This window comes from Ciconia boyciana, chromosome 1, assembly GCF_034638445.1.
Source record: "Ciconia boyciana chromosome 1, ASM3463844v1, whole genome shotgun sequence".
Classification (NCBI taxonomy): Eukaryota; Metazoa; Chordata; class Aves; order Ciconiiformes; family Ciconiidae; genus Ciconia; species Ciconia boyciana.
The window spans coordinates 219,987,670-220,257,360 of NC_132934.1; the positions used below are offsets into that span (position 1 = coordinate 219,987,670).

General features: G+C 59.0%; 19 protein-coding genes, 1 long non-coding RNA gene, 2 other non-coding genes and 2 pseudogenes across 43 annotated transcripts in view; 11 read left to right on the top strand and 13 right to left on the bottom strand.

Annotated features, from left to right (window-relative positions):
* LOC140651335 (olfactory receptor 51Q1-like) overlaps positions 1–90 on the bottom strand; it is a 1,440-nt pseudogene extending 1,350 nt beyond the window's left edge.
* A 7,486-nt stretch (positions 91–7,576) lies between these two features.
* On the top strand, positions 7,577–11,039 carry LOC140649013 (folate receptor gamma-like). The gene is made up of 5 exons (XM_072855612.1): positions 7,577–7,606; positions 8,832–9,074; positions 9,742–9,930; positions 10,291–10,426; positions 10,687–11,039. Exons 1-5 carry the CDS (start codon positions 7,577–7,579, stop codon positions 11,037–11,039), a joined length of 951 nt encoding a protein of 316 aa, XP_072711713.1.
* A 4,191-nt stretch (positions 11,040–15,230) lies between these two features.
* On the top strand, positions 15,231–17,571 carry LOC140651387 (olfactory receptor 51Q1-like). The gene is given in 4 exon segments (XM_072860841.1): positions 15,231–15,254; positions 16,647–16,752; positions 16,755–17,294; positions 17,297–17,571. Coding segments are annotated over 4 exon segments (945 nt in total).
* A 10,551-nt stretch (positions 17,572–28,122) lies between these two features.
* On the top strand, positions 28,123–31,106 carry LOC140651445 (olfactory receptor 51Q1-like). The gene is given in 5 exon segments (XM_072860942.1): positions 28,123–28,140; positions 30,117–30,371; positions 30,374–30,596; positions 30,599–30,754; positions 30,757–31,106. Coding segments are annotated over 5 exon segments (1,002 nt in total).
* Positions 31,107–50,903: 19,797 nt separating this feature from the next.
* LOC140649021 (olfactory receptor 52B2-like) lies at positions 50,904–51,860 on the bottom strand. The gene has a single exon (XM_072855624.1). It carries the CDS (start codon positions 51,858–51,860, stop codon positions 50,904–50,906), a length of 957 nt encoding a protein of 318 aa, XP_072711725.1.
* Positions 51,861–58,369: 6,509 nt separating this feature from the next.
* On the bottom strand, positions 58,370–60,148 carry LOC140651504 (ubiquilin-1 pseudogene; annotated as a pseudogene).
* Positions 60,149–69,092: 8,944 nt separating this feature from the next.
* On the bottom strand, positions 69,093–70,287 carry LOC140651569 (olfactory receptor 52B2-like). The gene is given in 2 exon segments (XM_072861185.1): positions 69,093–69,584; positions 69,586–70,287. Coding segments are annotated over 2 exon segments (1,194 nt in total).
* Positions 70,288–77,542: 7,255 nt separating this feature from the next.
* On the bottom strand, positions 77,543–78,541 carry LOC140649027 (olfactory receptor 52B2-like). The gene has a single exon (XM_072855639.1). It carries the CDS (start codon positions 78,515–78,517, stop codon positions 77,543–77,545), a length of 975 nt encoding a protein of 324 aa, XP_072711740.1. The 5' UTR covers positions 78,518–78,541.
* A 46,086-nt stretch (positions 78,542–124,627) lies between these two features.
* On the bottom strand, positions 124,628–134,012 carry LOC140646709 (uncharacterized). Of its 4 annotated transcripts, XR_012040532.1 has the most exons (4): positions 133,642–133,998; positions 133,268–133,318; positions 132,863–133,018; positions 129,751–132,224 (listed from the first exon to the last, which is right to left on the bottom strand). It is a non-coding gene; the product is annotated as an uncharacterized lncRNA (long non-coding RNA). The 4 variants fall into 4 exon arrangements; XR_012040530.1 differs by adding an exon at positions 124,628–125,848 and having other exon boundaries at positions 129,979–132,224; positions 132,863–133,988; XR_012040531.1 differs by having other exon boundaries at positions 129,749–132,224; positions 132,863–133,318; positions 133,642–134,012.
* A 296-nt stretch (positions 134,013–134,308) lies between these two features.
* On the top strand, positions 134,309–137,108 carry RPS11 (ribosomal protein S11). Its single transcript, XM_072851067.1, has 5 exons — positions 134,309–134,468; positions 134,801–134,932; positions 135,151–135,226; positions 135,892–136,021; positions 136,934–137,108. Exons 1-5 carry the CDS (start codon positions 134,454–134,456, stop codon positions 137,055–137,057), a joined length of 477 nt encoding a protein of 158 aa, XP_072707168.1. The 5' UTR covers positions 134,309–134,453; the 3' UTR covers positions 137,058–137,108.
* Positions 135,337–135,429, top strand: LOC140646734 (small nucleolar RNA SNORD35). The gene has a single exon (XR_012040540.1). It is a non-coding gene; the product is annotated as a small nucleolar RNA SNORD35 (small nucleolar RNA).
* Positions 136,234–136,326, top strand: LOC140646735 (small nucleolar RNA SNORD35). The gene has a single exon (XR_012040541.1). It is a non-coding gene; the product is annotated as a small nucleolar RNA SNORD35 (small nucleolar RNA).
* A 14,206-nt stretch (positions 137,109–151,314) lies between the features above and the next one.
* LOC140651615 (uncharacterized) lies at positions 151,315–162,167 on the top strand. The gene is given in 11 exon segments (XM_072861318.1): positions 151,315–151,374; positions 152,021–152,151; positions 158,551–158,794; positions 158,929–159,077; positions 159,196–159,419; positions 159,633–159,737; positions 159,740–160,102; positions 160,105–160,987; positions 160,989–161,440; positions 161,709–161,814; positions 162,020–162,167. Coding segments are annotated over 11 exon segments (2,865 nt in total).
* An 825-nt stretch (positions 162,168–162,992) lies between these two features.
* On the bottom strand, positions 162,993–174,581 carry FHIP1B (FHF complex subunit HOOK interacting protein 1B). Of its 3 annotated transcripts, none has more exons than XM_072851070.1 (13): positions 174,504–174,581; positions 173,999–174,042; positions 168,565–168,850; positions 167,872–168,396; positions 167,037–167,195; positions 166,878–166,964; positions 166,575–166,742; positions 166,355–166,434; positions 165,939–166,108; positions 164,806–165,831; positions 164,551–164,729; positions 164,297–164,459; positions 162,993–163,793 (listed from the first exon to the last, which is right to left on the bottom strand). In XM_072851070.1, exons 3-13 carry the CDS (start codon positions 168,700–168,702, stop codon positions 163,498–163,500), a joined length of 2,991 nt encoding a protein of 996 aa, XP_072707171.1. In that variant the 5' UTR covers positions 168,703–168,850; positions 173,999–174,042; positions 174,504–174,581; the 3' UTR covers positions 162,993–163,497. The 3 variants fall into 3 exon arrangements, with proteins under 3 accessions (XP_072707171.1, XP_072707170.1, XP_072707169.1); XM_072851069.1 differs by having other exon boundaries at positions 167,037–167,147; positions 167,872–168,474; XM_072851068.1 differs by having other exon boundaries at positions 167,872–168,474.
* On the top strand, positions 169,529–179,938 carry CNGA4 (cyclic nucleotide gated channel subunit alpha 4). The gene is made up of 7 exons (XM_072861448.1): positions 169,529–169,773; positions 176,254–176,364; positions 176,514–176,620; positions 177,319–178,314; positions 178,391–178,846; positions 178,913–179,073; positions 179,888–179,938. Exons 1-7 carry the CDS (start codon positions 169,529–169,531, stop codon positions 179,936–179,938), a joined length of 2,127 nt encoding a protein of 708 aa, XP_072717549.1.
* A 336-nt stretch (positions 179,939–180,274) lies between these two features.
* Positions 180,275–183,731, top strand: CCKBR (cholecystokinin B receptor). Its single transcript, XM_072855653.1, has 5 exons — positions 180,275–180,534; positions 181,698–181,949; positions 182,044–182,308; positions 182,440–182,567; positions 182,843–183,731. The coding sequence occupies exons 1-5, from the start codon at positions 180,372–180,374 to the stop codon at positions 183,355–183,357; spliced, it is 1,323 nt and encodes a 440-aa protein (XP_072711754.1). The 5' UTR covers positions 180,275–180,371; the 3' UTR covers positions 183,358–183,731.
* Positions 183,732–186,684: 2,953 nt separating this feature from the next.
* On the top strand, positions 186,685–190,231 carry SMPD1 (sphingomyelin phosphodiesterase 1). The gene is made up of 6 exons (XM_072851074.1): positions 186,685–186,977; positions 187,529–188,292; positions 188,818–188,989; positions 189,075–189,151; positions 189,459–189,604; positions 189,689–190,231. The coding sequence occupies exons 1-6, from the start codon at positions 186,717–186,719 to the stop codon at positions 190,096–190,098; spliced, it is 1,830 nt and encodes a 609-aa protein (XP_072707175.1). The 5' UTR covers positions 186,685–186,716; the 3' UTR covers positions 190,099–190,231.
* Positions 190,232–190,350: 119 nt separating this feature from the next.
* APBB1 (amyloid beta precursor protein binding family B member 1) lies at positions 190,351–197,511 on the bottom strand. 3 transcript variants are annotated; one of them, XM_072851072.1, is made up of 14 exons: positions 197,484–197,511; positions 196,301–197,111; positions 194,401–194,591; positions 194,254–194,310; positions 194,056–194,141; positions 193,888–193,924; positions 193,412–193,549; positions 193,187–193,314; positions 192,244–192,358; positions 191,980–192,064; positions 191,609–191,716; positions 191,360–191,475; positions 191,096–191,272; positions 190,351–190,988 (listed from the first exon to the last, which is right to left on the bottom strand). In XM_072851072.1, the coding sequence occupies exons 2-14, from the start codon at positions 196,920–196,922 to the stop codon at positions 190,821–190,823; spliced, it is 2,028 nt and encodes a 675-aa protein (XP_072707173.1). In that variant the 5' UTR covers positions 196,923–197,111; positions 197,484–197,511; the 3' UTR covers positions 190,351–190,820. The 3 variants fall into 3 exon arrangements, with proteins under 3 accessions (XP_072707173.1, XP_072707172.1, XP_072707174.1); XM_072851071.1 differs by lacking the exon at positions 197,484–197,511 and having other exon boundaries at positions 190,354–190,988; positions 191,609–191,692; positions 196,301–197,196; XM_072851073.1 differs by lacking the exons at positions 196,301–197,111; positions 197,484–197,511 and adding an exon at positions 194,958–195,042 and having other exon boundaries at positions 190,357–190,988; positions 191,609–191,692.
* A 3,038-nt stretch (positions 197,512–200,549) lies between these two features.
* Positions 200,550–204,714, bottom strand: HPX (hemopexin). The gene is given in 11 exon segments (XM_072861573.1): positions 200,550–200,878; positions 200,958–201,102; positions 201,753–201,883; positions 202,126–202,227; positions 202,483–202,701; positions 202,935–203,057; positions 203,060–203,087; positions 203,420–203,569; positions 204,096–204,181; positions 204,327–204,397; positions 204,650–204,714. Coding segments are annotated over 11 exon segments (1,347 nt in total). The 3' UTR covers positions 200,550–200,651.
* Positions 204,715–208,330: 3,616 nt separating this feature from the next.
* Positions 208,331–216,195, bottom strand: TRIM3 (tripartite motif containing 3). 5 transcript variants are annotated; one of them, XM_072851079.1, is made up of 12 exons: positions 216,079–216,195; positions 215,337–215,499; positions 213,140–213,377; positions 212,444–212,595; positions 212,163–212,343; positions 211,120–211,768; positions 210,931–211,034; positions 210,690–210,857; positions 210,437–210,617; positions 209,759–209,829; positions 209,474–209,614; positions 208,331–209,095 (listed from the first exon to the last, which is right to left on the bottom strand). In XM_072851079.1, the coding sequence occupies exons 2-12, from the start codon at positions 215,465–215,467 to the stop codon at positions 208,943–208,945; spliced, it is 2,169 nt and encodes a 722-aa protein (XP_072707180.1). In that variant the 5' UTR covers positions 215,468–215,499; positions 216,079–216,195; the 3' UTR covers positions 208,331–208,942. The 5 variants fall into 5 exon arrangements, with proteins under 5 accessions (XP_072707180.1, XP_072707177.1, XP_072707179.1 ...); XM_072851076.1 differs by having other exon boundaries at positions 211,120–211,843; positions 216,079–216,194; XM_072851078.1 differs by having other exon boundaries at positions 210,449–210,617; positions 211,120–211,843; positions 216,079–216,193.
* Positions 216,196–220,179: 3,984 nt separating this feature from the next.
* Positions 220,180–224,976, bottom strand: LOC140651769 (FH2 domain-containing protein 1-like). Its single transcript, XM_072861706.1, has 11 exons — positions 224,962–224,976; positions 223,873–224,043; positions 223,741–223,802; positions 223,144–223,246; positions 222,997–223,082; positions 222,808–222,908; positions 222,646–222,716; positions 222,450–222,557; positions 221,279–221,349; positions 220,868–221,144; positions 220,180–220,746 (listed from the first exon to the last, which is right to left on the bottom strand). Exons 1-11 carry the CDS (start codon positions 224,974–224,976, stop codon positions 220,180–220,182), a joined length of 1,632 nt encoding a protein of 543 aa, XP_072717807.1.
* Positions 224,977–225,532: 556 nt separating this feature from the next.
* On the bottom strand, positions 225,533–233,785 carry ARFIP2 (ARF interacting protein 2). Of its 3 annotated transcripts, XM_072851083.1 has the most exons (9): positions 233,516–233,622; positions 231,880–231,987; positions 231,614–231,722; positions 229,775–229,885; positions 228,593–228,708; positions 228,120–228,341; positions 227,664–227,821; positions 227,397–227,571; positions 225,533–227,018 (listed from the first exon to the last, which is right to left on the bottom strand). In XM_072851083.1, the coding sequence occupies exons 2-9, from the start codon at positions 231,976–231,978 to the stop codon at positions 226,863–226,865; spliced, it is 1,146 nt and encodes a 381-aa protein (XP_072707184.1). In that variant the 5' UTR covers positions 231,979–231,987; positions 233,516–233,622; the 3' UTR covers positions 225,533–226,862. The 3 variants fall into 3 exon arrangements, with proteins under 3 accessions (XP_072707184.1, XP_072707182.1, XP_072707183.1); XM_072851081.1 differs by lacking the exons at positions 229,775–229,885; positions 233,516–233,622 and adding an exon at positions 233,643–233,785; XM_072851082.1 differs by lacking the exon at positions 229,775–229,885 and having other exon boundaries at positions 233,516–233,546.
* Positions 233,786–233,804: 19 nt separating this feature from the next.
* On the top strand, positions 233,805–235,054 carry TIMM10B (translocase of inner mitochondrial membrane 10B). Its single transcript, XM_072851084.1, has 3 exons — positions 233,805–233,978; positions 234,187–234,282; positions 234,373–235,054. Exons 1-3 carry the CDS (start codon positions 233,940–233,942, stop codon positions 234,631–234,633), a joined length of 396 nt encoding a protein of 131 aa, XP_072707185.1. The 5' UTR covers positions 233,805–233,939; the 3' UTR covers positions 234,634–235,054.
* Positions 235,055–253,442: 18,388 nt separating this feature from the next.
* RRP8 (ribosomal RNA processing 8) overlaps positions 253,443–269,691 on the bottom strand; it is a 16,353-nt gene continuing 104 nt past the window's right edge. Inside the window, exons 1-19 of one of the 9 annotated variants that reach the window (XM_072851086.1) lie at positions 269,560–269,691; positions 269,284–269,476; positions 268,719–269,175; positions 268,493–268,622; positions 267,979–268,085; positions 267,705–267,801; positions 264,574–264,702; positions 264,199–264,369; positions 260,725–261,030; positions 259,360–259,442; positions 258,792–258,930; positions 258,136–258,270; positions 257,913–258,036; positions 257,612–257,748; positions 255,934–256,047; positions 255,239–255,420; positions 254,719–254,944; positions 254,127–254,337; positions 253,443–253,948 (exon numbers count right to left, since the gene is read on the bottom strand). The exon at positions 269,560–269,691 is cut by the window's right edge and continues 104 nt beyond it. In XM_072851086.1, the coding sequence (XP_072707187.1) occupies positions 253,680–253,948; positions 254,127–254,337; positions 254,719–254,944; positions 255,239–255,420; positions 255,934–256,047; positions 257,612–257,748; positions 257,913–258,036; positions 258,136–258,270; positions 258,792–258,930; positions 259,360–259,442; positions 260,725–261,030; positions 264,199–264,369; positions 264,574–264,702; positions 267,705–267,801; positions 267,979–268,085; positions 268,493–268,622; positions 268,719–269,175; positions 269,284–269,476; positions 269,560–269,658 (3,309 nt within the window). In that variant the 5' untranslated portion in view covers positions 269,659–269,691 and the 3' untranslated portion in view covers positions 253,443–253,679. Of the gene's footprint in view, positions 253,949–254,126; positions 254,338–254,718; positions 254,945–255,238; positions 255,421–255,933; positions 256,048–257,611; positions 257,749–257,912; positions 258,037–258,135; positions 258,271–258,791; positions 258,931–259,359; positions 259,443–260,724; positions 261,031–264,198; positions 264,370–264,573; positions 264,703–265,631; positions 265,656–266,529; positions 266,754–267,704; positions 267,802–267,978; positions 268,086–268,492; positions 268,623–268,718; positions 269,477–269,559 lie in introns of those variants that run through there. The other 8 variants (XM_072851088.1, XM_072851085.1, XM_072851090.1 and 5 more) reach the window with 8 other exon arrangements.

The window sequence follows — 269,691 nt, forward strand, 5'->3', positions numbered from 1 at the left end:
CCAGAGGTGGGAAACCTCCACCCCCGGATGCCCATTGGGGTGAACAGTATGAGAGGAACGAGATAAATTGGTTCTACTGCAACATGACATGATGAGCTAAAGCACAAAAAGGCAAGGTAATCCGGTAATCAGTGAACCAAAGAAAAAAACACGAACTAGAAATGATCCAATAACATAAATCTGCCAAATCGAAGCAAACAGATTTATGTTATGCACTCTGGCTCTCTCAGAGTGCTGCAGTACAAGCTCTTATTTAAATGAGAGTTTGATGATATGGAAACATACCATTAAAGACTTAAACATTGCACTTTGCTATGAAAGGAATAAATACCGCATACCTATGAGCCCAATAACTTCATTTACCTGTTACTGTGATAAATATCAACATACAATGTTACTGTTACTACAAACATCATTAATCTAAGGAAAAGGGAGGAAAGTTTGCAGTTGTTCCCCAGATAAATAATGACTAATCAAACGTACTGGGCGAAGCAAAGACATTTGTGCCAATTTCACGTGCATCCATGGCATTTCAGGGCTTCTGCTTTATGGAGTTGAGAGTTCTTGTGTCATTGATAGGGTTTTTTACTCCAGAAATAAGTAGGAGCCTCTCTTTACATGATGAATTTGGCAGTGCTGCCAGGTTGTCTAGACTGTGCCCTGGCTGCTTCCAGTCCCACTGCCGGAGGAAACGCGGTTTCACACCAGCTGTGGCTCCGCTCTCCTCCCCTCCCTCTTCCCTCACAACACACACTCTGATGCCTTGGTTTCAAGGAGCCCAACTCAGCTGAGGAACCACATCTCAAGGTGACACTATATCACACACCCCTCACTTGCCTAAACAGAGCCAGCGAATATCCTCCAAGCCTTTATGCCAATTGCCCATGCTTTACAACAGACTCTTGGGGAAACAGCTGACAGGAGAGCTCTATAGCTTTTATAAATATATAGTGCATCCACACTGAGACACCACAGAAATGCTGCATGTTCATTTTATCCATGGAGAATTTCCTAAGCACCTGGCAGGTGCACAGGACTTCTAATCTGAGTATCTTTTAAAGAGCAGTAAAGCACAACAAGACATAGCAATATAAATCTGAATAATTCATACTAGACACCAGGTTCTGATTTTATGCTGAGCAGGTAAAACTGACTTAAGAGAGGATTTGCCATTGTGGTTGGGAAGCAGGTTTCTGAAAACAGAGCACGCTTTGAGGTAGCAGGGGAGATATGAGAAGTTTTAGCTGCTGAAGGCAGAAAGGTTTGGTAGCTCAATTAAAACCAGGAGCACGTTTTTAGTGGTGATTTTGCATTATCCAGTGCCTGTTACCAACGTACTAACACAAGGCTCCAGCCCTGGGTCTCTTACCCGAGTTAAAGTCTGAGCTCTGTCTCTCGGTGCCCATGAAATACTGCAGAGCACAACAGGAGGCTGCAAAGCAGGGCCAGGGTTTGCAAGTTGAACCTTTTGTTTCGCTCCCTGATCAGCAGCTCCACGGTTAAGGCTCAGAAGGATTTAAAACAAAAAACCCAAACTGAATGCTAATAGTGGTTAGGACAGCAATCACCAAGAGGGAACAACCCTTATTCTGCTGCACGAACCTGATGTTCACTCAGACCTCGTGCGCTTCTGGTTCCTTCATCTCAAAAGGGACACAGGTAACTGGGATGTCCCACACTCTGGCTCGCTTACCAGTGATCCTGGGCACGTGGCGTGGCAAGGGCAGGCACTTCTGACTTCACTTGGTTGGTTTCTTCCCCATTCCCTCAATTATTTACTTCCAAATAGAAACAGACCACGACAGCAAGTGAAAATAGCATGCTAGCTATCGCACCCTGTCAGAGCAGAGTGGATACCAGGAAAACCCTTCAAATACTTTGGCCGACTGCAGGTGTATTTCTCCTGTGGTTGGACACTAGCTCCAGCTTCTTTCTGACCATATGCTTCCCTTTCTTGATCAAAATCATCCACGTTTCTACTAGCTGTTCAAGGCAGCAATGACTCCGTCAGCCAGGACCCAAGGGACCATCAGCAGCAGGAATGCCCCCCTCACCCTGGATGCTGACCCACACAACAGCACTGATGTTGGCGGAGATGAGATAAACATGTGTTGCTGCTGCTGTGGAAGGGTGTCCAAGAAGTTTCCATCTATCTCCATGCTCACATAGTCTAATAATTGCAAAATTGTGTGATCGTGTATAAAGTAGCTTTGCACTAATATCACCTTGGCAGTTTGTCTGGCAGAAGGCCCCTTTTTCTGCAGACATGGCAGTGAAAGACTGCTGCCAGTCTGGCCTTGGTAGAAGATGTATGAGACTATGAAATATTGGGCTGAATGCACGGCAGTCACTCACCAATACTAAAACTACTTGAAACTAGTTTCAAGTAGTTGAAAAGAGTTTGACACAGAGAAAAATAATTCTTTTACAGAGCAGTTTCTGGAACTTGTTTTCACAATCAGTTATGAAGGAGGACAGCATCGGGGAGTTTAAAAGGTGATTATACAAATTAATGAGTAATGGGTCCATAAACATATACTCTAGTGAGCAGCCAGGGACGTGACCTCTCTTGTCACTAGTAAAACAATAATGGAAGCTGGGATGCTATGCGGGGAACGGACTGCAGAAATTGGCCAAAGTCGTGTACCCTCCCTATTCAGATCCCAGATTCCCTGGAGAGATTTGCAATTCGATAGCTGCTCTGCAAGGAAGAAGCAGAACTATTGCAATGGGACATCACGGATGACCCTCTCGGAGAGGACACAAAGCGAGGAGCGATGGCCTTGGTCTGCCATCCACGTGTGCCCACTGGGGAAGTGCTGACCTGCCAGAGCTCCAATACCGATGGTGCACGAGGTTTTGGGGTTGAAAGCCGCCTCTGAGCGGAGGAAATGCAGCAGAGCTGAGAGCAGTGTAAGAACAGAGATGCACACAGAGACAAAATGAGGAGTTATATACTTCATTGCTGGTGTTCAGGGATGATCTTGGGGGACTAAAATCTCACTTGTCCAATTTAATCTCACTTCAGTGTTACAACATATTCCCCCACAGCGAGGAAGCTTGCACCAGGGTTGGTTTGTATGATACACTGAGCAAGCACTGGGCCAAGACACAGGAACAAACCCCCTGCCATTCCTCAGTGCACATCCAGATAACATCATCATGCTAACACAAATCTACTGCAGAAGAGTCAAAATATAGAGTTTAGCAGTTGGATGAACTTAGCAGTTTTCTTCAGCTTTTCTTCTGAGCTGCCTTCCCCATGAATTTCCCCTGCACTCCCATGTGCACGTGGGTTTATTTTCCCAGCCTGTGTGTTCAGAGGCAAATTTCCATCTTGTTTTGTGGCTCCCAGAGAGATTCTGCCCTTACCACGGGTCTGAGACAACGTGTCTGTAACCTCTGTGGGAAGTCCCTGAGGCTTTTGAGACATTTCATTGTCAGGCAGGAACTTTAATTTTTAAGAAAGATCACTTTGTGGCTCTGTCTTCATTCACATATCTCTCACTATCATTTCCCTTGGGTTTTTTTTTACTCCTTCCTTGCTTTCTATTCTCAGGTTTTTCTTCTTTCCTGGCTCACATGTAACTTACTTCTATATGTATAGCCTCTTCATTCAGGGATATTAAAGTACTTTATCAAAAAGAGGCAGTTTCTCTTCCTAACCCTCCAGCAAACAGATCATGTGAGTGTGTTACCCAGTAAAATAAATAATTGGATTTTTTGTTGCAGAGCAGCAGCAGAACAAATTAGCCTTTGCAGTCTCTCTACCCTTATCTGCCACCTCTCCACCATCACCTCCTCACTCCGAGGTACCTGAGTGCCCAGCATCCTTTTGAACAGCAAAGATAACTCCTTTACTCATCTGAGCTCTCCACCTACACAGACCTATATTGCTTATTGTCCACGAGCAATGATAGCAACATCCACCGACCTGAACGGTTCACCAAGCTGCCCTGCTGTGCAGGGGCCCAGAAAACTTCTTATTGCCTGTTACAAGACCAAAGTGATTCAAGAGCTGTGTTATGTAATCTCCCATGTCAGTTTTAACAACCCCCTTCAAAATCCTACATTTTTTAGACAACAAAAATTTTGATGGATGGAACAATCAAGTATTTGAAATGAAAAGTCTGAAGCAACAATATCTGTCCACTGTAAAATATATCACCTTTTTTCCCTTTTCTTCTATGTGCATCAAGAAATCCCCTGCTTACACTCACTTTTAAAGTGCTTTTTAACCAATTTTTTCAGGGAAAGGAAGAAAACATTAGATGTTCCCTCAGGGACCCTGGGGTTATCTCTGCTCTTCTTGTAGCCAAACGCTGATTCCCTCCTGAAGGACTCCGGGTGCAGCTCCAGCGTGAGATGGTTAAACAGGGGTGCCTCTGTGGAGGCGTCTCCTTGTGCTGGTGGTGGGTGTCTCTCTACAAGGGTCCCCATCTGCACGGGGCATCCCAGACCCCAGCAGTCGGTGGCGATCCAGGGCTCAGCTTGGTTGCCCCCCTTGGTGCTGAATGCCATTCAAGATGTCCTAAGCATCCGCCTGGCCGGGCAGCTGTGACACAGGTCCTGTGCACTGACCCCATAGCCCAGTACCATGGCATGGCCACTGCTGGCCACAGGCTTCGTACTGAGTTTGCAGGGTCTCAGCACTGAGGCGTGCCAGGTTTGCTCTCTTTGAACTTGTTCTGGCCTGCCTGGAGCTTTGTTTTTACCAGATTTAGCAGTAATGGCAATTTTTATTCTGACTCTGGCTAGGGCTTTTTTGCTTACCATTGTATGGTGCAACCATAGTTTGAGTTTTATGCGGATAGTAGCAAAAAGTAGCTATTCTGTGCTGAATTAGATATTTATGACTTCAACATAATGGCATAGTGCTGAGAAATACGCGTCTGGCATGGTAGCAGAGGCCTTGAGAAGTGGGGACACAGGCTGCGACACAGAGGAGTGCAGGCATGAGGTGATAAGAGATGGGGCGCAGGCTGGTACTGGAGACCTCATGGCTATAAACAACTCAGGAATGGTCAGTTAAAGAAATGCAAGCTTGGAGCCGGACAAAAATGGTTTTGGGGTGACCAAGAGCGCAAGGAACAACTACATAACATGCATAAAATGCACCGTATTTAGGAAATCTGCATGTATCATGGACTTGCAGACCAATGAAGAGAAAGCAAGGTGTAAAAGCATGTTATCAAACATAAAAAAGACACAAAGTGGACCCTAAAGTGAGGAAGAAGAAACCATGAACATCAATATCATACTCCCTGTGAAGGACTCCAGATTTTGATGACTTGATGTAGCATCCACCACTACCACCAAGCTGAAGTCACCAACCTTAGGACCCAGAGGAGCAGTGAAAAGGTGAGCATGACCCCAGGGAAGAGGTAGAAACTGGGAAGTGTGTGTATACCAATCTTAATCTATTATTACTATTATTAATACTACTACTACTACTACTTCTTTTTCTGTACAGAAATATTAATTTCTTTCTTTTTTTCTGTAATAACTGGATCTGGACTAACAATGATTCTTGTTTTGGCCTGTTTTCGATTACGCTAACAATTAATTCTTGGCTTTATACATAAAGCGTGTTTGCTTTTTGCCTGTAAATGAGATTCTGATCATAACAACACACACGGCCCTTTGCAGCAGTGGCAGTGGGAAGCCACGTGGGACACCATCAGGCGTCTCCGATGAGATCTGCGATCTCCAGTGGCACTAAGCAACGATGCATAGGCAAGCGCACTGACCTCCCGGCTAATGCAGACCCTGGGGTGCCCAGAGGCACTGAGCACACCCCAAAGCAGTTACCCAGCAGCTGCTCACCCAAATCTGACCCCCGGGAAGAAGCATCCAAAGAAATTCAATCCTAGACCCTGGAGACAGGTTGCACAAGGCAAATCAGCTGGATGGAGCACATGCAAATGCACCCAGACACCCACCCATCCCATTAAGTATGAGGATACGAGGATATGGGCAGGACTACAGTGACAGGGAGAGAGTTTCCCCATTTTCTGCACTGTCACATGTACAAGTACCCCTGCAAGGACAAGGTCTACACGTTCACATGGGACACCTTAAAAGGCTTTCTGGAGAGGTCGAGGGATCTGCACAGCCATGAACGTGGTATCTGTGTGGGAAAAGGTCACGGAAAATGTAATAAAGGGCTGAATCCATAGGCACATGGATAAGTACGCCATATGGGAAAAGGGTCAGTATGGCTCTTCTAACATGCAGACAAGACTCCCTAACATATTGCAAGTTCTCCAAGGGCTGGAAAGGATTCTGGCTGGGGCAGACCCAGGTGACAGAGTCTACCTGGATTCCCAAGGGCTCTAGGCAAGGTTCCCTCCAAAGGTCATCAAATAAGCAGCCATGAAATCAGAGTAAAGTTCCACACACCACTGAACAATTGAATCATAAAATAAAGGTGCATGGCTATCCTTTACAGTGAACCCCTACAGGAATCTGTACTGGGATTTCCACTTTTCAATGAATTTTGTCTGGGAAAGGGAGGGGAAAACAGCAAGGCAACCAAGTTTCCGATGATATTAAATTACTCCAGGAACAGGAAGACCAGCTGTGAAAATCTGCAGAAGAGCCTGATAAGACTGAGTCACTGAACAATAAAACAACAGATTAAAAAAAAAGCTGTTGAGATAAACATACAGTGATGCACTTGGGGAAAAAATTGAACACTTCAGATAGAAAATGACAGGCTAGTGGCTAACAATTATCTCTCAGGAACAAGCTGTCACAGCTATGATAGTGTTACAACAACACAGTTCAGTGATCAGCAGTTCCAAAGACAAGCTAGATATTCAAAATTCCTAGGCAAGGACCAGAAAACAAAGCAAGGACAGCGTTGTGCTTCTGAAATACTGCTGCAGTCCCGATGCCTCAGGGAGCAAAACACTTGTCATGGAAAATGAGTGAGCAGACTCTGGCTTTGGCTGGAAAGAGGCAACGGAGGGGGGATATGACAGAGGTGGCAAAAGCTCAGAGATGAGTGGGGGAAGATCTGTTCATCGTCGCTTCCAATACGAGAGCTATAGAAGCACGAGAAATTACAACAGCACGCATCTGGTTCAGAATGAACATGCAGAGATCATTATTCATGCAGCATGTCATTAGACTGGAAATCACTAAAGCAGGGTCTCCTAGAGCCTAAGTGTTCATGCATTAAATTTAGGAAGATGAGCTCCTTAGGCAAGTGGGTTCATCACCAAAACGTCAGCGATGTGATTGAAGAAAAGACCAAAACAGCCCCAAAACCTGCACTGTTCCAGGAGGAAGACTCTGCCCCTTTGCTGAGGGCTTTCCAAGGGGTCTTGTGAGCAAACCTGAGCTTTTAGCTTCAGTTATTGTTCTCAGGTTTTTGCAACAAGGTGCACTGTTTCTCCTCATCAGCTAGCATTTATTTTTTGTGTTGGGAGTTATTAGTCTTCCTTCTGAGACAGTAGCACTTACTCCTGCATGTCATTTTTTTTGTGATAAGCATTAGCCCTTTTGTATTTATGCTTGGTGCATGGCAGAATCCTGGATCTGTTCCTCCTTGGCTTTTTTTTCTCATGCAATGGTGCAAACCAAAACTGCCTGGTGTAAGGCGAGTAGAGGAAAAAGGGCTTGTTATGAATGGGTAAGGCTGATAAGAGACCTGCCTTTGGAAAAAAACCACTAGGCTGTTTCCCAGGCAAGAGGGTGTTGCTTGTGAAAGAGGCTGGACAAGCTGGTTGTCACCAGAACTGCTTCTAAGGTAACAAATGCCAGGAGACGTTAAACCTCGTTAAACATATTAGGAAGGTACTTTCAAGTGCCAGCACCTGTGTTAGAAGGCTTTCCTATTAAAGCTGACCCCAGGAAATTGCTGTGCTGAGTGTTTTTAAGGTGTTACAGAGAGTTTAGAGGCATCTGGGCTGGTAAGGTTGATAGCTGGTTTTTAGGGGTTTGGTGGTTTGTTTTTTTTTTTTTTTGTTATACATATGGTTATGATGCATGTTAGCTACTTCCTAGTCCTCAAATTTATGTGTCTGCTTCCTTAGTTCTGTAATTGCTGTCTTCTGTGTTGTTTTATGCTATTTTAATGCTGTAAATGGTTTGTCTTGCTTCTGTGTTTTGCAAAATGTTTCTTAAAAGGTGATTGTTTTAGGCCATTATGCTGTATTGACAAGGAATGTGAGGGAGTACTGTGGTTTGTTGTTTGGTTTGGGGGGTTTTTCTTGGTTGGGTTTTTTTTTTTAGTAACTTACTATAAAAGTCCTACCAGCCTTTAGGTGGGTAGCGGAGGCTAAGGCATGATTATGTGAAGGGCCTTTTATTGCTCAAGTCAGGTCTCCTTTGGACACCTTAGGTGTGGGTCTCTAAAGGCCCAGATGTGGATAAACCAAAGAAAATGCCTTCCTCTCTTAACGTACTCCTGAAAACAAGGTGGGCCTCCTGCAGCTCATGGTCTACACAAGATGTCAGTGTGCTAGTGTGTTTAATGACCTCCTCTGAACCACTAGCTAAAGGGATCCCTTAACTAGCAACGTCTAGTTGCAGAAGGTTTGTGAGCTGAAAGCTCTGCACTCAAACAGTGGGGTGGTTTGATGCAAAAGGACCCCAATTTGAATGGGTCTTGCCCAGCATCCTCTTTTTGATCAGGGATGTTTGAGGTTAACTGTTGAAGAGCCCAAGCACTAAAAAGGGCTGTTGGTCTCTGCGGGGTTGTCCAGAGGACAACATTTAGCTGACTTCACAGCCTTGCTTGCGTGGGGCTGCACTTGTGTCCTTGGTGCTGTGAGTTGCTGATGGTCTGCTGGTGTGTCCTTGGGAGTTCCTGGCCCTCGCAGCACCTTGTTTACTGCTGCTTGCAGCAAAACCCCTCCTGTGCTGTCCCGTTTCCGTACAGCTCTGTAACCTCCCAGCTCCCCAGTCCAACTGGACTGGCTGTGGGGATGGGAGTGGGGCAGGTGCTGCTTGTGCTGCTGGCTGCCTCCACGGTGATGCCTGTGAAGGACCCATTGCTGAACATCTGTATGGATGCCAAACACCACAAAACCAAGCCTGGCCCAGAGGGGATGCTGCATGACCAGGTACGACTCTGCTGATGGGATTGTCTGGGTCCCCTGTGCCTACCTCCCCAGATCATATGGGCTGGTTTGTGCTTTGGGTTTAGCAACTACTTGCCTGAGGAAGAAAGCCTGTGCTGAGTACAAGGCCCATTTGTTTGCTGTTTTCTTCTAGCAAATAGCTAGGGCAGATGCAGTGGTGTGAGGATTTCTGTCGGCCCAATGTCACCCCTTTTTCACCCAGGAGGCATCCCCTTCCCAAAGCTTAGGTACCCAAGATCAGAACAAGGTAAAGGATGGCAGGGAAAGACACTGTTTTCTGCTCCCTCTCTGTGTTAGAGCCTCCTCTTGCTAATTGAAGAGCTTTGCCCCTAGGTCCTTGGTGGGGATGGGGCTAAGAGCAAGCCAGGGTGCAAGAGAAGGGAGTTTGTTCCTATTCCTCAAGCTGGCACTAATGCCTGGTGAGGATCTGACCTTCAGAGTCGTCCTTCTGCTCTCCCTCCAACTCCATCTTGCTGCAGCCCTGAACTCTTCAGTCCAAAGTGCCCAAGGGTTTGCTGGAGGAGAGGTTCCTGCTGCTGAAGGGTTCTTGCTGTAGGCTATGCAGGGAACTGGCACCTGCAGCATCCTCTGACTCCCCCGAGCTGCTGCCTGCCCTCCCTGCCCAGCCTTGTCTCTTGCTCCGTTGTAGTGTGCTCCCTGGAAGGACAACGCCTGCTGCACAGCCAACACCAGTTCAGAAGCCCACAAGGACCAATCCAACCTGTACAACTTCAACTGGAACCATTGTGGGCTGATGCCACCCAAGTGCAAGCGCCACTTCATCCAGGACACATGCTTGTATGAGTGCTCACCCAACTTGGGGCCCTGGATTGACCAGGTAGGATCAGATCTGCTGTCACTAAGACAACAGGGCTTGTGCTGGCCACATGATGTTATATGCTGGTCCCCCATATAGTATACCCCTGGCATGTATGGGAGCGTGCTTTCCAGGGACACTGCAAACTTTCCTACTGGGTGGAAAGATTCAGAGGACTTTGCTAGTCTCTGCTCAGGTAGTCAGACAGGCTGATGGAAGAATTGCTTGTTGTCAAGGCATGTCTCTGCTGGGGGTGAAACTCTTGAGGTCAGCTCTGGAGCCCAATGGAAGGGGCTGGGGGGGAATCTGGGATGTGGCAGCTCCTGCCCCTTAACTTTCAAGGGCCACCACCAGTGTGCACATGGTCCTGTTCCCTTGCAGGCTGACAGCAGCTGGCGTCGGGAGAGGATTCTTCATGTGCCACTCTGCAAAGAGGACTGTGATGAGTGGTGGGAGGATTGCAAGGACTATGTCACGTGCAAAGAGAACTGGCACAAGGGCTGGAACTGGGCAACAGGTTAGTGGGCTGTGTGGACCAAGCCTCTCCTCACCCCTGCAGGCAAGCCCCTGGCAGTGTCACTGCTGCCTGCCCGGTGGCTGGAGCCAAGACCCCTAATCGCTCTTGCCTGTCTGTGGGGTTGCTGACTAGAAGGTGGCCAAGCCACCGTCCATCAGCTAAGATGCAGTGATGGGCTGTGGGCAGGTGACCTGCTCCTCCCAGGTGAAAGGACATAAGTGAAGTGCTAATCATATTGTTTTCTGGTGGTCTGTCTTCAGGAACGAACCGCTGTCCTTGGGGCTCCATGTGTAGACCCTTCAGCCACGTCTTCCCCCGACCAAAAGACCTGTGTGAGAAAATCTGGTCCAACTCCTACAAATACACCACAGAGCACCGGGGCAGTGGACGCTGCATCCAGATGTGGTTTGACCCTGCCCAGGGAAACCCCAATGTGGTTGTGGCCAAGTACTACGCTTGGAAAAAGAGATCGGGAGGATCTGCTTGGATGGAGAACGTGATTCCTGAGACTGACAAAGCCTTGTGTGCTCTGCCATGGCCTGTCCTGGTCTTGCTGCCTCTGGCCCTTGTGGGAGCTAGGGGCTGTGGATCCCATGGATGGGGGTCCCTGTGACTGCTCCCTGAAGGGACATGGCTTGGACTGCTCCAGCTGCCCTAGAAGAGGAGCTGGCATAGGTAACTTAAGTCCATCTGCTCAAACTGGTCACACACCCCAGTAAGTGCTCTGCATGAGTTATGGTGTTGGACCTCGATACCTGCATTTGCTTTCAGCTGCTGACAAAGGCAGTTATTTCCTTGCCATCCTAGGAAGGGCAATACCGTGTGTCTTTGCTCTGATGTAGGAGCTCCTTCACATCTGTTCCCACCTCCTGGCTGTGTGCTGGGCTGGCAGTGCTTGGCTGAGGTCTGGTGTCTGGTCTTTCAGGCTGCTCTGACTCCCTGAAGGGTGGGGATGATAATAAAATACTCCTGTGAATCAGCCTTGCTGTACTGAAGTTAAGTACTATCAAGGAGGTGGAAGTGCTCTGGAGGTGGAACAAGGCTGCTGGACTGGGTGGTGGTGGGTGTGGGGATCTGTACATGTAGGAGTCTGCCTGGGGGTAGGAAAGAGGTAGATCTGATGGCTCCTTAGCTGCTGTGCTCTGCCCCATCCTGCTGGAGGAGGTGCAGTGTTGCCTGCATGTCCACACTGGGACTCCTGCAGCAGACCACAGCTAGCCATGAGCAGCATCTGTAATGTCTCCTCCCTGGTCACAGCCTCTCTTCTGTGCTGCTTCCTCTTCCCTCCGAGGCAGGCCTCTCAAAGCTGGGTGCAGGAAGAGTCTGACCTCCTGTGCATGGATTGCTGGAGCTAAATACAGATTGCTGCTGCAGCCTGGTGCAAGTGGCACCTGCTTTTTCAGCCCAGCAAGTGGAGCTGAAAGAGGAGCATCTTAGCAGAACTGTCCTTGTCCTGCAGCTGTCCAGAGATTGTATGTGTAAAGCTCCCTCTCCTTAGCTACAGCTGTGCAGTTCAGGTTGACTGGAACAGCTTTCCTCCTGCCTGTGACCTGGTTTTGGCTGTATATGTGTTGCTTCAAAACTTTCTCTTCCCCTGGGGGCAATGGTTCACAGCCTCCCACATGGGACTTGCAGACGTCGTAAGTAGCTCACTGCTGTGCTTATTTTTTTTTTCCTCAGAAGTGAAAACAAGCCTCTAGCAAAACTTTAGCAACTTCTGAAAGGAATGGCAAAGGGGAGCTTTGCCACGCTCATCTGTGCTTCCAGCCTGACCTTTGATCGTTATGTGGCCATCTACTACCTGCTGAGATACTCCTGCATGCTCACCAGTGCCAGGATAGGCAGGATCAGGCTGGTGTCCTGGGCTGGTCCAAGTGTCTTATCAAGCATTCATCCACTTCTGGAATTAAGGTTACCATTACTGTCTGCATTGGGACCTGATCAAGCTGGTCTGTATAGACATTGCATTTGATAACTGGTATGGCTCTGCTGTAGCAATTCTTTCTGACTTTTGACCTCATCCTCACTTTCATGCCATATATTGCTAGGCCCATTCTGACCATCTCAAGGATTTGAACAACTGCCTGTCCCATATCCTGGCAGTCCTGATCCTGGTTGTCTTGTCCATGGTTCACTGGTATGGCAAGCATGCTTCCCCTCTCATTCACATCATCATGGAAAATGTCTACCTGCTGCCCGCTCCCAGATTTGTGTCTGGTGAGCAGAGTCAACAACTTAATGTTATTACTTGAGCTGGAATCATTCATTGTGTACTATAGAAAGGTTTTGCTTTATGAAGCTATTCTAGAAAAAGGCATCCTTGAAGAGAAGAGGCTGATTAGATCAGCTGTCCATCTCTTATCACAGTCTAAGTTTATCTGCTCAGCCCTGAGTTGAGCTAAAAGGTTGAAGTTTTGCCTGTTCTCTCCTCTGTATTTGATTGTTTCTTGTGATAGACTTTGACTCTGCAATCATTTGTGCATTAGTCCTAGCATTGTAAATATCGCTGTTCACTCATTATTTCAATGATACTGTTTTCAAAGAAAATCTCTTGAAGAATGGAGAGAACTGAAGGGAATCTTACAGATAGGAAAAAGACCCAGCTTACAAAGGTTTAGCTCCTTAACTGTTGGAACAGTCACCATGTTCATCTGCAAGCCTAGATATGCTCCTTTCCTCTACATAGCAAATGCTGACAGCTGACTGCAATGGGGAAGCACTGACCTTACATTGCTCATGATATCTCAAAACATCAGACTGGCCCAACATTGCCTCACTTGTCTCTGTCCACCCTCTTCTGCTGTTTACTAACCCACTGGGGTGAACCAGGCTGAGGAGCTACCCAAATGTCTCTGCTAGAGCAGCTGTGAGTAACAGTGAGGTCTGCCTGTTAGGAGTTGTGTTGCAGGAGGGCTGAGGTTCTGCTTCAGCAAAGAGCTCCTATAATCTGTGCTGCAGATCACCAGCTAATGATTTCACCTTTGTAGCCCTGTTCTGCGGCCTGTGCATGTTGCCTCACTTCACGAGCCTTACATGAGTCATTGTGTAGCTGGAGCTAGCAATTACTCCTCTTCCCCTGACCAATGCTCTTGCATTTGTCCAACAGCTCTCTGAGCATGCAGGGGCTGAGGGGTTCTGCTGTCCCTGCACTGATCTCATCAGGATTTGCTGTGGCTGACAGCATCTTTCAGCTGAAATGGTGCATGGAACAGTTTGGCTGTTTCTTTAGTTTCACAGCCTCCAGCTTTCCCCTGGCTCTGTCCCAGGCTGTGTGCTTGGTAGGTGCCCTTCAGGTAGGACATGCACTTTACATGGTGCCCCTCCATGCAACAAATAACATCCATTTTCTTTCTGTATCCTCAAGGACCAACATGAATTAGGGGAAGATCTGGGTGATGTTTCCTTTGCCATCACACATGAATTTGGATTGGTCCTGGATACTGTGGGCATGCTGGGCTGACAACTCCAAAACCCTCTGAAAACATCCTGAGCAATGTTACCATGTGGGCTGGGGGTCAGGAAGGGGTTCAGCTGTGGTGTGGGTCTCCTTAATCACACTGCAGAGAGGACTAGGACTTGCATCTCCCTACTACTCCACGGTCCTCCTTGGAAGAGCCTGTAGATCCCTCACCAGCAGCTCCCTGCCAGCCCCTCCTGCAGGGACCCTCCTTCCTCACAGGAGCAGGGCACCAGGATCATAAAGTCAAAAAATTGTGTAGGTTAGGAAGGGAGGTCTGGGAGCCTCCCCACTCAAACCACAGTCCCTTAGAGTAAGATATTTAACACATTTTTAACAACATCTCTGACTTTTTCCAGCACTGACACCTGTGTCAATAAAACCTATTTGGGTTCTTCACAAGTCATGGCCTTTAAAAAAAAAAAATAAAGTAAGTCCATTTTCATGCCCTCTCCTCTGCCAGCTCACCAGTCTGTCTGGGCCATCCGAGGATGAGTTGCACAGATTGCAGGTGCGTGGGGAGGTGGCAGAAGCTCACTGGCCCTGTGGCTGCTGAACCACGGGGTTCACAGGGTGGTAGCTCAGCACGAAGCTACTAATGAGCGTGATGCAAGCTCCTGGCCGGGCTCTCACCCAGCCAGGGCATTGCTTGGAGACCTGGCTCTGTCATCTTGAAAGCAGATGCAGGAGCCCTCCCTGTGTCCTGTGCAGCCCCTGAGTTGTTGCCTGGTCCATGTCCCCTCTCTGTGGACCCAGCAATCTGCAGGCTCAAGAGGGGCCAGGCAGGCTGCTGCAGGCTTGCCTGTTGTTAGTGACCTGGCTAACAATCATCATCTAGTCCAACTTCTATTCACAGAAGAAAGCTGTGCTTTGGGGCACACAAAGCTTTCTGCATGTCTCATAGAGAAGCCAGATGCTCGAGCTGGAGAATAGAGGCAGAACAAGGCTTGGAGGAGCCCAGTGCACAGTGAGACCCCACAGAGCTGTAAATGAGGAGCCCCAGCACAGCAGAGACTTCCAGTCCTGAGCATCAACTCACTGGTAAGCACTTGCATGCTGGGTGGCTGGCAGTGCCCTTTCTACTGCAAGGGCAGCTTGGAGACCAGGAATGCCACCAGCTTTACATGTGGATATCTGTCTGTAGGGCTCCTGGTCAGAGAGATTGCTGGAGGGGCTGGTGTCTGACCAAAGGAGCCCTCTTCTCACAGCCTACATGCAATGCACGGGGTAAATAACTCTTCTGTGAGCCTGCTGCCAGAGGACCTTACCCAGCACCCTGGACAGTCGGCACAGAGATGCCTGTTGCTCTGCCTGGCTCTACAGCAAGTGCTGGCCAAAGCAGGGGGGATGAAGGAAGGGTCAGCTGTGCTGGTAGGAAGCTCTGCGGGTGCTGCCGGTGCTCCCCAGGGACTCCAAGGGCTGCTCCGTGCCATGGGACCAATGTGTAAAAGGGAACTTTTTTCACCCAGCTATAGACCTACTGCCAAGATCATAGTCTTTGTCCAAATGCTTCGAGCAAGAAAACTGCAAGAGCTCTTTGGTGCTGTAACGGTGTGCTTCCCCTGACCTTTATCTCCGGTAACCCTGCTCAGGTGATAACCACCAGTGATGGTCGTAATGGATGCATCTGGTCATGATGGCTGTATCCAGCTCAAAGGGGATTCGGGAGACAGAACAACACAATAGCCAAGGGCTACAGTGCAATGTGCCCACCTAAGAAACTAAAATCTGTGGTCAGTGTGCAAATATGACTATAAGTCAATCATCTTACCCCCCCATAAGTAGCGAGCAGCCCAAAAGCCCTTTGAGCTCTCCTGCAGGGCAGTGGGCTGCACGCCAGGATCTCCCCTTGAGCAGGGACGCCTCGCAAGGTTACTCCTCGAGGCTGAGATATTCCTCGCCACAACAGATCCTCAGTAAGGGACTAATAGCATGCGAAACTTTGAAATCTTAACTAAGTGATATAAGGGATTGATTGTGCATATATAATCCTTTAGATATAAACCATTGACCAAGCCTGTGACTAGGATTGGGTCTAGCTGCACCTAGACTTCTCTCTGAGAAGGAGTTTAGAATGCAAGGGGGTCCTTTTCTGAACCTCGTGAATCAATGGGAGGATCTCCCTGACGGTTTTGCCTGACCCTGTCCTCTACACAGTAAATACTCAAGCGCACCTTGCCATTGAATCTTGTTAAATCACTCTCGCATTGAACTTTGTTAACTCCCTGTTCTATATCAATAAACTATATTTTTGCTTCTCTCTTATGAGTGAAGTGCACTGTCACTCTGAATCTGTGACAGGTGCCAATTGTTGAACTAAGGTTTTTGTAAAATAATGATATGACACAGGTAGATTTTTCAAATCTCCCATATTTAGTATGCACAGAACTATTTTTATAAGCAGCATACTCTCTCTGAAAACTACGTTACAAGGCTGCAGCTCATGTGATGCAGAGAAGGAGAACCCCAAAATGAGCTGCTCTATAGATGTCTTCTGTGTATGGCCTTACCTTAAGATAACTGAACGCCTATCTGCTGGGCTCTCCAGGAACTGAAGTTTGTGGCATCTGGTCCATGTCCCCCTTTGACATCTGTGTTCTTTCAGCTTTGGTTTCACATCTGCCACATTTACATGTGTTTGCTATGTCCTCTTAGACTTGCTACTTTGATTTCTTTGATATTTCTTTTTCACTGCAGGCCATCTCTGGTACATCGTGTCTCTCAAGAAGTCCACCTCCACATCAGTCACATTTATCCTTACAGGCATCTGAGGGCTGGAAACTGTCAGCATCTGGCTCTCTCCCCTTCACCTTCATTTGTGTTGTGCCACTTCTGGGGAACATCACAATCCTGTTTGTTACCAGGACTGATCCAAGCCCATGTACCAATTCCTCTCCATGCTGGCCACCACCAGTTTGTGTTTGTCTCTGTCTACAATGCCAACTGTGATGAGTGTATTCTGGTGTGATGCCAGGCAGCTTAATCTTGATATTTGTTTTGCTCAATCTTTTTTAACTCATTTATCCTTGTTCTTGGAGTCCTCAGTGCTTCTGGCCATGGCCTTTGGTCACTATGTGGCCATCTGCTACCCACAGAAATACTCCTCCATCCTCACCAGTGCCAGAATAGGCAGGGTTGGGCTGGCTGCCCTGTGCAGATGTGCCTTACCAACTGTACCCCCATTTGTGGAGTTAAAAGGATTGCCCTTCTGCCAGTCCCATGTGCCCTCCCACGCCTACTGTCTGCATCTGGACCTGATCAAGCTGGTGTGTGCAGACATTATGTTCAATAACTGGTATGGCTTCGCTTCAGCCAGTCTCTTTCTGATCTTAGTCCGCATCCTCGCCTTTGTGTCATGTATACTGATTGCTAGGGCCATTCTGAGCATCGCATCCCAGAGGGAGCCTCTCAACCTTTGAACAACTGCCTGTCCCATATCCTGGCAGCCCTGATCCTGTACATCCCCATGGTTGGCTTGTCCATGGTTCACTGGTATGGCCAGCATGCTTGCCCTCTCACTCATGTCTTCGTGGCCAACGTCCACCTGCCGGTCCTTCCCATGCTGAGCCCCATCATCTACAGCATAAAAACTAAAGAGATCTGCAGGGGTGTCCTCATGGCCCTCTTGCCCGGGTATCCCTGTATGAGGCAGGGACAGGTCACAGCTGTGGGACGAGACCTGGTATGACGTGCCTGTGTGCCATGGGCCAGGTCAACATCTCAAATGCACACATCTTCCCACTGTGCATCCTCTGGGTGAAAATGCTTCCTATTTTAATGATACCCTGTGATTCATTAGGGGCTCTGCTGACTGAGTCCATGGGCAAGGATAGCTGACAATGTCTGCTCAGGTGACCACAAAGGCCAGAGATGGGAGGGACAGTGACAAGGTGGGGAAAACCAGCCAGGCTCATTCCTCTACATCTACTGCTCCTAAGACCATCAGAGGTGAATGGTTTAGCCATTGTCCCTGTTTGGAAACTAGAGCAATTCATCAGAAGAAACTCTCTCCAGGACACTATGCAAATTGCTAGATTATTGCCTAAATGGGTGTAGGATTTTTGTGGGGTGCCTGCGGGAGAATTTGAGGATTGAACAAGAGAATTATGGAACTGTACAGGATTTATCATGGGATGCTTAGAGGAAGGGCTGACAGCAGGAATTATTGGGAATTATTAAGGAATTATTAAAGGAATGTGTGTGTTTGCAGGTGTGTGCAATCCACCAGTGAACTTCTGGCCAAAGCAGGGAGCAGGGAGGGTGAGGGGTCTGGGGTCTGAGGTCTGGATCAGAGGGACCAGGAGTTTGGGAGACGGGTATAGGAGAGACTGAAGGTTGGGAGCAGATTCCAGAGAGATCCACTGTAGTGGGGTCCCTGTGCTGCTGCCTGTAGAAACAGGTCTGAGCAATTCATGCTGTCAGTGTGGGTTGGCCCTGGTCCACCACGTTGGGGCACCCTGAACACCAAACAGGCTCTGAAAATCCCAACCTGGAAAATCCCTGAGCCAGGAGTCAGGCTCGAGTTGGGCAGTGTTCTGACAGTGAGCTCAGGTGAAAAGGAAAAAAAAAAAAACAGCCCCATTCGAGGCAGTAAGACCATGTCTCAGGAGGGCAGCCAGGCAGCAAGCAGGCATCGGGATGAGGTGGACGGGGGGAGGTCAGGAAAGTGGGGGCTGCTTTTGCACACTGACTCCTTTGGAAATGTCAAGATATTCAGGGAAATGCCAGTGCAGCGGAGATGTCAAAGAAAGGTTTGCCGATGGCGAGTGGAAGACGAAAGGGCAGCGAAGACGTCCGCAGCAGTCTGAGCAGCGTGGGTGTGTGTCCTGGGGGCCAGTGCTGCCGGTGCCCCCCGGGCATCCTCCTGCAGCGGTGCTGTGCAGCAGGAGAGCGCGGCAGGCAACGTCCCTCTCACCTCCAACTGCAGGTGAGCCGCTGTTTCTCCATCCACCTGGGAGACCTGAAATGCCCCGGGCTGGGGCAGATCTGGAAAAACCTGGCTCTGCAGGCAATTTTCTGGGGTGTGGAAGGAGAAGGTCAGTGAATCTGGCTGTGTTAGAGGTTATGCTTTGGTTTGTGCAGCTTTCTGAAAGGATGGGATGATCGCTGGAGACCTTGCAGGACAACAAATTCTAAGGGTTGAGTATTTTCAGCAATTTCTCCCAGATCTGATTGGTTTTCATCCCAGAAATGGTGGGGTTTAGTGGAGGTGGAAGCTGCACACACAGGTTGTCCAGGAAAATGTGAACAGGCTGAGGAACGTTGTGCCCAGACTGATGGGTTGAAAAGGAGAAGGCGGCTGGTCTTCAAAAGACGGCTGTGACCCGGGTCATTGGATAAGCAATGTTCTGGGGATGCTGTTAGAGCTGAGGATGAGACTGGCAGCACGGAGGGGATGATGCACGCAGTCTTGGGCAGGCTGCACGCCACGGGGATCGCCAGGAGCGGAGCCACGGTGGCAGCCAGCACTGCTGCATGCCGGAGCAGGAGGGGATGGAGAGCCGGAGGGGGGCAGCTGCAAGTAGAGAGGGAGAATTTGTTAGCAAGATGAAGAGAAACTGTTTGGTCTCAGCCCTGTCCCAAAATACCTTTCACTCCCCTGCGATATTTGACTTTTGTCCAGGGCTTACGGCTTTGCCCAAACAAGAGCTCTACAGGCATGTACAGGAATATTAGATTTCCCATGGTGTCCATGGCAATTATTTCAAGGAAAGAAGCAGTGCCACTGAACAGGACTGCAACTTTTTAAAGATCTTTATTCTGTAGGGGTTTTATTTGCTTTTTTGTTTGCTTGTTTGTTTTTTGTAGTTGAAAGCACTAGACTTCAGCAAAGTGGACTTGGTAAAACTGAGATAGCAATATCTCATGAGGAAAATGTCTGGGACAATATTTTTCAGGAAGCTATGCAGTTCATTAAAGATGTGATAAAAAAAGCATTTTTTTCCAAACCCCATCATTAGAATGAATAAGCAAGAAGGGCACTAAAACTCATCATGCATAAATCACCACCTTTGCAATGATCCCTAGCATGAGAAAAAAAACATGAGCTTTTGAGCTTAGTCAAACTAGTAATGATTTACAGAAAGAAATAGCAAGAGCACATAAAGCAAAAACTGAAAGGAAGGAGAAGGCAAAACGCAATTTGCATTTAGTTAGACACATAGGTTAACGTAAGAACTGCTTTGTTATTCAAATGCTAGGGAAGCATATTGAATGACGAATTATATGAACATGCATTACATTTTTTTTTTTTTTTTAATCATAAACTATTTTTCCCTGAAATAGTCTAACATCAGCAGCAAAGTAAGAAATCAGGGGAAACGGGAAAAAAAGTTAAAAAGTTAAGAAAACAGATGGCTTTAAATTACAAGGGCAGTTTAAGGGCAGGGTGATGTTCCCCTTAGAGTACTTAGAGAGGGGGCAGGAGCAGTCCAAAGGTTGTTGGCAGATATCTTTGAGAATGAACAGAAGATAAATGAGACAGAAAACCAGGCTGGAAGAAGGTAACCCCCTGACTTCAGAAAGGTGGAAAAGGGTAAAGAAGCAATAGGGAATTAGAAACCAGTCAGATTAACATCTATTTCCTGAAAAATACTGAAATAGACAAACTAAATATTTGTGGAGCACGCATGGCATATCAAGGAAATAAGTAGCAGTGACCATGAATTTCTTAGGAACAAATTGTGACAAAGCAATCTAATTTTTCCTTTAGACAGGGTAACATGCCTGGCTGACAGGGAAGAAACAGAAAATTAAAGCTGCCTTGACTGTAATTATGCTTTTGACACATTTCACATAACATATGCAGAAACAAGAAAGGGGAGAATGATCTAAATGAAACTACCACAAAGTGAAGGCAAAACTCATTGGAAAAAAGACTTTTCAAAGAAAAGTGATCAATTATTCATTGTCAAAGATGAAGCAAACAGGGATTTGAAGGAAGCTATCTTATTTCTGCAGTTATTCACTTTTTTCATTAATGAGCTTTTAAGAAAACAGAGGTTTCTTTGGGTCTGAATATAGTTGTTGTCATGTCATTTTGGGTACATAGATCTTGCTTAAAAGGCCTGGCCTTTAATCCGTGTATTCCATATGAATGTACCAGACTGACATTTTCTTTATTATTCTGCCTGACTATTTAAAATTTTTGGTGTAACTTCAGCATCCTTCTGGTGATTGGATAGGGAGACTGCTTATTAATTCGTCAGTGAGAACAAGGCAGAAGGACTGAAAGTACAACGGGGAGAAGGCTGAAATTCAGAACTGTCCTGATGTGATGTCCTGTGATCCAGTTCCACGCTGGATGTGAAACTAGAAATGCAGTTCACACCATTGGGCTGGTAGGAATGGGAGGATTTATGTCAGTAAACACCAGTATCAAACTGGTTAGTCTGGCAGTAATATTAATCTGTAGGCTTTTTTATATTATTTTTTCAAAATAGAAATAGAGTAGGCAGCACCTCTACAACAAAGCTTTGGGAAGTACCAGAGATGACAAGGCAAACATTAGTCAACAATGTCACAGTTTGCTAAAATAAACAAGAAAATAAAACCCAAAGTGACGACTACGTCAGAAAGTATGAGTAGGGGTGTTGTATGAGTAGGGAGAAAGTATGAGTAGGGCATGCGGAGTAACCTTCCCATTCTTCTCAGCACCAAACCCACAGGTGGGGGTACCTTCTGTAAAGGAACACAAAGACCCGTTAGCAAAAGGAGAGCAACAAAATAATTGAAGGTCCACGGAATATGAAGCATGAGGACTCCTTTCACACATGAGATTTTTTGGAGAGCTATGGAGGTGCCATCCAGGAATGTTAGAACAGATTTACTAAATGCCCTTCTGGGTTGGTTTGGGTAAGCTGTTGCCTTTTAGGGTGGCAGATGGACTACAAGATCTCTTGAGGTTCCTTCTCTTCGTACTTTTCATGTTTCTATCAAAAATTTCACATTAGATGTATGTTTTCTACCACTGTCCTGCGCATCTCATTTGTTGTATGTGTATTTTGATATTCCTTATCTACATATAGGATAGCATCTTCTGCCTAGTGATATGCTGATCTTCACTAAGCAGTGATATGGGGGTTTGAACTCCTTGGTATTATTTCAGTAATAATAAATACTTGGGTCTTGGTAGAGACCCACCATCACTCTTGGCCTTCCTGTATTTTCATCAGCAAATTGCATAGGCAGATTGGATTTCTCAGCTATTAAACATAAAGGTGTATTTGTTTGTTTTTGTTGAACACCCTGGATTTAAGCCAGACTTTGCTCCCCATGAGTATCTCATCCGGACTCAGTGTGAGGACCTGACTGACTTTGAGCAGAAATGTTATTACAGTAATATTGTGTGTTATTACTGGATGCACAGAGTTTCCTGTCAGAAACCCCCATGCAGACAAGGTTTCCCCTTCTGACCCCTCTCTGTGTGAAGCCATGAAGACCCCTAAAAGCACAAATGATCAAGCAGAGAGGGGTAGTAGCTAAGTGTGATCAGAGGCTGTTATTTACATCAGCACATTTTATAGAAAGAAGGCTCTTCTGCAAGCTTCATCTTCCAACAAAAACCTTTGGGCTAGTAAAAGAAATTATCTCTCTTCTGAAACAAAAGGCAGGGTCAGCCACCTAACATCTGATAAAATCACATTTTTCAGAAAAATGCGTCATTAGTGGTTGTTGTTTGCTGGCGGTAAAAATGGCCCAGCATTAAAGCGATTAGCTTTTCAAAAAATGATACATGGACACTGAATCCATTGCTCCCAATAGCAAAACTGTGTCTTTCTGATGAATGAAGATGAAATAATTACTGATGTGGAAGCTATCCTTTTCTAGTGGGTGAGTCACCTTGATCTGATCACTGTCAGCATCAGGGGCACTGCAGAGGTCAGCAATAAATGTCGTTGGGGCCCCATAAGGGTTTATTTCCCAGAATTTGGGGTAATTATGAGGTAAGTTGGATAATAAAATCCCACATCATGCTGACCACTTGGACACAGATCATTCTTCAGCTGGATATGTCATTGCACCTGGAAGGAGAGGCAAAAATAGCAGTTAAACATTTAATTTGAAAGTGGTCAAAAGCAGGTTTTCTATACCCAAGGAAATGCTTTAGAAAACTCACCCCACTATCTTAGACATCTTACTATCCAATATCTCTCCTTTTTTCTCATCAGATTGGCTTGCTTCAGCACTGCCCGTTTCTTGACAGATATAACACGTAGCAGGGAAACTTCTCCCTTGCTCCTGTCAACTAGCACTAGCAGCCCCCAGTCTGGCTGTCAGAGCAGATTACACCGAGCACTCAGGTTATTGAATATGGCCCAAATCTTAGCATCCCATATGCAAAACAACTGGCATTCATTGCTCCAGGAGGAGCAATACGCACTGTGACTACCCAATTCAGTTTGGATCACAGAACAACCTTGAAGGGTATGAATTCCATCCCAGCAAAAGTGAAGGTCTTGATTTCCAAAATGGGAATGTGGTTAAAGAGAAAAGCCTGGGAACAATGTGAATGTGCCCTGCTTTTGAGATTTTTTTTTTCCCCCTTGTGCCAGGTGCCATCTGGGATTTTCCTGGAGGTTTCCCTAGTCCTGCACACTGAGAGTCCAACTCTGCTGTGCCCCGCTTCCCAGCTTCTGCTTTTTAGAGCGGCTCTTCTCCTGGGTTATACTGGGGAGCTACTTATCCAGTCATAGCTGAATGCACCTTGGGCAGATTGTAAAAGTCACTGATTTGAACAAACAAGCTGAAAACAGGAACAAACACATTCATGGTGCATTGATCCACTGACACCTACTAACTGTGCTTGGGATGCAAGAGCCAGCTTGTGAGGCTTCTGTATCAGTGTGGCAGGTGCCGTACTCTCATTTTCCTGTCAATAAATTATGCTAGAAATAACAATCAGAGCACAAAATGGGGGGGGAAAAAAAAAAAACAAAAAAAACAAAAACAACGTTTTGGGAACAACTCACTTGTTTGGGGCTAAATGCCATAAGCCTCTAAAAGATGTCCTTCTAGTTGCATATAGTCACCTTCGTTATCCAGTGGAGAGTCAGACACTGCCAGGAGCTTACCTGGTCTGTGCTATGCATCTTAGGATGGGACAAACAATCCCTCAGCAATGCTTATTTCTCCCCCATAACTGTAAAGGAGGCAGTTAGCCCCATGCCAGAAAAGTGATGTGGTTGATGCTGTGTTTTTAATAGAGAGGTGTCCTCTATGCTAAGGAATGCATATAAGATGCTAATATCCTTCCTGTCTTGGGGAGCTGGTACCAGCTTAAGGTGAAAAAGTTCTTAAGCATAAAAGCTACCCAAAAGAGACACTCTGGACTGAGACCTCCAGGTCCCAAACTGCCCCATCGCTGCAGCAGGCACAGACCTACCTGGCATCTCACCTGCTCGATGTGCTTCAAATACTCAAAGGGGTGCCCGGAAGAGGCCCCATTCTGACCACGGGCAGCCTCAAAGCCACCCTGTCTACCTCTGCTCCTTCAGCTTGAAGATGTGTCTGTCACTGTGTCTGCATGTCCATGCCTGCACATGCACTCAGCTCCAGCCAAGACTGACCGTGCAGGCTGGAAAACACCTCGGCTCAGCCAAAATCCCCGGCGTCTGGGGAGCTGAGCTGCTGCCCGGGCACTAACGCCTGTGCGGATCTCCACTAGATCTCCTCCAGCTGCAGCTTAGGCACCCAGGGCACTTCCCTGGCAGCACAGGTGGGTTTCTGTAATCTGCAGGTGTATCTACACCCCGTGACAGGGACCCCGAGGAGGCTCAGCACCTCCTCCAGCATCCAGCCAGTCCTCAGCCTCCTGCCATGCACCCGATCCTGAGGGCAGCCTGGGCAAACAAAGGGAAGATCTGCACGGCCTCTCGCAGGACACAGCGTGCGCAGACGTGAGCTCCCTTCTCCCTGCTGTGCCACGGATGTCGTGCAAGCATGTGCGCGGGACACCAGCGACACAGGACGCGTGCCCTGCGAGGAGCGAGATCTGCAGGTGCGTTTACAGCACTGGCGCAGCTGTCACTGCAGCTTAGCACAGGCATGGCTGAAGAGCCTTCCAGGTAGCATTTGGCATTTTGTGACAGCACGGAGTTCACTGCAGGCAGAGAGTGTCTCCCGAGAAGCTGGGAGCACTCAGGCAGTCAGCTCCGGTGAGCTAGGTTTTGTCAGGGCTAGACTTGCCATGGTACCCAAGCTGTCTGCTTTCTTCTCTCTGTGCTGTGTAGAAGTTGCTCTCAGGCAGAAAGACACATGAACCAAGGATGAGAGGGCTCAGGGGAATGGGAATCTGAGTTTTTCATCTAGTTGCTGTCATAAGGTTCGCTCATTCCTCTGCGCAAGGGACAAGATGTTTTTTCATGCAGTGCATCACGCTAAACCCAAATGCTTCTCTTGTTCACATTGCTGTGACTCCCTAACCCCAGCAGCCACATTAATTTAACTCTGTATTTATACCCATGCTGCGGAGATCGACACAACAGCTCGCTACCTGCTCTGCAGAGTTCAAAAGCAACCCCACCGGGGAGGGATTTCACTGGGTGAGTTTGCTTTCCCCCTGTTTCCAGCATAATGAAAGAGTCCCAGGGTGGGGGTCAAAAAGCAGTTTTCCTCGGGGTCCACGTAAGCAGGTGCACGTTCTGCAGTGGTGATATTTAACCACTGGAAAAAGTTAGTGGAAGCATTAGGAACATGCTGAATTCTCCAGCTTTTGAGTTTTTTTAGAACTTGACTGAATAACTTTTTGGAAGATGCTTTGGAGAAAAACAAGCTGCTGGGTTCAATACAGTGTCTGTTAATGGTCAGAGAGAGCATATGGGGTAATGCTCCAGCCTAGAAAGGTTTGTGGTATATACCAAATGTACTTTCTGCCTGTTTCCTTATATGACTGTAAGCCAAGGTCCACTGAAAAACAATAATGAAAATGTCTTTGGATGGGGGCCCAGGGCTTACGTGTGGCTTTTAACAATGAAGGGAATGGTCAAGGAAATATTTCAGGAATAGTATGTTAAGGGTATGTTAACAGTATATTAAGGAGTAGCATTTTAACTATTCTCAGCGATTTCTCCTGGATCTGATTGGTTTTCATCCCAGAAATGGTGGGGTTTAGTGCAGGTGGAAGCTGCACACACAGGTTGTCCAGGAAAATGTGAACAGGCTGAGGAACGTTGTGCCCAAACCAGGTCTGGAGACCAGCAGCATGGAGGGGACGGTGCACGTGAAACGGCATATCCTCTCCATGTGCTCGGACAGAAAACAGTGAGCTTGCAGGACTCTTGCTCTGACCCATCGCTCACTTTCCATGGTCCTCTGTAGCCTTCAACAGACTTTATTTCCCACAGCAGGGAGTCACTGATGCCTGTGGGTGGCCGGTCCCCTGCTGAACGGGTCTCAGGTGCCACCGAGCTGCAACCGCTGCTGTCAGACGGCTGCTGCACGCCACCTCCGGTCCACACCACCGGAACACCGGATCCGGCAGTCTGCTCCGGTGTTTGACATCTTTGTGGCTGCAGTCAGCCCCTTTTGTATCCCATCCCTTCCATTTCCCCCCACCCCATCCTCCCCAACACCCCTTCCCCTGAGGGATCCTTTATCAGTTTTGCACAGTCCCACAGGACCCTCAGATATCCCAAATCCTCTCATCCATCCTTTTCCACTTCTTATCAGCTACAAAGGCCAGGCTGATGCTCTCCAAAGCTGAGCTTGGAGTTTCTTAATAGCCATCAACTAGTGGCTGAAGAGTTTTGGTCTTTGCTATTGTCTCCATTATCTATCAGGTTTGTTCCTCTGTGTGTTTTGTGTCTTTCCCTGTTACTTACTCTTCCCTTTGAGCTGCAAAGGTCTTGATGCGACAACCTCAATGAAGCAGATGCTCTCACCTTCCACGTACCCTCGCGGGGACTAGAAGGATTTTGGGAAGAGGCAACAAAAACAGCGAAAGGCCAGAATAATTTCCATACAAGGAAGAGCTAGGTGAACCAGAACTCTCCAGTCTGGAAGAGGCATGACTGAAGGGGTGGGGAAGGGCTTGGTAAAATCTTGAGTGACTTGAAGAGGACATTCAGGTATAATTGCTCGCTGTCTCTTTTAATACAAGAACTAAGACATATTAAATAAAATAGCAGGTGGCAAATTTAAAACCAATTACAGGAGGTGTTTTTCACTCAATAGGATTAAGCTTTGGAACATTTTGTCAGAGTGAACTGCAAACGCTAAAAGTCTGCAGGGGCTCAACCGAGCAGTAAGACAAATCCACAGGAAAAGAAATCCATTAAGGGATATTCTGCACAAAACACTGCTCTTGGTTCAGGAACTGCCAGAGCCTCAGATCAATAGAGTTTAGCAGAGAAATGATCCCCCTTGCTTGCCATGTGCTTATTCCTTTCCTGAACGCTGACCAGGTCACAGCATCAGCCGGCCGGACCTTCGAGCTCTCCCCAACAAGCACAGAGCTTCCTCAGGGGCTGTTCACCTGCCCGAGGAGCAGCAGCCCATTCTGCAACCACACCACCTCCCATCCCAAACCAAGGACAGTGAGAGAGAAGCTGCCTGGAGCCCAGAGGGGGTCCAGCCCCATGGAGCATCACTGACTGTGTGACAAGGAAACAAGACATGGGGCTAGGAGAGTCCATGGAGTTTAAAAGGTGGGAGTCCTTCACTGCCATCTCACTCTGGACAACCATGCAAATCCAAGAGCAGGTGGGACCCGTCAAAGCTTTGCCACCCCAGGCTTCAGCTCCCGACCCCCAGCGGGTTGTGAGCCTGCTGCTGGGCGTCACCCCGCAGACTGCAGCAATCCCTCCATGCGTGCACAGGCAGAGCCAGGGCTCAAGAGACTTACTTCTTATTTAGACCCGACGTTACCTTGTGTTGCATGAGTGCAATGCGGAGAAGGAGGTTTCTCTAGCATGTGTCCATACAGCTCCTTGCACAAGGGGGGACTTGATCCCCAGTGCTTGTGAACTGAAGGCAGATTTGACTCTGATTCCCTATTGTTTGTCTGTTCCCCTGAGTCCCTTTATTCAAGGTCCCTGGGGGGTTTCAGAGACCTCATAAGTGGCTGTTTGTGGACTCAGTGAGTCCGCCTTGGGCTTTCTCACCACAGTCAAAACTGAGCCTCAGCTGCAGCAGAATTTGGTAAGTTTCCAAAACGCAAAGTGGAGGAAGGTTGCCATGAGGTTTCATACCTCAGACGGCACTTGCAGAGCCTGATCTTGATGCTTAGAGGTTTCGCTATATGGTACTCAAGGGCAAAGTAAGGAAATAGCGTTTAATCCCTTCTCTCTGTTCTAATTAATATGTTAATTCATGTGGTGTTTTTTCCTAGTTACAGGAGAGTTAGACAATATTATATGTAGAAAGGATCACTGCGATGATTTGTTCTGACATCCTGCATCACACTTCCAGAATTTCATAACCAATTTACTCATCAAGCCCATCGTATGGGCTTCAGGCAAAGCATACATTTCAGAATAATTTCTGTTCTTAGCTTTACAGTTCCAAAAGATGAAGAATTTGTCATCTGTCATTTTTTATTTTCAGATTTGCAAACTAGCAGTGTCTCATTTCATCCAATTTCTGTGTAACTTCAGTTTCCAGTCACTGGGTCACGATGTGCTTGTGGGTTATATTGAAGAGTCATCACTGTCAACCACGCACCGACTGGTGGGCAAATTTTAGATCAATTCAGCTTTTCTTTTGCCAATCACGTAGTCTAAACTAAGTCCTTCAGTAAGAGACTTGTTTCCCCAGAGAGTAAGAAAAAACTCTCTCCTTTGATATGGACTAGATGATCATTGTGGTTCCCTTCTAACTGAAGTAGTCTATTCTATTCTATATAGCTGTCATGGTTTACACCCAGTCAGCAAATAAGCACCACACAGCTGCCCACTCACCCTCCACCCACCCCAGTGGGATGGGGGAGAAAATCAGAAAAAAAAAAAAAGTAAAACCCGTGGGTTGAGATAAAGACAGTTTAATAGGACAGCAGAGGAGGAGAAAATAATTATAATAATGATAATAGAATGTACAAAACAAGTGATGCACAATGCAATTGCTCACCACCCACTGACCGATGCCCAGCCCATCCCCGAGCAGCAGTCACTGCCCCCCGGCCAACTCCCCCCAGTTTCTATACTGAGCATGATGCCGTATGGTATGGAATAGCCCTTTGGCCAGTTTGGATCAACTGTCTTGGCTGTGCCCCCTCCCAGCTTCTTGCGCGCCCGGCAGAGCACGGGAAGCTGAAAAGTCCTTGACTGGTGTAAGCATTGCCCAGCAACAACCAAAACACCAGTGTGTTATCAACATTTTTCTCATCCTAAATCCAAAACACAGCACTATACCAGCTAGTAGGAAGAAAATTAACTCCATCCCAGACGAAACCAGGACAATAGCTCTGCAAGGTCTGATCTTATATGTTGTTCATTGTCAGCGCTCTTCCTGAAGTTTCTGGACCTCCATTTCCCTGGAAAGATCTCTCATTTGTAGCAGTGACTCTGTTATCATGCATGGATTCAAGGGTTTCCATTCGGGAGAGATTAAGCAGCAAGCATTGCATCTCCAGTTCCCTCTCACGCACAAGCACCGGCTGCCTTGTCCGGGCTATTCCGCATGTCGTACGTGGGGGACTGCACTGCCACAAGATTCATTCCTGCAGCTCTCTTTCTCTGAAAGCTCTTTCTCTCTGCTGATACCTCAGGTGAACTCTGCATTAAATTTATATTTCCATTTTTTTCAAGACATTATTCAATTCTTATCTATTGGATGAACAATTACAGGTTTTGTTGGATAACAAGTTATATTTACTGTGAAAAAAATTAAAACATCCTCAGTACTGTAATCCACCTTCCCAAGAAAAAATCTGGATCACAGGGGGTGCAAAAGTCTAACTCACTGCTGGATGGACATGTGTGATCTAATCATGATTTATGACTTTAAACCAGTAGTATTTAAAAACAAACATTGCTGTTGGGAACGTCTAACATATTGAGGTAGCTGATAAATTTCAAAACTCCTTGATGCTTTTGTCTAAATTTTTCTCTCATTCATGAATATTTTATCCCATAGTCATCAATGAAAAGGGAAAAAAAATCAGCAGGACATTCATTAGCCACTGCTATGAACCTGGGTAATTTATGAAATTTGTATCATCTGCATACATAAGTATGCGTATGTCTGTTTTCTGGTTTGTGGGCAGCACACTTATTTTTTGAGGTTTTTGTATTTCAGTGTAGATGCTCCCTGGTCCATCATGTGGTTGTCAACAGCTCCATCTCCTCCTGTTACACGTTCATCCTGGCAGGCATCCCAGGGCTGGAGGTTTCCCACGTCTGCCTCTCCATCCCTTTCACTTGCATTTACATTGCATCCCTGGCAGGGAACTGCACAATCCTCTTTGTCATTGGGACTGATCCAAGCCTCCATGAGCCCATGTACCAACTCCTATCCATGCTGGCCATCACCAATTTGGTTTTGTCTCTGTCTACACAATGCCAACTGTGATGAGTGTTTTCTGGGTCGACTACAGGGCACTCAGTTTTGATGCCTGTTTTGCTCAGCTTTACTTTGTTCATTCCTTCTCCTTCATGGAGTCCTCGGTACTTCTGCCCATGGCTTTTGATCCCTATGTGGCCATCTGCTACCCGCTGAGATACTCCTCCATCCTCACCAGTGCCAGGATAGCCAAGATCGGGCTGACTGCTCTGTGCAGATGCCTCTAGGAGTGCTGCCATCACTCTTCTTGCTGAGAAGGTTGCCCTTCTGCCAGTCCCATGTGCTCTCCCACGTCTACTGCCTGCATCAGGACCTGATCAAGCTGGTGTGTGCAGACATCACATTCAACAGCATGTACAGGTTAGCTGTGGTCATCTCATACTGGCACTAGACCCATTGCTCATTGTTTTGTCATATATTATGATTTGTAAGACAATCGCGAGCATCGCATCCCAGAGGGAGCGTCTCAAGGCTTTGAACAACTGCCTGTCCCGTGTCCTGGCAGTCCTGATCCTGTACATCCCCATGATTGGCTTGTCCATGGTTCACCGTTTCGGCAAGCATGCTTCCCCTCTCATTCACGTCCTCCTGGCCAACATCTACCTGCTGGTTCCCCCCGTGCTGAACCTCATCATCTACAGCATAAAAAACAAACAGATCTGCAGGGGCATCCTCAAGGTCCTCATGCCAAGGAAGAGCTTCTCCCCATGGCAGCAGAGCACATAAAGTACCTTTGGTAACTGCTCATCGTAAACTAGTGGGATGAACTCATTATGCTGTGTACCCCATTGTTACTAATTGAATGTATACTTCTGTGTGAAGATAGAAGCAATTAATATTCAAATTAATTTAAATCATTGCCCATGCTCCTTTATTCTGTGATTTTTCACAGAATTTTCTCTACTCTGTGAGGTGTGTTGTATTTCCACTGCCCGCTGAAGGAGTTCATGCTCCAGAAAAACTTAAGTGTGCAAGATTTTTATCTCTTGGCCACTGAGGTTGTAACATATCTTGGTCAAGTATTTCTAATGAGTACTGTAATGAAGAGTTAAACCCCAGTCTAGGAAATAATTCAACATGTGATGAAACCTATGTGATTAGTCACATTGTTTGCATTCACCAAGTAAGAAACCATTTAGTCACCAGTTATGAAGCCATCAGGATCCAAATAAAGCACAAGTCTTAAACTCCTTTGTACCCTACCTAAATGTGGGTGATTGCAACAGTCTTGGATGAATATCTGCCCACTTGTTTTTCATGGATGCTCAAGTCTACCTTGGGGAGTATAGTCTTACCAAGCAAGCGGTACGTAGGTAACCTCATCAGTAATACCACATAAGGTCAGGATGACTTAGGTTATCAGAAATATCAAATGTTATCAGAAATATCAATTTTGGACAGTGATGTAGCAGAACTGGGGCCAATGGAGAAAAAAGTAATGAGTGGCAACTTGTTACCTGGGAGAAGATTGGAGTGGAGAAAGGAAAGTTCAAAAGCAGTGAAAAGGAGGGTCAAGAAATGGTAAAAGAGATAATAAGGCATGCAAGTGATGTGTTTGGGGCTGTCCAGGGTAAGAGTTGGGCCACCCTGCACTTGACCTCTATATCTGGAGCAGAACCAAAACCCAAAAACCATGCCACGAGAGTCAAAGCTGTTCCTGTGCCCAGGAGGACCGGGGGAGGCAGTCGGCTTTCTCTGGCTGATGGAGAATACCTGGGTGGATGGATCAGGCATCCTGGTATCACCTTGTCAGCATCTGCCCGACACTTCGGAACAGAGTGGTTGCTAAATGGCTTGCTTTAATGGTACACCGTAAATACTCTCAAATCATGAAGATATGATGGCCATGTTATAAAGCCATGCAGATGTGCACTCACTCTCCCTATGTAAAGAGCACACCATCCATCGCTCCTGCCCCCATGTGTCTGATAGGCACTTTAGCAGGAAGAAGTACGTGCAGCAGACTTTGGGTGGCTGATTCTCCAAGGAATGCCCTATCTAGTAAAACCTATAAGGCACATGTGTTCCTGCTTTTAAATTATTTTAATGACATATCTAATACCTTTGTATACTTTAAGCAAGAAACTCAGTCACTTGAGAGATTAAGTGCCTCTGAGAACGCCCAACAGTGGCAGATATATGAGAAAGATTGTACTGAAGAAGTTACCCATCTCGATTGTCAAGGATACAAAGTTAAAATGGGAAACAAGTTTTTATAGTTGAAACCTATGTTCTTGAGCGTAAACATACTTCCAGTCTGAAGAACGAGCACTGGGTGCATCCAGCATCCTGTACCTGAAGTATGTATCAGCACAAATTTATCTTAGACTTGTAGCCTAAGAAGAGTTTCTTTCGGAAAGCTGTGCATACTCATTAATACAGCTGGGAATTGGGATGGTGTTACCGTGGGTCCCCTCAAGCACACAGACTGCCTGATGTCTGTGGCATTATGCAGGGGCACATCTGTGAGGGTCTGGATGAGGGGTTGACTCCGTACACTTTTTGTTGGAGAACTGTCTGCCTTTATTTATTCTCCCCCAGTAGGTTAAATGTGCTAGCACAAAATGAATTTATACAGTTCGGTTAACTGGCTCAGAGCCTTAATGTCTATGTAGATCAGGTTTCTCCAGCCCCTGTTCCATGGAGTTTTTAAAATTTCCAAGGACTGAGGTCCCACCCGCCATGAGGAAGAATTTTTCCTTTATCGTCCAACTGAATTTTCCTCTATTGCAACTTTTGTACCCGTCCTCTTGTCTTTTCATCTCTGATGAGTCTGACTCCATTTTATCCATAATCTCTTTCAGGTATTGGAAGACTTTAATTAGAAACCTCTTTTACCTTCTTTTCTTCTGGTTAAAAAACCCCAGCTGCTTCAGCCTCTCCTTGTATGTTGTGAGCTCCAGCCACCTGACCATCTTAGTGGTCTCACCTGGACTTGCTCCCATATATCACTACCTTTGCTTGTATGCAAGGATCAACTGGACAAAGGACTCCAGATGCAGTCACACACTTGCTGATTAAAGGGAAAAATCTCTTCCCTTGACCTGGTGGTTGCACTCTCACAAATGCAGTCCAGTCCACAGTTGGTCTTCATTGCTGCAAGGGCACACCAAGGACTCATGTCCAACCTGCTGTCCACCAGGCCCTTTCTGAAGAGCTGATCTCCAGCCAGGCAGTCTTAGTCAGTACCAATGTAGGGGCTATTCTGTTCCAGGTGCAGGAATTTGCATTTTTTCTGAGTCTTGTGGGATGCAGTTGAGAATTTCCAGGTGCAGTTTCTCACTGTTTAGACAGGGCTCAACCCTGTGAAGCGCTAGGTGCCCAGTCCTGACTCAGTGCCCCATAAACGCCCCACCAGAGTTGGGTGAGTGCCTAAGCATGTTAAGCAACCCACCTCCCGAGCCCACATCTCTTTCCACACCTCACATGTCCAGGTAATGAAGTCACTGAACTGACGCAACATCAAATCCTGTGGGTCTTAGTGTGCCCCAAGGTGGGGAGATGCTGAGACTGGCCATGACTCCAGCAGCTCCTCTGTAAGGAGCACATTATTTCAGGCATCTCTTAGGCACACAGACATGCATATATGCCTTAGTCACAATGACTCACACTTGATACAAAATGAGCAAATTTTAATTCTGGAAGAAATGATTCATTAGCATAAGACCATTATTTATTGCTGTCATGATGTTGCCTAAAAGGAATGCAACAGGCTCTATTTCAGTGTGTATTTGCTCTCTACTTGCACCTGGACTGGGGAGGTTTAATAAGATCTATTGCCTAGCAGCCAGTGGAATGAAAGGCTTGGCACCTAAAGTCCATTAAACACCTCTGAAAATCTCTGTCTAAAATGTGAAAGCCACAACACTGCTAATTCATAAGCTTCATGCACAAAGGGGAAACTTCTCAAAGAATAGTGCAAGCCGTTCTGTAGTTCTTGCATCCATTTCGACTAAGCTGACATTGAAATTAGTAGAAGACATCTGTCTGCTTCCCATGGACAGGCAAAGTGCAGTCCTCTTGAGTGGTCACGGTTTAAGCTTCCTCAGTTAGACTAAGACATCCTTGAGCTGAAGGTGGTAGCTCAAACCTCCAGAAAAAAAAAAGCGGATAGTTAAAGGTTTGTGAGCTGCACCCACCCTACCCATTTGTTTGCTGGGGATCTCCTTTGGGAACAAGTCCAGAGACCTGAGCTCACAGCCTGAAGAAGTGGCTGGAGACTGATCCGTCCCATTTGAATCCATTCCGCAGGAGCACTTGCCCTTTTTGCTCTGTGCTTTTCTGACTGTGATTCTGTGATTTTACACATCTTCCCCCTTTTCTAATGACAGGTTGACCTGTGCATGTGTTTTGTTTTCACAGAGCAGCTTATGCAACCACTGCTTATCGTGACAGCCCTTAGCATCACCATCTTCCAGCCTACCAAGTTGCACCTCTGAGGGATGGAGCAGCGTGTGAGAATGACAGCAGAGACCTGCCTCAACTTGAATAGCATCTTCTTTTATAAGTACCTAGGCTGAAGAACAGATGAGCTATATCTTCAAAGTGCAGAAGTTCCTGGTGATTTAGGGTGGATTAATGTTATGGTACTCAAACTGAAACATTGCTCTGTGATCCGATGCTGAAGACAGACCTGAGTGCTTTTTTGAAAACCAGCACATACGAAGAACTTTCAAGCTGAGTACCAAAACAATGGGGTAGCAAACATTTCTAGTCACTTTTGAACATTTAGCCCATTATATGACCACAGAGAACATTAAAACCCAGCAATAATAACAAAATCTGGGGCTTCAGGAAATGAATTCTCTACCTTCTGTGCTTTGCCTGAGGCAGGGGCTGCTAAGTTCAAACATATAACTGCTGTATGCTCACATATCTTCAGTTTCCCCATGCATAATATCACTGGAAATAAAGGCAGAATACACCAAGATAACAGATACAGACAACCTCCAGTTACTGCAGTGGCCGGAGACTGCGATGTCTATAGGGTAAGCCTCCAGGCTTACAAAATGATAGGTACCCAAGGGAAAGGACCCAGAAGGGGTTAGCACTTGCTCTAGGACTAGATTCACTGTGGGGATTTTACACATGGAAACACTAGGCTCTCCCAAAGCTCCCATTAGACTCCAGTCCCCAAGGTGTTGTTTCAAGGATGTTATGAATGTGAGATTCACCAACCTGAGAGATGGTGTCTGAGAGGCCAGGTCACCTGTTTACTCAGGTTTATTTCTTGCATAATGACTGCAACAGCCAAATTACCCTTGGTAGGTGAGACAAGGAGCTTGATTTATTGGCACTTCTAATTCTGGCTTCTAACAGGAGTTAGGAGCACTCCAGCTGTGAGACGGTTTTGCTTATAATCAGAACACATTAAAAAAAGTGTTTACCTTTCATCAGGAAACTTCTTCCTAGGCCAAACTGCAGGTGGGTGCCTTGCCTTCATTTCTCTGGGAGGGTTTGTTTAAATCTAACTATCCTCCCCTCTTCACAGCTTTTTAGTGTCTGCCAGGTGAACCATCCTGGGAAAATGCAGTGCAGCCTTGCAAAGCCAGCGAACCTCTCTAGTCCTTTTAGACTGAAAAACCAGAGGTCAGTTTGCAGATGAGGCACAGTCTGCCCAGTATAACACTTTCTTGTCCAAGGCATTAGAAGTCAGGTTATGCTCCGGTGTCTTTTCCCCTCCCTGCTCTTGAGACCTACACTGTTGGGCTGTTTTCATGGTCACCAGACTCTTCCAGGATGAGGAAGGTTCAAGATAGCTCATTATCTTTCTTTTATTTTTCTTTCGGGCTAGATAACTGCTGCACCAGAGGAAGGTCAGTGATGGGTGGTAAGCGGATCCTTCCCACGTGATGGTCGCGTGCCTGGTGGGAGCAGGGAAGGTTGGAGTCCCTGCTGCCCTGGGGGACAGGAGCTGCTCCAGGGTGCAGCCCCGGGTCTGGAGACTGCAGGGCGCAGGGAAGGAGCCAGGTGACGCACAGATGGAGCCGGGGCTCGCTCTGCGGGAGGAGGGCAGGGACACGTGCTACAGCAGGAGGGCGGGAGCAGAGGCCCCAGGTCCTCTTTTAAAAGGGTGCGGTAGGAAGATGGTAAGGCACAAGGCTCATGTCCTAATTGGGGAATAAGATGTGACGAGTCCTGGCTTGGTAATTTAGAGGGTGCATGTGCACTGCCTGGGGAGACGGGTCTGCTGCCGCTGCAGCTGCTAATGGTACCCAAAGCGAGCTAATTCAGCTATCGCTGCATGTCAGGCAGGGAGTACACCTCAGCCAGCTCAGCTGGCAGTCACAGCATGCACACACACATGCACACACACACACATGCACACACACACACGCATGTGATGTCCTCACCATCCCTCGCTGCGTGCTGGAAAACTTGGGGCGCACTCTGCCCACAAGGACACAAGGCTATACCCTCTGCAGGTCCAAAGGGCTGACACAGCAAGTTCCTGGGTGAGCCAGGCTTTCAGCCTGCATGTGTCTGAGAGCAGAGGCATTTTCCTTCATTTCTGTGTAAAACTAAAGCGCGCACTGGCTCCAGGAGAAAGCAAGCCCATGTTAATGACTTGCTGTGTTTCTTTAACAGCATTTCAGGAGACAAACACTGTATGTGACTGGTTTGGCTCAGCATCCCAACACCTCCAGTGTGCTTGTATTCCATGGGACAGGTCTGTAAACGCAGAGGTACCAGGTGATTGTAAGTCGTGTGCAGTCAAAGGGCTGGAAGACACTTCATCTGCCAACCAGCCCCGCAAAGGTCTTGGAACCTGCCCCTCCAGCCCCCCGGGGAAGATCTCCCTGGGAAGATCTCCCTCGTGCTGCAGAGACACCCCCTGACTGCAGGTCTTCAGCTCGTGATGCCTTTCCTTTTAACACCATCACACCAGGACTCACATCCATAGGTTCTTGTTGTGGGGAGATCTGCTGCAACCAGCTCAGCCGCTGCTTGTGATGACAGCCCATCATCCAGCCCGCTGCCTTCCTCAGTCGCCCCTGGCCTGGAGGCTGTCCACATCTAGCTTGGTCTCCCCATCTGTACCCTCTACACCATCTCCATTGTGGAGAACTGCACCGTTCTCTGCATCATACGAGATGACTGACATCTCCATCAACCTATGTACTTCTTCCTTTGTGTGTTGTCCCTCAACAACCTCAGGATCTCATTCTCTACCTTGCCAACAGCGCTCAGCACCTTCTGCTTTGACCCAAGAACTCGCCTTCAGCGCCTGTTTGACCCAAATACTTTTCATCCACTCCATCTCCTTAACCTGGGGCTGCTGCTGGCCATGTCTTTCCATTGCTTCATTGCCATCTGTAACCCACTGCACTATATGTCCACCCTCACTGACACCAGGATCCTGGGCACAGGGCTGGCTGCCGCAGTGAGAGGCTTTGGTGTGCTATCGCCCTTGGCTTTTCCTCTTAGGTGCCTGCCTTTGCTGGCCAAAGCCCTCTCTCATCCCTACTGTCTGCGCCCAGACATAATGAAGCTGGCATGTGCAGGCATTTCTCTCCATATTTTGTATGGTCTGTGTGCTGTTATCCTAGTCTTTGGAATGGGCTCATTGCTCATTGTCATCTCCTACATTATGATTTGAACAACCATGATCAGTGTCACATCTCAAGGGCAGCATCTCAAAGCCCTGCGGACCTGTGTCTCCCGTGTCTCTGCTGTCTCCACCATACACTAGTTTGGGGAGGACCTTCCTCTTCTTCTGAAGTCCAGTATTTACCTCTTTGTGCCTCCTGTTCGCAGCTCTCTCATTTACAGTGTGAACAACAAAGATACATGAAAAGGCATCCTCAGAATGATCTCCAGGCAGCAGACCTAAACTGCCTGTAATTTAGGAGAGCAAGTTTGGAGGGATTCAGGTAATTCAGCCCAGACCGTTTCTGTCACAGAGAACCACAGAGCATCGTCCTTCTTATAACGAGATTGAATTCCACCTTGAACAATTGGGATTTTTGTCCCTGCTACTCCCCCAGGAAGCTGTCTCTAACCAACAGAAGAGACAGTGTTTGTAATTCTCGTTTATAACAGTCTGTTCAGTCAATAGTTTTGTACTGCTCGTGTCTGGGTGGGTAAGTGGTGAGCAGATAAGATATATGCATCTTCATGCAGAGTTCATCTTACAAAGAAATAAAACCCGTTGCACTGTCCTGAACTTGGCTGGCCAACCGTGCACGGGGCAGGAGGCGCGTGGCCGAGCAGTGCAGGTCAGCAGACACAGACTGGTGTAAATCCGGCTCGGGAGCAGCCACCCAACTCATTGCGTAGTGTTAAGCAGCAGAACTGGAGGAGCCGGTCAAACGCCCGTGGGTGTCACCTGCCCTTGAGACACTGATGACCCGTGCACCCGCCACGTGCTGCACCCAGCCTTAGCTGCGGGCACACAAGGCTTGCGAGGAGAGGCTGCACGAGCCAGGGGCCGTGGGCACGCGTCCTGCCGGGGGGCGGTGGCAGCTGCCGGCGGGGGGCTGGACTCTCACCCCTCTCCCCATCCCACAGGGAGGAGGTTGCATCCCTAAGAGCAGCCACCCTGCACCCTCAACACTTGGATGACTTCACTGCGTTGCAGTTTGCAATCATCCCTCTAATTGGGCTTTCAGTAAACCCATGTGCCTAACCAGCCCGCAAACTTCTCTTGGTCTTTAGACTCAGCCATTAGACAATAGCATTATCTGTATTTATTTCTATATTGCAGAGATCATTTGGTTCTAATGTGTATTTTATCAATACTTTATACTCTTGAATACTGGGAGATGTGAAATACTGCAGCTGTCTTGTACATCAAATCAATGTAAACACAATGAGAATATGACAAGAGAAGACGAATATGAGTAGTAAGTTATTAAACAATATTTCCTGTATGATTTCTAGAGCCAGAACCTATTTGTTTATTTATTTTTATTACATTACCTGAGAGGCTGCATTTAAAAAATTCAGAGTGGCATACTACCCAGGAAACTGATATCTGTTGCACACCATTTTCTCCTTCTCAGTGGAAGACATTTCATATTTTGTTGCCCAAGCTGTTGACTCACGTGATTCTGTGATGCCTGCTTTTATGTCTTTCATTTACACAGTGTAAATAAAATGCGTTAAATATTTAACATACAAAATGTGTTAAAAAAGAGAAAAGAAGAAAAAATGAAAAATATTGTTACATTGCCTGTTAGGTAGCAGATCTGAAGGAAAATTTGCCTTTTCATTTCACAGAGCAGTATTTTATATTTTGACAAAAATGGATATTAAAATAGTTCTAACACAAAGCTTGTTTGGACTTCTTTTTCTGAGAACAAGAACCCTGGAAGCATTTAAAGTAGCCCAAAATATTTTATTATTTCACTTGCAATGATAAGAAATTGATGCATCATAAATAATGTAGACAGGAGAACTTCTTAAGATGGTCTGTAGTAGGTGATTTCAGCCTTCTTTCCTTGATCATTTAATATACTTCGAAGGATACTTGGATCAACTTCCTATGATTCCTAGAGAATGCAGAGAAGTAAACTGCTGCACAGTGTGCACAACCATGCTCTTTATCAGCACCCTTTGTGAATTCTTTGGGACTTATGTCCATGACTGATGGTCTGAAATCTAGTCTTCACGATGAGCAAGGCAGTTGTTGCTTTTACATTTGGCATGCACAATGTCCCACCTTCCTGAAATAGCAGGAAACTCTGTCCCTGCCCACGACACAGTCATTTACATCCTGGCGTCAGCTTATACTAACATATGGTCCATAGAAAGAAAACCAGCCTTTTATGTTTGTGAGGAAATGTTCAAAATCTGCAGGACAGTTTTGTGAGAAAAAAGTCAAAACACTGTTGCTGCTCAGCCAGACTGCGCGCTGGAGGTCACCTGTCCCTCCAAAAGCACAGGACCAGAGGTAGCTGTTGTAAATTATAAACAGTCTTTACAAATAAACAGTTTGCTTTACTTCTGCATTAAGACTGCTTGTCTTTCCTAGGGATCCAGCGTCTGACAGCTTGGGATGGTAACAGCTTAAATCACTCAGATCTTTTGTGCAACTGCAGTGCTCCAGGAGCCACAAGTACCAAAGAAGGCTGCTCCAAGCAGCAGCCAGCACAGCCTGGACCACTTACCTGCAGTGCCAAGCCCACTGGATAGCACTAACAAAAGCATAGTTTCCCTGATGTTTGAGTCGCCAAACTTTGCTCCTCAGTTGGCTCAATCCAGTTGCAAACAGCTTTCTGCAGTAGGTATTCATATTTGCGGCGATGACTGTGTCAGATTTACACAAGAGCATTGCACTGATTTCCAGGATCATTCCTTGGGAGTACTGTGCCTCCCCATCACTGCCCCACCAGAGCCTCGCGTCTAAATAATCAGCTGCCAAGTTTTGCAGTGTTGTGTGCCACCGTTCCATCTGCAGTCGAACGCAGATCACCAAGTACATTACACTTTCCCTGCCAACTCTTGGTAATTAAACAATCTATGACTGTCTTGTTTGCAATTAATTTCTCCAACTTTCTTTATGTCAAGGGCTGGGAAACCTGATGACTAAATGTCCCTGTGCCTAGTATAAAGTCCTGAAAACCACAGTATCTTTTCCAATAAACTGCATGCAGGAAATTCCTCTTCACTATGGCACATCAAAAGGCAGTCTGACCTTTTCTGTGTCCTTTTGCAGATAGTAAACTGGACCACCTCAGGGTTGTATTTGTTATTGTGCAGCTGAGGCTGTGAGCACAGAGGTAAAGATGCAGACCCAGAAGCATAGATGTGAATCGAATTACTTGCTTGCATACAAAGCAGCAGGCAACTCACTCAAAAGCAGACATTTCCAACTATGGCAAATTAAGTCCTATTGAGGCAACCTAAGACTGCTGATAGAAATCACACTATTTAGAAAGTGCATTCAGCCTTTCTAAAATCAGGAAAGCTTCTTTTGCAATGGGTTAATTTATTCACGTAGTAGGCAACCTCTCCCCTCTGCAGGTAGGTTTGTGCACATGGGCAAAAGAGACAAGTTTTCAGGCACAGACTTTCCTCTCCAGACCTGAAGACAGGCAGTTAAGTTGGTATGTCTCTTACAAGCATGTCTTCTTTGTTGATTTTCTATCATGTTTCAATCTCAGTCTTGCAGCCCTTTGCACAGCACCTGAACTTCGTGTCTTGTGTTTGCCCTGTGCCCCCTTCATGCCCAACAGTCATTGCTAACTCTACATTCACAGTCACATTATCTTTTTGTCCCTCCATTGCTAAACCCCATCATTTACACCAATGAAACAATGGAAATTTGTAAGGAAATCATCAGGATAATATCCCAATACAACATCTGGGCTTGCCCCTGACCAGCCTCGGTCTGCTGCCACCCACTCGGGAGGGACTGAAAACCCCAGGAGCTGTACCTGGACGGCCACTTGATGGTGAAAGCTGCTCTCTTCTGGGTGCTCTGGAGATGTCAGCAGCGGTTCATAGACCCATATGATCCCACCCAGTCCCTGTGGGTTTTTCTCACTTTCTGATTTCAGTGGACATCTCTGCCCATATACCCCGTGCCAGAGACCCCGTCCTCCCCTTCCCACCCAGAGGCTTTGTACTTCCCTTTCCTCCAAGGGCTCAGTGACAGTCTGAAGTCTCCCTTATTACCTGGGTCTGGACACCTAATGTTGGTGTAACACAAGATCTTGCCCTTTTGTCTCTGGGCTACCACTGTGTTTAGGAACTTGTCTGCAGTGAAGCACAGTGCTCCTTCCCCCTCTTTTCAGTATTGACACTAACACAATCTTCAGTGTTTGCAACACTCCCATCACCTTCCCTAAGTGTCAGCACATGCTGCCTGCTGGCTCGCACTGCCCTGTACGGCCCTTTGACAAAAGCACTTTCATCTTTGTGGTGTAGGTCTGGTTATCCCCAGTTCCACCACCATCAGCCAAGAGGAATTCGCACCCAGCGCAGCAATGACTGAAGACTGATTCCTGCAAGAGGATTTGCATGAGAGGAGCTTTCTCAGGAGAAGGCTTGTCCAAGGGTCAGAGCTGCTAGCGCTGCCCAGTGCAATGTGTCCTCCAAGGTGTGGAACAAGTGCCACACACTGCTTCTTGCAGGGGTGTCCACTGCCCTTGGCCAGCACCTCCTGGTTTCTCTCTGCTGGCCCCCAGGCTTTCTGTCCTCTTCCCATGGCTCTCAGCTTTTCCTCAAGGGTTTTAAGTTTACCCCACGGTGGAACGGCCATTTCTGTCTGCAGTGTGCAGATGGTGTGTGGTGCAAAGTCGCTGTTCTGTCCCTCCTGGACCAAATGTCCACAGTAAGTTTTGTAGTGGCCTGGGGTGGGCGAGTGGGATGCGATGGGAGTGCGGTGCAATGAGCCAAGTGGTTCTTCCTGAGCTGTGTCTCAGAGAAGAGACAGGTTGGTTTCCCAGTGCGCTAGTGAATGGTTCAAAGCTGCACCAGGGGAAGTTTAGACTGGACATTAGGAAGCATTTCTTTACCAAGACAGTGGTCAAACACTGGAACAGGCTTCCTAGAGAGGTGGTCAATGCCCCAAGCCTGTCCACATTTAAGAGGCATTTGGACAATGCCCTTAACAACATGCTTTAACTTTTGGTCAGCCCTGAATTGGTCAGGCAGTTGGACTAGATGATCATTGTAGGTCCCTTCCAACTGAAATACTCTATTCTATTCTATTCTATTCTATTCTAGTAAACCCCAGGAGACAGCAGAGTGGTCTGGTGGAACTATGATGCTGAGAGCTCTCCAGCTGAGCCAAACACCACCAGAGTCTTTAGAATCATAGAATCATAGAATAGTTTGGGTTGGAAGGGACCTTTAAAGGTCATCTAGTCCAACTCCCCTGCCATGAGCAGGGACATCTTCAACCAGAACAGGTTGCTCAGAGCCCCGTCCAGCCTGGCCTTGGATTTTTCCAGGGATGGGGCATCTCCCACCTCTCTGGGCAACCTGTTCCAGTGTTTCACCACCCTCAGAGTAAAACATTTCTTCCTTATATCTAGTCTGAATCTACCTCCCTTTAGTTTAAAACCATCACCCCTTGTCCTATCACTACAGGCCCTGCTAAAAAGTCTGTCCCCAAAATGAGCCTCTGGCAATTGGTATAGAGGCACAGAGCCTCTGTGATTGGTATATCTTGAGTCTTTCAAGTCCTAGACAAAACTAATGGAGATAACAAAACAAAATCATATTCTTCTCTTTATAAGCACTTCCATTTGCAGCATCACTTTCCAAGCAGCCTGTTCTGATGTTGCCTGCCCTGTGTGTGCCCTGGAAGATGACCTGAACCAGAGGCAGGCAGTCCCAGGGCTAAACTGTCTGATTTCCACAGCCAAGCCAGACTGATGTAAACCTGGCTTTGGTTAGACACGGCCCAGAGCTGTGAGCAGGAGAAGTATGCTGCATGACACGTGTAAACTGAAACACGTCTACACGTAACTACTACAGAAAGTAACTATGGACTAAGCAGAAACAGGGCATCATTTGTCTTAGTGTTGGCTCAGGACCTGTTCCAGTTTAGCAGGCGTCTGGGTGAGCAAGAGCTACGCACCGCACTGAGGGAGCCGGGACTGGTGTTTCTTGAGGTGCCAACAGCATCGCAAATTAAGGCCCAGGGTTTGATTTCACCTGAGTTTTGACCTCTATTGATTCCAACCACTAGTAGGGTTGAGGTGGAAGTGGATTTGCATTAATTTGCTGAAGCAGTGCTGGTGACCCAGGAACCCCAGTGACGTTTCATACAGTTGATCCGTAGGTCCAGGCTCAGTGGGATCCTGCTGGTGAGACCCGCCAGGCCATCCACATACTTCACTCACTCAGAAAACGCAATAAATCATTCCTCCTGAACATTTCTGCAGAGGCTGTTTGGTCAGTGACACAGCTGTATCTGCTAGCAATTAGACTGCCGCAGGTTCACCAGCTGAATTTAAAGGGGTTTATTGATCAGCAAAGTGTTGTTTATTCAATTCTCTAGCCATCCAGAAAAATTGCTCCTTTGTAATTCTCTAAAGGAGCAATGTTCAGGACAGGACACACAAAATATCAGCCCAGATCTGACGCATACCTGCAAAGAGATTATTGTGTTTTATATGAAGATCACAGACATGCAGAATTTTCAGTATAAATTAAACCACAATTAGTAGTTTGACCTAATGCAATTCAAACATTGGAAACCAAAGCCAAACTTAAATTTGTTTTCTACCTCAAAACTATACAGAATCAGTGATTCCTGGCAAAAGGAAATGCATCATCTCTGTTTTATGAGGGAACCAGTGACAATGCTGTAAATGTGCTGTTTGCTGAGTGTTGTACCACTAGTTTTGCTCTCCCTGGCAGCTTTTGTGACTGTGCTGGATCATCTTCACAGCAATTTTGCAAGGTTAGGAGCCAAGTGAGACTTAATTGGTTTTGGAACTGAGGTAGTTTCTTTTTTAATTATGTGTTGAAATCTGGGATACGTAGCCAAACAAGGAATGTCAAGATCTGCACCAACAGAAAAGAAAGATATTAAGTGCTAAAACAAGAGTTTGGGGTCAGTTTTCATTACAACAGATCAGGCTTAACGCAGAGCAGCTGCTGGATTTAGATGGTTTCTCAACCACTTGTTTAGCACTGACTATACCTTGTGCTGTAGAAAATTTTCAGAAAAAAAAAGCATTTCTGTGTAGTGAAGCAAGACTCAGGCAGCAGAACAGGTGCAGTTTAAAGGCTCTTTAGATATCTTTCTTCAACAGCCAAGATCTGAGGTGCCTTCAGAGACTTTTGAGGATCTAAGTCAATCTACATGAGCTGCGGTTTTGGTCTTTTCTATTTTGTATACGGCCGCTGACTGCCAGTTGTCTGATCCACTCTGTGGGTGTCAGAGGCAAGTGCATCACAGCTTCAGACTGCCTGAGTCTGGCAGGGACCTCTGGAAGTCATCTGGGCCAACTCCCTGCTCAAGCAGGGCCACCCAGAGCAGTTGCCCAGGGCCATGTCCAGACGGCTTTTGACTGTCTCCAAGGATGGAGACTCCACAACCTCCCTGGGCAACCTGTGCCAGTGCTTGACAACTCTCACAGTAAAAAGGTGTTTACTTGTGTTTAAAAGGAATTTCCTGTATTTCAATTTGTGCCCATTACCTCCTATTCTATCACTGGACACCACTGGAAAGAGTCTGGTGCCCTCATCTTCATTCCCTTCTATCAGGTATTTATACACATTGATAAGATTCCCCCGAGCCCTCTCCTCTCCAGGCTGAACAGTCCCAGCTCTCTCAGCCTCTCCTCACAGGAGAGATGTTCCAGTCCCTTCATCATCTTGGTGGTCCTTTGCTGGACTCAGTCCAGTATGTCCATACCTCTCTCGTACTGGGAAGCCCAGAACTGGACATGGTACTCCAGGTGTGGCCTCACCAGTGCTGAGCAGAGGGGAAGGATGCTCTCCATCACCCGTCTTCCTGGTCCCAACCCCAGCAACAGGGAAGAGCTGGCTGAAAGTGTTAACATTACAGCAAATTGCTCATGAATAATTTTATGCAAACAATATATATAGGTAACAATGTGAATAACAGGAGTAAAATTAAGAAATAAAGTGTGCAGCTAGGTCCCATCAAGGTTGAAGTAACATTTGCTTACTCCAAAACTCAAGAAGCAGACACAAAAGGCCTTTTGGAGAGGTGAACTATGTAGGGAACTTGAGCATAATGGAAGAAGTAACCTCCAAGAATTACTGAGAAAGGACGGCCAAGACACAAGTTAAACTGAAGGAGCTGATGGAAGGAAATTCTGGGAGGTGCCCTAACTGTGAAGCAAAACTAAATCATCCACAGTTGTCTTTGTACTGCTAAAACTGAAAACAATAGTTTATGCACCACAGGTGCTAGCAAAAAATTAACATCAGTATGCTCAAACAGAGGAGAAAGCTCTAGCTTATTCTGTAATAGCAATAAATGTCATGCTTTTATTGATAGGAAACCAATATTAGCAGAAACTGACCATAAAAAAAACTCATTGGCAAGTGCAATGGAAGAAAACACTCCAAGTGTGCGATCTGCAAATCAAATATACACTCAGGATGGAGCTGGTATTTGCAGACACTCTGTCTAGACCTTCTGCAACAATGCAACGCCTCTAAAGCCAGGACAAAGTCTGGTACCAGCCAAGCTGCTAATGGAGGGCTCAGCTCAGCTCTGGGGAGATGTTGTCCAGCACTTTCTCTCTCCAGGACCAGCATTCCTTCTGTGTCATCCCTAACGCTTCTGATGTGAGCATGACCCTTTAGGTCGTGACAGCTGCTCAGGCACCGTTGGCCATGGCTTTCAGTCCACACATGAGCTATGCCCCATCCTGGCCATGCCAGAGAGAACCAAAATGGGATTATCCACTCTCAGGGTTTCTGCTCCTGACCTGAAGCTGGAGTGGATGCAGTCCTGCAGGTCCCATGTGATCCACCACTCATAGGACAGCCTTGCAGGTATCACCATGCTGGCCTGCACAAGCACCTTCAGAGGATCTAAGAACCATCTCTGAAGACACGGCTCTCACTACCCCATGTTCCCATCCTCAGCCTCCTGCCCACACCCATGTACTTCAAGGCCATGTCTGAATCTTACCAGTATTTTATATTTTGCCTCCTTTTCCCCTTCCTGCCCCTAACTGCAATTCCTTGAGCAACTTTGTTCTTTAGGTCAACCGGGGGGGGGCATTACACCAAGATATATATCCTAAAGATATCCAGAAGGGCAATGTGGCCTCATCTGTCAAAACTGAAGCCTGGCATGTTTCTAACCAAGCTTTCCTTGGCAGTTTTGCTAGTGGCAGTCACAAACAGCTCTGGGTAGCCTCTCTCCACCCAAACCCCACTGAGGAGATGGGGATGCTCAAGGAGTCACACATCATCGTTCTCCTCTCCATTTCAGACGAACCAGTGGCAGTAAGGGCTGAAAGATGGCCTGAGATATTTCTGTGGTTCCAACACAGTGGAAGATGCTCAAGCAGCAAAACAAAATAGCTCACTTACAAGCCATGGAGATAGCAGCCTTAGCCACAGGCTGTCAGATTCCCCTTTGAACTAGCCTGACTCTGCCTTTTCAGATTTCTGATTTGCAGCACACTTTGTGCCATCAGCCCTGTGTATTAGTAGAAGATTAGGAATGGCAAAATTATTCTTACTGCATCTTAAGCAATGCTTGAATGACACTGCTTCTTCAGGCAAACATACTCTTTATGGGTATTTAAGCTTGTAATCATTATCAGTTTCAAGCTAAGGGAAGTTAAAAGTTAAAAATACACATTTTTCATATGACTTTCTGCATAAAAAAAAGAAAAATTTATATAGTGAATGACAAGAAAAGGTAAGGTGAGGTTTGGCCCCAAAGAATTTGGCACACCACCATCAGACACAGTGTTTTCTCAGGAAGATGGTGCTGCTGGGAAGGTTCGTGCTAACGTCTCACTAGAGGAATGGTGCTTGGTTGAAGGAGGCAAGGAGGTTTCCAGGACAGTTTTGCACACGCGTTTCATGTCTTTTGTGATGCAGTCCACATGTCATGTTCCCATTTTAGCACATATGCCGCTAAACCTGAAAACAGGACTTTGGCGTACAACTCTTTTTTGCACCCTTAGCCCGTCACGGCCGTGCCATGGGTGATGGTGTAGCACTCCTTGCTGGCGCAGAGGCGTCGGCGGGAGGTTTGCTGTTGAATTCAGCAAGAGCAGAGCTGGAAGGGACAGTGGGACGGTGCGAGCAGCACCAGTTTAGAAAAAGAGACCTTACCATGAAAGACCTTAATCCCACTTAGCTTTCTGAAGGGAGGCTTGATATACCCTAGGGAAATCACTTAATCTATCTTTGCTGCTCAAAATGAGAATACATAACACTTCTTCCCTTCTGTCTTCATAAACTGGCAGGTTCATAGAGACTAAAAAGCCTCTGGGTCTCCTGTTAGGCGACTGTATCGTAGTTTGGACAATACAGCCGTGATTTCTACTGCAACATTAAGTTGCTACTGTGAAATCGACGATAAAGTGATGATGAATTAAATACATGTTGCTGTAGAGATAACAATAAATTCTACATGCACATGCTACTAGAACCTCCTCTGACTTGGAGCCAAGCATCAGCTTTCTGATTCCTAACAGCCAGCTTTAAAGAAGTAACATGGGTCATATTTTGTACTTATAATTTCTTCATTAAATAACAATCCCATGCATTATCTCTGAATAACAAGAAATGAAGTCAAACTACTGAAAGAAAACTATTATGTTCCACCTTAGAATAGCATTAAATATTTTTTTCCTATTTTTAGATATAGCAACTCAAATGAAAAGGGCATTTTAGCAACAAAAGAGCTGACAGTAAATGTGATCAGTCATACAACTCGCTGCACAAGGCTGCTCCGAGATGCTCTGCAGCCTTTGTCCAAGTCTGCAGCTCTGCTTTGGGGAACACGTTGCTCTGATTCCTCCAGTTGCTGTTGCAAAGTGATGCCCAAGAGATTTTTAAGCTCTTGGCCGGCTACCCCAGGAAAGCAGCCACTCTGAAGCAAGAATATTTTTAGGATTCGATAACAATAATTTGTTTCAATGCTTAGTTAATCTCTACTTTATCGATGCCAGAGTTTTCTCTAACCTATGAATACATCATTATTCATTCCTGAAATGGAAGATCTGTGGCCCATAGAAGATGTCCATCATCCTTTCAAATAGTTTGAAATTACCGTCCCCATTCTCATTGGTATGTGTAGCTCTTCTTTGCTGCTGCTGGTGCATTGTTTGCTGGTTGCAGGACTCAGTTTTGCAGCGTCACTGCCAGACACCCAGTCATCCCAGTGTGGTTATGCTTTACCCTGAGCCTGTCAAAAGCGTCTCGCCCACGCTCACGTACTGATGTGCTTCTGACACAGCGAGGGACTTGGGGATGCATTTGTCTGGTGACTGGTTTCACTCAGCTGATGGCAGCACGGTTTGCGGTTTGATTGACAAGAAAAGGTAAGGTGAGGTTTGGCCCCACATAATTTGGCACAACGCCATCAGACACACTGTGTTTTTGGGAAGATGAAGTTTGGTGCTGCTGGGAAGGTTCGTGCTAACATGCTAACTAGAGGAATGGTGCTTGGTTGCAGGAGGCAAAGGTTTTCCAGGACAGTTTTGCACACGCGTTTCGTGTCTTGTCATGATGTGGTCCATGTGTCCTGTTCCCATTTTAGCACATACACTGCTGAACCTGAAAACAGGACTTTGGCGTACATTGAGTGCCAGCGGTGACAGCATATACCACCAAAGGCAGGACACTTCGCTGCAGCACTGAGACTTCCACCGGCTCCCTGCTCTGGCAGCTGTACCCTGAAATGAATGCCCAGCACTGAGCTCCCCGAGGTGCTGGTGGGGTTTGGGCATCAGCAAAAACATCTGGTTAGCAACAAACATCTGGAAAGGATCCTCTATCGGGGTGAAGTTTTCAAGCGGCTCATTTTTAGCCACAGGGAGGGTGTCGGGTACCTCGGTGGCCTCACCAGGCTGTTCACTTCTGACCATGGACACAGCTGGGAGAGGCGGAAAGGAGGAGCCGCTCCCCGCTGGCCTGGCTGCGTTTCCCTCTTCCAGCCCCGCAGGAGGTGCTGCTGCCGTCCCGCAGGTGCAGCCCCAGGGCCGAGGACCATCGCCCTCCCGCGCTTTCCCCGTGCAAGAAAGCAGCTTATCTTTCTCTGCAGCTGTGATCCCACCTCATCGTCTCTTTCTGTCTTGCTCTGAGCTGTCACTGAGCTCTCAGCTCCTCTTTAAAAAGGGCAGAGGCAGCGGCTGTCTTATAGGGGCAGCTTTTTGGGGTCTGTGAGGACAGGACACTCAGAGCACTGGGAGGGTTTGCCTGAGCAGAGACTGACACTTCTGGAGCCAAAGGTACAGCTAGGATGCCTGATCGGATGCCTCTGAAGCATCCCCCTCCTCTGTTATAACCTATCTTATTAAAAAATAAATTTTCAGGTGTTCTTTTGGGAACAGTTTTTCACCTATGTGTTTACTCTAAGTATAGTCAAATAATATAGTTAAGGAATAAACAGACCCCATGCATGCTAACGTGCAACACTTGCTTTTATTTCCGTGTTATTCCTTTTGGAGACTTTTTCAATAATATGAATTTTAATAAAGAAGCAATACCTAAAATGAACTCCATTACACACCTGTGATTCCAAAGAACTAGTTCATTACATGTCTTTTCACCTGACTCCAGAGAAAACGGCTGAGATGTAGATTTATTGTCACACTACAGTGAAAGCCACCTGCCTCCACCTTGTAGGGGATTTCCCACAAGTGACATACCTGGGGTAGGTTCTCATTTCTTTGATCACTCTCCTTCCACCGCCAATTAGAGAGCCTGACTTTTGTCTTTGTCTCACATTTTCTACGAACTGTTGGGTAAAGTGATGGGGGGATGTTGGGTGTTCTGAGACAGCAGAAGACTTAGGCATGTTGCCTGAAACAGTGCAAAGAGAGCATTTAGGGTGGGGAGCTTGGAGTCCCACCAAGGTGTTCGTCACTTTCTGATAGCGACATCTCACTCTTATTCTTGCAGCAAATGACTCTTGGGGCAGATGAACACTTTCACAACCTTCTCTTTTATCTGTTGTGTCCGCACACCATACACGACAGGGTTCAGCAGTGGGGGGAAGAGCACGTAGAGGTTGGCCAGCAGAATGTGGATGTGGTGGGGGATTTCCCGACCAAAGCGGTGCATTAAAACAGTGAAAAAAGCAGGAATATAGAAAAACAATATAACACAGACATGAGAGACACAGGTGTTGAAAGCCTTGTGATGGGCAGTCCTGGAAGGGAGTCTGAATAATGCCAGAAGAATTAAGACATAAGAGACAGCAATGAGTACAACATCTACCATTATTGCTACAAAAGGCACGGCGAGGCCGTACAAGATATTGATGGAGATGTCAGCACAGGCCAGCCGGGCGATGCCCATGTGCTCACAGTAGGTGTGCAGGATGACATTGTGCCCGCAGAACGGCAGCCTTTTCAAAAGAAATATACATGGGAAAATGATGCAGAAACTCCTCAGCAAAGCCACCAGCCCCATTTTCACAATAGCTGACTGGGTCAGCACTGCCGCGTACTGTAGGGGGTAACAGATGGCAACAAACCGATCAAATGCCATGGCCAGCAGGATCACCGACTCTGCCGAGAAGCTGAAATGCAAGAACATCTGGGTCAGGCAGCCACCGAAGGAAATCTCCCCGGCGCTGAACCAAAACAGAGCCAGCATCTTGGGCAGAGTCGTGGTCGACAGCATCAGGTCAGCAATGGCCAGCATGGATAGGAAGAGGTACATGGGCGGGTGGAGGCTACATTCTGTCCTTATGACAAACAACACGACACCATTTCCTAGCAGGGCTGCCAGATACATGGAGCAGAATGGGATCAAGATCCAGATGTGCGACTTCTCCATGCCTGGGATGCCAGCCAGGATGAATGTTGCTGGCGTCAAGCTGGTAAGGTTGAGCAGTGGCATGTTTCACCTGGAAGCAAAGGCAGAAGACACTGCAGAGCGTTATTTTAGATGGTTAAGCTCTTCCATCACTACCAAATGCCTTTTATCACCTTCTCTGATCTGCTAATAGCCACAGCCAGAGGAACCCAAATTATGAAGACCCGTGGTCTGCGATGTATTGCAGTGTGTACTTATACTCCTATTATGTGTAAACAGCAATGTCCAAATTTTCTCCTCACTTGATTTTAGCACGATGTAAGTGTATTTTTCTTCCAAGTACTTCCACTTAGACCAGAGTGAATGGAGACAGAATCAACCCTTATTGCACAAATACCTTAAACCGATGTTCTGTAAGTCCAGAGTAGAAGGAAGAAGTCAGGCAACGAGAGAGGAAAGGTCAAGTGTTTGCAGGGATGCACAAGATGTTCCCAGACATCAGGAACTGCAGAGGGGATAACTGGGAGTTTTAAGGTACCTGGACTCACACTAGGTTAGAGAACAAAATTAGCTCTAGGTTTGAAGTTGGCTGCCCATGTTCCTTCCTTATCTCGAAACTTCTCTCTTCCTTTCCTTTTGGTTCTGGGACCCAGTTCGACTTGCTTTGCACCTCTTTTTCAGTGCAAATCTAGCAGAAATAAAATTTAACCAGGCACTTGGAAAGACCTTTGTGTCAGGGGAAAACCTGTGTGAGATGGAGTTCCCCCACCAGACAAAGAAAGGGATGCACTGCTGCCCTGGAGAGGTCTAAAGAGCACTGGAGGCTGGATCAGACCCAGACTCACACAAGTTAAAAATGGGAGGTGACTTTTTTTGCAGGAGCTTCTGCAGTAACAGTCAGCTCTTAAATATCAAAACTCAAAATAGGAATTACCCATAACGCAGCTGAGATGAGAAAGTGATGCAAGTACTTGAAAACGAAAATGTGAGGTTGCTGCATACCAAAATACTGACTCTATGAATGAGAAAGCAATTGTATTTTAAACAACAGATTTGATTCCCTGTTCACACTCAGTGAGAGAGAGACACATTTCATATCTAAAATATCCTGAACCAAGAAAGTCCAAGAAGCCTTCTCCATAGAAACAAAACATGACAGTGGGCTGTCTTTAAAAATAAAATTAGTCAAAATAATAACTATCTAATTCTGTAAATGATTTAAAACAATTCGGTGTAAATATTGCATGAAATAAAAATACATGTGATGTATTAACAGACAAAATATTATTAACGCTGATAGCATATATATTATGGGCTGCCATACCAAAAGCTAGTCATCTCTTGCAAAATGCAAATGTTAAACTGCAAATAAACAAGGATCTACTGCACCTGCAGGTGGGAATCTCAGTGCAACCAGGAGCTCTGCACCAGAGGAACCTCTCAGCATTAAACCCCTTCCTCCATAATCTAATGGCCACTGTAAAACTGTATGTACACAGATACAGCTCTACGGATGCATCTCCTACAGCTACCCCTGAGCAGTGCTTTGGATTCTTCTTTCCTAAAATATTTTAATCCTAATTTAAACTAAAAGCTATAACCTAGGAAAAAATCACATTCCTACAGAGCTGCCTAAGGATTACAAGAAGGTCTGCAGCAGTCTGTTGGCATCACTGGAGAAGGCTCTAGCTGCAGGCACCTCTGGTTTGCCCCGCACGTCCCCAGCACCCAGCACAAGGGCTCTGGTTGAGGATGCGGCTTCCCGGTGCTGCGGAGGGAGAGGGGATGGAGCCCCCCCCCGCTGCCATCCGTGGGGGCAGCCTCCCCCACAAATAATCAGCCTTCAGGAGAGAGGTTAGGGAAACAAAAACGGGGTGGGAGAGAAAGGTTTCATTGGTGATTCATTGTCTCCTAACACGAGAATGAAAACAATGCAAGTATTTCTCTCGCGTGGCCTGAGCACATCGGCAGCTCTCCCGCGGGAGCGAGATGTGGGATGCTTCGGCTGACCCAGGCAAGGTGCAGGCACCAGCCGGGGCAGTCCATGCCAGCATTGCCTTCGTGGGCATCGCCCCGTGTGTGGTTTACTCCTGCCTGCTCGTGCTGCCCTGTCATCTTCAACTCAGCACCCCCAGCTCTCAAAAACACATAATCTCAGTTAGAGAGTGGCTGAGGTAGGGGAGGGAAGGGTCTTCACATGATTATTGTTAATCAGGAATTTGGCATCTCTGCACCAGACTCTCAACATCCTAGAGATCCTTCTGGCCCCAAATGTACAATGCAAACAGCTCACCAGATCCCTGACCTTAAGAGGAATGCGGATCCCTGGCTGCGCTCTGGGCAGGGGCTGCGGTGCCGGAGCCGGGGGCGGTGGGGGCCGTTGTACCTCTCTGCAGGATCCCAGAGGACGGAGAAAGCACTGTGCCCTGCTCAGCAGCTCCGTAAGTGCCCTGCAGCTGAGGAGACGTGCCCTGGGATGTCGTCCCCCCACATTATAAGCGTGTTGCTCTCTGCAGACACATTTGCAGGTCCCTAACGCGTGGCTCTGTGTCTGCCCTGCCTCCCTTCCCACCAAGCACGCAATTATACCTGCGCTGCTTTGCGTCTCCTGTCCTTGGGGCGCTGGTTGGATTGATGTGATGTAGCTGCAGGTTGTGGCAAGACACAGTCAAGCTTTGGAAAAACAGGCATGATGAGTCCTAAAAAAAGTGGTCTGACTTATCAAAAGTGCCGAGCATCCAGACGTACAAACTCAATGCAATCACTTTTGCAAATACCTTAGCACATATGTATAAATAGCAATCCATTTTGAATAGATTATTGAGCTTGATACATAACACTCTTGGTGATTAATGCAATAAAAGAAATTTGGAAGCGTTTCCCCATAGCAATGAGAGAGGCAACCTGTGGGCTGTGCTCCTCTAGGGGATGGGAGGAAGAGTTCGGGGCTCAGGAGCCCTCCTTGAATGAATGACTGGACACTGCCCACAGCTCCCAGGTCAGTCGGTGACCACCCCTCCCTTCAGCCCCTCGGGAATCTCACCATACATAGAGTTAGAAACACATTAGTCTGCAGGAACTATTTTCTGTAGGCTGAATCATCTCAGTACAAATTAGCCTCCAAGCAGAGGCAGCTGTGGATGTCACAGGCTCAGCAGCACACCCACACCTGAAGAAACACAGGAAGATTTTGACCATTAAAAAAAATAATTCCAAAAGAGCAGTTGTGGAGTACAGCATTCAACACAGATAAAACCCCCAAGGCAGAAGTCCCACCATGCTGTGTCTTGTTTAGGATTGCAGGCGTTGCAGGCATTTGGCGATGCAGGCAATGCAGGCATTGCAGGCAACACAAAATAAGACGTGATGCCTGGCCATGTCAGAGCTCAGGGCCAGTACAGGTGGCCGAGAGAGCCGCAGGATGGCTGGATCCGTGCTGCAGTGGCATCACTGCTTCAGGGACCTAGAACAGCACAGTTAGTGCTATCAAGGGTGACGCTGGGCAGATGATATTCATTGTCCTGGCCAGGCTGGAGATGTGTGCCTGGAATTGTCCACTGCTGCTGCCTGTGCCAGGGAAGGAGCCAGTGCCAGGGAACACGGGTGGGCACCGAAGCTCAGCCATCTGTACGAATAGGTGGTACAGCATTTCCCAGGGAGGTTTCAGCCAGCAAACTCTCAAATGGTCCCTGGGCACAGGAGCTGGCAGTGCCCAGGGCTGGATCAGCCCCCTGATTCGGACGGTGGTGAGCATCCCGGACACAGGCTATTGTGTGCCTGCCAGGCTCCCAGTGGTGCACCCATGTCTTCAGGTGCCCAGGCACCTTTAAAAAAGCCCAGCTCCCAGGGATGAGGACCAGCTTGCTAATGAGATAGATAGCTGAAGTTTATCAATCAATCAGCCCAGCTGCCTCCATGGACAAGGAGAAGAGAGAAGGACATGAAAGCAGTGGCAGAGCTCATGCTGTCCTGCAAGCACAAATGGTCCTTACGCTCCCCACTACACAGACTTCAAGGGACCACAGTCCTCCAGCATCTGCCAAATCACACCAAAAATCCCATACTGAAGCTGAGCAAAGTCAGGAGGTCATTTTTGTGGGAAAAAATATCTACATTCAGTGATTTCTTCATGTGTCATGAGTTCCTCCCAGGTTTACCAAAATATTTATAAGAAAAAAAAGTGAAAATGTGTTTAAAGTGGCAAATTATTTTAGCACTTTTTTGTAACTGAAACCTTAATACTGCTTGAATTTGAAACACAAGCATTTTAAAGAAATACTTTGTTCCACCAATCTTTTGTGTGTAAATGCTCCATCGACTTCTAACGCACTTTCTGAGATGCCCTATTCTATTCCTCCTCACCTCCAGCCACTGATGTAGAGGGACATAGGTGTCTTGTAGGTCCTGCATCACATCTACCAGCCCCATGTGGATGCCCAGGGGCATCTCTGGTGGTGCTGGGCTCCTCCACATGAGAACAGAGTCATGCCAAGATCTCCACTGGCTGCAGCAGGAGGCTGGATGCACAACTCGCATCTCAATCCTTACATTTTGGTGTCTACCACCCACACCTGTCTCACTCCAGCATCAGCCTTGGACAAACAGCCCAGCACAGGTCACATAGGCCTTGCACACATGTTCAGCCTCTCATGACTTCATGGGCAGCTGTTATCTGAGTCTTCAAGCATGGCCCCAAGCAGAGGCATTTCACAGCAGTACAATCCTGAAGCATCAGTGGCAGCTTTAACCACCAGGGAAGTTTGCAAAGTCTTGACTTGGTGCAGCTAACACGCTCCTCAGGCCATGGCTGCTGCATGGAGACCCCAACAAACCTGTGATCACCACCCCCGAGATAAACCACATTCCTGTGGCCGAGGGTCGAGGGCAGGGCTGAAGCTTTTGTCCATCAGTAAGCAGAGGACACGACCAAGATCCGCTTGTCAATTGCTGCCAGAGGCTAATGCTGTCATAGGGAATTAGCTTTATCCCAGCAGCTCAGACAAAGCACGGCTTCTGGCACATGCATAGTCACACATGAGGTCTGCCATGAGAGAGGGGCGTTTTCCAGCCACAGCCTATTGAGCACCAAGCCCATCTCCCCAGGACCAATCCTCCAGTCACCTCCAGAAAGGTGAAAAAAGAGGGTGTGGGGAGAAAGAAGGAACAAGACACAAAATAGCAAGGAGAGATAGGACACAAAAAGTCTGAAATTGGCATAAGAAGAATGGCTGAAGAACCATAAATGGGGCAGGTGGAGGAGGAGGTGAAAGAAACAGGTAGAAAACCTCTCACTGGGCATATTGTAAGGGAAAGATGCTGGGAGAGAAAATGCTTGCAGAAGAAATGAGTGGGAAGCCCAGAGCAGCAAGAAGGAGGCTCAGAGCTTGGGTGGCAGGGCAGAGGGGACAGGTGAGGAGCAGAAAGGGAGGCATGTGGTGGGACTGGTGGAACACTGTACGGAGGGGCCAAAGGAAAGGGGTCTGGGCTGATCCTGACCTTGTTCACACCAGGCAGGGCTGGGAGAAGGGAAGAAGGTCCAGAGGAGCCCAGCCAGCCCCAGCTGCTCCATCTCCCCTGCAGCAGCAGCAGGGCTGGCCAGGACACGGTTTTGAGACATTATGGGCAGGTCTGCAGCAGCAAACCTTGAATGCCTAAAGCTCCCAATCAGTTACCACAGTTTGTGTTACAGAGACAAGGCTTTGAAGAGCATTATGGCTGCATGTGGCACAACCCCATTCACAGCTTCAGACTCACACACAGCAAAGCAAAGGGGACAAGACTTGCAAAGACACTCAGCTCTGGTCCTGAGGAAGGGTCTGGAGAAGATGCCTTAATCCCTGGTCCCATATGTGACACTGAGCAAAGCACGAAGGGTTTAGGATTTGCTAATGGGAGAACCAGTGCATGAAAACTTCAGTGCAACAGTAGGTGGGTGAAAACCAACTGTGAACATATTCAGGATGAAAATCTGACTTACAGCCATCACTGATGGTTACCATAGCCCTCATGGACTTCACTCCTATAGGAGAAGCAGTGGCAGAAATGACAGATTAACTTTCAAAATAGCATGTGCTCAGTTGAGGAAAGGCTGATGCCCGCAGTGACAGGAGTTAGATGGCTCAGATGCTCCCTGCCTCTCTTCTGTAGGGCCAGATTTTAAAAAAAAAGGTAGCTGTGCCACTGTTTGTTTTGGAGTCCAAATGGGAGCCAAGCTCACTTATCATCTGGTCTTCAGTATCTCTGTCTCTCAGTTCCTAATCTGTAAAAAGGCATATTTTCCCTCTCTGGTGTCTTTTCTTGGCATGTTTTTTCCCTGCATACACACCTGGATTACAGACTCTATCTGAAAAGGGGTAGCACCACATTCAGGTAGGGCCTGTCCTCACAGTTTCACAACACAGAAAGGTCCTCATGTCTATTGCTTTTGAATGCAAGAAATCCTTGCAGCCAAGAGGAAATTAATTCTCATGCATGGAAGAATGCTACAGCACACAACTTCTTAATATGCACCATGCTGCTTTTAGTGTGTGATGACACTGAATTGCAACCATCAACAAATGAGGTACTATAACTGGTTCATTTGGTCAAACCAGTTAGAGTATCTTCTTTGATGGTGGTGCTTTTGCCAGTATCTCCGCTGCTGCACTGATGTCTCCTTCTGCATCAATCAGTGCCTGCAAGTTTGCGCTTTGGTCCTGGAAGCCCATGGCACTGAGCTGCTCCATTTGTCTCTTAAATCTGGTTTGTGGCGCCTGCTCATCCATCTCCATCTGACCTTCTCCTTCATCCTCGTCTGACACCAAAACTGCATCATCCTCAGACTTACTGCTTTGTGCCGAGTCGTCCATGCTTTCCAGATCCAGCTCCACATGCGAGTCCTCCAAACTAAGTATAAAATCTGGTACTTCTGTTGAAAGGGTTTGCAATCCCAGCTGGATCTGTAGCAATGCCTGCAGTGCTCTGGGGTTTCTCAGCAAGGATGAAATCTCAGCGTTCTCCATCTCCGGTGGCAGCTGCTGTGCCCATTGATCTTGTGGGGGAGAATTTGCATCACTTGATATATGAGTGCTATTCAGCAGCATTTGTGCTGGGCTGCTGGGGTTTGTTAGTGCACTCTCCAGGTTGTGCATGAGTTCTGGGTTTCCTGTCAGTTGCTGAACCATGCTCTGAACCTCCCCTGAGTTGGGTACCACTGGACCTGCTACAGGACCCAAACTCAGCGAGGCAAACCTGTCGCCTGCACTGCTACTGGCAAATTGGCCATCGTAGTCATCAGCATTATCACTGACTCTGTCGGACTGCGGAGCCCAAGGGTTGGGTAATGGCCTCCGGTTTTCAGTATGGGCTGGTAGCCTGGCTCCACTCAGGGGTGGGTTACTGCCTAAGGAAGCAAAGGGGTTGTTGCCCAGCTGTGCCTGCACAGCATCCAAGATGGGCTCCTCAATTTCCCTGTACAGCTGCTCCAGAGCTCTGAACCCACCAGGGATGCTTTCGAGGTTGTTCATGGCCACATCGTGGTTCCTTATCATCTCTTGCATTATGGCAGGACTGCTGGAGGCCTCTAATATTTCCCTGATAGTATGTGGGTTGGTGAGAATCTGACCGATCTCGGGATTTTCTTCAGCCAGCTGCTGCATCTGAGGGTTGGACATGATGAGATCCCTGACAAGATCGGTATTGTCAAGGATGTTCTGCACAAAGGTGCTCTGCACCATCTCGCTTATCAAGCTGTGCATGGACACATCTTGTTCTTGAATGCTACTCACCAAGTCCAACATGTCTGCTGAGTCCTGGCCTAGGAGATGTACGCCTGTGACCCCAAGGAGGAACCCTAGTAAAAATGCATTGTTGTTGATGGTGTTCAGATCCAGGCCTGAACTGAGGATCCTAGACAAGAGGTCCTCCGTGGTCTGGGCCACTATGTCCTGGCTGGAGGTCAACAGCTCAAACAAGTTATGATGGATCAAGCATGGGTTTTGCAGATCAGCTCTGCCTCCCAAGTAGAATAAATTGGAATTACTGTGGCTGGGAGGTTGCATGAGAGTGGTCACTCTACCTTGATCAGCCAGGCCGTCCTGTGGTCTCTTTGGGGACCTGATGACCACATGGATGCTGACCCCACTGTGAACTCCATGCTGGCTCAAAGTATCTTGATCCTTGAGGACTTTCCCAGCAAATATCAGGACCAGCAGATCAGGGGGTGTTTTGAAACGCTTGGCAACTTCTTCCTTAAACTCCTGGATGGTGCTGCTCTGAGCAACCTCAAACTGCTCCTTCTGCTTGAGGGTCTTCACAGTCACTTTGATGATATTTGAGGAACCCACAGTGACAACAGGTTGACTAGTCTCCGCTGCCCCTTTGCTTTCAGACATGGTGGCTCCGAGACAAGGACTGCGCTTTGGTCTGTTGAAAAGCAGAGGTGTTGGCAGAAGGTGGGAAGCACGAGGGGGCAATGGCCACCAGCTGAAACAGGGGAGTGGCTGTTGCCCCTGCTATGGTGACAGCTGCCGGGAGGGAGCAGTGACACAGGACAAGGACCGCCTCTCTCCACAGTGCAGACCGAATGCACATACCAGCCAGATGTTGCACAGCTGCTCTGCTCACTCACCATCCAAGCAGTCCCCCCATGTTCCTTGTCCTGCTGTGGCCTCCTGCCCACATAGAATTGCCATGCAGCTGTCCCTGTGCTATGACATCACCACTGATGTCAGACTGAGCAGCAATGGCCTGGAGAGGGGGCACCTCCCTTGGAGCTGAGCTTGGGCTTCCTTGCCTCCATGGTCCCCAGCCAACCTAGTCCCTGGGGCACAGGGAAGACCACAACATGGGAAAACCCAGGCTCAGGGGAATCCAGGACCATTTCCATTTGAGACGAACACCACACGCGGCCGCTTGCAGGCTGGCATCGCCAACCCCATTGCAAAGCCCCCAGGCACCCACCCTCTTTGCTCCGGACCTTGCTCCCCTGTGTCATTGAACAACCCCCTCCTGCCAGGTTTGCTTCAGGGATGCAAAGCACCCTGAAGCTTCGCATCCCGTGCCCATCAGCCTTCGGCATCCCATGCCATCAGCCTTCGGGTCCTTTTGTGGTTTTGCTGCCGGCCCTGCGCACCCACAACCAGGGTCAGCCCTCTCCTCTTGCAGGCTCCTAGCAGTGCAGTCTCTGTGCCTGCCGCCTTCCTCATCCCCTTGATCTCAGCTGTCTGAGAAGGAAATATCCCCCTTCTTCAGCCTGAGCACAGGAGCACCCTCACCTTTTCAACCGGGAAACACCACCACCTCAGAGCTTATCTTAGTTTTATCCCCAAGATTGCCCCAGTGCAAATGTTCCCGGGTAAGGGTTATGCAAGCTGTGCAATTTCAAGACACTTTGCACCATCCTTGTGGTGTGTTAAAACAGCATCCACATCCTTGTGGTGTGTTAAAACAACATCCTGTGTTAAAACAGCATCCACATTTAATTCTATGTTCACAAAGCAAACACACTCCAGCGCCGTTAGCAGAACAAATCTCTCCTTCACCCAGCTGAGAAAGCTGATGTTTGTTTCAAAACAAAGCCAAAAGGAGGTAAATTTGTCTTAGCATCCCATGTTTTATTTCTTGTTTGTGTGATGCTTGGAAAAACTTTTCACAGTCCCCAGGTTGGTGCTCAATTTCTTCATCTGCAAAATTCAAAGACTACTTTCATGGAGCCAATATAAAAATCCAGGTGCATACCAGAACAACAGCTTCCTTTGTGTAGCCTTTTTTCATAGCTTTCAGGTTATTTGATGTTGATATTAATTTTCTAAATTACAAAAGTTTTCTTTTCATCAAAAATCTTCTGATCCATTTGCAGAGTGCTTATTTCATATCTGCTAATCATGCTACATGGTAACTCCCTGAAGGACATGGTATGGTTTCTGTTTCCAGACAGCATGCCAAGAGAAGAGCACTTCCAAAGCCCCAGCACTCTTGTTTGCAATAACAAAGAGCTCCTCTGCAATTATTTGTTTGGACAGAACACACTGGCAGGCACACCCGTGCCAGCGCACCAATGCCAGATTGCTCCCTCCCCGCATGATTCATCCCTCCATCACTGCCACCAACAACCCCTCTCCCTGCTGGGTGCAGCAGCGGCAGCACAGGGCACCCGTCCCTCTGCTTCGTGACTCCACAGCCCTCCCATCACCACCGGCTGCAGCTCTGGCTCCAGTTCACTGAGAAGTGATGGAAAAATAGTGCTAAATATAGCGATGGTGGGTTTGATCACTATTTTCTCTATTGGTTGGGTCTCAGAGCATGGACACGAGAAACAGGAATGGTCCTCCTGCTCTGTTGTGGACATCAGTGGGATCTGGGGAAAACCGACACCTTGGAGTCAACACTGCCGTGAGATCTCACAGGCATACCGCAACAAGCAGAGATCCTTTATCGTGTGTGCTGCACCCAAATGTAAAGGCACGGGGGACCTGCAGAGGGGACCCAGCTCTGACAGCAAGTGCTCTGAGCAGCACTGGCTACTCAGGGCTGTGCGGTGCTCACCTCCCATCAGGAGCACAGGGTGGCAGGGCTCTCCCGGGCATGTGAACCCACCCTGCCTCATCAGCACACGTATTCTCCTGTTTGCAGCACAGCTCTGTGTTAAAAAGGGTTTGCCCAGCTCACCCCTGCTGCACTACCTGGAGCAAGCTAGTTATCTAACAGTTGGGAAATTCCTTCTGATTTGCAACCCAGATTTATTTCTGATGCCTGTATTAATGTGTGCCTAGGTAGTGCCTCTCCTCTAATGGGTCAGGAGATTAATAAATCTGGGATGAAAATCAGAAGGATGGAATTTCCCAACCACTCTAACACTTCCTTCCCTATTAAGGAGGGTCATTAACCTGACTAGCTCCAGTTCTTCCTGGAATTTGATTTCTGGAGCTTGTGAGAATTGGAGACTGTCCCAGGAACCACATGCAGCATTTACAGCACGTTTAGACGCTGTTGTTCCACCTCAGACATTGTTCATACTGCAGGGGCAATTTCCCAGACCCAGAACTGGTGCCTGCAACATTTGCAGAGTTTCTGGTATCATCCAGAGCCCATCAACCATGGCATTGACTGGTGCTTCCACCTCAAGGAGCCACATTGCTCAATCTGTGACCAAGCCTGCAAAGCCTTTGGGTTAGAGACCACCACCACCATTTCTGAGTCCTGGGTTTGCTGGAAGAAATTTGGCATCCTCTGTGATTTCTTGCTGCTGTGCCCTGGTGGAGAGCACAGCCAGTGGTGCCTGCTGGGACCTCTGCAACAGCATCATCCGCTTCATGTGGATGTGCACAACAGCAGCTGGAGGGATGCAGTGACCTGATGGAGCAGGCTGTGGACACCTCCTGCCTCAGCCATCCCAGCTCCCACCCCAGAGTCCTGTCTGAGTAACGGGGAGCTCTGTCCCAGCAGGCAAGTGGTGCTGCTGGTAACACCACAGTCAGTCAGCCGAGCTGCTGGTGGTGCAAACACTGGTGGCACTCAGGGAAGAACGAGATGCCAATGGTCCCTGGTATCACTACGGGAAAGCTGGCTTTTCCTGCCCACACTCTTCAGGGAGCGATTTCTCACTGAGGAAGCAAATTAGCTGTTCCTAACTGGCTCATGTGTGGCACTAGGCGATGCCTCCTGGCACCCGGTGCACACACACGCCAACGGATTGTCACCTCCTGGGATATTTTCAGGATTGGTCACTGCTCAAAGTTGACACTGATATCTGCTGGAAGGACAATACAGCAGGGCTCAAGCAACCTAGCAGATTTGTAGATACATTGATGACAACTTCCTGGCACAGGTGATGAAGGAGCCAACAAGTAAAGGGGCTCTGCTGGACCCAATACTTTGAAACAAGGATGAACTGGTCAGGGATGCGAATGTTGGAGGCAGCCTTGGCCACAGTGACCATGAGATGGTGCAGGTCAGGATCCTGGAGGAGGGAGCAGGGCCTGGTCTCCTCCAGTGGCATCACCACAAGTGATGGGAAGGGGAAAACAGATAGGGCAGGGTGATAGGGAAGAGGTAGGACAGGCAGTGTGGCTGCCAACAAGTCTCATCACCAAGCACTAGAGAAGATGATGTATCTGGCCTCAAAGTGCCAGCAGCATCTATCCTTGCTTAGAAGAGCCCTTCCAAAGAGAACGGGCAGGGGCATCTCAGAAATACCACAAATTATCACACTGCAAGCATGCACATAGGTAGATCTGGAGGCCAAAACAGGCATGCGGACTGCTTCTCGGTCCTCCACCACTCTGGAAGCCAAAGATCTCACTGAGAAGACAACTTTGTACCAAATAACTTCCACCCTCCACATGGGCATATAGAAACAGGTATAGTCACTGTTGGAAAATCTACTGTTGCTCTCATGAGCTTCTCACAGCAGTTAATTATTCTCATTATTCAAAATAAGGCTTTTATTTCTAATCAGAATGTGTCTGACTTCATTTTCCATTCATTCAAATTCATCCTTCTCAAGGGCATTACAATGATCCTTAGCATCAGATGTTTTCTCCTGAGACTTCCTCCCTGCAATGAAGATGTCCCTACAGCTCTTTAAAAATTAATGTTTTGCACCCTTTATAGATCAAGTATTTTCTCCAGCACTTGAATATTATGTCTGTTCTGTCTCCCTCCTCTCCATACTGTTTTGCTATCTTTTAAAACACTGACCCCAAACCAGAGGGCAGGATTGCAGCACCGCTCTCACCATGAGCAAGCCCACCCCCTCGCTGCACTGCATGACTGACATTAACCTGCAATTAACCCTAACAATTCATTTTAAGGCTAAAACAGACTGTGGATTAGTACGAGCCCCAAATAGGTCAGCCAGGCCAAAAGCCACCGGCTTATCCTCCACTGAGCCCAGCGATGGGTATTTTTTAGAGATCTTTACTCTAAAATGTCTCTGGTCAGATGCGCTTTATTCCCTGAGCTCGTGTTGCACAAGCCAGAGCATCCCCAGGGGTACACCCCAGCCCTCGAGAGGCTGCACTAACGCACCCCCGTCTGACAGCCGCAAATTGCCAGAGCAGACCTCTGGATCCAGCCCTCTCTCTGCACTTACCTGCTTGCTGCTCCAGGAGGGTTTGCTGCTGCCCATTTCTGCCTTCAGCTAGGGTAGCACAGCTTCAACACGCTGTGCCACTCATCGCCGGTGAGATTGTTCTCCTGTATTTATTAGCCAGCAGGTTCACTCCTGCAGGTTTTTGGATTAAATGTCTCCTTCCACATTAACCTGCATTAAGCACAGCACACGCCATAACTAACATGTGGACACGCATATACGAAGCCACCGCACAAATGCAAACATCAAAACTTCTTGTTTGCAAACTGTCAAAACTTTGATGTTTGTAAACCACTTTGGCCACACTGCAGCTCTGGAGCAGACCGGATTTAGGACATGGGCAAAAGTCGAATGCGTCTGCCCCTGCCTGTCCCTGCCAGCCCCAGAGCCCTCCCCTGCTCGGAGGGGAAACCTTCGGGAGGGGGACGATTTCCTCCACTCCCGCCCTCCCCACCCCGTGCCTGTGCACTGCAAATAGTGACTGCACCACAGGGCTGCGTTTTGTCCCTCTGCTGAGCATCAGCTCAGATGTCTGGGCGGGAAGACACTGTGACAGCCCACAGAAGGCAGAGTTTTCCTCACCTGCTTTATACATCATGTAAGAAAAGCCTGTCTGGCCTCTGGGCTGGTCGGCACAGCTGAGGGGGGGCACCCCGCTGGTCCCCCAAGAAAGGCATGTCTGAGAGGAGCCGTGCAGGTCGGCTGTGAGCGGAGCAAAGCACCTCCATGGGGCAGGTCAAGGCCCCACACATGGACCAGGATGGTGCCGGGGTGGAAATCACCGACCACGGGCTTTTCCTGTGCGGGTGGCTCTGAGCTGGCCATTGGGCCAGCCCGATGGCCCACCAGCTGTGGGCAAGGTGCCCACATCTACGGCAGCACACAGGTGATGAATTAGGAGGAGATGCTTGACTTGGGACTTCTGAGTCATATTCTTATCCCATAGCCAGTAGGATTGTCGATTCAGCACAGGAGATGTCAAGGATGAAGAATACCTGGGTAACGCAGGCTTCCAAAGACACCTCCCCAGCCCTGAACCAGAAGATGGCCAGTGTCTTGGGCACGGTGGTATTGGATAGCAGCAAGTCAGCAACTGCCAGCATGGGCAGAGGTACTTGCACTCACGGAGGCTTTTCTATGTGTCGTTAATGAAGGATAGTGTGAAATTCCCAAGGACAGCAACCATGTACATCAGTGTAAAGGGGGTGGAGATCCAGAGGTGAGACTCCCTCATGCCAGATACCCATCAGGACACAGGTGATGGGAGCAAGGGCAGTGCAATCGCCAGCTAACATGACAGCCTATTCCTTGCACTTTCTACAAGGCTTCCAGTGATTAAAAAGAAAGGACAAAACAAACTTTAATGTTACAGGTCTTGAGTACATGTGCTCACAAGCTCACTGACACTGCCAGAAGACCTAATCCATAACAACCACTCACAGAGCCACAGAACTGTGGAGCAATCCAGGCTGGACAGGACCTTGGGAGGTCTCTGATCCAACCTCCTGCACAAAGCAGGGTCAGCTAAGGGCTTTATCCAGTTAAGTGTCAAAAACCTCCAAGGATGGAGATTGCACAAGCTCTCTGGGTAACTTGTTCTGGTTTATGCACTGGGGCTGTAAATCAGTCAGCCCTGTGCAACCATAGTCCAGCCTTCCCTGCAAAGGGACGGGAGGTGGACGTGCTCAGGGTGGTACCAGGGCATCCTCCTCCGAGCCTGAACAGGGAGAGGCTGTTTCCCCCTTCTCCTCCACCTGTCTGATCCTGGTGTGATCCAGCTCTCACCTGATAGGCACCGGGTGAGTGCGAAGGTCTGGCCGAGCACCGGCGCCTGCTCCAGTGAGCTGAGACGGTCTGCGGGGAGGAAAGCCAGGACAGGCTCAAACACTGTTTAATCAGGCAGCAGCTTTCTGACACAAAGTCAGGCAGCGCATTGCTGAGCCTTTGGCAGTGACACAGGCTTCCTGCCTCCCACTGCAGGCATAATTTTAATTTCAACCCTTCCACAGATATAACACCTTCCTAAAAGCCCAGGAACTTGCTCACTCAGTGCAAGCAACTCACCAGTTTCCTGCCCCAGCCACAAAGGAGGGTTTTCTGTCTGCAGCCCTCAGGCAGGGACGTGCAGGTGCCAGGCAATCTGCTCTGGCAGCAAGGGATGGGGGTATTTATAGACCCTCTCTGTGAGCCCCGGGGGACCCACACACAGGACACAGCTCACTTTGCTTCCATCCAACCCCACCCCATCTCAAAATGTAAGTCTTAATGTGAAGAAACAGAAAATTAGCACTTTTTTCCCATTTCAGCTGATTATTTTCACCCTCTTACATTGTTCAGTGCGAGCTGTGATACTGGGTAGATGTTTTAGACTCCTCTATTGCACTTATGTAGAGGAAATTCTCCAGATGGTGCTCATGATCCAAAGATGTCCATGACTCGAAACACAGGCTTTTGCTCTTCTTGATTCATCAGACAAGCAGAAGCATATTTTATGACAGAAATGCTAAAATAGATAAAGGAAATGCACCATTTCATATCCCATTATTGGGGGAAGACTGTGCTTAGTTTCAGGCTAGCACCCCACGTCTCACCTGAAGTCCCCAGATGGCCTCTCATCTGCTCAGCAGACACTCAGAGGAGCTTGCCTTAACCTCCAGCAGTTCCTGGGACCAAAGGCTTATTTTTCATGGCCTTTAACACCACAAAGGACTGCTGTGATCACCCAGCTTCACCCCCTTCATAACACCCTAAAGCATCTGTAAGATGCTTTGCTTTCATTTTCATTGGAAGGGGACTGTGAGCCAACTCTCAGCTGTTATTGTGGCTGAGTAAAGTTGGATCAAAGTGCTGGTTTCTCCTGATTTTCTCCCCCTCATCTTATCCCCGTCATTATTGCAGCAGTGGGAGAGGTGTTTCACGGGGACTGGGCAGCGCTGGCGTGTGCTGGGGGAAGGAGCAGGACTTCTCCTGGAAGCCAGCACAACTCCAGCCTCCCCCAGTCCCTCCCCGTCCCGCCAAGAGCAGTGCAGCATGCACTGAGGGACCCTCCCCGCTTGCCGTACGTTTTCAAAGTTGTGGACCTCGGGACTGGGTGAAGTATTTGAGAGCAAACCGAGGGCATCGTGGACCTGCATTACCCACCATCGTCCCTGCACAGCTACGGGAACACACTGGGACCCTCACATTGGCCCGTTAGCCAAGCATCACCCCAAGTGCCCCCACCAAAATGCTCCTTCCCTCGGTTGCCTGAGCTCCTCTGGAGCCACCTCCGCTGGGACTGTAGCCCCTTCTCCGGTACAGCCTGTACCCCTCCTGCTTAGGAGTATGACTTTGCATTCACCTCTATTAAATTAGCTGTCTTTGCATCATCTAAAAACCTTATTAGCAATGATTTTTATACTTGCTTCTACACAACTGATAACAATCATATATAGCATCTGACCCAGCATCCAATCAATCCCTGCTGAATGTCCACAGAAATACATGGAAAACTAGCTCTCAGTGGGGAGCTATCACTGAAATAAGACTTTGCAGTTAGCCAAACTCCACTGACATCTGCTTTACTTATTATTTATTTGTTTGTTTGTTTGTTTGTTGTCATGAGCTATATATCACAATGTTGTGAAAATAAAAAAATACTCACAGTTGTATTCAGCCTTCAGGTAACTTTATCACCCAGATGTGGAAGTCATCAGAAAATGAAATGACATCATTCTACAGAAGCTAAACACCAAAAATAAGTACTGATTGCCATTAATTACATTCTTGCCCTTTTTACACTTTATTGATCAAGTCTCATATTCACTTTTCCATTATTTTATTTGGAGCTAATGTCAAACTAAGTTTCAAATTTCTCCAATAATCCCATTTCTCCTTTTTAATATTAGCACATGTCAGAAAGGGTTTATTTTTTTCTTTTTTCTTTTTTTTCTAGTTTTGCTAGTTTTGCTAAGCCTGGGAATACCTGAGGAAGACTTGCAGGCCTGGTGGCTCCTCCCCCGGCTCTTGTGGACCCCTCAGGCACACATTATCCAGACCTGCTGATTTCCACTTGCCTGAGTCCAGTTCCCAAAGGCTATGGATGTGTTCTGTTTCGTAAGATCCTCAATAGCACCTTAAGAAGTCAGAAACGGTATTTTGCTTACAAAGGCCTTGACTGTATAAATACCCAACAGCGGTGGGTTTAGGACAATGCAGGGGATCCCAGGAACATGGGAACAGTGGTAGTCTCTGGTGTCTGTCTCCTACGGCCCCAATGGGTTGTTTCCCATCAGAACATCTGGGAACCTGTCCAGCCTCTCTGCAACAGAGCTATGGGTTGGATGTTGATGTCCATTGAACACACTTATTTTGAAAACATTCCCGTCTGGTCCATGTTTGCCAGGTCCCTGCTGTCTTTCATTCATTTCCCTCTTTTCAAAGCTTCGTTTCACCCCTCTTGCCGGTAGACCATCCTGGTTGCCTGTTCCTGCCTGCCCAGCCATGCCCTGCCACCCAAGGCCCCCCAGTCTGAGCAGGTGAGCCACGTGCTCCCGGATCTGCCTTGTTCTTACCCCATAGATGATGGGGTTGAGCATGGGTGGCACCACGACGTATAGGTTGGCCAAGAAGATGAGGACATGGCGAGGAACATGCTGGCCGAACCGGTGCCCTAGGAAGGAGAAGAAGGCTGGCATGTAAAACATGGCAATGACACAGAGGTGGGAGCCGCAGGTGTGCAGAGCCTTGGGGGAGGCGCGCGGGGGATGGCAGCCCCCAGAGGCACCTGAAGATCAGCACATAGGAGATGGCAATGGAGACGGCGTCCAAGCCGGCTGAAAGGAAGCCAGCAGCTACCCTGTACCAGATGTTGACAGAAATGTCGGCACAGGCCAGGCGGGCCACACCGATGTGCTCACAGTAGGTGTGGGGCATGACGTTGTGCCCGCAGTAGGGCAGCCGCTTGAGGAGGAAGATGGCGGGGAACATGATGCAGAAACTCCTGATTAAAGCCGCCACGCCAACTTTCTCCACGACGGAGCGTGTCAGGACGGACGTGTATCGCAGGGGGTCACAAATGGCGATATACCGATCAAAGGCCATCGCCAATAAAATGGCCGACTCCGCCACAAAAATGAAATAGATGGAGAACACCTGCGCTAGGCAGCCACTGAAAGAGATTTGGGTGGACAGAGACCAGAGGATGCTGAGGGTTTCGGGCACGCTGGCAGTGGACAACAGCAGGTCGCACACTGCCAGCATGCACAGGAAGATGTACATGGGCTCATGGAGGCTGCGCTCCTTCACGATGGTGACCAGCAGGACCGAGTTCCCGAGAAGGGCAGCAGAGTGCATCATGCAGACTGGGATGGATATCCAGGTGTGACACTTCTCCATCCCGGGGATCCCCACCAAGGTGAAGAATGTAGGATGGGATCTCGACAGGTTGGGTGCTGACATGACTGAATGCAGCACTTCACGTCATTTCTCACTTGCAGGAGCTGTGTAATGGTAGAAAGAAAGGCTCTAAGAGCAGCTGAACTATACCCAGGATACAAAGGGGAGCTGCACTCATGATTAGCATTGCTCATGCACAGACACTCAAACTTCTGAACCACATTTTATCTGGAAGTGTTAAATATTGGGCAATTTGCTCCATCAGGGTTGCCCTCCACTATTCAGGTCCCTTCATCTCAGCTAGGTACTGTCATTGCTGGTCTTTCAGGCTTTGAAATAAGGAGAGTCTTCTGCCTGCAACTGCCTGCAGCTGCTGGGAACTAGAGCAAAATATACAGGAGATCCACTCTCGAAACAGTGATCGCATAAATGCTTCTCTGGTTGACATACTTGGATGTGACCAGCATTTATACTACAATTGAGAAATCTCCAGGGTTGGAAATACCTTAAGGAAAATTCTCTGCTCTCCTATGACTGCCACAAAGAAGGCATGTGCGTTGCTCATCCTGCTCTGGGACACCCAGCTTTAGTGACTCAGAGCTGTTTGAAAGCTACCCACGAAATCAGGACGCAAGGAGCTTGGTTCAATCCTGTCCTTCTTGCGACTTTGCCTGCCTGTATCAACCCCTACAAAAGGTCTGTCTCTGTAACGGTGTGTGAGCTCACTCCACCACGAGCAAGGCGAGTGAAAGGCAGGCGCGAGCCCCTTTCATCCCAAAAGCTCTGCTTTGTAAGAGCCCCAGACAGCAGCGTCCGATCCCCCAGGTATCTGGAGAAAATATCTCATCAGATATGCAAAGAGAAAAAATTAAAAGCCACCAGCAGCAGGGCATTATCAAAACGTCCAGGGTCTAAAGGGGGTTTTACAGTGCCATGAGGAGTGACCAGCTGTGTGTCAGGAGCTGCCACCTTACGCATTATGTTCATGGAGCATGACCCAGGGCTCTGAGCTGCTGCTGGATTGCCAGGTGCTGTTGAGCCAGTGCAAAATAAATAATTAAACCCTCTGAACTCCCTGGCACTGGGGACTACTGTTTTAGAGAATATGGAAAATTTACAGGCAAACTTCCGTCCTAGCTCCCACCCCATGCACTTTAAGTATTAGAAGAACACAAGTCCATTCTCACTCCAAGTGAAATCCCTTTACGTCCACTATGTCTAGAAAAACTGAGCAGGAGGAGCATGCTACTTCCATCCCTTGAGAAACACATTGCCCAGTGCCCCCCCTGCCACGCTCATGCAGGGAGTTTGGGATAATGCAGCCAGAACCGCTGCCAGGAGATGTTTATGTATCTCTGGCAGTGGTATCACACAATAAATCCTGCGTGGACCCCTACCATCTCTCTAATCCATCTCTACCTCACCAAACCCAGTTGAAACAACAGTGTCATGACCCAGCCAACTCACCCACCTCCCGTGCCAGCAATGGGATCCATCTCGGACGGAGCCTGAGCCTGGGGTGTTTATACTGCATCCGGAGAGCCCTGGGACACCGCAGGGCACGGATGGTGCTTACACCCTAACACAGGTGGCAAAGAGCATCAGGGACACCACCAGTTCATTTTCCCTGGGTATCTCCTACGACTGTGCTAATTAGGTGGGGATTGCACAAGCCCTGCAGACCTTCAGGTTGTCCCCAAAGCAACCTCGGTGAATCCTCACCACCCCATGACTCATCACCACCCCGACCACAGTAACTTCTGCAAAATTCATTGCCTGGTCCTGGATCCCAAGGGGGTTCCCAGGGCTATGCATGAGCCAGCCTGGGGCAAGCAGGGACCTGTCAGTCAGGTGTGAGTTTTACCCTCGTCCTTGCCCTAGACTGAAAGTGCTTTGGGACCAGGACCTGTTTTAGCTTTTTGTGAACCACGATAGAGAGGAATTTGGGAGCTCTGAGACAGAGATCAGCAGATATTCCTGCTAGAAACCTTTTAGCTGATTTTGTCCCCATTTCTGATTTTAGAAGAGAGCAATGGATTTATGGGACTACTGTTCCTCCTCTAGAAACCTGCAGAAACCCTGAGCAGACTGTGTAGTGGGGTCAGGGGAACTGCAATCAGCAGCTTCCCAACTGCCACGACCCTTCAGTGGAGCTGTCGGGGACCAGCAGGGACTTAATACATGAGAGCAAACCAGTCAACCAAGAACTCCGTCCTGGCTGCTGAGTTACCATCTCATTTTAGGCAGGACAGCTTACAAGGATGTGCTATTTATTATCTGCCCGTCTGTGTAGTGGGGATTTTTATTAATTAACTAACATTTGCTAAGACATTATGATGATGGAGGTGAGAAGAAGTAAAATCATTAAGCTTTGCTACTCTAATTTATTACCCACAGAGCTCTGCAGATGAAGAACAATTAATAAAGCATCATTGTTTGTAAACAGCAATAAAAATGAATGGAAATGTGGTACTTGAACTCGGAACACTCAAGGCTTTGTTCATGATGAAAGCCGTGCTTGTCTCTGTCTATTCAGCAAAGCATTCAAATACGGCTGAAGAGCATTTTCCTTTAACGCATATGCTTAGAGCCTGACTCAACACAAACCTGAAGAATGATCTCCACTTCAGGCACAGGCTTGATTCCTTTTCAGTGCACAGAAGCATGAAAAGCCTGCCCACGCATTCCCTGAGGACAGAGGAGTGTTTTTTACAGTGACTCCATTGACTTGCACTTATCTCCCAAAGTTTTTGAGATTTCATTTACTTTTTGCATCACTACAGGGATGCCGTGAAAAAACTTCAGTCAAAATCCCTTCCTCCTCCTCAGGAAAGGTTCCTTGCAATCCAAACATGCTTACAAATAGCCTACCACATCAACTGAGCTAAAAAAAAAATGGGTCTTTCAGGAGTGGGAAATCTAATACAAAGTGCAGAAGTTCTGGTTTTACATCTCGTGTGAGTTATTAAGCTAACACTTTAACCACATTAGAAATATAAGTCTTCCTGATCAGCTGGCTAATATCCCATTATGCATGCCCCTTTGGACATTAATTGCTAAGCTAGTGATTCATTGACTCAGGGACATTTGCCTGTGCAGTTTGCTCCCTGACCCGGCCACCACAACCATCCAAGGAGCAGAGCAGCGCAAGGGCTGCGAGCTTAAAACTGCTTCCTCAGTTGTATAAAACTGTTTTTGGAAACCCAGAGAAGCAGAAGGATCCATGAACTGCCCTCGCCTAGCACAATGACACGCAGCCCGTCCCAAACAAGCTGGCTGCTAAAATGCAGGTGAAAACATGGGTGCCTGCAGGAACGCATCGCTCCTGAGAGAGGATCCCCTGAGTGCTGAGGACTGCTCACGGGAGTAACATCACCCCAAGCGAAGTGCCAGTGGGTGAGTGCAGTAGCATAGCGTGCAGGTCAGCCCTGTCCTGGTGTTGCCATTCCCTACCCGTTTTCCATGATTTATACTTGGTTTGGAAGCAATTTGGAGGCAGGTCTTTTGTTTTGCATTTGTGCAGCAACTGCCCAGGGACATCCTACCTCCCACTAGCTCCACAATGAAGATGATGATGGCACAAGGCTCCTGGGCATTTACAAAAGGGTCCCTTCTCAGGACTGTGCTAAGACTTGTGCCCCCTCTCAGCACACACACTCATTTTAGCTGCACTGCTGCTGTGCTCAGAGTTAAGCATGTCCCTAAGTTCATCACTGAGGAGAGGCCAAAGAGGGGAAGCAGTGAAGAAGGTGGCAGAAATAACCGTGTGAGTTAAAGTGTGTGACAGATACACCAGTAAGCGATATTGTTCTTTAGTATTGACAAATTTAGATGGCAGCTCAATTGTTTTTAGAGCTGGCCAAAAGGCTTTCAGGAGAAAACTCTTCAGCAGAGGGGTGCTTTGTCAAAAAGTTCTTGTTTTCAGGTAGGAAGGCAGGGCTGGAGGAGATCTTCTGAATCGGCGAACAAGTCTCTCACGGTCACAAGCTGTCTCGCATCTCACCCCTACCTCCAAATCTGCTGTAACCCCTGTGACAGCTGCTGTGCAGCTACTCCAGGTCCTCCATGCCCTAAAGACCTTAAAGCATCTATTTTGGTCTAAATGTATTCATGTGCTGCCTATAACAACTTGCTCTCCTGACACATTTTCTTTCTCATAGCTCCATCTCCTATCAGAAATCACGCGGACTGCTCCGTGTAAATACTCTTTCTTTTGCTAAGAAAGCCAACACAAACACAAATGTTTTGAGGACATTAAAAAAATCCAACGATATGAGCAGCTTTTGTCACCAGCTCTGTTATCTTCACTGTTAAGCAAACAGCTTTTAATGAACAGACTTTCATTTCCCTTGTGCCTGTCACAGGGTTCCCACCTTTGATGAAATCAGAAAAAAAAGCAAAGAAAAAAAGAAACGTGTTGAAAGAGTTAAGAACTTTGGGGGGTTTTTTGATCTGAAATCGTGAATCTCTTTCTTTTCCTTTTCTTTTGAAGTTGTAGCAACACTGCTGGGATGAATGGAGCAGAGCAGGGCTTTGATTGCCATATCGGTGTAATCTCCTGCGTCACTCAGCTGTGAACAAGCCTGGTCCCAGAGAGTGCTCGTTGCTACTGCTCTCAATCAGGGACGTTGGGCTTCATCAGCCCCAACCGGAGCCCTCAGTGACCTGCTGGGTCCCAGCCCTGATGCAGGGCACAGCATTTCGTGGAGCCCAGAGCTAGGGAGAGCCAATTCCCGGCATCTCCAGGGTCACCAGCCCCTCCAGAAGAGGCACCTCCGAGGTCCAGGCATGTGGCAGTGGCTGCCTTCGAGGCAGCTTCCCCACCACGGGCAGGTCTGAAACGGCTTTGCAGCTCAGTCAGGCTGTGGGCTTGGCAAGTGCCCTCCACCCTCTTGGTCAGGGACAAAAGGACATTCCGCAGAAAAGACTGGATGATCTGCTCCGTCTTGTGACTATCGACATGAACACACCAGACCTTTCATCAGGTCTCACAGCTGACACGGGGTCAGAGCATCCCGGCTCCTGACATTGCTGTGAGAGCTGGACTGCAGAGCATGAGCCTTCAGAAAGGGCTCCCTAATTGCTGCAATCAAAAGACTCTGGTTGCTGCCTGGATGAGGAAAAGTTATACTGGCCAGACCCAAGGAAGACCCTGAGCTCAGGAGGGACCAAAAAGTGCCCAGACCCCCATGCCTCAGAGTGGTGTGTAAGAAAGTGCAGCCAACAGTAGGTATGATGCAGAGAGGAGAAGCAAGCATTTGTCTCAGCATCCCACCCAGTAGAACATGAAGGAAAGCATGAAATGCACCTCTGGTGCATTCCCTCCTCTTCCTCATCCCAAAGTTCCTTCCCATGGTAGAAAGGAAACTGCTGCCACAGCTTTGAAGGATGCTGGTGGTTTAGTGCTTAACAAGAGCCAGAGGAGCTCGTCGAGGGGCAGCACTGGGGCCTCTTCAAGCCTGCACGCTGGCCAAGCCGGGGCTGTGCAGAGACCAGGCTCAGCTGCCCCCGGGACTGCGCTGCCCGACCTCCCTGGAGGACGGCCCGACCTCCCTGCTGCAGCCGTCTCTGCTCTCTGGGGCCCTGAGCAAGCACCAAGAGCATCGCCTGCTCAGAGTCAACAACAACTCATGCTGCCATTTTTGCAATGGGTTACAGAAGCCTTGGCATTTAACGGCTGAGCCAGAATGGCCACCAGGACTCTGCTGTCAGGATGAGAAGACAGACGGGTCCCATCTGAGCATGTACTGCCCACCAAGTCAATGATATGCAGAGCACTGGACAAAAGGACTTTTGTGCTTTGGTGGTGAAAGCTAGGCAGATGGGAGCGTCACTGTGACTTTTCCATGGGACTGAGAAGCTCCAGCCATGTGGGAACAGCCCATTCCTGCTGTAGTCCAGGCTGCAGGAACGAGAAGACTCCTGACAGGACTGTGGCTGCTGGTGCCAGTGTCTCCACAGTCCTCCGTATTATAATGATGCAACAAAAACCCACCGCGAAAGCAGTGCAGAGCACACTGACCTTCCAGCAGAGACCTGAAGCTCTGGCAAGCTTCCCCCTCTCCAGTGCTGCCTCCACTCCCTTCTCCCCACGGGTCTTTATGTGCACCTGGGACACTTTAGCAGTGCTGGTGCTCACTGCACTGAGATGAGGGTCTCCCCTCTTTCTGACCTTGCCACTCATGAGATTCACGGAAGCAGAGGCAGCAGATGAGTTTGCCCTGACAGCCTGCATTGCTGCCTTTGCTTAGGAAGGGAGAGGTAAGGAAAAGGGCTCTCCTTGCTGGTCAGATTGATGACGAAGTTAAACTCAGACTGTATACAGATGCACAGAACTGTCCTTGCTGCTCCTCCAGCAATATCTAGTGCTCACTCTTCATGTCTGCACTGCTTTTCGCAATTGTCTGAGGCAGATTGCCACTGACTTCAGGTAGAATAAGGTATTATTGATGTAACTGGTACATACACCAATGAGAGGAACAAGAAAAAGTTCAGCAAAGCCATTTTGGTGTTGAAGGATAAATCAAATGTACAGCAACAAAGTGGTGGGTAATCAGACAGCCGTTTGGGCAGAAAAGGATCTTGAGTGCAATGTACATCACGCTGAGCACTGCTCAGCAGTGCAGCATTCTTGCAAAGACAGAAAACATCCCTGTGGGATGTGTAGGATGTAGGAGACCATTGTGCCTTTGCACTCCACTCTAGAGGCTTGAATTCAGTTTTGTATATCATGGTTTAAGGGTTATGTTTCCCTTAAACACAGGACAATAAAGCCTTTCCTGACCTCACAGGGCTCTTCAGCATGTAAACACCTTCAGCAGCAAGAGGTGCCAGGGTCCCTCAGCAATGCAAGCTATACCTGTGAAGACAGGAGGACAGATCATCTTCTGTGCCATAGTAAACAGCACTTTGCCCATCCAGCTATGGTTCATGTACCAGGCTCTGGTCTGATGACCAATGAGGTGTTCAAGGTCTAGGCACTGAGATAACAGGTGAAGGAACAAAGAGAAACGAAGCTGTAGGACAGCAAACAAAATCAGCAGCAGTAGGTGATGGTAAATCAGCAGATGTAAGAGCCTTGATGCCCTTACAGTCCTGCCCAGTCTCTGCTAGATGGACCATTCAGGGGAAGCATCTCTAGGAGAAACCGGTAGCAATGAAGGGGCTGATGACCAAAGTCCACATTTCCAGAAACCCCACCATCCTCAGCTTCTCTTGAACCTCTTGGGCAAACCTGTTCCTCCAGGGCAAGAAGTGCTGCAGCGCTTGGTGCTGCTTTCCAGATCCCGTCCCACGTCCCCCTTCCCTCCGGCAGCGCTCAGCACCTGCTCCCCCAGCCGGGGCAGGGGCACTCCCCCGCGGGGCAGAAGAGGCGGATGACGCGCTCCCGGATCTGCCTTGTCCTCACCCCGTACACGATGGGGTTGAGCATCGGTGGGACCACGACATAGAGGTTGGCCAGAAGGATGTGAACGTGACTCGGGATGTGGTGGCCAAACCGATGCGTGAGAAAGGAGAAAAAGGCAGGCACATAGAACATGAGGATCACGCAGAGGTGGGAGCCACAGGTGCTCAGGGTTTTGAGACGGGCCTCTGGGGATGGGAGCCGAAAGACCGTCCTGAGGATCAGAGCGTAAGAGACAGCGATGAGCACGACGTCCAGGCCGGAGGAGAGAAGAGCTGTTGTCAGCCCGTACCAGACATTGGCTTTGATGTCGGCGCAGGCCAGGCGGGCGATGCCCATGTGCTCACAGTAGGTGTGGGGCATGACGTTGTGTCCACAGTACGGCAGCCGCTTCAGGAGGAAGATGGGTGGGAACATGATGCAGAACCCCCGGACAACGGCAGTCACAGCTATTTTCCCAATCACCGAGGGGTTTAAGGTTGAAGAGTACCGCAGCGGGTCGCAGACAGCCACGTACCGGTCGAACGCCATCGCCAGCAGAACGGACGATTCCACGATGAAGCTGAAATGGGTGAAGAACATCTGTGTAATGCAGGCATCAAAGGAAATTTCCCTGGCACTGAACCAAAAGATCGCCAGCATTTTGGGCACCGTCGTGGTCGAAAGCATGAGGTCAGCAACAGCCAGCATAGCGAGGAAGAGGTACATGGGCTCATGGAGGCTCCTTTCCGTGATGATGACAAAGAGGAGGACAGAGTTGCCAAACACCGCAGTGATGTACATCAAACAGAAGGGGACGGAGATCCAGATGTGGGACTCCTCCATGCCCGGGATGCCCGTCAGAACGAAGGTGATAGGATCGAAACTGCTTTCGTTGAGCTCATACATGGTGCTTCAGTGCTCAGTGTCAGCCTGACTCTGCCCTATGCAAGAAAGAGAAGGAATAAATAATGCCTGGTGAGCCGAGTGTTAGCCCATGACCACCTACAAATGCGGACAAATCTGTGCATAAAACGTCCTATTTGCAACTGCCTTCCAACCTGAGCCATTTCTGAAGGCTGAGGACTTCACTCGCTGTGTTTTGCTGTACAAAGGAATCTATTCATTCTTTCCTATCAACCTTACAAACTGTGTCTGTAAGAAAAATCATCTTCTCTGTCCCTCCTTTTACACTGCAAAACAGGCCAGGTCCTTTTCTATCTCTGCTTTATCCACTGTCACAAAAAGGCTTGTAAAAGTCGTAATTACTTGCCTTGCTGTTGTTGGTGGGCTCTATATCTGCACCTGGAAAGCCGTGTGTCTTTGTTAGGAATGTGTGTTTCTTCAGGGAGATGAAATGTCTTGCTCTGCTCAGATCAGTGACCAGTTCATTTCTGAGAGCTCCTTGTACAAACCATTAAGATAGGAATAAAAACTGTACCAGTAGAAACACTGATAAGTGCCTTGGATGTGGCTGACATTCAACTACCACCTCTGAAGGTTGTGACCACCCCTGAAACTTCTGCTGGACATGTTACTCCCTGTATTTCCACCTGTATAAATATGTTCACCCGTCTGCAAACACTGCAAAGTGCTGTTTGTGCCTGTTCCCCATCCCACAGGGATTTCAGAGACCCAAACACTGGCAAACACTAAGGGGGAAAGGGGAGAGCTAGGCTGGACTTTCAGCCCATACCCAGACTTTCTGAATGCCCTGGAGCAACTCTCTTACCTGGCAGATTCCCTGCCTGCCCGGGGAGATGTTAGTTCATGCCTTTACCTCTCCTTCATAAAGAGGGGCAAAGACAGGGTGGGCTGCACAGCATGATCTTTGGACACAGAAATGCTGGCCCAAAATGCAAGGCAACAAGTGCTATCAGGGCAGCCAAGTCATGGTCATACTCTGGAGAGATACCCCAAGTGCAGACTTCTGCACTGATGCTCAGCCGACACGGGACCCTTCCAGCCTCTGAGCTCAATCTCCTGCAGTTTTCCCAGTTCCCAAAGTGCCAGGGTAGCCTGAACGCGGAGCACAGTCCCACAAAGGGCTGATCAGCCTGAGGGTATTTTTGCAGATTTGAATAAAGCAAACAAGCCAAGCCTGCAGAGTCCTCTGTGGACCTTTTGCCATGACGAAGGCTTTGAGGAGAAGGAACGATGCAGGACTGCTGGTTTTATGTGTTTCCCCCCATTTTGCCCCTGTTTGTAGCCCCAGCCCCATGTATCATACTCTAGAAAAAGCCTAGGCCAGGTTTGGGATGCAGGAAAATTAGTTTGATTTGTACCAAAGCTAAACCTTCGTTCTCCAGACCTCCTTGCAGCCTGGTTTATTTGTATTGCAAACTGCAGGTATCTGAGTGCAAGACGTGTTCACATTTCTAAGCGTTTCCATAACAAGGATTCTTGTCCTCTATGAACCAAAAGTCCACTGAAAACATCAGTCAGTATAGAAAAGATCTTCAGCTCGTCACAAATATTTATCCAATTGCCTCTTCCACTTTTAAAACCACGTAATTCAACAGAAGTGAATAAAGATAGGCTAGGTCTGTAATTGTAAATTAAATCAGCCTGGGAACATTCCCAGGCACCAATGCCAGCCAGTGTCTGACTACATATGGTTTACAAAGCAGTTCGGCAAGACTTTACACCTCCACTTCTTAGTGATATGGAAATATATTTCTCTCACCTGCAGCTTTACTTCCTTCCTTCATTTCAAACAAGAAAGCAGTGCCCCAAACACCAGTGTTTAATATAAAATAGGACTCACCAAGGGTCAGCCCCAAAGAGGAATGAGGAACCTCAGCCCTGATCGGTGCAGAGCTGCAGGGGAGTGCAAATCCCTATCTGTGCTGCCGAGGGTTGGTGATATTAATCCTTCCCCCTCCTGAATCTCAGAAGGAACATCAGCCCATCAACTTGTGGAGGTTTAAATTGCTAGTGCATTAAAGATTAACAGCAGTTAACACTCCCAGGTGAGTCAAGATATTTCCTGCTTTTCCATCATTTGCATTGCAAGTGTTTTTACTCTGTCCCTGCCTGCACACCAGCTACGTCTCCTGACTGCGGCGAGGACTTGAGAGGGAGATCGGCGCAGCGCGCTGCCCGAGCAGGGCTCCCAGGCTCCAGAGGAGCATCTCTGATGTCCGGGAGTGCTTTATTCCCCACAGGATGAAAATTGCTTTGTTATACCAGTGAAACCTCCCAAAACAGCCTCTGAGTTTTGCTCATGCTGCCATGTGCCTCTGTGGGAGGGGTTCCTCTGTCTGCCCGACTCCAGCCCATGGTCAATGATCTACAAATAACAAAGCCTCTGAGCAGCTGCGAGCGCAAAGCTGCCTTGATGGCGTTGCAAAACAGAGGAGGCTGCAGAGATTTCTACCCAGATTGAACTGCTAGTCTGAACTGGCATCAACTGGAAAAAACAGAAGCACCACACTCGCATAATTTATAATATACTGTTATTGCAAAATGATTTTTAAAGTACATGATGGTGGCAGAAAAAAGAACTGAAACGGTAGCTCTGCCTGTTCAAAGGATGCAAAAAATGAATTAAAAGATGATCTGAAAATACTTTGCCTGCAGCCAATGTGTTGAAGATCCATCAATGCAGCAGAAAAAAGGGTCTGAATACATAGGACCGTATGAATTAATGATTTTTTTTCATCAAATCAAAATGATTGAAAGTAATTGTATTTTTTTTGATGAAACAAAGGAGTATGAATTCTGTATAACTTGGCCTGCAGTGAAATGTTCATCATTCAATGATTCCTTGTTCTGTTTCAGTGCTGTACTGCCTCAGGTTCAGAAATAATATGTAACCAATACAGGCAGACAGAAAAGAGATGCCTCTCTGTTTTTTTAGCAGTCATATGTAAGTATGGATCACCTCCCTCTGCCAAACTGCCCTGCCCTGCCCATCGTGTGCTGAGCCCTTGCTGCCAGAGCTCCAGATTTTATCTAACTGGAAAACACCCAGCGAGTTTTTGGATGATGCTTGTGCCATTAATAACAGCAATCACACTCGGTCCTGCCCAGGTCCCTGTCAATATGTTTGCTTGGGAAGGTGGATTTGCTTCTGAAATATTGCAGTAATTCCCAATTTAACATCTGGCCAGAGAGAGGCCAGATCCTTGCAGCGCCTGCTGGACCGGGCAGGGAGGACACACAAACACCCCTGGGTCTGGGGGCTGCCCGTGTCCCTGGGGCATCGACGCCAGTCCAGGGGGACGGACCCTGGTGCCTCATCGGGGCTTGGGCAGCCCTTGCTGCTGCAGCGTGAAGGGCAGGGAGCCTGCAAATGGGGACAAGACATCCCAGGGAATTCAGCGTGGAGCCACAGCAGGGGGGCAATACCCCTGGCCCCGGCAGGGCTTGTGCTTCTGCCCCGCCGGGCAGTCCTGCGGCAGCTGGAGCCTTCGGCGGAGAATGCCGGGGAGGAGGACGGGATGTGCCCGTCCACCCCGGGAGCAGGGAGCACCTTCCCCTGCAGAGGTTGACCTGTACGTTAATGCTGTCATTCTGCCGTATGATGGACCACAGCGTGAGGCGTTTGAGGGCATCATGAGGAAACTCAGTTTCTATGGGAATGGTCCAACGCTCCTGAATGTCTCAGTGTTTGCAGGACCCAGGACAAATCTTGAGGAGGGCTTGTGTGCCAGAAAACCCACCCGTTTTCTGTCAGACAGTCTGCTAATCATTCTCCCATCAGACAATGCCTCGTGTCTTGGCACCTGCAGGTGCCGGAGATCTTTCCAACCCACGTGGAAAGTTCATCTTATCAGTGTATGGTTTTTTAATTTCCTTTTCATTTCTCTCACTGTGGTTTCTACGGAACAGAGCTGGCCCAAAGCCTTTCAGACCAAGGAAGAGCTGTTCCACTTCTCAGCTGGAAGGAATTTGGATTTCATAGATTTTAGATCAGAGGGTATTTTTAAGAAAAGGTGGGGTACTCTTTAGCCACACACTAGTTAAAGAGGAAGCTGAAAATTCAGGTGTCTTCCCAAAAAATGTCTCTCTCCCTACTGCTAGTGAGAGATAACGCATCTCAGGAGGATACTACAAAAATATTAAAGCTACAAGTTAAAAATGTTTTCTTCTTGCCTAAACCTGTACACGTAAGGGCAGACATGAGAAAAGAGAAGAGCCTGGCTTGTCCTCTGCATCCCAGGGACCCAGCAAACAGGGAGAACAACGGAGCCACCGCTGTGCCTTGACGGTGGGTCCAGCTTGCCAAGCGCGCTGCCGGCGAGGATCTCCAGCCCAGGCAGGGGCTCCTCGCCCTCCCGGCAGCACAGCCCCGGTTGCCAGCGCCTTCATGTCCGAGTGATTGCCCCAAAGCTGTCACGCACCGAGCAATGAGCACCTAACGGCTGCCAATGCTGCACGGGTAGGATTGCCTTCCACGCCAGGTATCGAAAACCCTTTCTTTATACTGCAATTATTTGTTGTCTAGAAAGGAGGAGATGTGGTAACAGCCTGCAAACGTGTGACAGATTACTGTGAACAGGCAGGGGTGCTGCCGACCCTGGGGGAGGCCAGAAACAAAGAACAGTATTTATTACTGAGATCAGACACTGGGAAAACATTAGGAAGTTAAATTCAGAGGTGAACAACTTCCAGAGGGACTGGAGTCTGCCTCTCGGGGGATTTAAAATTAGGTTAGGCAAATGCTGATCAGGAATGTCATAAAATTGAAAGCAGAGACAAACACAAGTCAGAGGTCTCCACCCTGGAAACTTGTATTTTGGCTGCCAAGCAAGCCAGGCAAGGGAAGGCCAGAGAGGCAAGTTCCCCATGATAGCCCCTTGCCGTATTTGTTCGTCAGCGTTATCTGATTCTGTCGTGGCACTTGCCGGATGCTGCCTGATGAACCGACTCATCAAAAGCATGCGGGTGACCTTCGAGGCAGAGTCTGGCAGCATGGTGACAGCACAGGCTGCAGAGTCCGAGGCCCAAAGAGCATCACCTCTTGGAGATGTGCACACCTCGGACAACAGAGCCTTTCCCCCACCTACAGCGATGACAGCAACGGTGCAAACATCTGGAGAACAGCAGGAGGGAGCATCAGCACAACCCCACAACTGGGCGTAGTCCAACGCCATCCCTAAGAACTGGCTTGGCTTCCAACAGTGTGTTGGGGATTGGCGGAAGCGAGGGCTGACGCCTAAATTGGGGCATCCTAAGTCAGTCCCTTGAAAGCCACAGGCCACGCGTGGCTGGGCTCCGGTCTGACAGAGACATTGCCCCCGCGCTCCTGGCTGGAGGGGTTCCAGGGTGCCAGGGGCTGCGGCAGGGCTGCTCCACCAGCATCCATGCCTTCTCCTGCGTGAGCGGTGGAGCGGCGATGCACGTCGTGCGCTCTTCTGGTTCCTCCACTCTGGTTACAGGACTGCAGGTGAGTGCACAGAAATCGTTGAGTCTGTCAGGCTGTAAATGCAGCAGATGCACCCACCGGCTGCAGACAGCATCGTCGGAACCCCCTCATCCCCCAACAGCTGGCAGAGAAATAGGGCACAGGCAGGGAAGGAGCCGCTGTCTGCAGCAGGAGAAGATGAATAGCTCCTGAAAGTGCTCATTTTCCTCCAGTGGTGCCTGAAATGACTAGTTCAGGAAAAGATATTTTAAGTTAAGTGAGTTTAATCTGTCTCAGACATTCACATGCCTATATAGAAGGTTGTGTTCTCTTTCCAGGCTTTTCCCTAGAAAAATGACACCCCGAATTATATCCTCTGTCACATATTTAAACAAACCACAGTTTTAAAGACCAAAGGGTAATCTTGCCAGCAGTGAATGGGAATTATATTTATTCCAGAAACTATTGGGTAGTCATTTATTTCAGCTCTTCAAAACGTTTTCGTGGCTAAGTATTTCCAATGAAGCGCAACAGTAACCTCATTTTACAGAGTAATCTGAATACCTTTTCCCTGCCATGTGAAATTATTTCATGCGAACCACTGGGGTTTGTAGTGTTCCCATTATTTCTCTGAAACCTGGTATGGCAAATGATGGAATGAGGGAGTACACAACCTCTTCTCACTCCCTTAAACTTGCTTCCTTTTTCTTTTCCTACAGCCGCGTGCCACTAGGACACTGCAGGGCTGCACCGCACGTCCAGCAGCAGTGGGAAGGTCTCCTCCCAGCCTTAGCTCTGCTGGCTGCCCGGCTCCCTCAGCTGCGACGCTTCGCTGCAGTTGGCTTCAGCATCAATAACACCAAATTAATGTTTTTTTCACTCAGTTCTTAACATAATTGTTAAATTGCTTGCCTAGCAGGAATTGCAGAGTCTACAACAACAGAGGAATTAAAAAAGAAGCTAAAAAACGCAGTTGTCTCCCGTGAACTGGTTCCTAATTAAAGCCCAATTACCTGGAGGCAAAGACGGACAGTCATCCCGCACGGTGGGCACGGGAGATGAGAAGCTGTGCAGGGGAAGGGCTCACTGTGGGTGCCGCACCCCAAACTTCTCACCCCCCTGGGCTCAGGGGGGGTCCCTGGGAGGGCTCCTGGGCCCCAACCCACTCCGGCAGCACCTGTTCTGGCATTTAAGGATATTTCTCTGGCAAGAGATTCACAGTTTATGCACTTTCACACCCATGTATCGCTGGTGCAAATCTGCAACCAGGAGAAAACGTGCCTGAGGAACACAGCTCCTGGCTCCCTGTTTTCAAGCATTTCCAGAAACCTGGAGACGAACAACTTCTTCCTGCTCTGCACCTCCCGCTGTCAGCAGGCCTGTGCAGGGCTGTGAAGTGCTGCCAAGCCCAGGCTTTGGTCGCTGCGTTGGTCGGCATCCCTCAGCGGCTCGGCTGTCAGCACCAAGCAAGCCGTCTTCCTCCAGTGTCCGCTGTGGAGCATCAGAGCTCGGGCTTAGCTGGACACAGGGCCGGAGGACACCAAGACGCGATGCCAAGCAAAGCAACATCTCCTCCAGCAATTCTCACTCCAAAGGCAGCTCTGGGAAACACCCAGGCAAAACAAATGCAATCACCTCCTTCCCTGGAGCACACTCAAAACCAGTTGGTGGCCCTGGGTATGCGCAGGGCCCCTTTCCTATTGCAGTGCACTGAATAAAGCTCCAGATGAGCCATCCCAGGCAGCTACGGCTCCTTGTACAAGCCTGGAAGCCTCGGCTGGTGTCTGCCGTGTCTGCACCAAGGGCTGTTAGCTGATGGACACGGCTGCAGTACAGAAACGGGCTCCATTCTACCATACCTGCTGCAGGGAATATCTTCCAGATCAACATTATTTTAGTTCACAGCCCTTTAACTCGGGATGAGCTTTGGCCTCCTGCCTAACACAGTGCTTTCTGAACACGTTCCCAGCACACTACGCTCTCAGCAGCAAAGCCCAGGATTCATTTCATGGAGCATTTGTCCTCCCTTGTCCTCGTAGGTGCCCTCTGGATGGACGTGCGCAGCCGTGGGGGTGCACGGGGCTCCGATGGCCCTGGCAGCCAGCGAGGGGATAGCGGAGAGGAGCATGCAGAATGCCCATGAGCCATCTCAGAGCCCAGGTCCATCACCCCCTGAGCATCCCCCCCACCAAGCCTGGCCAGCACGGGGGCTCGTTGCTGCCGCCCCCTCTCTGCAACACAGTCGGACGCGCACATGCAGCATTCAGGTGCCTCAGTCCTGCCTCTGTCCCCACCTCTGGTTGGTGCCTCCACGACGTCCCGTTTCTCACTGTGGGGTGGAACACAAGGCCTGTCTGCAAGGATGCCCAGCTTGTTAGTCCTGGAGGGGATTAGACACATTTTTTTGACCAAAATGAGGCAGACTGTAAACATCTAGTGAAAGTGTGGGCAAAGGGAGGGCATGGGCAGGGGTCTGCATTGCCATTTGTGGGAAATAAAGATCTCAGCACCACTTTGAACGTGCTCTTGCTGTGCCCCAGACGAGGGCCAAGGGTGCGCAGGCAAATGCAGCTGGGCAGTGGGGCATGGAGAGCAATGTTTCTGCCGGGGAAGTTAACCTGGGGGGCCTGGATCCCTCGCCCACCACAGGCTTGCACCGGGAGCCTCACGAGCTGGTCTGCAAACCGCTGGTTTAGGCCGATTCTGTTCAAGTTGATGGAGAAAGCTCTGTGCTTGCTTCTCGCCTCTTGGAAGTGAGCACAGAGGAATACTGTGGCCAGCTGGAAACCCTGCTAACTATAGTGCTCCATGGGAACGCACTGTGAATATCTCCTGACACTCTTTACCTAAAGAGCGACACGCGGATGGCAAGATACATGAACTGGGGGGGACGATGCTCCTGCCGAGCACAGACAAGGCTGCCGGGATTATTGCTTCTGGGTTGCGGCTCAGTCTGGGATGAAATCTCCCCTCATCCCTCCCAAATTTGGAGAGGCTCTGAGCAACCTCCCAGCTCATCACCTCCCCAGGGTGGTACGGCCAGAGCCAGGCTTCACCCTGCAGAGGGAGACGGGAGTGTTTGAGACCCTAGGCTGATTAAAAAAAAATGCAAGGATGTTGTTATCTTCCACACCTCTCGCAGCTCCCCGGTACACAGAGCTTTGCACCAGCAGAGTGTGGCAAACAGGTCATCAGCTGGTTTCAGGCTTGGGCTGAGTGGCAACCTGTTCAGCCTCGCAAAACATCCGTACAAGAGGGACCTGGCAGAGCCGGCAACTGCCTGCACTCTGACGTTCTCCGTGGCACCGCGACAATGCGAAACAAAAGTTTTGCCTTTAAAATCCCCTTCTCTTTGGTAGGATCTTCCATGCAGGAAATGAACGCATCCTGTTCATCACCCCTGCTCTGACGTGGGTTAACGTCAGAAAAGACAATACTTGAGCAGCGCCCTGCAACACCCAGGGACACTGATCCCCTGCCCCAGCCCCTCCATCCTCTTCCCTCCAGGGTCCTTTCCCCTGGGCCACGTCTCCCTCCCCCTGCAGAGCCAGGGAATGCCTCCCCACGGTTCTTGGGGTAAGAAAGGGGCTGGAGAGGGAGGCCCTGGGCTTGCAGAAGGATCTAGGATCCTGGAAGGGCAATAGCTCTTCAATAGGAGATTGTAACACCCACAGTAGTCATGGAAATTTTCAATGGGAGCCATGCAAAGAATTAGAAAAATTTCCTTTGTCTCTCTTCTTACGCATTGTGCATTCAAAATGCATCATTCAGATTCCCCTCACTTCTCGTTTTAGGAAGGAATTTGAATAATGCTGAGCTATCCAAGGCAAAAGTTGGGTTTCCTCCAGGGTAGGCAGCAATTCCTTCTGCAGCCAGTAACCATGTCCCATCCTCGCTGCCCGCTCTGCCAGCCACTGTGTCCGAGCAGGGAGCAGGAGCCGTACCACAAATGGAGGGATGTGCTGCTGCTACACAGCAAACACGGGGCTTAAGCAGGGGTCTCTGGCTTTCCTCCCCGCCCTGGGACACTTCCCACCATGGGCCAGTTTCCAGCTACCCGCTCTGTGGCCACTGCCTCCCTGCATCCAGTGCCAGAGCCACCCTGGACTGAGCAGCCAGGTGTCCCCAGGAGACACCCAGAGCAGCCCCCAGCCCTGCCCCAGCCACGTGCCGCATCCCGCCCCACGCCAGCACGGGTACCGGGAGGCTTCGGTGGGCAGGAGCCTTCCTTGAGGGATGCAGCATGCATCCTTGGGGGATGCCCCGACATCCAGCACCACTGGGGCTGCTGGGCTGAACGGGGCCAGGAGCAAGGATGGCACCCCAGAAATAGAGGATGTCACCGGGAGGAGCAGCACGCAGAGGAGGCCCCTGCTCTCCCAGGCACCTGGGTCACACACAGGGGACTTCTGTGGGGCTGCTGTGGGGAAGGGGAGCGTGCGGCTCGATGAGCAACGAGCCCAAAAAGCTCATTGCGGTGCTCCAGCCTGAGCAGAAGAGGCGAGATGTGGACGGCACCGTTCGTGCGAGACCAGCGAAACGCCGAGCGTTCAGGAGAGTGAACTCTAGAGGTCTCTGCGAGGCAAGAAATGCCGCGGTCCTGCAAGCCCCGACAGCCGGGCGCGGCGGGGCTTGTGCCGGCATCGCCCGCCCAGGCCAGGCGGGTGGTAGCCCTCGCCCGGGGGGTCGGGCCCGGGGCAGCCGGTGCTGGGCGCGCCGGGAGGGCCCGGCCGGGACGCTGCGCTGCGGGGGAGGACCGAGGCGGAGAGGGCGAGGGATGCTCCGCAGCCTGGCACGGAGCGGGGACGCGAGCCTGGGGTTCCGAGGCGCGTCGTGACGCAGCCCCTCACCGAGACCCCCACCGTCCTCTCCGGATAACTCGCGTTTACACCACAGCTGGGGCCAGCTCTGACTTTATCAGAGGTTTAAGAAGTACCCGAGCACTGCCAAAGCCCTTCAGCTTTCGTCCGTGCTGCTTTACCATGCACCGTTACCAAGTGGGGTGGCTCACGCTCACGCACGTGTGTGCGTTTAACGGTTTAACTACAGAGGGTTCAGCCCTCCTCTGGAGAGACTGCCTGTGAAAGTGCAGCTGAGCTGCTGCAGCTGAGCTGCTCATCACCCCGGGGACGGCCGTGACAGGAGCAAGCCCGGCAGTTTGACAGCAAGCGGGCAAGGAGGACGGGTCGGGCTCGGCACAGTCCATGCTCCCTGCCCCGAGCAGGGCAGCCTCACCTGCTCGCTTTCCCAGGCTGAGCTCAGCTGGCTCCCGCTGCAGCCCAGGCTGTACCATTGTTTCCAAGGATTTTTTAATCATTTTTATCGCACAAGCCCTTTTCCTCCCAGCACCTGCAAAGTGCAAGGAAGGGACTTTCCTCCTCCCTCCTCGATGCACCTGAGTACAGAAAACCTGACATCTGGCCGGGATTAGACTTGCCCCCCCTCTGCTGTGGCTCAGCCTCACCTAAGGAGAGCTCCTCTGGGCTGATGCTTTTGAAGTTTCTCTTCCCCATCCACATGGCAAGCCAAGCACATCCTTAACTCCGGGCCGCACACTTTGCTACCAGAGGACCCTTTGCACTGGCAGAGGATGCTCCCTGCATCCCATGCATGGAGCTCCTCGCAGCAGCAAGGCGTGCGAGCCCATGCCACCAGCCAGCCCAGGACATGGCCCCACTGCAGCCGGGCAGCCCTGGCTGCTTGTTGTGTCCAAAAAATGGGTCAGCAGGTTGGCACGGGACCCAAAACCCTGCTGGCACTGCCCGCAGGGGTGCAGCTTCCCCGGATGGGCACTCCGGTGCATGAGGGGTCAGGCAGACACCCAAAGCCCTTCCTGCAGCAGCTGCAGCCGTGCACCTTGACCGTGCGCCCTGCTTGTTGCGGGCTCAGCTCAGCCAGCCCCACCACGGTCTTCCCACAGTTGGTATGGAAGCACCACGGGGACCCGGGGTGGCTGCGTCCTTGCAGGATAAGGCCCGCCTGGGAGCTGAACTGGCAGGGGAACTGGCACTCCTTGGGGTGGCGCAGCAGGTGCGACACCAGCTCCAAGTGGAAGCAGAAGGTCATCCCACACCGGGAGCACTGGTAGGGATGCTCCTTGGTGTGGATGTGCTGGTGGCTCTGCAGGGAGGGGTGCAAGTGAAAGCCCCCCCCCAGTCCACGCAGGGGAAGGGCTTGTCCACCGGCCACTGGGGGTGGGGAGGGAGCCCTGAGGGGTGGGGAGGGGCTGCAGGGCTGGTGGGGGGGGTGGGGGGGGGCAGGGGAGTTTATGCTGGTGCACGGCGAGCGCTGCCTTGTGCGAGCAGCTCCTGCCACAGAGGGTGCAGAGGAGGAGGGTGGCGGAGCAGCGGTGCTGGTGCTTGGTAGTGTTAGGTTTACGGTTGGACTCGATGATCTTAAAGGTCTTTTCCAACCTATACGATTCTGTGATTCTGTGCTCTGGGGGTGCAGTGACACCCAAAGCTCTTCCCACAGCCCGTGCCCTCTGCCTGCTCCCACAGGGACGCCGCATCCCCAAACTGCTGGGAATGCTGCAAGCCAGCACCAGCACCCAGCCTGACCCCCAGCACAGCCCTGCCCAGGGCCCTCGGGGGACACATCCTGCCCCCTCCCTGGCTGCCTCCAGCAGCTCTCACCCGGGGCCATGCCAGGCTCCATACAGGGTGTCCATGCCTGCACGGGGGGCAGCAGCTCCTCCGCGCTGCCTCCTCCAGCCCCTTCTTCGCTGATGGCCCTCACCGCCCGGGAGGAGAGGAAAGGCCAGACGCTGCTGGGGGCTGCGGAGGATCAGACCCTGCTCCCCTGGCACAGACACTGCCCCGCACCCCCACGGGTCTGCCCGTTCCCGGGGAGCTGGAGGAGCTCCTGTCCAGGCTCACCCTGCCAACAGCAGCAGGCACCTAGCCCAGCTCTCCTTCCCCTCCAGGAGGCTCACAGCCCTGCAGGGCACATGCCAAACTGCCATTCGAAGCCCGTCTTCCCGGTTATTTTGCACAGCAGCAGCAGCAGATCATGCCCAGCTCTGACACTGCCTCACGGCCACGGGGAGCGGGAGGGACAACCGGAGCTGAGCCACCACAGGAGCAGCACCAGCTAACGGAGCATCGGAGATGCCCCAGCTGTGGTCTGGTTCACATCAGCTTTCCATGGGAACCTGGTGTCCTGCTGACACCGTGAGTTTGGCAATCTCCCGCAGGCAGCCCCGTGCCTTGTGGCCCCCACCTGCACCCCCACCTCTAACAGGGACGCTGAAAGGAGGAACCGTAAAAACCAGGCGGAGATGGGGTATCGATGCCGAGCAGAGCTCAGAAGTGAGCGGGGCAGGAGTTGTTGTTTCGTTTCCATGGAAATGGTGTCTGAGCAGATTTCAGCAGAAATCGGCTGCAGTGGCTCTCCTGAAAGTCGCCTTTGCAGATTGGCTCCTCACTTCAGCACTGGGCTTTGTTCTTTAACTTTCATTTAGTCTTCAAAACCAGAACACTAAAAATGCCCATAAAGAGATCAGAGGCACACAGAGCTGAACTCTGTATCGACCAAGTCGGGTTTATTTGTTTTTCTTCTGCTTCTCTTTCAGAGGGAGGGGGAACGGTTCACACCAGAAAATGGGCTCAGGAGGAACCCTCCTGCCTCCTGCTCCAAGGCCAAGACCAAGACCGGGCTCTGCCATCCCCGTGGGCAAAACTGAAATCCTCCCTCGGTTCTTGCCTAAATGCAATGTTTGTTTTGTGTTTCTCTTTTCAACTACAGAACCTCACCGAGCGATGACCAGTATATATTTAACCTTTAAGTGCTTTCTCCCAGGGAGAAGAGCACAGTGAACACGGTGAGGCAGAACATGATGTTCACAGCTTACAATAGCTCAGTGGCAAACACTGCACAACCCCCCAGGTCAAGAGAACAAAGATGCGGAGAAACAGCAGCACTGATGCTCAAGAGCTGTTATTATTGCTTCCCAGGGCATCTTCCCTCTGAGAGAGCTTTACCTGCACAAGGTAGATCTCACACGGCAAAGCCAGGGGATGTCGGGCTGGAGGGCAGGACCGCCACCAGCAAAGGTTCAGCTTTATTTCCTAACCTCTCCCCTCACAAACTGCCACGACACCCTTATCACCCCCGTGTACCACGAGCTGCATCGGGTACGAAAAAGCCGCTGTGTGCTGAGAGCAGCCGTGCCGCAGGCTGCGGACAAGCACTTGTTATTCATTCAGCACCTCTGAAGCATCGTGCAGCGACACCGTCCCCTGTCCGCACGGGCGCCAGGCGAGCGTCCCTCCCTGCCGTGGCTGTGCCCACCTCGTCCTCCTCTTCTGCCATCAAGGCCAGCCCAGGCATGCTCTGGGGACCCTCTGCAGATAAAGGAGGGGTGAGCCGCTCTCCTCCCCCGGTCCCCCCAAAGGTCCTCACGCGAGGGCTGAGCCGGCCCAGGAACAGCAGCAGAGACCCGAGGGAAGGCTGGACTGCGAGACCCCCTCCCATGGGTAGCACCAACACTTGCCTTCGGCTTTCTGTACCGCCAGCCATCAGGCGATGGATCCCCATACAGGGGGACCAGAGCAGGGACAGGTCTCACGGGTCCCACAGAGCTCCCCAGCACCCAGCAAGACACTGCACCATCCTCAGATGGTAGAGCTACAGCCCTGCCCCACTTCCAGCCCAGAGCTGACTCTGCCCAGCCGCAGGTAAAAGCGTAAAATGAGCATCCCCCTGCCCATCCGCAGCTTGCCAGGGCTGGGGCGTCGCTGGGAGCATCAGCCTGCCCACAGGCACCAGGCGACTCCGGGCCAGGAGCTTTTCCTCCCAGTGCTGAGATGCGTGGAGCTGCTTTTGGGTGAGTGGCGCCCTGCAAGCATGGCATGGCAACCTGCCAGCGCAGGTTCTGTGCCTGGAAAGGGTCTGTCCCGGGCCAGACCTGACCCTCAGCTTCTCCCGCTCACCTGCAACGTGGTCCCGCAGTGACAGCTCCTCCGCAGAGCCGAGGGGATCCACGAAGGGGGTTCATCCTCCTCCAACCTTTATCAAAACGTCGGAGCGGGAAGCAAGGTACCCTGGCAGGAGAGAGCACGGGGAGCACACCCAGCCTCTCTGCCGGCAGGGGCTCAAGCAGAGGGCACTCCACGGGGTCGGTGCCTTTGCAGAGGAGCTGTTTGTGCACTGTCCTCATGCAGAAGGTAAAGCTGGGAGCCTCCGGCCCACAGCAGCTTCTTGCCCACAGCCAGGCTCTGCAGCACAGCCAACCTCGGCCACACGTCCCAGTCTGCCCTGCCCAAGCCTCCGTGTCCTGGCCATGGGCTCTGCCAGCCCTGCACCTACGGGCACCTCTCCCCACAGCCGGGGCCAACGTTACCTTGTTGTGTAAAAACATCCCTTCCTGTGCTCTAAACCTACATTGGGTGAGTTTCCTCTTACTGCCCCACTCTCTCTCACACTATCTCTTCTTTCCCAATGTTCACTCTTGATTCGTCTTGTAGTTTAAACACCTTCCTCCTTGTTCCACCCACCAGGAGAGCAGCTCACCTCCTTCCTCTTCCCAGTCACCTCCCAAGCCCAGTGTCTGCCCTTCCCCAGCCCAGCAACCCCCAATCCTGCCCACAGGATTTCCAGTTCTTTGGCCACTTCCATCACTCTCCTCCGGCCCCCCCGCAGTGGGTCAGGCTGCCTCATCTCACCCCTCCGCGGGATGAGACCCTGGTCCACGTGCCCAAGGATGGCATCCGCCTCTCTCACGACCCTGCCGATTCGTGTCCACCTGCAATCCACCCCTGCCCCAACGCCCCGGCTGAGCCTGTGTTTGTGCAGCTCACACCCTGCCCTCCGCACCCTCCGGCACATCCCGGCCCTTCCACAGCTCATCAATATTAGCTCGAACACACTGACCCCCAGCCCGGGCTGCCTGCAGCGGTGCAAGCACGCGCCTGTCTCCGTCCCTGGGGCCAGCAATGCAACTGCCGGCGGGTGGCTGTGCCCTGGCCCCGTGGAAGTGCAGGAGTCACCAATAATTGTGCCCTGCGTGCACCAGTCCAAACAGCTTCGTTGCAGCCACCTCACGGCACTCTCCACAGCCCACGCTCCGCTGGCTTTCCGACTGTATGAGGAGCAATTAAAAGGTATTTCTAAATGAAACCAGTGTATGAAGCCCATCTATCACAGGAATTCAGAGTGCTTGGGTACTACTTTTTCTCAGCTATTGCACTGATCACAGATCCCTCCATGTTATTTTCTGTGAACTTAGAGATAGGTTGGCTATTCCCTTATTTTTTCCTGGTTTCCCCTGTTTCTGGAAGGACTGGCACCCATCTTTTCCCCTTCCCCGTCTTCTGAACAATCTGCCCATTCCCCACCAGTCTGACAGCTCAGTGCCAACAGCCCAAACTGTGGAGTTTGCCAGACACCAGTTTGCCAGCCGATCCCCAGGGCTCCTGTCCCCTCACCAAATCCCCAAAGGGTACAGTTGCACCTTTTTGTTCATGTGCATGAAAGGTGAAGCAATACTCAGCCTCCTCTTTTCTACGCTAGACCCATTCCCCCTCCTGGGACAGCATCAGCCAGGATCTAGAAAGGGTCGCCCAGGCAGGGAAGACGGCAATGCCTTTCCTGGTACTGAGCAAGGCATGTCTTTGCCTCACCATCCCACAGGCTCTCAGCTTATTGCAAACCACCGTCGTCACGGGAGCCTGGGTGCCATCACCCACCTGCAGAGCTGTGGGCAGGACGCCCTCCCCGCCAGCGCCCCGCAGGTCCGTGCGATGTGCCCAGTTCTGGAAGACAGGAAGGGACCCGGGAAGTGGGGAGAGAAATGTGGTTATCACACTTCACCTGCAGCTCACTTGCAGCGGGAGGAGGGTTGAACTCACATCCAAGTGCATCCCAGTGGTGTTAAGAAGACTTCCCTGTTTCCCAACCAAGTAGTTTTTCTGAAAGCCAGAAGCCTTAGCAACAAGGAGGTTAATTCAGCATCAACACCTCTGTCTGGTAAACCAGCAGCCCAAGAAATTATTATTAATAAGAGGTATTTGCAAATCCTGTGCCGTTCCGCATGCACTACACCACCATCACAGGGGAACGCGATGAACGAAGCTCAATGTCCAGGCCATTTGCTAACAGCACGCACAGTGTCAGCATTGCGCAGGACAGCCAACGCATGGCTTCCCGGCGTGAGGCTGTCCGAAGAGCATGACGGTCCAGAAACCCCGGAGCAGTAGCCAGAGCCCAGGCTCAGGGCTCAGGGCTAGTCTACCAGAGGAAAATCTACCGCCCGACCCTTTAGCTGGGCGCTCGCACCCCAGCAGAGCCAGCATCCAGGGAAGGCACCTCAGAGCATTCCACGGCCGAGACCCCAGCCATGCCCATGGCTCCTCTGCTGGGCGCAGGCCAGATACAGCACCGGGCCCCCCACACAGGCGACCGGGGGGGGGCAGGCTGAGTATGGGCAGCCCTGCCAGGCCCTGCACAGCACCCCCCAGCCCTGAACAGCATCTGCCCCAGCCCTGCATTGCAGCCCTGATCTGGCCTGGCACAGCACCCCCCAGCCCTGTAGAGCATCTTCCCCCCACGGCCCTGCACAGCCCCCCCCCCCAACAGCACGGCACAGCACTGCCTGGCCGTACACAGCACCTCCCGGACCTGCTCGGCACCCCCAGCCCCCTCGACCCTGCACAGCCCCTCCCACCCCACACAGCCCATGCACAGCCCCCCACCCATGCACAGCCCCCTCCTCCCATGCACAGCCCCCAACCATGCACAGCCCCCTACCCATGCAACAGCCCCCTCCTCCCATACACAGCCCCTCAACCATGCACAAGCCCCCCAACCATGCACAGCCCCCTCCTCCCATGCACAGCTCCCCCAGCCATGCACAGCCCCCAGCCATGCACAGCCCCCCACCCATGCAACAGCCCCTCCAACCATGCACAGCCCCCGCCCATGCACAGCCCCTAACCACGCACAGCCCCCCAGCCATGCACAGCCCCCTACCCATGCAACAGCCCCCTCCTCCCATGCACAGCCCCCTCCCATGCACAAGCCCCCCCAACCATGCACAGCTCCCCCAGCCATGCACAGCCCCCTCCCACCCATGCAACAGCCCCCCCAGCCATGCACGGCCCCCCCGGGCCGGGCCGCGGTAACCGTTCGGCCGGGCCGGGATCGCGGTGGCCCCGCGCATCGCCCGGGAGAGGCGGGGGGCTCTGAGCACCGGGAACGGGGGCGGGGGGGGCTGCCAGCACCGCGAACGGGGAGCAGGAACGGGAATGGGGGGCTCCCAGCACCGGGAACGGGCACCGGGAACCGGGGGGGCTACTGGGACCGTGAAGGGGCACCAGGGCACTGCTGGCCCTGGGAACAGAACAAGAACTGGGAAGGGGAAGCAGGAATGGGAACTGGCACTGGTAACAGGGCACTGGGTGGGCCAGCTCTGCTGGTACTGGGAACCAGGCATCGGGAACGGGGGGGTCTCTGCGGGTAATGCTGCTGGGCGCTGGGGGCTGGGGGCGGGGAACCAGGCACACGGGCATGGGTGCATGGGAGGAGGGCATCTGGGGGTGGGCGCCCGAGGATGGGGGTCTCTGGCAAAGGGTGCATGGGGATGGGTGCCTGGGACAGGGTGCGCAGGGAGGGGTACCCAGCTCACTGTGCCCAGGGTGGGGTGCTTGGGGATGGAGTGCCTGGGGACAGGGTGTATGGGATGGCGTGTGCCGGACTGGGCCCCTGGGAATGGATGCCCAAGGCAGCAACAGCCAGGGCCCTGGACGGGCAGCACTGCGGGGGCTGCTCCAGCTCCCCGCTCCCCGCAGAGTGTGCTGGGTGCCTCGTCCCTCCACCCATGTTTGGGGCAGGTGAAGGGCTTGGGGCTGCGGGGGTTCGCCTCCTGGCCACCTACACAGGCTTTCCCAGCAGTGTCCCCAACTCCTGCCTGACCTGGAGTTACAGCCGAGGCCCCAGTGGCTTTTGCAAAGCAGTGCTGTGCAGCTCCGTGCCTCAGTTTCCCCACCTGTGCAGTCCAGCCTGGCCCTGCATTGCTGCTCCCCTCTCCTCCCTGCCTGGGTGAAGAGTACTTGGGAAAAACCTGGGTCATGGCAGTGATGTACCCAGCTCCCCACTTTAAGTACCCTTGAGATCCTCATGTCTTCCCATCACTCCAGGACCTGAACTGGCCTGCAGACCCAGAAGGACTCTCAGAGGAGAAGGAAGAGGATGCTGAAGTCAGCTGAGACAAAAACTTGGCTGGGGGCTGAAACTCCCCATAAATCTACAGGACTTTCCTTGCTTGCTTCCTCAGTGTTTTCTTTTTCATGGTGGCAGTGTGGAGGACGGGCCGTTATCACAGGCACTGCCCCGCTCTTGGGCTGACCCTGGGCAGTGGTAAGGGGTGACAGAATCAGCGTCAGACTCCGGTGCTTCTGCAGAGCTCCCCTTCCCTGAGAGGAATTTCAAAAAACTGAAAATCAGTTTGACAAAACTGAAAAATCAGGTGAAAATCGTGATATATACGGTTTGCTGGAGTTCATGCCAGTGTCGCTTCAATGCTGCTGGAAGTTTTTGTGCTGCAGTGCGCAGGCTCTTCGCTGCGGCTGAAGCAACGCAGTCACCTCCGCAGAGCACAGGGGTGCAGGCTCAGCGGAGGCCGTTCCTAACGAACACTGAGGACACGCGTAAGTCACCTAACTTCAGAAGAACGAGTGACAATTCATGTCACGTCAAGATGGGAGGGCACTGGATATGCTTCTGCAGGTTGCCTTGATGTCCACCCCTTTCCCCTCTGGCGCCTGGATGGTGACAAAAGCACGGACAAGGGCAAGACCCTCCTCCGCGCTCATCGCAAGCAGCACGCTGTGTTCACAGTGACAATGTTTGCCTCATGCTGCACCAAACACGCAGGGTAAACACGGCCTGGGAATCATTTTTGAATGCCACAGAGAAAGGCTCCTAATGGATCGCCCACACCTGGGATAAAATACGTCTTGTAGTGGAAGAAAAGCAGGAGCAAAGGGCTCACGTTGCTCAGATAACACAGCCCAGGTGGCAGTTTGCGTCGGAAATACTGGAAAGGGAAAGACAGGCATCAGAAATAATCCACTTGCTGATCCTGTCCCACTTCATGGCCAGGCATTTCCACCACCGGAGACGTAGGGAAGCTGAGGAGGACTCAGCTGAAAAACGGAGCCATGTTCAGAGAGGTGCTGCACATTGCCCATGGTGATGAAACACAGCCAGGCAATTCCTTCAAGTGTAAACCTGACAGACAAAATGGAGGGCTGAAAGCAGCAAAGCCCAAAGCAGCATGAGCCCGGGCGCTTGGAGCGAGCAGCTCCCAAGCAGCGACTGAGCCCTGTCCTGCACAGACCTCAGAATGCAGCGGCAGCACCAACGAAGCTGCTCAGCATTAGCCCCAGCGTGAAAACAGGACATTGAGCCTCTCTCAGGGAAGAGAGGAACAGAGGCTTCCCAGGAAGCCTCTCTCACCCCTGGGCAGGCACATCACAGAGGCAGGGAAATAAGGGGAGAAGGGCACTGGGAGGGCCGAGCCAGCCTGTTGTGGGGTTCGTGTGGCATTTAACCAAATAACTAAATAACTGTCGTGGTTTAAGCCCAGCCGGCAACTGAGCCCCACCCAGCCGCTCGCTCACTCCCCACCGGTGGGATGGGGGAGAGAATCGGAAGAGTAAAAGAAAACTCGTGGGTTGAGATAAAGACAGTTTAATAGGGAAAGCAAAAGCTGCGCAGGCAAGCAAAGCAAAGCAAGGAATTCCTTCACCACTTCCCATGGGCAGGCAGGTGTTCAGCCATCTCCAGGACAGCAGGGCTCCATCACGGGTAACGGTGACTTGGGAAGACAAACGCCATCACGCCGAACATCCCCCCCTTCCTTCTTCTTCCCCAGCTTTATATACTGAGCATGACACCATATGGTGTGGAATAGCCCTTTGGGCAGTTTGGATCAACTGTCCTGGCTGTGTCCCCTCCCAGCTTCTTCTGCACCTGGCAGAGCATGGGAAGCTGAAAAGTCCTTGGCTAGTGCAGCAACAACTAAAACATCTCTGTATTATCAACAGTGCTTCCAGCACAAATCCAAAACACAGTCCCATACCAGCCACTATAAAGAAAATTAACTCTGTCTCAGCTGAAACCAGGACAATAACTAGCTAACTAACTGCTTTGTGCAGGAGCAGCAGAACGCCCTCTTTGCCTTGAGCTGCAGTGAAGCAGCGTGGGGGCAACACGAGCGGGACAACCTCCGAAACAGATGTGTGGGACCTGCAGAGCACAGCAGCCAGAGCTTCACCCAGGCAGCGGCTGCCAGCAGCCCGCAGAGAGGAGCTGCCCCAGCACCTGGGCCGGGCACTGCACGCCAAGGGCCCGCAGCATCCAGCACCACAGCCCTCGCTCCCCCGTGCCCGGGCAGGCTGGGGGCAGCCCGAGACAAGGACTTTTCTGTGCGTTTTACATTTGCTTTGCATGCCATCTGACCGGCGGCTTCTCTGGGGCCAAGGACTCCCCAGGCTGTGCTGGTGCCATGTCCAGGGCATGGGGGTCCTGCTGGGGAAATCCTCTCCCAAAACCACCAGCGCTCTGTGGGAGGGCACAGCGGGCGTGACACCAGCACGGCAGCACATCAGACCCCTACAAAAACAAGGGTTTGGGAGAGGCATCACTTGCTCTTGTTTGGAGTGCTTTCAATCAAGAATAGGTTTCACTTCCTTATATTAAGAATTTATTTTCTGATCAAAACATAAAAAATACATAAGACTTAATAAGGGCAAAATATGTATCCTAAGATAGGAAGTAATTGCTATTAACAGCATCATTATCACTGCAGAGCTATCCCTCAGCAAAGCTTGAGTTAAGTAAAAGCACACAGGCATTGACACCTTCAAAGCAACAGGGATTTACCAGCCTTTCAGATGATACCAGCAGCTGAAATCTCCAGCCACGGCTCATTGCTTTTTGCAGACTGATCCTCCTTGTTCTTTGTTATGATATCTGGCAATACAAAGGTTTGAATCCATTTATATGGACAAAGCATTCCTTCCACGCAGTTAATTTTAGCAACCCGTTTCCCATTGTCATTGCCCAAACTGATTCCAGTAAAATGGCAAAAACATCCCTCATCAATGAGGATGTCACGTTCTGGTGTCCTTCTGTTCTCCACAGGGCTGGGCGAGTGCCACGCTCACGCTCTGCGCTGGCAACCTTGCCCACGCTGTACACTGCAGGCTCAGGCTCAGTCTAGCATCCTCCAAAGCATGGTCCAACATGGACGGTCCAACACCATCCAGCAGTTCGTTTGGCCACTGCTTCCCAATTCAAGGGTTTGAGAAATGCTTCCCGGGGCATGACAGGACAGACACAGAGAAGCTGCCCCAAGGCAGAGGGAAATCCTGTGAAAAAGCAGTGCATTTCCATATCACAGGAGACTAAGTCAATCGTGATACAGGATGCAGCAGGACACAGTCACAGAGCCAGGACCACCTGGAACAGCAAGGGCTGGGGATAGAAAATGTGCCAGCAGGACAGGCTGGAGGGTAGGAGAGATGCTCACTCCCTCGCCCTGCAGACCCAGAGGGCTGCGGCTCATATTTCTCTGCAGTCGCTGCTTGCTGAGATTGTCCTTCTCTGCCCGCCATCAGGAGCCTCATCCCTGCCTTGGAGACCCCTTAATGACAAGGATAATTTGCGTGGGTGATCCTTGGCCTTGGAGCCCTGCAGAGCCCAGACACGAGGGTCGCAGGCTGCGCAGCCTGGAGACGGCGCACATCACTGTTTCACCAATCTCTTTGGTTTTCACTCCGTAAGCAATGGGGTTTAGCACGGGGGAACAGCCACATCGACATCGTTCAGGAGAGCGCGCGTGTGGTGGGGGATGCTGCGACCACCAAACTGGTGGGTGAAGAAGGAGAAAACACCGGCGTTTCTACAACAATGTGTAGAACATCGAAATGATGCTGCGGTGGAAGCCCCGGTGCTGATCGCCCAGAGGTGGGCACCTGGGGGGGCTGGAAGACCCTGAGAATCAGTCTGCAAGAGACGGCGATAATCCCAGCTGGCAGCAGCGCGACTGCTCAACCACATGCGACATGGGCTTCTCCGTTCGCACGGGCCAGCCCAGCAACACCCAACGCTCGCAGCAGGAACGAGGGATAATGAGGCTTCTGCAGCACAGCAGCCACCTCTGAAGCAGAAAAACAAAGGGGAGGACAATGCAGAGGCTGCTGGCAAAGCTGCCAGCTCTGTCTCTGTGGGATTGAGTGGGTCAATAAAGACGTGTATCTCCAGGGACTGCAGATGGTAATGTCCCTATCAAAAGCCATGGGCAGCAGAATAGCTGACTCGGCAACAAAAGTGAAATGAACAAGAAGCACCTGGGGAAGGCAGGCACCGACAGAAACATCCCTCACCCTGACCCAGAAAACAGCTAACGTCCTGGGCACCGTGGAGGTCAATAACAGCAACTCTGCTACTGCTAACGCAGAAAGGAAAAGGTACATCAGCTTGGGGAGGCTTTGCTACCTTGATGTGATAAAGAACAAGATGAAGCTCCTAGAAGCGTAATAATATACATGGAAAAGAAGGGGAGAGAAGTCCAGAGGTGAGACCTCTGCATGCCTGGGAGTCAAACAAGGATGACCATTCTGGGTCCAAAGCTGGTGTGACTGACAGCTGCCATAGGGGTCTTTGATATTCTGTTTAAAAACACCTAAAAAATAAAGTACAGCATAAGAGAAACCACAAACCCCAGCAGAGCTCAGCAGCATTCACTGGGGGTGAGCTCCTGTCTCTGCTGGACCCAGCGTGAGTTTGTGTTCACACCAGAAGCCCGTCGTGATGTGAAGTATCAAGAGAGACTGTGCAGAGCTGGACCCTGGACTGATTTCGTACAGCAGCTTTTCTGCCCCTCGGTCCTCATGTCGATGAGGGAGGGGGAGCTGGAAGCTGCTGACTCCATTCCAGGTCACTGGTTTCTGATGGAGAAAACCAGAAACCTGAGGGTTAGTCTTTCTGTTTGCCCAACCGGATTAACTCCAGGAGCAGTGACGCTGGTGAGGAGTTGGGCTGCACTGGCGGTCCTCAGCGGGGTTTCTCCGGCCCCGAAGACGAGAGTTAGCCGGCACCGAGGGCTCCCGAGGGCTGCCCCGGGGAGCTGCAGGCGGGCGAGCACCTGACCACCCCCGTCCCAAAGCATTGCCTGGGACCAAACCCGGCCAGGAGACCAGGAGCAGAGGAAAGGCGACCAGGTTCGATCCTCCGGCAGAGGAAGGAGCAGATGCCTCTGGGCTCCCTGTGACCCCAGGAAGGGAGGAGACGCAGCGATGCTTGCACAGGCGCTTAGATTAGGCAAGAGGAAAGAGGGGGAGGAAATTCAGCAACAGCCCAGCCTGCAGCGTGGATGTCGGCGCTGCAGCAGCAACGTTCAGGGCAACAAACACAAATGGGAAGGGGGCATTAAGCCTGCCCTTAGGCAGAGCCTGCTTGGGTGCAGGCGACCCAGCTCACGGAGCAGAGATCCTCCCCTGTTCAAGCCTGGCTGATGAAATCCAGTGGTTTGCCACGGTCAAAATCTCCTGGAGCTTCCTGTGCTTCCATGTCCCCAGCTCAGCAGGAGCTGGAGGCCTCTGGGGTCCATCCTGCTGAGCTGGGGGCTGAAACCACGGCTCACCATTGCCGGTCCCCTTCCAGACCAAGCTGGGAGCGGGCCTTGGGACCAGCTCACTGACAGGGACGTTTTCACCTAACTGCGTCCTCCCCTCAGCTGTGTCCTGCATCTCCTGAAAGTTGCAATTAGCCAAGCCTTATACACGATATGTCATGTTCTGCAGGATATTTGATGTCCACCTCAGGAGCTGGGACCTGCCTAAAACATGCGCCTGCACTTTCCTATCGCTAGAACGTGCAGCATGAGGTCTCCATCCTAGTGCTGCATCTGCCACCTCCACCAAATCCCAGCACTCACCCCCCGTTCTGCTACGGAGCATGGCAGCGTCCCCATTGCCTCATAGATTCACAGCCCCCCGGCTGTGGGGGAGATGGCTCAGAGTCCGTCGTGCCATGGCAATAAGGAGCAGCCCGGGAGCCAAGAGCTGAACAAGGGGACTCACCAGCCCTCGCCTGGACCAGGAACGAGCAGCTGCTGTGGGTGATCGTGGTGGAAGATTTGCAGTGGTGATGTCTAAGATCTCAGCACATTTACGCTGCAGGTCCCAGGTCTTAGGGCCAAGAGGAGCCGCAGGGCTCTGGTCCTCTGGTGCTTCCAGATTCAGGCCATTAAATGCAAATCTGCCAATTAACAATATAGGTGGTGGAAGCAAATCCATTTGCAAATCCAAACGAGCAGGGGAGAGTGCAGAGCGGAAAAAAACAGTACAAACTATAAATAATACTTTTGGAGTAGTAAGTGCTTGCTGTGCGGAGGAAAGGCAGCATCCTGCAGGCGGGAGCTGGCAGAATTTAGTGGGTCAGACAGAGCACGGTAGAAATGAGACATTTTGCTTTGCTTTCATCACATCAGAAATAGCTGCTTGTCTTGGAGCTGTAGCCGTCTTTCTCCATCCATCACTCATAACAGCTGAGGCAGCCCATTCGGAGCGAGGTGGGAGGGTCATCAAACCCTGTGAACCTCTTACAAATCTAATGCCATCTGGTATTTTTCATTATGCAATGATCATGGTTACATTAATATGCAAGATGTAGGAGTGTTTAGACCTTGTGGCTGCTGAGAAAAATACTTTTTCTTTGCCCTCCTGTTTTTCATCTTGAGTGTGTATTTGGCTTGCATTTCAAGCTGTGTTCTCCTTTTTGCCAGCATTTTCTGGGATGCAGATTTTTTGGTTCCCGGCTCACGCAGAGCCTCTCACTCCCTCAGGCTGACTGACCGGTCCCTCTTGCTTTGGCAGATCCCCACCCGAGCTCTCCGTGCCACACAACGCAGAGGATTCATGGTGACACTTCATGGGGGAACAGAGCAAAGTGGAAGCAGCGTCCAGGCACGGTGGTGGGGTAGGACGATGAGCTGCAGACCTGCACGGCCGCCACGCAGCAAGGCAGCTGCAGAGCCACTTGAAGGTAAGCCCTCGTCCAGATGGGTGCCAGGACGGGTGCCCAGAGACCGAGCTCTCCCTCCCCCGGGCACGGTGCCTGCCTGCAGCATAATTCAAGGGGAGAAGCACCACTGCTCCAAGGAGTAGAGCCTTTATCTGCCCAGCGCGTGCGCCAACAGCAACACCAAAGCTCCACCGCTGCGGCCAGCTGCCGTCACACCTCCAGGGTGGGCAGAGCTTGATGGACCACCCTCTTCCCTGACATACCACAAACCAGCAAGGACCTGTGTGGAGTTTGGACTCTGATGTGAAATCAAGCCTCCGGCATACGCAATGACCTAGATGTAGTCCCAAAGTTAATATCTTGCTCTTGGTCCTCAACAACCCTCTTAAACAATAGCCCTGCTGCTAACAGGCTGACTTCAGCAGACCCGTCACATCTACCAATATGCTCACAACCTACTTGAGCCCATCCCTGACTGTGTCCCAGAAAAGGAGCCAACCCCTTCCCCTCCCAGCAGGCACCACAGATGGGACGGGGAGCCGAGTCACGCATTTTGTGTAAATGAGCCAAAAGAGCATCTCCCAGAGCATGAGCCAACGTGTGAGAGGACAACGCGCCATGATGGGGTGATGGTGGGGGCTGAATGCCGTAGTGACGGCAGGAGGGGACCACTGAGGGCCGAGAGCCCTCCCCACACCGCTGTGATTTGTGCACGCAGGGGAGGGGGACGCTTCAGGAACCCGAGCAGGGCAGGTCCAGCTCCCCACAGAGGGGTGTCCCATCGCTTCAGTGTCTGCCAGCATTCCCCACTCAGCGGCTGCACCTCCAAGGGGGTACCACCAGCATCCAGCCCCAGCTGTTGTCATACACTAACACCTACCATCTCCAGAGATCACTTGGGAGAGCTGGGAGTATTTAAAGCCTTCGCTCCTGAGGAAACAGATCTTCTGACCATTGACAGCTTCACTGGAATGGATGCAGCTGGAATTAATCAATTCACAGATTAAGTGGAGAAAGGACTTTTTAGTCCCCCAGCTGCTCCTTCCTGTGTGTCCCCAGGATGAGAAGTTCTCTAAAAGGCATGATTCAGTCCAGCTTCTGGAAGAAAGGTATCCAGCCTCGTTTAAAGAGGGGTCCAGGCGACTGCCTCCCAATACTCTGCAACCCTGAAATCTGAAAGCACCGTCCAAGGCCCTTGAAATCTCCACATGCCGCATTTCTGCCCCTAAGAAGAGAGGACCCAGCAGCTCATCCTGGACCTTCACAGCATCTCCAGGGTCAGTGTCTCCAAGCTGGGTTTGCAGAGGGGAAGCTGGGGCACAGAACAAAGGTGTGATTTCTTCTGCCTTCACAACTTCTCATTTCCAGCCTTCCAGGGGCAGTGGGGGTGTCTGTCAGAGAGAGAGGAGAACCCCCCATGCACAGAGAGGACTTGCTTTCTGTGTCCAGTGCACCTTAGTACAGTGCTGAGGGGCTGTAAAGGTCTATACATACGGCCGCAGCAAGATGAGGGCAACGATGAGAAAATCCCATAGGGAAAGTCTCATGGCATGCAGACGCATGTGAAATGCTATCTCAGCTTGTGCTGAATTAACGATAGAAAATATTTTCACAGCATACATAAAATGGCAAAGAATTACATATAATTACATGCATATGACTCACACTAAAAGTGAAAGCCCTTCTTATCTGCCAGATGCAGACGAAGGGCAGCAGCTTCCCAGAAGTTGGATAACCAGCAATTCCACCACTGAAACCACCTCAGCCCATTTCTGGAGGCCCCGAGCTCCTGGCTGCTCCTTGCTGAGGGTGGGAGCTCCCGGCCTGGCGTATGCCCCCGGGACATGGATACAGCAAGGGCTGTGGCGGCCGGAGCAGGAGCGAGGACGGTGAAATACGCCCGCAGCACGGGATGATGCCAGCGTGGGATGATGCTGCGGGCACGGAGGGCTTCGAGCTGCATCTCCCCGGTGGGAGGATCTGCACATACGAGGGTCCCAAAAGCAGAGCACTCAGCTGTCTGTGAGGAGGGGGTTGCTAAGCTGGCGGCATCGCTGGCTGCTGCACCCACCAGGCAGAGCAAGGCACCCGGGTGCTGTGGCACCACGGAGTGCGTAGCATGGCCCCGCGCCTGGGGGTGCTGATGGGCAGGAGTGGTCGGGTGCTGAGGCTGCGAAACAGCTGATGTGGTGAACAGCAGATGTGGGGTGAAGGAAGACCACGCAGGTGAGACAAGCAGGGACAGGGCTCCTGGGGCTCAACCAGAAGATGCACCACGCCCTGGGCACCGCAGCAGTGTGGAGGGGAAGGCAAACGTGCCATCAGGGTGTCTTCACCCCATTGCAAGAAGGAGAAACAGCCAGGGGTCCCGGAGACACGATAGGTGTGTGCCACAGATGGGGACGGAGACCCCAGCGAGCTGCCCGCTTCGACGGGGCGGCAGCCAGGACGCTGGGGCTGGTGTGGGGCAGGGCTGATCTGGAGGCTTGCTGGGAGAATGGACATAAAACCTCTCGTCAGGTTTATGGGCAGGGGCTGACGTACCCCAGAGGAGCACGTATGGCATCCATAGGGCCTCCTGCAGGGACCACACTGGTTTTCCCGGTGCTACTCTCAGGACCAGGTTGTAGCTCTAGGCTGGGCTCCAGGCTCCCCGTGCTGTCCGCTCACAGCAGAACTTGAGGCTTGTGGACCTTCCTGCCAAGGCTCATTTTTTTAAAAATCCATCCTCATTGCTGCCTGAGCAAACCAGAAATCTCAGCTTGATGCTGGGCATATGCAGAGCAGCCAGTAAAGACAAGCAGGCCTTTTTTAATTATTACTTACAAGCTGAATATATTTGCTGCTCCTTGCTGTGCGACACGGCACCCCCCACAATGCCTGCTGAGCAGAGGTAACTTTCCAAGCACATCTGCATTTTGAGAAGATTCTCTCACGTGCCCTGCTCCTCGGAGTGGGAGAGCACTTCCTGGCAGTCCTGATAGCATCCTCCCCAGAGCAAGCAGAGGCCACAGTGGTGGGGCTAATGACATTAGAGCTGTAAGTTTTTGTTTTAAGAGTGTTTCTCTTCCATGCCTTTTAAAAGCCCCAGCTACCTTCCCACTAGGTAGCATTTGCCAGAACATTTTGGCAACAGCTCCTCTTTGCAGATTTAGCACCCGGCATCTCCAGTCCCCTGTGCCACCCTTGCACCTCCCTCCCAGCAGCCCCCGACAGCCAGCTCGGCTCACCCCCCTTCTTCCATCCCCACGCCTGGCTGTGCCTGAGGGTCCCAGGGTCCTGCCTGCCCTATTCAAGACCAAAACACTCGTTTCTCTTGCAGGTTGTGCTGGCACATCCATTACTCTGTGTATGATCCTATAGGGACCCTGCAAAAGCATCAGTCCCTGCCCTCCCTCTCCCAAAGCAGGAGACAAACCGTCCACGCAAGGCTGGAGATGTGCAAGCCAGATGGTGCAAGGCAAACTGGCTGGCAAAATCATGGGAAGAAAGGGAGCGAGGGAGACTTTCACTGACCGTGGGTGATGCCACACCATGGGACAGGGCTGGAAAGCAACAGCCCCGGCCAGCGCACAGCAACAGCCCAGCTACGTAACTGCTCTGAACAGACGTCCAGAAAGGTATGTCAAATCGCACTGGCCTGGGGAGCTGTGTCGGTGCCTGGCAAGGGCTTACAGCCTTGACCACTTTGTCTGCCTGGTGGGACTGTGCCTCGCAGACCCCTCACTTTGCCTTTGCCATCAAACCCAGCCTGTGGCCACTCTGCACAGGAGGAGAGCACCGAATCCCACCAGCCCGGGGGGCACCGACTACAGCCCTGGCAGATTGACAACCTCAGAAACGACCTCTCCGTCTGGCGAGGCTGCACGCCTGTCACATCCTGGCTACATTTCTCACAGATATGTCCCGAAGTGAGGTTTCTCCCTATGACATGGCAAATCCAATTCTCCCCGCACCCCTGCTCTGCTGCCAGGCTCTGAGGTCTGAAATGCAGCACAAGAAGCAAGGGTCTCCTTCCCAGGCGCTCGCCCAGCCCTGCATAGCTTCTTAACCACCTTTCATATGCTCTTATTTAATTTAAAATTTAGTTCTGGCTGCAGGCTGGCTTTTTCTCCTCTTGCCTTTTGTAAATACTGTGCTAAAACTCTAACTCAGAAAATTATTAACTGCACATACGTCCCGGTGGACTCGGCGTCCAGGCTTGGGTGACATCTGCATCCACCCACGGCACAGCCCAGGCGGCAGTTCAGCCCCAACCACCTTCCCCAGGGAACTTCCAGCCCGGCACACAGGGTGCCCATAGCCCTGCAGGAGACCCGTCCCTGCGGCAGCTCTGGCTGGAAAACGCCCTCTCCCCTCCTTAGTGCCGCTGCAGATTTCACACTGCGGTGGCCGACGCTTGCACCAGCCCTGTACGTGCAGGCACTGCCAGGGCCATGCTTTAAATAAGCATTTTCAATAGTCAAGCCTTTTCATTAGTTAATTCATCATTTTAAAGCTTGCTTACTCCAACACAACATTTACTTGGTTTTTGTTTCAAATGGCATTTTTTTCAATTTGTTCTAAGAGTTAAAAATGTCACTGATTTTAGGTGCTTTTGCTGTAATTATTTCTGGCTGTAAGCACCACTTGTTTTCATTTTCATTGAAACTTGTTTGCACTTCTTTAAAGAGCTTAATCACAGCACGCTATTGTTCTGGGGTTTGTTTTTATTTTTGCATTTTTCATTTTATTCTGTTATCTGATTTTTCCCTCCCAAGACTTACTGTTCCTTTTCTACTTCATTATTCCTGCTAATTTACAGTCAGTCTGCGTAGCTGAGGGTGGCGCAGAGGAGGAACAATCCTGGGGAACTGCAGAGGGACCCTGCAAAACAGCAAGCTCTGAAATTGCAGATGAAAGTCTATCTGCATCAATGTGGTGTGACACACATGAGGGAGAACAGCCCCAAATTCACGTGCGAAATCCAGCTCTACTCTTCCAGCCTCGGGGTTTGCCCCCCCCAGGCTCCCCATCCTTTTGCACAGCTCCATGCCCTCCTCGTGTGGGCGTTCTTGGGGGGTAAATGGAGGGTGCTGCGGCCAGGCGTGCCAGGGACGCAGAGGGCTGCATGCACCGCTGCCGGAGACACCGGCCCGTGCTGTCCCTCTTGGGATGCGGGGACAATCCTGCATCCTCAGGGAGGAGGCACCAGCCCCGCACCGGGATTCAGAGCTGTGAACGCTCACACCAAGGAGTGGGGCAGGGTCCCACCCAGCAATGGTGTACCAAACCCCTCCTGCCCCGCGCAGGGTACAGGCACGGTTTCCCAGGCGTGGGCTCCATCGACGGCTGGATGTGGCCCCATGGACCAGTGGCACAGGGCTTGTGTGGCACATCCTGCGAGGCAGCCGACCCCAGACCTGCAGCACTCCTCTCCGGAGAGCCCACGGGTGCTGAGGCTCTTATGGAGGGGCACAGGGACAGGACACGAGGCAGCGAGCAGCAGCAGGGGAAACTTCCATGAGAGACTGGGGAAAATATTTTCATCACGAGGGTGGTCAAGCAGTAAGCCCTGCAATTAATGTAATCCCAGACCCGGGCTGGGATTTCCAGTAGGAAAGCAGGTCTTACCAGTGAGCCCAGCACAGCCTGGAAACCTGCAGAGAGCAAACTGTCGCTGACGCATGCTGTGAATGAAAAGCCTGGAGCACGGGCTTGGGACCGTGGTCTCCACTGACAACCCTGCACCTTGGTGAATGCATGGGCGGCAAGCAGCTCAGGAAGTGCCCAGAGCTGGGAACAGCCTGGGAGAAGCATTGCACGTTTGCCACCTTCATGCTCTTCCCTCGGGGTCCACGTCCAGCAGAGTACAGGGCTGGAAAGACCCTTGGCCTGAGCCAACATGCTCCATCATATGATCTGACAAGAAGTGGAGGAGCTCATAGGGACCTCTGTAAACCTTGTCCCCACCTTGAAGTGCCGTGTCGAGTCACTGCTCCCTGGCGTGGTGGTAGCTGTGGGGTACAGGTGGGTACCAACAGCAGCAATCCTTCTCCCACGTATGTGCCTCTCCCACGTATATATCAGGGTGGCAGAGCCCAGTGGGGCTTCTCAGGACATCACCCTTGAAGGGACAAGAGCTGCACCCGCAGCACCAGAGGCCCAGAGAGCAGGCACCATGGTTCGGTTCCCTTCTCTGCACCTCTATTAAGCAATGCTCTATTTTATTTTTCACCATTTCCAGCCCTTCACTCGAGGACACTCAGTTTCCACACTTCCGCTCCTAAACCCGCAGTTTCTTCTGCCAGTGCTGGTGTGCTCCACACTTCAGTGTTAAGCTCACCCCTCATGACCCTCCTTGTACTTTTACGGCTTATCTGAAGTCTGCATGGGCTTCCTTTCTCTCCGTTCCTAGTGACGGGGGAGAGGGCACCAGCTTCTCCACATGTGCCGGTCCCCATGGCAGCTGCGGGACAGAGCTGGATGTTCTGGGCTGATGGAAAAACTCCTCTAGGACCTGACCCTGTGCTTGTCCTGAGCAATCCCCAAGAGATAATGGATATCGTTCCAACAGATGATGGATATTGTCCCCAGGAGATGATGGATATTGTCCCCTGTCTGCCTTAGGAAGCATTTAGCAATTCCCATGATGGGACCTGAAGTGCTTTAATGCTGCAGGTTCCCAACCCATTTGGCCTCCATCCGACCTGGCAGCCCCACGCCAGCAGAAGGCAGAGCCTCGGTGGGTGCCCCCAGCTCCCTGCAAAGGACAGGGATGGGGACGGTGCCAGGGAGGGTGTCCTGGCCCTGGTGCCCACATGCACACGCTCCCTCTCCTTGGTGGAAGGGATATGTGGTGGCTCCAGGACTTTTAAGAATTCAGTATTCTGCAAAGCTGAAGGTATCATAATTTACACGACACCTGAAATTTCTTATAGCCAGTACAGATTTAATCACGCAATAATCAGGCTTTTAAGCCTCATATCCCAATAAGTGCTGAGGTTGTTATCTTCTAATTACTTCCGCAAATTTTAATTAGCCCAGAAGTATTATCTAAAATCCCTTTGCAGGGGAAGCCGCGTCTCCAGGGACAGACCTGGGACGATAAGGGTAGAGGGTGATTGCTCAGTCTTGCTGCAGACCCTGTGCAGCCAAAAGGGGACCTTCCTTGGTGGTGAGCCCTGCCCGAGCGGTGACCACCCTGCAACTGCCCTCTCCATCTGTCTGTCCGTACTGCTCTCCAGGGAAAGAGGGAAGGAGCACATAAAGTGCAATTCAAGGCTGTGGACAGAGAGCTTGGCAATTCACAGGCTCCTTGGTGGCATTTGCTTTCTGTAGGATTTGCATCAAGAGCTGAATAATTAACCACAGAGATGGCTTGTTTTGCTCCCATCTTTATCAGAACAGAAACTCCAGATTGTGGTACAGTTGTCCAGACTCATCACCCACGCTCTGCACATGAACAGCAGCAGCCTCGTGAGAAGGTTTCCACGTATAAAGGAGAGCAGTGACAACGATCACAACCACCGCTCGCACCTAGACCCCGCTCTCATGGTCCCCGCCGGGCAGGAGGAGGAGGAGGAATCAGCCCAAGAAAGTCTAGAAACTTTCCAGTGCACCCTGAGTCACTGGGAGCCTTGATGAGGTCAGCAATGAGCTCACTCCGTGTCAGTGCCTCAATGCCTATTAGTTGTCTCATTTTAGGCACCTTGATAGGAAAATTCTGGCATATGAAAACATACTTTGGGGGCAAATCCTGTATGAAAAAGCACACCTACTGCTGTCAGTTGGACAACATTTCCAAAACGAGCGCCTGTCTTTTGCTGCAGTTCATCCAGCCTTTCCCTTCCCGTTCCGTAACATCAAGTCCTGTGGGCAGTGAGACCTGCCAACACGTCCCACACATCCCCGACGTGGGGGCCTGCTAGGGGGTCGTGCGGAGAAGCTGGTGCCCTCTCCCCCGTCACTAGGAACGGAGAGAAAGGAAGCCCATGCAGACTTCAGATAAGCCATAAAAGTACAAGGAGGGTCGTGAGGGGTGAGCTTAACACTGAAGTGTGGAGCACACCAGCACTGGCAGAAGAAATGACTGCGGGTTTAGGAGCGAAAGCGTGGAAACTGAGTGTCCTCGAGTGAAGGGCTGGAAACAGTAAAAATAAAATAGAGCATTGCTTAATAGAGGTGCAGAGAAGGGAACCAAACCAGTGATACATGTGCATCAGCAGTGCGGCTATCAGGCTAAGAAACAAGATGAGAGCTGCAATGTCTGGCTTTAATTGAGAGCACCAGCGTAATAAATCTCCTAGAAACTCGACAAAAGAAAGACAGACGCGAGGACACTGATACCAAGAAATCTATAGAAAGAGGAAGGAGCCCATGCTGGCAGCGTAGCACACCTCCGCATCTAGATCTTCAGATTAAATTGAGTTCGCAAATTAAATTCCTCAACAAACAATGAAATACGCATGGGCTGATATTCAAAGCTGATGAGTTTAGTGCTAAACCTGCAGCAGCAGCTGCACAGCCTGGGGGGACAGGGGGCACCAGGCGGACCTCACACGGGGGCAAGGCTGCAGGCACGCTCAGCGTCTCATGGAGCAGCTCTTCAGAAGCTCAGTGGAAACACAACCTGGATTTGGCCACCAGGAGCTGCTGGAGGGAAGAGCAAACCTCGCAGCGACAGTGAGGAGCTGGATTCTCCGTCCCGGGAGAAGGAAATCCTCACTGGCAGTCTGGAGACTACGCAAGGACACGGTGCTGGAAGACTGTGGCCAAGGCGTACCTCCAACTCAGACACCCAAAGGAAGGACACAGGGGAGCCCGTCTGGCTGATCAGGGGGGTGGGACAGCCAAAAATGCTGCAGACACCTCCGAGAGAAGAAAATAGGTGCAAACTCTGGTGGGCAAATGCAAGGCAGTTGGACAAGCGATTAACACAGGGGGTCCAAACCAGCCTTAGACCCTTCTTCAAACACATGGAGAGCAGGGAGCATGGCAGAGAGCTCACGGGACCAAGGGGTGGTCCCGGCCAAAGGGCGCCCTTGGAGCGGATGGGGCCTTTGAAGAGAAGATGGGTGAATTATTTGCATTTATTGCTGATAGACCATTGCTTCCCCAGGAGAAACCAGTAAAGTCCCCTGGCAGACCCTCCTTGGGCTGTGGGCTGTCTCTCACCATCACAGAGCACACCCCAGCAGGAGCAGCTTCTCCAGCCACCCACCAGCCTGTGCCTGGCACAGAACGGCTTGTTCCTGTTCTCGTCTCTTCAAAAGCACGTCCACCAGCAATCTCACCGACTTTAGGAGACCCTTGGGCAGCATCTTCATCATGGGTCTTCATCACAACCTCATCTTGACGGTCTTCATCATGACCCTCCCGATGAAGGTGAAAGCCCCACGAGTGTGGCATGGCGACGTGTGACATGCTCCTGGCCCCAGCAGCCAGACCAAAACGTGGGAGAAAAGCCCTAGGAGAGCATTGCCCAAATTCAACAGGTCCTCTCCTTCCATCATGTTCACCACTTATGTCTGAATGAAGGGGAAGGCCCACTTAACCCAGCACGCTCCCTGAGTCAAATTTCAGTGTTGAATTCCACCCAACGTTGTCCAACTCATTCATTATCCTCCGTCACTTACGCTCCTGTCATTTTTGCCTGGATATATGTTTTATTGTGTCATCTGCAAAACAGTTTCGTCACATCTGCTTTCTAATGAACGCCATTCCGCTACCAGCAATACTTTCTTGGTAAAAGGCTGGAACTGTATTTAATGAATTTAAACTGCCTGATAACATCATTTTGACCTTTTCTGCTGCTGTTTTTCAAAACTCATATTTAACCTTCTCTTTGAGGAACAATGCTGCAGCAGACACCAGGAGAAGCACACCCATCCCGCCTCGCCATTGCAGAGAAGGTCAACATCACAAACCAATAATTCAATCAAAAACACCTGCAGCGTCTTTCAGGTGGAAGCTGTGTGCTAATAACCTCAGCAGGAGTGTAGTTTTCATTACAAAAATGCATCTATCGTGGCATCACCACAAGAAACCATACTTTTAATAATTTATTAATTATTAATCTTTATAAATGCATTTGGTACATTTGTATAGTTCCTCCCAGAGAACAGAAAAGAGCAAAACCATCGTAGATCAATTACACAGACGGAGGATGAGTCAATCCAGCTGATGAAATGCCCACCTCTCACGCCAAAGTCTGCATGGGCTTCTGGAAACAGCCAGATGCTGCCAGCTCTGCTCAGAGACCATCCCATTTTCAAAATCACTCTCACACATTGAAGTCAGACCCAATACTGTTATGATTCCTTGAGTTTTAATGCTTCTTGTGTGAAAGGGTTCCTGTGAATTTCCTCTATTTCACGTCATTACAGGAAGGGGAGGAAACTTTATCTGGGCAGAAGCATCACTTGAAGTTTGTCCATTTATAGAATCATGGAATCATTTAGGTTGGAAAAGACCTCGAAGATCATCGAGTCCAACCGTTAACCCAGCACTGCCAAGCCCACCGCTAAACCATGTCCCTAAGCACCACATCCACACAGCTTTTAAATACCTCCAGGGGTGGGGACTCCACCACTTCCCCGGGCAGCCTGTTCCAGTGCTTGGCAATCCTTTCGGAGAAAAAATTGTTCCTAATATCCAGTCTAAACCTCCCCTGGTGCAACTTGAGGCCATTTCCTCTCATCCTATCACTTGTTACCTGGGAGAAGAGACCGATCCCACCTCTCTACACCCTCCTTTCAGGTAGTTGTAGAGAGCGATGAGGTCTCCCCTCAGCCTCCTTTTCTCCAGGCTGAACAACCCCAGGTCCCTCAGCCGCTCCCCATCAGCCTTGTGCTCCAGACCCTTCCCCAGCTCCGTTGCCCTTCTCTGGACACGCTCCAGCCCCTCCATGTCTCTCTTGGAGTGAGGGGCCCAACACTGAACACAGCATTCAAGGTGCGGCCTCACCAGTGCCGAGTACAGGGGCACGATCACTGCCCTAGTCCTGCTGGCCACACTATTTCTGATACAAGCCAGGATGCCATTGGCTTTCTTGGCCACCTGGGCACACTGCTGGCTCATGTTCAGCCGCCTGTCAACCAACACCCCCAGGTCCTTTTCCGCCAAGCAGCTTTCCAGCCACTCTTCTCCAAGCCTGTAGCGTTGCAGGGGGTTGTCGTGACCCAAGTGCAGGACCCAGCACTGAGCCTTGTTGAACCCCATACCATTGACCTTGGCCCATCGATCCAGGCTGTCCAGGTCCCTCTGCAGAGCCTTCCTCCCCTCAAGCAGATCAACACTCCCGCACAACTTGGTGTCATCTACAAACTGACTGAGGGTGCACTCAATCCCTTCATCCAGACCATTGATAAAGATATTAAACAGAACTGGCCCCAGCACAGAGCCCTGGGGAACACCACTTGTGACCGGCTGCCAACTGGAGTAAACTCCATTCACCACCACTCTTTGGGCCCGGCCATCCAGCCAGTTCTTTACCCAGCGAAGAGTACACCCGTCCAAGCCATGAGCAGCCAGTTTCGCCAGGAGAAACCTGTGGGAAACCGTGTCTAAGGCTTTACTGAAGTGTAGGCAGATAACATCCACAGCCTTCCCCTCATCCACTAAGTGGGTTACCTTGTCATAGAAGGAGATCAGGTTAGTCAAGCAGTTAGTCAAGCTTTGGAGCGGTACCGGTAAAGATATTGTCTCTGGCGTATGTTTGCATTTATATTATTCAGCCTTCAAGTAAACCTCCCCAGATTTACACCAAACGAGAAACAAACACCCATATTCAAATTCTTCTGAAGTTGGCATTTCCCCCATTCTCTTGCTGCTGATCTTGCATTCCCTGCCAGGATGACAACATTTAACCCAGAATCCTGCTTACCAAAAATTATGACTGACAACTCATGCTAATTTGGACTGTAGACTCCGCATAAATACCAAGAGGATGCAGAAGAGGGAGCTCACACATTTGCAAATCAGAAGTAATTGCAGCAAGCCAGCAGAGCAGTCCTGGCACAACATGCCTGCCGTGTCCGACCGGCTCCGTCCCTCCCTGGGAAGTCCTTCCCAAACCCCGGGGTATTCCCACCCTCCCCTTGCCAGGATGGGGCCAAGACAGCTCGGAGCAGCTGGACCTCACCAGCACCTCTGGCTCTGCAGACCTGACCTTTTTCTGGTCAGCACTAGCACTGATCTGAAATGAACTTCCAAACCACTGGAGACTCTTCCCATGTTGGCGATGGTAACGGTCACCTCTGAAGACTAAAGCAAGCGACGACAGCGCTCCATGCAGACTGTGGCTTTCTTCCCCATACCATGTAGGGGCTGGGGCTGGGGCTGACACCAGACGCAGCAGAGCCCGTCACAGCAGGGACGCCAGTGGGTGCTGGCCAGGAGAGCACCGACACAGGGAGCAGCTCCGTGGCCAACGCCGCCTCCCGAGCAGCAGGCAGAGCCGGGGTGCAGGCAGCTGGGATGGGACCGCAGAGCGGCACGGGTATGGGACATTTGCAGGGACATTTCCCAGGACGGCAGAGCCGGGACTGCAGCCGTGCGTGACGCCGTGCACAGCCCCGTGCGGGCCGGCTGCATCGCTGCCACGCACTGCTCCAGTACAAGTGATGCTTTTTCCTCTCTGAGATTCAGGTTTCCAAGTTCATCTGCATGGTCGTATCGCTTCTAAGACCATGGAAATCCTCCCACCACCCTGAAAGGCAGTGAAGGACCAGCAGGAGACGGCAAGGACTGCGACATGACCTAGCAGGAAAGTCACCTCTGCTTTATGGCCACGGTGCATATCTTGAATTCTTTGAAATGCAGCCTTACTAAAAATTGCTTGGGTTTGATGTAGGGAGTGCTAGGAAAAGATAAATAAGTCACTGGCTTGGTTTGGCAAAAGTGCTAGTCCCTAAGACGGATGAGACAGTGCCTCACTGGTGGTTTGTGGCTCTTTATTTCTCTCAATCTCAGTTTTTAGTGTGTGTTTACATTTGGTGCATGGGGGAGGAGAGCCGGCAAAAGCACTTAGGCTGAGGTTAATAATTCAGCATCCTGGAGGGGGAGTTCATCCCAGCGCTGCTTCTGACAAACACTGACCTTCAGAAACTTGGATGCAGAAGAGAAGAAATTGGCCAAATACATCCTGAACCAGAGGCAATAATGAAATGACGGCTCACGTGGCCTGCGGGAGTGTCGTTTCTCCATCCCTCTGCCCACGGCGAACGCAGGGAGCTCTCGCCGTCTCCTTCCCCTTCCTCTCCCCTGCCCCTGCCAGACAAACCCAGAGATTCAAGAGCCCAAAGCCCCCCCTCTTGACCACGGACCCTCCGCAGGCAGAGACACCGGGCGGGAGGGGACGGTGCGATGGGACGCTGTGTCAGTGCTGAGCGTTGGAGGAAGCGTCCTGCGATTCATCACGCAGACGGAGACAGCTGATCCCGGTGGGAGTTTTTCAGCCATGGGAGCGGAGGCATGCGCGAGGACAAACGCACGCGACGCTTAAAGACAGAGCTGGGAAAGTTGCTAAAGGGGCTCTGTGAGACAGCGACAGCGGGCACAGGGCACCGTCTCCCTGGCTGCAATCACAGCAATCTGCTCTGTCCTCCGAGTTTATTAAATCACACCCGCTGCCAAAGGGAATATCTTTCATTACTTTGCAGTTTATTACTTCGATTTGTTGGTGTTTTTTTACTCCTCAGTTGCAGTTTATGTTTCTATTCTGGTACAAGCTCTGCTTTTAAACCCTGATAAAATATCAATGTATGCACTAGCCCAGCATGTTAACTGACCCTTCAGCTGATGAAACACCTCCCTCATTAGGCATCATACCTCATTAAAAAAAAAATATATATATATACACCTTGATATTATCATCACCAAGCAGCCTCCCACAGCAGCACGACAAGCTGCCGTTCTGTGTTTCGTGCTGAGCCGCCCACATTTGGGCAGCACCCAACAAGCGCCTGCTCCAGGTCAGGGCTGCTGGCAGGGGTGCCCCAGAAAGCCGAAGGGCCGCAGGCTCCCCACGTCCCTCAGACCAGCACAGGCACCCGCGGCACTTCGGCCACGTCCAAAGCCGCCAGGGAAACTGCAGCGCTGAGCGAGCCGCAGCTTCAGCTTGGAAAGCTGAGCGAAGGCGTCGGGGTCTGCAAATTCAAACAGTTTATTTATTCAAAATAAACCTGCAAAGCGATGCCGAGATTGTACTCAGCATGCTGGGGTTTGCCTCTGTAGAAAAAGTCATGCTTCCTTGCCCGTCTGTGGGAAGGGTGATGAAAACGGGGATTTCTCCCCCACTTGCATGCACATGGGGGCCTTCAGGAGACAGCTCCCAGGAGCAGCTCCCCACCTTGAAATCAAGCAACCTGCCAGACCTATAAATGCTTATGCATTTGGAAAGTTCGCATTTGGAAGCTGAGGTGTTGTGGTCAGTCTGAAGGCTGGCAAGTTAACTTTCCATGGCACGAGGGCTGTGAGTGGCAGGGAGGGAATGAGGAGTTTTCTTAGTCAGCTGAAGCAAGTGCAATGCAGAATAACTGAGCTTCCTGATGGGAGAATTAATTCCAAAATGTATCTGAAAAGCACTGACCTTGAGAAAGTTGGGTGAAGAGATAAAGTTGATCAAGTGCACGCTGAAACTGAAGTAATTAATGGAATTACCATTAGCATATATCTGGGGTGGCGCAAGCATCATTTATTCTGTTGACTGAGGGATCCATCCAGGGCCATATAACAACCATCGGCTCTCCCAGGGCCGCTGCTCGTGCCAGGCAGGCTCTCCCCTGCCAGGCAGAAGCCACGCCGTCTCGCTGCACTCATACCACAGCAACAGTAATAGCTCTGGCCCCGGACACCGCTGGGGTGATTAACGGCCGCTCTCACCTTGCTGCAGCAGTGCTCGCTGCCAGGAGACGCAACTCTCCATCCCTGCAGCCTGCGCCCAGGGGCTTCCTTCTCAGAAGCGCGGGGAAGAGGTAGAAGGACGAAAAGCCCCGATCCCACTTCCAGAAGGGGTTTGGTCACTTGGCCTCCAATACTGCAGTTTCAATGAATTTTTGGCACAAGGATAAAAATCAGGAGTCTTGGTATGGCTCTGAAGTGTGGGGGCACCCGTCCCTGGCACGGCAGGGGATGCAGCGCAGGAGGAGGGAGCACCCGCTCCCACAGACCGAGGGCAGGCGGATCGCTCCCCCTGCCACTGCTGGGGAGCTCCTTTCCAGAAAAACCCCAAATCACAGCACGCCTGAGCACGGCAGCTTGTCAGCTGTCATCAGAAGGGCTTAAGGAAGGGATTAAGAGGGAAGGCTTTTAAACACAAGCTGTTCACCGTGCCACTGCTGATGGGCAATCGCTCAGCAGGAACGTCACAGGGAGCAAAAGCTCCCAGCAGGGCTCAGAGATGGGTCAGGCCACCCCCCATCTTTGATGCCTCTATTCTCTGATAAAAGTTATGGTTTGGTTGTTAAAAACAGGCTTGTTGGGATAATTCACAAGACCAGCACATTAGCCCAATAAATCTTCTTAAGGAAAGCACAGGAGTGAAGGAGAAGGACTAATTGCTCTGGTGAATAAAGGCTCTGGTTAATCTCCCAAGGAGAAAATAATTAAGAGCATTAAGGCCTGGGAGGGGACCGAGGCTTCCAGATCAGCCCATGGATCACTGCTGGCCTCAGGGCTTCAGGCACCAGCTCCACATCCACGCAGTTAGGAAAGCACAGGGAGAAAATGCCCACAAACTGGTGTCAGCCCTGCAGAGTGGGAGAGGCAGGACCTCCTGAGGCTCCCCTGGATGTGTGGCCCTGGATCCACCCGGGAACAGGAATCACAGCCCCGGGAGTCACCTTGAAACACGGTTCATGACGACTCTGCCAGGAGGACGGAGACCTGCAGGACAGACATTGAGAACGGAGAGGCAGATGGATAAAGCAAGCACTGTTATCGTGGCCATCAGGACAGCGCAAAATGAGATTCAGAACATCCCATTTCATCGTCAGACTTCAATCGACAGTGCTCGCCAGTCCTACCGCCATCCTCCCACCTGCCGCGGGTGCAGCCCACTGCGACCACCCCCAGTCATCTCTCCGCTCTTGGCCCCCAGCCGCGCTCTGGTCCTGCTGTGAGAGGTGGTCTCCTGGGGGCCCCGGTACCACCAGTGCAGCCCTGCAGGGCAGCCTGAGACGGGTCTCCTTGGAAGAGGATGCTGTCAAATATGAAAATGGGGACACGGAGGATGATGAGGCGTTCTTTATCCAGGAATATCTTTCTGAGAAGGTGGCATGAAGCCATTTGAGCACTACTTGCCTGGGTTTGACAGGTGTAGGTAAAGGTGTTCCCCGGCCACAATGTTGGAATTGGTGCTTACCTCCCAGCAGACCACAAAGCAGCACTCAAAGGCCAAATTACTGCAATTTCAAATGGTTTGAGGTTAAGTCTGGGCCAACTCAAGACCAGTTTCAGCAAGCGGACAAGTGTTCTTTCACATAAATAATAATAAATGGTTTTTATCATAAAGCACCCCCAAGCCCTTCCCTGTGTCACTGCCAGAGCAGCTCCGAGGGAACAGCCTGCAAGGGGCACCTTTTACTCCTTAAGCAGAGAAAACATCTTTTATTCAAAGCAACAGAAGCAGTGCAGAGCCACTGGGCCAGCCCTTGCTGCTGGCTCGTCCTTTGGGCAATGACACTCCAGTCAAGGAGCGACTGCCGTCCTTGGTTGATTCCTGCCCAGCTGCACTGTCTGGGAGTGCTGCATTAATTTCTTATTTCTCCTTTGGCTTAATCCCTGCTCTCACTGAAGCTGGATGGATCCAAGAGGCAGTCTAGCATCTGATCTGCTAAATCCTCATGCTGAACAGCCGCACGCTCTCCCCCACAGCCCCTGCAGTGCCTGGAGTGCCGGTCCTGCCCCGGCTCGCCTGAGCTCCAGGGCTGGTTGCAGAAGGAACTCCATGGGCTTCTCTCTTTCATAGAGTCATAGAATCGTTTAGGTTGGAAAAGACCTTGAAGATCATCAAGTCCAACCGTTAACCCAGCACTGCCAAGCCCACCAGTAAACCATGTCCCTAAGCACCACATCCACACAGCTTTTAAATACCTCCAGGGGTGGGGACTCCACCACTTCCCCGGGCAGCCTGTTCCAGTGCTTGGCAACCCTTTCGGAGAAAAAATTGTTCCTAATATCCAATCTAAACCTCCCCTGGTGCAACTTGAGGCCATTTCCTCTCATCCTATCACTTGTTACCTGGGAGAAGAGACCGATCCCACCTCTCTACACCCTCCTTTCAGGTAGCTGTAGAGAGCGATGAGGTCTCCCCTCAGCCTCCTTTTCTCCAGGCTGAACACCCCCAGGTCCCTCAGCCGCTCCCCATCAGCCTTGTGCTCCAGACCCTTCCCCAGCTCCGTTGCCCTTCTCTGGACACGCTCCAGCCCCTCCATGTCTCTCTTGGAGTGAGGGGCCCAACACTGAACACAGCATTCAAGGTGCGGCCTCACCAGTGCCGAGTACAGGGGCACGATCACTGCCCTGCTGGCCACACTATTCCTGATACAAGCCAGGATGCCATTGGCTTTCTTGGCCACCTGGGCACACTGCTGGCTCATATTCAGCCACCTGTCAACCAACACCCCCAGGTCCTTTTCCGCCAGGCAGCTTTCCAGCCACTCTTCCCCAAGCCTGTAGCGTTGCATGGGGTTGCTGTGGCCCAAGTGCAGGACCCAGCACTTGGCCTTGTTGAACCTCATACAATTGACCTCAGCCCATCGATCCAGGCTGTCCAGGTCCCTCTGCAGAGCCTTCCTACCCTCAAGCAGATCAAGACTCCCGCACAACTTGGTGTCATCTGCAAACTTATTGAGGGCACATTCGATCCCCTCATCCAGATCATTGATAAAGATATTAAACAAGACTGGCCCCAAAACTGAGCCCTGGGGAACACCACTTGTGACCGGCCGCCAACTGGATTGAACTCCGTTCACCACAATTCTCTGGGCCCGGCCATATAGTCAGTTTTTTACCCAGCGAAGAGTACACCCGTCCAAGCCATGAGCAGCCAGTTTCTCCAGGAGAATGCTGTGGGAAACGGTGTCAAAGGCTTTACTAAAGTCTAGGTACACAACATCCACAGCCTTTCCACACCTTTTGCACAGCTGCTCTGGGCACCATTCCCCTCACTGGTGGTCGGAATGGCTGGGGAGGTGGTGGAAGCAGCTGGGGAGGTGGTCGGAGTGGTTGGGGAGGGGGTCAGAGTAGCTGGGGAGGTGGTCAGAGCAGCTGGGAGGTGGTGGAAGCGGCTGGGGAGGGGGTTGGAGCAGCTGGGAGGCGGTGGGAGTGGCTGGGAGGCATGAGAACGGCTGGGGAGGTGGTGGGAGCAGCTGGGAAGGCAGTCAGAGCAGCTGAGAGGTGGTCGGAGCGGCTGGGGAGGCGGTCAGAGCAGCTGGGGAGGCAGCACTGAGGCAGGCACGGTGCAAGACCTCCCATGCTCCCACCGCTCACCGCAGCCACCTCTCCCATCCTGGCTGCCAAGCCATCCCTCACAGAGCCGTTCCCATGCCCTGGTGCCCGTCCGCAGCTGGTGACAGGAGACTCTGCCCGCCCCCCTCCATCCCAGCCCGCGCAGCCATTGGGGCCCTGGCTGGAGGGTGGAGAAGGGGGAAAGGACTTGGGAGTGGCCCATGGGTCAGCACCTTGGCAGACAGCTCTGAAGGAGGCACGCAGGATGAGACGTCGGTCCTTGGCGGGGCAGGAACAAGGTCTGGCAATTCCAAAATAACCTTTGCTGAGGAGAACTGCAAAGTTCACAGATGCACAGAATGGCTGAGGCCAGCGGGGACCTCTGGGGTCCATCTGGTCCAAGCCCCTGCTCAAGCAGGGCCACCCAGAGGCGGTTGCTCAGGACCACGTCCCAACAGTGTCTGAATAGCCCCAAGGATGGAGACACCAGGACTGCTCTGGGCAACCCAAGCTGTCAACCCCGTGGGCAACTGAGGTTGACCCAAGTTATCATCAAAAGTGTTAAGTGCTCTTTCATCTTCCACAGCTCACAGAGACCCGTGGGGGAGAACTTGGTACTGCACATCCAGACTTGCAGTAGTGCTACAACAATTTGCGTAGCAGTGGGAGAAATGTCTACTGGGGAAAAAAAAATACTTCAAAAGCTACCATGACCGGTTCCCATGAACAGCGGTATAATCATCAAGAAGTCAGACGACCTCCGGCTCCACACCTGCTCAGTCATAACAAATCTCGATGTCTTCTCTGAGGACCTACAGCTCCATCTATTTCATGGCTTACAATTACTTGGTGAGAAAGAGAGAAGCACTACATTTTAGGGCTCTCCAAGCAGAACATTATCCTGTGTAGAACTATGAGATAGAAGCCAAGTTATGTATTAGAAAAAGTCTGAACGTCTGAGCCTTCTTTACAACAGAAGAAGTTAATTTCCCTCACACTTACATTTGGTGCTCATCCATGGCACTCTGCTCTGTGCTACCCCTGACTTCAAACACTGAGTCTGCCTGGGGCCCCCTTGCAGACACACATTAAGGAAGAACAATAAATGTGCAATACAGTGTTTCTGTAGCATTTGGTACCTGGGTACAAGGTAAAGGCAAATAACTTTCGAGCAAAGCTTTATTTATGAATTTGAAATTGGATTATTGGGTTGTTGGCATAAACAGCAACAGTGCTTCTTTTTTAAGATCTTCAAGAAATTTCCAGGGAGATGCAATTTCTTGCTCTAAAGATCTCCAGACAGTCCCTGATTTCCTAAACCTTCCAGATAAATGTCTCTTTGCCTGCATGTGTTCACGTTGTCGTGAACCGTCCAGCAGACAAAGAGATAATGATCATGGAGCTGCAGCACTTCGGGCAACGCTCTGCAGGCTCCCTTTTCCTGGTTAAGAGCCACGGGGAGTTTGCCTGAAGCACATCAATAGGAAACCGAATGGATTTTGCTTTGGGGGCATGCTGAAATGAGGTCTCACTCAGCAGACAAATTGCAAGTGAATCACAGCTGGTGGATCATGAAAACTGCTGGTGAGAGTCAAGCGCTGAAACGCAAAGGGCTGAGAGCAGACCACAGCTCAGCTACTGGTTCTGCGTGATGACCCCGTCCAGAGGATACCTGCACCGTGCGGCGATGTTTAAAGCGAGATCAGAGTTTACCCATGCAGAGACCTCTGGGCTCCTCCCAGCCCTGCCTGTTGCACGGGCGAAGTCCGTAAGACGCAGTCCCCAGCCGGCCCGGCCCAGGACCACCCCAGGGTATCACCCTCTGAAGGTCCAGCTCTCTGGGCTTGGCTCAGCTGAGGCTTCCAGGCTTGGCAGCGGGCAGAAGTCTCTGAGAGCCACCCCCCTCCCAGCCCACACCTGAAAGCCTGTGAAAGCACATCCACCACTTCCCATTTTCTCTGCAGTCAGTGCTCCTGTGCTCCCAAACCCACGAGCGCTGAGGGATGGTGCACCTAGCGAAACTGGAAGGAGGGGCAGATCTTTCAGTAGGACCAAGCCAGACCCAACGCCGCTCTGACACACTGCCACCTCCAACAGCAACATCAGTGCTGTGGCTGCATCTGGCTCTGGCTCTGCTAATCCAGGTGCAGGACGTCCCTGCTAACACCCGACTTCACCCGACCGAGTGTCTTTCACAGGTGCCTCGTCACCGAGAGGTGCCACGCTCTGATAACAACTCTGCAAAGAAGATGGCCACCGAGCTGCGTGTTTGGCCAAAGCTTTGCTCTTGGGCAGCCCCTTGTTTCGGCACATGCTGCCTTTTTGGAGGTCTCTCACAGAGTCTGACTTTTTAGCTTAGAATAAGGAGATAATTGAGGGCTGAGCATGTTATTTCTTCCGGTATAGAAGACAAGCATTGAGATTTTGAGAGAGACAGTGGCAGGGAAGCAGCTGGCAGGGGCACATACCAGTATCAAGCCCAGTAAACACTTGAGCAAATTCCTGCCTTCCCCACCTCCTGCTCATTTCATACTTGCTTCCCCTCGCATGGCCTCTAAAATCTGTCCCTTTACAGTCGATGCCTGTGAGCTGCAGCAGCCACAGCCGAGAACATAAGCCATGTGCACTGAAACACAAAAGTGTTAAGCATCTCTAAGCAAGGGGCTCTTGTTTACTCAACATGACAAGATGTTTTCTCAACCTGCTCTGCTATTAGTGCATGGTGTTTGCTTTTAATGGCGCCCTTCCTGATCCTGCCGCATTCATCCCACTCAGCATCCCCAGCCTTGATGCTGCGCGATCCTTTTTGTTGTCAGGATACAGCCGGCTCTCCACAAACCCATGTACATCTGCGCTGTGATTGATCTTGTCCTCTCTGCTGTGCATCTTCTGGTCCAGCAGCAGTGAGACGAGCTTCAGTGCCTGCCTGCTCCAGATGTTTTCCGTTCACGGCCCTGGAATTGATCATTACCTGGCAATACACTTCCCTCTGAGATACAAAGCCATCTTGCAGCAACAGCCAGGATTGGGATGGTCGTGGTTGTCAGAGCAGCACTGCTAATACACTAATTGATATTAATTGTCACACCAATGCCCATTTTGACAAACAGGCTGCCCTTCTGCAGACACAATGCCATCCACACCCTTACAGCCTGCGCACGGCTGCGGTGAAGCTGGCCTGCACCAGCCCAACCATCAGCACTGCCTGTACACCGGCGTCTCTGGCACCCAAGGGTTTGCTCACCCTCTGCCATGCCTTCCTGCACAGGACGCCAGGCTCGAGGCTTCCAGCACCCGTGCCGCTCTCACGTCCAGGGCTCTCCTCCATCCCTCTGCTCCAGTTTGGCTGCAGGGCAGCTCCTCACTCGAGCATCATCCCGGCCGATCTCTGCCAGCTGATCTCCCCCATGCTGAATCCCCTTTGCCTGTGGTGTGAAGACAAAAGAAATCCACCACAGGACTTCAAGCATCTTAGCTAGAGAGAAAGGCTCTCCCTGAAAGTTTCTTCTGGATGCTTTCACGTAAAGCCAGGGGAATACATTAGTGTGACCTGGGAAAAGCCCTTCCCAGAAGGCAGCCCAGAGCCATCACCAAGTGTGAAGGCTCTAAGGAGCTTTGCACACACGTGTCCTTAAAAGACCTCTCTAATACAAAGTCTGCAGCCTCAGCTGGACTATAATTTTGTATAAATAATATATAAACATGTTTTGCTGATTGCTCAGTTGCTGTTGCCCTACTTAACTGTGTCTTTGTGCCCGGGCTGCAAATCATCTGAAGAATGCATTGTGCCTTCTCTCTGCAGGACTTCAGTACATTGCGGAGTGAGTGCCACTGCAAATTAACTTTTAAATCTGCTCGGTTTCAAAATCTCAAATGGTAATGTGTAGAGGAAGGACTTGGAGTCTACCTGAGGTCAAGATACTGAACTTCAGGCAAACAGAAAATTGCCTAGGATGGGAAAATAAATGGTTTGCAATATGGCCACAAGAACTCTGGCTGTCTCCACCTGCTCAGGGGCTGTATGTGAGCCACAGGCCTTGGGAGATGGACTGGAGCTGACTGGGTTTGAGCCTTTAGCTATACTTTAAACTATTTGAACAAGGCTCAAAGTTTAAGCTAAGTTCATGCAATTACTATTAACTTCACCAGGTCTTCAGTGCTTAATGATAATCTGTAGCTTCCCAACTAACCAGGTCACACAGACCCGCGAGAGCCACAGGGACAGTCACACATTTACACTGACAGAGAGCAAAGTGCTTCAGCAGCAGAAGGGGACACAGGACCAGACGTACAGGGACAATGAGCGATGGTGCAGAAGATTCCCCAGTTGGTTTGGAGGTCCTTACTGGTTTCCCTGTGAAAGCTGGTGTAACTAGCAAACTGGGATTCCCCCAGTTAGCTGGCTAATCAAAAGTCAGTACGGGACTCAAAGAAGCATTTCTCAACACTTTGCCACCCAGAGGCAATTTCACTGCTCTGGGCATGGGAGGCTCACCCAGGATGGGTGGGAAAAGGGGGATGTTGTGGGGGCAACAGCCGGAACACAGGACTGGGCAAACCAGTACCCTGAACCAGGTCTTTAGTACGGAGAAAGTCTGTGCTGTGGGGCTGGTTGCAGCGTTGCACTGAGAGATGGGCTCCCGAAACATGGAAACCTGCTGCCCTAAAAGTGGATCCCTCTGTCGTTGTCCACCTTGGGAGAACTGCATCAGTATGGACAATGACTTGATTAATTATTTTCAGCACAATAGTCAACACTCCAGACACCAGCTGCAATTCAGCTGCCCTGTGCCTTTTACCAAGACGATGATGCACCAGCAGGAGGGAGAATTATTCCCAGGACAGCGCCAGCCAGGGTTTGCAACCCCCTTCCCACCCTCGTCCCCTTCCCTGTGCTCTGCACGTGCTCTCACACGGCAGGACTGCCGGCTCGACTTCCGCAAAGCTCTCTTAGAGGCTTCCACTCTCCCGTAATGAAAAAGATCAAGCCAAAAAGAGAAGCCCTCTGCACTGCTAGAAGACGTTTCTTTCTGTCTGACAGGACTGAACCACCTGAGGTTTTGGTTCCTGGTCAGCATGGGGGCCAGACTTTGGAGCAAGCTCCCTCGGAGTGGGTTTTGGGTATGATGAGAAAAACACTGCACAGATGCTCTCTCCTAAGAGGTGCCAGGGAATGATTCCCCTGGCCAAAACCAGATGCTAAGCACTCGGTAATAATCCATCTCAGCCCACCCTTCACCCTGTCCAACACCCAGCAGACATCAGACAGTTATATTCCGATGGCAGAGGTCTGCACAGACTCTTCCACAGGTCCTTTACAGCAGACATCATAACTGGAGAACTAAGCCACAACCACAAGCACTGCAATTCAGCCCCTGGTCCTCACTGGATGCAAGCTAGGAGCACACACCTAGAGGTATCCTGCTCAAGCTTTTTCCAGGTGACAGTGAAATTCCACCTACTCCCCCCTACCTCCTAAATCATGGATTAGACAGATGATAGGCTTCTTTGATAGGATTCTTAGGCTGGAACAGCCACAGGATAAATTAAGTTAGATACAGGACAGTGGCTCAGGGTGGCTTTCCCTACCCGTGTCCTTACTCACGATGCAAAGTTTTCTAAAGCGCTCCTCAGGACATTGTGGAAAATGAACAGTCCGTTTGCCTAAAATGCCACTGCTGTCATCCTAGCTCTGAGAGCAACTTACATCAACTCTCTCAAGCTCCTGGGACCCCCAAACAAGCTTCACCCTACAGCCACCTCCAGGTGCTGGGGCATTGACACTGCCACTCCTGTACACGCACAGCACCAAAACTCAGGCACCTGCAATGCCACCGGAGTCAGCTCTACCTGGGAGATGTTCACGGTCTTCCTGCACACCCACGGGGATGGTCTCTCTTTGCTATACCCGTGGCGGTACGGATGGCCACAGACACCCTGTGCCATTTTGGGGAGGAGGAGAGATTTTCTTGTGCCACTGACTCTGCACTGCCTTACCCCAGGACAACTGCTCCTTGCCGTGGAGTGGCATAAACCCCTGCTACCCCACAACAAGCGGTGCGGGGAGCTCCTGGTGCTCCGGGGAATGCAGGTGGGGGAGATTTCTGGCAGAGCTCATGTTCCCCACATCCCATCCCATGCCTCTGCGGAGCTGTGAAGAGGTGTGCCTGTGTGAGTACTGAGCTGTGCCAGGAACACGTTAAGCCACTGCTTCAAAAAAACTCATCATCAGGGCTATTAACAATCACTGAAAGATCTAATGAGACATTAACAGGATCCCTCCTGTCAAGAAGATAACAGACAAAATATTTAATGGGCTACTGCTTTGAAGCACTTAAAGCCTTAACTTTGTGCTTGGTCAAGCACAATTTGCTGTTGGTAAAATCCATGTTGGCTGCTCTTGATTGCCTTCCTGTGCTTCGTCTGTTTGGAGACAGGGATCACAAGAGGACATGCTCCATGCTCTTTCCAGGCTGAGGCTGACCGGTCCATAACCCTTTAGACTCTCCTTCTTTTCCTTCTGAAAGACTGGAGTTGCGTTAGCCCTTTCCCAGTTATCAGAGAATTCCTCTAGTCACCCCAGTTCTCCACAGAGGATAGACAGGAGCCATAAAATCACACCAGACTTGAGACCCAGGAAAAAACCCAACTCTATTCAAGAGCTAAGCTGCAGGGCAGGGTGGGGAAAAGGGGTGTCAAGGGGGTCAGACTGCCACGACTCAACCCCCTCTGCACTGCAGCTGAGAACATAGGTGCTGTAATCTGCACCCCGACTCCTGCAAAAGCTCCGTTTGGGCAGCACCACCAGGCAGGCAGCACGGGAGGCCCCTGGCAATCGGGGTCCACAGGGGACGCTCCTGAGGGAGCTGCGTGGACACACCAGGGCAGCAGGACCGGAACATCCTCCTGCAAGCTGCAGAGAAATGGGCTGTCCTGGTACCCCGACACGGTACAGGATGAAGTCTGTGGGTTGTCTGCCTCTGAGCCCATCACGTCCTTGACTTTTCTACCTCACACAGTGCTCCTGGTAACCCTGAATAGGGCTGGCTGATGGCCCCTGTTTCTGCCTGGTGGCTGGCAAGGCTCATGCGAGCAGAACTGCTGCTGTGAAGCTGTCTGTAAGCTTAGAGAGCTCCCTGGCTCTGCTCGGCGAGCACAGAGCATGGCCGGAGAGGGGTACTGTCCCCAGCATGCAGCTAAGCCCATCGTAAGAAACTGTGCAGGCTGCAGCTTCTTGCCAAGGCACAGAGGAATCTGTGTCAGTTGGTACCTCGGCACATTGGATAGCCAAAAGGTGCAGCCGTAGCTGGCCCCAGTGTTGTGAATGGGAGATTTAGATCGCTTAAAGAACCACTGTCAAAGGTATTAGCAAAAGTGGTTTTAATACGACATCGTAAAAGTGCAACTTAGCAAAGTTCAATGGCAAGGTTCACTCTATTACCATACTGCACAATCATTTGGACAATGATTCAAAACTATCAAGGCAGGGTCAAAATTACCAAGACAAAATCAAAGTTACCATACTACAAGGTTATGCACGGTATCGGTCACTTACCAAAGATCTGCTGTTGGTAAAAGGTCTCTCTGCCTCGAGGAGCAACCTTGAGGTGTCCGAGCTCAAAGGGAGATCACCACCATGCAGCCACGCTGCCTAGCAGGGAGAGCTCAAAGGCGGCTCACTTAGGCTGTCATATTTATAGATAAAGTGGTTGGCTCATAGTCAAAATTACAGGCGGTAGGAAAGATGATGCTCCTTGTACCCACAACTTTCTTTGTTCCTTGGTAAATGAGTCTTGGGAAAGCCACCCGCTATTCACGTGTCAATCGCATGAGGGGTGTTCCAAGCTCACACGCATCGATGCTCACCGTGCTGCTCAGCTCCTTTGTGGGTTCTCAGGGAACAGATCGGGACCAGAGGAGTTCTTGTCCCGGCCACGGCTCAGGCCTTTACCTCCTTTGGAGCCTGTACCGAACTCTTGCTAGTCTGGTTAAGAGGTCGAGCGCAGCCGTCGCACCCAGGGAGGCTGCAGCCTCGAGTACTACGCTGGGCAGACTGGCAAAGCACTCCTGGTTCTTCTGTGGGGCCACTTACAAAACACAGGACTGACTGGAGAAAAACAGTATTACAAGTGAAGAGATGAGCTGATGAAGATGACCAGACAGTTAATGCTAAATAAATACTGAGTAAGTATCAACACCTTAACAAAGGTCTAAGTGGGACATCTGTGGCACTGTAAGGAAGAGGATGTGTAGATAGTTCAGTGACTAACTAAACAACTAAAATGTAAAATGTGTTGAGCACACAATGCTATAGATGTTTGGCGCTTGGGAGTGCTTAGTGTACAGATAAAGCAACTGATCGCCTGATGCATGGCAGACAGGTGACAGGAATGCCACTCGCAGAAAACATGAAACAGTGAACAAGGATCTAATTAAGCAAGAGTAAAAAGGAACCACAGTTTGAATTCATTTCTGCTGCGCAGTTAGACCCCAGTGTGTACTAACCATCATTACAGCATCGTTCCTACTATCTACAGTATTGCTGGGATTAAGAAACTAGACTGACAAATTCAGCACTGACTGTACCATCAGGTGAGCAAGGCTGAGAGTGAGTCCGCTCCCAGAGCAGATCCCACTGTGGCCAGAGGCCGAGAAGCTGCTCCCTGGAGCGTCCGTAAGATCCACATCCCTGGAGAGCCAGAGGTCCCTGAAAGTGGAGAGCCCAGCTGGGAGAGGACACCAACCTTCAGACCCGTGTTTCTGTCTCCTCTCTGCCACCTCACACCACACCTTCATGCTTCTGTTTTATCGAGCCGTGCCTGACAGCACGGTACGAAGCACAGAAATGCAGGTCAGGAAGGGACTCCAGGATGCCATCAAGGCCAAACCTGCACACTGCGAAAGGATCAAGCTGCCCAAACAGAGCATGTTCAGTAGCCATTAGTCTATTTTAAAAAGTATCAGTGAAAGCAGTTCCATAATCTCTCATCATAAGCTAATGCTGCAGGTCACGAAACACGAGCACAATTTTCTGGCTTCTTCCTGTACCATTTCAAAGTGCTTCACAACTTTCTCTCCAGCTGCCAGAAGAAACTTACTGCTAGGTCGTCACTGTTTTTTTCAGCTCAATCTCTGAAGCTACTGAAGCTTCCTTGAGTTTCCTCTGAAAAGGCAATATGGATTTTGCATATTTCCTTATGACAAAGGCTTGATGGTATCTTGTACAGCCAGACAATGCCCAGGGGAAACTCCCTCTCTCGCCACACAATGTCTGTGCTTTACCTCTGCTATTTCCTCCTCCGACCCACACAATGTTCTGAAGTCGTTTCCTGCTGAGGGCCATCAGAAGAAATGCTGAGCCTTAAACAGAGGGCTGCTAGCAGGACCAGGGGAAACGCCCCGGTACCACGACTCAGGTGACCCTTGAAGATGCCTCATCTCCCAGTCTGGATGGCACGTTTTGATGGAAAAGCCTCTTTCTTCGCTTTCTAGCAGCCCACCGCTATTCATATTCTCTAATAAAGCCACAGCACTGTGCTCTGCTGATGACTAATCAGGGGTTAATCAGGGATTCCTGATTAAGCCATTGTCTGCAATTCCCTTTTGTTTTGTTTTGCATCAACAGGATCGAGCTCGGTAGTTTGACACCCCCACCTTCACCCCTCATTTTGACGCAGGTCTGTCCCACAGAGACGTGGCTATCCTCTAGCTGCTGCTGCGGATGCTGAACGCAAAGACGAGACTCTTCGCTGGCAGCGGGTTGATCCAAGCAGCTGCAAAGCACCCACAGAATTTGCCCACCTAAAAGAGAAAAAGATGGCTATCATTGTTTATTCCCCTACTCCTCACAATTTGTTATGAGGTAAAGGCAGTAGATGACTCAGTTTCATTTTTAGTGTCAAACAGACGAGTAAAGAAATGCTATTTTATTTATTCATCAGCTTATGGATAATTTGCAGAGAAGAACAGTAATTTTCAAAAGAATTTAGTTATGTATCTCCTTTTCATGCTGCTTTTCCCCTGGGACTTTGAAAGGACTGTGAAGACAATGAATATAAAAGTCCTTGGTGTCTTCCTACCACCTATTCAAGACCAGGACACTGCAGTGACCAGAGCAAGAGCCCATCTAGACACTTTCTTAGACACAAAAAGATCAACGTCCCAGTGACCAAAATTTAAAAATATTCCTGTCCCACTACAGCAGACCCTCCCGCATCCCCGGCCGGGTCACAGACCCAAAGCCGTGGTTTGCTTTGCCTCGTCCACATCCTAGTGCTGAGCGTTTTCAGCCGAGGAGACTTCCCGAGCTGCACGTTTTTGCTGTGTATTCTGCAAACACAAATGGATTTTTCCTCCGTGAACCCATCCAGTCCCTCCACAAGCCCCTGTGAACATCCAACATCCACAATCCCTCAGCAAGGAGTTCCACTGCGGCTTACTCTTGTACGAAGAACGAGCTGCTTTTTATTTGGAACCTGTTCCTTGTCAGTCCTCACTTCCAGCGCTGGGAGAGTCAATCACCATCCACACAAGTTAACTCTTCATGCTAGACATGACTTTGCTTTCAGCCACAAAATTCCCCCTGCGTTCAGCCCCTAACAAGGCAGATGATAACGGAGAACAAAATGCCTTTTAGCGTAAGAGCTCTAAAAAGCCATTATTCTCCCTTTAATCGTCAAACAATTAATGATGTGGCATGCAGTAAACAGGGTACCATACACTGTTGATTTAATGTAACTTTATTTGCATCACAATGACATTAAACTATACTGCTGCCTTTATGCAAAACTTAAGATAAATTTAAGTTTTTAAAGATAAAGATAAATTCTTAAAGATAAACTTACTGCCTTTTCTAAGGTACCCTGCTGCGTGTAATACGTCACAGACCACGATCACTGAAAATGCAAAAAATTTAGGTCCAATTCTGGTAATATTGCTATGGGTTCTGAAAGAGACCTTGAAGAAACACAAACACTTGTCCAGACACAGAGGTATCCACCCAGAGTGTTCCTCGTTTTTGGGAAGTCGAGCCGCACGGGTATATCTAGAGACCCTTGTCAGTGCGTGCCCCCACAGCTCGTTATTTTTTGTCCCTCACAGCCCGAGACTGGGAAGAAATTCCCACCAAAACCCTGTTGTGTTTAAATCTTCCCTCACCCAAAGCTGATTGTGGCAGGTACGCTACAAACCCAGGTCTTTATATCAACAAACAGCATACTTCTCCTCAGAATTTCTCTCTCTGCTGTCCAGCTAAGGAACCAACACAGAAAAGATCTTCCTCGATTCACACGCAGGCTGTGCAGTCGCAGACAGCAATGAAGCACTAGCGAGGCTGTTCTGCGGGGTGTCCGAGCCAGCGACGCACAACTGAACGCTGAAGCGCTGGCCGTCAGCCTGGGCTGCGTTGTACTCTCTTATTTCCTACCCGTCCAAGCTGCTCTGCGTCTGCTCTCTGAAAAGGCCCTCCTGAAATCCTTCACTTCTCCTGCCTACGCCATCTTGATCCACATCTTCTCCTCTACAACTGCAGAGCCCGGAGGGAGGGTTCCTGCCCGGGGAGCAGCGTGGCCGCCACGCTGCTCCCCGGGCAGGAACCCTCCCTCCGGGCTCTGCATGGCCGTCCGTCCCGACCGAACCTGCCGCGCTCGGGACAAGACTCCACCGGGCTCGCTGTGAGGCTCCCGAAGCCCTGCACGCCCAGCCGCCCTCTCCCCAGCAGGCGCCAAGCGGCCTGCGCGCTCCCGCCTAGGCCGACACAGCGACCGGGTCGAGCGGGCCCGGCCCGGCGGCGCATCCCTGCGGGGCGGACGGGCGGAGGCCGAGGAGGCCCCGTGCCCCCAGACCAGGCCGCGGGGCGGGGAATCCGGTTGCGCGGGCCGCGGGTCCCCGCTCTCCCGGGCCGGGCCTTCCCCTCAGCGCCACGGAGGAAGTGACGTGCATCGGCCAGCCTCCCCGTGAGGTCACTTCCGGCCCCTGGGATAAGCGGCGCCGCGCGCGGCTCCAGGCCTCTTTTCCGCCGCGCGGCCCAAGATGGCGGACACGCAGGTGGGTGCTGCGCGGCCGTAGGCCCCGGCCGCCGGGACACCCCCCGGGCCACCCCCCGGGCCGCCTCTCCCGGCGCCGCCACCCGCCCCGGCGGTGCTGAGGGGGATGGTGGGGGCTCGGCTCGGCGCGGCGCGGCGGCGAGCGGCCTGTGGGCCGGCGAGCGGGGCGGGGGGAGGGGGGAGGCGTTCTCCGTGAGGTACCGTGCCCAGGGTTGGGGAGGGGAGGCTCTCGGTGCCGTGCCCCGGGGTCTGGCTTGGTCCCGCTGCTGGAGGGTGCTGTGCCCCGGAGCTGCCGTGATGCTCCCCTCTCCCTCTCTCCCCCCCCCCCCCCAGACCGAGCGGGCCTACCAGAAGCAGCCCACCATCTTCCAGAACAAGAAGCGGGTGCTGCTGGGCGAGGGTGGCAAGGAGAAGCTGCCCCGCTACTACAAAAACATCGGCCTGGGCTTCAAGACTCCCAAAGAGGTAAGGCACGGCCGTCTGCGGCACCCAGGCAGGCAGGGCTGCCGCCCTCCTGGTCCTGCTCCTCGCGCCCGGCGTCACCCCAAAGGCCGTGACGGTCCCGCCGAGCGTCTCCACTCATAGGCCGACGTAGGCGTGGCCCCTCTGAGCACAGTCATCGAGCTTCCATGCTGCCTGAGCTGTTTGTCCATCCAAACGCTGACAATTGTTTCTCTTCGTAGGCGATTGAGGGCACCTACATCGACAAGAAGTGCCCCTTCACTGGTAACGTCTCTATCCGTGGCCGAATCCTGTCAGGTGAGTTGTGAAGGTTCCTCAAGGAGCTATAGTCCTGGTGAGCAGTCGAAGCCCACGAGCTGTGAGTGTCGATCTGGAGCTGCCTGGAAACTCCGCTGTGGTCCTTGAGCTGCACATGATGCCATTCTCTCACGATGGTCTTCCAAGCCTCATGGTGAAGGGGCTTTGACGACAATGCCGCATGGCTTTGCTGATGCCCAGTGAAAGGACCGGTTGCTGGCAGTTATCCTTCCAGATGTGCTGTTCTGTGGTGCAGATGTTGATGTAATACAGTAGCCGATAACGCAGAGAGCATTGGTTCTTGGAAAGGTGTCACAGCGTGCTTAAAAGTCTTAAAAAAAACGAGAAATAATTTGTTTTGTAATACAAATTTGAGTATTGTAGCCTGGCAGTAAGAAAGCCCTTTCATCCTGGTAGAACCAGGGTCCCAGAGCACCCCTCAAAGGATGTTTATTATTAGGGTAAATAAGGAGAAATTACTGGAATTGAAGAGCACTGCCTTCAGGTGTGAAATACCACTCGTTTCTGCCGCTCCTCTTGGATCGGTCTTGTAGAATTCCCTGTTCTCTATTAGTTACAACCCAAATCTCCAGCCCAGTTTACCCCTGTCAGTGCGTGACTGCTTATGCTCATTGCTGTCGTGTCCCCCCGCTTCTGTCGCCCAGGTGTGGTGACCAAGATGAAGATGCAGCGCACCATTGTCATCCGTCGGGACTACCTGCATTACATCCGCAAGTACAACCGCTTCGAAAAGCGCCACAAGAACATGTCTGTGCATCTCTCCCCCTGCTTCAGGTGCGTGCAGGTCCCCGCAGTGGCGGGGGGAGCGTTGTCCCCTGGACGGGAGGTGTATGGGCGTGCCAGACGTGCTCCGAACATCTCGTACGCGCGTTTGTAGATGCTCTTTATCATGCTGAACTCGGCTTTTGTGTAGAAACTGCAGCGAGCGTGCACGTCAGCGTGACGCATGCGGTGCTATTGGTGCTTCTGACCTGGAACCTGCTTACTGGTGGTGATGTCTGAACTCACGATGGTCTTCAGAGCCCCCGCCGGCGAGGCGGGCTGCTGACAATGCCGATGGCAATGGCTGAACCGTGAGACAGGTTCTGGTCAGTCTGCCCCTTCTGAAACCACGCACCGTTACAGCGTTGCGCTTCTTGAGAAGGGGTGGAAACTTTGATGTGTCTGAAGTAAAGGCTGAGGCCAGAGGGGACAGGTTCAAAGGCTGGCGGGTTTGGGTTTTTTTTTGGCTACCACGTGTTTCCTAAGCCTGTCTTTGGAGTGCAGGTTTCCAGAAAAAAACGGGACTAGCGTTGCAGTCCAGCTGATTTGGCTTAGGAGGTGCTTTGCGCCTGTGTGTGGCTGGGGGGGAAACTCCCCGTCTCTGAAGGGTTTCCCTTCAGTGCTCAGCACTCATCCCGCTCTTGAAAAGCTCACGTTTAGCCTTGTCTTGAGTTTGAGCTTAGCGTGGAGTGACGGACACCAAGGCCTTGTGGCAGCTGGGGGGGCGACTGCTGCTTTTTAGGGACGCTTATCTTTGCAGCCCTTAGAATGAGACCTCCTTGCTTCTCAACCTCAGATATCTGAGGTCACTGTCGGTGCCGTGTGACTCAGTAGCGTCGTGCAAGGCAAATATCCGTGCTACGGAGCAAACCAAGTGTAAATAGAAAACTCGGAACCACTGAAAGACCAGTAATGTCTTTGCAGGGATGTCCAGATCGGGGATATTGTCACCGTGGGAGAGTGTCGTCCCCTCAGCAAGACTGTCCGGTTCAACGTCCTCAAAGTCACAAAGGCTGCTGGTACCAAGAAGCAATTCCAGAAGTTTTAAAAACAGCATATGGAAGATATGCAGGATGAATAAAACTTTTGTAAAAACTTGCCCTGTGTGTGTAATCTGAAATAAATAGCATGGGGACGCAACAGCACGAGTGAACTCATCGGACAACAGAAATGGGTGAGGTGGGTGCACCTCCTGAGGAAAATGTGAGAGTATTGCGCAGATATTAGTTCAGATATTCCAGGTTTTCTGTTGAGAAACGACGAGAGTTTGGGCGAGGGACGAGGAGCAAGTGTTGCGCCTCTTGGTAAATGGGGACATGGGTATTTTTCTGTGGAGCTGACGCACAGGCTGACCCATACCGTGAGCGAGCGTTCCTCGCTCTGAGGCTGCCACGCGGCCTGTCCAAAGGAAGGCTGCCTCTGCATCTCTCTCCCCCAGGCTCTGTGTGCCAGGGCAGGCTGAAGACAGATTTTTAATGTGTGGGGAACTGGGGCACAGTCAAAAAGCAAAAGGGGACACATCTGTCTGCTTTTAGTTACTCTCTGGAGAGTTCTTGTGGCTTTCCCGTTCAGTACTGGTTTCCGGGGTGCCATTTCAGCCCTCCCCAGCATAGCTGCAGGGGGTGACAGGTCAGAGATTATGTAGTAATTTGGTTTGAATAACGTAAAGCCTCTTTGTGATAGCAAAGGCCCTTGTGACTTTAAAGATCGTTTCTCAGAAAGCTGCAGTGTGTATTTAGAGAGGAAGATGCCATGTGGTGTTTTCACACACAAAGGTGTCCAGGCACATTTTTACAAGGCAGTGGTGCGTCAGCAGCTGAAGGGAATGGGAATTAACACTAAAGAAACTGCTTTTCCTGCAGATTTTTTTTAGAGGTGGTAGTTGCTTGTGGTTCCAACAGTCATAGGAAATGATATTCGGAGTAAGCCCTTCTGCAGGAAGCTGATCCCACATTCGGGGAGAAAACTGGGAGGGAGCGATGGCGTGACGCAGTATGGATGGCACCCTTGGCGCGGAGCGGCAGGAGGGGGTGCAGGATGAGAACCAGAGGTGGAACAATCGAAACCCGGTGTTTTAAACCCACGTAGTTCAGCTGGCAGCGTTACCTTAACCAGGGCTGGCTCTGGCAGCGCTGCCTGTTGAGTTAACGCTGGAAAGGGCTGCGAGGGCGATTTGGTGCCCAACAGCTTGCGGAAAATGCTGCCGCGTGGTGACTTTGTATTAGCATGCGTCTGGCTTGCAAAAATTCAGTAGTGTTTGTGCGAGAGCTTTTGGTTCGTGCTTTGTGGCACGAACTTTTCATCCCTTTGCGGATGCTTTTTATCCCTTTGTGCCAGAGATGTCCCCTTGCATCTGGGAGGAATTCGGTAGGATTTGGGAGGAGTGCTCGCGCTGCGTCAGGCTGGAGACCTTGCCAATAAAGCCAATCTCTTGTCAGTCCCATAGAGTGAACGTAGGACCCAGAGTGGCATGGGTCTTGTGCCTAGAGGTTTTTGTACCTAGAGATTTTTTGTTGGTGTTTGTTGGTTGTTTGTTGTTTTTGCAGAAAGCTTTTAAACTCTGGGTCAGCTTTCGCTGGGATACGAGTGACTGTTTCCAGTAGCAGCCGGGTCAGACGGCTTTTCCCTTTCTCTCTGTGGGAAGGGTCCTTCCTGCCAGGCTTCCCAGCAGCCTTCCCCTCCTTCCACGGGGCTCTGCCTGAACTTTCTCTCTTATTTTGACGGGGATGTAACAAACTGAACCAGCCCAGTCCGTCCGGGCGGCCGTTTGAGATGTCTGCACGCGGTCGTGCTATGGCTGTTACCTGTGGGGACCCTCAGATGAGGCTGCTGGGGGGTGTCTGTGGGGTTGCGGTGCCCGGAGGTTTCTCTGCCGAAATCCACAAGCCTTGCGGGAGGCTGGGATGAGGAGGAGCAGGGGCTCAGCTGGTGGCGCAGGATCCCGGCAGAACTCCGGAGCCGACGTTACCGCCCGGGCTGGGGGATGTCACAGGCTGGCTGGTCGTAGGCACGGGAGCAGCGTGTGTGTCGGCTCCTTTGCTCTGCCGCCCGGAGCTCAGCTGTGCCGTCTGCCTGGAGCAGAGCGGGCGGGAGGCAGCGGGTCGTGCCAGAGCGGTGAGAAGGAGGTGGCCGGTGCTTTCCAGAAGTCACCGAGGCAAGGGCTGAAACGGGTCAGCCGTGGAGCGAGCGGGGGGAGCACCTCCGGAGGCACGTCCCTGGGAGCCGAGGAGTCGGGCGAGAGCCGCGTGTGGGAGGGCAGCGGGAAAGGTGGTGGTCTCGGGGGGCTCTGGGGTGCAGGGGGGCTTGCGGTGCGGCTGCCCGGCAGAGCGTTGGCCTGGTTTCGCCCCCGGCCCAGGCAGCCCCTCGGGGACGGCGTCACCGCGCCGCAGCCATGCCGAGAAGGGGCCAGGCGCGTCGCAGGGGGAGTCCTGCAGCCCTGCCGTGACCTCGGCTGAGGGATGCCTCGGTCACTGCCGTCACACCGAGCAGATCGAGGTAAAATGCTCGTTATTCACCACTTCCACAGACAGCAAGACTACGTCCGGAAGGTCTGTGTCCCGCTGGCATGCCGTAGCAGCTTCCCCAGCGCAAGTGCTCCCTAGGGATCTGGTGTTCAGCGTGGCTCGGCTTGCAGGCTCTTGGCAAGGGCACATCAGCTTCTGCCGCTGCAGGAGTGCGAGATCTGTCCCTTAGAAGCTCTTGGAAGAGAGAGATCAGGCTGCTTCCAGCTCGCTCGGAAGCCATTGAAGCTAGAGGAGCAGTGAGACGAGGCAGCATCTGGGGGTGGTTGCACAACCCGGTGGAACTGATCTGGTGGCTCGCTGCTGCCGAGCAGAGGGGTCTCACTGTCCTTCCTCCATCTCCCACCCAGAGGGTTTCACTCATTAACCAGGCAGAAAACAGCCAGCTTTTCTTCTCTCCAGGTCGTTTTCTGCTGGTTCAGTGAGCTGAACCGTCTTGCAAGGTTCAGCGAGAAGGGAGGGAGGGGGCCCTGGCATGGAGCTGGGGGGCGGGGAGGTGCCTCACTGTTAAATCTGCTCCCCCTCTTCGTTAGGGAAGGGTCACCGTGTTCAATGAGGAGGCAGCTTGGCCACTCAACCAGCAGCTCCCCAATCCAGCGACAGATGAAACTGCTCCTCCCTCCGTTCGTGCAGCCGTCGGTGGCTGCGAGGAGGCTCCATCGCGGCTGCTCACCCAGACAGGCACAATGAATATTTATGCTGGTGTCTCAAAAGCAGCCCCGCGCTGCTGGTGAGGCCACGTCTGGGCACTGGGTGCCGTTGGGTCCCCCAGCACAGGCAGCGAGAGGCTGGAGCAGACCAGGGGCCCTTCCCGCCTGCATCGGGGTGCGGTGACAGACCCCAGGGCAGAGCCGGGGGACAGCGGGACGAGCAGCGACCAGCCACAGCCCCTGTTTAAGCCACCAAGAGATGACCTGGGTCGTTAGTGGTGAGCTGGTTTCATTTTGATCGCACGTTCGGACACAGAAAAATCTCAGACACAGCTCAAAGCGATGAAGCGCTAAAAGTTGGTAACAGAAATTAATGCTTCAACCTGGTTTTAATGGAAAATAGATCCTGGCCAATTAACTTCTGGAAGGAGTTTTATTCAGCAATTGCATAACATTCTCATTTTAAATGTATCAGCAAATCACAAAGTAGGTTACAAAGTGAATAGATTTCCAAATATATCTGTTAACTGATTTAGAATATTAAATAGTTTGGAACTAAGGGTCTGTCCGGATCCTAGCAGCAGCTGCTGGGTGAATATTACCAGTTATCAGAAAAGGAATACGAAATCACCACTGACGAAAGCTGTGTATTTTCCCCAGGCAGACGACTGCTGCTCTGGCTGTTCCTGAAACCCGCTGCTGGGTTGTGCTCTCATTGCGAGATCCGCGCTGCCGGGGAAGTCGCAATCCTGCGGCTCTCGGCATCCCCGGCTGCGCAAGCAGGGAAGGTCTGCCAGCAGCGGGGCGGCTTTACCGAGCGTGGCGGGTGGAAACGCCCCACAAAGTGCTTTGAAAACCTGGTGCGGGTTCAGGGAAAGCCTGCAGAAGTGGCTTGGAATGGAAATTGCCTTATAATCAGAGGTGAGGAGCCAGACTGCTTAGCTTAACACAAGGAGGCTGAAAATCGGCTTGATTTAGTCTTTGTATTTGTACATGGGGGAGAGTATACCCGACGCTACGCTTGTGTGCCTTCACCTGGAAAAGTAAGAAAACGTTATGATTGTGAGAAACCAAAGACGGGGGGGAAAAAAGGCTGTTTGAACAGCTTCCCTCAGGGGCAGCCTCTTGTTGCACAAACTATTTTAGCTCAACTTCCAGTCTGCAAACCAGGACTGGAACTCAGTCTGGCTCAGCCCGGGGTCCCGGCTCTGGGCACAAGACCCACAGGCTGCTCCCTGGGGCTGCCCGGTGCCTGCCCATCCCCCGGCCGTGGCGCGTGATGGGCGCGAGAAGTGCTGAAATCGGCCTCGCAGGGACCCTTCCCCAGCAGCTGGGGACCACGGCTTCTCCTGCACCCCGATACGATCACAGCAAACGTGCTCGTGTTTTTCAAACTCACGGGCATCAGCCTGCTGGCTCACATCTCCAAGGCAGCATCCCTTAGGGAGACTGAAGTGGTACTTAATAAAACCAAGCAGATGTTACGACTGCAAATATAAGCGCGACATGTTGCAACCACACGGAGACAACCGGAGAGACGTCTTGGAGCCCGCCGTCAGAGGTTCGGCCATCTCTCATCTCTCCGCAAGGGCTTGTACGCCTTCCAAACCGCCGACCAGGCACAAAGCCAGGGCTCGGTTTCCTGCCGCTGCCCAGATCTCGGAGCTGGATCCGCATGGGACAAGGGCAGCTCGTGCTCTGCCCTCCTGCTTCACCCCAGCGCGAGCGTCCTGCCTGGCATCCCCACCGCCCCGCAGAGGGATGCAAAGGGCCGGCTGTCACCAGCCCGGCCTCATCCGCTCTGCTCAGCCACACAGCTGCCGTACAGCAGCATCCGACCAGCTCAGGCGGGGAGCAAACAGCGCAAACGCTGCCCGCAGCGCGCTCGGTCCCTCCCCGCCACGCGCACAGGGAACATTTTCACCAGTGAGCTGGGGCTCTGCGCCGCTCTGCTTTGTTACCAAACATGTCCCTAAATCCTTTCCATCTTTTCAAAAACAGCTTTGAGATATTTGCAAATAATAATCTGTCTTCCTGCAGCCCGGAGGGACACCGGCACTCAGTCTGACAGCTCACGCACACAGCATGGAAAAAACACGCCTCCACCTCGGACCGGGAGGGTATTTATAAAGCCTTTGTGCAAAATTTCTGCCGAGGTTCCCCGTTTGATGGAGGCACATCTGCTGCCTGCCGGCGCAAGCCCAAGCGGGGGCTGTCAGAGCGCTTTTCCTTGGCATTTCAGAAAGGGGGAGAGAAGAACATTTTTATATTTAGCAGTGGTTATTTATGAATTAGGGAAATGATTGCTTTCGGTGCCGGCTCCACCGGCTGTGTGGTGAGCAGGTGTGGTTGGTAACGCATTTGCAAGCTCTGGAGGAGGAAGAGGCAAAGCCAGGAGACACCGCCAATGCAGACAAAGGGCTGAGCATTGCTCAGAAATAACCGAGCGATGGCGGAGACGGAATCAATTGAACTGAGATTAAGTTTAACTGTATGTGGAACAAGGCCATGCTCTGCACACTAATAAAAAGACGTTTTTCTGTATACCAGTATCTTGTCTGCTAGAAACATGTAATACGATTGCAAAAAGAGGACAAAAATTTCTCCAGGGTGCCTAACGCAAAAGATTTCATATCAGCTGAAGACAAGCGTTGGAGCCGTTGCAGAGGGCAGTGGCAGGACTTCACCTGGAACAGCGGCTGCAGTTTCAGCATCCCAGGTACTGGAGAGGATAACTCAAACCCCAGTGGGATCACAGAAAGACTGCTGAAATAGTGGGGGAAATCAACAGCCAACTCTAGGAGCAGTGACTTACTGTCCAGCCTGTTTTGCTGTCTATAACTGCCATGGAGAGTAAACAGGCGGAGAGAACAGGGCAAATGGGGGAAACATGGTGCAGTTCAGCTAGATGATGATCTTGGAGCAAAAACGCACGAGTTTAAATTGGTCACAAATCAATCTGAGCTGGAATTTAGAAAAAAAAAGTCTCAGCACCAAGGATGCAAAGTCTGGACCAGCTTCTTGGGGGTGATGGGGACAGAAACACTGAGGATTTCAGCCTGGGTGGGCTGGAGGCAGCAAGGACCCGGTCTGGGGCGATGGACGTGAGGCCACCAGGCTCCACCGTGGTGACTGCATGGACGGTGAAGCCTGGGCCGGGCGGGCAGCATCTCCTCGGCCGGAGCAGGAGGTGCGGGAGGGCATCCCGGAGGGCATCCCAGAGGCACTGCCAGCAGTGCCAGCCGGGCGCGGTGTCCCAGGGAAGCAGCCATGTGCCTGCGCAGGATGCCCTGGGTCTGGAGGAGCTGAGGTTGCAGCCGGTCCCTCCTGCGGCAGGAGGGACGAGCCGCCCACGCTGAGCCATTTCCATGCCGGGGTCCCATCCAGGATGGAGAAGGCAAAGGCTTCCCGGCATGGCTGGACCTCGCCGCGACTGCCCTCGGAGCACAGTGCCCGTCACAGCGGCTCTGGCTTCCTGGGCAGGGGAGGGATAGGAAGCAAAGGGCTGGCAGCAGTTACAGGTGTGCATTAACGTTACGTCCTGCAACGAGAACAGCATTGTGACTGTGGACCCCCACGACATTCTGCAGCATTCCCATTTGGTCTCTCTCCCATCTCTGTTGCATTGCTTCCTAGTGGAAAATCAAGAGAAAGCCCATTTGAATGTGTTCCGGAGTGGAAATCCTCATCTGCCCACCATGTTTTGTGAATAAAGACACAAGAAACAACTGAATCTTGAAATCTGGAAGCTGCTTTGTGAGGCCAATAATGACCGTTTTCATTGTGTCAGGCACCTATGAAAGCCAAAAGCATAAATAAGTCAAAAAGGGATTAGAGAGCCCAATTGATGGTTTGCAAACAGCACGCTCTGTGTTCAGCCTCCAGCTCCGACAGATGTGAATTATTGATGGGGAATAGCTGGGAGAATACACTTTTTTATCTGACCTTCTTTTATGATCTTCACTAAACATCCGGCTACTGTTGGAGACCGGGCAGGGCGAGAGGGACCTTCAGCCTGACTCAGTTCAGCCGTACCTTACGTGGCCAGCTGAAAGACGCAGCAGAAGCACCGTGGTTATCCCAGCACGCCACTGGTGATCTGTAAGGCCACGTGGACAAGTTTCCCGAGCACACAGATGCTCTCCTCAGCTGCACCCCCCAACGCGTGCATGTCCCTGCTTCTCCCCCAAAGCTTTCCTCCCTCCGTGCACTCAGAGCCCCTGCGCACCCCTCCTGCGCCATCACCCCCAAGCATCCCCTCTCACATCCCCTCGAATCGGCCTCCCCGCCTGCAAGGGAATAGCTCCAGGGAAGGAACAGAGAAGTCCCCAGCCGAAAGCCAAGGTGAAAGCACAGCAGCCCCTCACCATCAGGATGTCCGGAGAGTTTCTGCTGCCGAAGCACGATCCGGGCGGCGGCCCCGCACCCCAAGCACTGTCGGCAGCACCAGTCCAGAGAGCGGTCCCCACACCAGGCGGCCAGAGTGGCTGAGCCGAAGCCTGGCGAGGGGCCCTGTTGGCCACCCCCGGGCTGCAGGGTCTCTGTGCAGACACCCCGAGGAGGGGTCCCTGCCTGCACGCCCCAGGGCGCTCTGGCTCTGATCCCCCCAGGGCAGGGCTGTCCCTGCTGTCCCCCGGGTGCGGAGGGGCGATGGCTCTGAGGATCCCAAGGGGTACGGGCAAAGCAAAGGTGTTCAGCCTTCCTCTCCTGTACAGCGGGGGAGCGACCCAGGTTGTGCAGAGCTGCCCTGTTCTTGTTCCATCGTTGCCACCTCCGCGGTCGCTCACTGCTCGGGATCCAGCTCTCCTCTCCCCGAGCCACTGCCCCACATGGACCAAGTTTCTTCCAATCTCAGTGCACTTCCACTTCGCACTGTGGTGTTTCTCACCCACCTGTCCCACAAAAGTCCATCCTTTCCAACAGAAAATGAAGGAAAACGCAGTTGCTTTCTCCTCACCCCAGAGGTCCTCCAGTTTTACTGCTGGAAACATCCCTTTTTCCTGTCCAGGCATCTCCTCTGGGCTCCCCACCACAGCAGCCCCATGCCTCTGCACTACGGACACCCTGTCACCATGGGATGTCCCCCGCTTTGCGGCCAGCAGAGCCCAGTGCCACCACAGCAGCCGCTGCTCCTGTCCCTGAAGTGCAGTGCTGGCTGACGCCATAGTCCCCATCCTGCGCCTCAGGCAGCCCTTTTACTAATGGCAGCTGTACGCCTGCTTCCCCACCCCGTCCCAAGAAACGCTTGTCACCTGAGTGCAAAGGCTTGGCCCAGGTGGGCCAGATCCAGGGGGCAAACGAGGAGGAGGCACAGAGGAGAGACAAACAACAAACAACAAACAACAAACAACAAACAACAACAGCCTGGGTGCTGCTCTGAGCAGAGGGCTTGGGCGAATGCAGGTGGGAAGGGCTCTCTGGGGGTCCCTGCTCCAAGCCCTGCTCTAAGCAGGGCGAACCCCAAAGCCAGAGGAGGTTTTTAAGCTCCGCTTTCTCCCTGGCACGTCTCGGTGTCCTCGGGCACGCAGGGGCAGGCGGTGGCGGAGCAGATGCCTGCGGCTGAGCACTCACAGCCCTGCGGCCGCCTGTGCCGGGGCCTCCAGAAACCCGGCTGCCGCCCTGAGGTGAGGGCGGGGGTCTCTGTTGCCCCTGTGCCCACCATCACTGTGAGGGCAGCCAGCCCCGCTCTCCTGGCCGTGGTTGGATCTGCCCTCCCTCACGCTGCCTGCCTGGAGACAGGACCCAGCGTGCGCCCCAAAATGCAGAGCTTCGAACCAGTTTGGCAGCAGGTGACGTGACCAGTGCTTGGCACAAGGTCTGTTTTGTCCCTTCTCCCCCGGGGTGCACGTGCTGGGCACAGTCACGGCATGTGCGCAGGGGAGTTTGCCGTGGGCCAATTGCTCGGTGGCCACGAGTCATCCGCGGTGCGATCCGAGCACGGCACTGCCTGCCTCTGCCGAGCCTGGTCCCAGGAGCGATCGCTCCTGCCTTGGGGCCAGTCCCACAAGGGCTTCTCCACGTCCTCCTCCCCAGGGAAGGGGTGAGACAGCCCCCGAGCCGCTCCCCCGCCGGGAAAGCCGAATTCTCAGCAGCAGCATGGACGCCCTGAGCATGTCGGGCAACAAACCCCCGAAATCTCTGCAGTGACTCGCCACAAAGTCCCTGGCCATCCTCCCCCCCAGCACGGACCACAGCAGGGTGACAGCCAGCCTGCTGCGAGCAGCCATCTTCCAGTGGTCTGTTGGACACTCATGCAACTTTAATAATTTTGTGGGGGTTTTTTTCTACAGGCCAAACGTGGCACATCAAATAAAGGAAGGCTGAAAACGGCTCTAAGGGTGTTGTGTCCAGGGTGTCACCAGCGGTGCTGGGAGTCAGCTGTCCCCAATAGCAAAGTCACGGCTTCTTCAAGCACAAGCCAGCACAGAGGGCAAAAGCTGTAACTCCAGGGTTTAATGCTCCACGTCTGTTGAAGTTCACTGCCAGGGTTGAGAAAGAAGAGAAACAGTCCTTTCCTGCTCTGTTCTGCGCTCCAGCAGCCAACCCCAAACCACAGGCCACCAAATTCCTCCTTCAAACCCATTTTTTCCATGGCACTTGACACAAATGCAGGATACAGTAATGGCTTGATTGAGAAGGCTTTCTGGGATCAAAAGCATGTTTGTTTGCAGAGCGGCACAGGCTGCCCATAAAGTGTGGGTATACGCTGTGGACAGGATCCCCCCTGCTGCACCCCTTTTGGGGGAAGCCCTTTGGGTGCTGTGCCACTCTGGCACGGTGCAAGAAAGCAGAGAATAAACACAGTTATCACCTGAAAACGGAGCAGGGTCAGCCCCTGAACAGGCAACCCCACCCCCAGCACAGCCGGCGGGACGGTGGCCTCGGCCAGCAGAAGGTGTGGGTGAAGAAGCAGGAGCAGCCCCTGGGGATGCCCCATCCCGTGGTCTCGGCAGCTCGGGCATCACCCCTGCCGCTGCTGGCTGTCGCGTGCCGAAAGCACCGCTCCTCCCTGCGCCCTGGCTCGGGGCCCCCTGCCCGCAGCAGCACCCATGCACCGTCTGTGCTTCCAGCCCCGGCACGTGCCAAAAGAATTTGGCCTCTTTTCCATGGAAAGGGCTCTCTGAGCTGCTGCAGGGCTGCCTGCCCGCCCTCAGCGGCAGTGGGTCCTCCTGCGAGCACGGCCTCGCCGCGGGACAGTTGGGCTCATCCCCCCAGAACGCGGGGATGGGGATTTGGGATCGCTGTTTTCAGAGCTCAACATCGGCGACTGCCATCACGCTGTGAAAAAGGTGAGCGGAGCAGCCCTCGTGCACTTATAAAACACAGGGACCGCGGTGCTGGGCCAGACCCAAGTCCCACGCCACCCCCCTCTGCCTAGCCAGCAGCCGATGCCTAGGGACAAGGTAAGGACAGGGCACCCTTGTTGTGGCACTTCCCCAAAATACTTTTCCGGATTCATCTGTTTGGAGTCAACAGCTTCCTGAGGCAGTTTTTTTGGTTTTGCTTTTCATAGACCCTGTGTATATTTATTCCACAAATTTGTCCAATTCCTTTATGAATCCCTTTAAAAATTTTTAGCACCGACAATATCCTGGGACAAGAAGTTTCACAGCTTAATTGCATGTGTTACAAATAAATATTTCTTGTATCAGCTTTGAGCTTTCCTCTCACGAGCCTTCATCCCATGCCGATGAGTTACTGCATCGGCAGAGACGGGGAGCGGCAGCTCGACCCACTTGCGGCAGTGCCTCTCCTGGGGATGCAGATCTCGTCACACCGAGCACCCTAGTAACCCAGGTGACGTCTCAGAAACTCTTCTCGCTGCCGAGATGCTCAGAAATACTCAGGAGGAGAAGTTCTCGGCAGGAGAAGGCACAGACCCCTGTGAAGCTCTGCCTGGGTCCTTCCCCTCGGCTCCGCTCCCCGACAATGGGAAACTCCACGTCTGGGAGCAGGGACAACAGAGACTTTGGGCAGCCCTGGAAGCAGAGCCGCGGATGCCGGGCCCCACGGGAGGACGCTGGTGCCCGTCTGAGACGCCCCGGGCAAACCCCGCCGAGGGAGGGGAACTTCTTGCCGATGCTGAGACGCCCCGGTTTGTCCCGCCTGGCCGGGCTGGGACCCCGCGGCTCCGGTCCCCCGTCACGCCATTCCGTCTCCAGGCCGGGGGGCAGATGGCCCCCTCCGAGCTGGGCCCCCCCGCCCCTCTGCAGCGGGGAGGAGAATGGGGGGCTTTGGGGTCCGGCACGTCCCGCCGTGCCACGGGGTCTGAGACCGCTCAGCCCAGGATACGCTTCGTCTTGGGGATTAGTACAAATGCAGACGCAAAAAAAAAATTATTGCAAAAAACAGAGTGACATAAATATTGCAATGTTTGCTAAGGAAGAAGTTAAAAGGGAAGGTCAAAGACGTAGCATCCCATCAAGACGCCCGGAAAGCGCTCGGAGGGGCTGTGCTGGTGTCTCGGAGCAGACCCAGACCTTGTATCACAGAGCACTGGGCTGTGCTGCAGGACAAGGGGAGCTTTTACAGGTTTTAAAGCAAGAAAGCATTCTTTTGGCAGCAGAAACTGAGCCCTAAAGAGGGGGAAAAAGAGAATAATCATACATCCTAAGAAACTGTTATTATGAAGACATCACCATGGTGAAACAACTTATTACCCCTAAGGATCATGAACTATGACTGATACGCTGCCAGCTAACAAATATAAACATCACTCCATAGCACTGTGATACTTATTGTCAGCAATAATGGTAGCAAATATTCACGTTAGCTCTCTCTCCACCAAGCGGACTCTTACCCACGTGCATTGCAATTATCCTACCCAGGAACAGGTCGGCTCCCAAAATCGTCCTGCCCATGCGACCCCCAGCTGTGCCGTTACCTGCCGTCGGAGTGAGTGGGAAACTGCCTGGAAGCTGTGGCAAAGCCAAACTCGGGCCGGTAAATCTCCCACCGGCAGAAGTATGGCAGGGCCCGCAGCCCCCCGTGTCCCCAGTTTGCCTCTCCTGGTATTTCTTGGTGCTTCAGGTGATAACTGGAGCCCGGAGACATCTCCATCGGCGATTTCCCACCCGCAGCGGTTGAGCAAGAGCTTCCTCCTGCTGCAGAGAAAAAAGCGACTCAGGAAAACTCCCTGCCCGAACCTCAAGCCTTTCACAGCTCAACCCAAAAACGTGTTGGCTGCCACCCCCTCCCCACCCCGGACGGCAAAGGGATGCGGATGCTCCCCTCGGCTCCCAGGACCAGGCTGTGGGCAGGCAAGTGCTGGGGGGCTGTTTGGGGGGCACGCCACGCTGCCACGACCCTGCGTCCTCCTCTAGACCTGGTATGGGACGGCCATTCGCCAGGTCCCATGGTGGCTCCAGCCTGGATCTGTGTCCTCGGCGGGGGCACGAGACATCCGTTACTCGCCACCGTGGGGCTCCTGGGCCAAGGGATGAGCCGACGTCCCCGGGGAGCAGGAGCTGTGCTTGCTATAAACACAGCTCCTCTGCAGCCAGCAGCTGCGTCCCAGCCCCTTTGCCTCGGACAGGGCTCGATAAATGGGTCCCCGGGTGGTCGGGGCCGTCCACGGCCGTGGGGCTGGACGTGGGGGCCGATCCTGCACCTTCCGCTCTGCAGCACCCGAAGGTGCCTGACTGTGCCCTGCAAGGCAGCCCGGAGCCGGGGCAGTGCCGATGCGCTGCCTCGTTACCTGCCCCGTGGGGCGAGCCGCTGCCCAGCCGGGGTCCTTGGGGCCGGTCGCGTTTTCGGCAACTGGATCTCAGCCGTGGCGTATCGGAGCATCGTTTTCGGGGAGGACGCCTAGGGCTTGCCCTTGCTGCACGCTTGCGGATCACGAGCTCCCAGGCCACGGCAGAAGCTCTCATCGTTAGCCCTGACTGCAGTAATTTGCATTTTGTGCTATTGAACTTCATCCCGTTTCTGCCACTTCAGTCCTCAAGGACATCTGCTCCCTTCCACAGGACGGTCCTGATCTCTTCAGCGTTTATGATGCCTCTTGTCGTGTTCCGTTAGGAATTTTCCTCAGCAAGTTTCCACGTTTTATGGCCTCTAAGAAAGGCCCGTTCAGCCTCAGCCCTGTCCTGCCCATACGGCACAGCTCTGCCCCACACCTCCCCACCCCGCTGCTCCCGCGTGTCGTCCCTCCTGCACGTCCAGCTGTGCCCCCACCGCCGCAGCACCGCTCCCCCCCGAGAGCGAAGCCCTCCTGCCCTCGGCAGAGCCGCTCGGCAGCCTGGGCCGGGGCCGGGGCCGGGGCCGCGCTCGGGGCTGGGGAGAGCAGGGCACGCCGAAGCCGAAGCCGAGCGGGGGCACAGCCGCGGGTGCCCCCCGCAAGCAGAGCAAGGGGTGCAGAGTGCAAGGAGCCGCTGGCCCGGGCAGAGCAGGGGGTGCAGGAGCTGCCCCGCGCCCCTCTCCCCAGCCTCACCCCGGGCTCTTTGCCCAGGGGAGCCGTGGGGGGCTGCAGGGACTCCGGATTCCGGCTGCCTGCAAAGCTGAGCCATCCGGTGGAAGCTCGGGGCCTGGCCTCCCAAAATGCCCGTTCCCAGTGCCAGTCCGGGAGCAATACCCTGCCTCACAGCAGGAGGTTTGCCGAAGCTAATGCCTCTCCCCAAAACTTTGTCAGTCCCAGAAAATGGGTATTTTTCTGCTAGGAACTGTTTCTGAAAGTGTTTCAAGCAGCTTCATCCACCGCTCACTGCGGGGAGCATTTCAGGGATTAACGAATTACCCTCACAGTTAACACAGGGACGCCTCAGTCCCAAAACTTATTTGCCTGCCTCTGGCTACCGGGTGCTGGTCCCTGACCATCGATCGGCTTTCCCTGACCGTCGCTCCCCAGGGTACCGGAGCCCTCAGAATCGGTGCCCGCTCCCCGTGCAGGCATTGGCACCACGCAGCAGCTCACCCTTGGCTCCTTCCCGGCAGGCTGGAGGGACCGAGCTCCTTCCCGGGGCCGGGAGGCACTTTCCCCACCCGCACCCCCTGCACATCCGCCGTGCCCGGCGCGGCTCCTGCTCCCCTGCATGAAGACCCGGGGTGAAGACCCTCTACGTGAAGTCCCAGCCCGGGAGCCCACATCAAACCGGCTGCAACCCCAGCCCTGTCCTGCCCGGATGCCGTCCCCTGGATGCCGTCCGCAGGCAGGCGCCCAGCCGGCACGGGGCACGCCGCCTTCCACGCCCTTAACGTGAGCATCATTAGAGGGGGCCCATCTTGCCAAGGGGTCCGGGTGGTCCAACTTTATCCTTTCTTTCTCCAAATCATTTTGACTTTGAACCGATTTTCATTCTAATCCTGGTTTCTAACATCCTCGCAACCCCTCCCAACTTTGTATTTTCTGCAAGTCTGGCCACCTCCCTCTCTGCTCCAGCACTTTGCTAATGAAAATAATCACCTGGGGTCCCTGCAGCACCCACTGCTGCGCCTCCCTCCTGCTTGGCCACGAGCTGTGGCCACTCCCCAGGTACGTTTATCCAACGTGTTTTTCAGTTTCTGTCAATATTTTCACCTGACTTTTTTCCCTCCCTTGCTTGTGAGGACAGAAAGCCTTGCAAGGCTCATGGCGTGCGGGATTTCCCTGTTCTCCACCCCCACCCCGGGCCTATTGCCTGTCTGTAGAGAAAACTGGTGGATTGGTCTTCCAGGAGAAGTCCTTGCGCTGTCTGTTACTGAGCTCCCCGTCACCCTCCAGCAGCCTGGAAGCATCCCGTCATTTCCTCCAGTTTCCACCAGGACACGACCACCGCTCCCCCGTGCCTGCGTCTCCTGTCTGCCCCGTAAGGGCAGGGGCTGCTGCTGCCTTCCCCTGCCCGCTGCCTCCCCTCTTCCGCCAGGTCCGCACCAGTGGCACCGGGCTCAGCCCTGCCAGCTCCTCGCCAGGGCGGATGCCACCAGGATACGAACGTACCAGGTCCATCGCTCTGCAGGCAGAGGGTCTCGGTCTCTCGGAGAAGGGCCACGGCCGGTGCGTGCCCCCTTCTTGGGCTGGGATGCCTGCGGAAGGCAGCAGCTGCCACGGCGAACACGCAGAGGAGCCCCCAGGGCTCACGCCCACATCAGCCCCAGGGAGCGACAGCCGAGGCACCGCACACGGGACCCCGGGACCCCCCACCTCCCACATCCCTGCGGCCAGCCCGGAGAGACCCCAGTCCCTCTCCATCCCTGGTAGCGGCACCTGCCCAGGCTCCATCAGCACCTGGTCGGGGTCAGACCGGCCCGTCCTCGCACGGCCGGATAAGAAGAAGGCACCGAGCAGCCTCTTCCTCTGCCCCGTGCGTTTATTTGGTATCACTTAATCCGTTGTTCCCCTGCCCCAGCCCGGGTGTACAGGCGGAGCTGGAGCACCTGGAGACCTGGGTGCTGGGCGCTGGATTCAGCACCCCTTCTGCTGGGTGGATGATGTTCAATGCTGCCGGGAAAAAAAAAAAAAGGCCTTAACAAAGGCTTGCTGTGCTTCTCCCTCAGTTACTTTCATGTTGTTTAACATGGAGAAAAGCTATACTGAAAAAATTATTGACTGACTGAAATAAATGCATAAAATATCAGAATAGGAGTAAATCAGGAACGTTCTGTAGCTGCTCCTTCACATGGTTTAAAGAGGTCTGAGGTTTAGAAGATGGGACAAGGTAAAAAAATTGCATTATCATTGGTACCCGCAGTGCCTGGGGCTTTCGGTGCCCCTGCAGAAACTGCCCCAACAGCCGCAGCGTGCCGGGCATGGCAGCAGCTGCTGGGACGTGGCTTTGGGTGGGCTGAGCCGGAGCTGAGCTGGCAGGAAGATCGTGCTGGAACACGTCCCAGCGCATCTTTTCTTCCCCGGCGCCGGGAGGTGCCGCAGCACAGTGCCGCCCTGCTGGTAGCGGGCAGGGGCAGGAGGCTGCAGAGCGGAGCAAGGTACCTGAACAGCCGCCATGCTGACGAGAAGCTGCAGCTCGTCCTGCTGGTCTGTCCGGCACCTTCCCACGTCCCCGCCGGCGAGAGGAGCAGTCGTGTGGGCGCCATGAGCCGCAGCAGCCTCCGGCAGGGACACCCAACCACCCCTGCTTCGGCCTCAGTGGTGCCTCGGGCTGGAGGACGCCCACCACTGCGTCCCCATCCCCATCCTGTCCCCATCCCGTCCCCTCCTGCTCCCCCACGTCCCAGCCCTCGCAGGCAGCTGCCTCCTGCTCGCTCTCCATGCGGAGCCGAGCCTCCAGGAGCCGGCACTCGCTGCGGGGATGGTCCCGACCCAGACTGCACGAATCTGGGCACGGCAACGCAGGGGGGAGCGCAGGGTCACTGCCCCCACACCCCTAAACCGCCCCTGCCCCTGCAATTCCTGCTGCCGGGAGGGAGGCTGCTGGAGCTCCGCGGGGAGCAGCGTTAGGAAAGCTTCGGGTGACAGCCGTGAACAGGCAGCGTGGTCCTGGGGGTCCTGGGGGTCCTGGGGGTCCCAGAGGTCCTGCGGGTCCTGGAGGTCTCGAGGGTCGCAGAGGTCCTGGGGGTCCCAGGGGTCCAGAGGGTCCCAGGGTCATGGCTGCCCTTGTGCCACCCGCCAGCCGCGCCAGGCTCAGGACATGACTCGGGCCCCGGCCACCGTTAATGGAGGAAGAGACAAAACAAAGCGGAGGAAAAGTGCAGCGTGCCAGTGTGCTCCTGCTCGGGGCACGTGTCTCTTCCCCTGCGGCTCCCAGAAGCCGCCAAGACTGGGGTTCCAGCGGCGTGCCCCTTCCTGCCAGCAGTGCCTGGCCTGGGGACAGAACAGCGCGTCCCCCGGCACACGCTCTGCCGTGCCCCAGGTACGGCACGTCAGGGCAGGATCAGTCCCGCCAGCCTGTCCCTGTGTCCAGGGCTCTGTGTGTCCGTGGACAGCCCCAAGAGCAATGCCTGCCGGCCCTGCCTGCCTGCCCTGCCCGCTGCCTTGCCTGCCCTGCCTGCCCTGCCTGCCTGCCCTGCCCACTGCCCTGCCTGCCCACTGCCCTGCCTGCCTGCCCTGCCCACTGCCCTGCCTGCCTGCTGCCCTGCCTGCCTGCCCTGCCCACTGCCCTGCCTGCCCACTGCCCTGCCTGCCTGCCCTGCCCACTGCCCTGCCTGCCTGCTGCCCTGCCTGCCCTGCCTGCCTGCCTGCTGCCCTGCCTGCCTGCCCTGCCCACTGCCCTGCCTGCCCGCTGCCCTGCCTGCCCTGCTTGCCTGCCTGCTGCCCTGCCTGCCTGCCCTGCCCACTGCCCTGCCTGCCCACTGCCCTGCCTGCCTGCCCTGCCCACTGCCCTGCCTGCCCACTGCCCTGCCTGCCTGCCCTGCCCACTGCCCTGCCTGCCCGCTGCCCTGCCTGCCCTGCCTGCCTGCCTGCTGCCCTGCCTGCTGCCCTGCCAGCCTGCCCTGCCTGCCCGCCCTGCCTGCCCGCTGCCCTGCCTGCCCTGCCTGCCTGCCTGCCTGCTGCCCTGCCTGCCTGCGCTGCCTGCCTGCCCTGCCTGCCTGCCCGCTGCCCTGCCCACCACCCCCAGCACCAGTTCCTGCCCCCCGGCAGTCGCCCAGCTCCTCCCAGGATGCTTTTGCACAGGGATGCTTTTACACAGCGTTTTTTGCAGCGTTTCAGAGCGGGGGCTGGTCGCAGGGCGGAGGGCCAGGGGGCTGCGCTCCGTCACTGCCCGTGTTTCGGTGCACTCTGTGGGCAGCTCTCCCCGGGAGCCACCGGCCCTGCAGCAGTATTTGTATTTGTGCCACGCAAGCCCCTTCCAGCCATTCCTCCCTTACCGTTTCCCTCCCTGTGGTTCCCAGTGCCTGTCTGTCTGTCTTGCCTGTCTGTCTGCCTGTTTCTCTGCCCAGCCCTTCCATAAAGGAGGCTGGGGCAGGGAAGGAGGCGAAGCGTTCCCCAGCCAGCTTGGCAAAGCAATGGGCTGATGATGCCCCGGCCATGGCCCAGGCGCAGTATCCCTGTGCCGCTCTGTCTGCACCAACAGGTCCCCAGCCAGGGGCTGGGACCAGAGCAGGGACAGTGGCGAGCCTGGTGCCACCGCAGCAGAAGGGAACACCAAAACCATTGGGTTTTCCCATATTGGGAAAGAAACCGTGGGTTGGAGCGGGCAAGTGCCGGTGGCTGGATGTCTGCCCCAATACCCCGGGGAGGGCAGTCGTGCACCGGGCTGGGATGTGCCATGGGCACTGGGGACACCGCAGGCTGTGTGCGTGCCTCTGCGGGGACAGGCAGTGGAGCGGGCACAGAGTGGCTGCCGGCAGGACACAAAGCCACTCGCTGCTGCTTGTTTCTGTCTGTCCATCCCTGCAGCACTGCAGCGTTCCCGTGAGATGGGCAGGACACTTGTCCCCGTGCTGCAGAGCAGGAGCCAGCAAGACACCGAGGGTCAGTAGAGGACAGGGGACGGGGAAGTACGTCACCCTCAAAACACGAAGAGCCTTTGTGGGGAACACCGGGACCTTGCCCTGTGTGCAACGGCCACCACACCACTCAGGAGACCACGTCCCCTGTGCCAGCTGCGATGGTCGCAGTCCCCGTGCCACGAGGGATGGTGGCATGGAGAGACCCCCCCAGCCCAGGACACGCAGCGCAGGTCTGGCAGCTCCGTGGTGGCAGCAGAGAAGGAGCAGGACCCCTCCCGGGCCTGGGGATGGCTCCATGCCCCTGACGATCGCCAGCTCCAGAGGGTGCTTATCTGGGACCCCCCAGCAGGGACACCAGCCCAGACGGTCACCCCACATCAACGATCCTGACCACGGTGACACCAGGAGCAGCACGGTCCGGGTGATTCTCCCATTTCATCTGTCGGGTTGGCATTAGAGCTTTTGGGTGCCTGAGGAAGCCGGGCAGGCAGGAGGAGTTCCAAAATCCTGCCAAACTCAGCTGGGGCGAGCTGGAACTTACAAAGGCTTGAAGGACTACAAAGGTAATTAGCACCTATAGATCCCACTCTGCAGAGAGCAGCCCTGAGGAAGGTTTGGGTTGGTAGATGCAACCCACGCTGCTGGGGGTGGTGAGGCCCCGTGCGGTGTCTGCCAGGACGTTAACGTTAGGCACCACCGATGAAACGTATTTCCACGTGAAGACCCAAAGAAGTCATGGATCCCATGGGAACAGCTGCCAGGGACGAGGAGCCCCCTCCAACTCGGCTTTCCTGTCCCAGAGCCGCAGCCAGCCAGGGTTGTCAGCAGCATTTTAATTGTCACCTGCATGGGAATTTAACGTCACCGTCAGTACAAGTGTACGGCTGGTGCCTGGGCTGGGGGGACGGTGGCGAGCAGGGGGGACGGGGGATGCCGAGGCGCTCCGGATGGGGTGTCTGCCATGCGGGACCTGGGGCAGGTGCCCATCTGCGTGGCAGCCGGCCACGGTGCCCGGGGAGCAGCTGGTGGATGAGCGGGTGGCCCCTGCCACAAGCCGCCGTCTCCCAGACCCTCTCTGGAGGGACCTCAGTCGTGGCGAGCCCGGGGCGAGGAGGAGCAGTCACGCACCAGCTTGCCACATCCTCTCCCCGGCAGGTCCCCGCGCCCCGGCCCCCATGTGCTGCCCCGGCCCCGAAGCATTCCCCCCCCCGCGGGGCATGCAGGGGGGCTGCCGGGGGGGAACCAGCCCCGAGGCCTTCGGGGGGGGGGCACTGCAGGCCCGTGGGGCGTCCAGCCCCAAATCATCGGCGGCGGGCAGCGCGGGCGGGCGCGGAACCCGGCCTCGGCGCTGCTGCCTGGGGACCCTGCCGCCCCCCGCCAGCCTCCGCCGAGGACGCTCCGGTTCTCCGGGAGCGGGTTCTGCGGCCGACGGGCCTGCGCCCTCCTGCCCCACGGACACGTGTCCGAGGGGCAGTCGAGGGCGTGGGGTGCAGCGGGGCGGGCTCGCCCCAGTCCCCAGCACCCGGGCCGCGGAGGACAGGGGACCGCGGGGCCGCGGCCACCCGTGTCCGCGGGCTGCCCGTGGGCCGGGACGCCGCCGCCCCCCCAGGCCCCGCGCACGGGCCGGGGTCGCCCCGCGCCCCCCGGGACGGGCCCGACCCCGCGGCGGGGCGGTGCCGCGCGTGGGCTCGGGGCGGCGCGGGCGGAGCCGCCGCGGCCGCCGGTTCCTGCCCCGCCCGGGCGGACGGGAGCTGCCGCCGGGCCCCGCCCCGCACGGTAAGAGCCACCGCCCACTGCAGCCCGTCCTGCCCCGCGCCCCCCGCACCCACGCGTGGGGCCCCTCCGCCCCCGTGTCAACCCCGGCAGCCCCGTGTGCCCCCTGCAGCCCCGTGTCACCCCCGTGTACCCGCCCCGCACCCATCCCGCAGCCCCGTGTACCCCCCTGCAGCCCCTTGCACTCCTCTGCACCCCCCTGTAACCACCCTGCACCCACGTGCGTGTGTGTCCCTGCACCCCCGTGTCCCCCCCTGCACTCCCCGTTTACCCACCCTGCAGCTCCCCGCACCCCCGTGTCACCCCCCGCACCTTGTGTTTGTGTCCCCCTGTGCCCCCGCGCGTCCCTTCTGCGCCCCCTGCAGCCCCGTGTCACCCCCGGCAACCCCCGTGTGCCCCCTGCAGCCCCTTGCACCCACCCTGCACCCCCCATAACCCCCTGCACCCCTATGTGTGTCCCCCTGCACCCATGTGTCACCCCTGGCACCCCTCTGCATCCTCGTGTCCCCCCTGCACCCCCTTGCACCCCCCACACCCTCGACTGCTCAGCTGCACCCCTGAGCCCCTGTGTGCTCCCCAGGACCACGCACCCCACTCCCCCACCAGCCCCCCCGCTGCCCCCCAACCTTGTCCCCTGCCCCCAGGACCCCTGGGCCCAGCCCCGTCCCCTTCCCTGCAGCCCCCGCTCTCCTGCTGCCCCCCGAGGACCCCCTGTATGGGGCCTGAGGAACCCACTCCCACCGTGAGCAGGGGCGGGGGGGCAGAGGTTGCCCACTGCCAGGCTGAGACCGGCCACCGCTCGTGACACCCCCCCAGGCCCCGCGCCCTGTCCCTGGGCTGGGTCTGGCCTGGGTCCCAGACGTGGGGGTCTGTGTGGCCCCAGGGGGGAAGCGGGAGGCAGGAGGAGAGATCCAGCCCCACGGGAACCAAACCCACCCGGCACCCTGGCAGTCACCAGCTCCTGGCCATTCCCAGCCCGGCACGTGGGGAGCACCTGCACGGGGGGCCACAGGCCATCGGCAGGACCCCACGTCCTGGACCCTGCACCTCGGCCGCCCTCAGGGTCCGTGCCTGCCTGGACCCCATCCTCCCCCCGGCACCGTGGGCAGGGCTTTACCGCTCCGCTGTGCCCCCTGCTCGAGGGGGTGCCCCAGTGCCCAGCAGCGTCCCCAGTGTCCCCCTCCCTGTCGCCCCCCGCGCCGTGCATGCAGGACGAGGGGTGGGGGTGCGGGTGCAGCCCCCCTCCCCACGCTGACCCCGCTCTCCCCCCTAGGCACCCATCCCACCATGCCGCCCGCCCGGAGCCCCGGGAGCCCTCGGCAGTACCGTCAGCAGAGCCCGGAGGCGGGGGGTGGCTGGAGGAGCCCCCCGCCCAGCCAGCCGCGGGGCACCTACGGCACAGCGTGCCCCCCGGCCCGGTGCCACATGGAGGGGTGGGCGGCCGGCTGCGGGGCAAGCCCGTCTACGGCCGGGAGCGGGCCCTGCGGCGGCTGGGGCAGCGGCTGGGGCACGGCATGGTGGGCAGCAGGCAGCTGACCAGCGGCCCTGGCTGTGGCAAGGCAGCGCCGAGCTGCTCTGGCCCACCCCGGTGGCCGGCCGCGGAGCCCGGCTGAGCACGCGGGTGCTGGGCTGGCGCTTCTGCCGGGCGCAGGACACCAACATGTTCTCACCGTGGCGCTTCGTGCCAGGGCTGCCGCGACAGCTGGAGTGGGGGTACCGCCAGGTGCTGCGCCGGCCCCCAGCACAGGCTGCCCTGCAGCCCCCCGAGTGCGAGTGGGGCCCTGACGAGGCCTTTGAGAGGTGAGGGGTGGCTGGACCCCCGTGCCGGGCGGGGGGTTTCCGTGTGCGCGTGGCACGCCGCGGCGCTCAGAGCCCAGGCACGGGGCCAGGATGCCGGCATGGCCTCGTGCCCCCCCAGGGCCATGCTGCTGCTGGATCTGCCCCCCCCCGACCCAGCCCCTGCTGCTGCTGGTGGACGTGCTGGACGAGGGGGGCTCGTGGCTGAGGGTGAGCAGAAGCCGTCGGGGCGCAGCAACACCATCGTGGAGCTGCTGGCCCGGCACCATGCCCTGCTGCCCTCCTGGCTGCTGCTGGTCTGCTCGGCCTGCCAGCACCGCGCCGTGCTGGCCACGACCCTCCCTGGTGCCCGGGGGCTGTGGGGCGGGGGGCTGGAAGGCAGGCAGGGGGCTGGGGGCTGTTGGGTGGGCAGGCAGGGGGGCTGCAGGTGATGGGGCTGGGGGCTGGCAGATGGGCTGGGGGCTGCGGGGCGGGTGGGTGGTGGGACTGGGGGCACAGGAGGGCAGGCAGTGGGGCCGGGGCGCAGTGGGGTGGGGGTCTCATCCCACATCCCCCCAGGCTTCTGCCTCCCGTGCCCGGACGACCCGCGGAAGGCGGCCGTGGTTCGGGACGTGCAGCAGTACATCCTGCCCTGGCTGGACCGCGAGCCTGCCCTGCGCCGGCACCAACGCGCAAGACGGCCAAGACGCTGAACCAGCTGCACATCAAGAGCAATGGTCGCTTCCTCTACCTGGAGCGGGCGCTGGACGGCACGGCTGCCGGCACCACGGTGCTGCACGAGGTGCCGCGCATCCCCGGCACCCTCCACGGCCTCCACCTCTGACGGTGCCAGCGCCTCCTCCTGCCGTCGTGCTTCACCCGCGCCTGCCCGCCGCTCCACGTGCTGCTGGCTGACCCCAGCCCCTGCGCCCTGAGGTGCTTTGGGGTGCACCGGGTGCTCTGGGGACACCACGCCGGCCCCACCGCCGGCCCCGCCTGGGAGGACTTCCAGCGGCTGCTGGCGGCACCGGGCGCGCCGCTGGCCGAGGGCCCCACGGCACCAGGCTGCTCTTCCACGCCAGCTTCGCCGAGTGGCTGCTGGACATCGAGCGCTGCGTGCAGCCGTTCCTCTGCAGCATGGCCGAGGGCCACGCTGCGCCGGCGCTCAGCCCCGCAGCCCAGGCACCCCAGCTGGCCCCTGGCGAGGTGCAGGGCCTGGCCCGGGTGGTGTGGCACAGGGCACTGCTGGCCCGCTGCCTGCGGGCCGACCCGCCGGAGCCCGAGGTGCTGCAGCTGCTGCTGCTGGCGGGGGCCGGGGTGGGCAAGCCAGGGCTGCGGGGCGGTGGGGCCAGGCCAGCGCCCTCCCCCAGGGCGCTGCGGCAGGTCCTGGAGCGTGCCAACATGGTGCGGGCGCTGCTGAAGAGCGAGGCCAGCGGCAACCAGTGGGACACCGGCAGGCGGACGCTGCTGGCCGGCACGGCGCAGGGTGGCCACCATGACGTGGCCGGGCTGCTGCCGGTGTGGGGCACGGAGGTGGAGGCAGCCGACCCCGGTGGGCAGATGCCTCCGATGCCAGCTGCCTGGCGGGGCCATGCCAAGGTGCTGCAGTGCCTGCTGGCCCATGGTGCCAGCATCAGCCAGCCAGACCAGGAGGGCTGGACCGCCCTGCACTTGGCCGCCTGGGGCAGGCATGCTGACGCCGTGGCCGCGCTGCCGCGGGCAGACGTGGAGGCGGATGGGGTGGACACTGAGGGCCGGACGGCACTGCAGGCGGACACCTGGGGCGGCCATGAGGACGCCATCCGGAAGCTGCTGCGGCACAGCGCCCGAGTGGACCGTGCCAACACTGAGGGCCGGACCCCTCTCATCACCGCCGCTTACATGGGCCACTGCCCCGTCGTGGAGCTGCTGCTGGCCCATGGCACTGACCCCAACTGTGCCGGTGCCCACAGGCACACCACCCTCAGTGGCCGCCGTCTGCGTGCCAGCCGGCCAGGGCCACCGCGAGGTGGTGATGCTGCTGCTGGAGCGCAGTGCCCACGTGGGGCAGTGCAACCGCGACGGCTTCACCCCTCTGCCAGTGGCCGCCGCCAAGGGCCATGCCGAGCTGGTGGAGCTGCTGCTGGAGGGCAGCGCTGACGTGGACGAGGCAGACAGGGCTGGGTGCATGGCGCTGCTGGCGGCTGCCGCCACGGGCCCTGGGGGGGTGGTCCGCACCCTGTTCTTCCGGGGGGCTGCCACGGACCGGGTAGACGCCGGGGGGTGGACGGGGGTGTTTGGCGTGCTGCTGGGCCGGGGGCTGGACGGAAACTGCCACAACGCTGGGGCCCAGAGCCCCTGCACCTGGTGGCGTTGGAGGGCCACACCGGCACCCGCGCTGCGCCGCGGTATGGGGCCGACCCCCGGGGCCAGGACCGCGGGGGCGCACGGCGCTGCACGGCGCCTGCTGGCCGGGGTTGCTGCTGTGACGTGGGGCGGACGCGGACGCGTTGGACGGCGAGCGGCGCCCAGCGCTGCACTCGGCCACCTGGCAGGGCCACGCCGACACCGGCCAGCTGCTGCTGGACCGTGGCACCCGCGCGGGCTGGGCCTGCAGCCAAGGGGCCACTGGCTGCCCCGTGGCTCCCCTCCCACCCACTCCCGGCCCCCCCGCAGCCCCCCAGCGCAACGGGCTGCAGCAGCCCCCCCACTCGACATCGCTGCGCTGGACCCCTGCACCTCGAGCAGGCGCAGAAGCTGCCGTTAAGGGCCCCACCTGCGGGTACAGGAAGGAGACCCCCCCTCTGGGGGGGATGGGGGGGGCCGGGCGCTGCAGCGTCGTGGCCCCATCCCCACTCTCCCACAGGCACCCCCGGGGCCTGGGTCTGGTTCTGGGGCAAGGGTGGGTGGTCGCTGGGGGGTCCCAGCACCGCGGGACAGGGGGACCCACGGGGGACCCACATTCACCCTCCCTGCTCTGTCCACAGCTGGATGCGGAGGGAGGTGCTTGGAGCAAAGTGCCCAGATGCGGGACAGACGGACGGACGGATGGGCCAAGGTCCCCTCTCCCCAGCTGTGAGCGGTGCCCGGCGCTGGGCAGGAGGCAGCCCCAGCCCAGGGTTCGTCAAGCAGTGACGATGGGGGGAGCCGTGCAGCGTGGGGCGTCTCCCGACGCGTCCCCGTTCTGGGGGCACGTGTGCCCCTGCGTGGGGGAGCAGGCCGAGACCCTGAGCTGGGGCAGGGGACGCGGGGTGGGGGACAGCCCCGGCTGTCCCCGTAACACCGGAGCCACCCCAGCCTTACGCGGCAGGCCCGGGGGCCCGGTCAGCTGCCCCACGGCCAAGCCGAGCCCCTGCTGCGGCCGGTGTCGGCCCAGGCGCTCGCGGGCCCCGTGGCCCCAGCGCTTTGCAGACGTTTGTACGCTAATAAACGCCGCAACCTGCCGCAGCCTCATCCCGCGTGCGGGGCCAGCGCCTGGATGTGGGGCACGGGACTCAGGGCGCTGCTGGGGGCCAGCGCCTGGTGGAGGGGGTGACGGGCGACCCAAGGCGCGAGCCCCCGGGCAGAAGAGGGGGCCGGGAGGGCAGACGTGGGGCGTCGCGGTGGGGGGAGCGCAGCGCCCCGATGCCGGCCGTGCCCCAGGCCAGCGGCACGCCTGGGGGCTCCCAGCCGGGACAGAGGGGTCCGAGCAGCACCGGGGCCCCGTGCCGTGGGGAACGAGGGCCCCCTGCCCCAGCGACCCCCCTCCGCCCCTCCTGGGGCTGCCCCGCTCCCAGACCTCCACTGCCAGGGGTCCAGCACCGAGGCCACGCAACGCCGGGCGCCCCGACGCACTGCGTCCGCAGTCGGGGACCTGGCCCACGCCCCGGCCGCGCCGGGGGGGGACCGCGGTGTCCAGCCCAGCCCCCCCGCCCCAGTGGCGCAGGCAGCGGCGCAGGCAGCGGCGGGCGATGCCCTCGACCAGACCCTTTATGACCGAAGGGCTTGTACACAGCACAGACACACGCAGCCCTCCTCATGCACTGCCCCAGCCCCGCTCACCCCGGCCCCCCCAGCCCCGCGCCCCGGGGCCCCGCGGCGCAGGCTGGCCGGGGCGGGCGGTGGGTGTTGCATAGAGAGGGGCCGGGTGGGCGATGGCCGCCAGCGGGGCCGGGGCACCCCGCACCCCGGGGCCGGGCCGGAGCAGGGCCCCGTGGCAGACGCGGCCCCCGGGGAGCAGCGGGAGGCAAAGGGGGGCAGAGCCAGCCCGCCCCGCGCCCCCGCCGCCCCACCGAGCCCCCCCCCACCGCGCCCGGGGCCGCCCAGGGTCCTGCCCTGCCGCCCCCCAAGCCGCGGGGGCAGCGGGCCGCCGATCGCTCCTGTACGTATTGCAGCACGGTCTCAGCCAAACATTCGTCCCCAATAAATTAAAAAGGTCCGTGTCCTGGGGGTGGTTAAAAAGGCGCTGGCCGGGGGGGGGGGGGTGTCACTCCTCAGGGGGCTCGGTCAGGAAGGGAGAGGTGACGGCATGGGCCTGGGCGATGGCCGCCAGCTCCTTCAGGAACTCGCTGAAGATGACGGCGCAGTAGACGGCGTTCTTGACGCGCAGCGCCTCGCTCTGCCGCTCGGCCGAGCCACGGAAGAGCGAGGCCCCGGCCAGGGCCTGCAGCACCTGCCCGTCCCGCACGTGCTGGAAGGCGAGCTGCGCCGCCTGGCGCGCCCGCGTCGGGCTGTTGGTGTGCCGCAGGATCAACTCCCCGATGGACGGCTTCCGGCTCTTCACTGCGGGGAGCGGGTCAGTCCCCCGCCGACGGCCCGGACCCCCGGCCCCAGCCCCGGCACCCAGGGAGAGGCAGCCCCCCGCCCTCTGTATAGTACAATGTGCAGCCCCCGGCCCTCCCTGCCGCCCCGAACCCTCCGTGCAACGGCACACGCGGCCCCCAGCCCCCTGTACAAGGCAACCTGCAGCCCCCCACCCTCTGCACGGCCCCAAACCCTCTCTATAATACAACCTGCACCCCCCAGCCCTCCCTGCAACACAGGGGGCAGCCCCCCACCCTCTGCACAGCCCCCAGCGCACTGTACAAGGCAACCTGCAGCCCCCAGCCCTCCCTGCCGCCCCGAACCCTCCGTGCAGCGCCACACGCAGCCCCCAGCCCCCTGTACGAGGCCCAGCCCTTCGCGGAACGCAGCCCCCAGCCCCCGTGCCGTGCCTCGCCGGGGCGGCCGCTGCCCGCCCGGCCCCAGCCCTCGCCCGAGCCGCCGGCAGCCCTGCCGGCCCTCACCCAGCGTCTCGGCGCGGCGCAGGGACGGCACCGCGCTGGGCGCGTCCACCCAGTCCAGCTTCCCCCGGGCGATCAGGTACTTCTTGGCTTTGAAGAGCAGAGCCGGGAAGTCCTCCTGGCTGGCAGCGAAGCTTTCGATCTTGTTCTTCACCGAGCCGAGGACCTGCGGGGCGAGGGAGCGCCGTGACAGCCGGCCCCGGGCAGGGCCGGGCACCGCGCAGGGTGCCGGGGACCCTCGCCGGCGCGGGGTGTACCTGAAGCAGCGACTTGACGCTGGGCTGGAAGACCATGTTGGTGTTGAGGAGGAAGGAGCGCAGCAGGGGCTGGGGGTAGCAGGCCAGCTGGGCCACCAGCCCCGTCAGCAGAAAGTTGACGTAGAGCGAGTTGTGCAGCATGTTCTCCAGCTTCCCGAACAGCACCGAGACGAAGGGGCCTGCGGGCAGGGGGGGGGGCACGTCAGGCGGGGTCGCAGGCAGCGGCAGCCCCCGGCCCCAGCCCCGCGGCCCCACCTGTGAAGGGCTGGCTGGGGGGCGGCCCCACCGCCCGCGGCGGGCTGGCCACCAGCTGGGCCAGGGGGTCCGGCGGCCGCGGCAGCGCCCGCCCCGCGGCGTCGCCCTCGGGCAGGGCGGCAAAGCTGGCGAAGGCCTCCTCCTCCTCGCGGGACAGGGGCACCTCGGGGGGCTCCTGGGGGGCAGGCGGGGCCCCGCCGCCGTTCTTCATCTCGGCCTCGATCTCCTGCAGCTCCTCGGTGAAGGCCTCGATGGTGACGCCGGCCCCATTGGGCTCGGCTGGCACCCGGGCCAGCAGCTCCTCAATCAGCGAGTCCACCGAGGGCAGCGGCTCCCAGCCCGGGGGTTGCGGCCGGGGGGCCGGGGGGACCGCGGCCCCGTTCTGCGCCAGGACCGGCCGGTGCTCCCGCTCAGGGGGGGGCCCCATGCCGTCACCCTCACCCTGGGGGCTCCGGCGCACCTTCTTCACCGCCACGTCCCCCTCGGGCCGGCCTGGCTCTGCCGGCCCATGGGCCCCATTCACCAGGGTCCCCGAGTCCCGGGCCTTGGGGCCGGGCCCCCCGCCGCCAGGCTCGCCGCCGCTGCCGGGGGGCCCGCCCTGCCCCTCCCTCGCCCCCTCCTCTGGCAGCCCCCTCTTTTTAGTCCGCGGGGTGGGGGGCCCCGGGGCGCCGAGGCAGTCGGGGCCGAGCGGGGGGCCGCCGTCGGGCGGGGGGACGGCACCGCCGGCGCTGGGCTCCTCGCCATCGTAGGGGGCCGACCAGACGCGGCAGGCCCAGGCGCAGCGGTCGATGCTGCGCCGCGCGTCCCGCAGGTACTCCAGGTAGTTCCTGTCCAGCTCCGACACCTCCTCCCACCTGCCGGGCCGGTGGCAGGGGCTGCCGCACGGGGTGCTGGGGGAGCACGGCGGCGGGCCGGCCGCCTCGGGGGCCGCGCTCTGCTGCCGCGTGAAGAAGGAGAGCCGGGAGGGCGTGGAGGGCTTCGGCACCGTCACCACCGAGGAAGAGTCCACATTGGGGCTGCCGTGGCCTGCGGGCGGGCGCAGAGGGGCCTCAGCACGGAGCCGGGACGCGGGGCGGCAGCCGTTGCGGCAACAGCCCGCCGCGGCCGCGGGCCCGGGGACCCTGGTGCCATACCCTTGGACCAGGCGGCGTGCTCCTCCTCCCGGTCGGGCGGCGGCGGGCTCTCGGGACGGCAGCACCGCGGGATGAGGGAGAGGAACTTGGCGGCCGTCTTCCCGTAGATGTCCAGGTCCCTGACCGCCCGCTTCTGGCTCAGCATGACATGGCTGCAGGGCAGCAGGTACCTGGGGGGGCACGGGGCTGTGCGTGGGGCCGCAGGTGGGGGCCGCGCGCGGGGGAACCGCGCACGGGGGATCGGGACTTGGCTGCGGACGGGGGGGACCCCAATGCCTTTGGCAGCAGGGCAGGAGACGCGGCTGCCTCGCGCGCACGGCTGGGGGCGACGCCCCAGGCCACGTCCCCGAGGAGCCTCCCCTGGCACGGGGCAGCGGCAGGTTGGCCCCCCGCGCCGGCGGCACGGGGCCGGTTACCTGAGCACCAGCTGGAGCATGACGTCCTCACAGTTGAGGCTGAGCAGCGTCCGGAAGAGGCTCAGGGACACCATGCAGAGCTGGGGACAGGCGGGAGGTGAGGGAGCCGCAGCGGGGCAGGAGGGCAGCGCCACAGCCGGGCAGTGCCGTGGGGCAGCCCCACAGCGGGGCGGGAGGGCAGCGCCACGGCCGGGCGGGAGCTCAGCCCAGCACCTCTCACCCGGGAGTTGCTGTTGATGCGGCCCACGAGGGTGTCGAGGATGGTGCTGTTGTCGTGGCGGTGCAGCAGGACGAAGCGCAGGAAGGTTTTCAGCAGGGCCGTCTCGCTGACGCTGCGCAGGAACAGGTCCAGGTAGGCTGTGCTGGCGATCATCTCCTCGATGGAGGTCTGCGGGCGGCAACAGCTCAGCGCGGGGCTGGGCCACACGGGCACCCGTGGGGGCTCCTGCCCACCCACACGGGCAGGAAACCTCCTGCCCAGGCTGGCAGGCAGCCCCGCGCCCGCTGCGGGGAGGTCCCTCACCTTGTGCAGCGCCGGCCCCACGACAGGCACGAGGAACCCGTTGTGGACATAGTCCACCAGCTGCTTCTGCACGAGGGGGTGGGCGACCTGCGGAGCGGGGCGGCGGGGAGGTCAGGGCCGCGGCCAGCCCCACACGGGGCTGGCAGCCCCCCGCCCTACCTGGATGACGGCGTTGCAGAACTCCAGCGAGTTCATGAAGAGGACGAGGGAGGAGACGCCGATCCAGTCCTCACGGCGCAGGAAGTGCCAGTCGTCCCCCCGCACCTCGATCTTGCGGGGCAGGGAGGAGTACAGGGCGCTCAGACCCGTGGCCAGGACCTGGGGGGACAGGCACTCAGCTCCCCCCGAGCCGCCAGCCCCCCGGGCACTGCCTCCCCTGCCGCCACGGCGTCCCCTCAGCCGAGCCCACCCGGGACGTCCCGCCCGGCGCGGCAGCCAGCATGCGGACGGGGAAGGAGCTGCGCTTTGCCGGAGCCAGGGCAGGAAGGAGGGCGGCAGCAGGGCAGGCAGCAGGAGCAAAGCTGGTGCGGATGCCTGCAGCGCTGCCCCAGCATGCACCGTGGAGCCCTGGCACCAGCCCCGGCACCAGCCCTGCCGCTCTGCTCCTGCCTCCCGGCTGCCAGAGGCTCTGGGTCTCCAGCCGCTGGACCCAACCATCCTCCAAACACCAGTCCCACGGGGAAACCCGCCCTCCTCCATCCCAGTTCAAAGCAGGGGAGCTTTGCTGGGCCCTGCGTCCCATGCTGTCCCCAGGGCACCGTCCCCTCGTCCCCAGCCCACCACCAAGCCCTCCACCTCCAAGCCCTCCCTGCTCCACGGCCCAGGCTCCCCAGCCAGGGCAGGACCTTCCTCCAGGGACAGCAGTGCCTCCTGCCCCGGCAGCCAAACCCGACCCTGCATCGGCGACAGAGCTCCCGGGGACCAGCCGGGTCCCGGCACCGCTCTGGGGAGGGGGGGCACTGCGCCGGGTCAGCCCGGCCACCCCCGGCCGTACCGGGCAGAAGTAGGAGTTCTCGGTGATGGACTTGGCCACGGCATGGTTGCTGGCGGACATCGCCATGATGAGCAGCAGCGCGTCCCTGGCCTGCTGCCCCAGGACGCCCTCGTGGTGGATGAAGGGGATGAGGAGGGAGAAGATGATGAGGTTGGCGGGGCCCTGGTCCGTGTGGCTGTGGAAGAAGAGCTCCAGGATGGAGGGCTCCTTGGCCACAGAGACGCAGAGCTGGTTGAGCAGCAGGACGAGGCTGTTCTCCAGCGGGGCGGAGGTGGGCTCGGCGCAGAGGCTGAGCAGCCGCAGCAGCGGCGTGAGCACCGGCTTGTGCCGCAGCAGGGGCTGCCGGGCCTGGCTGATGAGCATCTCGTAGAGCTTCAGCTGCTCCACCTTGCGCTCCTCGGTGAAGTCGCCCTGCAGGTGCCAGCACAGCAGCCGCTCCAGCAGGTTCTCCGAGGCCACAAACTCCAGGATGGGCCCCCGAGCCGCCTCCCCTCGCGGCCGGTCCTCGGCCAGCAGGTTCAGCATCTGGTAGGTGTTGTTGCGCACGGCGCTGAGGTCGTCCAGGGCCGGCTTGCAGCCGCGCCGCTCCAGGATGCGCAGGACCTGGGGCGGGGGGGGGGGCACGGCGGCGCTGAGCCGAGTGCCGGGCAGGGGGGTCCCGGCTGCCGGCCCCGCGCCCCGGCCCCCACTCACCTGGGACCAGTGGTTCTTGAAGACCATGAGGCAGGTCTCGGGGTCGGCCGTGACGGGGCTCTGCAGGCTGGCGCTGCGGGGGGCACGCTGCCCGGCCGCCCGCGGGTTCAGCTTGCTCAGCCAGCTCATCCTCTCCATCGGCAGGGTGGGGGACGGTCACGGGCAGCGGCTGGGCGCCCCGTGCGCCGGGACGGATCCGACTGCTGCCTGGCGGCACCGGGGGGCCACAGGGGAGCGGGTGGGCCGCGGGGCCCCTCTCTCCATGCTGCTGCCACCCCGGGCTGGGCTGCGGAGAGAGCGGCGGCTCAGAGCCCGCACGGTGCCAGGGGGCACGCAGCGCCGCCGGGGCGCTTCACCCCACGCCCGGGGGACGGGGCGCGAGAGGGAGGGCAGGCAGGCGGCAGCCCGGGCCCGGTGGCGCACCCCACCACGCGGCTGGGATGCACGGGATCATCTCGGCTCCCCCTCGACACCCCCGTCCCAGCCCAGGGCCCCCCTGCGCTGCCTCTGGCTCCTCGCAGTGGTCCTGCCCGCGGCAATACAGTGGCAAATGCAAACGCGCCTGCCCTGCCCAGAGGCAGCTGCCTGCTTGCCTGCATCACCCTCCGCCACCAATCCCCCCCTCGCAAGGGGCACCCGGCCCCCCGGAGGTGCCGGCTGGGGAAGCTGCTCCCACCCCAGGATGGGTCCGCGGCTGGCAGCAACGCTGCCCACACCCCGTGCTTGTCTTGCCCGGGACGGTGCGGCTGCGGCCCTGCCCGTGTGGCAGCGGGGCACAGACCCCGGCCAAGGGCCAAGGGTAGCCAGTGCCCTGGAGAAGCGTCGCCCCGGGGTGCCCGGGCAGCTGGGAGGGCGGCGCCGCGGGGCCGCTGCGTGGTCCCGGAGCCGGAGCTGCCACGCAGCCACCGGACAGGCAGGCAGAGAGCACGGGAGGGGAGCAGTGCGGGTGCGACCCCTCGCAGGGATGGGCAGCGACCGCCCTGCCGGCACCGCCGGCTCGGCCGCGGCCGCCGGTGCAGCGCAGCAGGTCACCGGAGGAGCAAGCCCGGTAGCGAGGCGCCGTGAAAGCCCTCGAGGGCCAAGCAGCATTGGGATGGCACGCAGCCAGCGCGGCGCCGGCCCCAGAACCGAGGCCAGCGCATCCACGCGGCTGCCGCCCGGCACCGCTGAGCAGGACAGGGAGCGCCGCAGCGAGCCGGGCTGGCGGAGGTGCGGAGCACGTGGAAGCAAAGCCGGTGCCGACGCCGTCCCACAGCCCCACGCCGGGCACAGCTCCCCGGGCAGGGGCCAGGGCGGGCGGCGGGACAGGTCGGGGCAGGGCCGCCACGTCACCTACCTCAGCGAGCCAGGGTGCAGCTCCCCAGTGCTGCACAGGAGCCGGCAGCAGCACCGCACCCGGCGGCTTTGCCCCACGCGGCACTGCCCGCCCCGTGTCAGCCCCAAAAGGACGCCTGCTGCAGAAGGGGACGGCTGCCGGCCCCGGGCCTGGCAGAAAGGACTGCCGGAGCACCGGGAGCCGCGCCAGGGAAGAGGAAGGGTGAGCATGCCGGGGCGGCACAGGCTGGGAGGGCTCTGGCTGCCGGCCCTGCATCCACACCCAGCATCCGCACTTTGAACCCGAGAGCCGGCCCGGCCCACGGCACTCAGCCGGGTGCGTGGGAAGCACCCGGCGCCCAGCAGGGACAGCTAGCGCAGCCGGGACAGCCGCCTGCCCCCGCGTCCCACAGCCAGCGGGACCGACGGCCCGGCAGCAGCCAGCTTAGGGGTCACGGGCCCCCCAGCCACTGCAGCGGGGGCCTGGCCCGATGGCAGCCCCCAGCACCCGGCTGCACCACGGGTGCCGCGCACGGGCAGGGATGGGAGGGAGGTGCCCCCGGAGCCGCTGCCTGGGGAGGGGGGATGCCCACAGACCCCTCGCACTGAGCTCAGCACATTCTCCCCAACTGTGGCACCTCAGGCCCCGCCATCGCCGCGACAGTGGCGGGGAGCAGCAGATCCTGCCGCCTGCGCGAGGCCAGCGACGTGGGGCTGTCCCCGTCCCTTGGAGGCGAGATCCCCCATCCCCACCCGCAGCCACCGGCAGCCCCACGGTGGGGACGGGGCTTCGTGCATCAGCACCAACGCTGGAACCCCCCCAACCCACCCAGCCAGCCCGGGGTCTGCTCCCCCAACCCTGCCAGCGCCCCAGCTCCATCGCACCTGGCTCCATCCCACGCAGCCCACGCGGTCCTGGTGCAGGCCCCCCGCCCCGCAGCAAGGAACCTGGGGACAGCAAGGCCGCGACAGCGGGCCGCCATCAAAACCAGAGCCTGTGGTGGGGTGCGCAAGCAGGCTGGGGCTGACCCCCCAGCCGGGCTGGGGCGCTGATGTGCCGGGCCCCGCACAGGGGGGCCAAGCCGGAGAGGGGTGCGGGCAGAGCGCCAGCAGCCGGGGCGCAGGGGAGGGCCGAGGGACCAGCACACGGGGCCACAGCCCCTCGGGGAGGCACCAGCCGCCTCCACAGCGACGCCCCGGGGCCGGGGGGCATGGGCAGGACCCCCGGGCAAGAGCATCGTGGGAGGAGGCAGCGGGTCCTCCAAGCAAAATCCTGGGTGTCGCAAACGTGAGCTCGCCCGGCACAAGGGACGACAGGCAGCACGGCACGAGGCTGCGCCGCGAGCGGCACCGACCGCGGCCAAGGCAGCGTGCCGGACGGGGCTCCCACCGGCCCCAACGCCGCCGTCGCCCCAGGGACGGGGGCACTAGCAGCATCGGCCCTTAGAAAGCTGGGGAAAGCCCAGCCGGGCGGCTGCAGCAGCACCGACGGTGCACCCACAGATGGTGCGGCACGACACTGCTGCCGGGGAGCCAGCGGGGATATTTATAGGGCCCCACGCCCCAGCACCCCGCCACCGCTTGGGCCCACCGCAGCGTGGGGATAGGCACGGGCACAGAGCGCCGTGCTGCCCCGGGAGCCAGCCGCCCGCACCCGCTGCCGCTGCCGGGGTCCCCGGGCAGCCTGGGGTGGGGGCTGGCCCCAGAGAAGCCACCGCAGCCCCCGTCCCAGAGCCCCCGCAAACCCCCTCGGCAGCGTGCAGAAAGAGCGACAGCGTGGAGAGCGGCACCAGCAGCCTCCCACACCGGCAGCCCCAGCTGCCCGGCCCTGCCAGAAATAACCTCCCCGGGCAGCCGGGCAGCACGCGCTGCGGGGACAGCCGGAGCAGGGCCAGGCACCATGCGTGCCAAGCGTGCAGCGGGCATGCCGGAGCGTGCCGGGGCAGGGGTCAGGCGCAGAGCCCTCCCTGGGGATGGCGGCCCGGCACAGGGGCCGGGGCCGGGAGCAGCCAGCGCGTGTGGCCCCTGTGCTGGGACAGGGCACGGCTCCGGCCTCCACCCTCTGCCGCCGGGCCGGGAGCAGCCCCACGCCACGCGGCCCCACGGCAAGTCACCGCTGCCCCGCCGGCAGCACAGACACACCAGGGCTCGGCAAGGAGCAGCGAGAAGCCGGCACAAGGCGCATCGCAAGGAGAAGGTGGGCTGCCCCTGGGACACGGCCCCACGGCAGAGCGGGCAGAGGAGCTCCCATGGCAGGAGGGAAACGAAAGCGGCCATTAAAGAAAACTCAAACCGCAGGAGGCAGAAAGAAGGAAGTTGACGGCGGCAGGGCTGGAGCAGGCACAGCCGAAAGCCGACACGGGCAGGGCAGGGCCCCAGCGCCAGCGCCTTCCCCAAGCACACTAAGGAGGGGGATGAAGCCCCCCGGCAGCCGAGCACAGCGGTGCTGGTGGCAGGCGGCAGGCGCACGCCCCGCCTGCGGTTCAGGCACCGGCCAGGCATATTTATACCACGGCACAACCGGCATCCCATTCCAGCGCAGGCGGGTGAGGTCTGACTGCAGCTGCTAAAGTTAGACCTCGCTGAAGGCCAGCACGCCGGGGCGAGCCCCCGTGCAGAGCGGCCTCGGGCAGGGGCAGCACCCAGCACACCGGCACCGCGGCTCACGCCCCGCGCCAGGCTGCAGTCAGGCTGCCCAGCACGGTGTCCCCGTCCGAGCCCCTCGCAGGGGCTGGCGAAGCGGGGCGGGGGGTGAGCCAGAGCAGGGTAAAGCGATCACCGAGGCGGGGATAGCAAGGCAAAGCCCAGTGGCACCCACGGGACGTCACACACCAGGGGACAGCCACAGCCGTGCCGCAGGCGCGAGGGCGGGCAGCCCCCCGGCCGGGCTGGCAAGGGACCCGTCCACCACACGACAGCCCCGAGAGCCGGGACCTGCCGGCTCCGTCCTGGCACCTGCGCCCTCCTTGCCCCAGCCTCAGCTCCCCGCCACACGCGGAGCGGACCTGGACACCAGCCAAGACCCGCGGGGGCATGGCACGGCGCCGCAGAACCGACCCGCGCACCGGGAGCCTGTCCTTCGCCCGCCAGCACCAGCCTCCTGGGCCAGCCTGCAGCGAGGCGTCCCAGCCGCAGGCGAGCACCCTCGCGCCGGGAGGAGGCAGGTCCTGCCCGCAGGCAGCTTGTCGACGGGCAGCAGATGTCCAGCGGCCGGGGACACAGGGAGGCAGCCGGGGTGCCGCCACAGCAAGGGCAGGGACGCCGAGGCCACGGCCGCCCACCTCAGCCCCCGACCCGTGCACCAGAGACCGAGCAGAGCGCCGCGCCCTTGCCAAGGCCCGGCAAGGGCTGCGCACCTGCGGAGCCGCCCGGCACAGAGCCCGCTGCCAGGGCCCGGCTGCCCCCCGCCACCTGCAGGGACGGGGACAAAGTCCAGCGCAGGCAGAGAGGGACGAGGGGCTCCCAGAGGCTGCTGGGAGCGGCAGGCAGGGAGCGGGCAGCCCCGGGCAGAGGGGTGGCGGCCACCCCCAGGGGAGGCGTTTCGGTCCCTCCGCGCCCGGTGGGCGCCGGCCCCCTCCCCTGCACCCCGGGAGGTAGGGGCACGGCGCGGGGCTCACCCCACTCGCCGCAGGGCAACTGCAGGTGCGCGGCAGTGGGGGGCTGCCGCGGCTCCCGGCGAGGCCGAAGGCCGCCCCGCAGCCAGCTGCCTGCCCCTGCACCCGCCGCCAGGCCAGAGGCACCAGGCCGGCAGCTCGGCCCCATCTCGCTGCCGGCCAGAGGCAGCCCACCCAAAACCGCTCACCGCGGGGCAGGGGCCAGCGACAGCAGCGACCAGCAGCCCGACAGCCGGGCGCTCCCGCAGGGCCGGTGCCGGAGAGCACGGGCAGGACGGCGAGCCCCGCCGCCTCCCGCAGCCCCCTCCCGCGCGTCCCCGCTGCCGGGCGGACGTCGCGCCCTGGGTGCCCAGGGCTGCCGGCCCCCCCAGCGCCGTGCGAGGAGCTGCCCACCCCGGGCATCCCCCGGCCCCCGCCCAGGAGCCACGGCGGGACCGGGACCGGGACCGGGACCCCCCCCCGGCCCCCGGCCGCCGCCTGCCGTGCCCGCGGGCAGAGCCGCCTACCTGGGGTCAAGGTCGCGGCGGGTCCCGTCCCATCAGCGCCGCACCTGGGGAGGGAGAGGAGGCGTCGGACGCGGGGCCCGGCCCGCCCTCCGGCCCGCCCCCCGGCCCGGCCCGGCCCGGCCCCGCCGCCCCTCCGCACCCACGGCAGCGCGGCCCAGCCGAGGCCCCGGCCCGGCCGCTCCCCGCCCCGGCTCGCGGCACCCGCGTACCCCCGGGACCGGGGCACCCCCGGGGACACCGGATCCCCCGCACGGGGACACCCCGCGGCCGGGCAGCCCCGCACGGCCAAGGGCAGGCGGCGGCCCGGGCGCCCCGTTACCGACGGCAGAAGGGCGCCTGGCGCGGCCCCACCGAGCCCAGGCCGACCCCGCCGGGCCTCCTCGGCGGGCGGCCCGCCCCCCCCGTTCCCGGCAGCCCCCCCCCGTTCCCGTTCCCGTTCCCGTTCCCGCTCCCGCTCCCGTTCCCGTTCCCGGCGGCCCGCCCGCCCGCCGCCCCCGCCGCTCACCGGCCGCCCCCGCTGCGGGCCCCGCGCGCCCGCCGCCATCTTCCCGCCGCCGCCCGCCGCACCGGCCGCGCAGGCCCCGCCCACGGCCCCGCCCGCCGCGCGCACGGCCCCGCCCCGCCCGCCTCGGTAGGCGGGGCGCGCCGTCCCGGGGCGTGGCGGGGCCGGGCGATCCGGAGCGCTCATTGGCTGCGCCGCGCCCGGGGCGGGGCTCGGGGGCGGGGCCTGGACTACGGCGGGGTCGGGCGGGCCGAGGGGTCTGGGGGCGGGCTCGGCCGGGCGGGAACCGGGTAACCCCCGGTACCGGCTACCCCTGCACCGGCTACCCCTGCACCCAGTAGCCCCTGCACCGGGTACCCCTGCACCAGGCACCCCTGTACCGGGCACCCCTACACCGGGCACCCCTGTATCAGATACCCCCTGCACCAGGTACCCCTGCACCAGACACCCCTGTACCGGACACCCCTGTATCGGGTAACCCCCTGCACCGGGCACCGCTGCCACCGCGTCTTGCAGAGGGCACTGCCCGGCACCAGCCATCGGGCGCCGGAGCCGCCCCTGGGCCGCGGGCAGGGGGCAGCGGGTTCCAGCTCTGGGGCAGCCCTGGGGCACGGCCCCAGCAGCGGGCACGGGCACTGTCACTGCCCCACGGCCCCGGGCACCACACCAGGCACCGGGCACCGCCCTGGCCACGGGCAACTGGGCTGCACGGTGCACCATGACCCTGCTGTGCCCAGCTGCATCGGGCACCCGGCTGTGCCGCGCACTGGGGACACCCCGCACCGGCACTCGGCACCATCCCTGGCACTCTGCACGGTGCCCCCGTCCCTCCTCCCGCCTTCCCATGGGCGCGGTGCCCCCCACAGCACCCAGCGCCCCATTCTCAGACCCACACGGGCACAGTGCCCCCACAGCACCCGCGTCGGCCACGACCTGTGGCTCCCGCTGCCCAGGGCCCTGGGGCACCCACTCTGGCGCGTGTCCCTGCCCCATGGACCCAGGGCCACCTCCGTGGGTGATCCAGGGTCCCCCAGCACCCACCAGCCCAGTGCTGGCACCGAGCGCCTGTGCCCATCTGGCCCTGCCACCCCTGACCACGGCGCCGGTTCTTTTGGCGTGCCCCCACCCGCCAGCAGCACAGACAGGATCCGGCTCTGCCTGTCTGCATGCCCGGTGTGGCTGGAGACACGGCCATCTGCAGCCCTGGCATCCCGGTGGGCCGGTGAGCGCCCTGGGGAGCCCCGCGTTGCCAGGATGCACCCGGCGCTGGCAGAGCCACGCGGCTGGGTCCCACTGAGGGACCGCACTTGGTGCCGCTGCTGGGCTACAGCACCCACTGGGTGCCTGGGAACGGGCGCAGGACCCTCACCAGCGCCCGCACTTGCGGTGCAGGATGCACAGCCTCAGCTCCCTGCTGTCCCGCCGCTGGGTTCGGCCCCAGCCGCACGGCACCACCGGGCTCATCGCCGCAGCTGAGCCTGGCACCAGCACCGGACATGCCTGGGGGTGAGCGTGGCACGGCTCCCTGCCGTGGGGCCCAGGGTGGGATCACGTGGTGGGGACCCCCCTCGGTCCCATGGGGGCCGCAGGCACGGAGCACCCTGTACCACGGTGAGGGGCCGGCTCAGCCAAGGAGCCACCGGCAGCAGGGGCACGGTGTGGGGCTGGTGGGGCCCGGGGGCCAGCATGACGGGTAGGGGTTGCAGCCAGCCAGGATAGGGTGGCCCTGAGGTCCCTCTGCCTCCCCCGGCAGCACCGCCGCGCCCCGGAGCTGGACCCTGGACCCCTCCGGAGACTGGTACTACTGGTGGATCAGCACCATGGCACTGCCCATCCTCTACAACTGGATCGTCCTCGTCTGCAGGTGCCCGGGCAGGCGCGGGGCAGGCACTGCTGCCGAAGACCCCCAGCGCCCGTGGTGAGGGTGGGCCCCAGGGGCCGGGGCGGGGGCACAGGGTGTCCTGGCACCCGCTGGCACCGTCCCAGCCCCGGTGACGCCGCCCGTGCCACCAGGTCCTGCTTCCCTGACCTGCAGGAGCAGCACACGGTGCTGTGGCTGAGCCTGGACTACCTCTGCGACGCGCTCTACCTGCTGGACATCGCCGTGTGCCTCCACACCGGTCGGTGCCCGCGCCCCCGCGTGCCCCTGCCATGCCCCGGCCCCCTGCCTGCCCCCTGCCTGCCCCACGCCTGCCCACGGCTGCACATGCAAACGCGGACTCACCTGTGTGCACAGACATGTTTGTGTGTACACACGTGCACAGGCGTGTGTGTGCGCTCGCAGCTACGTGCAAACAGCCCCGCATCATGCGCGCACACGTGCGTGCCCGTGTCTACATGCGCACACACACGCATGCACCCACCCACACGCCAGACCGTCGAGTGCACGCTCACATGCACGTGCACACGCGCACACCCCCACTGGGCAGGCACGGCCGTCACCCCATCAGTCAGCCCGGCACGGGGCGGTGGGCCTAGGCGGGCACTCTGGGGTGCCAGCATCCACCACCGAGCCCCTCAGCCCCATGGGCAGCCCAGGCAGCACAGGGGACCCCCAGCCCACAGCAACAGCCCACAGGACACCCGTCCTGGGGTCCCTTCTGGGAGAATCAGGCTCAGGGACCCCCCTGCGCCCTGTCCCAGGCATCCACACGGTCCTCTGCCACCAGCCTCCTCCCAGCACGGGAAAACCCTGCGCCGCCCCGAGCCCATCATACCTCACTCAGGGGTCCCCCTCACTGGGACACCCCTCTGTGCTAGCATGCCCCCCGCCAAGGAGCCCCGGCAGCCCCCTGGGTCCTGACCCGCCGCCCCCCAGGCTTCCTGGAGGATGGCATCCTGGTGCGGGACCGTGGCCGGATCCAGCGGCGCTACCTGCGCTCCTTGTCCTTCCCCTGGGACGTGGCCGCGGTGCTGCCCACCGACCTGCTCTACCTGCGCCTGGGGCTGGCAGTGCCGGCGGTGCGTGCCAACCGCTGCCTGCGGGCGCCGCGGCTCTTTGAGGCCTTTGACCGCCGGGAGATGCGCACGGCCCACCCCAACGCCTTCCGCGTCGCCAAGCTGATGCTCTACGTCTTCATCACCATCCACTGGCACAGCTGCCTCTACTTCGCCCTCTCGGCCCGGCTGGGGCTGGGCACCGACACCTGGGTCTGCCCCAACGCCAGCCGCCCCGGCTTCGCCCGTCCGCTGCGGCAGTACCTCCACAGCTTCTACTTCTCCACCCTCGTCCTCGCCACCGTGGGCGACACACCAGAGCCCCAGCGCGAGGAGGAGTTCCTCTTCGTCACCGCCGGCTTCCTCCTGGCCGTGCTGGGCTTCGCCACCATCACAGGCAGCATCGGCTCCATCATCTCCAACATGAACGCTGCTGACGCCGCCTTCTACCCCGACCCCGAGCCAGTGCGGCGCTACCTGCGGGAGCAGGGCGTGGGTGGGCGGCTGGCGTGGCGGGTGGCCCACTGGCACCAGCACCTGCGGGCGCAGCGGAAGCTGCTGGCGGAGCAGGCGGTGCTGCGGCACCTGCCGCTGGGGCTGCGGGCCGAGGTGGCGGCCAGCGTCCACCTCCCAGCCCTGCGCTGCGTCGGCCTCTTCCAGAGCTGGGAGCATGGTGTGCTGCGGCAGCTGGTGCTGCGGCTGCGGCCCCAGGTCTTCGGCCCCGGCGAGTTCGTCTGCCGCAGGGGCGACGTGGGGCACGAGATGTACTTCATCCGCGACGGGCGGCTGGCCGTGGTGGCGGAGGACGGCGTCACGCAGCTCGCCATCCTGGGCGAGGGGCTCTATTTCGGGGAGATCAGCCTCATCAACATCAAAGGTGAGCCCCCTGCCCCACTGCACCCCGCCACGGCCCCACGGCCCCCCTGGCCTCACCGCAGCCCCTGCCCCCTCAGGGAATATCGCGGGCAACCGGCGCACGGCCAACATCATGAGCATCGGCTACTCGGACCTCTTCTGCCTCTCCAAGGAGGACCTGGCGGAGGTGCTGGCCGAGTTCCCCAGCGCCCGGGCCGTGATGGAGGCCAAGGGCCGCGAGCTCCTGCTGCGCATGGGCAAGCTGGACGTGCACGCCGAGGCGGCGGCGGCAGCGGCAGAGGAGGAGGCCGAGCGCCAGGCGCAGGCGCTGGAGACAGCCCTGGAGGGGCTGCAGACCCGGGCGGCCCGGCTGCTGGCCCAGCTGGAGTCCAGCGCTTTCAAGCTGGCGCTGCGCGTCGAGCGCCTGGAGTGCCGGCTGCGGCGGCGGCCTGCCCGGGGAGCGGGTCCTGCCCGGGGAGCGGGCCCTGCCACACCGCAGCGTCCTGCTGGGGGACTGGGTCCCCCCAGGGTGCAGGGTCCCACCAAGGCACAGGGTCCCCCCAGGGTGCAGGATCCTGCGATGCCATGGGGTCCTGCCCAGGGACCGGGTCCTGCGGGAGGATGGGGTCCCCCCAGGGTGCAGGGTCCCAGTGGGGCACGAGGTCCCAGCGGGGCGCAGGGTCCCCCCAGGGCGCAGGGTCCCAGTGGGTCACGAGGTCCCCAAGGGGTGCAGGGTCCCCCCAGGGCACAAGGTCCCAGCCGGGTGCAGGGTCCCCCCAAGGTGCAGGGTCCCCCCAGATCAGAGGGTCCCAGAGGGGTGCAGGGTCCCCCCAAGGCGCAGGGTCCCCCCAGGTCAGGGGGTCCCCTCAGGGTGCAGGGTCCCCCCAGGGCTCGGGGTCCCGCAGGGGTGCGGGGCCCGGGGGGGACAGGCCCCCGGCGCTGAGGGTAACCTGGGGGTGGGACAGCAGCGACAACGGCTGCTGGGTGACCGGGACAACCGTTGCTAGAACAGTGACAGCCGTTGCTAGGTAACACTGACAACCGTTGCTAGGTAACACTGACAGCTGTTGCTAGGTAACGATGAGTTGTTCATGAACCCGGACAGCGCTCTAAGGGCGACGGGACGGGGACGGGGACGGGACTGGGACCAGGATCGGACCGGGATGGGGATGGGGATGGGGACAGGGATGGGGACAGGGATCGGGATGGGGATGGGGATGGGGACGGGGATGGCGCAGGGGCAGGACAGGAACAAGAGAGGGGCCGGGAAGGACAGGAATAGGGGTAGGGATAGGGACTGGGGCAGGAGTGGGGGCAGGGTAGGGATGGGGATGGGATGGGGATGGGGTAGAGGCAGGACAAGGAGAAGGGGAAGGGGAGGGCGCAGGGGCAGGGGCAGGGCAGGGCCCGGGCAGGGTGGGGGTGGGCAGCGGGGGCGCCGGGCTGTGCCGGGGCTCCGGGAAAAGCGGCGGCGGGAACCGGGCGGGAGCGGCCCGGGGTAGGGGCGAGCCGGGCCCGGGGCCGCGGCCGGGGCCGGGGCCGGGGGGCAGCTCGGGTCCAGCAGCCCCGGTGCCGCCCCCAAGGGGTACCCGCAGGGAGAAGCCGCGGGCGCCGGCACCGCCGCCACGGTGACCGCCACACGGTGACAGCCGCCCGGCGACAGCTGCCCGGTGACAGCGGTCCGGTAACCGCCGCCACGGTGGCCGCCACACGGTGACCGCCGCCCGGTGACCGCCGCCGCCGCCGCCGCCCGGTGCCCCGGGAGCGCTCCAGGGCGCGGCCGTGCGGACGCCCCCGGCGAGCACCGTCCGAGTCCCCCCCCCGAGCCCGCCCGGGGCCCCGCCGGCTCCGGCCGCAGCCCGGTCCCGCCGCCCCGCGCCCCCGCCAGCCCCGTCCCCGCTCCCCCGCTCCCCCGCCGCCGCCCCGCCCCCGGCCCGCCCCGCGCCGGGCGCCGCCCCCGCTCACTCTCCCGGCGGCTCCGGCGCGGAGCGGAGCCTCCTGCCGGTGCCGCCGCCGGTGCCGCCGCCGGGGCGGGCGCGATGGGCGCGGGGCGGCTCTGAGGGCGGCTCCGCCGGCGCCATGGACCCGCGGCGCCTCAACGAGTCGCTGCAGGAGCTGCTCTGCCGCCCCGGGAACGGCTCCGGCCCCGCCGCCGGCACCGGCACCGGCTCCGGCTCCGCCGGGAACGTCTCCGCCTGCGACCTCCTCCGCAGGGGCCTCCGCGGGCCCCCGGCGCCCAAAGGTGAGACCGGGTCGGGACGGGACGGGACGGGACGGGAGGGATACCCCGCCGTCCCGCCGAGCGCTCCCCCTCCTCTGCCTGCCCGGTCCATGCCGGTGCACGCCGCCGCGCGTCCCGGCGCAGCCCGCCGTGCACCCCATCCGCCTGCCCGGCGCACCCCGGTTCTTCCCGCCGCGCGTCCCGGTGCTCCCTGTCTGCGTGCCCGGTGCAGCCCAGAGCCCCCGCCGTGCCCCCCGTGCGCCCCCGTCCCGCCGCGCCGGGCCCGGCACGCCCCGCCAGCCGCTGGCCCCAGCCCCAGCCCCGCCCCGGCCCCCCGGTCCCTGGCCCCAGCCCCGATCCCCAGCCCCAGCCCCACCCCGGTCCCCGGTCCCCGGCCCCGGCCCGGCAGGGATGCGCCCCGGGCTGGGGGCTCGGCGGCACGGGCACAGCCCGGCGGTCGCGGTGCCCGGCTGCGGGGCCAGAGGGCGGGCGGCGGGGCCAGCACGGCGGGGCTGCCCGGGTCCGGGCGGGGCCCTGCCCGGGGCGGGGGGGCAGCGGGAAGGCGGAGGGGGACCCCGGCAGGGGCCCCACCGGGCGCAGCCACTGCCCGCCCCGCACCCCCGCCCCGCTGCCGGGGGCCGGGACCCCCAGCCCACCAACCCCACCCCACCGCGCCCGGCCGGGGCTCCGCAGGCAGCGGGATGCGACGCCAGCACCGGCTGTTGTTCGGCTCCCGGGGGATGAACGGCCCCGGTCGCGGCCGGCGGCTCGGGGACTTGGGCACCGGCTCCCGCTGCGCCGGGAGGGCAGAGGCCCGGGGTGGCCGCAGGCAGCCACGTCCTGCCTGCGCGGCCGAGGGCTCGGCCCAGGGAGGGCAGGACGGGGACACCGCGGCTCCGGCCCCAGCACCCACCCAGCTTGGGGTGCCGTGGCGCCGGAGCCCAGCCTGGGCAGCGGCATGTCCACAGAGCCGAGCCGGGGGGACAGACGGGGCATCCCAGCCCCATGTCCGCTGCGGCGGCAGCAACACGGAGGGGTCGCGGGCGCCCGGCTGCCAGCTCCCCACCGAGCCTACTGGACATGGGCTGGAGCCAGCCGGAGCCCAGGTGTCCGGACCGTGCTCGGCCACGCTGCCCGCCTGTGCCAGTGTACCCACGGGCATCCCGTGACCCTGCCGCCCGCAGATCTGGACCTGACGGTGCGCATCCTGCTGTACGTGCTGATCTTCGTGCTGAGCGTCTGCGGGAACGCCCTGGTCGTGGCCGTGCTGCTCCTGAACCGCCGCCTGCGCACCGTCACCAACTCCTTCCTGCTCTCCCTGGCGCTCAGCGACCTGATGCTGGCGCTCTGCTGCATGCCCTTCACGCTCGTCCCCAACCTCATGGGCACCTTCATCTTCGGAGAGGCCGTCTGCAAGCTCATGGCCTACCTCATGGGTACGAGGGGGAGGCGGGCGGGGGCTGGGGGAGGGCCGAGCCGTGCCGTGCCATGCCGTGCCGTGCCACGGGCACTGACCCTCGCTGCCCGCAGGCGTCTCCGTCTCGGTCTCCACCTTCAGCCTGGTGGCCATCGCCATCGAGCGGTACAGTGCCATCTGCAACCCGCTGCAGTCCCGCGTCTGGCAGACGCGCTCGCACGCCTGCCGGGTCATCGCCAGCACCTGGCTCTTCTCGGCACTGCTCATGCTGCCCTACGCCATCTACAGCACCACGCGCACCGTGCCCGCCCGCAGCACCCTCCTGCCCGTCAGCCAGTGCACCCACGACTGGCCCAGCGAGCACGTCCGGCAGGCCTGGTGAGTTGGTCCTAGGATCCCCGCCCGCCCCCAGGACCCCGGCACAAGGTGGGACGCGGTGCGGCCACCAGCCCCACTGCTGCAGCCGGGCTGGCGAGGGGCCGCTGAGCAATGGGCGCCGCATCTTCCAGGTACGTCCTGCTGCTCCTCGTCCTCTTCTTCATCCCGGGCGTGGTGATGATAGTGGCTTATGGGCTCATCTCCCGCGAGCTCTACCGAGGCATCCACTTCGAGCTGGACATCAAGGGGGAGGCTTCAGGTGAGGGGCCGGGCTGGCGTGGGGCAGGGCTGGGGGCACCGCTGCGTGCCCCTCGCACAGGCAGACCCCCTGCCCCGGGACGAGGGGGAGGGCTCAGCCCCCACCCTGGGTCCTCACAGCTGGGGGGTTCCCTGGGGACGCCTCCCTGGGCAGTGCCCTGTGCCGCGTCCCGTCCCGACACCCCGCTGCATCCCAGCGGAGGACGTGCTTGTGGCCTTGGGGTGATGTGGGTCCCCGCGGTGCCATGGCCATGACCGCACCCCTCTGCCCCACAGCCCAGCGCAATGGCAGCAGAGAGCTGGCGCCCGCCTGCGACGAGGGGGACGGCTGCTACCTGCAGCTCTCCCGGCCGGGCGGCGCGCTGGAGCTGCGGGCGCTGGGTGCGGCAGGCGCGCAGCAGGACCGGGCACGCATCAACAGCTCGGAGGCGAAGCTGGTGGCCAAGCGGCGCGTGATCCGCATGCTGGTGGTCATCGTGGCCATGTTCTTCCTCTGCTGGCTGCCCATCTTCACCGCCAACACGTGGCGCGCCTTTGCCCCGCGGGCAGCCCAGCGGGCGCTCTCGGGGACGCCCATCTCCTTCATCCACCTCCTCTCCTACATCTCTGCCTGCGCCAACCCCCTCATCTACTGCTTCATGAACCGCCGCTTCCGCAAAGCCTTTCTGGCCACCTGCGCCGGCTGCCGCCGCGCCTGCCCGCACCGCCCGCTCGAGGAGGAGGTGGCCAATGCCAACGCCTCGCTCTCCAAGTTCAGCTACACCACCGTCAGCAGCCTCGGGCCCCTCTGAGCCGGCCGCCCCGGCCCCCGCTGCCCCCCGGGCCCTGCCTGCACCGCCCGTGCCCCCCTGCCCTGGCCCCCTCCGCACGCCCCCCGTGCCTGGCACAGCCCGGCACAGCCCCAGCCTCCAGAGCCCCCCGTGCATCCGTGCGCTCCCCCTGCCCGTCTGCCTTCAGGCCTCGCCAGCCCGCGCACACACCTGGGACCCCCGGTGCCCCGCAGCTCCGCGCCTCACGGGCCCAGGCTGGGCTGGAGGTGAGGACCCGGGGCAGGGGCTCCCCGGGGACTCTCGGGGCCTGCAGGTCAGGGGTGGGCAGGGGTCGAGGTGCCCCCAGCCCAGCCCAGGGTCTCCCCACTCTGCTCCCCGGCTCCGGCCGCAATAAACTCGCCCTGCGCCCGCCTGGGCCCGCCTGCGCCGCTGCTTCCTGCCGTGCCCGGCCCAGCCACTCGTGGCACCGGGGGTATGTGGGCCAGAACCGGCCGAGACGGGGGGGCCGCACTGCTCGGGGCGGGGGGGCCGCGGGGCCGGGCCCCTCTGCTGTGGGAATCCGTGGACCCCTGGGGCAGCGGCCGGCGCTGCCTGCGGGAGCGGTGGGTCTGTGTCTGGGGCTTGGGACAGCTCTGCCGGGCTCCGCACCGGCATGGCACGGGGACGGCACCGGGACAGCACAGCATGGCACAGCCCTGCAGGCGTGACCCCAGGGCACACACCCACACCCGCACACAGACGAGCACACTCCCGTAAACACGGATCGCACCCACGCGTGGACGTGCGCGCACACACTGCACATGCGCGCACACAGCGGCACTCACCGGCGCTTGTGGCAAGCGTGCAGCTGGGCAGGTCGGCACAGCCGGGCACGCTGACGCGCGGGTACAGTGAGAGCCAGAGCACAGACCTGCACACGCAGCTGTGCACACACACACACGTGCACAAGCATGTGCATGCACACAGAGCGGCACCAAACACGGGCACGCAAACACAAGTGTGCACACACACACACAGAGTGCGGCACAGAGGTGGACAGAAAGCCCTGCACCCACAGGAGGCTCCACACGGGCGCTGGATGCAGGGACCCCACTATGGGTGCAGGGACACAAGAGACAGCGGGGCAGGACCCAACGAGACTCCATCTCCCACAATGCCCAAGGGGACTCCAGCTCCCACAGTGCCCCAAGGAGACTCCATCTCCCACAATGCCCAACGAGACTCCATCTCCCACAGTGCCCAAGGGGACTCCATCTCCCACAATGCCCAAGGAGACTCCATCTCCCACAGTGCCCCAAGGAGACTCCATCTCCCACAATGCCCAAGGGGACTCCATCTCCCACAGTGCCCAACAAGACTCCATCCCCAACAGTGCCCCAAGGAGACTCCATGTCCCACTGTGCCCAACGAGACTCCATGTCCCACAGTGTCCCAAGGGGACTCCATGTCCCACAGTGCCCCAAGGGGACTCCATCTCCCAAAGTGCCCAAGGAGACTCCGTCCCCAACAGTGCCCCAAGGAGACTCCATCTCCCACAGTGCCCAACAAGACTCCATCTCCCACAGTGCCCCAAGGGGACTCCATCTCCCACAGTGCCCCAAGGAGACTCCATCTCCCACAATGCCCAAGGGGACTCCATTTCCCACAGTGCCCCAAGGAGACTCCATCTCCCACAGTGCCCCAAGGAGACTCCATCTCCTACAGTGCCCAAGGAGACTCCGTCCCCAACAGTGCCCCAAGGAGACTCCATCTCCCACAGTGCCCATCGAGACTCCATCTCCCACAGTGCCCAAGGAGACTCCATCTCCCACAGTGCCCCAAGGGGACTCCATCTCCCACAGTGCCCAAGGAGACTCCGTCCCCAACAGTGCCCCAAGGAGACTCCATCTCCGACAGTGCCCAAGGGGACTCCATCTCCCACAATGCCCAAGGGGACTCCATCTCCCACAGTGCCCAAGGGGACTCCAGCTCCCACAGTGCCCCAAGGGGATTCCATCTCCCACAGTGCCCAAGGAGACTCCATCTCCCACAATGCCCAAGGAGACTCCATCTCCCACAGTGCGGCAAGGGGACTCCATTTCCCAAAGTGCCCAAGGAGACTCCATGTCCCACAGTGCCCAACGAGACTCCATGTCCCACAGTGCCCCAAGGGGACTCCATCTCCCACAGTGCCCAAGGAGACTCCATCTCCCACAGTGCCCCAAGGAGGCTCCATGTCCCACAGTGCCCCAAGGAGGCTCCATCTCCTACAATGCCCAAGGAGACTCCATCTCCCACAGTGCGCCAAGGAGACTCCATCTCCCACAGTGCCCAAGGGGACTCCACCTCCCACAGTGCCCAAGGAGACTCCATCTCCCACAGTGTCCCAAGGGGACTCCATCTCCCACAGCGCCCAAGGAGACTCCATGTCCCACTGTGCCCAACGAGACTCCATGTCCCACAGTGCCCCAAGGGGACTCCATCTCCCACAGTGCCCCAAGGAGACTCCATCTCCCAAAGTGCCCAAAGAGGCTCCGTCCCCAACAGTGCCCCAAGGAGACTCCATCTCCCACAGTGCCCATCGAGACTCCATCTCCCACAGTGCCCAAGGGGACTCCATGTCCCACAATGCCCCAAGGAGACTCCATCTCCTACAGTGCCCAAGGAGACTCCGTCCCCAACAGTGCCCCAAGGAGACTCCATCTCCCACAGTGCCCCAAGGGGACTCCATCTCCCACAGTGCCCAAGGGGACTCCGTCTCCCACAATGCCCAAGGAGACTCCATCTCCCACAATGCCCAAGGGGACTCCATGTCCCACAGTGCCCCAAGGAGACTCCATCTCCCACAGTGCCCCAAGGGGACTCCATCTCCCACAGTGCCCAAGGAGACTCCATCTCCCACAGTGCCCAAGGAGACTCCATGTCCCACAGTGCCCCAAGGAGGCTCCATCTCCCACAGTGCCCAAGGAGACTCCATGTCCCACAGTGCCCCAAGGAGGCTCCATCTCCCACAATGCCCAAGGAGACTCCATCTCCCACAATGCCCAAGGGGACTCCATCTCCCACAATGCCCAAGGGGACTCCATGTCCCACAATGCCCAAGGAGACGCCATCTCCCACAGTGCCCCAAGGAGACTCTAACTCCCACAATGCCGAAAGAGACTCCAACTCCCACAATGCCCAAGGAGACTCCAACTCCCACAATGCCCAAGGAGACTCCGTCTCCCACAATGCCCAAGGAGACTCCATCTCCCACAATGCCCCTGGCTCTTTTTAAAGGCGCCGCCGTCCCCTCCCCCCCCTGCGCCCTCCCCCTTTTGATGAGCGCTCGGCCCCGTCCCCGCCCTGGCCCCGCCCCGCTGTCTCGGCCCCGCCCCCGGCGGCGGAGGCGTCGTTCTGCCATGGCGGCGCGGGGTCAGGGCTCCGGCCCGGCCCCGCCGCTGTCGCTGCCGCCGGCGCTGTGGCTGTCGGTGTCGGTGTCGGTGTCGGTGTCGCTGTGGCTGTCGGTGTCGGTGTCGCCGGCGGTGTCGCTGGCACTGCCAGCGGGGCTGCCCCCTGCCGGGGGGGAGGTCTTCCTCGAGGCGGCGCCGCGCTGGGGCTGGCGGAACGTGTCGTGCCCGGCCTGTCGCCTGCTCTTCGGGGCGCTGGACCTGGCGCTGCAGGTGGGCGCCGGCCGGGACCAGACGGGCCGGGAAGGGCGGAGCGGGGCCAGCGGCGTCCGGGACAGGAACGGGGTCAGGAGAGGACAGGGACGGGACGGGGTCGGGCTGGGACAGGACCGGGTCTGGGTCAGGGTCAGGGTCAGGACGGGCAGGGACCGGGCTGGTGGCAGGAGCGGGGCCGGGGCCGGGCCAGGGCCTCGTGACAGGGCTGGGACAGGCTGGGGCACGTCGTGACTTGTGACAGGCACGGGACCAGGACGGGGACGGGCTGGGGCGGGCCAGCGGCTCCGCTCGGAGGGACAGGGACAGTGACAGGAACAGGGACAGGCTGGGGCGGGGGTGGGACGGGTCCCCGGCTCCTCCTTCCTCCCCCAAAAGGGAAACTGGCTGGTGCCCGGGCGACGGGGGATGGAGGGGACTGGGCGCGTGCGGGTCCCCCCAGCCTCGGGGCTCCCAGCCCAGGGGGTCGGGGTGGCAGGGGCGGTGGGGGGCAAGGGCAGCGGGGCCGTCCTGGGGGGCCGGTGGCAGCCCAGCCGGTCCCTGCCCCGCAGCTGGAGCCCAACGTGGTGCGCGTGGGGCGCGTGGCGGCCCGGCTGTGCCAGGACCTGCGGCTGGCGCGCCCCGAGATCTGCCGGCAGGCCGTGCAGCTCTTCCAGCGGGACGTGGTGTCGGCCTGGGCCCGCTCGGTGCTGCGGCCCGGCGAGGCCTGTGGGCTGCTGCTGGGCCGGCGCTGCGGCCACTGGGACATCTTCAGCGCCTGGAATGTCTCCCTGCCCGCTACCCCCAAGCCGCCGGTGCGGCCCCCGGTGCCCCCGCTGCCCGGTGCCCCCACCGCCCGCCTCCTCTTCCTCACTGACCTGCACTGGGACCGCCACTACGTGCCGGGCAGCGAGGCTGCCTGCCCCGACCCGCTCTGCTGCCGCGGTGCCGCCCGCCCCGGCCCCGGCGGCGCTGGCTTCTGGGGCGAGTACGGCAAGTGCGACCTGCCGCTGCACACCATCGAGGCGCTGCTGGCCCAGCTCCCCGGCACAGCCCCCTTCGCCGCCGTGTACTGGACAGGGGACATCCCGGCACACGATGTCTGGCAGCAGAGCCGCCAGGACCAGCTGCTGGCCCTGCGCACCGTCACTGGGCTGCTGCGCCGGCACCTGGGCGCCCTGCCCGTCTACCCAGCCGTGGGCAACCACGAGGCCACCCCCGTCAATGCCTTCCCCCCGCCATACGTGCGGGGCAACCAGTCCTCCGCCTGGCTGTATGATGCCATGGCCCAGGCCTGGCAGGACTGGCTGCCCCCCCCGGCGCTGGAGACCCTCCGGTGGGGGCGGCTGCTAGCAGGGGCCAGGCAGGGGGCTCCAGGCTGGGGGGGGCTCTGGGCTAGCAGGGGCTCAGGGGGCTCAGGGCTGGGAGGGCAAGGGGTGCTCTGGGCTAGCAGGGGCTCAGGGCTGGGGCGGCTCCAGGCTGGGAGGGCGCAGAGTGGTCTCCATGCTGCGGGGGAAGGGGGGCCCAGGCTAGCAGGGGCTCAGGGGGCTCGGGAGGGGGCTTGGGGCCGGGGGGGTGCAGGTGCCTCGGGTTAGCAGGGTCAAGGCGGGGGCTCCGTGCTGGGAGGTGCGGGCTCGTGGGTGGTAGGGGTGTGGGGTACTTTGGGCAGGCAGGGATGGGGGGCTCAGGGGGTGCAGGGTGCTTTGGGTGGGCAGGGGCATGGGGGGGCTGCGGGCCAGGGGTGGGGGGTGCTTTGGGCAGGCGGGCAGAAGGGAGGGGGGTGCTGGGGCGGGCAGGGAGCCGGGGGTGGCGGTGCGGCAGGGGGCAGGGGCAGGCAGTGCTCACCCCCCCGTCCCCACAGGGCCGCCGGTTTCTACACGGTGCAGGTCTGGCCCGGGCTGCGCCTCGTCTCCCTCAACATGAACTTCTGCTCCCAGGCCAACTTCTGGCTCCTCATCAACTCCACCGACCCTGCCGGGCAGCTGCAGTGGCTGGTGGGGGTCCTGGCAGCCGCCGAGCAGGCGGGGGAGAAGGTGAGGGCGGGGGAGGAGTGCTGGCCCTGCACACGGGGGGTCCCGAGCACCCTGCAGCCCCCCCCCGTCCTCCGCTGCCTCCTAGGTGCACATCATCGGGCACATCCCCCCGGCCCACTGCCTGCGCAGCTGGAGCTGGAACTACTACCGCATCATCAGCAGGTCAGCCCCACGGCCCCCACCGCGCTGCCCGGCCCGCAGCGGCAGGGCGGGGGGAACGGGGCCGTGCCAGAGCGTCTGGGGCCGGGAGCCCAAAGCTGCCCGTGCCAGGTGCCAGAGCCGGGGCGAGGGCCGGGTGGGAGCCAGCACTGACGGGCACGGCCTGGACACGCGGCATCAGCTGAGCCCGGCGTGACGGGGGGCTCTGGGCTGCAGGACCGGCTGCACCGTGCCGACTGCCAGGCAGCATGGTGGGGTCAGGGTGGAGGTCTGGGCGGTGGCGGCCCTAACCCCCCCCGGCCCGGCACAGGTTTGAGGGCACCATTGCGGCTCAGTTCTTCGGACACACGCACGTGGACGAGTTCGAGATGTTCTATGATGAGGAGACGCTGACGCGCCCCGTCTCCGTTGCCTTTGTGGCCCCCAGCGTCACCACCTACATCAACCTCAACCCCGGTGCGCCCTGACCCACCCCACCCCATGCCACCCCTCTGGGTGCGGTGCCGCCACCTGCTCCTGACCCGCCCGCCCTGCCTGCAGGCTACCGCGTGTACGAGGTCGACGGCGCCTACCCCGGCAGCTCCCACGCCGTGCTGGACCACGAGACCTTCATCCTCAACCTCACCGAGGCCAATGCGCCAGGGGCAGAGCCGCGCTGGCAGCGCCTCTACCGCGCCCGTGAGGCCTACGGGCTGCCCAGCGCCTTCCCCGCCGACTGGGACCTGCTCATCCGCCGCTTCCAGGATGACGAGCGCCTGTTCCAGCGCTTCTGGTTCCTCTTCCACAAGGGCCACCCTCCCCGCGAGCCCTGCCTGGCTCCCTGCAAGGCGGCCCTGCTCTGCGCCCTGCGCACCGGCCGCTCCGCCGACCCCGCTCTCTGCCAGCCCCTGCGCCCGGCGCTGCCCTTCCCGCGCATCCAGGCGCTCTGGCGGCAGCGGCGGCTCTGCTGAGGGCAGCGGCCCCGGGAGCCGGGCGGTCCCCGGGCTCGGTGGGGGCCGAGGCAGGTCCCTGCCTGTCCCCATGCTCTTGCCGGCCGCCGCCCCCACCCGCGGCACAATAAAGGTGTGATGGACCCAGCGGCTCCTGCCCGAGGCCCCGCGGGATGCGCTGGGAGGGCAGGCGGCCCCGCTGCTGCTCCTTGTCCTCCTGCGGGTGGGTGCTGCAGGGAGGGGGCCAGGCCGGGCTGGTGGAATGGGTTTATTATTAATTATTTAGTACGACACAGATCTTCGTTACAGCAGGAGTGGCAGCTCTGGAGCCGGCGGCCCCGGGGAGCCCCACGCCGCAGGTTAGACCACATGCATCGGGGCAGGGCGGGCCCCGCGCCCCCGCCGCGCTGACGCCATCGTCCCCGCGGGGCGGCGGGGGGCTCACCCCGGCCTGTGGGGCAGGACCCCCAACCCACCGCCCTGGGGCATGGCCGGAGGGGCAGAGGCGCGCGGCAGGGCACCGTGCTCAGCGCTCGCCCCAGCGCAGGCGCGTGCTCCGCGGCCCCTCGCACACGGCTCCATGCACGGGGACGCACGCACACACGCATGCGCCCCACCACGGGCTCACCCCCCGCCGGCACCCTGTGCATCGCCGGTGCTGCCGCCCCCTCCGTCCCGTCCCCCTCTCCCGTCCCAGGGGCGGCGGGTGGGGAAGGGGTCTCGGTCGCTCCCCCCATCTTGGCTCATGGCGTCTGGGCGCCGAGGCGCTTGGGCTTCAGACTGCCCAGCAGGGTCTGCACGCCCCTGCGGACGGAGGAGCCCACCCGGCGGGCCACCGAGTCGGCGGGTGGTGCGGGGAGGCAGGAGCTGGAAGCCTGGGGCCGGGCGTCCAGGCACTTCTGGTAGCGCAGCTGGGGAGAGTGGGGTCAGCGGCGGGGCCGGGCAGGGGGCTGTGGGGTGGGGAGGGGGCTGTGGGGAGGGGGCTGTGGAGGGGGGAGAGGACCGGGCGGACACTCACCATGCAGGCGGCCTGCAGCGCCTCGCTCAGCCCCGCAGCGTTGGGCTCGCACCAGACCATGTGGCAGCGGAAAGCGCCGGGGGCGCTGGCCATGATGAAGGCGAAGGAGCGCACATCCCGGCCCACCCCCATGAAGGACAGGAACCGCACGCGGCACTCGCACAGCACCACCTCTGTCTGCGGGCACGCAGCCGGGGGTCACCGCCGTCCCCACCACGCCGCCAGGACGGGGACGGCAACGGGGCACCGCGGGGCCAGACCCACCTGCTCGTGGGTGATGGTGAGTGTGGCGGGCGCCACGTTGACCACGATGGGGGTCCAGTGCTCCTTGCTGCCGGTGGCCAGCGCCGCCTCCAGCGCCGCATTGATGACGTCCATGCCTAGGGACAGGCAGGGGGGCTCAGGGGTGCCCTGTGGGGATGGGGGAGGGGCTGGGGCGCCTGCCCCACGGCAGCCCCACGGGGTGTGAGTGCCCCCGACCGCCCCCCAGTGCCACCCCCGCCCCGCACTCACCCACAGGCTTGGCGACGGGCACGCAGCCCAGGTAGCACACCGGGAACTTCTGCACCACCTCGCTCTTGGGCGCCGGGAACTCCACTGCGGCACAGGGCGGGGTCGGCCCTGCGCCGACACCACTGCACCGCGTCACCCAACTCCCGGCCCTGCGCCGACACCGCTGCACCCCGTCGCCCCACACGTGGCCCCCCACCACCGCTGCACCCCAATACCCAGCCCCCACCCCAGCCATCCCCGAACAGCCGTCCCTGCCTCCCAACTGCCCCACCCAGCCACGCAGCCCCCAGCACACACGGCCCCCAGATGCGCTAGCCCCCCCCCCCGCCCCAGCCCCCCCAGCCCCTCCCAGGCCTCCCCCACCGCCGTACCCTGGAAGGGGATCTCCACCATCCTGGAGGGGTCCGTGGAGAGGCCGTTAGCCAGTGCCCGGGCGTTTCGCCGCTCCACCATAATCTGCAGAGAGCACGGGGCCACCAGCCCCCCGGCCGTCAAGCCACGGCCCCCAGCCCCTGCTCCCCACACAGGGCCGCGGTGACCCACACCGGGGCGGGGGGGGGTCTCACCACGGAACAGACCTCGGAGCTGGCTGGGGGTCTCACCTAGGGCCGGGGAGGGTCTTGGGGGAGGCTCACCTGGGAGCAGACCTCGTGCAGGCTGGTGGCGATGTTCTTGGCAGGGCTCTCGCAGCGGAAGACGTGGCACTTGAGCATCTGCGTCAGCTGGTCACGGGCCACGTAGGCGAAGTCCCTGCGGAGAGGGGCTGCGCTCAGGACCCCCCCAGCCACCCGAGCTCCCCACTGCCCCACCCCAGGTGCAAGGGACGGGACTGGGAGGACTGGTGCGAAGCTCAGCTGCCGTACCTCTCCCTGGGTCCCCGGCCAGCGCAGCAGGAGAGAGCCAGAGAGCGGAGTTAGCAGGGCTGGGGTGCGCGCATCCCCCACAGCCCCCACCACCCGGGACCCCCGCACCCGCACGGGGCCGTGCCTGACCCATGCGACCCTCCTCTGCCCCAGCACTGGCAGGGGGGTTCAGCCTTGGGACCCTGCACGCCCCCACACCGCAGGTGCATGGGACCCCACAGCCCCACACCCCGCATGTGCCCAGAACCCTGCACGCTCCTGTGCCCCACGTGCACGGGCCTCACACCCCGTGTGCCCCTGGATCCTGCTCAGCCCCACACCCCAAGTGCATGGGACCCCCATGGCCCCGTGCCCTTGTGCAGCCAGATCCCGCGCACCCCCCGACCCCATACGCACGGGACCCCCGTGGGCCCTTGCCCCGCGTGCACCCAGATCCCTGCACACCCCTGACACCCCAGGTGCACGGGACCCCCCAGCCCTGCACCCTGCGTGTGCCCGGCTGCCCCCACCCAGGACCTGCAGGTGCAGGGACCCCCCGTGCCACCCCCGCTGCACGCGCAGACCCCGCCCAACACCCACGCCCGCCCGTGGAGCGCTCCCCACATAGCCCGCCCCACACCCGTGGGACCCTGCACAGCCCCCTCAGGGTCCCACGCAGCTCCCCCGCCCCGCGGATTCCCCCCTCGCCCCCGCCCCACGTCCCCGCGCCCCCCACCTGCCGCTGTCGCGCCCCACGCCCCAGACGCGGATGCTGGCCACGGGCTGCGCGTGCAGCAGGGCCCGATCCTGGGGGTCCACCAGCTTCAGCGTCTGGCTCTCCAGCAGCAGCAGCATCGCCCGGCCCTGGGTGCGGGGGGGGGGGAAGCCGAGTCAGGGGGACCCGCGGCCGCGCTGCGGCCGCCGTCCGAGCCGGCGTGCGGGGCAGGGCCGGGGCACCCACCTCGCCCCAGGCGCCGGGGGGGCCGCGCTGGTGCAGGGAGAGCTGGCGGATGCAGTTGTTGACGGCGATGCTGCTCCGGCCCGGCGCCAGCTCGTCCTCGCTCATCTCCACCCAGCCCAGCGAGCGCACGGCGAAGCACTGCGGGGACGGCGTGGGGCAGGCGCGGCTCGGCCACGGGGACCCCGCCGCCCCCGCGCCCCCGACCCCGGGGCAGGACAGACCCGCAGCGGGGGGCACCGCGGGCCCCGGACCCGCCTGAGCCCCCTCCCGTGGCGGTGACGGCACCGCCGCTGTCCCGGAGGGGGGGGGGGGAGGGGGGGAGGGGAGGGGGGGTCCCGGGTCCCGGCCCCCCGGCAGCAGGGCAGACCCCGGGCCCCGCGGGGAAGGGGCCGGCCGGGCCAGCGGGGGGCCCGCGGCGGCGCGGGGGGCTGGGGGGTCCGCGCTGGGCACCCGCCGCCCCGGGGCCCCGGCCCTACCTTGGAGCCCGGCTTCTCCTCCTCGGCCAGGGCCGCGCTGCAAGAGCGAGGGGCCGTCACCGGCTGCTGCCGCCGGCACCGGCGGGGAGACCGCGGCGCCCCGGCTGCGCAGGGCCCCGCTCCGGCCCCGCACGGAACCCGCACGCTCCCTCCCGCGGCCCCACGCACCCCACGCCCGGCGAGGCCAGGCCCGGGGACGGCGGCTCCGCGTCCTGCGCTGGGGGCTCCTCATCCGCCTCCTCCGCCGCGGGGTCCTGGGGGGGAGGGAGGGAGGGAGAGAGGGAGGGGGGCACTGGCAGGGCCGGGCGCCCCCCCGGGGTGCAGCAGCCCCACCACCCCCACCCCCGGCCCCCGCGCCCCCCTCACCTTCCAGAAGTCCCCCTCGCCGAAGCGCTCAGCCGGGGCGAAGCCCGTCCAGGCGAGCTGCGGGGACAGCGGGGACAGCTCAGGCGCGCGCCGTGGGGCGGCCCCGCACCCCGGGGTCCCCGCGGCCGCCCCACGGCCGGGACTCACCGGCGGCTCCTCGGAGGGGGTGCTGCCCGGGGAGCCGGGGGCCGAGCCGCGGGCCAGCCCCGAGGGGGGCTCCCACTGCGTGGTGCCGGTGGGGATGTGCCAGTAGTAGGTGCCCGAAGTGTCCTGCACCCGCATCCATCCCGCGGGCAGGTCCGAGTCCGTCTCGAAGGAGTTGCGGGTCCAGAAGGAGTCTGGGGGAGCGGGGCCCGCTCAGGGCCGGGCCCCTCCGGGCAGCCCCGGCTCGGCTCAGCCCCCGCCCCCCCCCCCCCCGCTCAGCCCCTCCGCAGCCCCTGCCCTCGGGCCGGGCACCCCGCCGGAGGCCTCCGGACCCCCCCCCCCCTCGCCGTGAGGCCCGCGGCCAGGCAGGGCCCGACACCCCCCGCCGCCGCGCAGAAGGGGGGGTCCCATACCGCCACGGGGGCGGGGGACCCCGCCGGGCCCCACGGGCGGGGGGGGGGGTCCCAGGGCCGGGCAGGGCGCCGGGCCCGTCGAGGGGCCCCGCCGAGCCCCCTCCCCCCAGGCCGGGCCGGGCCCCCCGCACCCCGCCGCGGCCCTACCTGGGCGGGTGTCCAGCAGGACGACGGCCACGAAGTAGTCGGCGCTGCGCATGGTGCCGCCGCCCCATGCCGGGGGTCGTGCCGGCTGCCGGCCAGAGCGCAGCCTGCAGCCCCCGCGGCCCCGGCCGTGGGGCGCCGTGGGGCCGGTCCCGCCGCGGCCCCCGCCCCGCGGCCCCGCGGCCCCGGCCCCCCCCGCGGCCCCCGCCCCGCACCGGGCCCCCCCCGGGCCCCCTCCCGGTGCCGGTGCCGGTGCCGTCCCGCTCCCGCGGCGGCCTCACCTGCGGCCGGGCCGGACCAGGCGTTTCCCCGGCAACCGCTGACGGCAGCGCCGGGGCCGGCGGGACCGGGAGGGGCGGGGCGGGGGAGCGGGGAGGGGGAAGCACAGCGGGGACAGATGGGGCACACGGGACGGGGAGGTGACACCGCCCGGCGTGGGGACAGGGAGCCGGGGACACCGGGGGGACCCACCGCCCTGGAGGGCGCCGGGGGCACGGCGGGGCCGCACCCCCAGAGAGGGGCGGTGGGTGACGGCGCAGCAGGGCCAGCGCCGTGGGGCTCAGCGGGGACTGCGCACCCAGCAACCGCGCAGGGGCACGGCCAGGGAGGGGGCACACGCTGTGCTGGGGGGCACAACGCGGGCGCCGCGACCCAACGGGGCTGGGGGCCGGGAACGGCGGCGGCGGGGCCCGGGGGGCGGCGGCGGGCACACGGCCAGGGACCGGCGGAGGAAGATGTGGGGCCGACAGGACCAGGCTGGGCGCCGCGGGACGGGGACGGGCAGCGGCTGCCGTGGGGCAGGCAGGGGCCACCACAGGGCTGTCAGGGGAAGCCACGGGGCAGCCGTGGGGGAACCGGGGCGGCCATGGGGCAGGCCGGAGCAGCTGTGGGGCAGGCAGGGACCACCGTGGGGCAGGCAGAGCAGGCAGGGACAGCCACGGCGCAGGCAGGGGCCACCATAGGGCTGTCAGGGGAAGCCACGGGGCAGCCGTGGGGGAACCAGGGCGGCCATGGGGCAGGCCGGAGCAGCTGCGGGGCAGGCAGGGACCACCGTGGGGCAGGCAGAGCAGGCAGGGACAGCACAGGGTGGTCAGGAGAAGCTGCGGGGTGGGGGAGAGGGGGCTCGGGGCAGGCGCGGGACAGGCGGCCGCAGCTGTGGGGCGGGGGGGGCACAGCGGGACAGGCAGAGCAGGCGGGGGCCAGCGTGGGGCAGGCGGGGACAAGCCACGGGGCAGTCACGGGCCGCCGCGGGGCAGGCGGGAGCCGCCGTGGGGCAGGCGGGGCAGTCAGCGGTCACCGCGGGCCGCCGTGGGGCTGCCGTGGGGCCGGCGCCCGCGGGTGCCCACCTGCGTCGTCGGGGGAGCTGCCGGCGGGGCTGCCCTGGCTGAGCGTGGCCCAGCTGGAGTCCTCGTCGCTGGCCGCGCCGCTGCGCACCCCGAAGAGCAGGCTGGCGCTGCGGCCGTGCTCGCGGGGCGCCCGCTCCCCGCTCTGCTCCGACTCGGCCGTGGCGGGGTCGCTCTGCACCGGCGTGGAGTCGCCGTCGCCCTCCTCCTCGTCCTCCTCCTCGTCCTCGTCCTCCTCCTCGGCCCCCCGCAGCTCGATCAGCAGCGGCAGGGCCCCCCCGCCGGCGTTGCCGGCGTTGCGGGCGTTGCGGGCCGCGACCTCCAGCTCCTCGGGGGGCGGCCCCAGCTCGTTGCGGTTCTGGTCCCGCTCGGCCGCCCGCCGCAGCTGGTTCTGCCCGTCCTTCACCCACTTGGCCGTGGCCGGCTCCTCGCCGGCCGGGGCGGGCGGCCCCCCCCCGCCCTGCAGCTCCGTGCCGCCGTAGAGGGGGCGGCCCTGGGGGGAGGCGGGGGGGCCCTTGGGGCGCAGCAGCTGCCCGGGCTCGGGGGGGCCCTGCAGCCCCAGGCTCAGCCCCGGGCAGCTGTTGTCGTTGGCCAGGTCGCTCCGCTTGCTCAGGGACCCCGACATGGCCGGGGCCGGGGGCGGGGGGCGGGGGCGGCGCGGGAGGAGGCGGCTCCGCCGGCGCCGGGGGACGCGGCGGGTGCCCCCGGACGAGCCCCGCCGCCGCCGCCCGGGCCCTGCCCGACCCTCACCTGCTGCTGCCGGGGGGGGGCTCCTACAGCCGCCGGGGCGCCGGCGCCTCCGCGTCCATGGGGCCTGCGGGCGGGGGAGCAGGGCAGCCGCGGCCCCGGGGTGTCCGTGTCGTGTGTGTGTCGTGTGTCGTCGTCCCCGTCCGTCCCCCCCCCCCCGCAGCCGGAGCCCCGGCCCCGCGGCGGGAGACCCCGCGCCCCCACCCCGGCCCCGGCGCCGCGGGGCCCCCACGGGCTCCGGGCCCCCGCCCCCGGCTGCCCCCAGAGCCCGGCCCGGCCCCAGACACCGACGGCCCCCGACGGCCCACGGCCCCCCCCGCAGCGCAGCGCAGCGCAGAGCGGGGCCGCTCCGCCCGCCCCCCGCCCTCGGCGTCCCGGCCCCGCTCCCCGCGGCGTCCCCGGCCCGGGGGACCCGGCCCCGGCGCGGCCCGGCCGGTACCTGCGGCGGCTCCGCTGGCGGGGGCGGGGGGCGGGGGGCGCCGCTTCCGCTTCCGAGGGCGGGGCGGGGACAGCGCCCCACCCCCACCCGCGCGGCACGGCCGTGACACCGGTACCGGCACCGGCAGTGACAGCGGTACCGGCACTGACACCGGCACCGGCAGTGGCAGCGGCACCGGCAGTGACAGCGGTACCGGCACTGACACCGGCACCGGCAGTGGCAGCGGTACCGGCACTGACACCGGTACCGGCACCGGCAGTGACAGCGGTACCGGCACTGACACCAGCACCGGCAGTGACAGGGGTACCACCACTGACAGCGGCACCGGCAGTGACACCGGTACCGGCACCGGCAGTGACAGCGGTACCAGCACTGACACCGGCACCGGCAGTGACAGGGGTACCAGCACTGACAGCGGCACCGGCAGTGACACCGGTACCGGCACCGGCAGTGACAGCGGTACCAGCACTGACAGCGGCACCGGCACTGACACCGGTACCGGCACTGACACCGGTACGGACTGGCACGAACAGGCACGGCCGTGACACCAGCACTGCACAGCACAGCCACCGGCACTGGCAGGGATCGGTCCGCACGGCGCAGCACGGCCCGGGGTGGCACGGGGAGGGCCCAGACAGCGCAGCACAGGGCAGGGCGGCACAGCACGGTACGGTACAGCACGGCACGGCACGGCACGGTATGGTACGGTACAGCATGGCACGGTATGGTATGGTACAGCATGGCACAGTACAGTACGGTACAGCATGGCACGGCACAGTACGGCATGGTACAGCATGGCACGGTACAGTATGGTACGGCATGGCACGGCACAGCACGAGTACGGTACAGCATGGCACAGCACGGTACAGCATGGCACGGTACGGTACGGCACGGCACGGTACAATACGGCACGGCACGGTATAGTACAGCGTGGCACAGTATAGTATGGTACAGCACGGCACAGTACAGTACAGCACGGTACAGATCGACACAGTACAGATAGGCACGGTATGGTATGGCACAGTACAGCACGGCACGGTGTGGTACAGCACGGTACGGATCGGCACGGCACGGTACGGCACAGTATGGTATAGCACAGTGCAGCACGGCACAGATCGTCATGGCACAGTACGGTACGACACAGTACAGTATGGTACAGCACAGCACAGTACAGATCATCAAGGCACGGTATGGTACGGCATGGTACAGATTGGCACGGCACGGTACAGAACAGCACAGGACAGCAGGGAGCACAGTGGAGCAGGACAGTACGGCAAGGCTCAGAAGGGTCTGGTACGTAATGGCACGGCACAGCACGGTGTGTCATGGCACAGCACGGCACGGCATGGTACAGCGTGGCACAGCACGGCACAGCACAGTGTGTCACAGCACGGCACAGCATGGCACGGTACGGTGTGGCACGGCACGGCGTGGACAGCGGGGAGCAGCCCAGAGCAGCGCCTGACAGTGCGGAGCAGCCTGGCACAGCACAGCACCGTCCATCTGTCACGGCACAGCGTGACATGGCATGGCACAGCACGGCACGGCACGGCAGCAAGGGGCAGGGTGCGGCCCAGAAGGGCGCGGCATGGCATGGCTTGGCACGCGTGGAGCAGCACAGAGCAGGACGGTGCAGAGCAGGGACACACGGTGCGGTAATGCACGATACATCACAGTATAACATACGGTGTGGTGCAGCGCGGCACAGAATGGCACAGAACAGCGTGGACCAGCGTGGCACTGGATGGGACACACGTGTGTGGCACGGCCCTGAACAGTGCCAGCGGTGGAGCAGAGCACGGGCAGCGGGGGGCACAGAAGGGATTGGTACGGCACGGCACGGGAGGGCACGCAGGGCACTGGTACGGCACGGCACAGAACGGGGGGGCACACAGGGTGCTGGTGCACCACAGCATGGCACGGGGGGGCACTGCAGGGGCAGGGTGGGGGGAGAGGGAACTGCAGCATCGGTCACAGACCGGCGATGCTGGCGGCACCTCCGGGGTCCCTCTGGTCCAGCCCCGCTCCCCCGGAGCCGGTGGCCCAGGACCACGTCCAGCCCCCGGGGACGGTGACCCCACCACTGCCCCGGGCAGCCCGGTTCACCCCCACAGTGACGAGCGTCTCCCGGTGCTCCGCGGGACCCCCGTGTGCCAGCCCGTGCCCGTGGCCCTGGCACTGGCCCCGCTGTGAAGTGCCCGGCTCCCCCTCCTGCCCCCGCAGGCGCTGGTGCCCACGGGTGGGACCCCACCGGCTCCTCTCCAGCCCCGGCCCCCGGCCCCCGCAGCGTCTCGCGGCGTGGCTGGGCCCTGCCCAGCGCGTCCCTGGCTCGCACTGGGGAGCCTGGGGCTGGCCCCGCGCACCAGGGTCTCCCCAGCGCCGGGCAGGACGGCACGGCTCGGCTCGGCACAGCACGGGTCTGGGCGGGACGCGATGGCACAGAGCGGTGCAGCATGGCACAGCACAGGCGGTGCTGGTACGGTGCGGCATGATACGGTGTGGCACAGCGTGGTGCAGGATGTATAGTGGGGTAAAACATGGCATGGTGCGGTGTGGCACAGAGCAACAGGACAGGGTGCCACGTGGGACAGCGCGGCCGGGCACGGTACAGCACGGTGTGGTGTGGTGTGGTGTGGTGTGGTGTGGTGTGGTGTGGTGTGGTGTGGTGTGGTATGGTACGGCACAGCGCGGCACAGCACGGGGCACTGTGGCACGTTGCAGGATGACACGTTTCAGTCGGCATGGTACGGCGTGGCTCAGCACCAGGCAGTGCTGTGCGGCACAGCACAGCACGGTGCAGCCCGGCTCAGCCCCGGACAGCCGGGCACAGCCATGGCCTGCCTCCCCATACCATGTCCCCTGGCGTCACCTACCAGGACGCCACTGCAAGGCCCCAAGCACCTGCACCCGCCGGGTCCTGCCCTGCTGTCCCTGCCGCACCCAGCTGGCATGGCACGGGGATGGGCATGAGGACGGGGACAAGGACAGCGCCGTGCTGCCCCGCAGCCACTGCGACCCAGCTGCACCGGTCCCCCCGCCCAGCACCCCAGACAGAGCGGGGGGATCTCGGAGTCTCCCTGGCTTTTATTGCATCCCAGGCAGGCTGGGGCCGGCAGAGCCCCGGTGCCAGCAGCGCCGCAGGGGCCCAGGCAGCGGCACCAGCCCCGGTCACTGGGGGCAGTGGAAGAGGTGGGTGGCGATGCTCTGGGGGGGGGCGGGCTGTTGGGCCCCCAGCAGCTTGGCCACGCTGGAGTACCGGTGGTAGCTGGGGCCGTGGAAGAGGAAGACGCCGTCGCCAGTGCACATGGCGCCGTCCACGTGGTCGTGGGGCAGCGGCACCGGCTCGCCCACGTGCCGCGGCATCTGCATCAGGTCCACCAGCCGCATGCGGTCCCCTGCCAGCACAGCACCCGTCAGCCCCGCACCCCGGCAGAGACCCCGGCACCAGAGGGTCCCGGCGCGCCGGCTGCCCACCTGTGATGAGGTAGAGGTGTGCGGAGCCGGGGCAGGTGAAGGCAGCGTCGGCGCTGGGGACCCCCAGCTCCTCCTGCAGCGCCCGCGGGTACCCCTGCACCCGCCGGTGGCCCTGCTCCGAGCGGAAGATGGAGATCTGGGAGCCCTGGGGAGAGCGGACGGTGTGGGCCACGGGCGGGCGAGGGCGGGCAGGGACGGAGCAGGAGCGGGAGCAGGCAGGTACGGGAGGGCTGGGGGTGGCAGGGACGGGGGGGCCCGGGGCTGCCTGCAGGTGGGGGCAGGCTCAGGGATGGGTTTTAGGGGGTGCCCGGGGGCTCTGTGGGGCGGGGAGGGCCTGGGGGGGGGATCCCACAGGGGGGCTGGGGGCCTGGGCCCACGGCCCTGGGGGGCACTGCATGTGCTGTGCCACCGCGTCCCCAGGCTGCCTGGGGGGTGACGTCCCCGAGGTGCCCTGGCCCGGGGGGGTGACGTCCCCCAGCAACCCCGGTGCCAGGTTCAGGGTGCCTGAGCTGCCCATCTCGGGCACAGGCCCGGGTGTTCTCGCCGGCGGCCAGTGGGGCAGCGAGCCAGGGCCGGGAGCAGGACCCACAGGGGATGGGGACAGGGACAGGGGACGGGGACAGGACCCACAGGGGACAGGGACAGGGACAGGACCCACAGGGGCTGGGGACAGGGACAGGGGATGGGGACAGGACCCACAGGGGACAGGGACAGGGACAGGACCCACAGGGGCTGGGGACAGGGACAGGGGACAGGCACGGGGACAGGGCAGGGGGCAGCCCCGCGGGGTCAGACCTGTATCAGGTAGGTGCGCCCGTCCCAGGCAAAGGCGGCGTCCACCTCTCCCTCCAGCCCCGGCCACGTCTGTCCCAGGGGCCAGGCGTGGTGCCCGTCCCGGTGCGAGTCCAGACGGAAGGACAGACCCCCTGCGGGCTGCGTCAGCGGCCCTGCCCCACGGACCCTGCCCCACGGCACAGCCACAACCACAGCCCCCGCCCCGCAGCCCCACAGCACAGCCAGCTCCGCGCTCCACGGCCCCGCAGAGCGGCTGGGACCACGGTCCTCCACCCCACAGCCACAGCCCCACAGCCCCAGCCCCACAGCCCCCAGCACTCCCACGGCCGTGGCCCCCCACAGCCCCCAGCCCCAGCCCCCCGCCGCCCCTCACCGCGGAAGGCGTAGATGCGTCCGATGTCGTCGGAGAGGAGGGCCTGGAAGGGCATCTTGCTGCAGCGGTCGCCAGCTTCCCCCCACGAGGCGTTCCCGTGCCCTGCCGGCAGCAGCAGCGCTGGCAGTGGGGCCAGGGCGCGGCGGCGGCGGGGGCGAGGCCCGGGACGGGCAGCGGGGGCCAGACCCCGGGGCGGCCTGGGGCGGGGGTCTGGGGGCCCCTCTGCCGCTGCGGGGCCGGGCGCGCGGGCGCCCGGGCTCAAGGCCCTGGGGGAGGGGGGGTCCCCAGGGCAGATTTCCCAGGACGGGTCCCCGGGAGTGTCCCCGGGGTGCACGCGGGTCCCCGGGATGGCCGGGCACTCACCCCGGCCTGGGCAGGGTACGAAGTAGTCGCGGAGGTCGCGGGGGTACCCGGGGGGCACCTTGCCGGTGAGGGGGTCGAAGCGCTGGAAGCGGGTCCCCTGCAGGCAGTAGTACCGCTCCAGCCAGCGCAGCGCGGCGCTGCAGGGGCCCAGCCCCGGCCACGTGTGCGACTTCGTCACCCGCAGCGCCAGGTCGAAGGAGTACACGGTGTCCCCTGCACGTGGCAACGGCGGCACTGGCACGGCTCGGCACGGCTCCCGGCACCGGTGCCCCACGCCCTCCACAGCCCCTCTGCCCCCCCCCCCCCCCGCCACCCCACGGCACCACCGGGGTGCAGCTCCCAGCCCTGCCCCACAGCAGCCCCGCACCGCCCCGTGGCAGCCCTGCGGCACCCCACAGCGGCTGCCACCCTCCGGCCCCCCACACCTGACAGCGGCCCCCACTCACCCTTGAAGAAGAGGATGGTCTCGCCCCCGCACTCCTCAGGGTGGCACTCGACGGCGGCGTCCACCCCCCCAGGGACCCCCGGGAACTCATCCCCCACACGCCGGGGGAAGCCGGGACGCAGCTGCCCCCGGCATAGGCCCAGACCTGCTCGCCCTGCAGGCACCCCACAGGCTGAGACCCACGGGCACCAGCCCAGGCAGCCCTGTGGGGCCGGACCCAGGGGGAGACCCCCAGGACAGGAGCCCCCCCCCAGGACGAGACACCCCCCGACCCAACCCACAGGCCGGGACCCCCAGGCCCAGCCCTCCCAGCAGCCCCGAGAAACCCGCCCCACGGGCCATCCCCATGGACCTGCTCAGGGGTCCAGGCAGAGGGGGGACCCCACCCCCAAGCAGCCCGCCTGCCCCCCATGGCAGCGCATGGGGCTGCCCAGCCCCGGACCCCCACCCACCGCCCCTCCCACCGCCCGCTGCCCACGGCCGTGCCTGGAAGAGGTAGAGGCTCTGGTGCTCCTGGGGGTGCTGCCGGCGGTGCAGGCGCAGCGCCGCGTCCACGGGGCCCCCCAGCTCGGGCCAGGACGCGGCCAGGGCGCGGGCGTGGGGCCGGGTCCCCTCCGGGGAGCTCTCCCAGACCTCCTCGCCTAGGCGGGGACAGCGCTAGCCCCACAGCGGGCAGCGGGGCCGCCCACGGTGCTGCCCCACACCCTGCTTCCACAGCCCCCAGCCCCAGGGCGCCTCACGGCCCCCCCCGCCCCCATTGTCCCCCAGGGTCCCATCTCCACCCCACTCCACGTTTATCCAGACCCCCATTCTGCCCCCCAAACCCCCCATTGCAATCTGCCACCATGGACCCCATCTTCCCCCATCCCATCCCCATCTCCCCCAGACCCCATCCCCCCACACACCCCATTCCCCTCTCGACCTTCCAGTGCCAGGCTCATCGTCCCCCATTTCCCACAGACCCACCCTCCCAGGACCCATGCCCCCCCTCCCCGGTCCCACAAACTCCATTCCCCTGACCCCCATCCCATTTCCCCCACTCCCTGTCCAGACCCCATCTCCTACCATTTCCCCCAGACCCCATTTTCCTCCAATGCCTCATGCCCCCCTCCCCATGCCCCTGGCCCCCAGCCCCGTGCCCCCCAGCCCCGTGCCCCCCAGCCCCACCTCTGAAGAAGAGCATGGTGCTGTTCTCGCTGAGCGTGGCGGCGTCGAAGCCGCCCTCGTCCGCGCAGAGCTGGACCAGGTCTGGGGGCAGATCGGGATGGCGCAGACCCCCGAGACAGACCCCCCGCATCCCACCCACTGCCCCACGGCACCTGCCGTGCCCCACACACACCTCTATGCCCCACACGTAACTCTGCCCTCCTCCCTCCATCCCGTGGGCTCTCACCAGTGTCGTTGCTGGGGGGCTCAGCCCCATGGGGGTGCCCTCCTCCAGCTGCCTCCGGTTTGCTGTGGGTCCTGGGGACAGGCAGCACCGTGGGCTCATGGCGCAGCCCCCCCCCCCCCCCCAAACAGCTACATACACACCCAGCATTGGCACGCAGACCCCACACACACATACCCCCCCTGCCCCATACAGCCTTCTGCAGCCCCCTGCCCCAATACCCCCCGCCCCACACCCACAGCTGCTCCACGTAGCCCTCCCCAGCCCCCTGCCCCACAGCCCAACCCAGCACCCCACATGCCCCCACCCCCTGCAGCCCCACTCACAGGGGGCGGGCGCACGCCAGGGCCAGGGCCCAGGCCAGGCAGAGGGCGGCTGTGGGGACCCCCATGGTGTGCCTGGGGCTCCTGCCACCCCCGGCCTTATATGGGGCAGGAGGGGCTGTTGCACAACTGCCCTGCCCCATTGCTCAACCCGCCCTGTCCCTCGCAACCTGCGGAGGGGCAGGGGGGGGACACGACACAGGGACAGGGCAGTGCATGGGGGGGCAGCCCCCCCCGTCATCACCCCCAGCCCGGCGGGGGCCGCACAGGGAGCCACAGCGGGGGGTCGGGGGATCGGGGCTCTCACCCCGCGGGGGTGACGGCAGGGCCTCGGCCCCTGACGCGGTGGGGCTGGGGACGGGGGTCAGACCCCGAGGGGGCAGGAACGGAGGCGAGGGTCCGACTCCAGTGGGGCTCCGATCCTGACGGGGCTCAGCCCCCGACATGAGGGTTCAGCCCCCAGCGGGGCTCGGCCCCTGACGCGGCAGGACTGGGGAGGGGGTTTCGACCCCGGCAGGGCTCAGACCCTGACACAGCAGGGGCAGGGCGGGGGTCTTTCTCCAACGGGGCCCAGCCCCTCCTGGGGCTCAGATCCCACCACAGCAGGGCTGGGGACGGGGCCCGGAGCCCCGCGGGGCAGGGACGGGGTGAGGGTCTGGCTCGGATGGGCTCTGCCCCGACGGGGCGCAGCCCACGATGTGGCAGGGAAGGGGACGGGGCCCAGCCTCTCCTGGGGCTCAGACCCCCGTGTGGCGGGGCTGGGGAGGGGGCTCCCCCCAGCAGGGCGCCTGGGGGTCGGGGGTGCAGCGGGCGGGGCTGGCTCCGTCCCAGCCCCTTCCCAGCAGGCCCCCGCCAGCCCCGTGCTGGGAAGGGGCTTGGCCCCGCTGTGCATGTTTGCTCTGGCCGCCAGCCCGCGGGCGGGACGGGACGGGACGGGACGGGCAGGGACGGGCAGGGGCGGGCAGGGACGGGACGGGCAGGGACGGGACGGGGCGGGCAGGGACGGGACGGGCAGGGGCGGGTAGGGGCGGGCAGGGACGGGACGGGCAGGGACGGGACGGGGCGGGCAGGGACGGGACGGGCAGGGACGGGGCGGGTAGGGGCGGGTAGGGACGGGACGGGGCGGGCAGGGGCGGGCAGGCACGGGACGGGCAGGGGCGGGTAGGGGCGGGCAGGGACGGGACGGGGCGGGCAGGGGCGGGCAGGCATGGGACGGGCAGGGGCGGGCAGGGACGGGACGGGCAGGGGCGGGTAGGGATGCGCAGGGGCGGGACAGGCAGGGACGGGCAGCCAGCCTGGCTCCGAGCCTGGGGCAGCCGGCAACACCAGCTGGGGCAGGGTGCTGCCCCACATGGGCTGCACGTCGCGGGGGGGCACAGACATACGTGGGGTCCGCATCCAGCAGTTACGTGCCCCATAGACCGGGGGGGCAGCCCCCGTGGGGTGCACGTCCTGGGCTGAGCGCAGACCCCACCGCTCCCGGGGCCAGTACGGACCGGCCTGACCCAGGCCCTGCTCCCAGTACGGACCGGTCCGACCCCGTCCCTGCGCCACGGGTCAGTGCCAGCGGGAGGCTGCCCCGGGCAGGCGCCCAGCGGTGCCGGGGACCTGCGGGCGCTGCGCCTGTCCCCGCTCTGCCTGGCGCTGCCGGCATCTGCCGTGGCCCGGGGGTCCCGCCACAGCATGGGGGTCCTGCCATGGCCTGGGAGTCCTGCTGTGGCCTGGGGGTCCCACCACGGCATGGGGGTCCTGCCGTGGCCTGGGGGTCCTGCCATGGCCCAGGGCTCCTGCTGTGGCCTGGGGCTCCTGCCATGGCCTGGGAGTCCTGCTGTGGCCTGGGGGTCCCACCACGGCATGGGGGTCCTGCCGTGGCCTGGGGGTCCTGCCATGGCCCAGGGCTCCTGCTGTGGCCTGGGGCTCCTGCCATGGCCTGGGAGTCCTGCTGTGGCCTGGGGGTCCCACCACGGCATGGGGGTCCTGCCGTGGCCTGGGGGTCCTGCCATGGCCCAGGGCTCCTGCTGTGGCCTGGGGCTCCTGCCATGGCCTGGGAGTCCTGCTGTGGCCTGGGGGTCCCACCACGGCATGGGGGTCCTGCCGTGGCCTGGGGGTCCTGCCATGGCCCAGGGCTCCTGCTGTGGCCTGGGGCTCCTGCCATGGCCTGGGAGTCCTGCTGTGGCCTGGGGGTCCCACCACGGCATGGGGGTCCTGCCGTGGCCTGGGGGTCCTGCCATGGCCCAGGGCTCCTGCTGTGGCCTGGGGCTCCTGCCATGGCCTGGGAGTCCTGCTGTGGCCTGGGGGTCCCACCATGGCATGGGGGTCCTGCCATGGCCCAGGGCTCCTGCTGTGGCCTGGGGGTCCTGCCATGGCCTGGGAGTCCTGCTGTGGCCTGGGGGTCCCACCACGGCATGGGGGTCCTGCCATGGCCTGGGAGTCCTGCCGTGGCCTGGGGGTCCCACCACGGCATGGGGGTCCTGCCATGGCCTGGGAGTCCTGCTGTGGCCTGGGGGTCCCACCACGGCATGGGGGTCCTGCCATGGCCTGGGGGTCCCACCATGGCATGGGGGTCCTGCCGTGGCCCGGGGTCCCGCCATGGCCTGGGGGTCCTGCCGTGGCCCGGGGTCCCACCACGGCATGGGGGTCCTGCCATGGCCTGGGAGTCCTGCCGTGGCCTGGGGGTCCCACCACGGCCTGGGAGTCCTGCTGTGGCCTGGGGGTCCCACCACGGCATGGGGGTCCTGCCATGGCCTGGGGGTCCCACCATGGCATGGGGGTCCTGCCGTGGCCCGGGGGTCCCGCCATGGCCTGGGGGTCCTGCCGTGGCCCGGGGGTCCCACCACGGCATGGGGGTCCTGCCATGGCCTGGGAGTCCTGCCGTGGCCTGGGGGTCCCACCACGGCCTGGGAGTCCTGCTGTGGCCTGGGGGTCCCACCACGGCCTGGGGGTCCTGCCATGGCCTGGGGGTCCCACCATGGCATGGGGGTCCTGCCATGGCCCGGGGGTCCCACCACAGCATGGGGCTCCTGCCATGGCCTGGGAGTCCTGCTGTGGCCTAGGGGTCCCACCATGGCATGGGGGTCCTGCCATGGCCTGGGGGTCCCATCACAGCATGGGGGTCCTGCCGTGGCCTGGGGGTCCTGCCATGGCCCAGGGCTCCTGCTGTGGCCTGGGGCTCCTGCCATGGCCTGGGGGTCCCACTGCAGCCCGGGGGTCCTGCTGTGGCCTGGGGGTCCCACCACGGCATGGGGGTCCTGCCGTGGCCTCGGGGTCCTGCCATGGCCCAGGGCTCCTGCTGTGGCCTGGGGCTCCTGCCATGGTCTGGGGGTCCCACTGCAGCCCGGGGGTCCTGCTGTGGCCTGGGGGTCCCACCACGGCATGGGGGTCCCACTGTCCCGTGATGTGCCCGGGGGTCTCCGGCAGTGCATCAGCAGCACCCAGCCCGGCTCAACCCCCACCTCCCCTGCTGTCTGTGCTGGGACCCTGTCCACCACCCCCAGCCCCTGGGACAGGGGCTCCCACCACCCCACCCAGCGAGGCTTCGCCCCAGGGACCCCTCCCGTGAAGGTGGTGCCACAGCCATGACGTGGGTACACGGGGTGGGAGCTGCCCCTGCTCCCACAGGCACCGCTGCCTGCCCCCCCGCCCCCCCCCGCCGCGAGGCTGGCAGTGCCGGGGGCAGGGTACTTCCAGAATACTTTATTTTGTACATACAGTTTGTCAGCGTGCGGCAGCAGCCCCACACAGCCCCGCCGTGGGGCAGGCAGGCACGCGCGGTCGTGCCATGGCCAGGGCTCGAGCCGGGGGAGCAAGGCCGCAGTGCCCGGGGGAGCAGGGCCGGCAGGAGGCAGCCCCTGTGGGGCGCGGGGCTCCGGGACCGGCCGCCCCACAGCCCCGAGCAGCACACGCGTCCCCCAGCCCTGCCCGGGGGCTCCCCCGCCCCACACGCCCCCATGCGCCTTCGGGACCCCTGGCAGCAGGGGCAGTGGGGCTGCCGGCCCTGCCACGGGGCAGGAGGAAGGGCATGGCCACAGCCCCCCAGGCAGCCCCCACCCCAGCCAGACCCGTCCTCGCCCCCGCTCCAGGCCCGGCTGCCCCTGGGATAAAGTGCACATGAAGGCCGGGGCGGCGCTCGGGGGGGCAGCGATGGCTGTGGGGCTGCGATGGCTGTGGGGCAGCGATGGCTGTGGGGCAGCCGTCGCTCGGGGCACCCCGCTGCGGGCGCTCTCCCGGGGGGCCCGTGGGCACCATCCTGGTGCGGCACCGGCAGCATCCCCGTTCCCGTCCCCATCCCCGTGGCGGCTACTGCAGGTAGCGATAGGCCTTGAAGCAATGGTTGCCGGAGTCGGCCACCACCACGTGTCCGTCGGAGGTGAGGGCCAGGCCCTGTGGCCCATACAGGGGGTCGGCAGCCGTGTTGATGTAGGAGAGGAAGGAGCCCGAGCTGTCGAAGACCTGCGGGGATGGGCAGAGGCACACTGTCCCCAGTGTCCCTGCTGCCGCTGCTGCCCAGGCACCCCGCCGCCCCAGGGAGCCCCCTGCCCCGATGGCCCCCGGGGTGCTGGGACCTCGTCCCCGCCCTGCCGAGCCCCCCCTTGCCCTGCACGCGGTTCAGCACTTGGGCCGCAAGCCCCGGTCCCCGGCCTGCAGGACCCTGCCTGCAGCGGGATGGGGATGGGGACGGAATGGGGACGGGGACAGGAATGGGCTGGGGACGGATGGTGCTGGCCTGGCACCCCCGGGGCTGGGGAGCATGGGGGGCAGAGGGGCCCCCCGGGCTGCAGGACTGGCCCTCGCCAGGGCAGCGCGGGGCTGCGGAGCCGGTGGTGGTACCTGGATGCGGCTGTTGCCCCAGTCAGCCACGATGATGTTGCCATTGGCGTCGACGGCCACGCCCGTGGGGGCGTTGAACTGCCCGTTCCCCTCCCCGTGAGACCCGAACTTGAAGAGGAACTCGCCGTCTGCATTGTACACCTGGGGACAGCGGGTCACGGTGGGCTGTCCTGGCACGCGGCACCGGCGCCAGCGCGGGCAGCCCCAGGGAGCGCAGGGAGGGCGTGGGGACGGACAGCGCCGGGGACGCTGTGGCCACCCACCGCCTGCCGCAGCGGCACTCACCTTCACCGAGTGGTTGTGGAAGTCAGTCACCACGATCTCATTCTTGTTGTTGACCGCCACGAAGTGGGGCCCTGGGGAGGGGAGGGGGCTCAGCCCCGGACGGGGACGGGGGGCCCAGGCTGGCACAGCGCCAGAGCGGTGGGGACAGGGGGACACCCCTCGGTCCCGCACCAGGGAGAGGGCGGCCCGGCCCCGGTGCCCGGTTAATGTGGTTAGTGCCGTGCGAGCAGCCGGTGAGGCCAGCACAAGGGGGTTAGCACAGGCGGTGCCCGGCCCCCCGCGGCTGGAGGGGGCACCCGGCCCCATGGGGGGACCAGCACTGAGGATGGACGGAGACCCCAGAGCCCCAACCCACGGGGACAGAGCCCACAGCCAGAACCAGAACCCAGAACCTAGAACCCAAGCCCAGAACCCAAACCTACAGCCAGAGCCCAGAGTCCCAGCCTAGAACCCAACACTAGAACCAGAACCAAAACCCGAGCCCAGAAGTAGAACCAGAGCCCAGGACCCCAACCCGGAGCCCCAGCCCCAGCCCCAGGGCAGCCCCAGGCGATGCCGGCTGGGCGCCAGCCGCCGTCAGCGAGGCGTGCGGTACTCACCGTCCCGGCCCGGCCCCGGCGCAGTGGGAAGCCAAAGGCATGCAGTAAGGAAGAGGGGACTTGCCAGTCGGTGTATTACCATCAAGTGTACCTGCAAACTGCCGCTCGGCCGTGCCGCGGCTCCCAAACTTGGTGACGAGCTTGCCATTGGACTGGAAGATGAAGACGCAGCAGGCCTTGTTGTCCACCACGATGATGTGGCCGTTGCGGTCCACAGCGACGCCCTTGGGGCCCATCAGCCGCCCAGCCCCGATCTTGGTCTGCGGCCGGGGAGGGGCGGTCAGGGCCGGGTGCGGAGCCGCGGCCCCCCCGCCCGGCTGCTGCCCCCTCACCTTGAACTTGCCCTCGGGGGAGAAGATGCTGACCCAGCGGTTGTCGTAGTCCGCGATGATGATGTCCCCGTTCATGTCCACGGTGACGCCGGTCGGGCGCTGGAGCTGGCCGGGGGAGCGGCCCCGCACCCCGAACCGCAGCCGGAACTGCCCCTCGTTGGAAAACACCTGGAGGAGGCAGTGGGGGGGTCAGCCGGGCCGGAGGGATGGGCCAGGGCCGGGGATGGGGCCGCTGTCCTACCTGCACGCACTGGTTATTGCTGTCGGCCACCACGATGCGGCCGCTGCTGGAGGTGGAGATGCCCTGGAGGTTGGTGAACTCCCCCTTCTCCCGGCCACGGCTTCCTGCGGTGGAGAGGGGGGGTCAGGGGGAGCCTGTCTGTCCTGGGGAGCCCCAGGGAGCCCCTGCCGCCCCACGCCCGCCACTCACCCACGCGGAAGATGAGCTCATCCTCGATGGGGTTCTCCTTCTTCTTGCCACTGCTGTACATGCTGGACGGGCGCCGGACGGCCTTCTGCCGAATGTGCCCGCTGCTGGGCGACTTGACGCGGCGCTTGACGTCGTCGGGAGAGGGGGGTACGTCGGATGCCTTGACGGCGCGGACGCGGAAGGGGCTGCCGCGGATGGGCTGCCCGTAGAGCAGGATGGAGAGGAGGAAGTCGCCCTCGGCGCGGGGGGTGTAGAGCAGCTCGTAGGTGCCGTTCTTGTTGTCCTGCACCTCCGCCTCGGCCGCACCGCCGTCCGGCGCCGTCACCTGGAAGCGCAGGCTGGCGCTGCCGCTGCGCACCAGCTCCCCGTCCTTGTCCTTGGTGGTGACGCTGAGCGAGGAGGGCTGCCCCACCACAGCGTGCCGCAGCCCCTCGCCCGTGGCCACCGTCTTGTGGGCCGTGGCGCTGGTGGTGATCAGCACGCCTAGGTTGAGGATGGACTTGCGGACGCCCTCGGTCTCCACCACGTAGTCAAGCTGGGCGTTCTCGTGGGGGTGCTCGGGGAACTCCTGGCTGGCCAGCTCGCTCAGCCGCTCGCTCATCTGCTTCTTCACCAGCAGCACCTCGGTGGCGGTGCCGTGGTGCAGCGCCTGCTCGGTGAAGGCGCAGCTGCTGAGGATGCTCTCCTGGCCCTGGCGCAGGGCGTCCAGCTGCGCCTGCAGCACCTGCCGGGACGGGGCAGGTCACCCTCACCGCCGGGCCGGGACCCCCACCGGCACCCGGACCCCGGCCACGGCTCCGGCCGGCCCCCGTGGCACGGTGCCTGGAGCCTGGCTGCCCGGAGGGTGGGCTGCCCGGAGCCCGGCTGCCCGCACCGGCAGGGCTGGCTGGCGCCGTTGGCACGGCCAGGGCTGTTCACCCTTTTCAGGAAGAGCCGGGCAGGGGCAGTGGGCAGGCACAGGGGAGGGAAGCCGGCGTGGGGGCACGGTGGCGCGGAGAACAGCAGTGCGGGCACATGGCGGCACAGCGGTGCAGGGCCGTTACCTTCTGCTTGGCCCCGCAGGTGGCCTCCAGGTCCCGCACCAGCAGCCCCTTGCGCTGCCTCAGCGCTGCCTCCAGCTCCTCGAAGGTGCTGCCGATCTCCGACACCGCCTCGTTCTTGCGCTCCACCAGCTGCTGGCTGATCTCCGACACCAGCCCGATGGCTGCTGCCAGCTGCGGGAGCCTGCGGAGGAGCCGGCGCTGGGCGCGGGGCAGGCACCGCTGGAGGAGACACCCAGCAGAGCCCCGGCCCCCCGGCCCCCCCCGGCCCCCCATCCCCATACCTGCTCCTGACGGCGTCCAGCTGCTGCTGCAGGGCCGCCTTGTGCTGCTCCACCACGTCACGCAGCGGCACGGTGACGTGCTCCCGGTGCTCGCCCTCCGTGCACTCGCGGCACATGGCCGTCTCGCACGGCTCGCAGTAAAACTCCATCACCTGCGCACGGGCACTCAGGGCTGCCTGTGACGGCCCCCCCAGCCCCCTGCAGCCCCTCCCCAGCCCCCCCGGACCCTCCCTGGACCCCTGCAGCCCCCCCTAGACCCACCCAGCCCTTGCAGCTCCCCCAGATCCCTGCAGCCTCCCCAGACCCCTGCAGCCGCCCCGGACCCTCCCCAGACCCCTGCAGCCTCCCCAGACCCCTGCAGCCCCCCTGGACCCTCCCCAGCCCCTGCAGCCTTCCCCAGATCCCTGCAGCCCCCCCCAGACCCTCCCCAGCCCCTGCATCCTCCCCAGACCCCTGCAGCCCCCCGGACCCACCCCAGACCCCTGCAGCCCCCCGGACCCTCCCCAGCCCCTGCATCCTCCCTGGACCCCTGCAGCCCCTCCCCAGCCCCCTGCAGCCCCCCGACCCTCCCCAGCCCCTGCATCCTCCCTGGACCCCTGCAGCCCCTCCCCAGACCCCTGCAGCCCCCCCTGGACCCACCCAGCCCCTGCAGCCTCCCTGGACACCTGCAGCCCCCCACCCACTGGGGCAACCCACCTTGCCCTCGTGGTTGGGGCAGGAGAGGGGCTGGCCGGTGACGGCGCTGACGGGGTCCAGGCCGCGGCCGGGGTGGGGGCCGCAGCTCTCAGGGTCCCGCTGCAGCACCTCCATCAGGTTGGTGATGAAGAAGTTGTTCTGCAGGGCAGCAACGCCGCGCTCGGGCAGGATGGAGGTCTGGCGGCAGACGGGGCAGGAGAGGGTCAGGCTCTGGGGCGGGATATAGTTCTGGAGACACCTGGGGCGAACGGGGACAACCAGAGGGTCAGGACCCGCGCACAGCAGGGCAGCGGGGAGGGACGGGGACAGACGGACGGACGGACGGACGGGGGGCCGGGGTGCGCGGGACAGGAGCAGAGGGACGGGGCTGGAGGGGCAGGCGGACAGTGGGACAGACAGACAGACAGGAGGGCAGCGCATCAGGGTGCGTAGGGCAGGAGCAGAGGGATAGGACTGGCAGGACAGACAGACAGCGGGACGCCCGGATGGACAGGAGGGCTACACTGCAGCACGCCGGGGTGCAGGAGCGAGGGCGGGGGCCGGAGGGGCAGACAGACGGCAGGACAGATGGACAGGAGGGGAGCCGCTGCCAGAGCCCTGAGGCATGGACAGACAGACGGACAGGAGGGGAGAGACCAGGTGGGGCTGGGCTGGGGAAGGGGCTGGGGCAGATCCGGGGCGAGGGAGGCTCTGGGGGAGAGGGCAGTGGGGGGCGAGGGGTCTCTGGGGGGCACAGAGAGAGCAGACATCAGTACAGCGTCCACTGATGACGACCGCGGCCGCAGCCCCCAGCCCCAGCCCAGCCCCCACCGTGCCCCCAGCCCCCCCACGCACTCACACACACCCCCACGCACCTTCATGCACCTCAGGCCCGTGGGCACCAGCCCCGGATCAGCTCCGGCTGCTGCAGCCCATGGGGGCGAGCGGGGTGGGGGCTCGGGGGCACAGGGACAGGCTGCACAGCCCCCATGGAGAAGCGGGGGGCGCGGGGCAGCAGGGTCCCGCCCCCCACACAGGTGGGCGTCTGTGGGGTGCAGGGGGGCCCCAGCTCCCCACCCCTGGGGGTGCAGGGGGGCTTGGCCGGTCTCTCCCTGGGGAGGGGCGGGGGGCGCAGGGGTGCCGTAGGGCCCTGGCTCACCACCAGCAGTGGGGGGCCGAGGGGGCAGAGGCGGGCTCCAGCTGCCCCACGGCAGGTGTCAGGGGATGCGTGGGGAGGGTGGGCTGAGGAGGGCAGCTCTGCTCTCGCTGCAGGTCTGGGGGATGCTCCGGGGATGCAGTGGGGGTGCAACCTGCAGTGGGGTGCAGTGGGGGTGCAGCGGGGGTGCAGTGGGTCACAGCGGGGATGCAGTGCAGTGCTGCGTGGGGGCAGTGGGGATGCAGTTGGGGTGCAGTGGGGAGCAGCGGGGATGCAGCGGGGATGCAGTGCAGTGCTGTGTGGGTGCAGTGGGGATGCAGTTGGGGTGCAGCGGGTGCAGCAGCCCCAGATCGTCTCCTGCAGGAGGTACAGGCAGGGGATACGGGGGGGATGCGGCGAGGCGCAGTGGAGCGCAGCAGGGGTGCAGCGCGAATGCCAGGGGGTGCGGGGACCCCAGCTCTCCTCCTGCAGGAGCTGTGTGAGGGGCTGCCGGGGGGGTGCAGTGGGACACAGTGTGGGGGCACAATGGGGCCCGGAGCGCAGCGGAGGGGTGCAAGCTGGGGGATGCAGTGGGACGCAGCGAGGCACAGCAGGACGCAGCGGGGCTGGGGGCACAGTGGGGATGCAGCAGGGATGCAGCGGGGATGCAGGGAGGCCCAGGGGCACGGTGGGGATGTCGTGGGGCCCCGTCAGGATGCAGTGGGGCCCAGAGATGCAGCAAGGCAGAGCAGGGATGCGACGGGGACACAGTGAGGACACAGCAAGGCCCAGGGGCGCAGTGGGGATGCAGTGGGGATGCAGCAAGGATGCAGCAGGGATGCAGTCAGGATGTAGCAGCGGCCAGGGACACGGCGGGGCACAGGAGGGAGGCACTGGGGATGCAGCGTGGCCTGAGGGCGCAAAGGGGATGCAGTGGGGTGCAGCGGGGCTGGGGGCACAGCTGGGACACAGCGGGGCCAGGGAACACAGCAGGCTGCAGTGGGTCGAGGGGCGCAGATGGGGCGCAGACGGGGCGCGGCGGGGCCGGGGGCGCAGACAGGGCTCGGCGGGGCCAGGGCTCACCTCTCGCAGAAGGTGTGCAGGCAGGGCAGCACCTTGGGGTTGCGGTAGCGGTCGAGGCAGATGCTGCACACCAGGAACTGTTTGTCAATCTGCCGCACCACCGGGCTGGCGCTGGCCTCCCGCTTGGCCATGGCGGCGTCCCCGCGGCCCCACGGCGCTCAGCCTGCCGGCGGGGACGGTCAGGGGGCCGGGGCAGCCCCACGGCACCCCACGACCCCCAGCCCTGCAGGATCACGCCCCATGCCTGCCCCACACGCTGGGCACGCGGGAGTCCGCCTGCCCCACAGAGGCACCCACAGCCCTCGGCCCCCCACGCTCTGGGGCACGCAGGGGGGCTCCCCCACGGCCCAGCCCAGCCCCACGCCTGCCCAGCCCAGCCCCACACGCCTCCGCCACCCGCAGCTCTGCCCCGCACCCCAGCGCCGGGGCGCGCAGCACCCTCGCCCCATAGCCCTGCACCCCGCGCAAAGCCCCCGCCGGCCCCCACGCACCCCCGCCCCGCGGACCCCGCTGATCCCCCCGCCCCCGTGTCCCGGGCCCTCCCGCGGCTCCCCCGCACCCCCGGCCCCGCCGCGCACCCCCGGGACGGCCCCCCACCCCCGCCCGCCCCACGGGGACGCCCCGCCCGCCCCACAGGCCGCGGCCGCCCCGCGGGGCCCTGCCCCCGCCCGGCCGCCGCACGATCGCGCTGCCCCACGCCGGCCCCGGCCCCGGTCCCGGCCCCGGCCCCGGCCCCGCTCACGGCGCTGCGGCGGGCCCGCGCTCCAGGCCCCGGCCCGGCCCCGCCCCGGCCGCCATTGTGCGGCACCGCCCGCCCCGACGGCGCCGCCCCCGCCCCGGGACCGGGGCCCCGGGCAACGGGGGGGGGGGGGGGCGGGGCCGCGGCGGGGGGACCGGGGCGGCGGGGGCAGCACCAGCCCGGGCCCGGGAGCCGCTCCGGCTGCGGGTCCCCGCCGCGATGCTGCGGGCGCGGCCCGGCCCCGCGTCCCGCCCCCCCTTGTCCCTGTCCCCCCCGGCCTGTCCCTGCCCCCCAATTCCTCCTTGTCCCTGCCCCCCCGTTCCTGCCCCCCAATTCCTCCTTATCCCTGTCCCCCCGTCCCTGCTCCCCCGCCTGTCGCTGTCCCCCAGCCTCGTGTCCTTGTCCCCAGGCCCCCACCGCCCCCGTCCCCAGCCCTGTCCCCCCATCCTCCTGTCCTCAGCCCCCTTCTCCCTGTCCCCCATCCTTCCTCTCCCTGTCCCCCCACTCCCCTTGTCCTTGTCCCCCACCCCCGTCCCCGTCCCCCAGCCCATCCAGGCTACCTCCCACTCGCGACAGGCCGGCGCTGCCCCCTCCCCCCGCCCCCAGGACCCACCGGGGCCGATCCCACCGCATTCCCTCCCCGCCCCATCCCCTGCCAGCCCCTCCGCACGGCGGGCCTCTTCCCCACACCATCCCCACGCGCGGCACCCCGTCCCCACGCGTGACATCCCCGTCCGCATCCCCACCTGTGCAAACCCCAGCCGCATCCCCGCCTCCCCCCGTGCCGACCCCGTCCCCATCCCCATCCCCACGCCTGCCCCCACCCCTCCTCGCCCCACTCACCCCCACGCAGCCCCCTCCTCGCTCTGGCCCCCGCCGCGGGCCGGCAGCGCGCATCCTCGGCCCGGCCCGGCTCGGCGCGGCAGGGACTGCGCCAGGGATGGGCAGGGAAGGCAGCTGCCAGACCGGACCGCACCACGGCGAGCGGGGAGGGGGGGCACACGCTTTCTGCCCCCGCGGACTGCGCGGGACCCGCCGCGCGGACCCCCCGCTCGGGGACGGCGACGCGTCGCGGAGCGACGCGTCGCCGTCCCCGAGCGGGGGGTCCGCGGGGGGGGTCCCGTGGGAGAGTCGTGGGGAGCAGAGCAGGACCCAGCCCCCCTCCGCACGAATGGTCGGGTCCGGGCTGTGGCTCTGCAGTGGGGGGGGGCTCCGGGCGCGCCTCCCCGCATCCCCGGGGTACCCGCCCGTCGCCACGGCAACCGCATCCCGCCCCGCTCCCCCCCCCCCCCAAAGTGGGGGGGCTCCTGGCCGGCGGACCCCAAAGTGGGGAGGGGTGCCCGTGTGCCGTGCGTGTCCCCCCGGCACGGACACGGGTGGGGCAGAGCCCACTCGCGGCTTGAAGGTGGGGTGCAGCCGGCCGCGGGGCGTGGGGGGGCAGCACCCCCTCACGACGCCAATAGGGGGTGTGGGTGCGCACGCTGTGCCTGGGCGCACACTCCCACCCGAGCGCGTGTGTCTGTCCCCGGCCCTGTCCCCGAGCGCTCCCTCGCCGGGCTGCGCACCCCGGCGCCTCTGCCCCAGGACCGTGTGTGCACGCGTGTGCGTGTCCTGCTGCTCTGCTGCCCTTGGGGGACGCGGGTGGGCGCGCGGTGCCCCGGGGACCCTGGGGGTGAGGGTGCCAGGCCCTGGGGTGCCACCGCCCCCGGCCCGTGCGCCACGCGCCCCGGCACGCGCCGGCTCACCTGCCCATGGGAGCCATCCCGCTGCGGCAGCAGGCCCCGGGTGGGCGGCAGGAGGGAGGGAGGGGTCCAGCGGGACCTTCCCGGTGTCCCCGCGGCCGAGCCTGGCCGGGCCCTGCGCTGCTGCCGGGCGCCGGGCACGGCAGAGGTGCTGGGAGGCGGGCGGGGGCAGGCGGGGTGGGGACGCCGCAGGCGTGGGGGCCCCGGGGTGTGCACACACCCACGTGCAAGCGCAGGAGCAGCCATGCTGCAGGGCTGCCTGTGCACGGCGGGGTCCCCGGGTCCCCGAGCGGGTGCTGCCCGTGGGTGGCCGGGTGTGGTGGCCCTGGGGTGACCTGTCCCCAGCCGTGCGGAGGAACCGGCCAAGCGGCATTCCCGCCTCACGCCATCGCCATCTGGCAGGGCCACACCGCGGCACCGTCGCCGCAGCCACGGCTGCGGCTGAGCTGGGCCCTGGGAGGTGACCACGCTGAAGTCACCCCCGACCGCCCCATCTGCCCTCCGCAGCGCAGTGACACGGGCTGTGGTGGCGAGTGATGGCCGCAGGTGACAACGGCCGCCGTGACTCTAAGGAGGCTTTTGACACCTTCTCCCGCAATCCTCATATCCCAGGCAGGGTGTTACGGTTTGGAGGGCTGGACAACCGGGTGGGTAAAAAACAGGTTGGAGGGTTGGGCTCAGAGGGTGGTGGTTCATGAGCTGTGCTCTGCCTGGAGGCAGGTGACAAGTGGAGCACCACAGGGACCAGCCCGGGGACCTCTCCTGCTTAACATCTTCAGCGATGACCCAGTGCAGGCACAGAGTGCACGCTCGTCACGGTTACAAATGACACCAGCCTGGGGAGGGGGAAGCAGCTGATGTGCTCGAGGGCAGGACTGCACCCCGAGGGTCTCTGGCAGGCGGGAGGAATGGGCCGACAGGAACCGCATGGAACTCAGCAAGGACAAATGCCAAGTCCTGCTCTGGGAAGCAAAGCACCAGCAGCACAGGCCGGGACCACCAGGCTGGGGAAGCAGCTCCAGGGGTATGGGTGGGCAGCGAGCAGGACATGAGCCACAGTGCACCCTGGCAGCAAGGAGAGCCCAGCAGCACCCTGGCCTGTGTGAACAGGGGCACAGCCGGGAGGTCAAGGGCAGGGCTTATCCTCCCCTCCACTCAGCCCTTGCTAAACCACATCGAGACACCACATCTAGTTTTGGGCCCCCACTACAGGAAAGACCTTGACAAACTGCAGCGAGTTCAGGGGAGGCCACTGAGCCGGTCAGGGGCTGGAGCACCTGCCCTGTGAGGAGCGGCTGAGGGACCGGGGCTTGCTCAGCCTTCAGGAGAGAGGGCTGCAGACCTAACAGCAAACTGCCAACACCAATGGGGAGCTTATCAAGGAAACGGAGCCAGGCTCTTCACAGTGGTGCACGACAGGAGAACAAGAGACCGCAGGCATCGGCTGAGATGATAACGTCAGGCTGGATACAGGGGAAAGTTTTTTCCCTGTGAGGACCGTCCAGTATTGGAGCAGGTTGCTGAGAGAGGCTACGCAGCCTCCATCCTTGGAGGTTTTCAAGACGCTACTGGATGAGGCTGTGAGCAGCCTGGTCTGACCCCACAGCTGCCCCTGCTTCCAGCAGGAGGTTGGACCAGAGACTCCCAGGGTCCCTGGCTGGTGCGGCCCCCCCCCCCCCCAGCTCTGCTCCCCCTCCCAAGTCACGCTTCGGGCTGGATTGGGGCCCCCCCGATGGCCCCCTGGGACCAGCTGCCAGGACGGGAGGGACCAGCACCGAGGTCCTGGGGCCGTGCCAGTGCCGGCCGGGCCACGGTGACGGGAGGGCGCAAGCAGCCCCACAGAGTGGTTGGGCCGGGGCAGGGGGTGGCAGGAGGCGGCCAGCCCGGGCACAGCTCCCGCATGGGACGGCGTCCTGTACCACCCACCTCCGCGCCGCCTGGCACGGCTGGCCGGCACCAGCCCGACAACAAAGGGCCCAGTGACAGGGCCAGCAGAGGGCCTGCTCGGCAGGGACACGGCCACGGGCCAGCCCTAGGGCAGTGCACGTGGCTGTCGTGGCAGCAGTGCCAGGCGCTGCGGCGCAGCCACGAAGCTGCACCATGGAGGCGGCAGGCAGGGAGCTGCGGCCGCGGGGCCCCCGGGCAGCAGGGCCAGCACTGCGCCATGCCGTGCCCGCCGGAGGCAGCCGGCTGCCGCCACGGCCTCGTGCGCCGGCAGCGTGGGGCGGGGGACAGGCCCAGAGCGTGGGCACCGCGCCGGGAGCAGGAGGCCGGGGAGGTCCTCAGCATTTATTATCACAACAAACCAGACGCGAGCAGGGATGCGGGGAAGGATAAAACCGGAGCCCGGCCCGGCAGCCCCTCAGCTGGGGGGGGGCCCACGCCCCTTCCCGCCCGCCAGGCGCCGGAGGAAGCCGAGCAGGGCAGAACCCTCCGGCCCCCTCTGGGCCCCCCGCCGCTGGAAGAGGCCGGCCAGGCTGAAGGAGGGCGCGGGGCTGGCGGGGGCCGGGGCTGCGGCCGCGGGGGGCGGCTCGGGCAGGCCGGGCTCGGGAAGCCCCCCCTGCCCACCGGCCGGGGCGCCCGGGAAGGGCTGCTCGCGGCCCCCCGCCTCGGGCAGGGCTGGCAGCGCCGGGGCCGTGTGCCGCCGCAGCGGGGCCGGGGGGGCTCCGGGCGGCCGGGCGGGGCCCTGCAGGGCTGGGGGCGGGCGGGGGCTGCCGCAGCCCGGGGCGGCCGGGCAGGGATCGGAGCGGGGGCACGGGGAGCGGAGGCTGTGCCGGCCGGGCTGGGGCGTGCGGGGGAAGGCGCTGTCCAGCCCTGCGGCGCGGGGGGCCGCGTCCCGCGTGGAGCACGTGGCGACGGAGCGACGCTTCAGCCGCTCCCGCTCCAGCTGCTGCCGCCGGCGCCGCGCCTGCTCCCGCACCCGGTTCTCCTGCGGGGCAGGGGCGGGTCGGGGCGGGTCGGGGCCGGCCGGGGGCACGGGCAGGCCGGGCCGGCGCCGGCCCCGGGCGCGGCGGGGAGGGGGGGGGAGTTGGCACGCGGGGGCCGGTTACCTGCGCGGCGGCGAGGAGCCGGCCCGCGAAGCCGTGCAGGACGGCGCACAGCTCCCGCAGCCCGCCGGGCGCCGCGTCCTCGCAGAAGAAGTCGAGCGCGGCGGCCGCGGCGCGGTGCATCCGGTCCAGCGCGTCCCGCGCCCCGCGCAGCTCCTCCTCGGCCGCGCGCAGGAACGGCCGCAGCTGCGGCCCCAGCGCCTCCGCGCCCAGCGCCCGCGCCCCCGCCAGCCGCCCCGCCAGCCGCCGCAGCTCCCCGTCCACCTCCGCCGCCTCGATCCTGCAGAGATGCGTGGGTCGCCCACCGCTCCGCTCCGCCCGCGCAGCCGGGACCCCTCCTGCCCCTCCGCTCCCACCCCCTCCCCGCGGGGCAGGGTCCCCCTGCTCGGCCCTGGGACACGGGGATGCCCTTACCGCGAGGCCGGGCCGACGTGCTGCAGCTTGGCGGGGAAGTCCAGCAGGCTCTTCTCCACCCTGGCCGCCTCCTGCAGGTGAGAGGGGCAGCCAGCAGCCCCCGCCGGACCGCGGGGCGTCCCCGGGGCCCCGGCAGAGCCGCCCGCACGGCGGAGCCGGAGCTCGGGGGAACGGCAGAGGCGGCTCCCTGCTGCCTGGCGGGGCTGGGGGCCAGCCCAGGGCAGACGGGCTGCCAGCTCGCTGCGGGAGTGACTTGAACCGACACCCGCAGCCGAACGCCCAGGAAAGACAAAAGCGTCCTCGAAGGCACACGGGGCTGGGGGGGGGGGGCGCTACGGCAGCGGTGACAGGAGCGTCCAGACCTGGCCGAGGAGGGACGAGCCAGGGCCCAGGGGCAGGAGGGAGAGGAGGCGGCAGCGCCAGCTCTCCGCGGGCAGAAGTGCAGCTGCCGCCGGGCAGAGCAGGGACAAGTACGGGAAAAACTGCACCGGAGCTCGTCTGCGGGGAAAAAAAAAACAGCCTCCCCCGCACGCAGGCCGGGCGCATCCCTGCCGGGGCGGCGCGGGCAGCGACCTTGCACGGGACAGGGGAGGGAGCTGGGTCTCCCCGGGGACATGCAGGTGCCCGCAGCCTGCAAGAGTGGGGACGCCCCGGCGAGCCCCACTCTGGCTGCACGCCCCGCGGCTGCCGGGCAGTGGGAGGCAGCCGGGGATGGCCGGGCAGTGGCACGCCAGTGGCAGGGAACAGGCGCGTGTGGCCGGGCTGGCCCAGGGCCTTCAGCGGCGGGTGGGCAGCGGAGCTGCCGCGGAGCCCGGCGCGTCCCAGGGCAGCGCGGCTCGGCTGGGCCACGCTCCCTGTGCGGGCTGGCGGCCGCGGCCCAGAGAAAGGCCACAGGGCCGGCGGGTGCTGCCATGGGGACGCTGGGCAGGGGACCAGGACGAGGCCCTGCCCATCGCAGCCACGTCTGGCGCAGCCCCGAGGGCCAGGGAGAGGAGCGAGGGGGTGCACAGGGACCACCTTCCGTTTGGGACCCCCATCAGGGAAAAAGCCCACTCCAGGCACAGACCCAACGCTCTGACAAGAACGAGTTTCCCTCCCCCCCCCAGTAAATCGGCCCCGGCCCCCAGCAGTGCGAGGAGGCCAGATGCCCCACAGCCCCACCGGTGCTCACCATGGCCACGAAGTGCAGCAGGTCCATGCCCGGCTCGTTGGCCTTGGTGTCGGGCAGCTTCAGCAGTGAGGCGAGGCGGAAGCCGGCAGCGCTGCCGGCGTAGCCCCCCTTGGAGCAGAGCGGGGGAGTTGCCACGGCCCCACTGCGCCGGGGGGAGCAGAGGGCGGGCGGCAGGCCCCCCACGCCACGGGCTCACCGAGTTCAGGTGGTTGCCGGCACTCAGGATGAGGTGGAGGATGGTGTGCAGCTCCTCACATTCCAGCAGCTCTGGGGAACGGCCGAGGGGTGAGCGGGGGCAGGGACGGTCGTGTGTGTGTGTGTCCCCCGCGATCCCGGCACACCCCACGGTGCCACTCACCGACAGCGGCGTCCGTCAGGGTCTGGATGGAGCCGCGCAGGGCGCTGAGCCGGGGGAAGAAGTCCTCCTTCAGCACCAGCAGCTCCAGGCGCTGGGCATAGCTGGGGGCAAGCGCGGGGTGAGCGGGTGGGGGCGCGGGACTCCCCCGCGCACGGGACCCCACCGGTGCATGGGACCCCCGGCTCCCACCTAGGCACCTCCGTCAGCAGCAGCATGAAGAGCTCGGGGTCGGCGAGCTGGCAGGGGCTGCCGGGGAAGGAGCGCAGCCGGGCCACCTGCGGGCAGAGAGGGGTGTCGGGGGGGGCCGCCGGGGCTCCCCCCCACCCCAGCCCTCACCTCTGCGGCACCAGGCAGCATCCGGGAGAGCTCCAGCAGCTTCTCTGCCCCGTAGGGTGCCCCGACGCCCTCCTGGATGTCCTGCACGATCTGGCGGACAGGCCTGGGGGGACACATCAGACACGGGTGACCCCCTGGCCCGGCCACGTGGGCAGCGCTCTGCCCTCCCACGGGGTAACACCCCCGCCGGCGGCCAACAGACCCCCCCCGCCCAGGGGGCCAGACATCCACCTGACCCCTTGAAGCAGGCATGGTGCGGGGCAGGGACCCTCCCACGTCCGTGCCTGGGTGCACAGGGCAGCAGGAGCCCCTGTTCCCCACCCGTGGGCGGGACCCCGGCGGGGGGCGGGGGGGGAGCAGGTACCCGCAATGTCCCCCACGCCGGGACCCCCGGAGACAAGGTCTCATTCTGCCTCGCCATGGACAGGACCCAGGGGGGACATGGGTATCTCCCCCCACCCCTTCGTGTGCGGGACCCGGGCTGTCAGTCCCCCGGGGGGTGCAGGTTGCCGGGGGGGGGTGGCTGTCTCCCTGGGGGCGTGGGACAGTGTCCCGCGGGGGTGTCCCCGGGGGGTGTCCCGGGGCAGCTCCGCTCACCGCTTGACCTGCTTGAGGAAGACGCCGAGGGCGAGGCTCCGCTTGGGGTCCAGCAGCGTGGCCTGGGGGGGGGCACGGGGCGGTCAGGGCGGCCGGGCACCGCGGGGGGACCCCGGCCGGGAGGCGTCTCACCGCGGGCGGCGGGCGCTGCCCCGCGGCGGTCCCGCGGGGCTCTCGGAAGAGCAGCCGGAGGCGCGGCAGGTCCAGCGGCGGCGGGGCGGCCCGCGGAGCCCAGACCGAGCGGCGGCCGCGCACCCGCGCCGCGGGCACCGGCTCCCAGTGCAGCGCCCGCAGCCGCCCGCCCTGCGCGGCCGCCGGCGGGGAGGGCAGCGCCGGGGGGGGCGGCCCCGGGGGGGGCGGCGGCGGCGGCGGCGGCGCGGGGCGGCGCGGGGAGCCCATGGCCGGGCCGGGCCGGGCCGGGACTGGGCGGGGGGCTCCGGCCGCCCCGCGGCTTTTGCGGCTTTGCTCGGCCCGCCCCGGCCCCGCCCCGGTCCCGGCCCCGTCCCGCCCCGGGCTGGCGGCGGAGGGGAGCGCCGGGGCCGCGGTGCAGCCGGGGAGCCGGGGGGAACCAGCCCCGGGTGCCCAGCCCGGTGCCCGGCCCCGGAGTGGCGCTGCCCAGCCCGGTGCCTTCCTCGGGGCTGCAGTACCCGCCTGGAGCCGCACCCGGGGAAGGGGAACCCGGCCCCGCTGCAGGTGCCCGCCCGCGGCCAGCGGCTGCCCCGTGGGACCCTCCAAGCCCGGCCGAGCCCCCGGTGCTGCCAGCGAGACTGTGGTGACAGGCAGCGCCGAGACCCCCGGGAGCGTCAGACGTCCCGTCCGTCCCCGAGGAACGAGCCCCGCCGAGCCCCCTCTCCTGGGGTCACTCCCCAGCGTCTTCCCTCTTCGCTTCCCAGGCTGGAGCGGAATTGCCCCAGCAGCCGGGTACCGATTCCTGGCGATGCTTTGGGAAGGTGAGAACGGCTGCGGGGGATCAGAGCAAAGACCCGTCGCCCCGGGACTCTGTCGGCAAACGGCAGCAGATGCCCAGGGAAGACTAGGATGAGCAGGAGTCTACCCCGAGTCCTCTCCCGCCCTTCTGAGCCGGGGTAGGGGCGTCTGCAGCACCTCGAATGCATTTTCTCCTGTGCACTTGCCCAGTTCCCTTTTCAAGCCCCGGCATCCCGCAGCAAGGTGCCGCGCCGCTGTGATGGGCTCTTTGAAGCACCAGCCGATTGTCTAAACCTGACGCCTGGCCATGTCACAGGGCGGCCCTGGCTGTTCCCGGGCCGGTTTGGGGCTTGTCTTCTTGTCGCCGGCTGGCCCCAGGCAGCCACGTTCCCACGGCAAGGCAGGACTCGGAGTGGGGGGGGAGGCCTGAGCTCCCCGAGACACATTCCTGCACGGTCGCTAACGTGGGTAAGGCCGTGCACAAGCAGGACCAAGCAGTGCCGGTCACCGCTCACTCCTCTGCCCACCAGCTCCGTGCGCAGGGGGGGCAGGGGGCCGAGGGAGCAGAGCGGGCAGGGGCCGGCGGCCGGGGGGGGGGGGCACAGCCCCTGCAGCCGGGCTGGGTGAGCACGGGGCAGCGCCGGCTGCCCTGCCCTCGGGGCACCTCTGCTGCCTGCCCAGCCCCTCCTGGCTCAAGGCCGTGGGGGGCAGCGTCAGCAGAACCTCCAGCCTGCGGCAGGACCAGTCGACAGCCACCCGTGAGGGCCAGCTTCGCCTCGCCACCCAGCCCCTCTCCACCTTCCCCCCCCCCCCCCGTCAGCCTCCAGCCCAGGGGGGCCCAAGCCCACAGCTCCACGCAGACAAGTGATCCGTACCGTTTTATTCTGGAGTCTTACAGAAGTTGGGAGGGAAGAGGGGGGTCAGACCTTCACCAGGAAAGGGGGGTGTCAGATCCAGACATTAAATTACCAGGGATTAAATTAGCAAGAAAAACAAACTGTTTTGTCTCAGGAGAAAGTGCCCAAGTGCTGCACGTGGCCAGGGCTGGAAGCAACACTCAGCTGGAGCAGGACAGAGTTCTCGCGCGTGGGACACTGGCCGAGGCCCCGGCCCTGCTGTGCATGGCACACGCACCCTCGGCACACGCACGCAGACATGCACATGCACCCGCCCGGGACGCGGCCAGCATTTGGTCCTTGGTTTGAGTCCTCACAGCTCCCAGCTGCCGTCCGGGGCCCAAGCACCAGGGCGGGGAGAGGACCCACGTCCAGACAGCACCCACCCACCCACACCTCGCTAGCAGCAGCGCACAGGGCCCCCCAGCCCCAAGGGCGGCCACCCGCACCACAGATCGGGCGAGCACGGCCCTGGCCAGAGGACGCAGAGGGGAGGACGGGCGTGCCGTGGCCCCGGAGACAGTCGGCGCAGCCCACCCCGCACGTGGGGGAGCGTAGTGTGAGGCTGGGGGGCAGCCCCCGGGTCAGCTGGGGAGGGAGTGCGAGAGCAGCCGCCCAGGGAACGCCAGGGATCGGCCAGGAGGGAGCAGCCCCAAAGCTGGGAGAGAAGGCAGGAGCCCCGGCTGCCAGCCGCAGGGGGTGGGAACCCACAGCCCCCCAGGGACAGGGAAGGGACCCAGCCGTCCTGGTGCCCCCTCCGTAGCTTTGTCCTCATCTGGGAACGAACACGTCTGCCGCGGGGCAGCGGCGCTCCCGGGCTGGGCCCCAGGGAGCCGCGGCTGGGCGGGCGGGGAAGGAGGCCCGGCAGGGCAGCACACCCCCGTCCTCTCCCGGCAGAGGCAGGGGGAGAGCCGTGGAGTGTCCCGGCCCCAGGGTGCGCGGCCCCGGCGAGGGAGGCGTCCGCTGCCCCGCGGGGGTGCCGGGAGGCAGGGAGGGCTGCCGGGGGCCTGTGCTAAGGGAGCGCAAAGGAGCTGGGCAGGGCTGGACTCTGCCCCGAAGGGGGGACGCGGGACGGGGCCCCAGCCTCTCCAGGCTCCTCTCCCCGGGCAGGACCAGGGCCCCGCTCGCAGCCTCCCGCGGTCCCCAAGCCAGGCCCCCCCGTGCCTGCTGGGCGGCCCCCGGCTGCAGCAGGGCCCAGGCCGCGTCCCCCGCGAGCACGCGGCCTGGCCCCGCGCCGGCGGCCAGAATTCAAGTCCATGGCACCCCCAGCCAGAGCACGTGGGGGGCGGCAGGGGCGGCTCACTGCTCCTCCAGCCAGGAGGGCTTCTCAGCACCGGGGGTCTTCAGCTTGATGTTGAACTGCTTGAGGGTCTGCTCCAACTGCTGCTGGTTCCCAGCGAAGTAGGCAGAGATGGCGTTGTGGAAGAGCAGTAGCTGCTTGTGCATCACCTTGATCTGGGAAGAGCAGGAAGGGTCAGCCTGCCGTGAGCCAGCCCCGCCGCCCAGCACCCAGAGAAGGGGCCGGGAGCAGGGACGCAGCCCCTGCCTCGCACGGGAGGGGGAGGTCGGAGCTGCTGCTGGCAGCTCCCTAAAGCTAGCCCTGAAAGCCGGGAGAAGGCCGCAGGGCAGAAGCCACCGCAGCGAGAGGCAGGCAGAGGCGGGCGCTCCCCTGCCCTGCCCCTCTGCTCCCCCGGCTGCCACGCAGCTGCTGCCCGCCCAAAGAGATCTGAGGCAGGCGGCCGCGAGGCAGCGCGGCCAGGGGACACGACGAGTGCACAGCAGACCCCCGCTCTGCGCCCCGCGGCCCCTTCCCAGCCCCACATCCCTCCCCACCTTGTTCTCCTCCAAGAACTTGAGCTTGATGGCCACATCAGCGCGCAGCTTTTCGTACTTGTCCTTGTGGCTCTGGAACTGGCTCTGGGCTGCGTCCAGCCGGCACAGGGTGCTGGCATCCCGAGGGCCCATGCTCAGCTCCTCCAGGTCCGTGCGGTACGCATCGTACTCCAGCCTGTGCAGGGACAGCCAGCGTCAGAGCTACGCTGCGGCCTCGCAATTCCCCCTGGGGACGCCCGACACCCCTGGGCCATGCCACCGTTATACCTGGCTGTCTCGTACTGCTTGACCGTCATGAGCGTGTCCTCCATGGTCTTGTTCACCAGCGTGTTGATGCTGGAGACAAAGAAGTTGACAGCCCCCAGTAGTGTTTCTCCGTTCTTGCAGAGCAGTTTCTGCGTTTCCGCGTTGTAACCAAACTCCTCCTGGGAGAGGAGGAGGAGTCAGGGTCCGTACCAGCAAGGTCCCCTCTCCTCCCAGGCACCCAGAATCAGCCTGGCCCTGGGTGCTCCAAGGAGGCGCTGGGACACAGCCCTTCACACTCTCCCCTGCCCCGCGGCCTTTGCCCAGCACTGTTATCCCCAACCTCCTCCTGCTTCTCCTCACGCACTGGGGGTGCTGCCGAGCCCGAGGTCGATTTGGGCCTCTAGGTCTCCTCCCCTGGCACGAGGGGCTGCAGCACAGGCAGGGGCAAGGCACACGCCATCTCCCCAGCGGGCATACCTGCAGCTCAGGAGACTTCTGGCTGAGGTCCGCAAAGGCATCCCCCAGGGCGTGCTGTGTCTGCACCAGGCTGTAGAAGTGGTTGGTGAAAGCCCGTGCCAGCTGCAGCACGCACTCGTACTTGCGCTTTGTCTCCCGGAGCAGCTCAATCTGTGTCTCCAGCTCCAGGTCCACGGTGCGGGAGCCCCGGCCAAACCGCTCCGAGATCAGCTGCTTGGTACACTGCGGGGCGAGGGAGGAAGGCGTCAGGAGGCCCCGGGTCCCTGGCCGATGGGGAGGAAGCGCTCCTCGCTGCTGCGGGCAGCAGGGAGCTGCAGAGCTGTCCCCACGCATTCTGCGGGGAGATCCCCGGATGCATCCTCCACTTCCCGCTGCTCCTTCGCCCCTAGTGCAGGGGCTGGCCCAACCCTCAGCCTGCTGCGGGGTGCCGGCAGCGAGCCGGGCCATCCCGACGGTCCCGGGAAGCAGCTCACCTTGTACGTGTTGATACCCCATTTCTTGACAATGTCAAACTTCTCCACGGCGATGCCACGGACAACTTCCTCTCCTCCGACGGCTGGGCTGGGGTGGGGCTGGTGCAGCCCAGAGCCTGGAACACACACAGCCCCGCGCGGCATCGGCTCAGCAGGGCAGCAGCACCCGCGAGGGCACAGGCCAGGCTGCTCACCCAAAGGCAACGGTGCCTTCACAGCGGGGCACCGCGGCTGTGCCCGGAGGGCTCAGGGCACTGCAAGGAGGCAAGGACTCCCACGGGGCTGCATCGGGGCTTGACAAAGCCCACGCACAACAGACTCGTGCTCCGGGCAGCACCCACCCCCGCCCGGCTGCTGCCCTGCCTGGGAAGCTGCCACCACGCCTGCTGCGGCACAGCGCCGGGCACCTCGCCCCGCTCAGGCCCCGGGCCAGGGCACCTCTCCCCCACCAGCAGCGAGGGCACGAGCCAGCAGCGTTAACGGGCTCCAGCCGCTCTCGTACTGCTGTGTGCCTGCTAACCGTCTTGCGGGCGTCGTGACCTGGCGCCTCGTGCGTGCAGCAGGGAACCTGCTCCTACGAGCCCTTCCAGAGGGGTCCCACGCAAGGCCCTGGCGTTGGCAGTGGTGGCAGCCGACCCCACAGGAGCTGGCAGGGCCCGGCCCCGGGGCTGCCTCGTTGCCAGCCCAGCCACATCTGCTCTCACAGACAGGGCCCCAGGGCCTCCCGTGCTGGGCTGTGCTCCTCGCAGCCCTGAGCGGCATCCTGCCCGACAGCCCTCCTCGCCGAGCGGGCCAGAGCAGAGAGAAGGCGACCGGCAGCACCCCGGGGAAGCACACACATGGGCTCCTCGCTGCAGGAGTGATCTCCCACAGCTGGGCACCACCTGGGCCTCACCTTCGAGCCACCCGGGGCCCTGGCAGTGCTGTCCTCTCCCCCCCCCAGCACCAGCACCAAGACCCTGCTGCAGCTGCCGGGGGAGGCAAGCGCTGCGAAGCTCTTCCTCCTGCGGCAGCGGGCTCGCCTGCCTGCCCAGTGGTGGCTGCGTGGGGCCGCAGCCGCATCTCTGTGGAGGTGCTCCGAGGGTCCCCAGCGCTATCGGGCGCCCTAACCCCGGGTGAGGAGCCCGAGCCCAGGCGGGGGGGGCCATGGAGCGCCAGCCAGGGGCTGGGCAGCTGCAGTACCTGCTGAAGCACCAGCCTGGTTGGCCATCCTGCTGGCGGCAGATGCACTGGGGGAGACGGATGGTCCTCGGGGTGGGTGAGGTTGGACAAGACAGCCTGGAAATGGAGGGGCTGGCAGGCGTTGAGCAGAGAGGGGCAAGAGGAGTCGGGGCGGTGTGACGGGCACAGGGGCAGGAATGGCCAGGACAGAGGATGAGTGTGCGGGCGGGATGGCAGCAGGGGAGAGCAACGGGAGCAGATGAGTGTGACGTGAAATCAGACGACACAGCTGGCTGCCAGACAGACACCTCCTGCACCAGGCGCTCCCTCCCCGCTCCCTCAGTCCCGTCAGCTGGCGTCATCGTGCCCCATGAGCCGAGAGCTGGACAGGACCGGCGTGACAGGGACAGGGGAACGGCAACCACGGCACATGCCTCCTTCTGCCACCCGCTCATGCTGCTCTTCGGCAGAGCAGGCTGGGAGTAAACGCACACGTCCCCTCTGCCTGCGCAAATCCACTTGCTCAAGCCTGGCACAGCACGGAGCGGCCGGGGTCGAGCAGCTGTCCGCTGCGGAAGAGACACTTGGGGCAAGAGTCGGGGGTCAGAGACTTGTGTGAAACAGGACCACGAGGGACAGAGGGCGAGAGATGCGGCTATGCCAGAACTGCCCCGGCAGTGCCAGCTTGGCCCAGCCCAGCACCACCGACGCTCATCATGGACCCACTGGGCCATCGCTGCCCCCATGCCCGGGCAGAGCTCCCGGGGGGTCGCAGGGACCAGCGGGGCCCCAGGGCTGCGGCACACCAGCCCACACCGCTGCCCAGCAGGCAGGACGCTTACAGCCCTGACTTGCTGTCAGGAGCACCCGCAACCCCAGGACCAGCCTGAGCAACGAGGAGAGGAAGTAAGTGGAGAGTGTGTGTGGGGCTCAGAGCCACCCTGCCCCGTCCCGCTGCGGGTAGGCCATCCCCGGTCCTCGTCACACAACCGCTGGCACTGGCGCATCCCCAGAGCTCCCTGTTCACCCAGGACCAGAGAAGAGGTGGGACGCCGGCGTCTTTCCCCACCACCGGAGGAAGGACCCGAGAGCTGCCCTGCCTGAGCATGGTGTGAAGCCCAGGCGCCACAAGCTGCAGCCCCAGGGGTGCCCCCGGCTGACGGGACGGACCCTCCCCAGCGGGAGGCCCCATGCCTGCAGGAGAGGGGAGCGCCCGTGGCCCAGCCCTGCCGCGGCGCCTCCCTGTTAGAGTTACCATGCGCAGGGAGCGCCGGAGGAGCCAGGTTAGCGGGGTGGCAGCCCCTCCGCTCCGAGGCAGCCAGGCTCTGCCAAGGGCCACGCTGTGCCAGCCCGTCGGCAGAGCCCAAGCCCGGCAGGGAAGAAAGGGAAGGAGCCGCCTTGTGCTGGCAGGAGCCACCGTCCCAGGAAGGATGCGCCGTACCAAATGGCTGGGCCGAGGCAGAACCACGTGCCAGAACCAGGGAGGGGACGTGCTGTGGGGCCCAGGCAACAGCCCAGCTTGAGTCGAGGCTTGAGACAGGGCTTCTGCCCGTGCGCCCGCACAAAACCCTCCCTGCCTGGCACTGCCATGGGCCGTGCCCCGGCAGAGGAACCAGGCTCCCGGGCCCTGCGGCTCAAGCAGCATGCCTCCTTCCCCACAGGCTCCCACAGCCCAGCAGGGAGCAGGAGGGCGGCAAGGTGAGCTGTGCCCTCCTTCCTGCGACGGAGCCTCTTCCTGCGACGGAGCCTCTCCCACCTCTGCCGTCGCGCGAGGAGCAGCACTGTCCTCGGCAGGCAGCCCCAGCTTTCCTGCGCTGCCCCAGCCCCGTCTGTGTGAGCCTGTGCCACAGCCTGGCCTACCTTTGATGGTGCTGGTGGGGATGATGCCTTCAGCTGTGCCCCCATAGCCGCCAGAGACGATGCTGGTTTCGTTGAGGTTGGGCCCCGACACCATCACCTGCTGCAGGTCCTGGAACGGAGGGAGGAGCGCAGGCAGCTGAGGCGCAGAGCTGGGATGCACAGCCGAGAGGATGGCACGACCCTGACGCAGAGGGCCTGGGGCAGAGTGGCATGGCACAGCCCGGAAAGCCAACACCCAGGGGTCCAGCACGTCCCCAGCTACAAACCTGCTCCAAGCCGTCGTCCTCCGGCAGGCTGCCCGTGTCCCCGTTGCTGCTGATGGGGATCTCCATGGTGGCAGCCTTGCTCATGATCCCGTCCGACATCCTCAGGGCCTGCAAGGACACAGACACGCTGCTGGAGCCCGGGAGAGATGGAAACCACCCTGCTGTGGCCAGCATCCTGGGGCTCTCGCCCAGCCAGGGAAACCCTGGGCTTCCCAAGCCAGGACCCCGCAGGGCCAAGCTCCTGACAGCCAGGGAGCAGGCCAAGGACATCAGGCAGCTGGTCCCGCTCTGGCAGCTGCATGCCCCGAGCAGCCCCTCCGGATGTGCCACCCTGGCCCTGCCTGCAGCCTCCTGCCTCCCAGAAAGCTCCCGGTGGAGCCGCGCGTCCCAGGGGAGCCAGCCCCAGCTCCTGCTCACAACCCTGGTGCACGGCCAGTGCGTTCCCTCCCGCCCCTTTGGCCCACAGCTCGCACGTTTTGGAAACGAGATGGTTCTCCCCTGCCCTTCATGAATCTCTGGGGAGCAGCAGCGGTCCGTCTGTCCCAACTGGGTAGCAGACCCTGCCCTGGGACAACCGGGGCTTTGCAGCAGAGCAGCTCCTGGCCCAGAGCCCGGGAGAACAGAGCCACGAGCCACGTCCGCAGCTGGGCCGCTGCGCCCAGACCGGTCCGAGCACATTCCAGGGCAGGCGGCGCCAGGCACCTGAGCAGGAGCCGGATCCACTCCTCGTGCTCCGTTAGCCCTGGCAGGGATGCAGCCCCGATGACCGGGTCCCCAGGAGAGGGCCCTGGCTGGAGGGGACCTTGCCTCCCAGCACGCTCCCCTGCCCCGCTCTCCCAGTGCGATCCCCGCCGGCCAGCAGCCCTGCTCCAGGCCGCAGCTGGGGAGCAGCCCCCACCCCAGCCCACCACAGCCCCCGCACGGCTCCAGCCTGGGGAGACACCGCCGCGGGAGGACGCGGCTGGCAGCCGCCCAACGGGAGAGGCACGTCCGGGGCCGGGACCCACGGCCCCGGTGCCCCCCGCGGCTCATGGCCACAGGGCCATGCAGTAGCCGGCAGGCAGAACCATCCGTCCCACGGGGAAACGGCCGGCGCTGGCGGCCGGTTGTGGCAGGAGGTTTGTAGGGCTGGTCCCGCACGCAGCTGGCGGGAGACAGCGCCCAGCCCGGGGTGCAGCCCAGGGGCCAGCAGCCCAGTGGGACGGGCCCGAGCAGGCGGCAAGGGGCAGAGGCTGTGACGTCGGCCCCGCTGCCCGGTCTCTCCCGGCCAAACCCCCACCGGCCCCAGGGAACCCCCAGCGCCGAGGGATCGCCTCGGGCCGGCTCCCGCTTGCCCCGGGGAGGCTGCGGCCGGGGAGGGGCCACGGAGCCCGGCATCGCCTGGCGCGGCCCCCCACGCGAGCGGGCCGGGTCCCCGCAGGCCCCATCCTGGCCCGGGAGGGAAGCAGGGACGGACGCAAGCCCAGCCCGCCCCGCTGCTCTGCCCTCGGCACGGTCGCCCCGCGGACCGGCCGTCCCGGGCAGGGCCCCCGCCCCGCGGCCGCGGGCTGCGAGCCCCGGCGTGGAGCGCCCGGCCCGGCCCGGCCCCTGCCCCGGCCCCGCGGCGGGCGTCACTGCCCCGGCAAGTCGGGCTCACCCTGCCCCGCGCACCCGGCGGCCCCGGTCCCTCCTGCCGCGGGCACCCGGCGGCCCCGGTCCCTCCGCCGGCCCCGCCTGCCCGGGCCCCCGCCGCCCGGCCCGGCCCGGCCCGGCCCCCCGCCCACCTGCGCCGCCCCGGCCGCGGCCGGGCCCCCCCGCCCGCAGCTCGGGAGCCCCGATGCGCCTCGGCCCGGGACACGCCGGAAGCCGCGTCACGCCGCTAGCGAGGGCCGCCGGGAGACGGGCCGGACGTGGCGTCACGGCGGGCAGCGGCGGCGCCGGGCGGAAATGGGGCGGAAGTGCCCTTCCCGGCCGGAAGCGCCGCCTCAGCGCCCGGGCGGTCCGCGGTGGTGCGGCCCCGCCGAGGGCGGCAGGGCAGGGCAGGGCCGGGCCGGGCCGGGCAGGGCAGGGCAGGGCAGGGCATGGAGCCGGCGGCCGAGCACCAGCAGCAGCTCCGCAGCGTGAGGGCGGCGGCCGGGGCGCACGCGCGCGGGGCCGGGGGGGCGCCGGGGCTCGGCCGGGGACCGGGGGGGCCGGGCCGGCCGGGCTGGGGGGGGAGGGCGCCGGGCGCCGGGGGGCCGGGTTGGCGGGGGAGGGGGGGTCCCGGCGGGTGCCGCGGCCCCGGGCGGGCGCTGGGCTGAGCGTGTGCCGGTGCCGCCCCTCTCCCAGCTGCGGGACTTCCTGCTGGTCTACAACCGGATGACCGAGCTCTGCTTCCGGCACTGCGTCTCCAACCTCAACTACCGCCTGCTCACCGGGCGCGAGGTGAGGCCCGGGGCGGCCCGAGCCCGCGGGGCTGGCGGGGCCGAGGGGCGGCGGGAGCCCCCTCGCCGCGCTGACCCTCCCGTCCCGCAGGAGTCGTGCCTCGACGGCTGCGCCGGAAAGCTGGTCCGTGCCAACCACCGCCTGATGCGCGCCTACGTGGCGCTGATGCCCGCCATCGTGCAGCGCCGCGCCTCTGGCTACGAGGCCGGCGCGGCCCAGGGCTCGGCCTGGGCGGGATCGGCGGCACCGCCCGCCCGGCCGGGGGCTGGAGCACCCGGGGCCTCTCCTGACGTGCCGGCGGCTCCGGGGCCCGGTGGACCTTTGCAGGGGGCTCCGGGCGCTGGCACGTAGCGTGGCTGTCGTCCGGTCACACCTTCCGACAGCAGTGGCGGGCTGGGTGGCCGCAGGACGGATCCGGGCCCTGCCTCACCAGCGGGAGAGGTCACGTTTCGGCGCTGCCGGTGGTCCTGGTCTGGAGCAGCGGATCCGCTCTGCGCCAAGACCCGCCCTTGCGGATCTGTGCCCTCTAGTCCATCAGCACTGAGAGCCTCCCGGCAGTGGCCAAGTCTGTTCTGTGCCTGCCGGGGCTGGGGCTGGCAGGGGGCACAAAGAAAGAAATCGAAGTGCCTGCCCTTCCAGCCGGGGGGAGTTCCCACCTGAGCTCTGCCCTGACAGCTCTGGCGCTGGGCTTTCCTGCTCCATACCTGGGGTTCTTGTATTTCTAGGAAATGGTTTCCTAGCGCTAATAAAACATCTCTTTGTTAATGTCTCACTGCTAACGCGTCGCGAGGGTGAGTAGAGCCCTGGCCCCGCTGGTCCCTCCTGCGTGGTGCACCCCGTGGGGGCAAGGGCCGCTCTCCCCAGGGCTGAGGGTTGGTGTTGCTCATTCTGGGAGCCCTTTTGTCCCCGCTTTGGCTGTTGACATCAGAACAGGCTGCAGGTCGTGGCTCTGTGGGTATGAGCCCTTGCTCCTGGAGGCAGCGGAAGCGTCCTCGTGGAGCACAGCCAGGTCTGGCCCTTGGTGTGGCAAGGAGGTGTTGGAGATGGCTGAACCCGGTGAGCTTTGGAGAGGGGTCCGTTCCTCCTGGCTGTGTGACAGACACGAGGCTGCGGTGGTTCGGGGCTTGCCAGGTCCAGCCACCGAGGCCGAGCGCGTTGCTGGGTGGTGCATGGCACGCAGGCGGCGTTGGTGACGGGTGTGGGGCAGTGTCTCTGCTGGTGCCCATGTGAACGCCCAGCACTCACCTGGACCTGACCGGCACAGGCTGCCTCCTCCAGCTCCTTTCTCACCGGCAAGGGCTGACGTGTGCCGGTGGAGCGTGGGCGCTGGGTGTCTGGCCGGCGCTCTGCCGGGGAGGTGCCCAGACCCCGCTCTGCTCCAGCCTCCAGCCCCCGGACCATGCAACTGCTCGCAGGCTGCTTGGGCTGGAAGCTGGCCGGCACCACCACGTCCCCGACGGACAGCCGCCCACGCGGGATGGTCGGGCAGAGGGCTCGAGGGGAGCGTTCGCCTGGAAATATTTGAATGTAAAGGTCCTTGAAGCCGTGTAGGTCCTGCCAGCTTCCTGCAACTCCTGTCCCTGCCTGTAGAGAGCAGATGCACAGCACAGCTTCCTTGGAGCTTTCCCGTGTGCTCTGGCTGGCAGCACGGCCGATCTCGGGGATTGCCACAGTGGGTAGTACTGGGCTGCAGTTCTGCCAGCAGAAAAAGGGTCACCCTGGACCCCAGAGGAGGGGGTTTCCATCCCTTCACCCCTTCTCTGAGCACCTGAGCAGGCCTGTAGCCAACCTTGGCATCCAGGGAGTGGTACAGCCCTTCCGGGGCTCAGCCAAGCCTTGTCCCCGGTACAAGGTTCCGGAACACTTGGGTGTTCTCTCCTTGCCAAGGTCGCTGCCTGCCCCTCGTCCCTGCCCAGGAGGCAGGGAGAGCAGAGCTCCAGCCACCCCTTCTCTCAGTCTTTCAGGTAACAGTCTCTGTCCTGCTGCTCTCCACCTCTGGAGACTTTTTCTGGGCCCCCGCTGTTCCCAGCCCCTTCTCCAAGCCCCTGCCTCTGCGGCACTCGCGGTGAGCAGCAGTGCTTTGCCCGGTGCCGTCACTGCAGGGACTGCACCCCCCAGCAGCAAACTGGCACCAGGCAGCCCTTTCCTGAGACCCCCAACACCCTGGTCTCTGCGCCCCCCGTGAGCCGAGCTCTCCAGGGCGCTGCCCGCAGGGACGTCTGCCCCAGGGACGTCTGCCTCCACTGCCCTCTTCCACATCGGCGCTGGGAGGTGGCCGCTGCGCCTCGCTGTCAGTGCCCTGCCCGCCTTCCACCGCAGGACGCTCACCCCCCTGTGTGGCGGCACCTGTCTGCTCCCCGGGGTCTGCACCAGCCCTGGGCAGGCAGAGGCCGGGGCCGGGATAAATTAATCACGATTTCACTGGCGTATCGGCATGTTGAGCCTGGCGTCACACAGCCATTTCTAGAGCTCGTGTGGCTCCAGGCTTCCCAGATAACAGTTCTCCTTTTCTATTTTTACATTTTAATGATTGTTTCACAGAGACAGGTGTAAATGTACTCTGACCCGTGAAGTTGCTTGGCCTCGGGCTGCGAGGACTGGGCAGGGACCAGTGAAAGCTGGTTTGCTTCGATGCTCTTCCCTCAACACCTCTTGCTTGCAGTTCTCAGAATATTGGGGTAAGCGAGCTCTTCGTGTGACCCAGCAGAGCACGTCTTTGGAAGGGTCTGGGTCTCTTCCTACGTGAATTCCCTCTGCTCTGTCTTTCTCTCCCGCCAGTTCAACTGTTTCCTGGCAGGGGGGACGATGGCCAAGTGGCAAAGGGAACCGTTGCTCGCAGAGGAGTCTCCGGCAGCTGATCGCCCCATCCCACAGACCTGCGTGGATGTGAGTCAGCTTCCAGAAGCCCGTGCCTCTTCTGCAGAGGCTGAGCACCTCCCTCCTAAAAAGCAGCAGCTGGAAGGCAATCTTTGTGGGTGCATCCTAGAGGCTGAACAGCGCCGAGGTGGACGCCCAAGCGAGGAGACAGCAGTCCCGTGGAGCCCATCTCCATGGCATGCAGCTCCCGCGCTGGGACTGCTCAGTACTGGGCAACCCCTGACGGACTGGGAGGACTTACAGCAGCACTTGCCGGCGTGCTGGAGAGGGCTCGTCCTGGCAGAGCAGCAGCTACATCTGCCAGTTTCAGTGCAGCGCTTGCAGCCTGGGGAGGAGGCGGCTCTGGGGGGGGTCTCATCAACGTGTATGAACACCTCATGAGAGAGAGGAGAGAAGATGGGGCCAGGCTCTTCACAGTAGTTCCCAGTGACAGAACAGAACCACAAAACAGTCGAGGTTGGCAGGGACCTCTGGAGGTCACCGTCTCCAACCCCTGCTCCAGCAGGGCCACCCAAGGCTGGTTGCCCAGGACTGTGTCCAGTCAGCTTTTGAATGCCTCCAGGGAGCGAGACTCCACCACCTCTCTGGGCAACCTGTGCTGGGGTTTGACCACCCTCATATGAAAAAGAGTTTCCCGGCGTTCAGATGGAATTTCATGTGTGTTAATTCTTGTCCATTGCCTCGTCTTGCATTTCTCCTTGTTGAACTTCACAAGGTTCCTCTCTGCCCATTTCTTCAGCCTCCCGAGGTCCCTCTGGATGGCAGCACGACCCTCTGGCGTATCAGCCCCTCCTCCACGCTTTGTGTCACCTGCAAACTCGCAGAGGGTGTGCTCTGCCCCGTCGTCCAGGTCATTAATGAATAACATCGTCCAGTGCTAAACAGTACTAGCCCCGGTGCTGAGTCCTGGTGACTCCATTAGTGACTGGTCTCCAGATGGACTCTGTGCCATGGATCACAACCCTCTGGGTCCAGCCATTCGGCCACTTTTCAGTCCACCTCGCTGGCCACTAACCTAACCCATACTTCATTGGCTTGTCTGTGAGGGGAGAACAGTGTCCCAAGGGTGAGAATCCATGGGCACAAACTGAAATCCAGGAAATTCCACTTAAACATAAGAAAAACTTTTTCACTGGGAGGGTGGTCAAGCATTGGCACAGGTGGCCCAGGGGGGCTGTGGACTCTCCATCCTTGTGGGTGGTCAGCACCCAACTGGACGTGGTCCTGTGCAGCCAGCTCTGGCTGACTCTGCTTGAGCAGGGGGATTGGACTGGATGATCTCCAGAGGTCCCTGCCAACCTCAGCCGTTCTGTGGGTCTGTGAAATAAAAAATCCTTCACCAACGGAGGTAAAAGCTGGGCTACTGACAGGTCTGAAAATGTAATTATGAAAGGAAAGCATCATATACAGATTTTAGCTCCTGGCAGAGACACGGCTACTGTTGGGAGTGAATACGGCCAGATTGTGCATTTCAGCATGTTTGCCATCTGCCTGTGGAGATCAGTGGACGTTCGCCACCTCCTTCCTCTGCGCAGCTCCTGGTGCACAATCTGACTTCTGGAATTGTTTTACCGTCTTACAAGGGATTACCTGTGTTTGCAGCGCTATCTGTGCAAGAGCATGCCTTAACCTACAAAGAATGCCAGTCAAGGTTGCGGTCTGGCGGGTTGCATCCTGATAAACAGCTCTGCTGAAGAGGGCTGCAGGAGTGACTGGGGGAACTGCCGGGGAGCCAAGTTCTGGGCTAAACAGCATCATACCTGTCAGTGCCCAGGGGATGGACGCTCCAGTGTACGACACCAGTGAGGCTCCTGCTGTCCATATTCACGGACTAGAGAGGAGCACAGGAATGGTTTGAGGTCTGATGAAACGCAGCATTTGGGAACCGAGGGCAGACATGTCAAACAAGTGTAATAGATATTTTCAGCAGGAAGGAGGATGAACTGTGTGAACAACTTAGGCAGGACAGTGGTGGATTGCTCGTCACAAGGAGCCCTGGATACCGCAGGGCTGTGTATGCAGGGAGGGATCTCTAGAGGTCTGTGGTCCACCCCGGCTCAAAGCAGGTCTAGGTAGAGCAGGTTGCCCCGGCAGTGTCCAGACAGGTGTTAAATATCTCAAAGGATGGAGGTTCCCCTTACTCTGACCCTGCTATAACGTGTGGCCACTCTTACGGTGAAAAGGGTTTTTTTGGGGGTCTACCCGGCAATTTTCTGTGTTCCAGTTCAGGTCCATGGCTTCTCCTGTCACTGGGCACCTCCAGGAAGTCTGGTTGTCTTCACACACTGCACTGGAGAGCTGCAAGCACCGGTGCGCTCTCCCTTCGCTTTCTGCTCTTCAGGCGGAACAAGCCTGGCTCTCTCGGCCGCTCCTGGTACCTCCTGCGCTCCAGCCCTATGGCCTCTGCTGGGCCCGGCTCTTCGTCACAGCCTGGCTAAACTTTGAGCTCAGCCTGGGTCACTTTGTTTTCTGTCCCTGCTCGGGCACTGCTGTTGGGCACGTGAGGAGAAAGCTGCAGAAGCCAGATCTGGGTTGGAACTCCCCAGAGACTGCCCAGAGCTATAGCAATCCCCGATGCTGCAGCAAGGTGGGACGACTGTGAGAGGTGCATCAGCTTCACATGCGCAGCCCCTCGAGCTGAGCGGGGAGACGCGGTGCCCGGGAGCGTCCCTGCCGCACTCCCCAGGACTGGCCTGCAATCCCGTCTAGCTTCTCTGGGCACCGTCTGCTCAATGCCTCCAGGTCTGGCCAACAGAGCAGGCGCGTTCCTGCATGTCACCATTCCCCGCTGCTGCGCCCGGTGCGGCAGACCTGGACTGAGAAGTGTTTCTGCCCGATCAAGTCCATCCGAAAGGACGAGCCCCTGAGTGCTCCGGTCATCCTGCCACCGGCCACGCAAGCAAGGACACACCTCCGAGGACAGGGCACGTGTGTCTCAGCTGCTGAGTCCTGCCCAGGACGTGGGAGGGCTCCAAAGGCTGCAGGACGTGACTTCGGTCAGGACTGGCTCCTGCTGAAGAAGCAGTGTGGTCCGAGTGCCGTCCGGAGCAGGGGCTGTACTCCCCTCCTCGGGTAGACGATGCTGATGCCACGTGGGCAGATCACCCTTGGGCTGGAACAGCATCACTGGCAGCCTCTGGGCAAGCAGATCTCTGTGCGGCTCCCTGGCTTTGCAAGCTGCTGCCTGCAGGACGTTCCTCGAGGGGTTTAAGTACATCACGGCTCTGGCTGCTCTCCAAACAGAGCAGGATGCAGGGTTCCAGCTGCACAGACCCCGACAGACACTGCAGCAGCTAAGCCTTGGAGTGACTCCCTCCTGCAGAGCCACTTGGTCCCTGAAAGCGGGGGGGGGTGGGGGTGGGGGTGGGCTGCGCAGCTCAGCGGCTTCTCAACATCCCAAACACGGGCTCTGGCCCCACCACCCACGGGCTGTGCTGGGCTCCTGCCCACGGACCCTCGGCACCCAACATCCCCCCATGCCGCTCCCCAACCCTGCCCCTGCACCACCCCCGGCATCCCCACTGCGCCCCGGGCTGACAACAGTGAGGGATTTCCACCCTGCAGCCCAGGGGCAGCAGGATGAGGCCCCCGGCTCAGGACATCATGGAGCTGGCGCTCTCATCAGGAGCTGGGTTGTGCTCTGGTTAAAGCCACTGGCAGTCGTGGCCAGTGCTGGGCCAGGGTCGCCACGGTGCGGCCGCGTGACCCCCACGTGCACCAGGACATGGGGGATTTCCTTGAATGTCTCCGTCACAAATTACTGGTGGTAAAGCAAGCGCACACTTATGGTTCTTCACTCATGAGTGTGCAGATGGGTTGTTCTGAGGTGCTGCTGGGCCGGCTCTCACCAAACGACCCCAGGAGGGGGGTGGCCAGCAGGGAGTCTCTCGTCATGGGCGATCCAGGACCGGGGTCGGCACCTTCCTGGCTGCCCCGACTCAGCGGGACTGGCGGCCTCGCGACCACCCCGGCACTGGCTGAGACTCCTTTACCCTCCTCTCCCTGTGGCCGCGGCCTCTCCTGGGGCTGGCGGCCCAGCCCGGGCAGGCTGGCAACCCCGCTTGCTGCACGCCGGGACCCCCTGCCACAGCTAGGGGCTGGGGCCCTCGGGGGCTGCCACAGTGGAGCTGCTGCCAAGGGGCTCGGTGCCGGTGTGGGCCGGGGGCCACAGCCCCACATGCGGCCCAGATGTGGCCTCACCAGCGCTTCCCCCGGCGCAGGAGCGGGGCCAGCACGGAGCAGCCATTGCTGCTGGGGTGCAGCGTTGCCCCAGAGCCCCCGACGTGGTGCCGCCTGTTCCGGCACTGCTGGGCAGCGCAGGGCACGGCATGTCGCGGCATCATGGGCAAGAGATGGGCTCACGTGAGAGCAGCACGCTTGCTTCTGGTGCAGCAAGTGTTTGGGTTCTGTGTTGCAGAGACTGGAAATGTTTATACAATGTACAAATAAAAGAGCATAAACTTAAGATACGTTTGATGTCAGGCTCTAGTTCTGGCCACGATGAAGTAAACTGTGGTGCATTTTCTGAATTCTCAGTGACCCAGTATTGGTTTAACTTACCGCTTACCATGCTGACACAAAACCCGTGCTGGTGTCTGCCTCCTGCTGATCCTCCGTGTCGACGGTTGCTCCTGCCGGCTGCTGCACCCTGTGCCGGCACAGCCCACGGCTGCTTCATGCCGTAGTGCTGGTCCAAGTCGGTTGGGGTTGGGAGAAGCTGCTGGGACAACTTTGTGTGAAAATAGATGGATTTGACAAATAAAGAGGGAACTTGGGCCGTTTGTCTCGTTTTGTTTATCGTCCCTTTCAAATACTCATAAACTCCAGTCACCAGATGCTGTTCTTGGCATGGCACATCATCTGGGGAAGGGAAAGGAAGGGAAGGGAAGGGAAGGGAAGGGAAGGGAAGGGAAGGGAAGGGAAGGGAAGGGAAGGGAAGGGAAGGGAAGGGAAGGGAAGGGAAGGGAAGGGAAGGGAAGGGAAGGGAAGGGAAGGGAAGGGAAAAGGGGACTGCTGCAGTGCAGTTCCTCTTTGGCATGTAGTTACCGTGATCTCCCGGCTGCCATGTTTAAGGGACTAAGCTGTTGCAGATGCTGAAAATTGAAGCCCATTGAAGCCTTGTCACATAACAGCAGCCCCTCTGATATTTTTCCATGGCCTTTCTTGCCCTGTGTCCTGCTGCCAGCTTATGACCTAGACTAACATTTGGCGCTTTCTTCCCTCTTCTGCAGCTGGACTTGTGCCCTGTTCCTCAGACCCCTTCCTCAGGGCATTGCCTCTGCTCCCAGGACCCTGCCCCATCCGCACCATGTCCCAGCCTGGCTGCTGCCCCCAGCGCCGGCCAAGCCTTCCTTAGCTCATCTCCCAGACCGCACCCCTGACTACAGCTCTCCATCCAAGGCCAGGCCGTGCTGTGAGCTGCTCCACAGACTTTTCCTCTTCTGCCATAGCAGATGTAAATCCTTGGGCACAACTTCATATTTTTCCCTCGATTTCACTGTCCCCTGGTAGCTGGAGTGATGCTTTGCTCAGGACAGCAGCTCTGTTTGCCTCCTGGTCCGCATCCCCTCAACACCCCTGTTGTCCCCCCACGCCCCCTCCCTCGCATGCTGCTGCCCAGCTCTGTGCACTCTGCATCCAGCAGCCCCCGGTTCCGTGCCTGCGGGTGGGAGGCTCAGGGTGCTCGGCAGCAGCCGGAGTGCGGAGCTGGGGAGGGACAGGAGGACGAGGAGACGTGGCCTGGAGACCTCCATAGTGGAGCATGGGGCCAGCCACGCAGGGGCTGCTGCAGTAAGGCTCACGGCAGCCCCGCTGCCCCCACCACCCCAGCAGAGCCTGCAGGCTGCTCGCCAGGAAGAAGTTGTTTTCTCATCTGTGTGTCCCATTCCCCCTCGCTTCTCTCTCTCTGGTCTTTCTCCTTGGCTGGCTGCGAGGTCTCCCATGTGGGGTGGGGAGGATGGTCTCCTCATGGGGGGCTGCTGTGGGCATGGAAGGGGCAGCTGCCTCCTGACTGCCTCTCATCTCTTAACAGCTCCTGGAGCAGAGACTTAGTACAGTCCAGGGAGATGCTGTCCTTCATGCAGCTGCGCTCTCCTGCCTGGAGTCTTCCCTTCCATGTGGCATCAAGAGCTGCTGGAGAGATGGCAGGACCATGTGCTGGCTGCCGCAGTCTCCTGGAGCCCAATGACATGCAATGGCTGCTCAGAACAGCACTGTCTTGCCCTGGTCGAGCTCCTGCAATCCAGTTTTGCTGCCTGCACCACACGGCTCTGATCTCCTGCCCATGCCTGGAAGCAGGCGAGAGCTGCAGGGTACCGCAGGCACCGAACAGCCCCTGCTCCATGCACACACGTGTCATCGCTCTCATGTCTGCCCTCAGCTCCTCAACCCAGACCAGCAGCCCTTCACTCAGCTCCCCAGAGGGCAAACAGTGGGCAGGGGGATGTGACTGGGGAAGCAGGTAGGGCAGGGACTGCACAAGGAGCCCAGCGCCCTGAAGGGAGGGTGAGGAGAGCCCAGCTTGTTGTGGGCTGCAAGGATGACATCCCCAAACAGAGTCCTGGTGGGCTCCCGTGATCATGTTTTCTTCCAAATGTCACAATTTGGACTGTGGTGTTTCCTTGAAAAGCTCCTTTACTGCACAGGGCTCTGGGAAAGGTAAAAATTGGGAGTCCGGATGGCATTCTCCTTTCTGCTTCTCCCTAAAGCTGTCAGAAGCCCTGAGGAAGAGGGCTATGAGTAGAGATGGTCTCCTTTCTCCCTCCATTTAAGTCCTCCATCAGCCCAGACCTGCTCCTCAGTGACAAGGACCCAATGAGCAGTACAGAGTCACCTGAGAAAAATTTCCAAGTGCTGTCAGGTACAGACCACAGCCTGGAGCAGAAGCCCCTGGCTGCTGCTGGCAGTGGACAGGGCAGGAATATGAACCCTGTCCAAAATCCCACTGACACTTGCTCCCTCCCTGTGCTCAGGGACAGACTCCCCTGGCATGCAGCCGGCACAGGCAGGCGATGCAGTTTGCAGGCTGCCCCATGCATACACCGGCGCTCAGATGTTAAAGAGCTGCTGCAGAGTGTGGAGTCTGTGCAGGGGTGACTGCAATGGCTGCTCTCTGCTGCAGAAATGCCTGGGCTGTACTGCCTGGTGTGGCTGGTCCTGGCAGGCAGGAGGTCTGGCAACCAAGGGCAAAGCTGGCCGTCATGTGCCCGGGGGGGCTTGCACAAGCTCCCCAGGTTGGCCTGTTTTGGCACGTGGGACGTCTGTCAAGGCCACCCCTCTATGGCAAATCCAGCTGCGCTGTGGCAGTGGCCAGCTGTGAGCAGTGCTATCAGAGAGGTTCAGTCTTGCTGCCGGTGGGGAGCCGGGAGAGGTCCCCGAAGCAGCTGTGCGGTGTATGCACGAGGTGCCTGGCAGACTGTCTGCTTGGGCTTGGCAAGGCCCCTCAGCAAAGGCTGCAAAGGAGCCACAGGTACTGTGGAGAAGAGGGCAGGTCCTTTGCTGGGAAACGACCAAGTAAAGAGCAGGAGCAGGGAAGAAGGGTCATTTTTCCCTGTGGAAGGAGGTCACCAGCGGAGTCCCACAGAGACCCCCACGGGGGCTGCTGCTGCTCAGCCTGTGCATGAATGATCTGTCACGGTGGCAGAGTGAGGCGAGAAAGTCTGTTCACAGCACTGAGTTAACTAATGCAGCTCATTAGGCTCTGAGGAGCTGCAGCAGGACATCGCAGCACTGTGTGATACAGGGGTGGGATCAACTCAGTCTAAATAAATGGAAAGGGACACCCATTTCACATTTTGCATGTGAAACGATGAGTTCTGAGCTGACCACTGAAACTCAGGAGTTAGATCTCCAGGGGATGATAGCTATTTCTAAGCAAATGGCAGTTCAGTGCTCAGGGGTGGTCAAAAAGCAAATCAAGTGCTAGGAAAAGGAGCAAAGGCAATAGTGGAGGACAAAACAGAACATCCTTACGGTCCCCTTCTCAAACTGGAAAAGGTCCAGAGAGTGGCAGCTAGGGTGGTCAAAGGGCTGGAGCAAGCGAGCAGGCTGTGCGTCCTTGGTGGGAAAAGGTGCTCACCCCATTCCTGTATTGGATCCTGGTTTGACCAAGAGCAGTTGCCGAGTGGGGCAGCAGTTGCTCTTTCAGTCTGTCTCAGAACATGACTTTAGCAAAAACTGCTTTGCGCAATGCAAGTCATTTAGGTCTGTTGATTTCAAAGAATTGTTATGTTCTAGCAAATGCTTAACATCCTTCTAAATTTCTTACCCTTTTTTGCTTGCCAAGAACCAACAGCTTCACAGTTGAAGAAACTGAAAAAAATCTTGCAAGTTTCTTCTGTCTGAAAAATTTCCTCGTGATTCAGTTTAATGTGGGCTTTCCTCTGCTGTGGGAAATGAACCTTTCTGCAGTATCAGTTAACCTGTCGCTGGCGACGACTGTCCTCTGCTCGCTGGTGTGGAATGCAGCGGAGCGCAGGTGCTGGCCACACAGCCACCCGGCAGGCAGGTAGTCTTGCTCAAAGATTTATCTGCAGCATCTTTTGTGCTAAAATTTATGGATTAAAATGTTCCAGGCACTCCAGTGATGATTTACTCTGGGCTACCTAGTGGCTCCAGCATCCATCTCCCAAACGGAGTCCTCCCATTATGAGACAGCTTTTCTCCTACATGTTGCAAGCTGATGTTTGCAGCAAACACCCAGTTCTTCTTGGTGAGCGCGGTCCCAAGACACCTCTGACAGAAGTGTGGTGCCGAGCTGTCGGCTGTAAAAGAAACACCGGTGTTTTTAACAGCAATTACATCATTTTCCTCACACACATGCACTTATTTTAATCCACGTTATTGCTCCTAATCAGATTATAGACAGAAAGTCTTGGTCTCTGTGTGTAAGCAGGTGAGTGTGGAGCCATGCACTGGGAGGCTGATGTGAGAATCCTTGCTGTAACCTGGCAGCTCAATGTCTGGCAGCGACAGAGGGAAAGACCCTCGGGGTATCTGTCATCTTTACAGGTTCCAGGCTTGCATGGAGCAGCTCCAGGTGCCAGAAATTCCTCTTCCAGAGGGCTGCTCGTTTGCCTCCCCAGGCTAGTCATCATGCGGCAGAACTGCTGTCAGTCCTGCTGTTCAGCATTACTTTTCTCCTGGTTGCTTTTCTCTTCTGCTGCCCCAGCTCCCGCAGTCTGAGCCTCCCCAGACTGCAGTGGTTCCCACCGAAGCCAAACTACATCTCCCGTGCTGTCCCCACCTGCGGCACAGCCAATGTCACAGACACTGCCCATGGCCCGACATCGTGCTGGGCACCTTTGAGCCCCACTTCCAAGACACAGCTACGAGGATCTCAGCGGTGCTGGATCTGATGCCTAGTGTGCCCCCAGTGCGGAATCAGCTCCGACATGTTACGTTGCAGTCAGGGACCTGCAAAGCCGTCAGCACAGGTCCTCCTGTCCCTGCTCATTTCTCAGCCCAGTGCTACACATCTCATGCCACTTTTGCCTGAGAGTAAAACCTTTTAGAGCCTCATTTATTGGTGGTTGTTTTACTAGAGATGTATCCCTATCACAATTGAAGTGTATAGACCAGGACTCTTACACAAAGAGCGTAGCTTACCAGCTTTATGGACCATTAATCATATGGATAACCAGGTGTTCTTCCAGGGAGTGCTGAAAAGCATTCCTGATTTCTTCCATATATAACAAAATATCTTCGTAAGTGATCTGGATGATGGACTCAAGCGTACCTTGATGAAGTTTGCTGATGATACCAAACTGAGTGGGGAAGTGGATGCTTCGGAAGGGAAAGCCACCCTGCGGGAAGACCTGGATAGGCTGGAAGAGTGGACTAACAAGAACCTTATGAAGTTCAACAAGGACAAGCGTAAGCTCTTGCACCTGGGAAAATATAATCCAGGAGTGCAGCACAGGCTGGGATCTACCCAGCTGGGGAGCAGCTCTGTGGAAAGGGACCTGGGGGTCCTGGTGGACAACAAGCTTGATATGAGCGAACAGTGTGCTGCTGCGGCAAAGAAAGCCAACAGGATGCTGGGCTGCATCAACAAGGGCATCACCAGCAGAGATAAAAAAGTCATTATCCCACTGTACTCGGCACTTGTCAGGCCACACCTGGAATACTGTGCTCAGTTTTGGTCCCCGCTACGCAAAAAAGATGTGGACAGGCCGGAGAGGGTCCAGACAAGAGCCACAAAGATGGTCCAAGGACTGGGAAGCCTGCCATATGAGGAAAGGTTGAGAGAACTGGGTTTGTTCAGCCTTGAGAAAAGCAGGGGAGACCTTATCACCATGTTCCAGTATTTAAAGGGTGGCTACAAAGAAGATGGAGACTCCCTTTTTACAAGGAGTCACATGGAAAAGACGAGGGGTAATGGGTACAAGCTACTCCTGGGGACATTCCAATTGGACGTGAAGAAAATTTTTCACAATGAGAATAATCAGCCACGGCAATAATCTCCCCAGGGAAGTGGTGGATTCCCCAGCATTGGACACTTTTAAGATTTGGATGGACAGGGTGCTGGGCCATCTTGTGTAGACATTGCTTTTGCCAAGAAAGGTTGGACCAGATGATCCTTGAGGTCCTGTCCAACCTGGTATTCTATGAATCTATGAAAAAGAGGAGTCGGAGCCATTGCAGAGGTCTCTGACAAACTCCTCCACTGGGAAGAGCATTCTCCACTGCTAAAGACGTGTTTTGCCCATAAACAATGTCACAGAAAATTCAACCAAGAACAATGGCATCTGCCTAGGCTTTCAAGAAGATAGCATATGTGTGGGACAAGAACTAAGATTCTTTTCTTGAACTCTATTCCTTTGTAACTGACGTTTTGCAGCTGTCTTTGAAAAGGCAAAATGATCCAGAACAGTTTAAAATAGGGGCCCTGGTGATTTATATTATTTTTGGGGAAATAATTTATCCTAAAGGCAAGTGGGCAGATTTGTTTGGCCAGTTGCTGCCAAATTGCTTACTGTAATGAGTGGGTTGAGGGCAGTGTACAGCAGCTGATGACTCATCTTTGTGCACTGCAGCTTGCACAACTGCTTGAGGTTTTGTGCAGCTGATTAGTGCAACAGGAACTCAGAAGCATAAGTGGGCCCTCACAGCACAGCTGGTGATGGCTTATTATGGCAATTCTGAACTTGTGACCTACCCAGAGAAGCCAGATCTCATCCTGCTACGTAGACCAGCAGGTTTCTTGGGGAGGCTTTCTGCTCTGTTTCTTTCCTGTCCTCCAGATCACAGCATGTCTCATCTCCCCGGGTTTTTGGCTCAGCATATCTTACGATAGCTAGTCACCCCTTTTGCACTGGATTTCACTTGGAAGCTACTTCCCACACACACCAGACTGCAAAGTCCCCTGTCATACAGCGTGCACATCTTATCCAGCTCTCAAACCTGGGAAACGGAGAGAGTATACCTCACTTGGTGAGATGCTAACCACCACCCGAGCAGCGCAGTTTGCTTGTCTGAGAGTAAACCACTGTATTGCATACATGTGTAAACCTGTGAAAGGTAAAGCTGAGTCAAAGCCTACCTGCTGAAGCACCTGGCTCACTCCAGTCTTCCCTTGCTGCAGCCCTACCTGCAGCATTGCTCGTGTCTGAGACTGCATGCCTGGAGTGCCAGGCCTGTGGCGCTGCCGTCATCCCCTTTGTACCGGCTGAAGGGTCTGGACCTTCCTCCGGGGGAGTTTTAACTGTCTGTACATGCACCTTCACTGCAGGTCTGCAGACAAGCACCACGGACTGCAGTATTCTACTGCACCAATGTCTATCATGTCATGCTCTGAACTCTCTTCTCCCTTTGCATTTATATTGTCTTAAAAACATGGGGCATGCTCTTCCACTAAAGCACTTCTTCCTGTACTAGATGCTTTGAATAGCCACCTTCTTCTCTCACCCGCCCATGCCCCATGAAGGGCCTCTTTCAATATTGTTGAAGGCTGTATATAATGCGCACACAGACATGGCCACATAGATTTACAGGCTTCTCTGTGTTTTTATAGGCAGCTCTGCATTTTCTGAGAGACAGCCATCATCTTTATTGTCAGCCTGCTCTCCAGCCTGCCAGCTTGTTGCTGAAGCACGAGCACAGAATCCCAGAACGGCTGCGGTTGGCAGGGACCTCTGGAGATCATCCAGTCCAACCCCCTGCTCAAGCAGGGTCAGCCAGAGCTGGTTGCCCAGGACCATGTCCAGTGGGTTTTGAAAAATCTCCACGGAGGGAGACTCCACAACCTCTCCGGGCAACCTGTGCCAGTGCTTGACCATCCTCACAGTAAAAATGTTTTTTAAACAGAACTTCTTATATTTATTCTTTTTTTTTTGTTGGCACCCATTGCCTCTTGTGCTTTCTCTGGTTGCTACTGAGAAGAGTCTGGCTCTGTCTACTTTACACCTTCCCTTCAGGTATTTATACAAATAGATGTGAACACCTTGAGCCTTCTGTTCTCCAGGCTGAACAGTCCCAGCTCTCTCAGCCTTTCCTCATAGGAGAGATGCTCCAGTCCCTTCATCATCTTCACTGGACTCTCTCCTGTACTGGGGACCCCAGCACCAGACCCAGCACTCCAGCTGTGACCTCACCAGTGCTGAGTAGAGGGGAAGGATCACCTCACTCAACCTGCTGGCAACACTCCTCCTGATGCAGCCCAGGATACTATTCACGTTCTTTGCAGCAAGGGCACATTGCTGTCTCATCTTCAACTTGATGTCCACCAGGACCCCCAGGTCTTTTTCTGCCAAGCTGCTTTCCAACTGGGTGGCCCCTGGCATATATTCTTGCACGGGGTTGTTCCTCCGCAGGTGCAGGACTTTGCACTTTCCCTTGTTGAACTTTATGAGGTTCCTGTTGGGCCAATTCTCCAGCCTGTCAAGGTCCCTCTGGATGGCAGCACAACCCTCTGGCATATCAGCCACTCCTTCCAATTTGGTGTCATCAGCAAAACAATCAGAGATTCTGGCAGTGGAGTTTCTTCAGTCTCTGCCACAATGCCAGCATCCTTCACTGGACAAACTATCTGCTTTCAGGAAAATGAGACATGGCCTTTTTGCAGCTCCAGTCTTGGTCATTCCTGCAGAGCTCAAAGCTGGAACCTCGAAGGCATCACTGTAGAGGGGCACAAGTTAAGCCCTGCAGTGTCCCCAGAAGCTCTGTGAGCCTGTGCAGGTGTGCACACACACAGTCCCTTTTACTGCCAGTGGAGTGATACAGGTAAAGCCCTGGGCATACCTACATCACTGCATCTCCAGATCTGTCAACAAGCTGTTCTACTCACCCCCCCCCCCCCCCCCACGCCCCAAGCGCCCCTCACCCTCTCATGGGGTGCCATTCCACTCATGCTTTCTTTGAGTCGGTTTGCTGGTTTATGCTAATGCCAGCCAAGAGCCCCTGGGGCTTTCTGCATTCCACAAGCAGGAGGACAGTGTTTGTGTGAAATTCTGAGAGGCTTTTGGGGGCAAGCTGGCAAGGTAAAACTTCTCTCCTGCCCCTGTCTTCCATTGGCCCTATAGAATCAGGGACTGTTGACTGGAAGGAACTGAGCAGAAAGGGCAAACTCTAGCTTTTTATGGGTGGTGCACAGTGTGTACATGAAATGGTCTGATGGGCAAATTTTCTGGACAGTAATGCTTTGCATAAAGGTACAGATGACTGCTGTAGAGACACATCTGAAACAGCAGCAGGTCCAGGTAGGCTTGCTCTCCATGCCGGGTGGCCATGTGTAGCTCAGTTCACACCTCACCAGCAGCTGCTATTGCAGAGGCTTAGAGAAATGATGCGTGAAGCAAGCCTACCATCACGCTTTGCATGGAGGTTGACTCAGCGCATGCACCCGTAGCCTACCACTCCATACGCTCAGGGGATGGTCTCATGGGATGATCTAGGTGACACCAGGACCGTGGGAGCCTGAGGCTTCACCTTTCTCAGTGGGGGAAAAGTATTTTTGCTCATGACTTGGAAGAGCTTCAAACTAGGCTCAAAGGCGGGGGAAAGGGGGTAAAGTCAGGCTTACTGGTGGTAAGCTACGGGGTGGCGTGGCAGTGTTTGAGGGACGGTGTGCTAGTGAGGGCTTTCACTCTGCTCCATGATGTGCTGAGTACATCGCTGTGTTGCTGCGGGTGGGTGGGCAACCGCCATGGGCCTCTGGTGGTACAATCACCCAGGGCCATGGCACAACCCACCCCCACACACCTTCCCTGCCTGAGGGAAAGGCAGGACCAACAGCCTGCACCCTGCAGCACCCACATGCCGTGACCATCTTCTGCGAGACACCCTGGACCTGACGGCACTCCTGTTGCACACCCACAGCCAGGTGCTGAGCCAGCACATGTGGCAGGGCAGGGCGGGGCACTCCTGGTGCTGTGCACCGTGCTGTCGCATGCTGCCAACGGTGAGCCCCAAGCACCGACAGCGGCACTGCTCTGCTGGGCCGAGCCCATGCCTGCTGCAGGCTGCCCCCATGCAGTCTCACGGCTGCCCTCCCAGCTCGACCGTCACGCAGCAGCACACAGCACGAACTGCGCCTTCAGGGGCTGGGAAGACTGGGCCCAGGATGCGACAAACCAGATGCTGATGACGGTCCTTTCTTCTTCCAGGGTCAATTCTTTAAGGAGCCTGTATTCTGGATGGAGATGCAGCCACTGCACAGAGCCTGGCTCATCAGTGCCTGGACACTGCAGCCCAGCTCCCCTCTGAACCCTGCAGCCTCCTTATCCCTCTCCAGGGCTGCCTCAGCATGGGTAAGAACAAGCACTTACCTAGGGAAGCTGCGCAGCACATGTATTTGGGGAAAGGGAAGGCTGGGAAAACGTATACTCTCCTAGCACCAATGGCCCTTCACGGCAGAGTGACAGCAAGCCATTCTCTGCAGGCTGGAGGGAAGACACTGGGCCACAGGCCTGCACCCGCCTGCCTCCAGCTCTGCCCGAGGACGAGGCGACTTCAGAGATCCAGAATGCATCCAGCAGCTCCGTGGCCCAGCAGAGCCACCCTCCTCCAGAGCGGTCCAGGGCTTGCAGGAAGAGCTGCTGGCAGCCCAGACCCATGCCATGCTCTCCCATCTCCTCCGTTCCCAGCATGCCTGGCAGCCCTGCCAGTCCCTGGTCAGCCAGCAAGCCGCCCCGAGGCTTCTAGTGGAATGGGGCCTTGCGCTGCTATCAGGGCTGCAGCAGGACCTACAGATATAAGGACAGGAGACAGAAGCCATCTCCCAGATGGACCATCTTGGCCCAAGCCCTGACCCTTGCATCAGCTCCTGCTGGAGGAGCGTGGAAGTTTCCTGGCTCCACCACATCAAGTGGAAAAGGTCCTCAGCTGTCTGCAGGATGGCCTGAAGGGAGGGGGGCCTGCCAGTCACCCTCCTGCTCTGCTGTCCCCTGAGCACTGCAGCAAGGACGCCTGCCACGGCTGTGGCTGCCCCATACCCTGTAGGGCCACAGGTCCCAGGGAAGTGGCCAGAAGCGCTACAGCCATTGCCAGCTGGTGTGCACCTACCTGGGTGCAATGGCAGGGCAGCCTGTGCTGCCTTCCCACCCCTCTGCCTTCCAGCACCCACGCCACCTCCTGCTGGCACTGCTCCAGGGGGCAGCCCTGGCAGATCACAAGAGCTGGGCCAGCACCAGCTGGGCCAGCAGGTAGCGCTACCCTCCCCACCACAGACATACCTCCTGCTGCAGCGGAGCTCAGGCCCTGTCTCATCTCCCAGCCAGTTGCTGCCTGCTACACCATCTCTCACTCTATCCTGCTTCCCCTGTCTGGATCCTGTCTGGAATCCTGTCTGGATTCTGGATTCTATGTCTGCTTCACCTGGCTGGATCAGAGCAGTGCAGAAGAAAAAAACATGTCTGCTCACAGCACTGCTCCCTCTCAGGCACAACACTGGGGCTACATCTTCCTAGGACAGCTTCGTGAGCCTACATGCCTGGCTAGCCACCAGGCTGCGCTACCTGTGGTACGGCCCTGCACGACCTCCCCAATGCTGTGTGCTCAGCGCCTCATGCGCATTGCCAGCCCGCTACCGTGCCCAAAATAAAGAAGCTGGAGTCCACAGACTATGGGACTCTAGGCAGAGGGCACTCCACCAGACAAGGGCATGTGTGCACAGGAAGACAGAGCTGGTCTCCAAGGTCACTGACTCTACAGAAAGCCGGTACCCTCCCTACTCCTGCCTGGAATCAAAGGGGATGGGCCACAGCCGCCAACTGCTCCCCCAGAAGAGACAAGCTCCAGGAAGGCAGCGCTCAGGGAACAGCAGGGGTGGAGAAGAAGGCCCCAGGTACAGAAATAAATCGATATATTAGTGTGTACAAAACATGCTGCTTCCTCTGTACAGTGCCCCAGCCAGGCGCAGGCTCCCCACAGGGAGTTCACACATATATAAATAAGGCCCAGACAGCTGCAAACAGTATTTACAGCCCGCGGGGGGCTAGCGCCTGCTCTGGGGCCAGCCCCACCGAGACCAGCTGCTACGCCCAGCCCGCGGGATCCTCCATCCCAGCCTGGACTGGCCAGGTTCATTTCAGGTCCACATCAAAGTCCAGCACCAGCAGCTTGGTCTCCTCTGTGCCATTGCGGCTGCCCACCGCACACACGAGCTTGGTGTTGGAGGCGCGGATGCGCCACACTACGCCCCCGCTGCCCCCACTCTCCAGTGCAACCAGGTTGCGCACAAACTCGCCCGTCTTGAGGTCCCAGAGCTTGACGGTACCATCATCTGAGCTAGTCACCACAAACTTGGAGCTGAACTGTAGGCAGGTCACGGCGCTCTGGTGCTTGCTGGGCCCTGGAAGCAGAGGGTATCTGTTAGACCTCCTGTGCTCCCACCTCCAACCCCAGGCTCTTCAGGAGCGCCCACTGCTGGGCAACATCTGCCCTGCCCCGCCACATCTGGCAGCTAGGAGCAACATGACCCCTCCCCAACACCCCTAGTGAGGGGAGCTGTTCCATCCTCCTGTACTCACCCTGCAGTGTTTGCAGACACTGGCCCGTCTTGATGTCCCAGATCTTGACCGTGGAGTCAGCATTGCCAGATACAAGGATGTTGTCACGTAACTCCATGCCACTTGTGAGCGACTGGTGCCCCATGAGGGTGTGTAGGCAGTTTCCACTCTCTACGTCCCACACGCGAATCGACGTGTCTAGAGAGCCGCTCACGATGTGTGTCCCATCAAACTGCCCAGAGAGACACAGATCAGCACGGCCTGCCCAGAAAGGGGAGGAGCGTTCTTCGCAGTCTGATGTCAGAGACTTGGGGCACGGCAGATTAAGTGATGTGCTCACGTACTCTTTGGCTAATCAACGGTGCACGTGTGTTTGGGGGCATCTTGCCTCCAGGAAACAGACATGGTGCGTGTGTTCCCACAGCACATGTGGGAGGGGGGGGGGGTCAGGGTGGAGGGGCAGAGCGTCTCTCACCTGCAGGGAACAGACATGTCCTGTGTGTCCCTGCAGCACTTGCATGGGGTGGGGAGACAGCCTCTTGCTTGCCAAAACAGGCATGGCTCACGTCCCTGCAGCACGTGAGTGGGAGGGAAGGGGGAGCTAGGGTATTACCTGCAAGGAGTAGACGCGGTTCGTGTGTCCCTGCAGTGTGTGAGTGCAGCTCTCGCTCTCGGGGTCCCAGACTTTCACTGTGTAGTCATATGCACCGCTCACCACCTTGTGCCCGTCATACTGCACGCAGCGCACGGCAGCCACGTGCCCCATCAGCACATGCAGACATTGCCCAGTCTCGATGTCCCAGAGGCGCAGAGTGGCGTCCCGTGAGCCACTCACAACCCTGCGGACAAGGGTGTGCTTGGAGCCCGATTGTGTTGACTCTGGACCTTGCCCAACTGAGATAAGCCCGGACACGAGCTTCCCCAAGGAGTAGCCCCAGCTTATCTTCCCCCATGGATACCTCTTTCCACACAGCACCTTTCAGCTACAGATCAGCCCAAGCCCTGACCACCTCTGCACTTTCACCTCCCCTATACCCCATGCCACAGACTGGCGCAGGTCCCTAATGCTTCTACACCTCCACCTGCGCTGTTCCACAGACCAGAACAGGCCCCGAACACCATCATGCCCATACCTGTTCCCATGCAAGTGCATGCAGCGCACTGTGGACGTGTGCCCGTACAGTGTGTGCACGCATTCGCCTGTGTCTGCATTCCACACTTTGAGCGTCCGGTCCGTGGAGCCGCTGATGACAATGCTGTCCCTCATCTGGGAAGACCACACACCCCCTGTGTGGCCAACCAGTGTCTGCACACACTGCAAAGAACGAGATGCGAGACACTGGTTTGGGAAAGGCTGAACAACACAGCAAAAAGGAAAAGCAAAGTGTAGGACTTCTGCCAGGAAGGCTTTTCAGGTCAGCAATCCACCGCCCTGCAGACAGACTCAGGCCCCCACCACACAGTCCTCTCTATGATAACAATGACTTGCTATTCTAAACCCAATTGAGTTTCTTGCCCGTCCTGGATCTCCAGGAGGGTGGTCCACACTCGCTGACTGCCAGGGAAAACACACATGTGGCCAACTCTTGCTCATTTGTTACTGCACCAACAGATTTGTAGCTTAAGACAGCTCTTCCCACTGCTCCTGCAGCCACAGGATCTATCAAATCCTCTCCCCAGCTACACTCTGCCAGAGACAAGATAAACCCACCTAAAAGGTCACTATGCCTCTCACACCTCCAACCATTCCTGCAGCAATGCAGAGGATCAGCATGACTCTCAGTGTGCCAGCGGAGCAGCCCTGACGTGACTATGAACAACAGCTCACCTCCCCAGTGACCGCTGACCACACTTTGAGCGTATTGTCGTCTGAGCCACTGACTATCCGGTTGCCACAGAACTGCAGGCAGGTAATGACATGGTCATCATGTCCCTTCAGCACCTGCACGGAGAACAACGTGAGTAAGGAGGGAGGTGAGGGCAGCTCAGAGCCCCGGAGTCTGCGGAACCTCGGGCCTCAAAAGCAGCCTTTGAGAATGGTGGGGAAGCAGATGGGTCCCTGTAATGCCTGCCACCTCCCTGTTGCTTCTCTGCGGGGCAGCAGCTAGGGTAGGAGCTGGGGGGGGCATTTGGCGGGTATTGCTGGGGGACAGTGGGCTACCCGGGGACTTTAAAACATGGATGGACCCTTGTGGCTATTAAGGCTGCACGAGCTACGAGCTCAGAGCTGATGTTCTGCCCTAGATCAAAAACTGGTGGCCATCAGCCAGAGCACGTTTAGGACCACCAGCTCATTTTCCACGTGGTGGAAGGCAGGCAGCGCACAAACAGCTGTGCACCAGCTGCCAGCTCCCCAACACAGCGATGTGGAAAGAGGGCAGCAAAGGCAGGCAATGACCGAGCAACATCTGGAGGCGGGCAGAGATCAGGCAGGTTAGGCAGGACCCCAGGGAATGAGGAAGCATGCCAGACAGACCTGGCCAAGCCATGGGGAGGGGCAGCATGAAGGCAAGCAGCAGCTCGGTGTGAAAACAAGCCCAGAGCCGCCCTTTGCAGGGAACATATTAAACTTCCCTTCAGCCAGGGAAAGGTACAGGGTGGACGTCCCTGCGGGCAGTGCCCTGGAGAGCTCGGCTCAAGGGGGGGCACAGAGACCAGGGTGTTGGGGGTCTCAGGAAAGGGCTGCCTGGTGCCAATTTGCTGCTGGGGGGTGCAGTCCCTGCAGTGACGGCACCGGGCAAAGCACTGCTGCTCACTGCGAGTGCCGCAGAGGCAGGGGCTTGGAGAAGGGGCTGGGAACAGCGGGGGCCCGGAAAAAGTCTGCAGAGGTGGAGAGCAGCAGGACAGAGACTGTTACCTGAGAGACTGAGAGAAGGGGTGGCTGGGGCTCTGCTCTCCCTGCCTCCTGGGCAGGGACGAGGGGCAGGCAGGGACCTTGGCAGGGAGAGAACACCCAAGTGTTCCGGAACCTTGTACCGGGGACAAGGCTTGGCTGAGCCCCGGAAGGGCTGTACCACTCCCTGGATGCCAAGGTTGGCTACAGGCCTGCTCAGGTGCTCAGAGAAGGGGTGAAGGGATGGAAACCCCCTCCTCTGGGGTCCAGGGTGACCCTTTTTCTGCTGGCAGAACTGCAGCCCAGTACTACCCACTGTGGCAATCCCCGAGATCGGCCGTGCTGCCAGCCAGAGCACACGGGAAAGCTCCAAGGAAGCTGTGCTGTGCATCTGCTCTCTACAGGCAGGGACAGGAGTTGCAGGAAGCTGGCAGGACCTACACAGCTTCAAGGACGTTTAAATTCAAGTATTTCCAGGTGAACACCTCTGGCCTATGCCTCCTGAAGACAGGCCAAACTTTTGAATCTTTTCCCGAGGCACTTTTAAAATTCTTAGTGTTGTTCTCATCCTATTGGTCATGGATATTTCTCCGCCACTTCCTTCCTGTACCAACTTCCTATACGTCAAAGCTCTAGAGTCTGGTTCTCAGCAAGGACTCCTGAAAGCACCCACCTTGGGGGCTTTAAGCTCCCCACTGCGCCAATTCATGTCGATTTTGTGCTGCCGCATGAAGGCAAATTTCCAGGGGCTATACATGAATCCAGGGCTCAGCAGGCGCCGCTTCCGCAGGTTCAAGGGCTCCTCAATGCCTGCAGGAGGAAAAACACAGCAGGATGCCTCACAGTACGCAGGTGGTCCATGCCCTCACCCTACTGGGGAGCTAAGATGACATAGATACGTGGGATCTGTGGGCTACCCCACTGCAGATCCCAGCCACAACGTGCCACATGCCATACAGAGGAGGGGTCTTTACCTTCTTCGCGGCATTTCTCTCTCCAAAGCAGGTTATCTTCAGCCAAGACCCTCCAGTAGCGACAGGTCTGGGCAGCACGCAGCAGGTCGCGAGGCTCCAGGAATGAGAGGACATAGAGTGCCAGCTGCAGGATTGGAAGCCCAGTCACAAGGGCACAGGGGGCTCCCGTGGCTGGTAACTGGTGCCCAGCACGAGGGCCAGCCTGTCCCTTGCCTCAACTCACCTCCTTGGGCAGCAGGGAAATGAAGTCTCTCTGGAACTGGGGTTCAATGACCTGCATCATGTACTTGATTTGGGAGGGCTCGCAGCGATCAATGAGCTCATCCAGAGCAAGCAGCTTCTCTGGGCCACTCCACCGCTGAAGACAGGGACATCAGTCACGATGCCTGCACGCACGGCAGGCCCTCGCAGCCTCCCCTGTGGGCCTGTGCAGCGCCGATGCCCCCACCCCAGCCCCAGCAGATACACCAACCAGCAGGGGCAAGACAGGCTAGCCGGGCCTCTGGAGCAGGCCAGGGCTCTGCTACCTCGATCCCAAGACAGAGAGGAGCCACAGAGACGGGGTTGGTGGAGCTCCATCTTATGTGACTCATGGAGCTCATGGAAGCTCCATGAGTCACATAAGATGGAACACAGGTGCTGTGTGATGGCAGACAAAGCAACACCACTCCAGGACGAAGGGGAGCAAGAGGGGGGCTAACACCATTTCTGTGCTCCTTTACCTGAGGCAAAACCTCACCAAAAATCCACCGTGGGACCCAAACCCCTGCCTGTGGTGGGTCTCATGCAGACAGACTCCCTAGGGCTTGGCTCCCCTCCTGCCTGCCTGTCAAACCCAAAGCTTTGCGGTGCCCTCCGAGGTGAGCCCTTTGAGCCTACCTGGAAGGTGCGGAGCCAGTCCTGCAGCTCGGGAGGAGGGGCAACCGAGGGGATGCGTCGGCGCCGTGCCTGGCCTGCTTTGGCGTTGCGCAGGTCCCCAAAGGTAGTCGTGGGACTGGGCATGCAGGGACCCAGTGTCCTGGACCACAGCCGGGGAGAGACCAAAGCAAAGGTGAGACGAGCCAATGCTGCTCTGGGCCACACCATGCAAACAGTTCTCAGAACAGAGGTCCCCATAAACCACCAGCTGTGAGCCTCCCACCAAGCTAACCCCCTTCCCCATCACTTCCACCGGGACCACAGCTACACATGCAGTCCCCCTTAGCCCAGCCTGCTCTACAGAATGACAGAATCACAGACTGGTTGAGGGTGGAGGCACCTCTGGAGGTCGACTGGTCCAACCCCCTGCTCAAGCAGGACCACCCAGATGGCTTTTGTACCTCTCCAAGGACGGAGACTCCACAACCTCAGCAGGACACCTAGATGACCGAGGGATGGGACTGGTAGAAGGAGGTCTTCCCACCCCCCAGGTCAACTCATTGCTCAGCACGCTGTCTACTCATCTTACCTGCTGTACTCAGAGCCCTTGCACAGCTTTTTACCGGGGGAAAGGGCCCTGCCATCCAGGCCGTTCTCCGACTTCCGCTTCATCTGCAAGGAGGAGGCAAGTTAAAGCAGGCTAGAGCAGAGCCCTCTGCGCACATTCTGGGTCACTGATTTTCTGCCAAAAGTGACAACAGTAGGAGACCCAGCCTAGCAAGTCTTCCGAGTCCATGCTCATGTTGAGGACCTGCAGAGGGAAGCTGAAGGCCACCTGAGCTCTAGAGCTGGCAGAAGAGTTAACTTCTGTGGGAGAAACAGAACTTGGTCCTTCCAAGGGGAATATCAGACCTGACAGGGAAAAGTCAGCAAAACAGCTGCACAGTGACAAAAACAGCGGCTGAGAAAACCTCTTGGTACATCTGCTTGGCCCTTCCCCAGGCACAGTTCAACACAGAGCAGGCAGACCTGCAGCCTGAGCAGGGAACTCAGCATGCTGAAGCCTCCTGGCAGGCCAGCCCTACAGCCGCTCAGCATTCCCCACTACACTTGACAGCTACAGCGAGAGCTGTGCTGGGATGTGTGGCAAACCGTACCCTGATGCGGTTGCACCAAAGAGAATCTATATCCTTCTAACTCCGTTCAAGAGGCGCAGGGTTAACAGGAAACGTGGGGAGAGTGGCTACCAGCCACCAGAAGGCGAGCACAGGGCTCCCCCAACCCAAGTAGAACGCTGGGGGCTCTTTCCCTCCAGTAACTGACCCAGGCACCAGCTGCAGCCCTGCGCTCAGGGCTGGCCAGGGCTCTCGCCACAATGCCCATATCCCGCAGAAACCTCCCTGAGGCCTTTGCCTGACCCCACAGCAGACTCCAGCTGCCCCAATTCAGGCTCTGCACTACGACACAGGGACCCCAGCACAGAGCAGGGTGGCTCCACTGGGGACGGGCACAGCTGGGGACTGCCAGCAGCACTCGGACAGACTGGGACGGTACCTTCTTCCCCTGGCCCTAACAGCCAGGCAAGCCAACCACAACTGCTGAGCACGATCTGCACCGCAGAGTTCCCAGCCCAGCCAGCACCCAGCTGACGCCCCGAGCTCCCCAGCTGGCCCGCAGCACCCCAGCATGTCCTGGGGGTCTGCAGCAGCAATGACAGCCAGACACACGCCCCACGCAGCAGGAGCTTGAAGTGCTATGGCAGCCCATGGCCCACACTGGCACCACCGCCATGACAAGCAGCAGGTGCCCATAGGCTCCGAGGCCACCAGCTACCAGGACGGGACCACAGGCAGCCTGCCAGTGTCAGCCCCTGCCAGGGAGCCACCAACCGCACGGGCAGCCCCGCTCTTTGGGGCAAAGCCCTTGCCTGGGGCCACGCTCCCAGCAGGGTTACCTTGGGCCGCACGTGACGGAGGAGGCCGCCATCCTCTGTCCGCTGCAGATAGTCTATCCAGCGCTCTCCAATGGTGTAATAGAAGTAGACGTTGCTGCCATCCTCCCCTTCCTCGCTGTAGCAGCTCCCCTCTTCCTCTTCTTCCTCCTCCTCCTCCTCCTCCTGTTCCCCACAGCCTGTGGAGCTGACTGGCTCCTGCGCCCCTTGCCCACTGGCGTCGTCAGCCTCCGGTCCTGACCCTGGGCTCCCTTTCCCAGAGCGCTCTGGCTCCCAGGGGCCTGAAACATCCTCCTCCTCAGCCACCACCTACAATACAGGGAGAGGCAGGGTCAGGTCTGTCTGCTGCAGCTCTGCGCCCCAGCTCTCTGGGTGCCCCGGGGCTCGGGCTGGGGGACACGGTGGGGAGCTGCCAGTCAGAGGAATGGCCCAAGGAATACAAGGGCTTCCCTCTGCAGTGCGGAAGAGGGGGGGGACGAGCTCAGTAGCGCCAAAGATGGGAAGAGGGGGCAGACTACTGAACTAAGATGCTCTCTGGGGTAACAGGGCAGCTTCGGCCAAGCACGATCTGGAGACAGGTCACTTCCCAGCCCCACAGGGAAGCACAGCTGCAATGCGACCAAATTACATGGCAGCCGGCAACTCTGTGACCGAGCAGAAAACACAAACACTGCAGGAGCATCAGTGGTGCTGAACAATACCAAACCCACTAGCACCAGCTCCACCTCTGCACAGCAAGCCATCTTCTTGCCTGCAGCTGCGAGCAGCCCTCTGCCCTTCGTTTGTCAAAGCAGGGAGCAGAACTGCTGCACGTGTGGGCTGCCATGCCTGGGCAGGACCCCGGCATCAGAAAGGAGGCACATGCTGCATTTTGGCCTTCAGCACGGTGCAGAGGTCCCTTCACCCTCCAGCCAATCCGACCAGGAGCAACGATTACTCGAGAGGTCGCGAGTAGTGTGTGCCCATCTAATGACACCTGCACCCTTCCTCCCCAAAGAAAACATCACCAAAAAAAAAAAAAAAAAAAGCAGAAGCATTCAGTAATTACTTGGAGGAAGCAGAACAACGCCCCTGTATCACATAGGAATGAGGAACTGTTTCCCAATACACCAATAAAACACCCCAATAAGCAGCCCAGGATAATTTGCACCTAAGAGTCCTAGAGAGTAGTACAGGAGATCACTAGCCCACAGCAATTATTTTTTGTAAATCTTGGAATACAGGAGAAACTACAAAGACCAGGAGAGTGTGAAAGTTGTGCCAAAACTGAGGAAGGCAGGAGAAAACGGAGTGTTCACATAGCCTGACATCTGGCAGAGAGGCTGGTGCAGGATTCAACGAGTAAAAGATAAATGACAGGGACATGCTTTGTACCAGCTGATAAGACTTTATGAAAATAGGTCTTTTCAAATAAAGTTGAGTTTATTCCTTGAAGTGTTACATTTGCTTAAAAAAAGCAATTACATAAATCACATTGATGAGACGGACTCAAACACTCAAACACTTCTAAGTGTCTGACCAGGGCACAGCCTTCTGATAAAAACACTGGCATGCCACAGCCTCTACAGGGCTGTTGGATGAGATGGCTTAGCTCAAGAAAGAGCCAGTGAGCAGATCTCAAAACGTACCTGTTAACAGGAAACTGCAGATTTTCTGCTGACGGGCCTAGTGCAGACCCATAAGGGTGCGTGTGTGTGGAAAACCACTGTAGTCAGTATTTGTTTTATTCATAATATGCAAGCAAATAACGTGTAATCAGAAAAGATTTTAAGATGGATGCTTGGGTAGGTAGCAAGGACAGGACAGTCACACGGTGTGATCTGCATCACTTGGTAAGCTGGGCTCACCCAAATTAAATGCATTTCAATACACCCAGAGACAATGTTCTCCATCTAAAGACAGGGAGAGCAGAGCCAGCTAGGCACCAGGGACTGTGCATCCTGTAAAGCAATAACTGAAAAGGATTGAGGGGTCGCAATCAGCCCAAGCTTCAGGCTCAAAAACCTGAAGAGGGAAGAAGTGCAAGCAGGAAAGCAGTACTACCCCCTATGCTGCCCTACACACTCGAGTCCTGCAATGCCCAATCCACATTTTTAAACAGGATGCTTAAAACTTGAAGATGTTGCTCAATCCCCTCCCCCCAGTGATTCAAAATCTGGAGAAACTATTTTGTAGGAGAAGAAAAGAAATGGAGAGGTGACTTGGTCACAACACAAAAATACACCTGGGGAAGGAAAAACCCTGCTGCTTTATAGGGCTCCTACCAAGCACTGCAACATTTATTGCAGTTAGGGCTGGGTTTATTTACATGCAGAAATTAGGCCTCAACGCACATGTGCTTAAGTGCCTAGCCCTGGACAGATTCCCCAGATCAGAGGCAGATGGATCATTTCTTCACACCACCCAGACAGACTGGACCCTGTTCGGCAGGCGGGCTTGGAACAGGGCTGGACTCTCGGGCAGAGAGGCAGTGGCCAGATGAGAAGGCACGACACAACAGTCCATCTGGACACACCTTTTCAGCAGGGAGCACTGAACCCAGGCTTCTCAAGCACTTCCTCTGCCATCTAGAGTTGGGGGTCACATCTCGGCCTTGGACAATAACAAACCTCGGGACGATGCTCCTGGGGCAGCATGGGGGCAGAACAGCCGCTGACATCTCCCAGGCAAAGCCCCTTCCAACAACCACCCTCCCCTGCCCGCACAGTGCGCTCGAGGGCTTGGCAGGGCAGAGCTGCTCTTAAGTGAGTGGATTTCCTCAGCCCCACAGACAGCACCGCAGGAAGATGCACTCCTGAAGAAGTCCCCAGAGCCGAACTGGGTGCGTGGCAGCCCGCCCAAGCAGGCAGCACGCTGGCTGCCGCTCTCCGAAGACAAGGCAGACAACAGAGCAGAGAGCCTGGCAAGAGATGCAGACTCTGGCCTCCTCAGCTGTCAGTCCAGGGGAAGAATCTCTCTCCACACTCAGTTCTGGCCTCCAGCAATGAACAATTAGTGGAACTTAACAACTGTCTGCAGGAGACCTACGGATGGCTAGGTGCTCTGGGGCAGGGGAGGCAGCAGGAAGCCACGAGTGTCCTCTGCAGTCAGAGCGCTGTTTCTATCAGGGATGCTGGGACAGATGCCTCACAGCAGCCAGAGCAGCTCCCAGCAAGGCTCAGGGGGCCACTGCAGCCTCCAGCAGGACACCACAAAGCCAGCTGGGCCCAGAGTATCTCAGCCTCCCCGAAGCAAGCTGCCACCTTGCAGGGAGACTGCGGACAGATCGCGTGGCTGCTTGAGAGGGCGCAGCATTCCTTAGGCCTCCCTGTTCCAGTGCCCAAGGCGGATATGTCTCCTCCCCCGTAAACCTCCTCTGTCCCTCTACCAGCTACCACCTCTCCCAGCATGAGATCCCCCTCCCTGATCCCCGCACCGCTGGATGGACGATCACCTCCATACCAGGTAGGCAGGGGAACCCTACCTTTCTTTTCCTACCTGAGGCACAGGAGCTTTACTGTCCCCCTGCAGACCAGGGCTCACCCTCGCAGCCTCCTCACTGCTTGGCCTCCTCCTGCAAGTCATCCGCTGACTGTTCAGCTCCAAGATGCGGGTGGTGATGCCTTTGACATGGAGAAGATCATCGAGTGAGTTGAAGCCCTTCAGCTCCTGTGAGAAGAGAAGAAAGATTCAATATGGAGCTGAGAAACCCAGAACCAGCCTCAAAGCAGGACCAAGCTTACTCACACCCTTCTCAGACAGGCTCTCTTTCCTGGCCGGTCCAGACCTACCAGCTTGCACCTCACTTACAGCCACCAGCTCCCTTTAGGCCTTCAGGGGAAAGAGGGTCGGGGTGCCACAGCAGGGCAATACCTTTGTACTGCAAGTCCTCGCTACTGCTCCCATCTGAGGCAAGGGACACCTTCTGCCCAAAACAGCCATTCCAATGCAGTCCTTCCTGTTTCCACAAGCTTTCCCTGCCCCGAGCGACAACTGCAATGCCTGCAAGGAACAGGCAACAGCACCAGAAGTACTACTAACGAGAGGAGTAGTGGCCCAAAAGCAAAGGCTAAAAGCTCAGAAAGGGGAATTGCGCCTTCCAGCTGACTAGTGCCAAGACTGGCAGCATTCCCTGGCCCACACAGTCAATCCCCCTTGTCTGCAGCTCCAGTGAATGGAAACAGCCCCTGCCTCCTGCCAGGCACGTGCAGAGACACACACACGTGTGTGTGTGTGCGAGGCACCACCTGCAAAACACCAGGTCAAGTACTGCTCAGCCCTGCACTCAGAATCACGGGTTACCACCAATCGTACCTACGCCCCGTTTGGACTCCAAGCACCTTCTGCCACAAGCCTAAAGGGCCTAAACCAAACAGCGATGGCCTGGCTCTTACCCAGGGGGCAGGATCCCAGGGTGGAAAGCATCCACCCTTTCCGGCTGACACAGACATCAGGGCCAAAACAAGGTTCTGATCATCCTTTCGAATTCGTCATGCACCATTTTAAGGCACTTCTGCTGCTTCTCCCCTATAAATGGTTTTACCCAAAAGCACAGCTCCAGTGATGAACTCCATTTCTGTAAACCCGTCCTCATCTGTTCTCATACCAGCAGTCCTTTTGTTTAACGGCCCTTACTCTTCCGCCTCCACGGTGCCTACATTCCTGCTGTGTTTATAGCTGGTGACCCTGCCGCTCTCAGCCTCCTCTCTTCCAGGCCAAAAAAAGTCAAGCTCTTCTAGTCTTGCCTTGTCAAGCCAGCCTCCTCGTTCCCCGATTTCTCCTGCCTCACTCCTCTGCCTGCTTCAACATGGATGCCGTACTCCAGCCACGATCTTGCCAGTTCTTTGTGGCATTCATGGCAAAAAGGTGGCATTAATCTTCCTGTCTCTGCTAAAAGCGCCACAGCAGACACAGCCTAAGATCATGCTTACCTTTTTCATGGCTGTGTCACCCCGGTAGCTCAGTCACCCTGTGAGTGACTACCACAGGCAGGCTTTTCACCTACTCCATCATTTCCAAATGACAGAGCTAAACAGTCAATCAAGGGGGAGCGGCAGGATTTCCAGCCCATTGTGACCACACGAGACGGGCTTCTACCCCTCCCTGCTCCTGCCCGTTCCACCCAGGAACTAATTTTTCTCTGCTCTCAGCACACAGCGTCAATCTGCCACCAGCCCCTGAGGCTCTGCCCCAAATCCCAGAAACAAGGGAACCGCAGAACCGGGCTGGTCTGCCTGCAGAAGGGAAGAGCTCTCCCCGCGGAGAACGCCGACCTGCCCCGGCGCCCGCGCCAGGGAGGCAACCGCCCTCGCTCCGCGACAGCCTGCAGACCCCCGCACAACGGGCTCTTTACGCGGCAGGGGAGCGGAAGGGCCCCGCCGCCCCAGCGCTGCGCCCAGAGGCAGCCCTTGGCCCGGGGACGGCGGCAAGGCCCCGGGGCACGGCCCCGCCTGCCCGCCCCGGGCACGGCTGCGGAAGCCGAGGAGAAACCGCCGCTGCCCCCAGCGCTCGCACAGCCTGCCGCCCGCCCCGGCGCCGGCCGCCCCCGCCGGACCCCGCCCCGGGGCTCCCGCGGCCGGGAGGCGGTCGGTTTCCCCGGGGCTGGGCCGCGCAGTCCAGGCCGTCCGCGGGCAGAGTGGCTCCGCCTTGACGCCCAGCACCGGCGCCTCCTGCCCCAGCCCCCCTTCCCCGCGGCGGCATGGCCGAGGCCCTCCGCTCCGTTCCCTCCCCGGCCGCCCCCCGCCCGCACAGCCTCGCCCCGGGACAGCTCCCCGCAGACCACCGGGGGACGGGACGCGACGCGCCCCGCCGAGCCGCCCCCGCCCGCACCTCTCTCTTCCGCACGATGCCGCGGGCGCGGCGGCGGCCGATGCCACTGAGCGCGCCCTCCAGCTCGGCCACGCCGGCGCGGTTGATGTCCAGCTTCCCCCCGCCGGGGCCCGGGCCGCCCGGCCCCGACATCCCCCGGCAGGAAACGCCGCCGCCGCCGCCGCCGCCGCCGTGCAGGCCCCGCGCGCACTGCGCAGGTGCGGCGGCGCCCCGCCCACGCGGACGCCGGAGCCGTGCGGAAACAGCCGCTTTATTGGGAACTGCGCCTGCGCGGGCCCCCCGGCCGCGCCCCGCCCTCAGCGGCGCTTGTAGAGGCAGGGCCGCAGGCGCAGGCCGGGCGCGGGGCGGCGGCGCGGGGGGCCGGTCTTGGCGAACTCCAGCAGGTGGAAGAAGGCGCTGGAGAGGTCCTGGGGCAGCGCCGCCTCAGTGCCCGGACCCCCCCGGGCCACCCCCACCACCTCCCGGACCCCGAACCCCAGACCACGTCCCCGCGGGCCCCGGGACCGCCGACCCCCTCTCGGAGCCCAACGCCAGCTCCCGCAGGCCCCGCACCACACCCCCGGCGTGCCCAGGGCCCCCCTGCTCCATCCCAGACCCCAGCACCTCATCCCCTGTGTGCCCCGGGTTCCCCCATCACAGACCCAGCATCACGACCCCAGGTGTGCCCCAGGTCCCCCTAATGCCCCCCCATCCTAAATTCCCGCACCACAACTGCCGCAGGCCCCAGGTCCCCAGACCCCGTTCCAGCCCCCAGGTCCCTCAAACCCCCTCCCAGACCTCAGCATCCTAGCCCCTGTGTGGTCTGGGTTCCCCCACCCCCATATGCTGTCACCACCCCCAGGCCTGCTCCCTGCCGGCACCACCCAGGTCCCCCCTACCCACCATATTCCATCCCAGACCCCATCACCACAGCCCCCGCAGACCCCAGGTCCCCCACACCTCCTCTCAGACCCCAGCACCGCAACCCCTGCGGGCCCCATGTCCCCCGAACCCCCATATGCTGTCACCACCCCCAGGCCTGCTCCCCGCCAGCACCAGGCTGAGCTGTGCTGCTCTGCCCTGCTGCCGGAGCAGGAAGGGTGGTCTCTGGCTGCCAGGGACCGTGGGCTCCTTCTCGGGGCTCCCTGGTTCCCAGTGCACCCAGCGCCCAGCACAGGGCACACCTGAGGACACACCTTGGAGACACTTTTGAAGCCCAGCTGAGCCATGGCGTTCACGAAGGCTCGGATGTCCTCGAAGCGGCTGGCCACCTCAGCCACCATCAGGGTACCCCTGCGGAACAGCCCAGCCCTGAGCGGTGGCGGCGGCGCAGGCACCTCCCGGGGCACAGCCCAGCGCCTCTGCTCCTCGCTGCCCACCCAAAGGCCAGCCCATGCCTCCTGGGCTCGCCCCAACGCCTCCTGCCCCTCACCAGCCCGGCACCAGCCCTGCACGCCCCTCTCTGCCTACCCCTGCTTCAGCACACGGTTGGCCTCTTCCAAGATCTCCTGCAGGTTGGTGCCCATCAGCGCCAGGCAGAACACCGCAACGTCCACTGACTCGGCCGCCAAAGGCACCTGCCAGACACCAAACGGGACGCCCGCCCCAGGAGGAGGGGGATGGCAACGGGGCTGGGGCAGCCCTTCTGTGCTTTGCCGCTCCCTGGGCTCTTGGATCCGACCAAGCATCTCCTCTGAGGAGCCCGCAGACTCCAGAGAGGTGCCCCCCTTTTCCCAACAGACGCGCGCTCCCTCTCGCAGACGGGACCCTCAGGATCCCTGACCACCCTCTCCTGTCCCCCAGAATTGCCGCCCCAACCCACGCCTCTGCAACCTGCTAGGCAGCGTCAAGCCCACCCCGCCAGCCCCCGCCAACACCGGTGGGCGCAGTGCACGCGTTGCCGACGCGCGGCGTCCCCTCCTGCAGAGCCGCTGCCCCTCGCCCCGTCCCCTCTGCGCCCCACACGCGCCGCCCGTCCCCCTACCTTGGCCATGTCGCAGACGGTGACCAGCGGGCTGAGAGGCACCAGGTCGAAGGAGTGAACCTTGTTCCTGACGCTGCTCGCGATCTTGCAGTCACCGCACCCAAAATCCGCCACCACCAGCGAGGCTGGCCTGGGGGGGAGCAGGGTCTCAGAACGCCCCGCGGGTCCCCGCGCTCGCGGGCAGCCGGCGCCCGGCGCCCCAGCGCTGCCCGCTCTGCCCGCTCACCGCCGGCGCAGGTAGCGGACGATGCGGTGCACGGGGTTCTCCGGCCAGCGCCCCACTTGCTGCGCGAAGCCGCGGTGGTAGATCTCGAACGCCTCGGGGTCGCTCCGGAAGAGCTGTGCCGCCTCCCGGCTGGTGGACGTGTAGAGCTGCTGGTTGATGTACCGGAACCGGGCGGCCAGGAGCCGCTCCTCCATGCGCGCGCGCAGGGCCGCCGACCGCCCCGCCGGAGCCGCTTCCGGGCCGGGCAGCGCCGGGGCGCCCGGTCCCGCGCCCGCCAGCCCGTCCGCGCCCGGCTCCCCCGCGGGTCCCGCCTGGCGCTCGCTCTGCTGGCGCCGCTTGCTCCTCCGCTGCCTCCTGCTCGGCCTCCGCGCCGGCTCCCCGGCCGCAGCCTCCGTCCCCGGCGCCCCGGGCTCCGCGCTCGGCCGGGGCCGCTCCCCCCGCAGCTCGGCCGACGCGCCTGGGGGGACCGGGAGGGAAGTCAGGGCGGCGGCGGCGGCGGGCGGCTCCCGGCCAGGGCCCCCCCAGCAGGCCCGGCCGGCGCCTCGGGACCTGCGGGCGGCGGTACCTCCGTCCGGGCGCTGCCCGCTCTGCTGCGGCTCCCCGGAGCCGGCCGGGCGCCCCTCCGCCGCAGCCCGGCGCCTGGCGGCCTGCCTCCGTTCCCCGGGCCGCTTCCGCGCGGGCTCGCCGTCCCGGCCGGGCTCGGCCGCACAGTCCCCCGGCCGTCGCCGGCGCCGCTTCCCCGCCGCTGCCGCGGGGGCCTGCGGAGGGCAGGGGGCCGGTCACCTCCCCCGCGCCCAGGGACCGGCCCGGCCCGCCGCGGCCCCGTGCGCGCACCCCTTACCGGCCGGCCCGGGCCCTCGGGGGCGCCGCGGGGCCCCGGCCGAGCCCGGGCCCGGGCGGGGCCCTCCGCCCCATCGTTCCACGCCTCCTCCGCGAACATGGCCCGGCGGCCGCGGGGCCTGCCCGGGCCGGG

What these genes read in the sequence shown, in the direction of transcription:
- LOC140649013 (XM_072855612.1), top strand. Translation starts at nt 7,577, where the DNA reads ATGGTGCAAACCAAAACTGCCTGGTGTAAG. An exon ending in AGGGGATGCTGCATGACCAG is followed by an intron (nt 9,075 to 9,741) that starts GTACGACTCTGC and finishes GCTCCGTTGTAG; the next exon opens with TGTGCTCCCTGGAAGGACAA. An exon ending in GGGCTGGAACTGGGCAACAG is followed by an intron (nt 10,427 to 10,686) that starts GTTAGTGGGCTG and finishes GTCTGTCTTCAG; the next exon opens with GAACGAACCGCTGTCCTTGG.
- LOC140649021 (XM_072855624.1), bottom strand. Translation starts at nt 51,860, where the DNA reads ATGCCACTGCTCAACCTTACCAGCTTGACGCCAGCAACATTCATCCTG.
- LOC140649027 (XM_072855639.1), bottom strand. Translation starts at nt 78,517, where the DNA reads ATGTATGAGCTCAACGAAAGCAGTTTCGATCCTATCACCTTCGTTCTG.
- RPS11 (XM_072851067.1), top strand. An exon ending in CCGTGGCCGAATCCTGTCAG is followed by an intron (nt 135,227 to 135,891) that starts GTGAGTTGTGAA and finishes TCTGTCGCCCAG; the next exon opens with GTGTGGTGACCAAGATGAAG. An exon ending in CATCTCTCCCCCTGCTTCAG is followed by an intron (nt 136,022 to 136,933) that starts GTGCGTGCAGGT and finishes ATGTCTTTGCAG; the next exon opens with GGATGTCCAGATCGGGGATA.
- FHIP1B (XM_072851068.1), bottom strand. Translation starts at nt 168,702, where the DNA reads ATGGAGAGGATGAGCTGGCTGAGCAAGCTGAACCCGCGGGCGGCCGGG. An exon ending in TCAAGAACCACTGGTCCCAG is followed by an intron (nt 168,475 to 168,564) that starts GTGAGTGGGGGC and finishes CCCCCGCCCCAG; the next exon opens with GTCCTGCGCATCCTGGAGCG. An exon ending in CCCCAGCCAGCCCTTCACAG is followed by an intron (nt 164,730 to 164,805) that starts GTGGGGCCGCGG and finishes CCCTGCCCGCAG; the next exon opens with GCCCCTTCGTCTCGGTGCTG.
- CNGA4 (XM_072861448.1), top strand. Translation starts at nt 169,529, where the DNA reads ATGGGCAGCGACCGCCCTGCCGGCACCGCCGGCTCGGCCGCGGCCGCC. An exon ending in AGCGAGCCGGGCTGGCGGAG is followed by an intron (nt 169,774 to 176,253) that starts GTGCGGAGCACG and finishes CTCCCCCGGCAG; the next exon opens with CACCGCCGCGCCCCGGAGCT. An exon ending in CAGCCTCATCAACATCAAAG is followed by an intron (nt 178,315 to 178,390) that starts GTGAGCCCCCTG and finishes CTGCCCCCTCAG; the next exon opens with GGAATATCGCGGGCAACCGG.
- CCKBR (XM_072855653.1), top strand. Translation starts at nt 180,372, where the DNA reads ATGGACCCGCGGCGCCTCAACGAGTCGCTGCAGGAGCTGCTCTGCCGC. An exon ending in GAGCACGTCCGGCAGGCCTG is followed by an intron (nt 182,309 to 182,439) that starts GTGAGTTGGTCC and finishes CGCATCTTCCAG; the next exon opens with GTACGTCCTGCTGCTCCTCG. An exon ending in CATCAAGGGGGAGGCTTCAG is followed by an intron (nt 182,568 to 182,842) that starts GTGAGGGGCCGG and finishes TCTGCCCCACAG; the next exon opens with CCCAGCGCAATGGCAGCAGA.
- SMPD1 (XM_072851074.1), top strand. Translation starts at nt 186,717, where the DNA reads ATGGCGGCGCGGGGTCAGGGCTCCGGCCCGGCCCCGCCGCTGTCGCTG. An exon ending in CGCTGGACCTGGCGCTGCAG is followed by an intron (nt 186,978 to 187,528) that starts GTGGGCGCCGGC and finishes CCTGCCCCGCAG; the next exon opens with CTGGAGCCCAACGTGGTGCG. An exon ending in CCGAGCAGGCGGGGGAGAAG is followed by an intron (nt 188,990 to 189,074) that starts GTGAGGGCGGGG and finishes GCTGCCTCCTAG; the next exon opens with GTGCACATCATCGGGCACAT.
- APBB1 (XM_072851072.1), bottom strand. Translation starts at nt 196,922, where the DNA reads ATGTCGGGGTCCCTGAGCAAGCGGAGCGACCTGGCCAACGACAACAGC. An exon ending in GTGGGGCGCGACAGCGGCAG is followed by an intron (nt 192,359 to 193,186) that starts GTGGGGGGCGCG and finishes CCCTCTCCGCAG; the next exon opens with GGACTTCGCCTACGTGGCCC. An exon ending in GCCCGTCGCCAAGCCTGTGG is followed by an intron (nt 191,476 to 191,608) that starts GTGAGTGCGGGG and finishes GCCTGTCCCTAG; the next exon opens with GCATGGACGTCATCAATGCG.
- TRIM3 (XM_072851076.1), bottom strand. Translation starts at nt 215,467, where the DNA reads ATGGCCAAGCGGGAGGCCAGCGCCAGCCCGGTGGTGCGGCAGATTGAC. An exon ending in GCCCCAACCACGAGGGCAAG is followed by an intron (nt 212,596 to 213,139) that starts GTGGGTTGCCCC and finishes GCCCGTGCGCAG; the next exon opens with GTGATGGAGTTTTACTGCGA. An exon ending in CTGGACGCCGTCAGGAGCAG is followed by an intron (nt 212,344 to 212,443) that starts GTATGGGGATGG and finishes GCTCCTCCGCAG; the next exon opens with GCTCCCGCAGCTGGCAGCAG.
- LOC140651769 (XM_072861706.1), bottom strand. An exon ending in GGCAGCGCCCGCCGCCCGCG is followed by an intron (nt 223,803 to 223,872) that starts GTGAGACGCCTC and finishes GCCCCCCCCCAG; the next exon opens with GCCACGCTGCTGGACCCCAA. An exon ending in CCTGACGGACGCCGCTGTCG is followed by an intron (nt 222,717 to 222,807) that starts GTGAGTGGCACC and finishes GCCGTTCCCCAG; the next exon opens with AGCTGCTGGAATGTGAGGAG.
- ARFIP2 (XM_072851083.1), bottom strand. Translation starts at nt 231,978, where the DNA reads ATGTCGGACGGGATCATGAGCAAGGCTGCCACCATGGAGATCCCCATC. An exon ending in AAGCAGTACGAGACAGCCAG is followed by an intron (nt 227,572 to 227,663) that starts GTATAACGGTGG and finishes GTCCCTGCACAG; the next exon opens with GCTGGAGTACGATGCGTACC. An exon ending in AGTTCTTGGAGGAGAACAAG is followed by an intron (nt 227,019 to 227,396) that starts GTGGGGAGGGAT and finishes TGCTCTTCCCAG; the next exon opens with ATCAAGGTGATGCACAAGCA.
- TIMM10B (XM_072851084.1), top strand. Translation starts at nt 233,940, where the DNA reads ATGGAGCCGGCGGCCGAGCACCAGCAGCAGCTCCGCAGC. An exon ending in ACCAGCAGCAGCTCCGCAGC is followed by an intron (nt 233,979 to 234,186) that starts GTGAGGGCGGCG and finishes CCCCTCTCCCAG; the next exon opens with CTGCGGGACTTCCTGCTGGT. An exon ending in GCCTGCTCACCGGGCGCGAG is followed by an intron (nt 234,283 to 234,372) that starts GTGAGGCCCGGG and finishes CCCGTCCCGCAG; the next exon opens with GAGTCGTGCCTCGACGGCTG.